The sequence below is a fragment of the Leptodactylus fuscus genome, chromosome 2, assembly GCF_031893055.1.
Source record: "Leptodactylus fuscus isolate aLepFus1 chromosome 2, aLepFus1.hap2, whole genome shotgun sequence".
Classification (NCBI taxonomy): domain Eukaryota; kingdom Metazoa; phylum Chordata; class Amphibia; order Anura; family Leptodactylidae; genus Leptodactylus; species Leptodactylus fuscus.
Genome location: NC_134266.1, coordinates 144,367,761 through 144,656,118, shown reverse-complemented (window position 1 = coordinate 144,656,118; position 288,358 = coordinate 144,367,761). Strand labels below are relative to the sequence as shown.

The 288,358-nt window shown below is 42.6% G+C and overlaps 5 protein-coding genes across 7 annotated transcripts; 3 read left to right on the top strand and 2 right to left on the bottom strand.

The window, feature by feature from the left end:
• Positions 1 to 45,559: 45,559 nt before the first annotated feature.
• Positions 45,560 to 55,463, top strand: RBBP7 (RB binding protein 7, chromatin remodeling factor). The gene is made up of 12 exons (XM_075264832.1): positions 45,560 to 45,751; positions 48,370 to 48,514; positions 48,888 to 49,033; positions 49,254 to 49,427; positions 49,998 to 50,113; positions 50,269 to 50,429; positions 51,591 to 51,717; positions 52,017 to 52,094; positions 52,181 to 52,257; positions 54,127 to 54,184; positions 54,975 to 55,085; positions 55,184 to 55,463. The coding sequence occupies exons 1-12, from the start codon at positions 45,736 to 45,738 to the stop codon at positions 55,250 to 55,252; spliced, it is 1,278 nt and encodes a 425-aa protein (XP_075120933.1). The 5' UTR covers positions 45,560 to 45,735; the 3' UTR covers positions 55,253 to 55,463.
• Positions 55,464 to 73,222: 17,759 nt separating this feature from the next.
• Positions 73,223 to 107,183, bottom strand: TXLNG (taxilin gamma). The gene is made up of 10 exons (XM_075264831.1): positions 106,987 to 107,183; positions 95,644 to 95,920; positions 93,755 to 93,846; positions 93,019 to 93,189; positions 91,484 to 91,678; positions 85,390 to 85,509; positions 84,336 to 84,410; positions 80,201 to 80,293; positions 77,807 to 77,902; positions 73,223 to 76,792 (listed from the first exon to the last, which is right to left on the bottom strand). Exons 1-10 carry the CDS (start codon positions 107,053 to 107,055, stop codon positions 76,454 to 76,456), a joined length of 1,527 nt encoding a protein of 508 aa, XP_075120932.1. The 5' UTR covers positions 107,056 to 107,183; the 3' UTR covers positions 73,223 to 76,453.
• A 439-nt stretch (positions 107,184 to 107,622) lies between these two features.
• LOC142193771 (DNA-directed RNA polymerase II subunit RPB11-a) lies at positions 107,623 to 113,135 on the top strand. The gene is made up of 4 exons (XM_075262774.1): positions 107,623 to 107,768; positions 109,212 to 109,301; positions 110,983 to 111,157; positions 112,957 to 113,135. Exons 1-4 carry the CDS (start codon positions 107,716 to 107,718, stop codon positions 112,990 to 112,992), a joined length of 354 nt encoding a protein of 117 aa, XP_075118875.1. The 5' UTR covers positions 107,623 to 107,715; the 3' UTR covers positions 112,993 to 113,135.
• A 10,062-nt stretch (positions 113,136 to 123,197) lies between these two features.
• SYAP1 (synapse associated protein 1) lies at positions 123,198 to 142,872 on the top strand. The gene is made up of 9 exons (XM_075264833.1): positions 123,198 to 123,586; positions 125,681 to 125,799; positions 126,219 to 126,285; positions 128,333 to 128,406; positions 131,525 to 131,664; positions 132,530 to 132,675; positions 133,383 to 133,441; positions 135,010 to 135,154; positions 139,728 to 142,872. The coding sequence occupies exons 1-9, from the start codon at positions 123,388 to 123,390 to the stop codon at positions 139,853 to 139,855; spliced, it is 1,077 nt and encodes a 358-aa protein (XP_075120934.1). The 5' UTR covers positions 123,198 to 123,387; the 3' UTR covers positions 139,856 to 142,872.
• Positions 142,873 to 144,817: 1,945 nt separating this feature from the next.
• LOC142195221 (ras GTPase-activating protein 4-like) lies at positions 144,818 to 264,489 on the bottom strand. 3 transcript variants are annotated; one of them, XM_075264815.1, is made up of 22 exons: positions 264,470 to 264,489; positions 255,298 to 255,444; positions 214,932 to 214,988; positions 208,361 to 208,474; positions 205,703 to 205,764; positions 200,509 to 200,638; positions 189,381 to 189,462; positions 183,158 to 183,289; positions 179,851 to 179,942; positions 175,149 to 175,266; positions 168,267 to 168,420; positions 167,775 to 167,839; positions 166,431 to 166,543; positions 160,389 to 160,581; positions 159,653 to 159,790; positions 159,401 to 159,545; positions 158,495 to 158,664; positions 157,069 to 157,206; positions 154,370 to 154,505; positions 148,208 to 148,328; positions 147,371 to 147,429; positions 144,818 to 145,453 (listed from the first exon to the last, which is right to left on the bottom strand). In XM_075264815.1, the coding sequence occupies exons 2-22, from the start codon at positions 255,360 to 255,362 to the stop codon at positions 145,323 to 145,325; spliced, it is 2,415 nt and encodes an 804-aa protein (XP_075120916.1). In that variant the 5' UTR covers positions 255,363 to 255,444; positions 264,470 to 264,489; the 3' UTR covers positions 144,818 to 145,322. The 3 variants fall into 3 exon arrangements, 2 of the variants coding, with proteins under 2 accessions (XP_075120916.1, XP_075120915.1); XM_075264814.1 differs by lacking the exon at positions 264,470 to 264,489 and having other exon boundaries at positions 255,298 to 255,485; XR_012715076.1 differs by lacking the exons at positions 144,818 to 145,453; positions 147,371 to 147,429; positions 264,470 to 264,489 and having other exon boundaries at positions 148,319 to 148,328; positions 157,074 to 157,206; positions 255,298 to 255,485.
• Positions 264,490 to 288,358: the final 23,869 nt, after the last annotated feature.

Sequence of the window (288,358 nt, the reverse complement as noted above, 5' to 3'; positions counted from 1 at the left end):
TGAGGTGCCCCCGTACTACAGATCACAGTGTCAGACACACAGTCCTGGGCTCTCACATACTGAGGGCGGTTTGTCAGGTAGTCTAGGATCCAGTTGGACAGGTGATGGTCCACACCACCAAGGTTCAGCTTCTCCCTCAGTAGCCCTGGCTGAATGGTGTTGAACGCACTGGAGAAATCAAAGAACATTATTCTCACAGTGTTCCCGGGTTTCTCCAGGTGAGAGAGAGCTCTATGAAGAAGGTGGATGATGGCATCATCTACCCCAATGCCTGGCCGGTAGGCAAACTGGAGGGGGTCCAGAGCGGAGCTCACTAGGGGGCGTAGGTGTGTCAGGACCAGTCTCTCTAGGACCTTCATCAGGTGTGATGTCAGTGCTACAGGTCGGTAGTCATTGTAGCCCATCGGGTTGGGTTTCTTTGGGACTGGTACCACGCAAGATGTTTTCCACAGTTGAGGTACCACCCCCAGCTTCAGGCTCATATTGTACATGTGCGTTATAATACCACACAGCTGGTCACTGCACATTTTAAGAACTCTTGCGCTTATACCATCAGGTCCCCCCGCTTTGTTCGCTCTAATGTTCTTCATTTCCTTACACACCTGAGACTCCTGCAGGATCAGATAGTCAGATTGCAGTTGACCGCAGTTTGGTGGGGGTTGGGTCTTGGTGTGTGAGGGGAGGGCGGTTGGCTGACATGCTGGTGGAGGGAGCATTTGCTTGGAGTCGAATCTATTGAAGAATAGATTAAGCTCGTTAAGCCACTTCCTGTCCCCTACTGTTCGGTGCCCTGTCTTTTCCTTGTGTCCTGAAATTGCCTTAAGGCTGTCCCACACCTCAGAGATTCTACCCTCCCCCATCTGTAGCTCCATCTTCCGTCTGTAGTTGGCTTTCCCTTCTCTGATCAATTGTCTCAGCTGCTTCTGAACCGCCCCCAGGCCATCTTTGTCCCCAGACCTAAAAATTCTCTTTTTTTGCTTGAGGAGAGTTTTAATCTCAGAGTTAATCCATGGTTTGTTATTGGAGAAACACTTCACCTTCCTAGTTGGTACCGTGCTGTCCACACAGAAATTAATGTAGTCCGTTATGCAATGTGTGAGTCCCTCAATGTCCTCTGGAAATGAGTCTTGAAACACTTCCCATAAAGTTATATCAAAGCAGTCCCTTAGAGACTCGACACTTCCCTCTGACCAAATCTTCACGGTACGGGTAACCGCCGGTTCTCTGCGCACCAGTGGAATGTATGTGGGTCGCAGATGTACCAGGTTGTGATCTGATCTGCCTAGGGGTGGTAGGGCAGATGAGTTATATGCATCCCTTACATTGGCAAAGAGCAAGTCCAGCGTCTTGTTGTCTCTTGTATGGCAGGTTACATACTGTGTGAAGCCTGGTAGAGTGGATGCTGAGACATGGTTGAAATCTCCAGACACTAGGAGCAGGGCATGGGGGTGAGATGATTGCAGCTCACTCACAACAGCATGGAGGACTTCACAGGCAGCGTCAGCTTTAGCAGAGGGGGGGACATATGCAGCTAGTACAATAACATGTGATAGTTCCCTTGGCAGGTAAAAAGGTCTCATGCTCACGGCTAGCAGTTCAATATCCTTTAAACACAATTGTTTCTAAACCACAATATGTCCTGGATTACACCATCTCTCATTGACAAATATTGCAATTCCTCCGCCTATTCGCTTACCGCTCTCCAGTGTTCTGTCCGCACAAAGAAGTTTGAAGCCCTCCACGGAGGCAAGTATGTCCGGAGTGATTTCAGTAAGCCAAGTCTCTGTAAACAGCATCATACTGCACTCACAAAACTCCTGTTGATGTCTGGTCAGTGCTGTCAGTTCATCCATCTTATTCACAATTGATCTCACATTCCCCATAATGATGGACGGGATCACATGCTTTTTGCGTTTTCTTCCTTCGCGTCTCAGTATGCCGGCTCGTTTTCCGCGTTTTCTGCATTTTCTAAGTCTCCTTATTAGTTCGTGGGGGATGGTAAGAGCATGCTTGTCCAGCTTGTCCTGCAGCATGCTTCTAAGGTGTAGTAGTGTCTCCTTAGTGTAAACCAGTCTTCCTTGTCTGTGTGGAGGCATGCTTCAGACAAAAAGGCTCAAAAAGGATTTCTTTATAAGAGTTTCTGCATCAAATTCCAGCCCATGGTAAGTTCTTATACTAATACTCCTTATAGTAATAGAAAAAAGTGAAGAAAAAAGGACGGGATAGAGAAAGATCAGTTTAGTTTTCAGCAGCTGTAAACACATGCAGCCACACACTAGGCAGGTGCAGGCAAAAAAAAAAAAAAAAAAAAGGCTATTTAAAAAGGCTATTCGGGCACCGCTAAAGTTATATTAAACTACCCAACAGTTTTAAAATAATACCCTAAAAACGAATGTGATCTACTTACCGAACGTGCACGATGGGCGGGCATTCAGGGTGTGCCGTCTTCTTCATCCACGCCTCCTCTTTCTGCGATGTCCTCGGGTCCCGTCCTCCTCCGGCGCTCGCGAACTGACATTGATAAAAAAAAAAATAGCCTGGGCGCATGCGCAGTAGCATGCTGCTTCTACTACGGCTACTGCGCATGCGCCCAGGCCATTTTTTTTAAATCAATGTCAGTTCGAGAGCGCCGGAGGAAGACGGGACCCGAGGACATCGGAGGAAGAGGAGGCGTTGATGAAGAAGACGGCACACCCTGAATGCCCGCCAATTGTGCACGATGCGTAAGTAGATCACATTCTTTTTTAGGATATTATTTTAAAACGGGGGGGTAGTTTAATATAACTTTACCGGTGCCTGAATAGCCTTTTTAAAGGCTATTCACGCATATGTGGGGCTCTATCAGCATGATTTTGCAGATAGAGCCCCTTTAAGGATATTTAATAAACAAGCCTTTTAAGATAATGGAACTTTTTGCTGGACTTCGCTTTTCATTCTATTCTAGCTGTGCACAGAGGCAAACCTAGTCTTAGCTGATTGGTTCATGTGTCAGACCCCGACTGATCTGATATTGATGACTTATCCTATCCATAATGAGGCTTTCACAAGTTAGATTTAACCTATGGGAGTCTTTGAGACAAGGAGCTGGCATAGATTTTTGCTGTCATTTATGCCACAAAAGTGGCATAAATTATGATGAATATAGCATGGGCCAATGGTCCTGCCCATGTCCCTTTGAGAAAAGTGGCAAGCACAAAGATGTGAAATAAATCTGAAATAATTTTCAGCAAAAAACGGCCTTAGTCTAAAGCCCCACGTAGTGTTCCACAGCAAAAATGCACTGCGGAAAAAATGCGAAGGTAATAGAGATGAGTGAACAGTAAAATATTCAATATTCGTTATTCGTTTCGAATAGCCGCTCAATATTCGATTATTCGATCGAATATTGAACCTTATTATAGTCTATGGGGAAATATGCTTCGTTTCAGGGGAACCCACCATTCGACTCAGGAGGGTCACCAAGTCCAGTATGACACCTCAGCAAATGATGCCAACACCTCTGCAATGCAACTGGGACAGCAGGGGAAGCATGCCTGGGGGCATCTAACAAGCCCAAGTCACAATTTTACCCCACCATCACAGTCTACCAACTACACACTTTCTACACTCAAAAAAACCTCTATCAAAGTGGGAAAATACCTGGAAACCTTCTTTCTTCCCCAACTGGATGGACACAAACCCAAATTCAAGCTAAAGAAACATTACCAAGCACCCTATTAAATCACGTTGCCCATGACAACCACAGATGGAATAGGCAATGGGAAATCCAACAGTACCCACCCTAAACTGTCATTGTGGATGTGTGTGTGTGTGTGTGTGATGTGGTAAGACCTTCTAAATTCACTTTTATGGCCCTTAACGTGAGCTACCAGCAACCCTTCAAAATTAAGTTACAGGCCCTTAAGCTGAGCTACCAGCAGAGATTGAGGCCCTTTAGGTGACTTCAGCCTCTTACCAGCAGAGTTTTAGGTCCTTAGAATGAGTAGAGCCTTGCACCATCAGAGTTTTTGGACCTTGCAGTGAGTAGAGCCTTGCACCGACAGTGTTTTTGGCCCTTGGAGTGAGTTGATCCTCTAACCAACAGAGTTGGGGGGGACTGAGGGTGGATTGAGACTCTAACCAGCAGAGTTGGGGGGAATGAGGGTGGATTGAGACTCTAACCAGCAGAATTGGGGGGAATCAGGGTGGATTGAGCCTCTAACCAGCAGAGTTGGGGGGAATCAGGGTGGATTGAGACTCTAACCAGCAGAGTTGGGGGGAATCAGGGTGGATTGAGACTCTAACCAACAGAGTTGGGGGGAATCAGGGTGGATTGAGACTGTAACCAGCAGAGTTTGGGGAAATCAGGGTGGATTGAGACTCTAACCAGCAGAGTTGGGGGGAATCAGGGTGGATTGAGACGCTAACCAGCAGAGTTGGGGGGAATCAAGGTGGATTGAGACTCTAACCAGCAGAGTTGGGGGGAATGAGGGTGGACTGAGACTAACCAGCAGATTTGGGGGAATCAGGGTGGATTAAGCCTAGTAGGAGCACAATTGTGCAATGCTGACAGTGGAGGAGTATGAGGAGGATGAGGAATTGTAGAGGATGAGCACACACATGAAACTTCATGTCGGGGTGCTTGACACCGGTGGACAGGAAAATGATGGGTCTATCCAGTGGCTGTTCATTTTTATCAGCGTCAGCTGTTCAGCACTGTCAGCTAACAGCCGGCTGCGCTTATCCGTAATTATGCCACCGGCTGCGCTGAAGACCCTTTCCGAAAGCACGTTGGCGGCAGGGCAGGAAAGGACCTCCAATGCGTACAGCGCAAGTTCCAGCCACAAACCCAACTTGGAGACCCAATAAGTATAGGGCGCAGAGGGATTGGAGAGGACAGGGCTGGTGTCGTCCAGATACTCCCGCAACATGCGCCTATACTTGTCCCTCCTGGTGACACTAGGCCCCTCAGTGGCGGTAGTTTGGCCACGGGGTGCTATTAACGTGTCCCAGACCTTGGAGAGTGTGCCCCTGCCAGGTGTGGACCAGATGACAGTTGTTCGCCTGTTGGAGGAACTCTCCTGTGTGCCGCCATCGAGAGTTGATGGAAACATCTCCATCATATTCTGCACCAGTTGCTTGTGGCAATCATTGATGCGACTGGCCCTCCCCTCTACCGGAATAAAATTACAAACATTTTTTTTTTTTTTTTTTTTTTAACATTAAAGCTTATTGAGATTTTTCAAAGAATTTTTACACAACAAAAAAGGAAAAAGCGAGGGGGGGGGAGAGGGTGGGAAGGGGAACAAGGAGAGAAGGTGCACAACTAAAATGAGTCTCTGAGGTGGCAAGGCTGGGCGGACTTCGTATGGTGCTCGAGGGGACCGGGGAGGAGTGGGGACAGGGGAAGGAGAAAGGAAGGAACAAAAAGGGGCTCTGACGCAATAGAGCCAATATACAAAGATGAACAAGAACAGCAGAACAAACCATAAGATTCAGGCGCAGCTGAACCAATATATCAAAACAATACAACAGGTCAGGTAAGACTATAATAAGTAAAAGCTGCGAGGCAAAACCAGGGGAACAGAGGACACATAAAACAGACAGAGCGAACTCAGACAGGAGACACAGAAGGGAAGAGGGAACGGAAGTCGGTAGAACAAACATTATTTTTATACTGGGGATCGAGGATTGCAAAAATCCAGAAGTCGTTGCTCTCCAGGATTTTGACAATGCGTTTGTCAGTTGAAAAGCACTCCAACATGTATTCAGCCATGTGTGCCAGAGTGTTACTTGACATCACTTGGCTGCCCCCGCCGGAATGGTCATTCCCCATTTGCTCCTCTTCCTCCACCATTTCGCACCAAACGCACTGAAGCAATGGGATGCAATGAACTTCCCCGCTAGCCTCCTGTGTGACAATGAGATCTGCCACTTTGTCATCCTCCTCCTTCTCCTCCCTCAATATATGCTGTGAAGCGGACAGGAGTGTGCCCTGACTATTCTGCTGGGATGGTTATGCCCGACTCCTCAGCGTCCAATGTGTTATCCCTGATGGCGATGAGGGATTCTCGCATCACACACAGGAGCGGGATTGTGACACTCACGAGTGCGTCGTCACAGCTGACCCTCATGGTTGACTCCTCAAAGACACGCAAGATCTCGCATAAGTCTGTCATCCATGGCCACTCATGTTGCAGAACCTGTGGGAGCTGACTCTGAGGAACCCTTGGGTTTTGGAGATGGTATTCCATCAAGGGTCTCTGCTGGTCACACACTCTGCTTAACATGTGGTACGTCGAGTTCCAGCATGTGGGGACGTCGCACATCAGCCGGTGTTCTGGCAGATGGTGGCGTTGCTGGAGGCTTCGGAGGCTAGCAGCAGCTACTGTAGACTTGTGAAAGTAGGTGCACAAGCATTTGGAACATTTGGGTATGTTTTTAAAAACGTTGCACCACTAAATTGAAGACGTGGGCCAGGAATGGAACGTGTTGGAGGATGGCAAGCCAGTGCTGTCTGTCCCCCAAGTTGATGAGCTTCAGCACAGCCTGCTGACGTCTCCCCACGCCAGTGCTGCAGCGTTTCCAGCAGGTATCTGGGGTCGAAGTGATGGCGGAGGTGGAGGAGGAGGAAGAGGAGGGTGGTGGTTCAGAGCCCCTGCCAGGAATGTTGGGTGGGGAAATGAGGTAGACCGCCCCAGATTGTGACCCGGTCCCAGTCTCAACTACATTCACCCAATGTGCCGTCAGTGAAATGTAGCGTCCCTGTCCGCATGCACTTGTCCACACGTCGGTGGTCAAGTGGACCTTTGTGCAAATCTTAGGGCCCGCCTGATGTTGCATGACACGTGCTGGTGCAAGGCGGGGACGGCACAGCGGGAGAAGTAGTGACGGCTAGGGATGGCATAGCGAGGTGCAGCACTTGCCATCAGGTCACGGAAGGCCTGAGTTTCCAAAAGCTGGAACAGCAACATCTCCTGGGCCAGGAGTTTGGAGATGTGCGCGTTTAAAGCTTGCGCATGGGGGTGGGTAGCGCTATATTTTTGCCTGCGCTCAAAAGTCTGGGAGATGGTGGGTTGCTGTGAAGAGGCGCATGAAGGTACAGGAGAAGGAGCTAAGGCAGGCGAAGGAGCTAAGACAGGAGAAGGAGCTGAGGCAGGAAAAGGAGAGGATGAGGGAGAAGTCTCCAAAGTGGTGGAGGCACATGTGGAGGTTTCCTCACTGCTGGTCTGGACTGCAGCGCCAGCACTGGCAACAGTGGGAGACGACAATTGTCCTGCATTTGCTCTCTGCCACTGAGCCCAGTGCTTGCCTTCCAAATGACGGCGCATGCCAGTGGTTGTAAAGTTGCTCTTTTCAGAGCCCCTACTCAGTTTCGAGTTGCAGAGTGTGCAAACCGCAGTATATTTGTCCGCCGCACATACATTAAAAAAATTCCACACCACCGAAGACCGTGGCCTTGATGTGGGAGTTTTTCTAGGCTGGCTACAAGAGGAAACATTTTGGGCCCTGCTGGCTGTGGCCTGGCTTCGGTGAAGCAGCTGTCCTCTGCCTCTGGACATGCCTCTACCTCTAGGCACCTCTTTGGTGCTGCACTTCCCTCCACATCTACACTGCTCTCCGTGCTTGACACCCGCCCTGTCCAGGTTGGGTCAGTGTCCTCATCATCCACCACCTCCTCTTCCAATTCCTCTGACGGCTTCTCCTCCTCCTCTTGCACACCGCACATGGCAACTGGCTGCCCTGATGGCAACTGTGTCTTGTCATCGTTGTCACTGAGGGCCAATTGCTGGTCAACAACAACAACAGGAGATAATGGATGCTCCAGTGTTTGTGCATCAGTACACAGCAACTCATCTGTTACCTCTGGTGATTCAGTACGTGGTGAGACAGAGAGTGGGACAGTGAATGGACCCGAAAACAGCTCCTGGGAGGTGGAAAAGGTGGAATTAGGTTGCTGGGAAGATTGGGTATATTGTGAGGAAGGAGGACCAGACTGTTGGTTAGGAGGAGGAGTTGAGGTAGAGGCTGACTGGCTGGTGGAGAATGTGCTGGAAGCATTGTCCACCAGCCATTGTAACACCTCTTCCTGGTGCTCGGGCCTGGTTATGGTTGTACCCTGCACCCTACTTAATGTGGCCATCAAGCCGGAGACTGTGAGGAAGCGCAATGCTTGCTGCCGCAGAGGAGTAGGCACAGTAGACGCTGTTGGTTGAGCGCAACTTTGCTCCACATCTGCATTTCCACACACACCCCCCCCCCTTGCGCTAGCCTTAGGCATTATTTGATGTATATTAATGCCCTTTTTTATGGTCTATACACCCCAGAGAAAAGCTGTTTGTCAAGTATATGGCAAGAAGTAACTGCTGTGGATTCCTGCTATTTTTGGGGGGTGGGGATACCCCTAATAAAAGCTGGTTTGCACGTATATAGCAAGAATTAACTGCTGTGGATTCCTGAAATTTTTTTGGCGGGACACCCCTAATAAAAGCTGTTTTTCACATATATAGCAAGAAGTAACTGCTGTGGATTCCTGCTATTTTTTGGATGGGACGCCCCTAATAAAAGCCGTTTTTCACGTATATAGCAAGAAGTAACTGCTGTGGATTCCTGCAATTATTTTGGGGGGACACCCCTAATAAAATCTGTTTTTCACGTATATAGCAAGAAGTAACTGCTGTGGATTCCTGCTATTTTTTTTTTTTGGGGGGGGGCACCCCTAATAAAAGCTGTTTTTCACGTATATGGCAAGAAGTAACTGCTGTGGATTCCTGCTATTTTGTGGGGGGACACCCCTAACAAAAGCTGTAACTGTTCTGTATCCCTGTTTTCCACCGTCCATGGAAAGCTGGACTCCTGTCCCTGCAGTGTATAGCTCTGAGAAGAGCTGTTGTTGTTCTTTGGTTTTTCCCTACCTATTTGAAGCTAATGCCTATCTATCCCTCAGCAGATATGTTTCTCTCCCTATCTCTGACCGCAAATCTGGCGAAAATGAAAGAGAACCAAGGGCTGGGCCCACAGGTTCAGCAGGTACACGATGCCACACAGACGCACACAGTGTTTTAATCCCCAAGACAAAGTTTACTGAATAAGTCACAGAATAGCGATCTGGGAAAACATGTAACACGGTATAAACAGAGAAGAAATACAAACTAATATGCAACAGAATATTGCAGCAAACTAACACTATACTCCTAGTTCCCACAGTTACTTAACAGGTACCAGATACAAGTCCTTTAAGAACACGGTTCTCCTGGATCGGTCCCTCGTTGGGGTGCACCCTAAGTATTGCGCAATACTATTTGTAATCCACAGTGAAATGGGGTCTTCACATAAAAGTACAGTTATATCCTATGCTCCAGCTCTCCACTTAACAGACAGGCCAATTTCCCAGATGATAAGGTGTCAGCGTAAGAGTCCCTTATATTTCACCACGTGGAACACGTGGACGCGGCCAAGCCGTACTTACAAGTCCTTGAGGCCTTCCTCTCATGTGGTCTCCTTTACCTTCTGAGCTTCAGAGCTTTCCAGACTCAGTCCCAAAAGTAGCACCACAGACTCTGTGTCTCCAGACTCAGTCCACAGCCAGCATGGCAGTTCTTCCATCCAGCAGAGCACAGGCTGCCTTCCAGCATGTCAGGTCTCCACTGTCCCCTCAGCACATCACCTCCAGCCAGGACCCTTCTCCCCACAGAACTCTACTTCCTGTTTCCTGGTAATGGATGATGCAAATGACTATCTCCAGTGCAAGGTATCAAAACTGCAATCCCAGCACACTGCCAGGCTTGTAGGAGTCCAAAATGTCCCAGTAATTATCTGTAATCAGAGTTTGCAACCTCGAACAATATTTACATTCTGAAGAATTAATTGCATTAATTCCCTATGGGCATTTATTAATTTGCTGCCACCTACTGACCAAAGTTAGTTACTGACAGTTTACTACATCACACCCTTACATGCCACCCCACTAAAATGTTGGCGTCCCGACAACTCTACCAAATAAAATCATCAGCTGCATAGCGCTGAGGGGGGATACCTGCCGTGGAGCGCTCCGACCTGCGAATGCCTGGGTTTGGTGTCACTGGTGTAGGAACTGTATTCAACTCCTCTCGGGGTAGTACTGCAGTTTCTGGGGTATCATTTGTCACAGGACATTCAGGAGTAGGCACTTCATTCGTCTGTACAGGCGGCATAGTGACCAGCCACCACTCGGTGTCTCTTGAACGCACTGGGTCTGGACGTCTTTGCTCAACTTCTCCAGTATTTTCAAGCAAGGACCGTCCCTCAGAAAGACATGGTCTCAGCATGTTACGGTGTAACCTCCGAGTTGGCCCATCAGAGTTTTCTGCTTGGACATCATAGACTGGACCTTCTGAAAACACTTGTCGTTTCACAATGTAGGGCTGTGATTCCCAGCGGTGATCCAATTTGTTAGTGGGCCGCTTTTCACGAACCAGTACTCTTTCACCTGGTAACAATGGTACTGTTTGCACCGGTTGATGATCTCTAGGGACTTGTTTTTGCAATCTCTCATTGACCACCCGTTGGATGGTTCTCAGTTTGTCTCGGTGTTCCTGCACCCAAGAGTCAGCGGTTCTAGTTATCTCTTCAGAAGGTGGGTTGAGATTCATTTCCGTGATTTCCTGTCCAGGACGACCAAACAGCAGCATGTACGGGGTATAGCCAGTAGTGTTATGAACACGATTATTGTATGCCCAGAGCAGCTCGGGCAAATATTCAGGCCAGCGCCTTTTACGATCTGTTTCCAGAGTACGGAGCATCTGTAGAAGTGTTTTGTTGAACCTCTCACAGGCTCCATTGCCCTGCGGGTGGTACGGAGTTGTTCTTGACTTCTCCATCCCATACAGTCGACATAGCTCTTCCATCAGTTTCCCTTGAAAGCAAGCTCCTTGGTCAGAATGAATTCGTTTCGGGCATCCATACACCTGGATGAAGTGTCTGCACACTGCACGGGCGGCTGACTCTGCCGTCTGGTCACGGGTTGGTACTGCCACAGAGAACTTTGTGAAGTGATCTGTCATCACAAGGCAATACTGATGCCCACTCACTGATTGTCCGATTAAGATGTAGTCAATCATCAGAATTTCTAGTGGTGCGGATGTATGAATCACTTGAATGGGGGCCCGCTGCTCTGGAGGTTTCGCCAGCTCACAAACTCGGCATTTTTGGCACACTTCCCTGACAATTTGCTCCAGCCGGGGACAGTATACGAATCTCTGCACCCACCTGTACGTTTTCTCTGCTCCAAAGTGGGCACCCTTCTCATGTCCCTCAAGGGCTACTCTTCGGGCCAAGACACCTGGGATCACTATTTGCCACCTCTCTTCAAGATCTGTCGGCAGGAACACTCTCCGATACATGACCTCATTTTGAATTATTAGCCGGTCCCATTGTTGTAACAGTTTCCATCCGTCTGAAGACAAATGACTTCGCATGTCAAGATTAGGCCAGGTTTCCATTTTAACCCAGTATTTTATTTTCCGTAAGTCCGAATCATCATCCTGCACCTGTGCCCATTCTTCTTCAGTCTTCCCTAATAGCACCGTGCCACCAGTAGCCACCCCACTTGAGCTTGCCAAGGGTGACCGTCGGGGCACTCGACTGAGATCAGGTATTTCAGTTCCTTCATCGACCTCTCTGACTGGCACCTCCCAGGTGACTCTAGATAGTGCATCAGCATTGGTATTGTCTTTGCCAGCACGATATTTGATGGTATAGTTATACTTCGCTAGTCTAGCCATCCACCTCTGTTCTAGAGCACCAAGCTTTGCATTCTGCAGGTGGGCCAATGGATTATTGTCTGTTCGTACTAGTACATGGGCCCCGGTCAGGTACCCTGAGAATTTCTCGGTCATCGCCCAAACCAACGCCAACAACTTGAGCCTGAAGGAGCTGTAGTTATCCGGATTCCGCTCAGAGTCCCGTAGGGATCGACTAGCATATGCGATGACTCGTTCTTGGCCTTCCTGTTCTTGAGCTAACACTGCTCCTAATCCGTGCAGGCTTCCATCGGTATACAGGATGAATGGCCTGTCAAATTGAGCAAATGCCAGGATGGGAGCGCTAGTCAGGGCCTTCTTTAGTTCATCAAATGCTTGTTGCTGAGGCGGCCCCCATGAGATAGGGCGTGTCTTCGGACCCTGGGAAGTCCCTCTCAAGAGTTCATGTAGTGGACCAGCGATTTTCGCAAACCCTTTTATAAATCTTCGGTAGTAACCGGCCAGTCCCAAAAACGCTCTCACTTCCCGAAGTGTCTTGGGCTGAGGCCACTTGCTCACGGCCTCCACCTTACTATCTGCAGGACGAACTCCTTCAGCAGATACCTCATGTCCCAGATACTCTATGCTGGTTTGAAAGAGATGGCACTTTCTTGGTTTGATTTTAAGGCCATGAGCGCGGAGCCTACTGAGCACTTGCCGCAATCTCCTCAAATGTTCTTCAAATGTGGGTGCATGGACTATCACGTCATCCAGGTATATCAGTATCGACTCGAAGTTCAATTCACCCAGGCAGTGTTCCATCAGACGTTGGAAGGTACCCGGAGCATTCGTCAGCCCAAATGGCATTCTGTTGAATTCATACAGCCCCATCGGTAGAATAAAGGCAGTTTTCTGCCTATCCTTTTCTGCAACAGGTACCTGCCAGTAGCCGCTTGCCAGATCTAGGGTTGAGAAATACTTGGCTCGCTGCAAAGCCGTCAATGACTCTTCTATCCTTGGCAGGGGAAAGGCATCCTTTACTGTGGCTGCATTCAATTTTCGATAGTCCACACAGAACCTCAAGGACCCATCTTTTTTCCGCACCAAAACCACCGGCGCAGCCCATGGGCTTTGGCTTTCCTTCACTATCCCACTGTCTATCATCTGAGACAGCATGGTCTTCACCTCTTGGTAGAGAGTAGGTGGGATCTGCCGGTATCTTTCTCGTATTGGGGGAGTATCCCCAGTGGATATTTCGTGCTCAATGGCCGTTGTGCACCCAAAGTCTTCCTCACTCCGAGAGAAAGCAGATTGAAACTCCCACAGTACGGCTTCAATTCTTTCCATTTGATCAGAGGTGAATTGGCTTGCATCAATTTCCATTTGCTCCAAAATTCGCTGGCCATTCCACTCAGGTGTGGGCTCCTCTTCAAAATTCTGGTCCACTACCAAAGTCCAAGCATCACCTTTCACTACCCGTAGGGCTAACTGTCTACCTGTGAGTGTCTCTGCTTGGAGCACATGCAATTCAGCCACTTTCTCTCCTGCATGAAATGTAACTTCATAATCATGTACGTTGATACACCGGACTAGCACTTGTCCATCTGCAACTGATACAATTGTTCTGGCGACCACTGGACTTCGGCTAGCTTCTGACAAGCCCAGGGGTTCAATTAGCACATCTATGCCATTCAGCTTCCGGTTTCCTCCAATCGGCATACGTATTATCTTCTCCTGACGTGGGGGTACGGTGCAAGTAGTCCCATATGGAGCATATACTGTTCCAATGGGTTTACCCACAGGGGTGCTTTTACAGATACCGCATGCTCTGATCAAGCGCTGGAATGCTCTCCGGGTGGGCTTATGGGAAGTTGCTTTCTTCCAATAACCAGGGCCCTCTTTTGAAAACATGACTTGATCTAGTTCTCGCAGGATATTCATTCCCAATACGACTGGGGCTTCATCTCGAGCTGGCTTCTCCACCAGCACCACTCCCTTCTTGCCAACGTCTTGTCCGCATAGCTCTATTCTCATCCAAGCTACTCCGAACACAGGTATAGCAGTCTGGTTCACAGCCGTCAACTTAATCAAAGTGTCCTTCTCAGGTTTCATCAGATGGCCGAAGTTTCTCTCAAAGAATTTCAAAGGCATCGTGGTTACTTCTGATCCTGTGTCTATAAGACATCTCACCCATTGTCCTTCAATCAGCACTTCCAAGTAAGGGCTTTCGGCCACAAGGTCCCGAGGGTCTTCAGGGGCGTCCTGGCACTTTACTTCCCCCGCGGCATGCCCCGCTGCCACAGGGAGTTCCCGTTTAACGGAAGACATTCTGGGTTTGCGTGGTTCCTCGGGCATTGCCGGGCGATATGTCCTCTTTCTTGGCATATCCAACACTGGGGGCCCCTTGCCCTCGAATAACTTGCAGAACCCCAAGTCTGTCCAGGTGTAGGTGGATACGGACTGGGGTGATGCATGGTGAAGTTTCTTGTTCCCTCCTCCAGAGGAGCTTGACATGGTGCAGTAGCCATCAGAGCAGCACCCCTTTCCCAGTGTTCAGGCGGAACTGGGGCCTGTAACCGTTCCAACTGTCTCTGAATTTCTCCCACCGATGTGCTAAGTACCTTCACCAACTCTCGCAAATCTTCTTCATTGGAAGGAGTTCTCTGACTTGCTGCAGACTGCATTCTCACGTTGTACACTCCATACTCTTCTTCTTTATCTCGAGCCACCGCTTCTGCTTGTATCCTCTGGAACTGTAAAGTAGCATCCACCCGGATACGGTCCTTGAGCACCTGGCGCAGAGGAGGGCTTCGCAAACCGAGGATGAACTGATCCCGGAGGATTTCATCTCCATTTCCAAGGTCATTAGCACCCCTGGCCTCTCTCTTTCGTACATGTGACCAAATCTCCTGGAGGGCATTGGCAAATTGGGGGATGGTCTCATCTTCATGCTGGAAGCGAGTGAAGAAGCGGGATCTAAGGCTACCGGTACTGGATGTTTCTCCATAAATGGACTCGAGGATCGAGATTATAGATTCCAGTGTCTTCCTTTCTTCCTCAGGGCGCAGCATTACAGTGCGTCGGGCATCTCCTTCCAAGGCATTCAGCGCCACATCTGATTGCAGATCAGGAGCCAAATTATATAACCGGAGGGTGCTTTTAAGATGTGCAACCCAGTCTTCTAGTGGCCTATTCTGACCATCATATCGTACTAATTGACTCAAGATCGCCCCTGCAGGCAGACACATAATCGGAGCTGCTGCCATGGCAGGAGGGTTGACTGGGGCCTCAGGTGGAGCTTCCCCGGACTCTGAAGCGTTCTGCATGGCGATCAATGTACCCTGCTCGCAGCGCCAAATGAAAGAGAACCAAGGGCTGGGCCCACAGGTTCAGCAGGTACACGATGCCACACAGACGCACACAGTGTTTTAATCCCCAAGACAAAGTTTACTGAATAAGTCACAGAATAGCGACCTGGGAAAACATGTAACACGGTATAAACAGAGAAGAAATACAAACTAATATGCAACAGAATATTGCAGCAAACTAACACTATACTCCTAGTTCCCACAGTTACTTAACAGGTACCAGATACAAGTCCTTTAAGAACACGGTTCTCCTGGATCGGTCCCTCGTTGGGGTGCACCCTAAGTATTGCGCAATACTATTTGTAATCCACAGTGAAATGGGGTCTTCACATAAAAGTACAGTTATATCCTATGCTCCAGCTCTCCACTTAACAGACAGGCCAATTTCCCAGATGATAAGGTGTCAGCGTAAGAGTCCCTTATATTTCACCACGTGGAACACGTGGACGCGGCCAAGCCGTACTTACAAGTCCTTGAGGCCTTCCTCTCATGTGGTCTCCTTTACCTTCTGAGCTTCAGAGCTTTCCAGACTCAGTCCCAAAAGTAGCACCACAGACTCTGTGTCTCCAGACTCAGTCCACAGCCAGCATGGCAGTTCTTCCATCCAGCAGAGCACAGGCTGCCTTCCAGCATGTCAGGTCTCCACTGTCCCCTCAGCACATCACCTCCAGCCAGGACCCTTCTCTCCACAGAACTCTACTTCCTGTTTCCTGGTAATGGATGATGCAAATGACTATCTCCAGTGCAAGGTATCAAAACTGAAATCCCAGCACACTGCCAGGCTTGTAGGAGTCCAAAATGTCCCAGTAATTATCTGTAATCAGAGTTTGCAACCTCGAACAATATTTACATTCTGAAGAATTAATTGCATTAATTCCCTATGGGCATTTATTAATTTGCTGCCACCTACTGACCAAAGTTAGTTACTGACAGTTTACTACATCACACCCTTACAAATATGGCGGCGGCCGTTCTTATAAATGGGAGGTCACATGTTTTCGGCAACCAATGGGTTTTTTCAATTTTTTTCACTGCCTCCGTTGTTGTAGTTCCTGCCCCACCTCCCCTGCGCAGTTGTTGGTGCAAAAAAAGGGAAGGTGGGAGGGGATACGAATTTTTACTGCGTATGCCGCGTGGTATTCGATTGGGAACGAATATCTTGAACGGCCTATTATTCGATCGAATATCTATTCGATCGAACGGTGTTCGCTCATTCTAGAAGGTTAACAAATCACGGTTTTTCTTGTGGCGCTTTAAACAGAAATTTCGCAGAGGTTTCCTCTCTGGACATTCTGCTTCCATTATACCTATAGGGAAACCGCCAGCGTATCCAAAGGTATAATTGACATGCTGCAATTTCCCCCAAACCGTGATGGTTTTGGAACTCGAAGTGCGTGTTCTGTGTTTATTTTGTCACTGTGTGGGGATGAAATTGGCTAGAATCCCATCCACTACACAGTGACTGTAAAATGTGGCTTTTTTTTCAGGGGCGTTTTCACCACATGGGGCCCTGAACTTAAAAGCATGAATTGCCCACAAGGTAGTTTATTCTAAAAAATCACTAGAAAGGATAAGTACACTGAACATCAGAATACTTGAGGAAGAATAACCAAGACACAACGCCTGACAAAGACATACAAAGAAGAGTGTATGAGACTTTTTTATTTCAAAAATACACAAGTTACTGGGTCTTATAATGCACCAATTCTATATTACAATTATTTTCACAGTAATAAGGACAGTAAGAGAGATAAGATAATCCTTTAATAGTCCCACATTGGGGAAATTTCAGCGTGTTACAGCAGCATAGTAATACAGATACAGGATAATACAGAGTAATATATTACAGACGTAGACACAGATAAGCTGAGAAGAGAAGATATACTAGGAGTCCATGGCAGCTAAGGAAAAACAGAAGAGAAAGAGGAAGACCTCATGGTCATCCTCATAATCATTAGTTCTCTGTGCGGAGTGCTCTTCGTTTGGTCTGATGTAGATTATACAGCCTGGTCGCGGTTGGAAGGAAGGACCTGCGATAGCGCTCCTTCTCACACTTGGGGTGAAGCAGACGGTCGCTTACAGTGCTGCCAAGTCCCATCAGGGTCCCATACATGGGGTGGGATTTGTTCTCCCGCATGGAGGTCACCACAGACAGTATCCTTCTGTCACCCACCACCTGTACTGGGTCCAGTAAAGCATTTAGCTAATTTCTCTTTTTCTTTTGCAGATGTTTCAACGTGCACTCCAACGGTTCCACAAGATATAAGAACCAATGTAACGAATAGTGCGTTTCTGCTGCTTCAACTAAATTGCAATTTTAAAAAATACTCTACAGCTAATGTGTGGCTGCTAGTTGCAACGAAACAAGGTATATACAAAATGTCTTCTATGATATACTTAAACCAATATACCGTACTAGCTATCTTAATACTAAATTGGTTGCAAGTTTTGAAATATATGCAGAATTTCTTTAAGCTAGGTTCTTAAATATAATATTGGGTTAGTAGACATTTTGGACATTTGGAAATGATAGAGAGTGTCTGACTTTTGGCCATTCAAAATTCCTTATACGTGTGAAATCACATCACTTTAATGAAGGTGTGTCCATGAGAGGTAATATCAAATGACACGTTGCCTTCTTGTTGCAGTGATATTGAGTCTATAGTTTGTGATATTTTTCTATAGTTTGTTTAGCTACTTACCAATTAATTCTAAAGAGCTGAATCTAGATTTCAGACTGCCTCGGAAGTGATACTGCTGGGGTTTAGGATAAATAAATACTAGTGGGCCCCTGCTGCCTTTTTTTTTTTTTTAATAGACCGCTACCTGCTGGAGTAACTCTGGCAGGTAAGACCCCTATTTACTTATTGATCCCCGCTCCTACCTACGACTGCCCCCGCTTTTCCTGTTCAGCGCCAGCGATGTGATATGGCACGTATGTGGCTTTCTGAAGGCCAAGCAGAGGCAGCCATAGGCAGGAGCGGAGATCGGCACATAGGACTGGACACTTAGAGTATTTGGTGGATGAACCTCGCAAAATTCGTCTCACAAGGTTTGCCTAGTGGCTTTGATCAGACCGAACACTTCTGAAGCAAAACTGCTATTATTATTGCTATTATTATACTCTAGGGTCTCTTCTGTGCCTTCAATCATTATAATCTGGGGATTCTAGAGACCCTAGAGCCGTGATGGCGAACCTATGGCACGGGTGCCAGAGGTGGCACTCAGAGCTCTCTCTTTGGGCACCCATCTGTGGAACAGATTATACTGTGTGGGGGTCACTGTGAAGCTGATTATACTGTGTGGCGGTCACTGTGAAGCAGTTTAGATTGTGTATGGGTCACAGTGGAGCAGAAAGCCCCATTCACATGACTGTATTTTGCAGGTCCGTAAATATCTGCAATTGTGGATCCACACATTATTAAGGTTAAATTCCCGTGTTGGCACTTTGTGATAAATTAGTGGGTTTTAGGTTGCAGTTTGGGCACTCAGGCTCTAAAAGTTTCGCCATCACTGCCCTAGAGTATAATAATAGTTTGTGGGGGGTGAACCCCAAAAATTTGGGGTTCTGCTGAACGAACACCAAAGGAGCCACTATGGGACATTATACTATGTGGAGGGGACTCTATGGGACATTATACCCTGTGGAGGGACCACTATAGTATGTTATATTTCTGTGGAGGGGCCACTGTGGGACATTATACTGTATGGGTGCAGCTATGGGGCATTATACTATACGGAGGGACCACAATGGGACATTATACTGTGTGGAGGGGTCACTGTGGGACATTATACCGTGTGGGGGAGGCTTGTGACAATACTGTGTGAAGGGGCCACTGTGGGACATTATATTGTACTTAACACCACCATGAAACATTATACTGTTTGAAGATGCCACAATGGAACATTATACTAAGTTGATGGGTAACTATGGGGCATTATATTGAATTTAGGTCACTATAGGACATTATAATGTATTGGTGCCAATTTGGGACATTATAATGTGTGGAGGGACCATTGTGGAATATTATACTGGGACATTATACTACAGAGAGGGACCACTGTGGGACATTATACTTTGTGAAGGAGCCACTGTGAGACATTATGCTGTGTGTAAATGGGGCATTATACTGTGTGGGCGACAGCAAAGGTAGCATTTTACAGTGTAGGGGCTAAGAAAGGGGCTGCTACGTGGGTGTGGGCAGGGCCGCCATCAGGAATTTTGGGGCCCCATACAGCCTAAGTGTCTGGGCCCCCCCTCCCCCGCCATTTTAAAACTACCTTATTTTGCGTCATACCAGTTCTGTATTACATTTCCCTTTATTTAGCAGCATTACATGGCTTAATCAGATTCTATTTGCAGGTAAAATCTTCTACGTGTGACAGCGCCTATAGAGAGCCAGCACCATTTATAAGAGCCCTCCTAATAAATCCTCAGGGTTTATTCACATTGCGTTTTTGGCCTCCCTTGCCGGGATCCGTTGGTAACCAGTCAGAATCAGCTGTCAACTTATCCCGGCACAAAGAACTGGCTATTAAAAAAAAAAGGGGGGGCCTGCAGTTCTCCATGCAGGGATAAGTGGGTAGCTGATTGTGACTGGTTACCAACGGATCCCAGCAAGGGAGGCCAAAAACGCAATGTGAACACTCCTTTAAAGTGAAAGTCCCACCCCCAAACAGCTGCTATGCTAGTATTATATATTATTGCCCCAGTTCCCTCTCTGCAGTGCCGCACACCCGATGTCCCAACAATCCCCCCCGTCCACCTTCTAACATCTTTCCATTGCCCCCTGTACCCATACCTCTCAACTTTTGAAGAACCAAAAGAGGGACAAAATGTGTTTTGCGCACCGCGGGAAATTTAGCCCCACCCACTGTTATGTTGACTCCGCCCACTCATTAATTTTCCATTTGCCCGCACACAGTATAATCCTCCTACAGTCACCCGTAAATTATATGTCCCCCCTCCGTCTCTCCCCCAGCTTCATATACACCCTTCATCTGCCCCCAGATTCATGTCCCCTCCATTTCTGCCCACAGATTCATGTCCCCACATCTCTGCCCCCAGATTCATGTCCCCTCCATCTCTGCCCCCAGATTCATGTCCCTCCATCACTGCCCCCAGATTCATGTCCCCCCATCTCTGCCCCGAGATTAATGTCCCCTCCATCTCTGCCCCCAGATTCATGTCCCCCCATCTCTGCCCCCAGATTAATGTTCCCTCCATCTCTGCCCCCAGATTCATGTCCCTCCATCTCTGCCCCCAGATTCATGTCCCCCCATCTCTGCCCCCAGATTAATGTCCCCTCCATCTCTGCCCCCAGATTCATGTCCCTCCATCTCTGCCCCCAGATTCATGTCCCTCCATCTCTGCTCCAGATTCATGTCCCCCCATCTCTGCCCCCAGATTAATGTCCCCTCCATCTCTGACCCCAGATTCATGTCCCCCTCATCTCTTCCCCCAGATACATGTCCTCTCCATCTCTGCCCCCAGATCCATGTCCCCTCCATTTCTGCCCCCAGATTCATGTCCTCACATCTCTGCCCCTAGATTCATGTCCCTCCATCTCTGCCCCCAGATTCATGTCCCCTCCATCTCTGCCCCCAGATTCATGTCCCCTCCATCTCTGCCCCCAGATTCATGTCCCCTCCATCTCTGCCCCCAGATTCATGTCCCCCATCTCTGCCCCCAGATTCATGTCCCCTCCATCTCTGCCCCCAGATTCATGTCCCTCCATCTCTGCCCCCAGTGTCATGCTGTCCTCTCCTTCATCTGCCCCCAGTTTCACGTTCCACATTACACTTACCTTCTCCTTCGTTCCCCCGCTGCTCTCTGCACGCCTCTCTCTCTTACTGGCGCACAGTTGTAGACGTGATGTGACGTCATCACATCGCGTCTACACTGCCGGGTAGCCAGCGGCAGCGGCGAAGTGAGGAGCTGACACAGGTCAGCTCCTCGCTTTAGCGGCTGAAGCGAGGAGCTGACCTGTGTCAGCTCCTCGCTTCGCCGCCTCTCTCGCTGAAGCTGACACATAAGTGGCGGAACCCGGCTCAGCCGCATATGTGTCAGCGAGAGAGGCGTGCAGTGGCGAAGGGAGGAGCTGACCTGTGTCAGCTTCTCGCTTCAGCCGCGTATGTGTTCAACTCAAATCTGCGTCCTCTGGACGCAGATCTGAGTTGAAACAGGACATACAATGACTGCTGCCGGTGCCAGGGGGCCGGCACACGGTGGCGGGCCAAAAACCGCCCCCCCCCCCCATTTTTAAATTTGGCCGGGCCCCTGACGCCAGTAGCAGTAGTACTGGCCTATCGGCAGCCCTGTGTGTGGGGGTCAAAGTCAAAAGTTTTTTGTGGCATCCAATCCTTGCTAGTCACACCCCTGATTATAGGATTGTGTATAGAAATATATTTGCATTCATGGGAGAAAATTCATGAGAAAAGATCCTGTGTAGTGAAGTGAGGTCTATCCTAAACACCAGCAATATTACGGCACTCTTATGGCTTAAGGTACAAACATTTATAACAAGTTCCTTTTAAAAGATTTTTAAATAATGGGTTTGCAGGAAACAATATAAAAGAATAGAAAAAAAATATTAATCACCTTTTTTAATGCATCACTTAATGATCTGGTCCCTGCTGATCTTGCAGTGGAGATGTCACATAATCACATTTCTTCCATTATTGTATACAGTTTCCATTACAGATAAGCGAGTGGTATTCGATCGAATACCTCCCTGCCATAGGTATGTGTGTAAGAAGCCGAACACCAAGGAGTTAAACACATCGAATATTCAATGCGCTTAACCCCTTGGTGTTCGGCCGCTTACACGCATACCTATGGCAGGGAGGTATTCGATCGAATACTACTCGCTCATCTCTAGTTTCCATCACTTAGCTCATTTTTTTTATTCACAGGAAACCCCATTAACAAACAGCGTGTTTTCATAGTAATTTGTAATCTAGCTGTCCATAAATCAGGTGATGAGCATAGATGGATTGAGTCAGGTATCTGTAGGATTGCCAGTGAAGGGAAATGGTACAAGTATGGCGAAGCAGAAGAGAGCCATAATGATCTCAAGTGAACTTATTCCAAAGCAGTGAGATATCTAAAGCCTGGTTCACATCTGCATTCGGTATTCCGTTTGGGGAGTCCGCTTGGGGACCCCCCTGAACGGAATACCACACATTGACAAGCAGTGAGCTTATGAAAACACACAGACCCCATAGACTATAATGGGATCTGTGTGTTTTCTGCACGACTCATACGGAGAGGAAAGTAGTTCTCGAAGTACTTTTCTCTCCACATAACTTGTGCGGAGAGCGCACAGAAAACACAAGGATCCCATTATAGTCTATGGGGTCCGTGTGCTTTCATAAGCTCACCACTTTTTAATGTGTTCGGTATTCCGTTTGGGGGATCCCCAAGAGGACTCCATAAACGGAATAGCAAACGCAGTTGTGAGCCAGGCCTTAGAGACTGTGTTTGTACCAGCTGTAAACTTTAAACTACTGCGAGGATATATCAGGGACACAATAGTATATTCTCTATCTTCTAATAACCAAGGAATTAGAGTCATCTAGTTAATGCTTTGTTTTTGATATTTTGTTTCTAGTCTGTTTAATTAGTATACAAAATTTCTAGATTATTCTTTATATGATTGACTTTTACTGTAACATCAGTAAATATTAAAAGTTACTGTTATGAAATTAAATTTAATTGTTCTGGGTCCACAACTCTTCTGCTTTTTATTCACAAAAATGTTACACTGTTTTGTTTAATGTTCCCATTTTATTTGTAGTTATCAGGAATGTATTGATAAAAACTGTACCTGGTTTCTTAATTCTGCAATTCTTTTGTTACAGAATCCGAAAAACTAAATGATTCCAATTATAGTACTCCAGTTCCATATTCTTCATTCGTAAACGGCCTGAATAATTATTATCATACTCTTCTTGTCTCTGCTGAAAAATATCCTTGTTCAAATAATAGTTCAGACCCCATTACAGTGATCCAAGTTGGTTCTGGGTCATGCCAAACTGTCGATATAAATCAGTTCTGCAATGGTAAATTAAGGAATACTGAAACCTACAGGTAGGTACAGTGCTCATCTATTGTTTGCATATTTTAATCTCTTCAATAGCATGGAAACCTCTTTCTGAGCCAGGGGTACCATGTGGCGTAAATATGGAAAATGCAGCAGAAAAAAAAGGTGTTTTACAGTCCCTGCAAAGTGGATTCTAGTGTTACTCACCTCTCCTGGGCTCTGGCGCCGATCTTCCCTTTTCCTCTGGTCTTAAAGACAGGATAAAGTGGACCAGCTTCCTTGAAGGAATCGGCAAGAAAACAGAGCTCACCTGGGAATAATGAAACACCTTTTATTAGTACATCGCGTTTCAGACCATCGATGGCCCTTTTTCAAGTGCAAATTCTCTGCAGTAGTGGATCTGTAGTAGGGAGTGTCTGCCCCAACCTTATAAGATATATAAGGTCGGGGCACACACTCCCTGCTAAAGCTTCACTACTGCAGAGAATGTGCACTTGAAAAGGGCCATTGACAGCCTGAAATGCGATGTACTAATAAAAGGTGTTCCATTATTCCCGAGTGAGCGCTGTTTTCTTGTCGATTCCTTCAAGGAAGCTGGTCTCCTTCATCCTTTGTTGTTGACAAACCTGTGGCATATCCTAGCGGCTGCCCAGTACTCTCACCTTTGCAGTGAGCAATATATGCTAAAAGGGTTGTGACACTCTCACAACCCGGCCAGGTGAAGAGCCATTTGTCTTTTACTCTCCGCCTTTACCAGTGGTAATACATGAGGGTCCGCTCAATGCTGTCTTTCTTCTTGTATTAAAAATGTAAAAGATGAGGTGGCACTACTGCATGCATACAAACTATGATATGGGAGATCAGGGGTAAATTCCATATGCTTCACTGGTGGTGCTCACCGCAAGTGAAAAAGTCCATATACAGTCCAGAAAATAGAAAAAGCCAGGCACTCACCGTTGGAAGAGTATAAAAATATTTCAAACCTTTATTTCAAACATCCATGTACAGTGTTGGCCAAAAGTATTGGCACCCCTGCAATTCTGTCAGATAATACTCATGTTCTTCCAGAAAATGATTGCAAGCACAAACTCTTTGGTATTATTATCTTCATTTATTTTGCTTGCAATAAAAAAAACACAAAAGAGAGTGAAAAAAAAGTCAAATCATTGATCATTTTACACAAAACTCCAAAAATGGGCCGGACAAAAGTATTGGCACCCTCAGCCTAATACTTGGTAGCACAACCTTTAGACAAAATAACTGCGAACAACCGCTTCCGGTAACCATCAATGAGTTTCTTACAATGCTCTGCTGGAATTTTAGACCATTCTTCTTTGGCAAACTGCTCCAGGTCCCTGAGATGTAAAGGGGGCCTTCTCCAAACTGCCATCAAGAGATCTCTCCACAGGTGTTCTATGGGATTCAGGTCTGGACTCATTGCTGGCCACTTTACAAGTCTCCAGTGCTTTCTCTCAAACCATTTTCTAGTGCTTTTTGAAGTGTGTTTTGGGTCATTGTCCTGCTGGAAGACCCATGACCTCTGAGGGAGACCCAGCTTTCTCACACTGGGCCCTACATTATGCTGCAAAATTTGTTGGTAGTCTTCAGACTTCATAATGCCATGCACACGGTCAAGCAGACCAGTGCCAGAGGCAGCAAAGCAACCCCAAAACATCAGGGAACCTCTGCCATGTTTGACTGTAGGGACCATGTTCTTTTCTTTGAAGGCCTCTATTTTTTTCCTGTAAACTCTATGTTAAAGAGGACCTTTCACCACTTTTGGGCACATGCAGTGTTATATACTGCCAGAAAGCCGACAGTGTGCTGAGTTCAGCGCACTGTCGGCTTTCCCGATCTGTGCCCGGTGTAAAGGGCTTACGGTGCCGGTACCGTAGTGCTCTATGGTCAGAAGGGCGTTTCTGACCATTAGCCAGAGACGTCCTTCTGCCTCGCGGCGCCAATCGCGCTGTGCTGTGGAGCGTGGAGGAACGCCCCCTCCCTCTGCTCACACAGCTCGTCCATAGACGAGCATTATCAGGGAGGGAGGGGGGAGTTCCTCCCCGCTCCACAGCACAGCGCGATAGGCGCCGCGAGGCAGAAGGACGTCCCTGGCTAATGGTCAGAAACGCCCTTCTGACCATAGAGCACTACGGTACCAGCACCGTAAGCTCTTTACACCGGGCACAGATTGGGAAAGCCGACAGTGCGCTGAACTCAGCGCACTGTCGGCTTTCTGGCAGTATATAACACTGCATGTGCCCAAAAGTGGTGAAAGGTCCTCTTTAATGTCTTTTCCCAAAAAGCTCTACTTTTGTCTCATCTGACCAGAGAACATTCTTCCAAAACGTTTTTGGTTTTCTCAGGTAAATTTTGGCAAGCTCCAGCCTGGCTTTTTTATGTCTCTGGGTAAGAAGTGGGGTCTTCCTGGGTATCCTACCATACAGTCCCTTTTCATTCAGACGCCGACGGATAGTACGGGTTGACACTGTTGTACCCTCGGACTGCAGGGCAGCTTGAACTTGTTTGGATGTTAGTCGAGGTTCTTTATCCACCATCCGCACAATCTTGCGTTGAAATCTCTCGTCAATTTTTCTTTTCAGTCCACATCTAGGGAGGTTAGCCACAGTGCCATGGGCTTTAAACTTCTTGATGACACTGCGCACGGTAGACACAGGAACATTCAGGTCTTTGGAGATGGACTTGTAGCCTTGAGATTGCTCATGCTTCCTCACAATTTTGCTTCTCAAGTCCTCAGACAGTTCTTTGGTCTTCTTTCTTTTCTCCATGCTCAATGTGGTACACACAAGGACACAGGACATTGGTTGAGTCAACTTTAATCCATTTCAACTGGCTGCAAGTGTGATTTAGTTATTGCCACCACCTGTTAGGTGTCTCAGGTAAGTAACAGGTGCTGTTAATTACACAAATTAGAGAAGCATCAGATGATTTTTCAAACAGTGCCAATACTTTTATCCACCCCCTTTTTTATGTTTGCTGTGGAATTATATCCAATTTGGCTTTTTGACAATTCTTTTTGTGGTTTTCCATTGAAGACAAATTAAATGAAGATAATAATACCAAAGAATGTGTGCTTGCAATCATTTTCTGGAAGAAAATCAGTATTATCTGACAGAATTGCAGGAGTGCCAATACTTTTGGCCAATACTGTAAAATACAAAACGTGAGGAGGCACACCTGGGAGAGGAGAGTGACAGCCGTTTCGTGCTGGTACCACTTTTTCAAGCTCAACACTCTCACAACCCGGCCAGGTGAGGAGCCATTTGTCTTTTACTCTCTGTCCTAGTGGTAATACACGAGGGTCCGCTCGGTGCTGTCTTTCTTTTTGTACTCTCTGGTCTTAAAGACGTCACAGGTGATGTCACTGTGATTGGTCACCTAGTGGTCATATCAGCATCTTGATACAAAATGACATTGGCGTAACGTGACATGGGTTATGCCGGCATTGTGACTGATGAGGCCTAATCATAGGACTCCCATATATAGACATTTGTATACTCTGGGGTCGAAGACAAGATACTGGAAGAAGCAGAAATTTTTGTAAAATTTGTAATGAAAATTGTATGGGCCACTATAACAAATTATAATGTGTTGAGGGGCCACTATAGGGCATTATAGTGTGTGGAAAGGCCACTATAAGACACTATAGTGTGTGTGAAGGGGTCATTATGGGACATTATACTGTGTGACGAGGCCACTATGGGACATTATATTGTGTGGAGGGGCCACAATAGGAAATTATAGTTTAGGGAGGGGCCACTATGGAACATTATATTGTGTGGAGAGGTCACTATGGGACATTATACTGTGTGAGAGCCAATATGGGACATTATACTGTATGCAATATGGGACATTATTCTTAAAGAGGTTGTACAGGAATTGGATAAACTCTGGAGGATTCAGGGCAGGTGTAACATTAGGGTTTGGTCACTTTCAGGCCAATATTGAGAGGTAAATATTATTGTTTGTGTAATAAAAAGTTGTACAATTTTCCAGTATACTTTCTGTATCAATTCCTTGCGGTTTTCTAAATCCTTGTTTTCAGTCATTTATTCTGCTTACTGCCAGTGGATAAACATCAGTCCACGGTCATCTGATATACAGTCCATGGTCATGTGTTATATACGGTCCATGGTCATGTGTTATATACGGTCCATGGTCAAGTGTTATATACGGTCCATGGTCATGTGTTATATACGGTCCATGGTCATGTGTTATATACGGTCCATGGTCATGTGTTATATACGGTCCATGGTCATGTGTTATATACGGTCCATGGTCATGTAATGAACACAGGTGCACAGCTCGTTATAGTCACAGCACAGTAATCACACACCTGCCTGATAATGAGCTGCGCACCTGTGTGTTCATCACATGACTATAGACTACATCACATGACCATGGACTGCATATCAGATGACCGTGGACTGATTTCTATCTACTGGGAGTAAGCTGAATAAACAACAGCAAGCAGAGATCTAGAAAACCATGAAGAATTGATACAGAAAGTACATTAGAAAATTGTATAACTTTTTGTTATGCAAACAATAACATATGTCTCACAATTATGGTTTCACAATGATCACCCTCTTTAAGAAAAAAAAACATACCCACCTGTCCAGTGTCTGACTCATTCACATATGTCACCAGCCCATCTCCAGCGACTGATGAGGCTACTGATTGACCTCAGCGGTCACGTGGGGTGCATAGGTTCTGAAGCACGATATGCGACTGAACGGACTGCGGCAATGGACACCAGAGCACAAGGGGGTATGTTTTTGTGTTTTTTACGTTACACCTGCCCTGAGCCACTATGGATTTGGCCAAATTCTGAGAACCTGTAGACTGAGGAGTCAGTGGATCGTGAGTGTGATGGTGGCGGCTGCTACACCTACAGTTTAATTTCTACTGCATTTAACTTTACTTACATTGTACTGATGCCTTTACATATAAAACCAGTGGGCCTGTGTAACAGAAATGTCTGTTTTACATGGAATGAAAAGCAGCAGTCCTTTCAATTTCAATTTGACATGGTAGCTTACATAAGACTGCTGCCTCTCCCTCCATGTAAAGCAGTTCTATACAAAATTATTTTGCACTAGACTGTTTTACATGTGTGAATATAGCTGCAGACTAACCAAATAATCATTATTCTTTATGGTATGTGGGAATGGTAACATATCCAGAAAAAGTAAATACAACAGTAGCCGAACTTAATATGGCTATCACTGCCCTCATTTTTATTCTTTGATGCTAAGGCCCCACATAGCGAGCTGCAGCAAAAAAAAAAGTGCTGCGGAAAAAACGCTGTGGCAATGCATCACGGTTTTTCTTTCTTTTTTTTTTTTAAATGTAGATTGGGAGCCCCACATAGAGCTCACAATGTACATTTTTCCCTATCAGTATGTCTTTGGAATATGGGATGGAAATCCATGTGAACACGGGGAGAACATACAAACTCCTTGCAGATGGTTTTATGCCCTTGGTGGGATTTGGGCACCAGGACTCCAGGGCTGCAAGGCTGCAGTGCTAACCACTGAGCCACCGTGTGGCCCCGCACATCATGGTTTTTCCGCCAGCTCTTTTCAAAGAAAATCTGAAGTAGTTTCCTCTGCGGACTTTCTGCTTCCATTATACCAATAGTTGATTCTGTAGGTATAATTGGCATATTACACCCACATCTCTAAAAACTGGTAAGAATCATACAGTAAAAAATTGTTGCAAACTGGTTAAAGTTATATAGTAAAATCCTATCTAAGTTCTTGTTCAATGAAAATTGCCAAAATATTTTCCATTTAATAAAATAACTTTCTGCATTTTAGAGTGCGATTTGTACTGCTAGACAGCACTGGGTTAGTTGCCAAAACCAATTGGTCAGCGGAAATTTCTCTAATGAAAGGTAAAGCTGTGTAGTGTCTTAAGTTTACCACTCCATAATGTAAACTGGGTAATAATTTGATTCTAACTTTTATTTTGCATTATAAAACATTATGGTGAATGAATATTAAAGGGGTAGTCCACTTTCAGATGATCTACTGGAAATAGGGAGTGAATAGATACCCCATCCTATTGGAACTGCCCTGTTAGCCAAAACAGTGTGCTTTTGCTAAAAGTTGGCCATGAGCATTAGATTACAGTTTCAGATTCACCAATGATCGCATGTGTATGAGGATAGCATGACAATCTAAGATTGTCAAAATCTTGGGCACCACAGGGACATAAGTGTCTGAAGACGTACCTTGCAGTGACTGATCCCCTTCCTCCACTTTTTTGTGGCAATGTATGTTGGTTGAGATTGACCATGATATGTCTAATGTATGACTTTACCCTGGAAAGCTGTCTGTATTCCTGCAATCCTGGCATCCACTGATTTCAGTGTGAATGCACCCTTACGGATAAATCTCAATGTCTAAAAGTCTTATGTACTCAGATGCCCCAGTTAACAAAATGCACTGACAGAGAGCACTATGTTTTGGAGCTGATATTTTTTTTTTTTTTTTTATGTAGATTGTGAGCCCACATAGAGCTCACAATGTACATTTTTCCCTATCAGTATGTATTTTTGGAATATAGGATGGAAATCCATGCAAACACGGGGAGAACATACAAACTCCTTGCAGATGTTTTTTTGCCCTTGGTGGGATTTGAACACCAGGACTCCAGCACTGCAAGGCTACAGTGCTAACCACTGAGCCACCTTGTGGCCCCTTGGAGCTGATATTTTGATGTCAATAAAGGAGTATAGAATACATTCCTTGATCAGACTGTAAAATGGTCCGCCAGCAGCAAAGTGTGTGCCTGTAAATCACAAGGCTGGCCATACAGTACTTTCCTGCTTACTTGCATTAAAGAGAAGCTGCTTCTATATAGTGGCACACACAAAAAAAGTGCCAGAAGTGTGCATAGGTTTCAACCGTCCCGGTCAATGGGAGGTATGTCCTGGTTTCAACTTATCAGCGCCCGGAGGACACCGATGAGTTTAACACACAAGTGATTAAAGCAGGAGCTGTCACAACCAGATGAGATGGAGGGACATGAAACTGTGGGCAGATGAAGGGGGGGACGGCATGACACTGGGGGCAGAGATGGAGGGACATGAAGCTCTGGGCAGAGATGGGGGAACATGAAACTGGGGAACAGATAGGGACATGAAGCTGGGGGAAGAGATGGGGACATGAAACTGTGGACAGATGAAAGGGGGGGGGTACGGCATGACACTGGGGGCAGAGATGGGGGGACATGAACCTGGGGGCAGAAACAGAGGGGGGGACATGAAACTGGGGGCAGATGAAGGGGTTATATGAAACTGGGAGAGAGATGGCGAGGGGACATATAATGTACGGGTGACTGTAGGAGGATTATACTGTGTGGGAGCACATGAAAAATAAATGAGAATGGGCGGAGTCAACATAAAAGTGGGCGGAGCTAATTTTATCCCTATTTCAAATCTTCAAAAGTTGGGAGGTATGCCTAAAGCCATCAGAAGATACATATTTTCGATGGCTTTAGCCACTCGGAAGCTGCACTACTGTCTGCAGCAACACTATTGAGCTGAAACGCACGCCGTTATGGACGCACATTCCAAACTGAATGGGGTCACCGCAACATAAGGAACTGTATTGCGGGGTCACGGCATTAGAAAGGTTGAGAACCACTGTTCTACAGCTTATTTCCCATCTCATTCAAGTGAAAAGGATCAGATCTGCAATAAACCAGCAATAAGCAGTAATCTGCAAGTTATCTTTCAATTATGTGTATTAAAAGGGTTATCGCCTTTTACAATATTTTTAAAAAGGGGCAGAATGGCTATCTTTTTTATAAGCAGTGTCTCACTGGTCCCCTGATTCTACCAGTCCAACACTTCCTCAGTATCCCGACAGTCTCTGCTTCCTTGTCCCTCTCAACACAGAAATATTTCTGTAGGAAGGAAAGACCAACAGAGGACTCAAGGAGCACTAGAGTTGTGAGTGGTGGGAATCGGGGTGGTAAGTATGAATTAAAAAAAAAAAGTTTTTAAGCCATTCTGAGGCTAAGTTCACACTGAGTTTTTTGGTCAGGATTTTGACGTGGAATCCGCTTCTAATTTTTTTCCACTAGCGGTATTTTCCGCTAGCAGAAAAAAAAAGCAACATGACCTTTCTTCAGGCGGATTCCGCCTGAAAAAACCAACGGGAGTCAATAGGAGGCGGAAAATCCGCGTTGCGATTTTTGGATGCGGATTTTGATGCGGCATTGTCAAAAAATGCTAGCAGTTTTTCCGCCTCCATTGACTCCTGTTGATTTTTTCAGGCAGAAACCGCCTGAAAGAAAGGTCATGTCGCTTCTTTTTTCTGCTAGTGGTAAAAAAAACTGTCAAAAAACGCCTCACGATTTTTCCTGAGTGGATTTTTCCAGACCAAATTACTCACCAAAAAACTCCGTGTGAACCTCTTACAAACCCTCTTACAAAAAAATCGTATCAGCCAAACAACTGCTATATACATTTATACATACATTTATAACTACAAACATACTTTGCTAGAGGCTCTTAAATGCCAAGTTATTTTTGCTATCTCACAAGACAGTTTAGCTTTTACTTACCGTATATACAGTACTCGAGTATAAGCCGAGTTTTTCAGCACAGTTTTTGTGCTGAAAAAGTGCTCCTCAGCTTATACTAGAGTCATTACGGTAATTTTCTGCTAGCAGGCCAAGAACGCAGACCCTGCTCCCCCCCCCCACCCCACTGCTCCATCACATGCCGGGTGACGTGGCCACGTAAGCTCAGGCCCGCACCAGGCGTGTGTCTGCTTCCTGGCGTCCTAGCAGAAGTACTGTAAGTACTTCTGCAGATTGAAATATATAGCATCACCATGCTCCTGGCAGAAGCGTGGCGATGCTGCGGCCCCGGCACCTGCCCCAGTGTCTGGATGCCGGGTCCGGATGCCAGGTCTGTAAGGGCCGGTTCACACATGCTGATGTGTTCTGTCCGTAAGGAGTCCGCATGAGGACCCTCTCGGACGAAATACAAGTGCAACTGCAAGCGCTTTGTAGTTCAAGCGTACGGGCCCCATAGACTATAATGGGTTCTGTGGGATTGCGGCGCACTGCCGGCATGAACGATTTGTGCGGGCAGTGCGCGGCAAGCCCTCGGATCCCATTATAGTCTATGGGGCCTGTGCGCTTGAACTGCACAGCACTTGCAGTTGCGCTTGTGTTCCGTCCGAGAGGGTCCTCATGCGGACTCCTTACGGACGGAACACATCAGCATGTGTGAACCCAAAAATTCCGGCCATTTTAATTTTTAAAATTTTCCAGTAGCTGCTGCATTTCCCCTCTAGGCTTATACTCGAGTCAATAAGTTTTCCCAGTTTTTTGTGGTAAAATTAGGGGTCTCAGCTTATATTCGGGTCGACTTATATTCGAGTATATACGGTATATACAAATTACTGTATATTTACAAAAGTTAGTATATTTACGAAGACCTGGTTGCTTCTAATATAATACATTTTTGCAACAGACATAAATTTTCAAGGGATAAATAAATGGCCTTCAGGTCGAAGTGGAGGAATGATCACCCTTACTGTCATACTCAGCGTTCTGCTGGCTATTTTGCTGGTTTTCTTATTCGCAGCACTAGCAATTGGAAGGTAAGACTTTTGTGAACTCATGTTACTATGTTTAACCACTTAGTGACATCTTCTGTGTATACACTGTGCTAGGGTTGAGAAATTAATGTCACCATAGAATGGCCTTGCAATGGCACAGGCACAGGGGCATTATGTACAGTGTGTGTTAACATGGCTAAGGGCTCGTTCACATCTGCGCCCGGTCTCCGTTCTGCAGGTTTCCGTTTCCTGCACAAAACAGAGGCAGGATACGGAAACCTGCAGGACACTTTCTCACCCATTCATTAGAATTTTTTAATCCGGACACAGAGTCGGACATGCAGTACTCTGTGTCTGGATTTAAATAAACGGTTTAGCAGCGGAGAGCATAAAACGCTCACCGCCGCTCACGGCCGGACCCAGTCTGTGGTTTCCGTCTTCTTGCATGCAGAAGACGGAAACCACAGAACGGAGTGCCAAATGCAGGTGTGAACCTAGCGTTACTAGGCGTTCTGTCAGTTTTACTCTGACAGGCATAATGCACAACAATAATATGGTCAAGTTCCCTAGTAGAAATAAATAAAATAAAGAAAATAAATAAAATGTTTAAAAACAAAAAAAGAACTTTATTCCCTTAAAGAGATTCTACCACTAAGCCAACATTTTTTCTAATTACCACATCGGAATAGCCTTAAGAAAGGCTATCCGTCTCTTACCTTTAGACGCGGTCTCCGCCGCGCCGTTCCTTAGAAATAAGGTATGCAAATGAATTCTCCGCAGCAATGAGGGCGGGCCCCAGCACTCAAACGGCGATGGGGGCGTCCCCACTGCTGCCCGAGAGCTCACTCCAGCGTCGCCTCCATCTTCAGCTGCAACCCCGCCTCTTCTGTCTTTCGTCTCGGTCCAACTTCCGACGCCTGCGCAGTACGCTCCTGTATTGAACTACAAGAGCATGAGCGGCCTCCCAAAAATGGCCGTCGGCTATTCCGACGTGGTAATTAGAAAAAATGTTGGTTTAGTGGCAGAATCTCTTTATAAAATGTGCTTATGTCAAAAAATTTAACTGACATAACCTACATGAATTTGGTATAACTGCAATCATATAAACCAGCATAAGTTATCATGTCATTTATACTGCACAGTTAACACCATTTAAAACAAAACAAAAAATACATGCAGAATTGCTGTGTTTTTTCCCATTTCAAAAAAAAATTCAATACATTATATCTACCCTGAAGTGGCAGCATTACAATATATAACTTGCTCTGCACAGAAAAGCAATGGCAATAAAATAAAAAATGATGCCTCTTGGGACTCAGTGATGCAGAAATGGCAAAATAGCTATTGTCTGAAGGCCAAAAATAGCTACAAGGGAGTAAAGACAAAAGAAAAACATGTGGAGATGGTGTCCTATATACACTGCTACATCTAATCATAGATGTATCATACCTATAAAAAGAATACTTAATCTTAGTGTCTAACCTATACAAGGAAACATACTGGGTAAATTCAACATAAAGATGTTTCTCTTCCCAAAAGCAAAGCTAAAGTTTTGAAACATTTTTTATTTCATAAATCAATATTGCGCTTGCAGGTAACAAACTTTGTATTATTCTTATTATTTATAAACTTTTAAATAATACCCTAAAAAAGAATCTGATCTACTTACCAATCGTGCATGCTGGGCGGCTTCAACTACGGCTACTGCGCATGCGCCCAGGCCATTTTTTTTAATCAATGTCTGTTCGCGAGCGCCGGAGGAGGACAGGACCTGAGGACATCGGAGGAAGAAGAGGCGTGGATGAAGAAGACGGCGCACCCTGAATGCCCGCCCAGCTTGCACGTTCGGTAAGTAGATCAGATTCTTTTTTAGGGTATTATTTTAAAACTGGGGGGTAGTTTAATATAACATTTACGGTGCCTGAATAGCCTTTTTAAAGGCTATTCACGCATATGTGGGGCTCTATCAGCATGATTTTGCTGATAGAGCCCCTTTAAAGAAAACTGCCTGTTTCTTTAATTATTTTCCTCCTCTTGCCTCTGCCCTTATGACTTCCTACAGTCAGAGATCCTATCCCTACACACAGACAAATCAGTTTACAATGAAGTCTATGGAGTAGGAAAGGTGGAGGGCAAGGAGTGAGATGATAGATCACATACAGTGTCTAGTGAGTCATTTCTTTCAGTATATAGATGGAAAATAATTTACCTTATATTTCAACTTTGCTGCGAGATTCTCACTGTACACTGTAGAGAGATGTCTTTTCTTTTTGTCATGCCTCTTCCTCCACAAGCTTTCATCCATCTCCCCATACACTTCTATTGTCTGCCGCTAAAAGAAGACCTTTCATCACCTCCACCCATTCAGGTTCTTAAAGAGGTTATCCAGGCAATTTCTTTTTTTTTTATTAGGCTGGGGAGGTGATTTTTTTTTTTTTTGGCTATCTTCTTTTGCTCAAAGTCCTTGCTTACTGCAATGTCCTGTGTTCCTTCTGCTGAGGCCGCTGATTGGCCTCAGCGTTCACGTACGGCAGGGATTTCCACAAGAAGGGAGACAGGTGATTGTTTGTTTTGGGGTTTTTTCACCTCCCCCGGCCTAGTTAAAACTTTTTTTAGCTTGAATAACTCCTTTAACATCTGTTAATGGGTGCAGCTCCACTAATTCCAGCACAGTTGGAATTTTTTCTTTTCTAGTCTCCACCATTACCAAGCAGCAAGTGCAGTTACTTTTGGTGCCTGATGTACAATTTAATCTCTGCAATGTCAGAAGGGCAGTGTCAGGCAGGGGGTGTGTTTCAGAGCTCCAATCAGAAGCAGCCAGTGTCAGAGCTCAGAGTCATACCTCTTGCCTGACACTGCCCCCCTGACAGTACAGAGCCAAAATAAAATATCAGGTACCAAAGATAACAGCATTAATTTCTCAGGCGCAGTGGGGGCTAGAAAAATAATTCCAGCTGCACCAGAATCAGTAGAGTATCACCTATTAAGAGTGAACAAATGCTGTGTAGAGGTTTGATCTTGATCTTGGATGTAAATAAATGAAGAAACAGGCACTGTTTAAGAAAACTAAATTAAAGGGATTGGCCACTTTCAGACCAATATTGACAAACAAATGTACAATAAAAAGATATACAATTTTCCTATATACTTTCTGTATCAATTCCTCACGGTTTTCTAGATTTCGGCTTGCTGTCATTCATTCTGTTACTTCTAGAGCAGGGGTAGGGAACATACGGCTCTCCAGCTGTTGCAAAACTACAACTCCCAGCATGCATACTGGCTCTGCTGTTCTGGGAACTCCCATGGAAGTGAATGGAGCATGCTGGGAGTTGTAGTTTCACAGCAGCTGGAGAGCCAAAGGTTCCCTACCCCTGTTCTAGAGGATAAAACTCTGACCATGGTCATGTGATTTACGGTCCATGGTCATGTGATTAGCACACAACTGCCACTCGTTAGAGTCACAGAACAATATTCAGACAGCTGTCTTGTAATCACATGACTATGGACCGTAAATCACATGACCATGGTCAGACTTTTATCCACTAGAAGTAACAGAAAGAATGACAGCAAGCAGAGATCTAGAAAACCGTGAAGAATTGATACAGAAAGTATATTGGAAAATTGTACATCTTTTTATTGTATATTTGTTTGTCAATATTGGTCTGAAACTGGCCAACCCCTTTAAATCCCATTGTTTACTATTAGCACCTGCAATATTGATTTATGAAATTTTTATTCTCCTCTACATTTACAGACAAACCTTATTATGCCATGTGTAATTTTGCTAGCACAATACAATCATCTTGATCTCTAAAAACTTCAAAGTATCTGAAAAAAGATGAGGAGAAATGGAAGTGGTTTGCTTGGATAAACTAATGCTAGGATTCAATAACTTGCTCTGTAGCTGTGCTGATTGGTGTGGCAGTTCTGAGACTATGTAGTTATGCACCAGAAGTATCTTATCAACGTATAGAGTAGCATTGACACTTTGTGAATTGTAGTGCATTGATTCCTTATTATTATAACTACCACTGCTGACCTATTTTGTCTTGTTTGCAGTCGTGACATTTGCTGGAAGCGGACAATGGACAATGAAAAGCGTATGTCCCAAATGGATTTCATGACTCATTCCACATACAGATCACATCATGACCATATGTATTTAGTATCTTAAAAGAGAAACTGCTAAAAAAATAAATACTACTATGTCATACACTGATTTAATTTTTCTTTAAACCTCTCTTACCACCTAAATGGTAAAAAAAAAATGTGTTTTCTATGAAGTGGCAAGGAGACATCCATTCATCACTTTTCCAATGCTAGTGTTAGGAAACAGTGTTTGCGTTGCCAGAAATATTCGTGCCGTTAGCTTTGGCACCAATATCCCTCCAGAGTCAGAAGGGTGGGACTTACGCCCCAGTATCCTGGACAGTACTCTTCCATACCCTTATACTGTTGAGTGGTGTTCCTTACTGCCCAGTGATGGCACTATGCCTTAAGGCCTGTCACTGTCTCTGACAGTGGAGGAATATCAGTGCTGAAAGTAACGTCACCAATATCTCTGGCACCCGAGCGCATACTGACAAAAACTGAATTCAGCTTTCTAAAAAAAAATCATCAATTCAGGAAGAGTAGATCAAAACATAACAAGAGAATTGCTGACTGAAGTCACACACAAAGTCAAGTTCTTTTTCATTGATCATATCCAATACACAGGTATTGGATACACAGGTGAAGTGAATGGGATCTGTTTTGAGCGCTCACACTCTGACACGTGTACACTAGAGATGAGCGAACACTGTTTGGATCAGCCGATCCGAACAGCACGCTCCCATGGAAATGAATGGAAGCACCTGTGACGCTGACTTTGCCGGCGTCCGGCCGGCGTCACAGGTGCTTTCATTCATTTCTATGGGAGCGTGCTGTTCGGATCGGCTGATCCGAACAGTGTTCGCTCATCTCTAGTGTATACGTGTCTGAATGTGCGGCGCGTTACTCCATGGGAACAGAGCCTAAGGCCCCAGGTAGTCAAACGCAATTTAAAAAATGCAGTGAAAAAAAAAGTAATGAAAATTCATCGTGTTTTTTTCCATAGCATTTTTCATTAAGTTTTTGCTGCGTTTTTCTTCCTGTATTAAGTCTATAGGGAAAATGCTTGCTAGCTAAAATTAACATGCTGCGGTACTTTTGCAGCTCTTTTTTTCTCCAAAATGTGGATTAAATTAACCAGAATCTTGACTACTGCTCTCTCTGCAATAAGATGAGACTACAAGATTTCTACAAGACTCTTTGAGTATAAAGTAACAAAAAGATATTCTATTCTATATTTCCATTCTCTGCTGCTTTTTAAAGCAAACATATGTGATATCTGTCTTTTCTATACATTGGGATAACATTTTCATCCCCCCCCCCAACTACAATTCTTTGTATGCTTCAATAGGTGACAGTCCACTGACTTTGGCAAAGTTAGAAATTTTATTAGCCTTATGGTTCCTGAGCAACAAGTGCTGTTAGTTTTTGTAACCAATATGATAATTAGGTTCCCTACTGTTAGAGGTGGTGGTACCTGTCTATCTGCTCAAGGTCAGGGCCGCCAACCTGACAGCAGTAAGCCTAATTAGCATATTGACTGCTAAAACTAACAGCACTGATTGCTCAGGAATGGTGATGGCTAAAAAAATAATCCTATGAAAGGATGTAGAGTTGGAGTGGGTTACCTGAAGTAGCAATCCTCATCCTCATAAGAAATAAATCTGACACCTGTTCTGATGTTGCCTGGGTCCATGCTGTTGTCTGTTTTCTGGTCCTGCCAATCACTGTGGCCCTTGGTGACCCGCTATTGGTTGAGACGCATTTTAAGTCTGTTGAGCAGGATCAGGAAGCAAGAACTTTAGCAACACTGAAGCAGGACCAGCAGGGCATCGGTAAGGGCAAGTATCACTATTTTTTCTTTTTATTTTTTTTTTTGCATGATGCTGATTAATATTTGGGGCACATTTTTGCCACAGAAAACCCCTTTCATCTTTCTCCAATAAATAGGTTATATTAAAGTAATACAAGGTATTAAAGTAATAGCACTTCTACTTAACTGAGCATGCACTTGTGATCCCATTGTATATAGTGGTTACTAAATTATGAAGCCAATGATGGTGGAGTGGTAACTGGACAAAATCTGATGTTGAGTATATGGTATCTCTGTCTCTGAACGAGCATATCTCTACAAAATCAATAGACCGGTCCACTGTTGTCAAGAAATTAAATATTCTGTCACTATACTTACAACCTAGGATAGGATATCAATGTCAGTAGGGTAGGGGTCTGAAACCTGGCACTATGCTTATATGACTTAGAAGAGTGCCCCTTCTTTTTCTCAGGCCAGAGACAGAACATTCACTGATGATCACTTGGCCTTTGGTGGAGGTAACAGCCCCCCCCCCCCCTCAAATCTGACATAAGTTAAGTCATCAATATCATAGTCCTAGAAAACCCTTTACAATTCACTGCTTCCTGATAGATTGTAAGCTCTTGTGAGCAGGACCTTCACTTATTACTCTGTAATGTCAGGTTTTGTCTGATTTGCACAGTGCAATGGAAAATACTGGTGTTATATAAATACAATTATTTTTTTTTTATTCTATTAATTTCTTCACTTCAATTGTTAATTGTACCAATTTACAGCCGTGCCATTTGTGTACTAGACTTTATGTCAGTCTAATAAAGTTTAATCCAATAATATTTTTTTAAAAACAAATAGTCTCATTTTTATTGTACATGTCTGCTGTGGTGTTATCACTATTTTTCAAAGGAAGTCGGGATATTCTTGAGGCTGGGATGGACAGAAAAACCTTTGTTCAATAACTAGTTGTTATTAATAGGTTTTCAGAATGCATGCAACTTTAAAAACTACACCAGTTGAATATCAGTCTTGCTTTTATGACTGTTGTGACCTTCCGGTAGCTACCACTGACAACTACTGAAAAATTTGTCGCATTGGCTTTTCTACAGAGTTCTGTCTTAGGTCAGTATCTGTCATGCTCTTTCATGTCACAAAAAAGTGCAAAAAAAGGTTTCAATTTCTTTTTTAAAGGGGTTGTCAAGGCAAAAATGGCCAACCCTTTTAATGTCTAAATTAGCTGGGGGTAGCGAAAAAAATAAAAGCATACTCACCAGTACCTGTTGCTCCTTTGTCCTCCCACACCAGTTCATCTGCTCCCACGACATCTTCTGGAGTTATGCTGAAGCCGCTGATTGGTCTCAGCAGTCACGTGACCACTGAGGGCAATCAGTGAAGGGCCTAAATGTCACTACTTCTGACATCACGGGTCCTCTTCTTGAGGCCTGCTGAGGTAGCTAATTGGCCTCAGCAGTCATGTGACCAATCAGCAGCTTCAGCACAATGCCGGAATAGACCTGGACAAGTAAAAGAACCGGATGGCATGGGACGACAATGGAGTAACTGGGACAGGTGAGTATGTTTTTTTGCTTTTTTTTTCACTGCCCCCAGCAGATTTAAACTTTAAAAGTTTAGCCTGGACAATGCCTTTAAACCTAATATTAGTGCATCAACATACTCCAACATAAATTGTGAAATGACAATTGCAGACATCAGCGGGCACGTCAGTGTCCTTTTGTGTCATGCTGACTTGACCGTCTCTGATATAATTTCTGATGTCTCTAAGGAGAGTCCAGAAGACCGGCATCAGAGCCCAGGAGAGGTAATATTGTTTGTTTAGTTTCATTATACCCCCTAAAGCAGGGGTGGGGAATTAATTTTCCCATGGGGCCGCATAAGAAATTTAAACAATTCTAGAGGGACATGCGCGCCGCAGCAAATTTAGCTCCACCCACTTCTATGTTGACTCCGCCCATTCTCAATCATCTTTCCATACGCCCCCACAAAGTATAATCCTCCTACAGTCACCTGTACATTATATGCCCCTACAATATAATGTTCCCTTCCAACTGCCCCACAGTATTAAGTCCCTCTCCTGGTGCTCTAGTTTAAACTTGTGGAAACTAGAGGGGGACATTAAACTCAGGCAGCTGGAAGCAACCATTAAACCATAGGGGTAGCTGGAAGGTGACATTAAACTAGGGGCAACTAGAGGCAGACAGGTCCCCCTACAGCTACCTGCACAGTTTAATGCCCCCTCCAGTTGTCCCCAGTTTCATGTCCCCCCCTCCATTTCTCTACCAGCTTCATATCCCCCTTCATCTGCCCCATTTCATGTCCCCCCCTCCATCTCTCCCCCAGTTTCATGTCCCCCCTCCATCTCTGCCCCAGTATAACATTCCCCCTCCATATCTGCCCCCAGTATAACATTCCCCCTCCATCTCTGCCCCCAGTATAACATTCCCCCTCCATCTCTGCCTCCAGTATAACATTCCCCCTCCATCTCTGTCCCAGTATAACATTCCCCCTCCATCTCTGTCCCAGTATAACATTCCCCCTCCATCTCTGCCCCCAGTATAACATTCCCCCTCCAAATCTGCCCCCAGTATAACATTCCCCTTCCATCTCTACCTCTAGGTTACTGAGACACAGACACACACACTCTCCACCCTGCATCTCACATCCCCCTCCCTCCCCTCTCAGTACCTTAGGACACACACCACACGTCTCCATCCTGTTGGCACTAAGACACGCCTCCCTAGACACGCCTGCCTAGACACGCCTCCCTAGACATGCCTCCCTAGTCAAGCTATGCGGGCTGGACTGAATCAGTCAGGGGGCCAGATATGGCCAGCGGGCCGTACATTGCCCAGGTCTGCCCTAAAGAGACTCGAGTATAATACTGGATCATGGGTGGTGAACCCCCCAAATTTCCAGTTTTTCCAAACCCAAAATGTTTTGAAAATTAGAAAACTGTGTTGGCCACTATAGGACATTATACTTTGTGAGGGCCAATGTAGGACATTATACTGTGTGCACTGTGGGACATTATTCCCAATTGAACAATCTCTGGAGGAGTTGGGACAGGTGTAACATTAAAGAAAAAAACACATGCTCAGCTGTCCAATATCTACCTTCACAGCCTACTCAGTCACTCGCTGTACTTCATTGTTGTTTTAACATATTGGTGGGCCCTGTGCAAAATTTTCATAAATGGACTCTCCATCACCACCAGTTAGAAATACCTGAGCTGCACAAATTATAATGCCCAGTGGCGTAACTAGGAATGGCGGGGCCCCGTGGCGAACTTTTGACATGGGCCGCCCCCCCCCCCCCGAAGACCTCGACCGACCCCCTCCTCTGCACTCTATTATGTCCCTTAGTAAGCCCTGCACACAGTATTATGTCCATTAGTGGCCCCTGCACACAGTATTATGTCCCTTAGTGGCCCCTGTACACAGTATTATCCCCAATAGTGGCCCCTGCACACAGTATTATGTCCATTAGTGGCCCCTGCACACAGTATTATGTCCCATAGTGGCGCCTGCACACAGTATTATCCCCCATAGTGGCCCCTGCACACACAGTATTAACCCCAATAGTGTCCCCTGCACACACTATTATCCCCAATAGTGGCCCCTGTACACAGTATTATCCCCAATAGTGTCCCCTGCACACAGTATTAACCCCAATAGTGTCCCCTGCACACAGTATTAACCCCAATAGTGTCCCCTGCACACAGTATTATCCCAAATAGTGGCCCTTGCACACAGTATTATCCCCATAGTGGCCCCTGCACACAGTATTATCCCCCATAGTGTCCCCTGCACACACAGTATTATCCCCAATAGTGTCCCCTGCACACACAGTATTATCCCCAATAGTGTCCCCTGCACACTGTATTAACCCCAATAGTGGCCCCTGCACACAGTATTATCCCCAATAGTGGCCCCTGCACACAGTATTAACCCCAATAGTGTCCCCTGCACACAGTATTATCCCCATTAGTGGCCCCTGCACACACAGTATTAACCCCAATAGTGTCCCCTGCACACACTATTATCCCCAATAGTGGCCCCTGCACACAGTATTATCCCCAATAGTGGCCCGTGCACACAGTATTATGTCCCATAGTGGCCCCTGCACACAGTATTATCCCCCATAGTGGCCCCTGCACACAGTATTATCCCCAATAGTGGCCCCTGCACACAGTATTATGTCCCTCTGTGGACACCCATAAACAATTATTATACTCTGGGGTCTTTTCAGACCCCAGAGTATAATAATCGGAGATCCGGGGGAATAAAAACATTAAAAAAACAGAAACAGTTGCTTACCTGTTCCCCGGCTCCTAGGATGTCGTCCGCCGCTGTTGTCCTGCTTTAATGATGTCGGACGTCACATAACCCGGGAAGCAGACCTGGGTCATGTGACGTCAGAGACGTCAGACACGAATGACGGAGGCCTGGCAGGATCGTGGAGAGGTAAGTAACAGTGTTTGTTATGTTCCCTTACCTCTCCCGGTGCGCTGATCATTATACTCGGGGGTCTGCAAAGACCCCCAAGTATAATGATAGTGTTTGTGGGGCCCGCGGTGTCACTTGCCGATCCCGGCCCAGCCAGGATCGGCAAGTGAATAGGGCCTGTAACGGACTATTTAAAAAAAAAACAAAAACGCAGCGGTAGCGGCTTTCACCGGGCCCCCTAATGACCCGGGCCCTGTGGCAGCCGCCTCCGCTGCCTCTATGGTAGTTACGCCCCTGATAATGCCCCTTCAATGGCCCCCACATAGTATAACACCACTTAGTGGCTCTCACACAGTATAATGCCTCTCTAGTGGCGACATACAGTATAATTCCCCTTATAATGTCCCCTTCAAGATTTCCCAGACATTTTCTTGTCTGGCCCCTAATTCAAGTCCCTCCACCTCTCTGGTTGCCCCTACAATATCATGTCCAACCACTACTCAGGTTGGTTCCACAGTACCATGTACCCCCACACTGTCATGTCCCTCTCAGGTTGTACCACAATTTCACATCCTTCTTAGGTTGCCCTCACAATATCATATCCCCCCAACCCACCCCCAGGTTGCACGCATAGTGTTATGTCCTCACCAGGTTGCCCCCACAATTTCATGTCCCCAACTGTATAAAAACCCCAAACCTTAATATTCACCTTTCCCCTTTCAATCCTCTTTCTGGTCCCGAAGTCATCAAGGAACAACAAGTGAAATGTAAGTGACATCACTACATCGACCCTCCTGCTCCTAGGACACCGGGAGCAAAGACAGCGGCTGCATGATGAAGCAAGCTCCCTGCTTCATCATTGCGTTCAACTCATTGGCGTCCATTGGCCCTATGGTTAAAGCAGTCTTGCCCGCAGCCCACGTAACCGCCAAGGCTGATAGTTAGCTTCAGTGGTCACGTGGGGTACATGAGTTCCAAGGACTGCAGCACGGTGTATGACCGAACAAGCTTCGGAAGCAGACATCAATGCTCCAGGGAGCATGTTTTTCTTTTTTCATGTTACACCTGCACAGGCCCCTGCAGAGTTTGTCCAAATCCTGAGAGTCTCTAAAATTGAGTATGGGTAAAAAATATGCAAATCTATTCTCCTGGATGGAATTAGGAAAACAGAGTGCACTCTGTACACCACCCTATAGAGGGCAGCATCCTTAACATCATGAACGACTCAGTTATAAAGTCTTTTAATCATAATGTGGATTTAATTGCTAAATCAATATTTCTGTCCCAAAAGGAGATTTAGCAATTAAATCCACATTATGATTAAAAGACTTTATAACTGAGTCGTTCATGATGTTAAGGATGCTGCCCTCTATAGGGTGGTGTACAGAGTGCACTCTGTTTTCCTAATTCCATCCAGGAGAATAGATTTGCATATTTTTTACCCATAATCCCTAGCGGAGCAGGAATGACTTGTAAGTCTCCGTACTGCCTATGTAGGCAAACACTCTCCCTAATGTGGACGAGTGCCCCCATACCCTAAGATTGAGTAGTCAGTGGACTGTAAGTGTGATGGCAGCTGCTGTGCCTACAGACTCCACTGCCTATAACTTTTCTTACATATAAAGCAGGCAGCCCTATGTAACATGGAGTGTGTGTGTAAGGGTAGTAGTATGACAAACATAGCAGTGAAGGTACTGGAGGGAACCACGGCACTCCTACAATTGGTGCACTGAGAGGGTTTCACCCCAATAGTTACAATGGTATATATCAGGTTCTCAAATTTGTTGTGAAAAACAGAATTTCTTTTTATTTGTAGCGTGTGCAATCTAGTATAAAGAGGTAAACGTTTTTCGGTCCACACCCTGCACCTTCGTCAGACCCGGATTACCATTCTGAAGGAACAAGATGAATAAACAGAGAAGCGTCAGCGGAGAAATAAAGCAGCTATACCGCCAGGGTAAGTGGTAGGATGCCCAGGTAAGTATGCTGTGTAGCATAATGGTATATTGTAGCGGGTGAAGCTTTGGGGCCCCTCTGGATCCAGGGCCCGGCAGCGCTAACTTTGCACCCCCTGCTGCATCACCCCTGGTGGCTGGGGATCTGCAGCTGAAACACTATTGTGGGGGGGGGGGGGGGGGGGGGCGATCTGTGGCTGATAGATTGTGAGCATGGTTAACTGGCAAATCTGTGCTTTAGGATGTGAGAGATCTGGTCATGGGATGTTCAGGCTCTGCTCCTAGACAATACATAGCATTACTAAGTACTACACACGTACACATTACAATTTTCAGCGTCCCTTATGGCGTAAGAAACGTAACCCCGTAAGGACCCGGATTTTACGACTGGCTTTGGGCAAGTGTCTCTTTGCCAGTACTAATCATGGCCTCACAGGACTCACTAGAATAGACGCTATTGCGTTCCCCAAGCTCATTGGTCGATTTCTTCAATATGGCGGCTTACGCTACAGCGTGTCAGGGGGCGGGGCAAGAGACGGCGTGCTGCTGTTACAAGTAACTGAGGAACTTTGGCGGGGATCATCTGGCTGCGTCACCTCAGGCTTTCTTTTATTTTCGCGCGGGAAGCTTCTTCGGTGACCGGCGCGGAGGCGCTGAGCGGGCCTTGTCTCTGTTAGCGGTGGCCGTCTGGAAGAGGAGGAAAGATGGCGAATAAAGAAAGTAAGTGGGGCCTGGCCCTGATGCCTTTACATTGCTTGTTGCCGGTTTCCAGTCAGGGTATCGTGCCGTGTGTGGGCATACATGGTTGTGGCTCTAGGTACCCGCTCCCTGCTCACCCATCTCTCCTTCTGGCAGGCTTCTGTCTCCTTTGTAGGCTCTTGCGCCGCCATTCATTCCCTTGCTGCATTGCTTCATTGTTCTGTACGGAGTACATGCATCGTGTGTACCTGAGTGTCCGGCGGGCGGCCAGATTGTGTATAAGATGGCTGAGGGGGGGACCGCAGGCCGCCGTGTGCCAGTCACCAGCTAGGCCATGTGTAGTATATCTGCTCTTAGTTAGATGTGGCTTTACCCCCATAAGCGTGGCCGGTCTATTGATCAGTATCCGCACCCCCCCCCCCCCCCCATTTAATTGATGCATAGTTTGCTGGGGCTGAGGTAACTGCAATGGCAGCACAGGTCCATTCTATTTCAGGAACCCAAAATACAGCACTCCTCCATTAAGGGTGTATTCACATCATGTCTCTAATAAGTGCTTAGGCCCTGTGCACACAGTCACTTGTCTGTGGTTTTATCAGTTTCTCATCACAGGTTTTCACATCTGTCTCTTGGGGACGGTCAGTGAGAGTGAATGGCACTCACATAATGTACTGCTGTGGTTTTTGGTTTTTTTTTCTTCTTGAATGGGCAGGTTAGAGGACAATGGACTGAATTAATTGATTATGTTCTGAGGGCTATCAGTAAAAAAAAAAAAAAGTCCTCTTGTCACACAATTGTAGTCTTGTCCACATCTGCATCACAGCGAGACAGATTGGAGATGGCAAGAAAGATACCAAATAGCCCCCATTTGTCTGTGGGGGTCTTTAGGTGTCCATTGTTGTCAATCATCGGATGGATCCATCAGTCTGGTTTATTCTATTCCTGTGTTGGACCAGGAGAAAGGATTAAGGCCCATGTGAATGCATTCTGATGTGGAAGCTAGAATATGTTCATATGCCTGTGGGACATATAGTAAGAGTGCTACTTCCTACCCCAGGTTTGATCTGTATTAGAGGGAAGACGTACCTAACCTATTAAAGCTGTTTCCCGGACTTGCACTATTGGCCTTGACTTGGTCATCAATGTGATTGGTGGGGACATCTCGGTCACCCCATAGAACAGCCATTTAATGGTACAGCTGATATCCTGCTCCAATATCTGTGAGCCATGGAATAGCCATTTGTCAGTTTAACACCTTAGATACCACTCTCATTAGATGGTGGCAACTAAAGTGGTCTGTTTAGCTTTGCCCCTTCCCATGATGCGATTGAGTTGCTGGTTTGTTGTCATGGGGACGGGAGTCTTGTATATTTACTTTCACTTAGGAAAGTGTAATACATAGCAGTACAGAAGTATTATTCTTTTAAAGTATGAAATAAACAGTGAATAGAGGTTAAAAAAGGTACAAAAAGGTTCAGCTCACCCACAGGTTGATATCAGACATCGGCTTTTCAATGGTTAAATTCTTCGGGGTGCACGGCAACACACTCTATTCCTTGAGTGTAATATCTCCACGGCAAAAACAAATTTCTCCGGCAACTCTCCGATGATAAAATATAACTTTTAATCAGAAAACATCATAAAATGACAAAAAATTTGATGTCGATCACAAAATAAAGAAGAAAAAAAAATGTAAACCCACTAAAAAACGCAGACGCGTTTCGGAACCATCGTTCCTTCCTCAGTGCACTTCCTCAGTTTACATTTTTATTTTTTTTTTACTTATTTTGTGATCGACATCAAATTTTTTGTCATTTTATGATGTTTTCTGATTAAAAGTTATATTTTATCATCGGAGAGTTGCCGGAGAAATTTGTTTTTGCTGTAGTGAATAGAGGTTGTCAGGGCAAAATAAATAGGGGAGGAGGTGTGGGAATCCTACTCTTCTGTCCCTGGTGCTTCACTGAACTCCCAGCGTGGTCTTCTAGAAGTGAAACTCCTCGCCAGCGGTCATGTTCCGAATCCCTTCTGCTTAAGCTGTTTTTCCTTTGGACAACCCCGATAAGTCCAATGTGTGTGTGTATATATAATATATATATATATATATATATATTAGCACAGGTTGTTAGACACATCAGTACCAAAGCTTATCCTGCATGGTGAATGTTGGAGGAAAAAAGTCAGTTTTACCCCTGGTTTACATCTGCGTTTGGAATTCCGTTCAGAGAGTCCGCTTTGGGACCCCCGAACGCAAACCTATACGCATTAAAAAGCGAATAGCTAAGTATCCACACAGATCCCATAGACTACAATGGGCTCCGTGTGGTTTCTGCACAGTGTATGCACAAATCATACAGAGACAAGAGTACTGCAAGCAACACTTTTCTTTCCGTAAGTTTCATGTTGAAACAACATGGGCCTCATTATAGTCTATGGGGTCCATGTGGTTTCTTAGGTAACTGCTTTTTAATGTGTATAGCTTTGTGTTTGGAGGTCCCCAAGTGCATTCCCCGAATGGAAGACTGCCAAATCTTAATATTGGGATGAAAGTAGACAACCTCTTTAAAGTCTGTGTGAGTTTATTCTTTTGTTTAGTCAAGTTTGCTTGTCATATGTAAATTTTTACTTAATTTCTGTAGTGTTTGAAGATACGGTGGAAGAAAGGGTCATCAATGAGGAGTACAAAATCTGGAAGAAAAATACTCCATTCCTCTATGACTTGGTAATGACACATGCCCTGGAGTGGCCAAGTCTTACAGTACAATGGCTTCCTGATGTAACTAGGTAAAGCACCATCTTAATGTCAATTTTACAAAAAAAACAAAAACACTTCATTTATATTTTCAGATATTTTAGCAAAAATGGTATGCTAAGTTTATGATGTGTCCCTCAGAAAAAGCATCTGTACTTTAATTTTTTCCAACATATGTGACCTTGGCTCTTCTCTTCTTTAATAAAATTGAAATATTGCATAATTGTTAAATGTTTACAAAGCCTTGGGCAATTAAGTGTTCCATATGTGGCCATATAGTCTGGTGTACTTGTTGCATTGCACCAAAGTGTTGTACACTGTAAGTCCACCTTTGGAAAGGCCTCTTGCATATTATGGGACAAGCCTGAAATGCTTCTTATTTTCTTCATTTTCTCCCATCTTTAGGCCTGAAGGTAAAGATTATGCCTTACATTGGCTGGTGCTTGGCACTCACACTTCAGATGAGCAGAATCACCTAGTCGTAGCTAGGGTTCAGATCCCAAATGATGATGCCCAGTTTGATGCTTCTCACTATGACAGTGAGAAAGGAGGTAAGGTATAGTGTAAATTAATTTCCCTCTTAAATTGGAGCAGCATTGATGTGACTGAATTTCTGAGCAGTATGGCAGTCTTAAAAGAGCCCATTCTCAATTTTTATTTTTTGGACTACATTCTTTCTTATCCTGTATTTCCCCTATTTCCAGTGCTGATCTCAAGAAACTGATGTAATTTTTTTTTCCCTTATTTTTCTGTCTTGTTTGTGCGTTTCAGAATTCGGTGGGTTTGGTTCTGTAAGTGGGAAAATTGAAACTGAAATTAAAATTAACCACGAAGGTGAAGTGAATCGGGCCAGGTACATGCCGCAGAATCCCTGTATTATTGCCACAAAAACTCCGTCATCTGATGTGCTAGTATTTGATTATACTAAGCACCCATCTAAACCTGGTACGTATGATACATGCTAACTTTTAAAGGGCTGATGTAGAGATGGGTGATAGCTATTAATATCAAAAGGTGGATAATCCCCATGGTAGTCATGCAACCACTGGTTGTGCCTTTCCATTAGTGAACATGTTCCCTCCTTTTTAAAGGATTTTGGATCTATATAGCTAAAAGGGTCGATTTCCTTCAGTAATGTTTAAATTCCTGTACTGCAATACGCTTATTTGTCATTTGTCAGTGCATCAATGAGATCAGCAGAATGGAGCTGTAATACAAAGCCCTATTCCTGCAGAATCTACACATTTCTCAGCCTGGATGTACTGAAATGCATGGGATTGGGCTTTAATAAAACAAAAAAAAAAATTATATAATTTGTGGGAACTCTAGTTTTTGATCTCATTCCCCGTGACTTCTGAAAGTTGTTTATCTGAATAACTAAATTAATGGTTAACCTACATATTGGATAATTAAAGCAATTATTTCAGTGTCTGTAAGGTACTTGTCAGTCTCTATCTACTTTGTAAAGTTGCCTTGTATGTAAAGGTTACATTTCTTTACCGTTATGTTTGTTAGACCCCAGTGGAGAATGTAATCCTGATCTTAGGTTGAGAGGTCATCAGAAAGAGGGTTATGGCCTGTCTTGGAATTCTAACCTGAGTGGACACCTGCTAAGTGCATCAGATGATCATGTAAGTAAGCCAGACATATCAGTTCCCCCTCCTAAATGTAGACACTAGTAATTTAACATGTGTACAGTTGTGCTAAGATCTGAATAATTTGGATATTTTCAATATCTTTGCATGATATGCTAAATATATCTTTGTAACTCTTGTTTCTTTTACAGACTGTTTGCTTGTGGGACATAAGTGCTGGACCCAAAGAAGGAAAAGTAATTGATGCTAAAGCGATCTTCACCGGCCATTCAGCAGTCGTAGAGGATGTGGCATGGCATCTATTACATGAGTCTTTGTTTGGCTCAGTTGCTGATGATCAAAAACTTATGATGTAAGTGGTGGTCTTAGACTTGTTTTTTGTCATATTTGCATATAGTCCCCTCCAAACCTGTCACTGCAAGCAAAGGAAGTATCGAAGTCTTTAAAAAAAAAAAAAAAAAAATCATTTGAGTAATTGCAAACACTGTATTGCGCTCAAGAATGTTGGCAGCTTTTCAGTGTACGCCTTAGAAGTGCATTTGCAGTTCTGCAGAACTGTTTCTATAGAAAACTGTACAAACACTCTTGGGCCTCACAAAGAAATAAGACTAAAGGTTCTGAACTGTAGACAGCTCACAACCCTCTACTGAAGTGTTGTGCACGCTGGGTAATATATTCTGAAAACACTCATTAGTCACTTGTTGACGCCACTACACCTTAAGCTCAAATAAGGCTTAAGGTGTAGGTCACTTACCGATCAGGTATTTATGGCCTCACTTCCAGCACCCGTCTGATTCACAATAGATGGTTGTATGCCGAAAGCTCTTTCTGATTTACAATGGCCAGATACCTTCACTGCAGCTTGGCTTTTGCTGGAGTGACTGCGCCAGGCCTCGATACAGTGGAAAGAGCTTTCTGCTTCCAGCCCTGTGTTGTGTGCGTGACTGGCGCAGGAAGTGGCTCTTTACAGCCTATTGGTCCCTCTTACCGATGAGGTATTTATGGGCTATCTTGAGGAAGCCCAGACAATCCCTTTTAATTGACCTGTCTGTTCCTAATTCTGATGTTCCCTGTCACTGGTTACCCCTGTTCCATATCACATGTTTGTTTCCAGCACGTGTAGCCATTATGGCTTTATTAAAAGCAGTCTACATCCAGATTTACCCACTTTCATCTATTAACTGTTTGTATGGTAATGCTTTTTCATCAACCTTTCCTGGCTGGCGGCCATATGTCAGTATGAGAAAATCAGTTTGGGCACACACCAATGCACAGTTTGTCTCCTCTGCATAAAGAATAAAAACATTATTTCTGCAAACTGACATATCACTGAGGCACAGGAAAAGTATGTTTTAAAAATTATTGCGCACTGCTAATGGCTCCATGTGAGCAAAAATGGCGTTGGACTACCTTTGTAAGGGCATTGGTAACTGATATTTGCATTTTCTCTTATGGCTTTGCCCCATGGCTCTGTTCAGATTTATAGTGTTTTGGTTTGTATTTTCTCTGCCAGATGGGACACTCGATCAAACACAACATCTAAGCCAAGTCATTCGGTGGATGCTCACACTGCTGAAGTTAACTGCTTGTCCTTCAATCCATATAGTGAATTTATCTTGGCTACTGGATCTGCTGATAAGGTTTGCATTACAACTTAAGGTTTTGGAATATAATAAGACTTATGAATGTTTTGTGTGATGATTCCTGTTTTACAATGGTTACTTTAATCATACGTTCCTCTAAATCTGAAACTTGGCTATAGGAATTGCCAAACTCTATAGATTCAGGTAGCTTCATTGACTATAACTAAGCTGGGTACTTGATGCCAGGCTGAGATCAGTGACTAAAGTGTTGAGAAATTCCATTTTGGTTCCAACTGTGTAACATAAGCTTTGTAATGCTCTTGTGCAGTATTGTGCTGATATGTCTTCTTTTCTAGACTGTTGCACTGTGGGATCTCCGAAATCTAAAACTTAAACTTCATTCGTTTGAATCTCATAAAGATGAGATATTTCAGGTGAGTTCATGGGGTGTGTTTGCCATATTGTGGGGCTGTTTTTAAAATGCATATATCTGTGGCTTAATTTACACTCTTCTTACTAGGTTCACTGGTCTCCTCATAATGAAACAATCCTAGCTTCAAGTGGTACAGATCGCAGACTTAATGTTTGGGATTTGAGGTATGTGTAAGTTATTTATGGGGGGAAACTGGGTTGAAGTGCTAAATGTCTAAACTTGATTTAAATTAAAGCTATAGTTGTGTAAACAAAATGACCACCCAGGAGGCAATGATTATATTAGATGCAGCGTATGTTCAACTGTCACTGTAAATAACCATCATATTACCTGAAGCAGTGCACAGTACTGAGACTGGGATGGTTTTACAGGAGCCAGTGTTCCCTGAAACGCTCAACAGCTGAATCCCTCAGATTTTGGTTTTGTAATAAGACAATAAACACCACCTGCCTGAACATCAACTTTATTGACTTGATGTACTCTAGCAGCAAGGAAGGAAAGTGCTGTAAATATTAGTGAAAAAGGTCATAAAAACTACCCAAAAAACAAATAGGATACACTAGGACTAAATCCATGGTTTAGCTGACGGCTAATGCTAGGTTCACACTAGTGTTTGGGTTTCCGTTCTTTAGGTCTGCTTGGGGACCCGAAAAAAGGATACCCTATGTCTTTTCTCTCTGCCTATTTTAAGCACAATTGGGGGGGGGGGAGGTGTAGTTCTGTTCGCTAGTGTGAACTGACCTTAATCTTCTACCATGTACAGTAGTGGATGAGGTTTCAGTTTGCAGCATGTAAATTGTTGCTGTCTTGCAGGTTGAAACAAAATGAGCAGTATTGTCTCCTCCATTAGAGGGAGAGCAAATGAATTACAAATCTGTTCTTTGTTAAAGGCTTAGGTGGCTGGGTAGAAAGAATATAAATTTGTACATCTGCATTATCCGAAGTTGCTGTAGCTCATAGTTTAAGTTTGTGTAGCTTCAGATGTTAGGTTCTCACTCAAAGGATTTTTCACAGCAGAACATTTTTTTTTTTTTCGTAGCATTTTACTGCTGCAATGCTGAATGGGGTAATATTTGCAGTAAAAATTCCTGACAGTATGTCTGAAGTATGACATTTGTAAAATCTCATCCCCTGAGGAGCAGGGGAAAAAGCACAGCAGTTGTTTCCTTTACACTTGACTAAAAATCACTAAAAGTATCTGCATTGAAAATGGCCAAAGTCTGAAGTTTGTTGGTTACTACTCAACCCTGCTGTGTTGTCAGTCTGGAAACTGCAGAATTTGCTTTTGGTAAAATCAGCAGTAGGCTACTTTGCAAGCCACAGAAAACTGTTGGCTTTTGCTGCAGCTTGCCTTCAGGAGCTGCTTAATACCCCCTGTAGATTTCAACCTTTTCATTGTAAATGTCAATTGCTGCAAGTTTAATCTCCATCTATCAATGTGTAGGACTTAATCAAAGCATATATATGAGGCCTTCAGCACTATCCTAGTACTATAGAGCTAATAGGATACTGACAATATAGCAGCAACTAACCCATTGCTTTTCCTGCTCATGTGCCCCATACTTGTATTATAACCAGTTATAAACTAATAAGAAAACATTTAGCTGTTCATGGCAGACCAATAACATGAATCTTTTTGGGTTTGATCACACGTCGGAATTTATTGAAGTTGTGCTCGCAAATCCGTGACCGATGCCACCTGGAATCTGCCTCCCATTGTATTCATTGGGGTGCAAAGGTTGCCACAGAATGCAGAAAACCGAAACGTCCTGCTCAATCTTGCCTCGGATTCTGTGGTTGATTCGGCCAAGGAGTCCGTGGCTCGAGGCTCCATGCAGATTAGGCTCATTCATCTCGGACTAATCAGCAGTGGGAAGCTGCACTGTATCAACGTCTGGTCGCAGCCGACCATGGGCAAAAATGAACAGGAAACCCTGTTCATTTTCTGCCATGTGAACATACCCTTACTTAGGCAACTAAAGCAACTGTAAGATCTGTTTATTCATAAATGCTTTTTTTTTTTTTTTCCCTAGTAAAATTGGTGAGGAACAATCAGCAGAAGATGCTGAGGATGGACCCCCTGAGCTATTGGTATGGTTCAATTTTCTTCATTCACGCTTACCTAAATGTATAATTTTGTATAGCTGAACCGATTAGTCATTCAGTTTAGGAGGTCATAGGACAAAAGGCAGCTATTACAGTTTAAACCTAAAATTACATACATGTATTTATCACATGATGCTGTATATGTATGTCCTTCTGCTTGTGTAGGTACAGTCTATACCTTATAATCACTGTTGGAAACTAAGTGTAAATGACAACTGTGCTTCTTCTGTAATGGCCATAGTCCATTATAAGCTGCTGTGCTTGTGCATGGACCCTGTTGAAGATTAATGCTTGGTCCTTGCATATGCTTTAAGGATAGAGCCAAATTATGTCCTAACTTTCTAACCTAATCTTAGCATAAGTTAATAGTATAGCTTGTGTACATGAGGATTAAGATTGTGTATTCTCCTCTTGCTGTGTACTCTGTATCCCAGCTAGTATACACCAACCAGATCAGAAATGCAACTAGAGCCATCAAAGGGAAGGTTGCATATGAGTTACTCCTTGTGGCCACTCGCATGGTAGGTTATCCATGGGATGGACCTCCAGCAGAGACTTTGATATCTTAATACCCAGAGCCCTGTAGATTACCAAGAACTACTCTGTAAAGGTTACCACGAGCTGTGCTGCACAAACTGTAGCAATAACTGTAGGTACTGAAGTCCCCACACATCCATAGGCCATAAACGTTAGAACATTCTCCTTTAGGGGGTTATCCAATTTCTGAGGAGGTTTGATACAACTGCATAAGTCTCAAATATTTCCCCTTTAATAGTTTATCCATGGAGGCCACACAGCAAAGATATCAGATTTCAGCTGGAACCCGAATGAGCCTTGGGTTATCTGTTCAGTGTCTGAAGACAACATTATGCAGATTTGGCAAATGGTAAGTTCATAGTAAGCTTTTGTGCATACAGAACATTGAATAGCAGTACAAGCTGAATATGAAATGTGGACTTTCCTCTGCTTTTGTATTTATTCCAGGCTGAAAATATTTATAATGATGAAGAACCAGACATACAACCATCTGAATTGGAAGCACAAGGATCTTAGATGTCGTGTCTTTTTTTTTTTTTTTTTTTTTTTTATGTTCTATTTACCAATGCAGACTTCCACACAGTGTGAAGTGGTTGATATTCATTTAATTTTTTTAATTGAATACAACACACTGTGACAATTTCCCTATATATTGTATTGTACTGAATATTTGTATTTGACACAAGGTTTGTGAAATGGTTGGTGGAATTAAATACTACTTCCTGTTATGTTGTGTCTTTAGCTTCAAATAACCACAATTGGTTAAACTTTTACCATATCCATTGCATGTAACAGTTACATTATACACTTGCGAACAAAACAAGTTGTTAGACTTGAATTATAGGTGGATGTAATATATTTGATTACCATATTTAGAGGAAAGGATGTTTATTGGGTTAAAACTACAATTGGAAAAGATTCTCTAGTACAATTAGGGCCTCATCGAGCTTGGATACAAGACGACTTGATTGGGCATGGAGGTATACAGATGTTGTAGCTGGTACTGCACATTAGATTGCTGAAGCTGGCATCCTTACTGGTCCCATAACAATGATGTACCCTATCCAAAAGTAGCAACAAAGTAGGGGGAAGCACTTTTAGGGTATGTTCACACATAGGAAGTTTCTGTAGATTTGTGGGTGGTTTCCACCAATTCTGCCTTCCATTCTTTTCACTGGGATGCAGAGGTCGCAACAGGCTGCTTGAAGGGGGGATGGGGGAAGCTGTCCTACTCAGTTTTGCTGCGGATGCCGTGGCTTGAGTCTCCACGCTGATTAGGCCAATTCTTGTGGCCCAAATCGGCAGTGGAAAATGAAGAGGAATTTCTTGGAAAACATAAGAACGTAGCCTAATGCTCTCGTGACAACCACAATCTAATTGGACCATACCTGCAATCGTTTACATATCTGCTCGAGACATAATAGCAGAGTTTTGCAGAAATCTTGTGCTTGGATCCTCTCTGGACTTATGGAGTGCTTCAGAGCTTAGCGTTTTTTGTTTGTTCTTAAGGGTTTTTTGTTTTTTTTTCCAATCTTTTGTATTTGTCAGTGGTGTTTTTTTGTTTTGTTACTCAAGTCCTGCAAAAAATAAGCCCTCAACCAAACGTCATCTGAAAAATGTTACGCATTTCAGAGGATGGTGATGTATGCAAATAAATTTATATAATATATATATATATATATATATATATTTTTTTTTTTTTTTGGTCTACAAAATGTTCTGTAAAATTAGTAACTCTATTGTGCCGACACACAGAAAAAAGGCTACTTGTTCCTTATGCTGTATGGGGGGAAAAAAATTGAGGGCTTGTGAATCTGACAAAGAGCAAGAGCAGAAAATGGCAACTGAGCTGAGGGAGAGATAGAGATGGAAAAGAAGAAAAAAAAAAAGAGGGGTAGAAGGAGAGTAAAGCAAGCAGCCCCTGTCCTAGGACATATGGCCTACAGACCGGTATCAACTAACCAGGTCCCTGTATGTCTGGGTACCCTGGAAAGGAATCCATGGTGTCCAGGCAACCATGAAAGTCCCACGCGCATCTCGGAGAGATGCGGTGAGGTACTCCATGCTCTGGATGGTTCTCCACTTTTTGGACCCAGTGGCGGAGAGTGGGTGGGGTTGGGCAATTTCCAGAGTGTCAGGATGCAGGATCTGGTCGCATTAATCATGAAGCTTTGCGGTAGGCGTGGAGGGAGCAGTCTGAAAAGTGGAGCAGGAAGGCCATTATATAGGGGAAGGGAACCTGGCGGATCACCCTATGGACAGAGTCCCAGAAATCCCTCGGCTTGCCCCCCCCCCCCCAAAAAAAAAAAAAAAAAAAAAGTGTCCTCTCCTCCGAGCCACAGCACCAACAGATAGGAGGATGGGAAATATTTATGTAATTTGGATGAAATATGGTACCATCATATTAAAATCTTTTAACCTGCCTCCTGATACTGGCTGGCAGCTTTCTTATAGGTATAATTGAATCAATAGTCCAATCCAAAAGAAGCAAATAGAGGTGGTACTACTGCAATCAGGATGACCAAAAACAAATCTTCAAGGAATCCTATGCAGCGTGGTTAAGTAAAACGTCAGACAAACAATGGTGGTGCTCTACTGCCAAGTAGTACTAATGTGAGGCATGTGCACATAATTGAAGCAATGTGTTGTCACTGCATTTTTTATTTTTTTTTTATTTTTTTTTCACTTCCCCTGCAGTGCTTTTTTGCTGATGGTCATTACATGGGGCCTTAACCTAAAATAGTGTTAGGTGTATATATTCAGGTTCACGGTCTAATAGATAAAGAAATGGAGCGGGCAATTGATGATTTTTCTAAAAAAAAATAAAATCACACTTCTGAAGAGTATGTTGACACTCAAATGTTAGTGGCCTATACAAGAAACTTGCAGATGTAACTGCATATTGTGGCATACTATTCTAGAGCAATGCAGTACTGCACTACAGTCTACATAATTTGGTGTTCAGTCTCTGAGATGACTTTGACAGGTTGCACACTGCTGCTAAGGATATCATGTCCTTATAACTATATATATATATATATATATATATATATATATATATATATATATATATAGTTATTATATGAAGAGCTCAACGGAAAAATGGCCTAAGTCCACATTTTGTCATATTTCAAATTACCTAGAAAGCTTCTTTGTACCTCGTTCTATGCATTGGGTTTACAAGGTACCTAGGATTAATGACCTAAGTCCATATATTTCAATGCAGAAGAATTTACATTCAATGGAATAATGGCCTAAGTCCAATACAAACTTACTTACTTCACTCTCGTTGGTCATTTTTTCATTGAAATCGTGACTTCCGGTCTGTTGTTTATATTAGTGTAAAAACTTTGTCTTATTGTTTAAAAGGCTCTAAATCGACTTTTGCACATATTTAGCGCCAAAAAGGGAGGCAGGTAATTATTATTCTTCATCGTTTAATAATAGTAGTAATTAATTAATAAATAATATTTATACATGAAGCTGCAATTTTTTTTAATAAATACAATTTATGATTAGGATTAAGGGTGTTCATTAGCTGATTACATTGGATAGATATATTCCACAATAATGCCCGTTTGCTTTAGGCTAAAACTTTAAATTTCGTTTTTCTCACAATATTGATTTTTGGACTTAGGCCATTTTTCCGTTGAGCTCTTCATACACATATATATATATATATATATATTTTATTTATTTGGGTTATTGGATGAAATTGCAACTATAGATAGAGGTTGTGTGTGCAAATGCATCCAGTTTGTGTGACTTCTATGTAAAAGACCTTGAAATCACTTTTTCAAATGCAATGGGTTTCAGGGGTTTCCAAAGATATGTCCCAAAACTGGCGTCATACACCAAGAGTATAGGGCAAATCTAGAATGCATACCCGTACATACATTGTCATATAACATTTGGACTTTTATGACCTAATGTATTTTATACAACAAAATGTAATTTGCATCCTCTTTGTATTTGTTTTATCTATTCCGTCTATTGTATTAGTAGTTTCCCCTTTGGTGACTGTATGGATTGGAATCGCTAAACAAACAGGGAACTTTTGTCTTGGGGTCATGTAATTGTATTACACCTACACTGCATATATAAGTCCATTTGTACAAATATAGGGGAAATTTTAATATATATATCAGACAACTTTATTTGCATTCCACTATATAATTAAACTCTGCATCTTACAGTGTTGGATAATTCACAGTACTGTTGTCCACCTTCGGGGCACCAGAAACTGCCTTTTTCACCGTAACTACCTTTATGATCAGATTACCTTATTCATATCCCCTCCTGATGAACTCATGAAGGTGGAAATGCAATGAGAGCCAGAATGGAGGATTATGTAGATAATCTGTTTTCCCTTAGTCTAAACAGCAGCACAACACATGGGGTATTCCTGCCCCTGTGTGCTGTCAGGACAGGTGGAACTTTTAATTAATCAACCTTCCTCTTTAAGAGGTCAGGGAAACCTCTCCCTCCCTGTGTTAGTTATTAAGTAAAGTAAGACATTCTGGAAAAAATATTCAGAACATATAGTAATAGAGCTTAAAGGGATTGTCCCATGACAAGGATCCTATCTATACTGCTAGTTTATGTGGATTTAAGACTTTTCCTAAATACATTGCTTTATCAAAACTGCTTTGTTTGGCCGCTATCTTAATTTATTCACTTCATTGTTTACACTCAGTTTCTATGGCCACTGGTCTTATCTGCTAATTTCCCAAGTGACATAGCTACCTGCTCTCGAGGGGAGGGCTGACTGACGGAACTCCTCAGGGGGAGGTGAGAGCTCCGGGATTTCCGAACTCTATCTTCAGCTCTTCCACTTATCAGCCGGTTTAATTGAATTTGGCTGAGATAGGGAGTCCGATACCTCTGTATGTAATTCAAGCTGACTCAAATCCAGCTCTGCTACATCAGCTTCATACTGTGGTAATGCATTTACAACCAATCCCTCAATACTAACCGCAAACATAGCGGAGCAAGTGAAACCCCGCCCACCAATGTGCTGGGAAAACCAGAAAGTGAACAGAGCACAGAGCCTGCATGTTGGTGAACAAGGGTTATGGGAATACCCCTTTAAGGGAGGGTAGCTTGTGCTGTTGTTTGAACTAAGGGAAAACAGATTATCTACATAATCCTCCATTCCCCTTACGTCCAACAGCAGCATAACACATGGGGATGTAGCAAGTAACCCCCTTAGGGAGGGACCTCTTGGCATGCTGTTGACAAAACCAAATGCGCCTCTAAGCTACGCCAATCCAACCTATCATGTCTAAAAAGGTTAAATGAGCTTTCCAGGTAGTAACAGTGCAAATCTGTTCTAGTGAAACTGAACATCTTTTTGCCCAAGAGGCAGAAACCGTTCTGGTGGAGTGGGCTCGCCCACATTCTGTGACAGAGAGCCCTTGAGAACGGAAGGAGGCAGGTAATGCCTCTTTTATCCATCTGGACAAAGGGAGAAAACCAGGAAGGAATCTCAGCTGCACCCCGTCTGGGAAAAAATGAAAAAAAGAGATAAGGTTAGTGTAGCCGGAACTTGAAGCTCACCAACTCTCTTGGCAGAAGTGACCACCTGGAGGAAGGTCATCTTGTAGGACAAGAGTTTAACCCCTTCCCGACATGCGCCGTAATAGTACGGCGCATGTCGGGTCTGTAACTATGGCGACCGCCATAGCCGCCGGGTGTCTACTGCTTTAAGCAGTAGACAACCGGCTCTAATTCCTCCGATCGGTCCCCGGACCGATCGGAGGCATTAACCCCTCCGGCGCCGCGGTCAAAGGCGCCGGAGGTGCCATTTTCCCAGCGGCGCATGGGCACCGCCATTTTGGCCGGGATCGCCGGCTCCTGGAGCATGCTCCAGGGCTGACGTCATGTTGCCATGACAGCCGGGAGCCTGTACAAGGCTCCCAGGCTTGTCTGCAAATTGTCTCTTTTGCAAGCTGGTCTATGCAGCCTGCAAAAGAGAGGATGATTTTTTTGCAATGCATTAGCATTGTAATGCATTGCATTAGTGATCAGACCCCCTGGGGTTCAACACCCCTAGGGGGTCTAATAAATGCAAAAAAAAAAAGTTAAAAAAAAATATTAAAAGTTCAAATCACCCCCCTTTCCCTAGAACACATATAAAAGTAGTTAAAAACTGTGAAACATATACATGTTAGGTATCCCCGCGTCCGAAATCGCCCGCTCTACAAATCTATAAAAATGTTTAATGTTTTGATTCTGATAAAAAATTTGAATAAAAAGTGATCAAAGCAAAAGCATTTCCCGAAAATGGTAGAACTAAAAAGTACACCCGGCCCCGCAAAAAAAGACGCCCTATGCATCCTCGTACACTTGCGTATAAAAAAGTTACGGCTGTCGGAATATGGCGACTTTTAGAAAAAAAATTTTTTAACACAGTTTTGGATTTTTTTTAAGGGGTATGTAAATGTAAATAAAACCATATAAATTTGGTATCCCCGGAACCGTACCGAAACACAGAATATAGGGGACATGTCATTTTGGCTGCACAGTGAACGCCGTAAAACCAAAGCCCGGAAGAAAGTTGCAGAAATGCATTTTTTCTTCAAATCCACCCCATTTTGAATTTTTTTCCTGCTTCCCAGTACATTATATAGAATAATTAATGGTGGAATCATGAAGAAAAATTTGTCCCGCAAAAATTAATACCTCATATGGCTCTGGGAGCGGAGAAATAAAAAAGTTATGGGGTTTAGAAGGAGGGGAGTCAAAAACGAAATTCAAAAAATGCCATTGGCGGGAAGGGGTTAAAATCTACCTCTTTCAGAGGCTCAACGGAGGTCCGCAGAGCCCCTGAAGGACCGCAGACAGATCCCACTAAGGCACAGAGGCCGGCATACGAGGCCGTAGCTTAGCTGCCCCCTTGAGAAAAAAAAAGGGTCAAGAGGCTCCTGAGATGGGCGTTTGCCTAAGCAAGTTGCTAAAGCAAAGACATGAATCTCCAGAGTGGCAAGAGTAAGCCCTTTAACCTAGGACGCTCTGGAGACATTCGAAGATAGATTCTGTGGTGGAGAGAGAGACTTGTTTCTCAGAACACCAACTCTTGAAAAAATCTAACAATCCTTTGGTAGCTCGTGGGAGTAGAAGCTGGTCTGGAGCAGACTAAGGTCTTCCGGACGGACTCTTATAGTCCTCTATGTTCGCATAAAAACTGTCAATTTCCAGGCCGTCAAGTTGAATCTCTTCAGGTCCTAGTAGAGCTGTATTCCCTGGGTTACCAGATTCTGAATTAGTGGAATATATTCTTGTTGAGGGACCACTCGCCCGACACTGCGAGATCCTGACATAGCTGATCCGTCAGAATGTTTAAGGATCCCCTGATGTGCACTTCTGAGAGATGTGTCAGATTCTTCTCTGTCTGAAAGAATATGAGATCCCACTCCCTAACGGATGGTGATCTGGTGTCCCTTGAATGTTCAGGTAGAGGACCCTAGTTGGATCTTCACTGCTCTTCCGAAGAGAAGTGGATTAAAATGCCGAAGCGCCAGGCGGACGACATAGTCATCCAACCAGTTCCAGGTTCCTCTTCTGGGAATCTCCTCTAGATGTGCTCCCCAACTAGAGGGAGATGCAACAGTGGTCAACAGTGTTCAGCAGGACCGTGGACAATCCCGTCCTTGAGATGGAACCACCACCTGAATGAAAGCCGGGTCTTGAGGGATACCTGAATTGACTTGTCCCAGCGGACAGTTCTGATTTCTTGTCAGTAGATGACATGGTTTTCTCCCTCCAGTTCCACATTTCTCTTATGAGAATCTCCTCCAGATACGCTCTCCACCGGAGAGGGAGGCATCGTTAGACACCAGGGTCTGGCTTTAGCTGGACCGTGGACACTCTCCACCAGAGAGGTAGGCCTCATTGGTCCAGGTGAACTGGACCATGGACCCTTCATCCTATTTCATGTTCCTCTTATGGAACCCCTCTCTAAATGTGCTCTCCACTAGAGAGAGAGAGGCATCAATAGTCAACAGGGTCCGGCTTTAGCTGGACCATGGACATACTCCACCGGAGAGGGATGCCTAGGTAGTAAACCGGGTCCAGCATTAGCTGGACCGTGGACACTCTCCACCAGAGAGGGATGCATCAGTGGTCAACAGGGTCCAGGAGAACTGGACCGTGGACTCTACAATCAATTCCACGTTCCTCCTATGGAACTCTTCTCTTGATATGCTCTCCACCGAAGAGGGAGGCATAGGTAGTCAACAGGGTTCGGCCTTAGCTGGACCGTGGACACTCTCCACCAAAGAGAAATGCATGAGTGGGCAACAGGGTCCAGGTCAACTGGAGCGTGCACTCTGCCTCCAATTCCATGTTCCTCCTATGGAACTCTTCTCTAGATGCAATCTCTACTAGAGAGAGAGGCATTGATAGTCAACAGGGTCCGGCATTAGCTGGACCGTGGACATCCCGTCCTTAAGATGGAACACCACCTGGATGAAAGATGGATCTTGAGGAATAACTAAATTGGCTTGACCCAGACTGCTCTGAGTTTTTGTCAGCTGGATAACACAGCTTTCTCCATCCAATTCCTTGTTGTCCTTATGGGAATCTCCTGTAGATGTGCTCTCTACTGGAGAGGGCTATATCTGTGGTCAACAGGGTCCAGACTAGCTGGACCATGGACTTAGCCCCTCCAGGTCCAACGGGTTGTGATTCCAGGCCTCAGACTTACCTTCTGCAGGCCGCATGTGCTATATGGCTCAAGGGACTGCAACTGCAGACTCTGACATAAGACCCAGTACCCTATGGCATTTAGGATGGAAACCCGCTGTGTCACCTATAGATAATGGGCTGCTGATATGATCTTTTCCCACCTTAGAGGAGAGGGGATTTTCAAGCAGACGGAGTCCAGGATAAAGTTTAGAAACTTCTTCCATATGGATGGACCTTATTAACCTTTTTTTTTTTTTTAATTTGATCATATCACAAATGCAAAAGTGCAACTGGGATCAAACCCAGGATACTGTGGATTCAAGCATACAAGTCCATAACCTTACGGACTGAGTCACTAGGGCTCCTGTTTCTAAGTAAGACCTCTATGAAAACTGGGAGAGGGAATCTTACCAGAAATCTGCATGCACTCCTTTACCCAGGAGATAACACCATGAATGGAGGGAAAGCTGAAAGAGGACACGGCTTACCTTACTGCAGGGCAGGAAACGAACTGCAGCTGAAAATAAGTTACTAACAACCTGCACAAGGCAGGTAAGACAAGAGACTGCAGTATAAACATAGAGCGTTCTCTCAGAAAGAAAGAAAAAGGGAAAAAGAAAGGCCACAGAGCCTCATCCACCTGTCCAGTCACACAGGACAGAAAAAACACAAGGAGGGGGAGGTTTCCATGACCTCTTAAGGGCCCGTTCACACAGAGTAAACGCGCGTGTATTTTGGCATAATACACGTGTAAAAATAAGACTCCCATTGACTTCAATGACATTTTACATGTGTATTTTGATGTGTATTTTTTTTACATGTGTAAAAAAATGTCAATGAGCGTCTTATTTTTACACATGTATTATGCCAAAATACATGCACGTTTACTCCGTGTGAATGGGCCCTTAAAGGGAAAGGTTGATTAATCAAAAGTTCCACCTGTCATGATAGCACACAGGGGCAGGAATACCCCATGGGTTGTGCTGCTGTTGGACGTAAGGGGAATGGTCCTAATATCATGAGCCGTGCCAGACCATAGGGATTGATCAGATGTTATTGGGAAGACTGGGCTTATGATAGGACGCTCCATTTATTAATCTTATGCCTGTCCCTAACACTGATGTGACAAAATTAGCCTTTATTATGTGTTTATAATTCTAATCTAAAACCCGTTTATTCCTATGCCGAATTGTTTAGTGTCCTAGTGACCAAATTTTCACATACTGTTTGCTTTACTATATTTAAAATTCCTGAGTGGTTTAGGTTGGGGCTAAATTAAGACACATCCCTGTTCCCCAGGTGGGAAACAAACATTCCCCCTACGCCCAGCAGCAGCACAACTGGGGTATTCCTGCCCCTATGAGCTGTTAGGACAGGTGGAATTTTTAATTACCTAACAGCTTTGACCCCTATAAGAGGCCGGAAGACCAACTGCCCCTTTGTGTTTTTTTCTGTCCTGTGGGACAGGACAGGTGCTTGGGGGAGAGGTGCTCCGACCTCTTATAGGGGTCTTCTCTCCCCCCTTTGGATTTACCTACCTGGCATGGCTGGATCCCTTGCTTCTGCTGTCCGGAGGCTGCTTCTCTCCGGGCGGTTCCTGTCAGCATTCGAGCGGTGCTTGGCGTCCCTGCGTAGGAATCTCTTTGCAGGGCGCCGGAACTTCTTTCTCCTGCGCGGCTCTAGGAACCTTTCTGCAGGGCAGAGTTGCCGGCCGCACCGAGGACCGCTTCCGGGATCTGCTGCGCATGCGCAGCTCACGCCCGGTCGGGGCCGCGGCTGCGGCTGGAAAAAAAAAAAAAAATAGGACAAAGAGCATATACATGAGAAATGTATATGGATAAGGGGAAAGAGGAAGCTTCTCTTCCCCAGACTAGGTGCCCCAGTAAGATCTCCTAGTACCCCGGAGGGAACTCCCCCTGGGGTTAATAGAGGTCAGAGGGGGCGTTTACAGTTCCCCCCCCCCCCTCCCCCAGATCCCCTATTTAAACCTTCCTCCACCAGATGACCTTGCTCGGTTGCAGGCATTGTGCTGAGGTCTGCGCCTCCTAGCCAGATTCTAGCGCCTTGGATTCACCTTCTGAAAAAAAAAGAAAAGGTTTGGTGGTGGTGGTGGAGGAGGGGTGGGGGGTTACTCCTAGGATTAGGAGGTCCTCCTTATGGCATTTTTTTTGTCTGTTTTCCCCTCTTTCAGCATGTCTTCCTCATCGTCATCCGGTAAGGGCATAGGTATTGGAGGCCTAAGATTGGGGCCCCCTACGGCCGGGGTGTCGCTCACTGCGTTTGTTTTTTGCAGCCCTGCCGTGAAGGAAGACCACGTCAAAGAGGAAACACCTGGCCTGCGCCAAATGCAGAATCCCCCTCCCAGATGCCCGCGAGTATAGATTCTGCCAGGGCTGTAGGCCCCCCCCCTCGGAGGCTACCCCTATCAGGGAGGTAGTCTCATGGGTCAAGGATTTTGTCTCCCAATCCATGAGAAAGGTGGATGACACCCATTCTCATTTGGCGAAGAGGCCCCGGCTAGAGGTGGCCGAGCCCTCCCTCCCCTCCTTGGAGAGATTGCACATCGGGGAGGTGGAGTCCTCGGACAAGGAGACAGAGGGGGAGATTTTTCCCTTGGAAAAAATGAATAGGCTCTTCAGAGTCATTAGGCCCAGAGACCGCGAAGCTGGCGAGGGACCTAGCTGCAGGTCGAAGTCATTCAGGGCCGGTTCGGACATTCTCCGCATCATGGAGGGGGAGTGGAGGCGTCCAGAAAGAGCTTTCTCACCATCTGCCCGCTTTAAAACACTCTTCCCGGTATCTGAGTCCCAGCAGGGAATGTGGGGCCCGCCACCCAAAGTGGACATCGCTGTGGTGAAGTTGTCGCGGCGAACTGTGCTTCCCGCAGAGGATGGCTTAAGCCTTCAGGACCCAATGGACCGCCGTGTAGAGGAGTCCTTGAGGCGGGCATATTCTGCGGCCTCCTCTCAGGCCTCAGTAGCCATCGCTGCAAATGAGGTGGTCTCTGGTCTGCGGGCCGAACTAGCATCCCTGTGTAGAGATATAGACACTGGGGTCCATCGTGACGACCTTTTGTCGGCCATGGCCGACATAAACTTAATGGTGGACCACCTAGCGGAGGCCTCACAGATGCAGGCGAGGCTAGCCTCAAAAGCTATGGCTCTCTCTACAGTAGCCAGGCGAACATTATGGCTAAAACCATGGAGGGTGGACAACACCTCAAAGTTTGGGCTCTGTGCGCTCCCATTTGAGCTGGGGAGGCTCTTCGGCAGGGAGCTTGACAAAGTAATGGAGAATCTGGCAGACACAAAGGCGAAGAATCTGCCACAGCCGCCCGAAAGGAGGAGGGCTCCTTTTCGAGGCCGCGGATCAACCTCCAGGGGCTTCAGAGGTCAGAGGCGCGCCTCCCCCAGTCCAGAGGTAGGGGGCGCGGAACCTCCCATGAGCGCAGAAAGGGCCTCTGACTAAGCCCACCACATCTCAAGTCCTCCACTGGTAGACGGGCGTCTTCCTCATCATTTTTACTACCTGCGCCGGTTCAGACAAGACGCCGGAGTTATTGCAGCCATCCAGACCAGGTACAGAAGGGACTTCACCGCCCCCCCTGCGGGTAATTGCGTAACAACTCGCCCTTTTTAGGGCACCAAACAACTTCATCTGGAAGTAGCCAGCTTAAAGCCTTAGGCTGTGCTCTTCCAGGGGTTCGGCATTTTGACCTCCTTCGTACCCAAGAGACCAGAGGGATGGCGTATGATTACCGATCTCAGGAACCTGATTCAGTGCCTGGACTTGAGAAACACAGATCTGCGCACTACAGGCCTCTGCATGCGCAGGAAGTTCTTAACAGTGGCTGTACACCCAGACAGAAGGTTGCAGCATCTTTAATGTTCCACCCTCCCAGACGGCAGACCCGCAGCCCGCCATATCTTCCTAAAGGCAAGACCTCCGGTCATTTTTACCCTGCACCTTCCAAAAGGCTTCAGTGTCCCTTATCGGAACGACTAGGTCCCCAGAGCCCAAGCCAAGGAGGCCCTTACTATGCAGGTCTAGACCGTAGTAGCTTGGTCGTCTCAGCCTGGCTGGCCAATAGTCTGGTTAATACCTGCAGTGATTCCATCAGTACGGATCCAGTTCCGGGGATTCACCAAGGACTCTCTCACCATGATGATCTCTTGGCCCAATCCTCGCGGGGGAAAGATTGCCTGCGCACTTCTTCATCTCTCTGTCACCAGCAAGGTCACAAGATCCAGGAAGACCCTAGGGTCCAGGTCCGGTCCCAAAAAAGAAGCTCCCTGGGGCCGGTGGCGCATGGGCCCACTTCACAACGAGATCTTGAGAGTCTGGAATCACTGTCCTTCAGGACTGTAGAAGCTTTTCCAGGTAACCATCAGCACCCGGCAATCACCAGCCCGGTGAGCCCGTCTTCTCGATGGGAAGTCCTCGGCCAGGTTTACCTGGACCCTGTTGACAACAGATGCCTCCCTCACAGGATAGGGAGCTCATCTGGGGGAGACCCCGGTACAAGGCACCTGGAATTACCTGAAGAGAACGCGCTTATTCAGCTGGCAAGAGCTTTTGGCAGTTCGCTGGGCACTTCAGACGCTTGTGTCACTTCTGGAGAAGAAGACGATCAGGGGTCGGACGGACAACCTGACGATAGTCCGCCTCAGCATCAGACAGGGGGAACCGGGTCCTCCTCCCTTCCACAAGTCAGCATCTGGATCCTTGCCTGGACAGAGCAGATCATCTCCCAGCTGTCAGTGGTTCATTTCCCAGGTTGCCTAACCTAGGTGGTCCTAGTGGACCAACTCAGCAGAAGGTTGGTTACCTCAGGCGAGTGGTCCCTGCACCAGAGTACCTTTCACCATCTCAGCAAGAGGGGGGGTCTCCCCGAGGTGGATCTGATGGCCACCCATTGCAACGCCAGAGTAGAAAGGTTTCGCTCCCTGGATCGGGAGGACAACCCTTTGACGTTGGATGCCCTGTCATTACCTTGGAGGTGCAAACTGGCATACGTTTTTCCTCCCATTCCGATGATTCCAAAGGTATTGACGAAACTCAGGCAGGACCAGACTTCGGCAAGAGGGAGCACGCCGTTCTGGTCAAAAAGGGCATGGTTCACTGACTTCATTCCTATGAGTCGGGGGAACTACTGGAGGCTTCCACCAGTGCAGAAGCTGGTAATACGGAACAGTCCGCCTTGTCAAGGCCTGGACAAATTCAACCTCACTGCCTGGAGGTTAACCAGCCCATAGGGGGCGAAAGAGGATTGTCTCAGGGAGTGCTAAGAACATTGGCGCACTCAAGAGCAGAATCAACTAACCAGAGCTACCAGAGGGTCGCCTGAATATTCCAAAGCTGGTGTATGAGTAACCAGCGCGACCCCAACAGAGATGCAGTCTTGGAATTTCTACAAGACGGCCTGGAAAGAGGGCTGGCACCTGCTACCCTGAAAGTTCAAGTTTCAGCTCTGTCTGCTCTCCTGGAGACCAAATTATCTCTAGATCCTCTAATCAGACAATTTCTAAGAGGTGCTGCCAGGCTTCGCCCTCAAATTCAGCCCCCTATCCCTACATGGGACTTAGCGGCGGTTCTACAGGGTCTCTGTACTCCACCCTTTGAACCTTTATTGGAAGTGGAGTGGAAGTACCTGTCATACAAGGTAACTTTCCTATTGGCAATAACCTCTGCCAAGAGAGTTGGCGAGCTACAGGCCTTAGCGGCCTCTGAACCGTTCTTAACCTTTTTTCCAGACAGAGTTCAACTAAAGTTCGTTCCAGGTTTCTTGCCAAAGGTATCCACTTCTCAAAATATCAACCAGGTAATCGTCTTGCCGGCCTTTTTTCCCTCTCCTGTTACCGAGTGGGAGGAAAGGATGCACAAGCTGGACTTGGTGAAAGCATTACGTATTTACTTGGTGTGCACAGCGCCTTTCCGGAGTTCAGAGAATCTACTGATTAACGTGTTTGGCCACAACAGAGGGACCAAAGCATCAAAACCAACCTTATCAAGATGGATCAAGGAAGCCATCACCTGCTCCCTACGGGCCCAAGATCTTCCGGCTCCAGACTTCGTCCGCGCCCATTCCACTCGAGCTGTGGCAACATCATGGGCTGAAAGACGTTCTCTTTCTTTGGAGCAGATATGTGCTGCTGCTTCCTGGAGTTCACATCTAACTTTTGCCAAGCATTACAGGTTGGACTGGAGTACTCTACAGCGTTTGGACTCTCTGTCTTAGCATCAGCCTGCCAGGATGACCCGCCCTAGGGGAAGCGATACTTGCTAAATCCCCAGTTGTGCTGCTGTTGGGCGTAGGGGGAATGAAAGATTATGTATGATAATCTGTTTTCCCTTAGCCCAAACAGCAGCACAAGGCTCCCTCCCTATGCTGTATTATTTACAATTGTACTATCTGTGTAAGGGGGCGTTCACACTACCGTTGGTGTCCGTTATGAAGGTGTCCGTTTAAAAGAAAAAAAACGGACACCTATCATAACGGACATTAACGGACACTAACTGATGCTAACTGATGTTAATGTGTCCGTTTTTTTAACTGATCCATTTAATGGATCAGTTAAAAAAAAACGGACACATTAGTATCAGTTACGCTAGGTTCACACCTGCGTTCTTCTTTCCGTTCTGTGCTTTCCGTCTTCTGCATGCCAGAAGACGGAAAGCACAGACCGGGTCCGGCCGTGAGCGGCGGTGAGCGTTTTAGGCTCTCCGCCGCGAAACCGGATTTTTTAATCCGGACACAGAGTACTGCATGTCCGACTCTGTGTCCGGATTATAAAACACGGTTTCACGGCAGAGAGCATGAAACGCTCACCACCGCTCACAGCCGGACATCTCTCTCACCCATTCAAATGAATGGGTGAGAGAGACTCCTGCAGGTTTCCGTCTCCTGCCTCTGTTTTAGGCAGGAAACGGAAACCTGCAGAACGGAGTTCACAACGCTGATGTGAACGAGCCCTTAGCATCAGTTAGTGTCCGTTTTTTATACTGTCCGTTTTTTCTTTTTTGCTGTTTATGCTTTCTGAGCATGTGCAGAAAATAAACGGACAGAAAATAACGGACTGTAACTGATGGCCATCAGTTACTGTCCGTTGCCCATAGACCTCAATGTTAAAAAAAAAAAAACGGACACTTTCTGTCCGTTTTTTCAAACGGACAAAAAAATCCTGCATGTGTGATTTCTCTGTCCACTTGAAAAAACGGACATGGTTGTTAACGGACCCAAACGGACAACAGATGAAATCCCATTGAAATGAATGGAAATTGTAACGGACACAGCTAGTGTCCGTTGCTAAAATTTTGAACGGACAGTAGCAACGGTCACAGGGGTGAACCTGCCCCTCTCGCCGCCCGAAGCAAACGACAGAAAGCCGCCCTCCCCGGAGGGGCGGGGCTTCGCGAAGGGGGCGGGGCTTAGCATTGTTCAGTGTGAGGGGAGGCCTGAGTGTGAGGGGGCGGGGCTTAGCGCCGTTCGCAGGCCTGCTCTCTGTCTGAGTGTGAGGGGAGGCTGCCGGAGCAGCGCTGCTTCAGCGGCCTCCCCAATCCACCTTTCCGTGCTAAGCCAGTCCAGGACAGCTTGTCCTGGACTGGCTTAGGTAAGAAAAAATGCCGCCCTCCCTGAGGCCCTGCCATAGCGCCGCCTGAAGCGCTCGCTTCAGGTTGCCTCATGGGAGGTGCGGCGCTGGCAACGGACACTGCAATCGGACACCAACGGTAGTGTGAACGCCCCCTTATTTGCATAACTTGTACTTATTTGTTATACTTGCTTCTAACACAAAGGGGAGTTGGTCTTCTGGCCTCTTATAGGGGTCAAAGCTGTTAGGTAATTAAAAATTCCACCTGTCCTAACAGCTCATAGGGGCAGAAATACCCCAGTTGTGCTGCTGTTTGGGCTAAAGGAAAACAGATTATCATACATAATCTTTCATTCTTTGGTATATGCTTTAATATCCCCTGAATCATACAGACCTAAGGGGATTCATAGGGATTCTCTAACAGATTACAGTGGGGAACAATTTGTAAGGGGGCATTTACACGAAGCAAAGTGGCGCTGATTCTGCCACGATAACTCCCAGCAGAATCCGCGCTGATAAAAAAAAGATTTCCATTACATTCAATGGATTCCGTTTTCCGTGCGGAACACACTGAAATCAATGGGAGGGTTTTTAACGCTCATATATTTAAATGTATGGAGGAATCCGTAAAGACAGAAATAGAGAACATGATCTACATTTTCAAAATATAGCCCCATTCACATACAGTCAAATTAATGTGGCCAACATATGGTTGTTTTTCACTCTCATGTGACTTTTCTCCGCATTTTTTGGGCGGAAACCCAGTGGACCTCATTATAGTCTCCGCCGGTAAGTGGATTAAGTTTCCGTTCTTCGGGTCCCCAAACGGACTGAAGAATGGAAACCCAGGCACAGGTGTGAGCCTAACACGTTTTCATCTGACCACAATGCAACAAAGCCGTAACTGATAAAACAAAAATACTTTTAACTACTTGGTATCTGTAGCGGATTGTGGAGGTCCCAGATACTCTTCCGCTGTATACTATTGCTGCCCACACAGTGGACTGCATGTACAACATGACAAGTTTACGTTAATAAACCATGTATAGCACATTAATGTAGAGCAGGGATGATGGGCGTGCTTCTAGGAGTAGAACAAAAGACACAGACTGCTCTATTAGGTATACAGGTTTACTTATTCTATACATTTATGAAAATGGCAGGTTTACATTTGAGAAGTAGCTCTACAAAGTATTAAGAAAAATAAAACCCAATACTCAATTGTTACACGGAAACAAAACATCTTGTGTAAAAATAAAGTATATAACCAAAATGAGATCCTTGTTTATGTGTTCACAGTTCTCGCACAGGCTGGAGGTAGATCTTCTATAAAGCACCTGCGCACTGGGTTGTACCAACCAGAGAATTAAGCATGCCTATTGGTATATAGCACAATGCTCGGTATCCATGGTTTAAAAAAAATAAAAATCCATGCAGATCATTCCATGTATGAAACATGGCTATGAAGTGGAAGCTCAGAGGACCAAGAATGTCTAAGGGTGCATGCACACTGAGTAACGCCGGGCGTGTATGAGAGCCGTACACGCCGGCATTACAGCAGACTGCCGAACACTTCCCATTCACTTCAATGGGAGCGCTCGTAACAGCGGCGTTTACGAGCGCTCCCATTGAAGTGAATGGGAAGTGTTCGGCAGCCCTGCTGTAACGCCGGCGTGTACGGCTCTCATACACGCCCGGCGTTACGTAGCGTGCATGCACCCTAAAGATGTGTAGGAAGATACAAGGGATATATGCCATACAGATTTCAGGCAAGTGTGTATAGTAGTTACTTGTGTTGTTTTCCCGTGATTAAAAGTATATAAGCCCTGACTTATTAACCCTTGCTGAGCAGGATCTCTGGCCAATAAATATGAAGATTGTCTGTAACATGTTCTAAAAATTAGTGGTAATAAGAGGTGTACCGATTTTTATTTATTTTGAGTATATATTGGTGTCAATGTACACCAGGCATAAGGAAAAAAGTGCCTTTGGTCCCGTTCACACAGGGCACGGGACCACATATTTTGGTCCTGATTTTGACGCGGGAAGCCGCGTCAGAATATGACCAAAATGCGCCTGCTGCGGCTTCCCACTCCGGAGTAGGCCCAAAGAATGGGCCTAGTCCGAGGGTGCTGCCGCGAGGCGGACGCTGCAGCTGAATTAGCCGCAGAATCCGCCTGAAGAAAGGGCAGCTCACGGGAACAAACCGCTAGTGGAAAAAAAAACCGCTAGCAGTCTGCATAGACCTCTATTTTGAGGGGGAGGATTCAGCGCCAAAATCCGCCCCCTCTTGCCCCGTGTGAACGAGCCCTTACATTGCAACATATTTTACATACCCTATGCTCTTACTATCTCAGTAGAAGGGAAGGACTGCTAGATCACACTGATTTGTTCCACAAGCACATCAGGTCCCTAAAGGCAAAGACTAGTGCCAGGGCATAGATTTTGAGTTTGATCTTCACTTAGTAACTTGTGGGACCCTCACCAATTACAAGCAATGAGTCTTATGTTCCTCCAAATGAATGGAGTGCTACTTAGGCATGTGTTGTACTGCACTATTCAAAGTCTACGGGACTGCCTAAGATAGTAAAATATAGCCCAGGGGTCACTGATCCCATGATCTGTGGGTGTTCAAGAGGTCAGACACCCATCAAAAAGCTACTGATCACCCATCCCCTGGATGGATGAGAACTCTTTTTGGCCACTACTTGGAAAAATGGGTAATTTTAGAAAAGCATCAGTATCATTTTTAGTCCTTGGAATGTATGAACAACAAAACAGAATGAGTAAGTTTGGCACCCTTGCTCTACTTATGAGGTCATGAAAGCAGCGGATCTCCAAGGAATACATTTAGGCATGCATTTCACTAGTCACAGTGCACAAAGGAGGACAAGGACATTTTTCAACCATTCAATTTGACGCAAGTGTGATGTCATATAACACCATTTGTTTTTGCATGTGATGAAAAGGCATCATTTAGTACTGGCAAAGGTGTTCACCTTGTAATGATAGAAGAAACCCTATATTTTCCTGAGCACAGCAACTCATGCTATATGCACTTAGAAATACACTAGAAAATAGACGATAACCCAAGCAAATATTAATTCAAAAGGTTGTGTCGTACCCTGTTACCGAAAGTATTCATGTTTTTCTTGAATTAAAAGCTATAACAAATTTGGGATGACAGATTGGTAATACTGAACATAACATAACACCCTGCAATTGTACAAAAATCCTGTATGTCCAAATAATAAAAAAACAACCCCCCCCCCTTTACCGATAATGTAATAGGGTCCCCAGCTGTTTATTTGATACAAGTTTGTATCTGTAAAGCTTGTTTCTGCGCATGCGCAAAGCTAGCTGTATAAATCCATCTTCAGTTTGCTCCCCCTAGTGGCAACCTTGACTTACAGAAACATATATATTTACAGGAATTCGGTTTTTCTGACACTATAAAGCACATGTTCCACACAGATTTGTATCCGAATATAAAATGCCACATTTCAATGACTTTATTGGGAATCTGGATTGGAAAGCATAGTTTTCAAACTTTTTTTTGTGGGAGAAAAAAAAAAAAAAAAGATTTGATATGAAATGAACTATATGAACATGCACTTATAAAGTGATAGAGTCAACAGTTTTGACCCCTACAAACTTATCATTGGATAACACAGGAAATGTCCATCAAGAGTCTAGGGGTGTAGGAGAGGCTGCCACTGATGTCAGATATAAAGGAACACCCCGTGGACAGCTGGTGGCTCATTTGCAGTTTGTTAATGAAAGCAAAGTATACAGGAGAAAATGAACTTTTATTCACTCGCAAACATTGGGACATTTGAAACTTTTTCCCAATGCACAATTTAGGGGTATAGGAGGTCAAAACTAAGAAAAGTAATAGTGCGTGACAGTAAATGCTGTATATACTGCAATATGGCTGACCTACACGTATGTTTTAGTGATGCTCTGTACTGGACTACTTCCCTTTAAGGAATCCCTGCAGATATAGGGGTATGTGTGTGCATATATATTATTTCATACCATGGAAAAACATTGGAAAATCTGATATCCTCTTGCAATGTTTATAAATGTAGGATAAAAAAATCTATTAATATAGAATCTCTCTCTTAAATTTGTCTCATCTATAGTTAGAATCAATCTCCACAAGGTGGCAGCATAGAAATCTGGCCATACACTTGGCATCCAAAAATATATATTGTTTTTCCAGTACTAGGCTAAGGCCCCAGACTACCGAACACTACTGTGGATAAAGATGCAGCAGAAACACATGACTTTTTTTTTTGCAGCACTTTCATTTTGTTTTTGCTGCATTTGACTTTTTTAAAATTTTGTTCCCATATTAAATATATTCAGAAAAAAAATGCTGCATTTCTGTAACGTGGGACCTTAGCCTTAAGCAATGGAAGGCATTGACAACATTCTGAAGCCAAAACACAGAAACAGCCACATACGCCCTCTGATAAGTATATAGAAGATATTTAGAGGACATTTACAATTATTTCACATTTTTTAGACACATCAATGATAATCTGGAAATTCTCCTTTAATATAAAGATAGTGTGTGTGTGGGGGGGAGGTCTCTGAAAACACTTCTTTGTTATGGGAAAGTCTTCTCTATGGCTTTTCGAAAAACTACAATAAAGATCTCGCGCTAACTGGATGTCATGACCATCACTTCAAGGTAATATTTCCACATTGAAGGAAACCGCTGTGCAGTTATGCAGCCCCGATTACAATTCTATGTGGATTTTTCAGACCCGTCGACCATGAAATAAATGATTCATGCATGCTTTGCTTTTTATTTTTGTAACTCCCATAAAAGTGCATGGAGAGAACGAAGCACTCATGGCCATCCCTCCATTATCCCACTTCTCAGACCGCACCCATCATGTTTATGGCGTACCCTGTGGATACACTATAACTATCCAAGATGGGGATACTCCTGTAATAGGATATTCTGGGATTACTCCATGACTGGACCAGCGCAGTAAGAGACATCAAACAGTCGGGAAACATAATGTTTGTGCAAATATTATAATTTTTCTGACCTTTAGTCTTTCACCTAAAGATGGAAAAGAAAAAAGACAAACGTAGAATTGCTATCATGAATAAACATGGATTGCTCTGTCACCTACAGAGACATGCAACTCAATGCTGGGGCCTGGACATGCACATCCCCCTTATAGAGAGTAGAATGGATGTGACAAAAATCTATTAGACTGTATGAAATTGCTAGGAAGCTTTATGTACCACATGTACTCCAGTAGTCCTAAGAAAATACAGATATGGTAGAAAAAAGTAAGAAATTTGTCACCACAAAACAAATTACCACCACCAAAGTTATACACAAAATATATATATGTATATTTTCCATATATACATATGTTTGTGTATCTGTATTTAACAGTGTAATGCCTGTTTGTTAATCAACAAAATCTATGGCAGACGTTAGCCCCATTAAGACAGTCTTTTGCGCAGAACTCTGTTCCTCCGATACTGGGGGCTGAGTTATGGGTTGGATTCCAGAATCTTTTCTCTCTGTGACAACATTCATCGCCTCTGATGATTCCTCTGCTGGGTTTGTCTTTAATGAGTCTTCATTTGACACATTACCAATATCATCTATTACGGGAACCTGATCTTGAAGAACCTCAATTTTCTTGTTGAGCTCATTGCGCTCAGTCTGGAGGGCCCGGCAAAGCTTCTCCAGACGTTCAAGCTTGATTTGCAGGGCTTTGTGCTCCTTATCTCGAACAGTTTTCTGAATAGAAAAGAAACTATATAAGAAAGTTGAAACTTGTGCAACACTATCAGCCCTAAACCTAACACTTTCAATTCAGTTCTCTCGACAGGATATAAGTGACATGTCAGAAGTTGTGATCAGTGAGAGCGAGTGCTTAGAAAAAAGGGGAAGAAAAACTTAGCCGAGAACCTGTTCCCTCTCTTTGGCTGTGCTTGGCTGATCCTCTAAAAAGCAAGGTTAGATTTGTAGAAAGTACAAAGTTTGTACAAGGTTCCACTCATGCCTCAGAGAAGAGACCAACACAGGTAAAGACAGTGGTGTAAATGCTGGTGTAGCAGCCGTATACTGTGCGCAGGGGTCACTGTGGGGCATTATACTGTGTGCGGGGGCCACTGTGGGGCATTATACTGTGTGCGGGGGCCACTGTGGGGCATTATACTGTGTGCGGGGGCCACTGTGGGGCATTATACTGTGTGCGGGGGCCACTGTGGGGCATTATACTGTGTGCGGGGGCCACTGTGGGGCATTATACTGTGTGCGGGGGCCACTGTGGGGCATTATACTGTGTGCAGGGGCAGCAAGTCAAAAGTTTGAAGGGGGGTCCAGTCCTTGCTAGTTATGCTCCTGGGTAAAGACATACACCACTCAGCTGAATGCTTTTGGCCCTGTGTTTCAGTGGTCACTGAGATGCGTGAGAAGTTTTCTAAAACTGGAAGGATACTTTATAGTGAATTCTAGCTTATACATTAATTAAGCATACACCTTTTCTTTCACTTTGATCCTAGTGGTTGGCTAGCTGATGCAATATACTAACATAAAAAAAACACTTACAAGATGGGTCTTTATAGACTGAAGGTGGATAAATGTGCCAATATATAGAGCTGAACTGTCTCCTGGGCAGCCTGTGTAAATTATTCTTGTACAGACAAAAAACACAGCCATTTCTGTATAACATTCTATATAACGTATATAAGGCACTTAGAAAGAAGAGATTCTGTTCATTAACAAGACATTTGTAAGAGCTCAAGTCACCTCTTCAGCCATCTGTAGTAGGGCTTTATTGTTGTTTTCCCACTTGGTACGCCAGATAACGGTTTCTTTTTCCAGCTTCTTTATTTTCTTGGTCATCTAAGGAAAGAAAACGATATTAGGCTGAGGCCGCATGCTGGAGAAAAGTTGCTTTTTTTTGTTGCAGATTTTGCTGCTTTTTTGAGCCAACGCCAAGAATGGCTTCAATAAAAATAGAAAGTATATTGGAAGCTCTTATACTTCTTCCACTTGCTAAATTCAGTGGGGCCTTAGCCTTAAACACTTGCCTCGGCATTCTGGGGGATATATACATGTTCATTTTTGAACGATGTACCTGCACAAGGCCTTGTTTTGCTTGGACAAGTTCCTTAATTTTGCAATATTTTGGAGTAAATATATGTTTATACAATTTACATAAATTTGCTGTAACATTTTACATGTAACTGTTTTATTTTTATGTCATTTTCTAATGACCTTAAAGATTGTAATAGAATTATAGATTATGATGTTCAAGTTATGGTAATGCCCAATATCTATATACTACTTGTTTTATAACCATCAATAAACTGTATTACATGTAAACAAAATATTGTGTTTTTCATAATCCTTTTTCTGATGTGTATTATTTTTAATCCTAGTATGGGATTTGTATGAATTATTTATGATGATTTTTAATAAAGTTCTGGTGTCTAAGCAAGTACTTTGTAGCCTTTGCCTCAGCCTTTGTAATTCTATGTAGGTATTTCCAGTGACACAATCAAAAAAGAATCCCTACCTTCCCCTTGTACTAGATCTGCATTGATCATGGTCCCCTCCAGTTGCAGATATAAATGACAGTGCTCATGCAATCCTCTGTAGACTCCTGCCCGTGCCATACTATTATTGTACATGTCCCCTGAGGGGTTGATGCCTACCTAAACTTTTATCCTCAGAAGAAGTGGATTCCTAACTAAAACTATTATTTTCCTAACGATGACAATCTCCCTAGAATTTCTGTTTTGTCCTGGTGTCTGTTGTATTTAAGGCTGATGTTGCGCCAAAGGAAGCAGGACTACCGATGAATGGCAGCAGAACGGATGCATTAATGGTGTGTTTAGGCTTTGTGTTTTTTTTTTTTTTTAAAGGGGCTCTATCATTGGGAAAAGTCATTTTTAACTAATCACGTCCTTGCATAGCCTTTAGAAATGCTATTCTACACCTACCTTTAGTATGTAAATCGCCTCAGTGTTTTTTTTAATAAGTCCATTTTTATTCATATGCTAATTAGACTGGTGCACGATGCATTGTGCACCCTCTCTGCTATTGTTTCCTATGGGTGTATACAGCACAAGCTGCTGCCACTGATGACTCAGCTTCCTGTTTGCATACACACATAGGAGATAATAGCAGGGACGAGTGCTGCTGGGAACTTCCTGTGCTGGCTAGAAGCTCATTAGCATATGAATAAAAGTGGGCTCATTCATTAACTACCGAGGTGATTTACATACAAAAGGTATTTGTGGAATAGCATTTCTAAAGGCTAACTTGCAGCGTGTGGCCCTCAGCCTTGGCACTATAACACGAGCTGGTTTTACTCACATTAACACGTGTTGTTTTTTCTGCACCAATGGAAAATTACTAGTATCAGTTAGAATGTAGAACACATGGGTTCAAGAAATGCATGTGTTATAACAAGTACAAAGACAAATACACCCTTAGTGTAAGGCACGACAGGACGATACGCAGTGCTAAAGTGCTGTGGGAAAAACTGCGGCGGGAATGCAGCGCCCTGGACTTTCTGTTACCATTATATCTATGGGAAAGCCGCCGCTGTTTCCATAGCTATAATTGACATGCTGCAATTTCCAAAACTGTGCTGGTGTTCATGCTGCGGTTTGAAACGCAAAGTGGGCATGGGATTCACCTGAATCCCATCCACTTTGCGGATACTGTAAAACGCAGCGATTTTTCCTGCAGCATTTCTGGCCCTAGAGTGGTTTCTTTTAAAAAAAAAAAAAAAGCATTTGATAAAAAAAAAAAAAAACATTTGTTTTTTGAAGTGACAGATGTTTTGCCTTTTTTGCCAGCTATCATTGACTGAAAAGGTGAAACACTCGTCCCTTTTAAAACGTTTTGGTCTTGTTGACGCAGTTTTGAAACCAAAACCTAGTGCAGATCTAAACAGAGAAAAGTATAAAAGAGAGAAAAGTTTTTTTGGCTTCCAAAACTTTGAAAACTTGCATGTGTAAGTGTAGCTAAATTAGGTGATCTGCTGAACAGAAATCTAAGCTACAGTTTGATAGTATAATATATCAACATTTACTTATAAAACTCAAGCTAACAGAAACCTGTTAGCCTTTGGGGGGATACTCTAATATCTTATTATAAGCATTGAAAAGCATAAAAACTGAAACAAACCTTTTCCATTTCTTGACGAAATGTTGTGAAAAGCTCATTACTTTTTGCCATTGTGGTCTGAAACTCCTCAAACTTGTCCATGTAAAGAGACAGCTGAAATAAGAGATTGTTTTACTTTAGTTTCGTACTGGTTTTACGCTGTGTATATCCAGTCAGTGCTCAGTTAACATATAATAATAATAATGATAATAATTATATACCCTCTCTTGTGTCTATCCACAACTGAAATCATTTACATACCTGCCTAAGACATAACTGCATGCTGAGCTTTGCAGTAATTGGACATAAAAAAGAACAACACTAATCATTTTGCCACATGCATAAAGGCCTGAACCTTCACAAGATAAATACTTATCCTGAAAAATAAAAGATTACAAAAAAGGTTTTAAAACAGCTTTTGGTCGCAGCTACTTTTCATTTTTACGTTTCAGTTTTTGCTCCCTGACTGGCGAGTTAAATTTACCTTCTTTACTCAAATGCTGGACCTGAGGGGCTGTAGCCTGGTTCCTACCCTGGGTCACATACATATCAGCCCCTGACTCCCTGGATGGTTCTATCCCCTTACTCTTCTCCTGTTTGCACAGGTAGCACTCTGGTTTTCTGTGGCACTTGGCTTTACTAGAGTTAACTAGCCCCCACAGCACAGGTAATTTACCTGTAAAATCAGGAGGATGGGGGCAGAGCAACCCAGGGGTCAGAGACTAGTTCTGATCACATGACCCGGAAGAAAAAAGGTAAATTTAACTTCCTGACAGTCCCTTTAACTTTCCTTATAAAGGTTTATTTTTTGTGGAACAAATTGTACCATTTAATGTTATCTACAATGTGCAGGTTTCATTTTATGGAATTCATTGTGGTAATGACACATTACCTATATTCTGTTGGGGGGAAAAAAAAACCAAAACATTAGTTTGGCCCTTTCATTTCTTCCCCGTTAGTGTTCCCCGTGTGGGATACATATTTTTTCAGTTCTGGCATTTAAGGACACAAAAATGCTTAATTCATTTATATTCATTAGTTTTTTATATATATTTTCGTATAAGAAGATCATTTTAAATTTTCCTACTTTTTTTTTTTTTTTTTTTACAACAATTTTTAACTAAATCTTTACAGTTTCTCACAAAAATGAGTATACCCCTCACATTTTTGTTATCATTTCATTATGTATGTTCATGGGACAACAAGATATTACTCTATAAACAATGAAAAGTAGTCTGTGTACAACTTGTATAACTGTAAATTTGTTGTGCCATTGATGTCTGAACCCCTGACAACAAAAGAGAGTACACCCCTAAGTGAAAATGGACAAGTTGCACTCAATTAACCATTTTTCCTCCCTAGTGTCATGTGACTCCTAAGTGTTACAAGGTCTGATCGCATTCTCTCATACTGGTCATGGAAGTTCAATATGGCACATCATGGCAAAGAATTTTCTGGGGAACTGAAAAAATTGCCAGCACCCTGAAACTAAACTGCAGCACAGTGGACAAAACCCTACAGCAGTTTAACAAGACAGGTTCAACTCTGAGCAGGTCTCGCCATAGTTGACTAAAAAAAGTTGAGTACCAGTGCTCAGCGTCAAATCCAGAGGTTGTCTCTGCAAAATAGATGTATGACTGCTAACAGGTTTGCTGCAAAGGTTAAAAGGGAGGGGGTGGGGGTGTCAGATGGAGGAGCGCATGGTCTCTAACAACCACCAACTCCGTGATGTCGTTATGTAGGCGTGGAAGAAGATTTCAGTGGCAACCTGTGACATTCTAGTGAACTCCATGCCCAAGAGAGTTAAAGAGGACCTTTCATCACTTGGGGCACATGTGGTTTTATATACCGCTAGAAAGCACCTGTAGCGCTGTACTGTGAGAGTAGTGAGGAACGCCCCCCCCCTACCCCCCAGTCCTCATCTATGGACAAGTACTATGAGGAGTGGGAGGAGGCGTTCCTCACTGCTTTGCTTTTACAGTACAGCACTATAGGTGCTGCTGTGAGGAAGGGTGTTCCTGACAGGAACGCCCTTCTGACGGTGAACTGCTGCGGTAGCGGCACCAATAGCTCTCTACCCGGGGCACAGAACATGAAAGCCAATAGTGCACTGAGTTCAGCGCACTGTCGGCTTTCTAGCAGTATATAAAACCGCATGTGCCCCAAGTGATGAAAGGTCCTCTTTAACCCCTTCCCGCCGATGGCATTTTTTGATTTTCGTTTTTCGTTTTTGACTCCCCTCCTTCTAAACCCCATAACTTTTTTATTTCTCCGCTCCCAGAGTCATATGAGGTCTTAATTTTTGCGGGACAAATTTTTCTTCATGATGCCACCATTAATTATTCTATATAATGTACTGGGAAGCAGGAAAAAAATTCAGAATGGGGTGGATTTGAAGAAAAAATGCATTTCTGCGACTTTCTTACGGGCTTTGGTTTTACGGCGTTCACTGTGCAGCCAAAATGACATGTCCCCTATATTCTGTGTTTCGGTACGGTTCCAGGGATACCAAATTTATATGGTTTTATTTACATTTTGACCCCTAAAAAAAATTCCAAAACGGTGTTAAAATTTTTTTTTTCTAAAAGTCGCCATATTCCGACGGCCGTAACTTTTTTATACATAGGTGTACGGGGATGCATAGGGCGTCTTTTTTTGCGGGGCCGGGTGTACTTTTTAGTTCTACCATTTTCGGGAAATGTTATTGCTTTGATCACTTTTTATTCAAATTTTTATCAGAATTAAAACAGTGAAAAAACGGCGGTTTGGCACTTTTGACTATTTTTCCTGCTACGGCGTTTACCGAACAGGAAAAATATTTTTATAGATTTGTAGAGCGGGCGATTTCGGACGCGGGGATACCTAACATGTATATGTTTCACAGTTTTTAACTACTTTTATATCTGTTCTAGGGAAAGGGGGGTGATTTGAACTTTTAATATTTTTTTTTTACTTTTTTTTTATTTTTTCTTTGCATTTATTAGACCCCCTAGGGGTGTTGAACCCCAGGGGGTCTGATCACTAATGCAATGCATTACAATGCTAATGCATTGCAATGCATTGCAAAAAAGCATCATCTCTTTTGCAGGCTGTATACACCAGCCTGCAAAAGAGAGAATTTGCAGACTGGCTGGGAGCCCTTAACAAGGCTCCCGGCTGTCATGGCAACGGGGGGTCGGCCCTGGAGCATGCTCCAGGAGCCGGCGATCCCTGCCAAAATGGCGGCGCCCATGCGCCGCCGGGAAGATGGCGCCTTTGACAGCAGCGCCGGAGGGGTTAATGCCTCCGATCGGTCCGGGTACCGATCGGAGGCATTAGAGCCGGTTGTCTACTGCTTAAAGCAGTAGACACCCGGCGGCTATGACGGCCGGGCGGTCGCCATAGTTACAGACCCGACACGCGCCGTACTATTACGGCACATGTCGGGAAGGGGTTAAGGAAGTGCTGGAAAATAATGGTAGCCACACAAACTATTGACACCAGGGGTTTCGACATTTCTGTGTGTTGAGTGATTTTGATGGCACAACAAACTTACACTATTATACAAAAAGTACACTGGCTACTTTACATTGTATAAATGTGTCATATATTCAGTGTTGTCCCGTGAAAATATATAATAAAATAGTTACAGAAATGTGAGCGGTGTACTCAGTTTTTGGCACATACTGTAGTTCCCCTTGGGTATCTGAACCATAGTTAGTTTGATTGCTCAAAGAGTAAACTGCAATAGAACGATGTAAGATCCTTACTTTACAGGCTCCCGGATGTCAAAGTAACCAATCACCACTGCTTTTTAGATGTCATTGTTACAACATACTAATGCATCTTTAAAGGGGTTAACAGTTACAGTCGGTTCAGAAACCCATTGCGGCTGTTGGCGACAGGTGTCTGCAGCTGGCATCCGCAGTGAATGGTGATGGCTTAACTCTCCATACCACCTGCATGATAACAAGACATGCTATTATGTCATGTGTAGGGTTGGGGTTAATTAAGAAGTTTATCTAGCATAGTAGTGGTACTATGGGGGGGGGGAAATTTACCCACATACAACATTTGCAGTATATTGTAGCGATTAGGACCATATAAGCTGAGACAAAAGGTAAAAATTTTCATACCCATAAAGGCATGTGAGGAGAACAAATTATCTTTTACTTACCTGCTGCTTTAACTGACTCTCTTGCTGCTTCAGCTCCTCAAATTTTTGTCTGGTTTCAGTGGCCTCATTCAACAACTAAAAAAGTAACAGAAGCCATTTAATGTTGTGATGTCCCAGAAACCAGGCCGCATTCAATCTGCTCAGTATTCCCACATATATCAAGTTACCATTCATAAAGAAATGCACACTGTATGCTATTCAGAAAAGGGGGATATGGCTGTCTATTATGGATACACAAAACTACTCCATATCTTGTACTTCTGAAGAAAATAAAACTCGCTTTAACTGCAGCACATCACCTGCAACAACTTTTGATCCTTAGAAAATTTGCTTTTAAAGTAAATTTTAAGACTATAAAAACACAGCACAGACAATGAACGGGAATAAGTGTTTCAGGGTATGCACTGGCTTAGCAAGGCCACATTTCAATCCATGTCAAAACATCACTTTCATAGTGGGAGAGTTACTTGTCAAAGAGGACTGTGACAGAAAAGAGGAACTAAAACTTCACTTTAATGATATCTACATATAAAAAAAGAAACCTCTAAAATCACACAAAATATTATCAGGGTGAGGCGGTGTATTTTATGAACAGACTATTAGTGGGGGAGTGATCCGCTCTAATTTAAATCCACACTGCAGGTTTTAAGCAGCTGAGATATCTGCACTAGGTACTAACAGATAATTTACCATTGAGTCCTATTGGAGTAGTATTGAAGTGCAAATTGTTCTATTTGGATATTACATAGTCTAGAAAATCAGTGTGGACTTGTATCGGAGGAGATCACTCCCCGGTGATACTCCGAACACAGAATACCCCGCCTTAGACTAATCATATTATTTGTGTGTGATATATGAGCCCACTGATTTTAAAAGTTTCTTTGTTTTCTAAGTAGATACGTCATTAAGTTAAGTTTTACTAACTCCTTTCTGTGACATGTCAAAACAACAACCCAAAGTTTCATACCCCACCCACCGCAAAACCTGAGCTCAAAGATCACATTGTCGTACATGCAAGAGGTACAGAACCCATGTACCTAGCCTTGGCACTTACAAATTCTCTTTCACGCTGGTGTCGCTCCTCTGCTTCCTTCATAAGCTGAGTTGTCTGCTGAAGTTTAGCATCAATTAGTTGTTGTTGGAGTTCCTTATGTTTAAAAACTTTGTCAATGTGCTAGAGAAAAACAAGAATATAAAAAAAAAAATCAATACTTTAATGACCATTTTATAATCAAGTAAACCAGCAAAATGAACCTTTCACTTCCTAGTTCTGCCAGGAAGATACGGATGATAGGGCTGGGCAATTATGACTCAAGTCAAAATCAGGATTAATTGAACACTTTACCTCAATTAGGATTAATGAATAATTCTTTTAGGACATTTCATTTTATATGCCACACCAAACCACTGAATTTTGGTTTGGGTTATTCACAGATCCAGATTGGGTAGTGTACAGATTAGTGACATATCCTTTAGCCAATGACAGTGTCAGAAAGGATGGCAGGGTTGCAAAATAATTGAAAATCAATGTGAGCAAGTTCACAAATAATGGAGCTGACTTTTGATATCTGTTATTTTTCGATTAAATGCCCAGCCCAAACATATGAGAATATTTTCAGTTAATAAATGTATAATATAATGAACAAATACATTTATGTAAAATCATTAAAGAATTAAAAAAACATTAAAAATATGGATAAAGTATTTGAACAGAAAATGAAAAAAAAATCTAAAAATTGCTAGAAAATTCCCATGATTCCATTCCATGGGCAATCCCATTTGTGCCTCCGTGAGATATATGCAGTACACATGTTCATGGAGGATTCAGAAGGGATAGCTTGCAGCTACTGTACTCATTTATGACTGGCTTAAAGCAGATCGGTCGTTTCATTTCACTTTTCCGGCAAAGCTGTAACTTGTGTACACACAAGGGACAGCACTATTTTTGGCCATTATATAACTTATACTCTACAGTTTTAGTAGTTTTCCCATCTGCAGACTCTCTCTCTCTCTCTCTCATCTGTAGCTCTCTATAAACTGGTGGGTGGAGACTAGCTGCCATACACTGCATAAAGTAAGTATAGGAGAATCTGCTCTATAACTTTCTCTTTCTCACTCAAATGGCCCCAGGATTATGCAGGATATATACACTCACCGGCCACTTTATTAGGTACACCTGTCCAACTGCTCGTAAACACTTAATTTCTAATCAGCCAATCACATGGCGGCAACTCAGTGCATTTAGGCATGTAGACATGGTCAAGACAATCTCCTGCAATTCAAACCGAGCATCAGTATGGGGAAGAAAGGTGATTTGAGTGCCTTTGAACGTGGCATGGTTGTTGGTGCCAGAAGGGCTGGTCTGAGTATTTCAGAAACTGCTGATCTACTGGGATTTTCACGCACAACCATCTCTAGGGTTTACAGAGAATGGTCCGAAAAAGAAAAAACATCCAGTGAGTGGCAGTTCTGTGGGCGGAAATATGCGTTGTTGATGCCAGAGGAGAATGGCCAGACTGGTTCGAGCTGATAGAAAGGCAACAGTGACTCAAATAGCCACCCGTTACAACCAAGGTAGCCAGAAGAGCATCTCTGAACGCACAGTACGTCGAACTTTGAGGCAGATGGGCTACAGCAGCAGAAGACCACACCGGGTGCCACTCCTTTCAGCTAAGAACAGGAAACTGAGGCTACAATTTGCACAAGCTCATCGAAATTGGACAATTGAAGATTGGAAAAACGTTGCCTGGTCTGATGAGTCTCGATTTCTGCTGCGACATTCGGATGGTAGGGTCAGAATTTGGCGTCAACAACATGAAAGCATGGATCCATCCTGCCTTGTATCAACGGTTCAGGCTGGTGGTGTCATGGTGTGGGGAATATTTTCTTGGCACTCTTTGGGCCCCTTGGTACCAATTGAGCATCTTTGCAACGCCAAAGCCTACCTGAGTATTGTTGCTGACCATGTCCATCCCTTTATGACCACAATGTACCCAACATCTGATGGCTACTTTCAGCAGGATAATGCGCCATGTCATAAAGCTGGAATCATCTCAGACTGGTTTCTTGAACATGACAATGAGTTCACAGTACTCCAATGGCCTCCACAGTCACCAGATCTCAATCCAATAGAGCATCTTTGGGATGTGGTGGAACGGGAGATTCGCATCATGGATGTGCAGCCGACAAATCTGCGGCAACTGTGTGATGCCATCATGTCAATATGGACCAAAATCTCTGAGGAATGCTTCCAGCACCTTGTTGAATCTATGCCACGAAGAATTGAGGCAGTTCTGAAGGCAAAAGGGGGTCCAACCCGTTACTAGCATGGTGTACCTAATAAAGTGGCCGGTGAGTGTGTGTATATATATATATATATATATATATATATATATATATATATATATATATATATATATATAAAACTACTGACATGTACTAATGTGAGTAAAGTGCTTTGTTTGTGATAGAAGGCTCATATTCACTCCAGTATCAACCTAAGCCTGTTCACTTTCTTCCTCACCTCTCCATAGGCTTCTACACATGAGCAATCTGGGTCATGTGATCTACAATGAAAGGCCCTTAACGGGCTTGTCCCATGAAAAGCATCCTATCTATACTGCTAGTTTGTGTGGATTTAAGACTTTTCCTAAATACATTGCTTTATCAAAACTGTTTTGTTTGGCTGCTATCTTCATTTATTCACTTCATTGTTGACATTGTGTTTCTATGGCCACTGGGCTTATCTGCTCAGTTCCCAAGTGAAGTAGCTGCCTGCTCTCAGGGGGAGGGAGGGGCTGAGTGCTGGGAGCAGATCTGAGCTGTGTATGTCTGCCAAACAACGGAGCTCCTCAGATAGGGGAGGGGAGAGGTGAGAGCTCCAAGATTTCTGAGCTGTCTACCTTCAGCTTTTCCACTTATCAGCCGGTTTAATTGAATTTGGCTGATAAGGGCTGAGATAAGGAGTCTTTTACCACTGTATGTAATGCAAGCTGACTCAAATCCAGCTCTGCTACATCAGTTTCCACACCAGCTTTATACTGTGGTAATGCATTTACAACCAATCCCTCATTACTGACTGCAAACATAGCAGAGCAAGTGAAACCCCGCCCACCAATGTGCTGAGAAAACCAGGAAGTGAAGAAAGCACAGAGCCTGCAGGCTGCAGAACAAGAGTTATGGGAATACCCCTTTAAGTAAAGGGAGGGAGATCAAGAAAACAGACTGATAGGAACAGAAGAGGCATTTCTGTCTGATACATTACAGAGTTTCCTATAAAGTGCCTACAATATCTGAAACAACAGTGCCTATTAAAATCTGCCGACAGATTAAGAAAAGATTGCAACTTAAACTGAATCCACAGAAGACCTTTTCTGGTCTCTGGACCATTCCCTGAGGTCTGCTATTAGGGAACATAAAGATTCAAGATATTTGTCAGATTGTTGGTGACCACCTTTCTCCAGCAATGAATGGCACCAAAAGGGGAACTGGCAGGTTCTTTTCTTCTACTACAGCATACATTAAATATAGAATTTAACCCCTTCCCGACATTCGCCGTAATAGTACGGCGCTGCTGGGAAGGGCTTCCCGCAAACCGCCGTACTATTACTGCGGATGCATGGTGCGCACACAGAAACTGTGTGCGCACCATGCACAGCGGGTGTCAGCCGTAATACACGGCTGACAATGCCCCGTAACACCCGCGGTCGGAACCGGGTCCGATCGCGGGTGTTAACCCCTGAGATGCCGGTGATCAACATGACCACCGGCACCTCCGGGGTTACAGAGTCATATGGTGCCGATCGGCACCCCCCGCGCCGGTTTCGGGGGGTGCCGGTGTTCGTAGGGGGCAGCCCGGGGTCTGATCAGTGACCCCGGGTCTGCCCCTTCACTTACCCCGTCCTCGCGCCTGGCCGATCCTGCCGTAAATGAAGCTGTTAGCCTGTGCGTCTACACAGGCTGACAGCTTCCTATACACTGCAATACACGTGTAACACGTGTATTGCAGCGTATCTCTATTGAAGCAGTGATCAGCCGATCACTGCTTCAATTCCCCATGGGGACAGAAAAAAAAAGTTACAAAAAAGTAAAAATAAAAAAGTTTAAATAAGTTTAAAATAAAATAGAAATAAATAAAGCCCCAAAAATCCCATTTTCCCCATATAAAATGTTTTATTATGTAAAATAAAGAAAAATAGAAAAAAAACATTACATATTTGGTATCGCCGCGTCCGTAATAACCTGAACAATAAAATTAAAACATTATTTAACCCGAACGGCGAATGTCATAAAAGAAAAAACGTAGAAAACCGCACAAAATAATGATTATTCACCACCTTTCCCTTACAAAATGTTCAATAAAAAGTAATCAAATGGACAGATGAAAACCAAAATGGTACCAATAAAAAGAAGAGGTCTTCCCGCAAAAAATAAGCCCTCAACCAGCTCTGTCTAGCGAAAAATAAAAACGTTATGCCTTTCAGAAGATGGCGATGCAAAAACAATAGATTTTTTCCCCTGAATTGAATTCTATTCTGCACAAATAGCAACGCATAAAAAAATCATATAAATGAGGTATCGCCGTAACCGTACCGACCCGCAGAATAAAGGTAACATGTTACTTATGCTGTACTCTGCACGGGGAAAAAAAAAATGCTAAAAAGCAATGCCAGAATTGATGTTTCCTTTTACATCCCACCCAGAAAGAGTTAATAAAATGTAGTCAATAAGTTACAGGCCCCAAAATGGTGGCATTGAAAAGTACATCTAATACCGCAAACACCAAGCCCTCATATGGCCACATTGCCAGAAAATAAAAATAAAAATCTACCTTGTACAATGTGAAGACAAAAACCCCAAAAGTCGCCAAATCATTAGGACATAAGTGGCTGCGACTAGAAGGAAATGTGTAAGCGGTGCGAGCGTTTTCAGGGGACACCCCATATTTAGAGCTTATGAGAGAGAAGACACCAGCGCTGACCCCCCAGAATGCCCCTCTTCCCCGTCAGTGTCATAGGAGCTAGTGGGAAAATAGAATGGGATTTGGTGTGCCCAATTTACTCCGCACAGCTTACACATTCACTTCGGGGTTACTAATGCTCACTACATCACTTGATAAATTCTTTGAGGGGTGCGGTTTTCAAAATGGGGTCACTTTCTAGAGGTTTCCGCTGTTTTGACTCCTCAAGGGCTTTGTAAATGCGACATGGCTCCTGAAACTGATCACACCCAGATCTGCCCAATAAAAGCTCTTTGGCGCGCCTTCCCTCCTGCGTCTCGCTGTGCGTCCATATATTAGTTTACACCCACAAGTGGGGTACTATGGTAGTCCGGAGAACTTGCCTAACAAATTGTGGGATGCGTTTTCTTCTGTAACCCCTTGTGAATGTGCAAATTCTAGGGCTAAACGAAAATATTAGTAAAATAAATTCAAATTTGAAAATTTCACCTCCATTTTGTATTAATTCCTGTTAAGCACTTATAGGGTTAAATTACTAGATATATGTTGTTTTGGCTTATTTAAGGGGTGCAGTTTTGAAAATGGGGTGATTTATGGGGGGCTTTAATACAAGGGTCTTTCAAAACGCCTTCATAACTGGATTAGGCCCTTTAAAAAATGGGTTTTGGAAATTTCTTGAAAATTTTGAATATTGTTGTTTCACTTGTAAATCTTATAATGTCCGTAAAAATTAAAAGGGTGACTAAAGTTTGATGCCGACATAAAGCAGAGACCTGGGACATGAGATTCATGATATAATTTTGGCGGTCTGACTATCTGTATGTAATGCACATCATTTAAACTTTATAAAATGCATATTTTTCAAAATTTCCACCAAATTTCCAATTTTTTCATAATTAAACACAAAACATATCAACCAAAATTTACCACTAACATGAAGTACAATGTGTTACGAAAAAACAATCTTAAAATCACTTTGGTAAGTTAAAGCGTTCCAAAGTTATTGCCACATAAAGTGACACATGTCAGTTTTGAAAAATCGAGCTTGGTCAGGAAGTCAAAAAGTGCTATCGGCGGGAAGGGGTTAAGGGGACCAGAATTGCAGTATTTTTGATACTTCACAGGTATCGCTCTTAAGATTTCCCTACATTCAATAAAATTTTGTACACAGTGTTCAAGATAAAAATACCTCTTCACGTAGCGCATACTGTTCAATAAGTTTCTTTAACTTATCTCCCAGTTCTACGTTCTCCTGGCGGAGCTTGGCATTGTAGACATCATGTTGTTCCATCTGTGCTTGAATTTCATTCAAGGTCATCTGAAAATGTGCAGTGGCTTCTTTGCGCTCTTCCTCATATTCACGTGCTTGATGTAGATTGTCCTCCTGCATTTTAAAAACAGTTCACATTCATGGACTCACTTTCCAATAAACACACGTTTAATCATTTTAGGGATTTCTACCATTAAAGGGATCCTATCATTGGATACCCTTTTTTTCTGACTAACACGTAGGAATAGCCTTAAGAAAGGCTATTCTTCACCTATTTTTAGAAGTCTTCTCCGCACCGCCGTTCAGTAGAAATCCTGGTTTTCTTCGATATGCAAAGGAGTTCTCTCGCAGCACTGGGGGCGGGCCCCAGCGCTCAAACAGCACTGGGGGCGTCCCCAATGCTGCAAAAGAACTCTCCAGCGCCACCTCCATCTTCTTCAGGAATGGCCTCTTCCTGTGTTTTATTCCGTCCTGGCTTTCAATCTTCTAGGCCTCGGCCCAGACCACTGCGCATGCCCAAGCCACAAGAAAATGGCTGCTTACACCAGCCTACTGTGTAAGCGGCCATTTTCTTTTGGCCCGGGCTTGCGGAGTCGGTGCAGCCTGAGGCCCAGGCCACAAGAAAATGGCCGCTTACACAGTAAGCTGGTGTAAGCGGCCATTTTCTTGTGGCCCGGGCATGCGCAGTCAGCTCGGCCCGAGGCCTAGAAGATTGAAAGCCAGGACGGAAGAAGACACAGGGAGAGGGCGTTCCAGAAGAAGATCGAGGCGTCGCTGGAGAGTTCGCTCACAGCATTGGGGACGCCCCCAGTGCTGTTTGAGCTCTGGGGCCCGCCCCCAGTGCTGCGAGAGAACTCATTTGCATACAGAAGAAAACCCGGATTTCTACCAAATGGTGGAGCGGAGAAGACATCTAAAGGCTATTCCTACATGACGTGTTCGTCAGAAAAAAAGGGTATCCAATGATAGGATCCCTTTAATGAAAGTTCTCTCCTATCTACAGCTGGGATCCCCACTAGTTAAGAGAAGGGGAGTTCAGAGTCCCCCCTATTAAATGGAGCACAGGATGCACATATGTGTTGCAGCTTTATTTGTTGCTATGGGATTGCAAGAGAAAGCAGAATGTTGTTCTGGGCGTCTCTTCAGCAGTCCCATAGAGATGAAAGGGCTGGCAGGATGCATATGTGACTGTCACTTTATTCAAACAAAGGTATTTGGGAAATAGTAGGGGGTTCAAGTGGTTGAACAATTATCTTCTATGCTGTGGTTATGGAATAACTTTGTTGGTGGTTCTACATTTTAAAGACACCTGCATGCGTACCACAAATTCTATTATGAGGATGGCCTGTGTGAAGGAAAAGCTTCTAGGTCACATCATATAAACCTGCTTCGTAAGAAGATATTATGTCAGCGAGTGTGAATTGTGGCATATTTTCACTTAGCTTGAAGCTGACCTTTAATGTCTTGTTGTGTCTCTGGAGCTCTCGGCAAAGGGATTCAAGCTTACTACGAGCTAGAATGGCTTTGCTGTGCTCACTCTGAAGGTGAACCTTCTCCTTTATCACTTGTGACTGCTTCTTCTGCAAAATCTTCATCTGTTTCTGGAAATTCCGGCTTTCTTCCAACTAAAATAAGAGAAAAGGCTTACAGGCTTGTTACAACTCTATTAAGCTCTTTGCTTGTGTCACATACATGCTGCAACTTGAAATGCTACAGTGTGAAAATGGGAGGGGGCAGAAAAATAAATCCATTGTAAGACAAGCTTCATGTCATTTGGGAAATAAGGCCTGGATAGCAGTCAGCAAAAACCAAAATCTCAATGGTAGAGAACACTGTTCCAGAGCCCAATGCAAGTGTCTATTCAGACTGAAAGATGAACTTCAGATGAGGGAAACCCAATGTAAGTGTTAAAATAGCATAGCTTTATCAAGAGGAATATATTACAAAAAGTGACAGTGGAAATGGGACAGTCAATGGGCTAATGTTTGTATATGAAGATCTCATGATGGTACATCTGCGCAACCAAGAATTAATAATTAATAAACTTCGTCCATGTAGCATATATAATATATATATATATATATATATATATATATATATATATATATATATATATATATATATAATATAAATTCCTAGAATCAATATGGAACATAAACCTGTTAACCCAAGCTATACAGTCATACATACAAGATCAGCGTATTTCTTGCAGAGTGCTGCCAGTTTTTCTTCTGGAGTCCGCAGCGTGTTCAAAGCCTGCATCAGAAGTAGCACTTCTTTACCTGTGGGCCAAGCAGATAAGAATCACTTTTGGAATACCTCATAGTATGAATACTACTTTTTTTTCTCCATTGCAAACATAGTTACAGGGGCTTGCAAAAGTATTCATAACCCTTGAACTTTTTCACACTTTGTCACCTTACAACCACAAACAAATGTATTTTATTGAGATTTTAAGCGATAGACCAACACAAAGTAGAAGATAATTGTGAAGTGGAATGAAAATGATACATGGTTCACAAAATTCTAATCAAATAACAATCTGAAAAGTGTGATGTGCAAAAGTATTCAGCCCCTTGTACTCCGATACAACTAAATAAAATCCAGTGCAATTATTTACCTTTAGAAGTCTCTTAATTAGTTAATAGAATCCGTCTGTGTGTAATTTAGTCTCAGTATAAATACACCTGTTCTGTGAACTCTAGTGAACAAATCACATCATGAAGACCAAGGAACTCACCAGACAGGTCAGAGATAAAGTTGTGGAGAAGTTTAAAGGAGAGTTAGGATATAAAAAAACATATCCCAAGCTTTGAGTATCCCAAGGAGCACTGTTCAATCCATCATCCATAAATGGAAAAAACATTCTACAACTGCAAACCTACCAAGACATGGCTGTCCACCTAAACTAATAGATCAAGCAAGGAGAGCAGCCAAGAGGTTCATGGTCACTCTGGAGGAGCTGCAGAAATCCACAGATCAAGTGGGAGACTCTGTCCACAGGATAACTATAAGTCGTGCATTCCACAAATGTGGCCTCTATGGAAGAGTGGCAAGAAGAAAACTATTGATGAAATAAAGACATAAATGCTATTTACAGTTTTGCCACAACCATATAGGGGACACAGCAAATGTGAAAGAAGGTGCTCTGGTTAGAAGAAACCAAAGTTTAACTTTTTGGTGTAAATGCAAAGCACTATGTGTGGCAGAAAAGTAACACTGCTCATCACCCTGAACACACCATCCCCATTGTGAAATACAGTATGGTGGTGGCAGCATCGCGCTGGGGGAGACTTTTCTTCAGTAAGGCTAGAGAAGCTGGTCAGAGTTTATGGGAAGATGGATGGAGCTATATACAGGGCAATCCTGGAAGAAAGACTGGATGAATCTGCAAAAGACTTGATACTGAGAAGGAGATTCACCTTCCAGCAAGACAATGACCCTAAACATACAGCCAGAACTAAACAGTGAATGCCGTAAAAAGAAAAATGAGCAACTGTGTTTTTATTCGAAAAACCAAGTTATAAAGTATAATTTGCCTTTCCAAAAGCAATCTCTCATATGGCTCTGTAAATGGAAAAATAAACTTAAGGCTTTTAAAAAGTGGGGAATAAAAAACAAAAAAATGGCTGCAGTGGAAAGAGATTAAAGTTTAGAGGGTTTGTCCTGAATAAAGGTGAAAAAAACAAAAAACACCCCAAAACAGTAACTTACCTGTCTGGTCCCACGGCTTGTTCCGATGCAAGTCCCTACTGCACATGACCATTAAGACCAATCAGCGGCCTGAGGAAGGGAGTGACATACCATTACCTTTCCTTAGGCCACATATTTGCTTCAGAGGTCATGTGCCATGGGGACTTCCGCCAGAACAAGCCAGTGACCTGGTTCCCATGTTCCCCAGACTACAGAGAAAAAAAAAAAAAGTTTTTCCTGGACAACCACTTTAACAGGAATTTGCAACCATTTTAAATTACTGCAGATTTTAAAACTAAAGTATATAATCTGCAGCGTGCCTTTCTTCCCATACAGATTTTCAATGGTGCACGTTGAAGGAGTTTTTCTAATCATTACTTTCATACCTAGTGCTTTCTCTTTATTATTCTCACTTCCTGGATCTTGTTGACCGTCCGGTGGCCCTAGTCTGGTGTCTTCTCTTCCTGGGGTTTCCTCTCGGGATGTTTTCACTAAGAAGTTTGACATCATGTTGTCTTCAATGTTTGTGCTTTGTACTTTCTCTAGACACCGAGAATTGGGTAGTTCTTTCTTGTCATTCTCCACAGATAAAGAGAGCCTGGGGTTTACCAACAGGTTAGCGTTACTGTCAGCAGCCTTCAATTCACTTTCTCCCATCACAACCTTAGAAAAGAAAAGAAACAAAATAGTCAGACCACTAATAAAAGAGTGTCGGAGATGTGGCATCCAGCTTAGGGCTTCAAATCAATGAAAAATACTGAGTAATTTTGGGGGAAATTTATTAAAGAACACCTACATATGACTACACAATGAAAAGTAGAGGCTATACAGAAATATGGAAGCTTCTCATTTTTACCTGTAAAAGGGTTAATCTTCAAACAACTATAATTCCCTGTCCACAGGATAGGAAGTATTTCATCACCGTGGCTCTGGTTGCCGAGACCACAACATATTGAGAATGGGGGTTTATAGAGTTCACTGTGTGAGGATGCCTAAAAACAGATCAATTCACTTCTATGGGGGAGAAGGAGCATACTAGTATACATAGTAGTAAATGGAAGGGTGGTCATGAATGCACATCAGTGCTCGGATCAAGCAGGGGATTCTGGGATTACAATTGTTGTAGTGGTCAAAAAGCTAGCGAACATATGTATGCCGCTATCCTGTGGATAGACTAAAAGTGGTGTTAGTCGGGTTAAATACCTTTTTGTGTTTTAAAGGGAAGGTTTGAAAACTAGCATGATAGATATTTCCCAATACTGGTATGAAACATAAACAATACGAATGTTACTATACAGTATATACACACACAAGACGGATGGATCCTAGGTGAAATAAAATATAAGCGCACTGTTGGCTTTCTAGCGGTATATAAAACCACATGTGGCCCAAGTAATGAAAGGTCCTCTTTTTAGGGATTATGCAGGAATTCTATGGCCTATCCTCATTAATACTATAATCAGTGAAGGCTTGATGCCTAACAACCCTACCTATAGCTGTTCAGCTCCTGTTCACTTCAGTTTCTCCACTACACAGAGAACAGAGCTGTCTGCTTCCTGTTCTATTCTCTGACAGCTGATGAGTGGGGGTGACTGGTGTCAGACTCTCACTGATCTGATACTGGTGACCATTCTTTACGATAGCTCAATAATATATTTAGCCCAGAACAGTCCTTAAAGTATAGCTAACCTTTCCAAATAAAAATTGTCATGTGTCAGTACATCAAGAGTAAAACTATATATGGCCATTATATCACTTGTATTCTGCAGTAGTAGTAGCCCTCCCCCTCTTCAGGCTCTATTACCAATTCTCAGTTCTCCATGAGCTGGTGGGTGGAAACTAGCGACTCTTACAAACAGCACATAGAGGAAATAGACTCAGCTCCCTAACACACACGCACATTCACTCACTCTAAGAGAGAGTATTAAGGAGAGGAACTCTAGTGTTGATGTGAATAAAGCACATGGGTCAAATAGAAAAAAAAATACAATGAAAACTAACCCACAATGCAGTTATAAATCCACAGAATGTGAATTAAGGCTGAAAATTTTCACTATGGAAATCCATTTCTGCAACAATGTTACAAGGATACGGATTATAATACCACCCCAACACGGGTAGAAGCCAAGTCCATGCTCTGAGCATTGAAGACGGAAGGCAGTCTGAAGAGCTTTCTTCTATCCAAGGTTTTTAGCAGTCTTTGAGACCTTTGCTCTTGTGAAAGGCAGAGAATAGGCCTGGATATTCTAGTATTAACACAGTAAAGTTTTAGATGTTTCTAGAAGGAATATAAAGAAAGAATCACTGACATCTGGGCAGAATAGTTTTGTCCTTGAAGTAACCACAGATCCGAGCAAGCAGTAAATACCATCTAATCTGCCAGAGCCAGATGGTGCAACAAGTTAGGATTATTTGAGATAATCCAACTAGTGCAAGATTTTAGATAGGTCATTTCTACATACATTGTTAGTGTACAGGCGATGGAAAACATAGGGAATGTTACATTCAACTAATAATGTACACAACATGGGGAAATTATAGAAGGAAAATCTGTAGTGCCTCTCCAGACCCTCTTACTATACAAGCTACAGTGGACGCTACACATGCTAAGACTCATCTCACACAGAAGTTTTTCCAAGTGGCTGCATGTTTGACCATTATGTAAATTATCAACAGAAAGTAAAGTGGCATAGTACTTTCCAAGTATGAGTAAATGCTGTCTAACCACAGCTCTAAGCAACGGGAGCCAAAGCCAAGGCTGAATCAGCCACTGATGTGTAAATTCCACCATGTGAACTAGCTCTCCATTTCCTGCTCAATTTTGCTGCAAAATCTACAGCTCGAGATTCCCATGCTGAATATATCCGCATTGGCTTTCTTATGCATGAAGCCAGGGGCCAGAAAATGAAAAGGAGGGAGGCTTTAAAGTTGTTTTTCAGCCTCATTAAATCTTTTACATGCTAAGATATGTCACCATTTTATGATCATTGGAGGTCCAAGCCCACGATTTAGGGGATGCAGCATGGATTGGGTGCTGTAGACCTTTCAATGAAGGGGCCACAGTGCAGCACTGGTGAGAAATGGGCTAAAAGAGCTATAATAATGAATTATACAATCTTACTGAAGGTGGTAAGGAGCACAAAGGGCAGCGAGAGGTCGGAACTGAAAAACTCCAAGTGTCTGAAGGGGCAGAGCAGACAGGGCAAGAATCAATTTGACATCAGAAAGAAACAGAAATGTCAGACTCCTTAAGGGTGAATATATCTTATTAACTGGATTCATTCTACAGCCCTGGGTGCGTATAACAGATTCTGAGAATGGAAAACTAGGATTTGCTATTTTACCCCCACCCAAGAACTGCTACTCTTGTCCATGGGTTGTATTAGGTACTGCAGCGGACGCTAGGTTCACACCTGCGTTCAGGGTCTCCGTTCTGTGCTTTCCGTCTTCTGCATGCCAGAAGACGGAAAGCACAAACCAGGTCCGGCCGTGAGCGGCGGTGAGCGTTTTATGCTCTCCGCCACGAAACCGGATTTTTTAATCCGGACACAGAGTACTGCATGTCCGACTCTGTGTCCGGATTAAAAAAAACCCGGTTTCGCGGCGGAGAGCGCAAAACGCTCACCGCCGCACAGCTTTCTCACCCATTCAAATGAATAGGTGAGAAAGAGTCCTACAGGTTTCCGTCTCCTGCTCTGTTTTATGCAGGAAACGGAAACCTGCATAACCGAGTGCCGGGCGCAGATGTGAACGAGCCCTTAGTCGCACTTAAGAGGACCTTCCATGTCCTCATGCATAAGAGGTTTTATATACTAGAAAGTTCACAGTGTGCTGAATTCAGCACACTGTTGGATTTCCTGGTAAGTGCCCCAGTGGTGGAGATATTAGTGTCCTTAATTTTGGCACAGATACCTCCCCACTGTCAGAAGGGCGTTCCTCACAGTCTAGGATCATCACTGGGATGTAAGGAACGGCCACCTTAACAGTACTAGGCTATGTTGGAGTACAGTCAGAGGGGACGTTCCTCAAAGTGATTAAGCTAAGCTGTAAGACCCGCCCTTCTGACAGTGGGGAGATATCAGTGCCAAAATTAACGACACCGATATCTACACCACTAGGGCACATACCAGAAATGCCGACAGTGTGCTGAATTCAGCAAACTGCTTTCTAGCAGTATATAAAAATGCACTTGATGAGAACATGAATGGTCTTCTTTAAACAACTCCTTTAGGCTAAGGTCAGTGCAAAAAAGTGCTGCAAGGATATCTGCTGCAGAAATTTGTCATTTTTTCCCCCCCGCAATGATTTTCACAGAGGAGCTTTCACCATCTCCACTTAGAATCTGTGAATAGACAGAAGACAGTAGAAAACCTAAATAGCATATCAGGCACCAAAACTAACAGCACTTATTGCTCAGATATAGTCGGGGCAAGAGAAAAAAAATTCCAACTGTGCTGTAATCAGTTAAGCAGCGCATATTAACAGATGCCAAGAATGAATATGCCTAGGCTGTAAGAAACTTAAGTATGGTCTTATCTAGTCACTTTATAGAACAGTGGCAAAGAGAACCTTTTTTATTTTAATAAGACCTATATGTCATACTAAGTCAAAATGTGGCCACTGGGATGACCAGATGCATAACCCAAGTTCTACCTTTGATACCTCTACAGAACAACTTATTTTAACAGAGGAAGCAGCAGCCAACTAGCCATTTTCCTTGCAGTGGCAGCCATTCAGATGAATGAATGTTAGGACATGTTCATATGGAAGAAGTGGAAAAGAAATATGAGGTGGACCTCTGCCTCAAACCCCTCTCCATTTTCCACCACAGCTTATCATCAGAAAATAATAATAATAATAATAATAATAATAATAATAATAATAATAATAAATTTTATTTATATAGCACCAACATATTCCGCAGCGCTGTACAATTCGTAGGGTTCAAGTACAGAGAGATACATAACAAAGAAAGTCATTTCACACAATGGGACTGAGGGCCCTGCTCGCAAGAGCTTACAATCTATGAGGTAGAGGGGGTGACATAAGAGGTAGCAGGGGCGGCATTGCTTATACAGTACTCAGACAATTGGGTAATAGAGGTGACTGTCATTACACAAACATAAAACTTTATGAGCCATCACTAGTGGTGTCCTGTAACATCTGGATGGAGCTTGGACAAATAAAGTTAACCTGAAAAGACATCATATCATGTGGGGTAATGTGGGAGCGGGGACAGAGGAGGGTTAAATTTTGGGGATTCTAATTATAGTATGTAAGGGTTTACGTTAGAAATTGTGATAGGCCTATCTGAAAAGATGCGTCTTTAGTTTGCGTTTGAAACTGTAGAAATTGGGAGTTAATCTGATTGTCCGGGATAGAGTATTCCAGAGAAGTGGTGCAACTCGGGAGAAGTCTTCAGATAAATGGACCTAATCTACGGCATGGCTTCAGCAAGACTGAGCAAGCTGCTTATTGTTTCAGCATTCTGATTTTAACTATTGTATTCAAAGGGAACTAAAATCAGCATAGAATTTGCCTCGAAATTAGTTCAAATTTCACCATGTGAACATACTCTTAATGTCAAATACAGAATGCTAAAGTAACAGAGCATATGGACAGATAAGATAAGACCCTTTAAGACGATACTAAAACCTACGCCAGGCCCCTTGTAAGGCTCCCTGCAGTAGAGACCACCAAGTGTGAATCTTTTTTTTTTTTTTTTCAGAGTAGAACGAGTGCAAGCGTGAACTCCACCTTAACTTTATGGCTCTCAAGAACACTTTAAACCTTAGAGCAAATTCCACCAGGCCGTATGGTAGCTGTTCCTGCGGGATCATTTAAAGTGTGTTCACACTACTGTTATTTAATGTCCGTTGCTTTTATATGCCATAGGATGAGAGCAACTAACGTTACATGACAAATGCAGACAGAACCTTTCAGCTGGGGGCCCCCCCATCTGCATTCACTGCCATGTTAAAAACAGCTTCTGCTTTCTTTAGTCACTTTTTTGACAAAAGTCCTGTATGCAGTCCTTTTTTCCCATTACAGAATTAAACTAATATGGCAGAATAAAGCTTCTGTCATGTTGTTTACATTATAGCCAATGGGTAGGGACACAGATGGAGCGGGCTGTGTACATATCCGTTACTCTGCTACCTTTAAACCGTTAATACCGTTTCCCCGAAAATAAGTGGCAGTGGCAGTCATTGCTACAGTCATTGCCACAGCTCTCCCTACAACATACGTTATCGTTAGCAGATCATTTAGCTAGGTCTTACGTTATGTGGGAGGTATCTGCTGCCCGGAAAACATGAAGGGGAGAGAACTACAGCTGCTGTCGTGTCTCACAGGACCAGTGAGCAAGGGTGAGCTGGAAGAAGCCTCTATCCTATCACAGCAGCGGTATGCACATGTGAGCTGGGAGAGGCCACCGATGCCACATCCGATGTCCCTGCATGTACAGGTGAGCTGGGAGAGGCCACTGCATCCAATGGCCCTGCATGTACAGGTGAGCTGGGAAAGGCTACTGCATCTGATGGCCCTGCATGTACAGGTGAGCTGAGAGAGGCCACTGCATTCGATGTCCTTGCATGTACAGGTTAGCTGGGAGAGGCCACTGCATCCAATGGCCCTGCATGTACAGGTGAGCTGAGAGAGGCCACTGCATTCGATGTCCTCGCATGTACAAGTTAGCTGGGAGAGGCCATTGCATTCGATGTCCCTGCATGTACAGGTGAGCTGGGAGAGGCCACTGCATACGATGTCCTTGCATGTACAGGTGAGCTCGGAGAGGCCACTGCATTCGATGTCCCTGCATGTACAGGTGAGCTGGGAGAGGCCACTGCATTTGATGTCCTTGCATGTACCAGTGAGCTGGGAGAGGCCACTGCATTTGATGGCCCTGCATGTACAGGTGAGCTGAGAGAGGCCACTGCATTCGATGTCCTTGCATGTACAGGTGAGCTGGGAGAGGCCACTGCATTCAATGGCCCTGCATGTACAGGTGAGCTGGGAGAGGCCACTGCATTCGATGTCCTTGCATGTACAGGTGAGCTGGGAGAGGCCACTGCATTCGATGGCCCTGCATGTACAGGTGAGCTGGGAGAGGCCACTGCATTCGATGTCCTTGCATGTACCGGTGAGCTGCGAGAGGCCACTGCATTCGATGGCCCTGCATGTACAGGTGAGCTGGGAGAGGCCACTGCATTCGATGTCCTTGCATGTACCGGTGAGCTGGGAGAGGCCACTGCATTCGATGTCCTTGCATGTACCGGTGAGCTGGGAGAGGCCACTGCATTCGATGGCCCTGCATGTACAGGTGAGCTGGGAGAGGCCACTGCATTCGATGGCCCTGCATGTACAGGTGAGCTGAGAGAGGCCACTGCATTCGATGTCCTTGCATGTACAGGTTAGCTGGGAGAGACCACTGCATCCGATGGCCCTGCATGTACAGGTGAGCTGAGAGAGGCCACTGCATTCGATGTCCTTGCATGTACAGGTTAGCTGGGAGAGGCCATTGCATTCGATATCCTTGCATGTACAGCTGAGCTGGGAGATTTCACTGCATCCGATGGCCCTGCATGTACAGGTGAGCTGGGAGAGGCCGCTGCATTCGATGTCCCTGCATGTACAGGTGAGCTGGGAGAGGTCACTGCATCCGATGGCCCTGCATGTACAGGTGAGCTGGGAGAGGCCACTGCATTCGATGTCCCTGTATGTACAGGTGAGCTGGGAGAGGCCACTGCATTCGATGTCCTTGCATGTACCGGTGAGCTGGGAGAGGCCACTGCATTCGATGGCCCTGCATGTACAGGTGAGCTGAGAGAGGCCACTGCATTCGATGTCCTTGCATGTACAGGTTAGCTGGGAGAGGCCATTGCATCCGATGGCCCTGCATGTACAGGTGAGCTGAGAGAGGCCACTGCATTCGATGTCCTTGCATGTACAGGTGAGCTGGGAGAGGCCATTGCATTCGATGTCCTTGCATGTACAGGTTAGCTGGGAGAGGCCACTGCATACGATGTCCTTGCATGTACAGGTGAGCTCGGAGAGGCCACTGCATACGATGTCCTTGCATGTACAGGTGAGCTCGGAGAGGCCACTGCATTCGATGTCCTTGCATGTACAGGTTAGCTGGGAGAGGCCACTGCATCCGATGGCCCTGCATGTACAGGTGAGCTGAGAGAGGCCACTGCATTCGATGTCCCTGCATGTACCGGTGAGCTGGGAGAGGCCACTGCATTTGATGTCCTTGCATGTACCGGTGAGCTGGGAGAGGCCACTGCATTCGATGTCCCTGCATGTACCGGTGAGCTGGGAGAGGCCCGCTGCTGCCACTGTCCCTGTTGTACTGGTATGCACAGGTGAGGTAGGACAAGCTGCTGTGGCAAACTTTAACTCAAACTGGATAGCATATAGAGGGGTCAGCAGGGGAGCAAAAGAGGTCAGCGTGTTCCAGCAACTGTAGTAGCTGGTATACAGACAGCGTCAATCTGTGAGAGATCCTCACAATTTTGCTAACAGTTTCCAGACCGTTTTGTTTTGGGATGTGAATCCTTGTTTATAGAAAAATAAGACATTCCCTGAAAATAAGACCTAGTGCTTCTTTAGCAGCAAAAATTAAAATAAGACACTGTCTTATTTCCAGGGAAACAGGGTATCTATTGCTGTCATTTTACGATGAATTGCAACAACAGACATTAAAGGGATTTGATCATTAATGGGGTTGGCCACTTTCAGACCAATATTGACAAACAAATGTACAATAAAAAGATATACAACTTTCCAATATACTTTCTGTATCAATTCCTCACAGTTTTCTAAATCTCTGCTTGCTGTCATTCATTCTGTTACTTCTAGTGGATAAAACGCTGACCATAGTCATGTGATTTACGGTCCATGGTCATGTGATGAGCAGAGGTGCCGCTCGTTCAGTTACAGCACAGTAATCAGACATCTGCCTGGTAATCAGTTGTGCACCTGTGTGCTCATCACATGACCATGGACAGTAAGTCACATGACCGTGGTCAGAGTTTCATCCTCTAGAAGTAACAGCAAGCGGAGATCTAGAAAACCGTGAGGAATTGATACAGAAAGTATATTGGAAAATTGTATATCTTTTTATTGTACATTTGTTTGTCAATATTGACAACTGCGCATGCGCGGCCTAGTTCCGAGGCCGCAATTGCGAGCATGCGCAGTCGGCTCTACTAGTGTAAGAGCCGACAGAGGGATGCTGCTGAAGAAAGAAGGGGAGGATCCAGCAGAAGACAGAGGCGGCGCAGGATCCTGTTCTCGGGCAGCGGTGAGGACGCCCTCATCGCATTTTCAGCGCTGAGGCCCGCCCCCATCGCTGCCAGAGAACTAATTTACATGCCGGTAAAAAACGGTACACCTAAGGAACGGCGCGGCGGAGATCCCATCTAAAGGTAGGAGACGAATAGCCTTTCTAAAGGCTATTCCGACGTGTTAGCCACAGAAAAAAGTTTTTTAATGGTAGAATCCCTTTAATAACGGTGAACATAACTTGCAATATTCTGATAGAATGGTCACTGAGGGGGCAGCGGGCTACTTGAGGAGACATTAAGCACACCAATATGCTAAACAACCCTGCTGGACTTGGAATTGCAACAGATGTTCCAGTGCTAAAACTGACTTTGGATGTTCCCACTAAGAGCCCTCTCTGAGAATTGTTTATGCCCATCAGATTGCCATGAGATCAGGTAAAACTTTACAGCATGTCCACTCAGGTGCTTAGTAATGAATTTTTTTTTTTTTACTTTGATCTTTTATTGATTGTATTACTAGGGTTGGCCAAGTATTGATCCCATCACTCTAAAACATCATGTACTCAATAGGGAAGAGTACCGGGACAGGGAATAGTACAGGGATGATATGGAAGAGTACAGGGATATCGAAGAATACTGTAACGATAGAGAAGAGTACTGTGGTGATAGGGAAGAGTACCGGGGTGACAGGGAAGAGTACCGGGATGACAGGGAAGAGTAATGTGATAATACGTTAGAGTATCGGAATCACAGGGAAGAGTACCGTGATGATGGGGAAGATTACCACGATGATAGGGAAGAGTACCGGGATATGGAAGAGTACCGTGATGATAGGGAAGAGTAATGTGATAATAGGGAAGAGTATCGGAATCACAGGGAAGAGTACCGCGATGATAGGGAAGAGTACCAGATGATAGGGAAGAGTACCGGATGATAGGGAAGAGTACCGGATGATAGGGAAGAGTATCGGATGATAGGGAAGAGTACAGGGATGATAGGGAAGAGTACAGGGATGATAGGGAAGAGTATCGGATGATAGGGAAGAGTACCGGATGATAGGGAAGAGTACCAGATGATAGGGAAGAGTACCGGATGATAGGGAAGAGTACTGGGATATGGAAGAGTACCGCGATGATAAGGAAGAGTAATGTGATAATAGGGAAGAGTATCGGAATCACAGGGAAGAGTACCGGGATGATAGGGAAGAGTACCGGATGATAGGGAAGAGTACTGGGATATGGAAGAGTACCGCGATGATAAGGAAGAGTAATGTGATAATAGGGAAGAGTATCGGAATCACAGGGAAGAGTACCGGGATGATAGGGAAGAGTACCGGATGATAGGGAAGAGTACTGGGATATGGAAGAGTACCGCGATGATAAGGAAGAGTAATGTGATAATAGGGAAGAGTATCGGAATCACAGGGAAGAGTACAGGGATGATAGGGAAGAGTATCGGATGATAGGGAAGAGTACCAGATGATAGGGAAGAGTACCAGATGATAGGGAAGAGTACCAGATGATAGGGAAGAGTACCAGATGATAGGGAAGAGTACCAGATGATAGGGAAGAGTACCAGATGATAGGGAAGAGTACCGCGATGATAAGGAAGAGTAATGTGATAATAGGGAAGAGTATCGGAATCACAGGGAAGAGTACCGGGATGATAGGGAAGAGTACAGGGATGATAGGGAAGAGTACCGAAATGATAGGGAAGAGTACAGTAATGATAGGGAAGAGTACTGGGATGATAGGGATGATAGGGAAGAGTATCGGGATGATAGGGAAGAGTACAGTAATGATAGGGAAGAGTAATGTGATAATAGGGAAGAGTACAGTGATGATAAGGAAGAGTGCCGGGATGTTAGGGAAAAGTACTGGGATGATAGGGAAGAGTACCGGGATGATAGGGAAGAATACAGTGATGATAAGGAAGAGTACCGGGATGATAGGGAAGAGTACAGTGATGGTAGGGAAGAGTACAGTGATGGTAGGGAAGAGTACCGGGATGATAGGGAAAAGTACCGGGATGATAGGGAAAAGTACCGGGATGATAGGGAAGAATACCGGGATGATAGGGAAGAGTACCGGGATGATAAGGAAGAGTACTGGGATGATAGGGAAGAGTACAGGGATGATAGGGAAGAATACAGTGATGGTAGGGAAGAGTACCGGATGATAGGGAAGAGTACAGTGATGGTAGGGAAGAGTACCGGATGATAGGGAAGAGTACTGGGATAAAGTAGCTACGCTGCTACCAATCTTGCCCTGTCCCCGCTTCTAACCACTGGAGTATATGTGAGCCATGACCGTCCGGGCAAGATGAGAAGTACGTGAAGAGAGCCCGGGAAGACCGCAGCACTGGAAGACGTGACAGGTGTGTGTACGCTGAGCTCTTCCTCATGTGCCCGCCGTCCGGGGATATACTCCCCTGCATTACCTGTTTGGAGCCGTCCAGCCTTCCCGTATCCTCGCCGCCGTCACTTGCTGCTTCCACCTGGCACGACATAGTGTGACGCAGTCTTGTAAGTGCCGCGCTATCAACACCAGACAAGTCCCTTGCGCAGCGCTCTCACTCAGAACCCCGCAAGTCAGCAGCCAATCAGACGAAGGGCAACACAACAGAGCGCTGCAGCTTCTCCCCACGTGACTGTCCGTGCAGGAAGGCGGAAGCACCTTGGCGGCCATCTTTGAGAAGGGTACAGCATAATACCACAAGTGCACTTAATAGCGAGACGCAGCCTGCGCTCCGTGTGTTTGTGTATATATTGCGTATATAGCCTTTATAAAGTCGAGATTTATTTTTCAATTCTAACTAATAAAAAATCAGTATTGGCCACCTATGTTGTTTTCACTTGTAGACCAGCGCGAAAAACGTGCAATGCTTTTTTTGTTGTAGCAATTTAAAAAAAAAAAAAAAAAACCTCCAGAAGTTTGTATTACATCAGTCTGCGTTACAAGAGCCATTTTCAGTGTGCCTTTTCATTGCGTAATAGCACTTTGGGCTTCATAAAAATGGCGTCTAAAGGAGACCGCTAGTTGCTGGAAACTTAGTGTAGAACAGGAAGTGATTGTACGGCGAGCCAGTGACGCCTGATAGACTGTACTGTAGTGTCTACGAGCGGCTGCTGCGTGTGTGGAGCTGCTAGCCAGAGGACTGTAGTGCAAGATGAACGCGCCGCCCGCCTTCGAGTCCTTCTTACTGTTTGAGGGAGAAAAGAAGTGAGTTACGGGGGCCTGCATTCCTAATGCACCATGGCGGTCATGTAGTAGTGTGGCGACTTTCACATATACATTGCCCAACACGACTGTACATGGAATACTAAATCCCCATCATTATGTTTGCATATGACTTCTATAGACTTGCAAAAAAATACCTTTTTTTCTTGGACTAATAAAAAAGCACAGTAGATATTACCGTAGTCTTCTGGCCTTCCAAGAAAGGGGCTCAATGGCTAGGGTTCATTCATTGTATTCTGCGTATACACTGGCTTGAATTCATTTTTGCCTATGAAAATGCGCAGTGACTCTAAGCTTAGTGGGAAGTCATACATTGCACATCTTTGCATCTTGAGATTCAGGTGTAAGAAGCCCTTCATAAAGTTCATAGGAAGCGATGTAAAGCCTGGTGACTGCCTTAAAATCTAAGGCTCTGTTCTCACCTGCAGTGGTTATTTCCTCTGATTTGTTGTCATAAGAGTAAAACAGTGGAAATAACAAAAGTTCTGAATCCCTTATATAATGGCCCCTGTGGTGTGGCGGTAATATCCATGGACTATAAAAGGGTCTGTTGGGGTAATCTCATGAGGCACAACGTTTTACCTGGCACAATAGCATAGTGTGCTGTGTTATTTTGTCCAGCAATTTTGACAAGGGAAGGGACAGACATTAAAGGGGTTGTCCCATCACAAGGATCCAATCTATACTGCTTGTTAATGTGAATGTAAGACTTTTCCTAAATACACTGCTTCAGCTAAACTGCTTTGTTTGTCCACTATCTTACTTTATTCTTTTTTTTTGACACATCCCTTGACTTATCTGGTCATAAGTCAAGTGATGTATCTGCTGCTCGGAGGGTGGAGGGGCTAAGTGCACGGGAGCGAGCCTGGAGGGGGGGTAGTTTACCCTTTGGGGGGAAGGGGCCGCCAATACAGACCCGGAATCCGCTGTAATAGAGAGGCGGTGGGCGGGATTACATATGCAAAGCCAGCGGCTAGACGGTTAGACGCCAGCACAGATGCCAGCAACATCGCTATGCTCCTGCCCTGCATGAAGCCAGCAGCGGCAGAAGCGATGCTGTTATGCTCCAGGGCAGGAGCATAGCGATGTTGCAGGCATCTGTGCTGGCGTCTAACCGTCTAGCCGCTGGCTTTGCATATGTAATCCCGCCCACCAATGACGCAACAAAGCCGGAAGAAAGAAGAATTTACAGCAACGAAGACTAGTGAGTATGCGACGTGGGACAACCCTTTTAAATATATAACACGTATCTGGGAAAGAATGAAGGGTCTGCAGTTCTCCTGAGTGTCAAGGACCCTTCAAATAGCTGGATCTGTAGAGCTGCAAGGAGGATAGGCCGTCAGTATTAAAATCCAACAAAGCCCTTTAGATAGCTCAATATGTTAATAGATTGGAATGCTAGTAATATTTTGTCTTTCTTTGTAGAATAACAATCACTAAGGACACAAAAGTACCAAATGCCTGTCTGTTCACTATAAACAAGGAAGACCATACCATTGGAAACATCATTAAATCGTGAGTTTTCATCATTGCATTGCATGAAGGTGTAGAGAAGCTTGTTTGTTCAAGGGTGTCTTACTTTTGGAGGTATACATCAAGAAGGTTTCTCAATGTATTGTTCCAATGTTTGCCACTGTATAGAGAACTAAATGATCCTGCAGTGTGTTTGTGTATTTTTTTTTCATTTTAGTTGCTATGATTCCTAGTATTTCTCTACCTGCCATGAGCTTGTATGTGTTTTCTCTCTTGTTATATACTACTGTACATCTATGAAACTGTATCACTGAAATTTCCCCATTGTGGGACTACTACAGGATTATCTTATCTTATAGGTATATAGTGGTTTATGTCATCCATAGGCATCCATGTTAAAATAAAAAACAAATAAATGATAATGTGTGCTCCTTTTTTTGCATATCTCTAGAAAAGCAAAGATAACTATGCTTTTCTATACAGTGAGGGGAAAAAAGGTATATAGGATAATACCATCCAAGCGAAGACCAAAATGATACCTGGTGCATATACAAAATATCTTGGCAACTTATATATTGCTTTGAACACCTTCCATGTGCCAAGTCTTTTGTAGCCCCAGCCTAAAGAGATGTATATGTGAGTGTCATATTTATATGTTCTTTGTTCAAATCTAATCCCATGAAATTATAGACCCTCAAACAAAGGCTGTTATATAACAGACTATGACAACTTTTCCTGATTTATATTTAAGGTGCAAAATTTTCATGACAACCTTGTATAAATGTAGGTCACCAAATACACAAATATCTACATCCTAGCTGGTCAGAATAGTTTTGTTTATGTTTTCCTGTGAAACAGCTACCTAATAAAAAAAAAAAAAAAAAAGTTGCTCAAATATGTGATCTTTTGTTGGATAAGACTACGTTGACATCTGCACCAGTCTCCATTGCAGAGTACATTCCTGCACGGAGGACTTTTTCCTTCATCAGTCTCAGTTTAAAAACTAAGGACCACCAGTAGACCTCCATTAATCAAATGAATGGGTTTTAACGATGACCACCAGCAAGCCATCCCCTGTCCAGTTTCTCTGGTGTTTACGATGGAAACCCCAGGATGGACAGCAGTGATAGTGTGAACCCAGCCTTATAAAATACAATTCATCCAGCTGGATCACAATAGTAGGTAAGATAAATCTTTACATCCAGATTAACTGTATAACAATGTTTCCGCTCATGTGAGTCTTTATAAAGTCATGTCTGAAGATGGGAGGAGACACCAAAGTGAAAATTATGTAGTTACATTGTAGATAAAGTATATAGATCAAGGGAAAAGCACTGTACAGGGAGGAGAAAATAAGTGGTGGTGCTTGGATGTCCCAAAGTAACACCATTACTAACACATGAACTAAAGTTAAGTAAAAGGGATAAAAGTACCAGCGTTCTGTACAAAATGCTAAATACATGCAGTCTATACAATTTATAGGGAGTCACAAACCTATATAAACATGAGTCAAAACTTTGTTATAAGTCTGGATATGAGGATTCACTTTGCCTACTGCTGTGATAAAGCTGGATGGATTGCATTTGGAGTGCCACAGGTTTTCTATTCTGCTTTAGGGAGGAGGGGTCTTCTGGAGAGGTATCACTGTATATTTAGTAGAAGATTGGACTATATAAAGTTCTGCTAACATTTTGAAGAATGTGCCATGTTCTGTGTTTTGCAGACAGCTGTTGAAAGACCCTCAGGTGCTATTTGCTGGATACAAAGTACCACATCCCCTGGAACATAAAATTATCATCAGAGTACAGACCACACCTGAATACAGTCCTCAGGAGGCCTTTACCAATGCCATTACAGACTTGATTAGTGAGCTGTCTCTGTTGGAAGAGAGATTTAGGGTATGTACTGAACAGACTTAAATTTTTTTTCTTGTCCCAATTCTTCTTTCTTACCATTCATACATCACATTTGTGTTCAATGTCGTGTAGAGTCAGGGATGCAAAAGATCTCCTAAAATAGGCGTAAAGAAGAGCCACAAAACTGGGAAGGACATAGAGGACCTCAGTTATGAGGAGATATTAAAAGAATTGGAAATTTATTCTTGAAAAGAGCTATATATATATATATCCTGTTCCATGTAAAATCTTCTCAAAAGACAAAAAAATCTCCAGAGGTGACAAGATCATAAATCTGAAAGTTTCATGTAAGCCTCTTTGCAACAAAAGAGCCTCAGTGCCTATGTAAATGTATAGATTGCTCATTTCCTTCTCACCTCCTTTGGTTGAACTTTATAGACATATGCCTATTTCCAGCTGCACTAACTATGAACCTGGAAGTGCAAAGTTCATGAGTTATACTATGCCTATACATGTCTACGTACACATATTGTGTAAAACCGCACATCAAACAACTTCATGATACATTTGATCCACATAGTCAAAAAGGGCTGATTAGATATAGGTGTACATACATTTCCTGTTGAGTAGAGTTTCTGTATATCTCGCCTGGTGTCACGGAGGTCAACGAGGACAGTACCAGGCTGCTGCAACTTTCACATCTCAACCCCGACCATCACTCACAATTAGCAAATAAACTTTTCATTCAGCTTAAAATAATAAATGTTAAAAATGATCGCTTCTAGAACATCGGTATCATTCGACAGATTCTTTCACTATCATTACTAGAGCTAGATCTTAGTATAATCTGGTAGCAGCCAGTATGTAATATAAGGACATAAGGACACTTTACAGTGAAATGGTTAATCTTCATTTACAGATTTTTTTTTTTTTTTTTTAATGACTGTAAAGTCAATTTACTAAATTTTTATTTTATTTATTTACAAACAGATATTGAAATATATATATATTTTTTTCTAATCTGTCTTTCCTCTCTGGTTGTATAATTTTTATTCTATTTTCTGATTATGAGGGCTGCCATCTTGTCTGAGCATATCTACTGCTCTGCCAACAGCATTTAGTGATGTGTTTTGCAGTAATAGACTGAAGCCCACTCAATTGAGGTCTATGGGAAGGTTTTTTAGGCATGCTTTGTGGAGTGAACAGGAGTAGATAAGCTGTGACATATAAAGTCAGCATCGGGGTGTTATGTGATATTATCTATAAAATTTATATGCCGTTGTGTGAACTTACCGTATATTGTGATCCTGCCTGTCTTTTTTTGTGATGTAAGTGAGGTGACTGCTGCAAAGGAAACCCCTACATAATTAGTATCAGTCTATTAGGCTAGGTGGTCACAATGAAAATATCAGGATGTAGGCTACTTTTTTTTTTCTCTGACATGCAAAAAAACCCAAAATATATATATTTAAACATAACCTAGTTTTTGAAATAGCTTTATTTCCTTGTGACACCTTCACTTTTATAATAATAATTTAAATAAAAACTAACATTTCTAATTCATGAATAGAGCGAGTCCACTGTTCATCTTTTAGCCAGAGCAGAGAGCAGCTACAACGTCCCTTGTTCTGAAGGCATTGTCTGTATAACGCATCAGACAGCCCATTTATTTCAGTGAGAACCGTGTAATCCTCCATTTTCCCTGCAGGGTTATTGAACACCTGCTGCAAGTGACTCTCACACATCACGGCAGATTGCTTGGCTTCCTAACAGCGGGATACCAATTTCATACATTTTAATATTTATACCATTGCTTATATTTCGCTATGTCTTTTCTTTAGGTTGCCATTAAAGATAAACAAGAGGGAATTGAATAAAACTGAAGATCATTTCTTCTGCTATAACTTTGCTGCCACTTCAACATTTCCTATTCTATGGGGAAGTATTATGAAGAGCATGTATGTGTGTGTTGCATTTGTTTTATTTTTATTTTTTTTAATAAAGTAACTTAACCTTTGAATTCTGTATATAGTTTTGATTAAACAGTTTAATCTCAAAGACCACTTTTCTTCCTCAAAATACGATCCTGCCATCGTCTGGATCATTCACTAACAGGGAATCCAGTATAGGATTCCCCATAAGGGTGAATTCACACTACTGATACGCTGCCTGATTCTGAACGTTAAAACACGTTCAGAATCAGCGCGTATAAAGCAGTTCCCATTCATTTCAATGGGAGACGGCATACGAGCGCTCCCCATTGAAATGAATGGGCTGCTTTTTTCACTACGAGCGCTCCCATTGAAGTGAATGGGAAGTGCTCGCGTGTACGGCTAGCTCTGCTCAGTCCGAGCCGTACAGCGGAGCGCTCGTATTGAAAAAAGCAGCCCATTCATTTCAATGGGGAGCGCTCGTATGCCGGCTCCCATAGAAATGAATGGAATCTGCTTTATACGTGCTGATTTTGAACATGTTTTAACGTTCAGAATCAGGCAGCGTATCAGTAGTGTGAATGCACCCTTAGAGAGCGATTGCTGCTTTCAGTTGTATGTGCATAATACTGTGTGTGTGGGCTGGGGGGGCGTATTGAGGAGCATATAATACAGTGGGGGGGGGGGGGCATACTGAGCAGCATATAAACCTTGTGGGGGGGGGGTGTACTGAGGAGGATATAATACAGTGTGGGGGCGGGGCGTACTGAGGAGCATATAAACCTTGTAATGGGGGCGTACTCAGGAATATATAATATTGGGGGAGTCCCTGCCTGATAACCCAGCTACAATAAGAAAATCATAGCTGGGTTCCTGACAAGTCCCAGACCATAGAAAGTTTCTGCATTGGTGGTCGTATCCATGGCAACCGATCAAGATAAAAGACTGTCACCACTAAGAAAGTTAGAGAAAATCTTTAAAACTCTGCAGAATTTTTAATTACTTATATTTGCAAAAATGTTTAACTTTTAATTATCTACAAGTATAGATATGATTATGTTCATGGGAATACCCCTTTAACAATGACCCTCTTAAAACCATAGACTCTGTCAACAAGGCATCAAGTTGTAAGACTGAGTAGCCTGATACCTCCTGTCACTCTCTATAATAGTGTCTGACAACCACAAGTCATATGCATAGCCACTTTTTATTTTCATCTAGAGTCAGTAAGAAATAAGGCATATTGCCAATATAGTGCAATGTATGCGTAATTGATATCGGTACCATGTGTGAAGGACAATGAAACTAAAGAAAGGGGAGTCAGTTTATAATGGATTACAGCAGTGTCTGGCATAGCTTTACCTTGTAGCCTCACTCATTCACTGTACAATCACATATATAAAATGCATTCAAGTTTATTAATCCATTAAAATCACATAAATAAATACATATATGAAAGTAATAGGCGTAAGACTTTAAAAGTCAAAAGTACCAGTGATGGCTAAATACAGGTAGCATACATAAATGAATACAGCCAAATGTACTGTAATAGTAAGATGCTATAATATAAAACAGCAACTGGGTGTAGAATTGCACGTAAGGGAAGACTTTCCAAACAAGTTCAGTATATCTCACAATTAAGGAAATAAATATAACAAGTGTAGATTGAAAATACAAAGGCAGAATGTAACTACAATATCAATATCATACCCACTAATGCACAGGGCCTTGTGTGGCATGTCAATATACTCATACACTTCCAAAAAGGCATACCAGAGGAATGGTAAGCAGCGTTCTAAAAAAAAGATGCTCCAGAATTGGGATTCAAAAGTCATTTGTTAACAAAGCAAAATAATAGGAATGCATATGATTCAAAGTGCAGTAAGTAGACACCTATTGCAAATGAATTATACATTTTCCATCAGCATGTCAGTCTCTGTGCCTAACTGGTAAGACCTAAGCCTCGTTCATGCTACAGTATTGTGCATAATTATTTGTAAGCCAAAACTAGGAGGGTAACACAAACTGCAAGAAACTGTAATGGAAAAATAATAATGCAACGTACTGACCAGCAGGGCAAGAAATCAATGTACAAATAGGCATCCTTGGTTCCCTGGTTGGTTACAAATCGGGTAACTTTTATTAGATAGAAAAGTACTCATATACCATAAAAAACACTTAGTGAAGTATTCAACAACATGTCATCTATACACACAATTTTATTTTTTTTAAAAACTTTTTATCAAGAAGTAAAAAAAATGTTGACAATGGAATAATGAGAAACGGATACACAGTACACAGGTGTACACAAGTACCAAACATTGTACATATGATACAATAGAGTCAAACAGGCTCCTAGCTAACATGAGTATAAAATACTAGCATTATAAGTATTTTAGTACTAACCAATTGATATACGTAGCTTATATACAGGAGTAACCTGTGTCGATAGTGGACAATAAAAATCGGTACCAACAAAAAAGTGGGGGGAGAAGGGAAAAAGCAGAACATTATATAGCTTATTAAACTCGCATGGAGATTAATCTTAGAGTATACCCGGTATACTTCTAGGGACAGAGCAAATATCTCCTCATAATATCTGAAAGATGTTACGAGGAGAGGGGGTTGGGCCGAGTGTGTGGGAGACTTAATTGTTCAATATAGTCAAAACAAAGAGCCCAATTGGAGCGAAAGCTGGGGTATCTGTGGCTCTTACATGCCAACATCCTTTCCAGTGTTGGCCAGATTAACATGTTGAATAAGTTCTGCCACCATCAAGCAGGGTGCGCTTTTCCACTGGCATGCAATCATAGCTCTGGCGGCTAAAATAACTTGGCCCAGCACTGTTTCCATACCACTTGAGGAAGAGATCAACGTCCAGGAAACAGAGCGCGAGACCAGGGGACGTAGGGACATTGACGACCCTGGACACGCAAATTTTAACTGCTAAAAAATGTATTCAATTGGGAAAACCCAGTATCCAGGCCTAGCTGATGAAAGTAACAATGCTGGAGGTAAATAGTCACCCACTTTACTGTCATCAGCGGATACAGTCCCTGACAGAAGTTCTGTCTCTTATCCAAGTTGTGGAATCAAAAGCTTATAACCTGACTTTAAATTGGTTTTAGAAATGACTCTAGACCTGTCACTGATCATGCTTTATAAGCAAGTGTTATTGTTATAACCTTTCTTATCGTATACCAGAGCCCCTAAAGTACCAGTACAATTGAAACCCCCAAAAAGTGACCCCATTTTGGAAACTACACTTCCCATAGAATTTATCTAGAGGTATAGTAAGCATTTTGACCCTACAGCTGTTTCACAGATTTTATTAACATCGGGACATAAAAACTAAAAAGTACTTTTTTTTCCATTAAACCATCCATTTAGCACCATATTCAGTGTTGGACTGGTGTGCCTAGGGCCCACCAGTAGAATACATTCTGGGAGCCCACTTGTTAAATTCAAACATTACTTGCCTCCTATCTATTTCCTCCTAGTATTAGTCTGCTGCCCCCTATATTAGACCAGGGCCCCTTTAGCTTTGTGATAGGGGTCCCACAGTGACAGTAAGGAGATGGGGCACAGGAGGGAGGAAAGTCCCTGTTTTGTCTCTAAGCCTAGAAGTCATATAAACCACCCAATGCATCTATATATTATAACCAGGTTAGTTTATTACATTTTTTTTTACAAAGTTTATCATATAGGGGTATATGCTGTGCAAGATGCTGTATGCTGCCTACTTGTATGTAGTGCACTCAGTGTACTAGATCATACACCACTGTGGCAGAGTAGGAGGGGCTAGTGGCCCACTGAGTCAGGGGCCCCCGGGGGAGTCACCTATGTCCCTGTGCGCCAGTCCGAGCCTGGCTATATTTTTAATTTTTGCAAGTGGTTAAAGAAGAAAAAAGCACATCACAGTTTGTTACACAATTTCTCCTGAACACTGCAATACCCCGTATGTACTCATAATCTGCTGTATGGGCAAATGGCGGGCACGGAATGGATAGAGCGCTATTTGGCTTTTGGAGGGAAAATGTGACATGTCACATTAGTAGAGCCCTTAAAGAGGACCTTTCACCATTTGGGGCACATGCAGTTTAATTAACCGCTAGAAAGCCGACAGCGCTGAAATCAGTGCACTATTGGATTTCACGTTCTGTGCCCCTGGTGAAGAGGTATCGGAGCCAGTACCGTAGCCCTTCACCATCAGACAGTCCTCTATGCGTGTCAAAACGACTGGACCAAATTTGGCACACAGATACATCAGGAGTCCGGGAAGGTTTTAGAACGGGCCTCAACTCTCTCAGACGTACCTTTCCGGAGATACAATATTCCCAAAACAATGACCGGCATTAACCAATACAAACCTGCAAATCTTTCACTCATATTCCAACTGCCATACACATGGTCACTCCACATATATAATCCAACACTGATATCCAAACTAAGATACATGAATCTGAGGATTAGATACACAGCTCAGCACACACATTATCACACGCTGGAGGATTAGATACACAGCTTAGCACACAGTATCACACACCGGAGGATTAGATACACAGTTCGGCACACAGTATCACACACCGGAGGATTAGATACACAGTTCGGCACACAGTATCACACACTGGAGGATTAGATACACAGTTCAGCACACAGTATCACACACTGGAGGATTAGATACACAGCTTAGCACACAGTATCACACACCGGAGGATTAGATACACAGTTCAGCACACAGTATCACACACCAGAGGATTAGATACACAGTTCAGCACACAATATCACACACCGGAGGACTAGATACACAGCTCAGCACACAGTATCACACATCAGACTATTAGATACACTTGACATGTTACCTATACACTGTCTACCAATAAGTATTTGAACACCTGTGTTAGAATAGAAAAACAACATCCTACTAATATTATAAAGGTGAAAGTATGTGTGTTTGGATGTTTGTGAGTTTGGCCAGGAAGGAAGGATAGGCTACTTTAAATGTGGGTCACTCACCCCAAATCGCCACCGTCACCCTCCAAAGAACCCTCCGGCTTGGCTGTAGCAGCTGGAATTCCGCCAGCGCTGGTCTGTCCACGCACCTCCTATTGGTGCATGGCTGGGTGTGGGCGGGCTATGGAGCCAGGGCTGCGGCACCATACGTTGGGGGCTAAATGTGGGCGTGCCTATTGAGCAGGGACACAGTGAGGAAGATGGCGGCAGCCCACATGGTCCCGGCGCCGCAGCTATCCCACACTGCCTACATACTTCACGGACGGCTAAAGAGGAGGCTGCTGCACCCGACACACCACATAACAGGTCAGTGCAGCGGGTTGGGGGGGGTGTCCCGTGGGGGTTGTGTCCCCAGGTCGATGTCCCAGCCAGTGTCCCCAGGGATCAACCACATTCCCCCTGAACACGTCATCCGTTGGCGTAGCCATGTCCCCTCTCCACGCCGGCACCCGGACAAGTCTCCAGGGCCGGCGTCTGGTTGCTATGACAGCCGGAAGCCTTGCACTGGCTCCCTGGCCTGTCAGTCTTGCGCTTCTATTGCAGCATTGGCTGCGTAGCCTGCAATAGAGGCGCCGGTATTATGCAGTGCATTGCATAAAACCGGCGCTTTCATTGCAGTCTACCTGCCATAGTCTGCAATCGAAGCGAAAGACTGATAGGCCGGGGAGCCAGTGCAAGGCTTCCGGCTGTCATAGCAACCAGACGCTGGCTCCGGAGACTCCTAAGGCTGCCGGCGTCAGTGGAGTGAGCGAGCGGAGAGAGCGGTGAGGGAGTGTGGGAAGGTGAGTACAACTATTTATTTGTGTTACACATCCAAGGGGGACATAATCTAAGGGGCCTATGAAACTGGGGACAGATAAACTGCAGGAAAGAGAACAGCATCACACTGGGGCACAAAACTGAGATGGGGGACATGGAACTGGAGCAGCGATTGCGTGCATATAAGCGGTTCAGCGCCACCACCAACCTGCAGACGAATTTGCGGGTAACGGCTAGTTTATTCATATTCAATAGTTGGTAGAACCCAGCAGATGCTTCCTTAGGGATGGTATTGATCGACACAATACTCCTGGATGCCTGGTGAAACTCCTGGTGTATGTGAGCCATCGGTTGGGTGCGGTTTCTCTGGCCAGCACCTGTCAGTCTCTATATCCCAGTTTCGGGGGTCTGCCGACTCGGGAAATATTCTGACAATCACCGTTAACCTTCCACGTCGTAATCACATAGGACACTGTAGATTTTGGGTAATTCAGTTTGCTTGCTATGTTCCTTAAGGATCGACTATTTCTGTGGTACCCCACAATTACCCCTTTCTCGAAATTGGACAACTCTGCACTTGGTGGCATCTTACATGCAACTAATGTCAATGCTGTTTCCAATTTAACGGCGGAAGGCGTGACGTACATCATGGCCACAGATATCTTAATTTGCATGGGTGTCCAAATACTTATTGGTAGATAGTGTATTATATGGGTCGGTATGATCACGGTGATACCAAATTTATATAGTTTTTATTATGTTTTAACACCTTTACAGAAATTAAAAACTTTGAAAAATTTTAAGCTTTCTTTCCATTGTCATATTATGACACTGGTTACTTTTTTTTTTTCTATTTCCATGTAGGTCACTGTGTAAGGGCTCTTTTGTAGTGGTGCAAGTTCCAGTTTTATTAATAACTTTTTGTGACTGTTATGATGCTTTGATCACTATTTATGTGAAAGTTTCTGAGTTTGGATGTTTGTGGGGTTTGTGTGTTTGGATGTTTGTTCCTCAATCACACTCGAACAGCTGAATGGATTTCCTAGAAATTTCACACACACCTACATATTGGCCAGGAAGGGGTAATAGGCTACTTTACTTGCCACACTCACCCCAAAACGCCACCGCGACCCTCCAAAGTCCACTGTCGGCCCGGGCATGACGTCAGTGCAGGTAGTTAGACGCCACTCCTATTGGTGCATGGCGGTGTGAGGGCAGGATAGGGAGCCAGCACAGTGGCCCATAGGTTGGTGCCGAATTGTGGGCGTGACCAGCATGCGGGGACTCCTCGGTGAACATGGCGGCTGCCCGCATGCTTCCGAACACTGCTGACATGCTGCCTGGCCACACATTGCCTCAGGCTGGCGTAGCATGCAGCAGCGCACCCGGCCCAAACAAGCCCAGCCGCACCTACCCTTGAACTGTGCGACCGGGAACACACACAGCACGGAAAGGACCGTGCACACGAAAAGGACACACAGCTCCCCAGCATCTACATGGTGAGTGCTGCAGGAACAGGGATCGCCAGCTTGCTTAAGGGGGAGAGGGGTGGGGGGGCACGGGTGATCGGTAGGGGCCGGGGGGGGGGGGGAATGTGTGTGCTGGTTTGGGGGAGGTGCTGGTGGTAGGGTTACAGAGGGGGCCGGGGGGGTCGGGTTTCACACCAGAGGGCAAGTAGGGGGGAGGGGGGCCAGATTGCACATGTGGAAAGGGGGAGGGTAACCAAGGTCACGGGTGGGTGGTGCTGATGGAAGGGGTAGATGTAGGAGGTGACTGGAACTCTAAAGGGGGTGGGGGGTAAGGGGTGAGCCGGGGGCGCAGGTGGAGGGAAAGGGGAGAGCCGGGGGGCGCGGGTGGAGGGAAAGGGTAGGGCCGGAGATGCAGCAGCAGAGCCGTGGGGTCCCGGCACATGACGCTGTGGGAGGTGAATGCGCTGGCCACAAGGAAAGGGCCGTGGGGGCCACGCTGCAGGTGGATCACGCAAGGGTGAGGGGACAGCGGACGAAGTCGCGGGTTATAGCTAGTATGACATATAGCTAAAACATACCTTATCAGAAGAGAATTACGGGTCACAATACTGAATGCATGCTCAGTTGTACATAATATATATGTATATATATATATATATATATATATATATATATATATATATATATATATATATATATGAAGAGCTCAACGGAAAAATGGCCTAAGTCCACATTTTGTCATATTTCAAATTATTACCTAGAAAGCTTCTTTGTACCTCGTTCTATGCATTGGGTTTACAAGGTACCTAGGATTAATGACCTAAGTCCATATATTTCAATGCAGAAGAATTTACATTCAATGGAATAATGGCCTAAGTCCAATACAAACTTACTTACTTCACTCTCGTTGGTCATTTTTTCATTGAAATCGTGACTTCCGGTCTGTTGTTTATATTAGTGTAAAAACTTTGTCTTATTGTTTAAAAGGCTCTAAATCGACTTTTGCACATATTTAGCGCCGAAAAGGGAGGCAGGTAATTATTATTCTTCATCGTTTAATAATAGTAGTAATTAATTAATAATATTAAATAAATAATATTTATACATGAAGCTGCAATTTTTTAAATAAATAATACAATTTATGATTAGGATTAACGGTGTTCATTAGCTGATTACATTGGATAGATATATTCCACAATAATGCCCGTTTGCTTTAGGCTAAAACTTTAAATTTCGTTTTTCTCACAATATTGATTTTTGGACTTAGGCCATTTTTCCGTTGAGCTATATATATATATATATATATATATATATATATATATATATATATATATATTAGTCAGGGACTGGGGTTGCTAGGTGGGGTGGCATAGACACACAAGTCCAGTTTTTTTTTAGTCCAAAACAAAGGTAGAGTTTGAGTTTTTGACTCAAAAAGGTAGTGCAGCAACAAAAGGAAACAATACAAAAATAAATCCCTGCCCGGCTAGGCTCTAACTAAACATAGAATAGGTTACCTCACCTAGAATAACAGACATCCAAAAAGCCAGTAGAATCATTCAGGACAAAGCTCCCAAAAATACGACCTCTCTGTCAGCTCTCCAGCCAAACTCTGCCAAAGTGTTGCTGCTAGAGCTGGCTTCTTAAGCCTCCTTGACGAGGAGACTCTCTGCAGTTCAGTCACTGCCGGAACATCCCCAAAGTGTGGACTGGAGGGGGGTGGAATGACAGGTCCCACTACCAAACCTACCTGCCATTCCTAAAAATCCAGCCCAGTACTGAGCATTTACCAAAATACTCAGCAGACGAAAGTTGTCTGCTGAGAACAAACATTTCTGGAGTTTTCTCATCTCACCCGCCTGAGTAGTCTGGGTGAGATGTGCACCCCCTCCATTATCTGACCAGCCATCGGCTTTAGATATAGATATTAAAGCCACAGTGGGATATATATATATATATATATAAATATATATATACACACACATATACACTACTGATAGAGAGGGTATAGGCATAGTAAGTTAAAGTGTCTAGGTGGTTGATAGGACAAAAAAAAATCTCAAATGATGTAATGCATTCAGTAACAGTGATAAAAGCAAGAATGTTTAGGGAGGACACACAGACGCATACTCATTAGGCCAGGTTCACATCTGTGCATAAGTTTCTGTTCGGGGAGTCCAAACGGAAACCTATTCTGCATAAAAAAGCAGTTACCTTAGGAAACCCGTGGACCCCATACACTATAATGGGGTCCATGTGGTTTCCGCAAGGAACATGCAGAGAGAAAAGTGCTGCTTACAGAACTTTTCTCTCCGCATTTTTCATGCAGAAAGGAGAAAGGAATGACCCGAACGCCGATGTGAACTGGACCTTATACAGAATAAGGACCAAATGGCCACTGTTCAGTGACACTGACCCGACGCGTTTCGGTGTGCAACCTTCTTCTGCGCCTTCTAGTGAGAACCTTTCATCACTCTGTTCAAAAAATAAGCATGATTTAGGTGCCGGATTTTTCTTTAATTCCCATGTTTAGCTTTTTTTTTTAATGGCTCCCTCAAAAATGGATATCTTGCAGATACAAACAGAGCCTAAGGCATAACCCTGTCAGACAAGGGTAAACACAGCCTAGGAGGGTGAGTTAGCAGTGAGGCCTGATGTAATAGCCTTTGGTATGGCTACACATTTGGTCCGTGTAACCTTGGTGACATGACAGCCTTCATATCTAGCTGCTGCAATTATACATCACTATCATACATATCAGGATATGACAACATCCGTCTTCACTGCCACGCAAGCGCACACCTCGCTGTACTGTAACGCGCATGCGGCAAGGTTGTCAGCAGGAGGGCGGTGTGGGGGGAGTGGTTAGGACTAGTGTCAGGTGATTGGATAGTGAGAGCTATTCTATAGAGGCTGCAGACGAGGTCACGTGAACACAACGACTGCTGCCATTGGTTGGACTGTATGCTGTTGACGTAGGAAGTAGAAACGAGGAAGTTTTGACGGACTCACCGATAATACAACAACAACAACAACATCATATTCGTCGGTAACTGTGTAGTGTCACCCCCGGGGACTGTCACCGGGCTCCGACGGCAGCATGTTTCGCGGTCTAGGCAGCTGGTTGGGCTTAGACCCAGAGCCGGACTCCAAGCCTGTGGAAGAGAAGGGTCAGCAGGTACAGAGCCCGAGCGAAGAGGAATCCACAAATGCGGAGCAGGGAGAGAGCAAAGGGCCGGAACAGACGGCACCTGAGGAGGCGGAGGATGTGCTGATCAGACAGGCCAAAGGCTTGGGCAGTAAGTCTCCAGCATTGTGCTATGGTGTCAGTGACGTGTGAATGTGCAGAGTAGACATCCCATCTCCTAGTTACTGATTATAGCGCCCCTTGTAGACCATGGCCAGATATCACGTGCCATCAGTTATCTGTTCCGGTGGGGTCTAATAGTATGCTACATATACTGGCAGAGACAGGAGTCAGGAAAGTATCACAGCAAACGACGCTTTATGGCGTATCATTATATATGCCACTGCTAGAGTCTTTGTCAACCCAGTCAATAAGTCCACCATAGAATTCCGCCAGCCATCTTGTGACCGTCCGATTGATGATGGGAATGTTTGTATGAACAATCCCATTATTAACATTAATAACTGTAACCACCCAAGCAGGGGGCAATGTAGTTGATAAAGGTACATTGAATGCTAAAGTTGGCTTTCTTTGCTGGCCGAAAATATCCAGCATGGTTGGTATGTTTTCAGCAGACTAAATGTCCGATCGCTGGCTGCTCCTTGGTGAAAGTAACGTGTATGGTCAGCTTTAGGCGTCTCACCAGCAGTGACCCTGCTCTGCCATATGGGTGACTGTCACTAATTTATGTCTGTCAACAGGAAACGTGATATCAAACCAGCCGGAATGCATTGTAGGAGATATTATTCTGAACATCATCACATCTTTCCGGAGATGCACTATTTCCTTGAAAAAGCAGTTTTTCAGAAATTCGCACATAACTGACAGGCTTTGTCATCTGTATTCAGTTTTTTTTTTTTTCAAAATACAGAGCCCATGGAGACTCTGGCTTACCCCATTGCAGCTGTGCCTCAATTGCACATTTCTAAAAATGACCTTTTCATAGAAGTAGTTCATCTGTTACACTATCTAGATTCTAAAGCTATGGTGGTACTCGGCATAATATCCCCTGCCATTCACTATGGCTGGGTTGAAATACAGTGTCCTGGTGACAGACTTCCATGAAGGGCCAATTAAAATGGCAGAAAATCAAGGAGAGGAATTGAGGTGAATTTTTGCTTCAGGTTCCTCTTGTTTTTCTGGATTAGTGTCTTGGAAATGGGTTCTGCTCTGATCTCTGTCTAACATAGAAAACAGTAGGAGGTAGAATCTGGCACTGCAAAGGGTCAGTGGGAGTTCTAAAGATGTGTCACCACTTTGTTTAGTGATAAAACCGGTATATTATTATATACAATTATTACACAATTATTATACAATTACAATTATATATTGTATATTATTATAAGGTCTGTTAGCACTATTAGTAGGTTAATAAATGCATCCAAATACCTTCAGCAGTGTTTTGAGTAATTTCTGGCGCCTACTCTATTGCGCAGGCATGTCTGTGTAATAGAGCCAGAGTAACGTCCCGTACCCAGAAAGTCCTGTCTTGAAGACAGGTAAGTATGATGGAGTAGGGTGGGTTAGTATAGATGATGTTCCGTTTCCAGAAACGGAACGTAATAGGAAAATTGGAAAATGTGCCTTGTGCGGTCTCATGACCGCCCTGGTGACCTAGGTAAATGTAGATTTTTGGTACGCTAAGTAATTTAGAAGGTCGGGAGAGAGTGGAGTGTTTTAGCTTCGATTAGAGAGATCAAATTATCTCGGACAAACCCTTTAAGTCAGAATGTTTTCCAAAGTGTGTGTGGGCCGGGGTGTAACATTCAGTGATATTGGTATTTTGTTATTTATAACAAAGTAGTAACAATTGCAAAAATGACTATATAGGGGCAGATGCATTTTCACTTTAGCAAAAATCTATCAAAGCAATATACACAGAAGGCAGACAAGTCCAAATAGCTAATGTGCCTGCTTATTTCTAACATTTTTCTGTTGATGTTCACTGTTTGTCTTTTTTATTTAAACTGAAAGATGTTTTCAGTCAATGGAGTCATAGAAGGAAAACAGATTTATATGGGGTTTTTTTTCTTCATTATAGAGATACAGTAGACTGAAAGTGATGGATGACGACTTCTGTCTACTCATTTCTTTTTTTATTTATTTGTCATGTGTTGCTAAACAAGTAAGGCAATGGCTGAACACAACCTAATAAAGAAAATCTACATTTTGTACATAAAGTGTTTTTTTTTTGTTTTTTTTCCAGGTTATCTTTTCAACATGGCTTCAGTCGCAACAAAAAAGATCTCTGAGTCGGTAACTGAGACTGCTCATACCCTCAAGAAATCTGTTGAAGAAGGAAGCATAGATGGCATCATTGATAAGGTTTGATGGCTTTATCCTCGGTGTGAGACGTTAAATGAGTGGCATTTATGAAGTAATCTCTATTCCTCCCATGAGAGCCAGTCCATATCAATGTGACAAGTTCTGGGACGTTTGGCCGTTTTTCAGATGACATCAGTGATCCCCCTCCTTCCAGTTTAGCTTTAATGTTTATCATCTGGATTTTAGATCTTGTCTCCACTTCTTGTATTTATGTACTAGCTCACCCAGTGTCATGGCTGCTAGTTATTTGAAAGCGTAGTTTCATTTGTATGTGAAGCAGACTTTTCTATTGTGCTTCATTTCTATCATAAATCCAAGAGGTTATGTCAGTTAAACCATTTCTATTCCGTGTTACACATAAATAAACACATGCCATTTTCCTAATTGACCCCTTAGAATTTGTTGCACTCTATTTACAGACCATCATTGGTGACTTCCAAAAAGAACAGGAAAAGTTTGTACAGGAGAAGTCAAATAAAAAGACAGGTATGATGTGGTGCCACGTTTTATAAAGTTATTACTTTTACCCAGATAACTGACCATCGCTGACTGTCCTTCTCATGGCTCTTTAGTGACACATTATAGATCCCCATTCCTTGCATTTGTGTATTTCTTATTGTTGTACTGATTGGCACGTTGCCATGTCTATCCTGTTATTCCTGTCCTATATTGTTTGTGAATCCTGTTTACTTTCACAGTAGTATTTTACTGTTTGCACATTTTTAAAGTGTACATTCACCCTTAATAAGTTTCCATATGAAATTCCTTATATAGCAATCTCCGTATGTTAACCTCCTCCTGACATCCGCTGTACTAGTATAGTGGATGCTGGGAGTTTAAACTTGGTGGCCACTCGGGAGCCGGGCAAAGGGAGTGTTTTACTATGGGATACCATAGCATAGCAGCAAAGCCGCCGGGTGTCTACTGTTTTATACAGTAGACACCCAGCGCTAATGCCCATGATCGGTGCCCGCACTGATTGCGGGCATTAACCCCTCTGGCGCCTTGGTCAAAGCTGACCAAGGCACCTTGTTCTCGGCAAGCTCTGGGTCCAGGATCCCATTGCCATGACAGCGGGGAGTCGTGTGAAGGCCCCCCGGCCTGTCATTCAATGGATTCTATTGCAGGCTACTCTATGTAGCCTGCAATAAAAATGATGTTTATTTTTTTGTAAAGCATTGCATTAGTGATCAGAGCCACTGGGGTTCAAGACCCCTAGGAAATCTAATAAATGCATAAAATTATTATTTTAATTTAAAATATATATATTTATGAAATAAAAGTTGAAATCGCCCCCCTTTCCCTAGAACACATATAAAAATACTTAAATACTGTGAAACACCTACACATTAGGTATCCCTAGTGCAATCTAATGAAGCTGAACAGCAATTTAGCTCAAGGGCAGAGAGTTGGACTTCAACTCATCTAAAGCCTAGTAACACTGTAGTTTCTTCATGTGCTTTATGTCACAGCTCACTAAAATAGTCATAATTAGCGTTTTTATTCTAGCCGTGTCAGTTTTCTAAAAGTGGGCAGAGCCAATATCAGAGCCAATGTTGGTGTCAAATGCACTTCACATTTACGCCTCATTTGTGATAAATGTCTGCATCTTAATTTTGCTGACTCCTCCCAGTCACAAGGATCATCAAGACTAGTGCATAATATGCCAGTGTTGATAAATCTGCCCCATAGTACTACAGCGTGGCATGTAATATGAAACAAAGTGCAGGTAGTTATTCAAAGCAAACGTGACAGAGTCAAAAGGAGCATAACCACCAGGGGAGTAACTAGTAAACACTGGGCAGCATAGCAAACTTTTGACTTGGGCCCCCTGACCCCCCACACGGCATAGTTCCCCCTTTACAGGCCCTCACATAGTAAAACACTCCCTTTGCTGGGCCCTACACATAACTCCCCGTTTACACATCATATGTGCCACAGTGGTCCCCCTCCACACAGTATAATGATCCCACAGTGGTCCCTTCACATAGTATAATGTCCTACAGCAGCCCCTACGGTGTTTGTAGAAGCTGCTATTGAACAGATGACATATGCAGTTCAAGCAATAGTAGCAGTACTGCAGATCACCATAAACCACCAATATACATTTGTCTGGGCTTTTGTGCTGCTCCTATAACTTGAATAGGAGTGGTGCTTCCTCTGTCCTCTAGCAGTTTCCAGCACCCGTAGGCTGCTAGAACAGATGATTTGTCTGGGGTCCAACACCCATACAGATGTGTGGTTATGTCATCAGTAATCTAAGGGACTCTAGGTATATAGTTATGGAGGCTGAGATGTGAGCTCCTTCTTTATAGCTGTGTTGCAGGAGTTGTCTTCATGAGTAGGTAGTGACAGAAGTTTTTGTCTCCCCCGTGGGACAGCCTATGTACAGCCTATGGCTGTATTATAAATATTGGGGAAGTAGGTACGTAATGAACAAACCAAGATATCGGAGTGCTTCTTTAAGGCAGTCATGTATGATTATTGAGTTTGGTGTTCTTCTGACATTTTTTTTTTTTTTTTTTTCAAATAGAAGCTGCAGTTCCTCCTTGGGTTGGTTACAATGAGGAGGAAACTATTCAACAACAAATTCTGGCCCTTTCCGCGGTAAGAATTGTCTTTTACTGGCTGCTTTATTTCACTCTTCACCCAGACCATAACTACATGTAAGGGTATGCTCACAAGTATTTTTTTTTTTTCTACATGCTTAACAGGTCCATTTAACTGATGCAAAAAGATGACCATCTGTTTACATAGAGATGTTAGTTTCTGGCTTTCACCCCACCCCCCTTCCCTAAGACCCAGAAATGTAAATACTATACTTTTGAGACAGTCCAAAGGGGAAAAAAAGGACAGAAGCTGGTCCTATTTTTTTCTCACATGCAAATGGTGGCCATCTGTTAAACAGATGAATGTAATAATAAAAAAAAAAAATTGTGAATATATCCTTAGATTGCTATGTTCGTTTTTAGCAGATAAGGCCATACATAAACTCCCTGGTCTTTACCATGAGAGATTATTTATTATGATTACTAGAGATCTAATGTAAATGCAGATCAAATAATATGCACAGTAAATGTATATTACATTACACAGGTTTGTATAGAACACTTACCATGCTTAAACATAGTATGGACTGTGTGTTATTTTTGTGTTTATAATGAGAGATAACAGACACAGCTCCCAGAGGCTTTATCAGCAAACTGCAATTGGCTGAATTAGGTGAGAGCACTTAGTCCCCCCTTCTCCCTGGAATTCCAGTACCTGTGTCCACCATCAGTTCATGTGTAACCATGGTTTTCACCGCCATTATTGCTGTACTGTCACTTTGATCATTGTAGCAGATGCTATTGAATTAAATAGTCTACTGAGGAACACTCTATATCGAGACGAGAATGCACAGAGACACTTAAAGGGGCTCTATCAGCAAAATTCTGCTGTATGAGCCCCACATATGCGTGAATAGCCTTTAAAAAGGCTATTCAGGCACCGCTAATCTTATTTTAAACCCCCGTCCCATTTTAAAATAAAACTATAAAAACATATAGGTAAATCATACCTGAACGTGCACCCTGGGCGGTGATGCACGATCCGACGTCATCTTCTGGCACGCCTACTAGAGATGAGCGAGTACTGTTCGGATCAGCCGATCCGAACAGCACGCTCGCATAGAAATGAATGGACGTAGCCGGCACGCGGGGGGTTAAGCGGCTGGCCGCCGTCAAAGCGGAAGTACCAGGTGCATCCATTCATTTCTATGGAGCGTGCTGTTCGGATCAGCTGATCCAAACAGTACTCGCTCATCTCTAACGCCTACCTCTTCTTTCTTCTTCTTTCGGCGACGCCCTCCGGTCTTGGCCCTTCCCCGGCTTCATCTTCATAGGTGTACCAGAAGATGAAGCCGTGCCTGAATAGCCTTTTTAAAGGCTATTCACGCATATGTGGGGCTCATACAGCAAAATTTTGCTGATAGAGCCCCTTTAATATAGGCAGACTAGATATCTGTATGGTCATTTATATGCTACCTTTCGAATAATTATCATCATTCTGATATTACAAACTTAGTCATGCTCTCAGTTTTAGACCTGGGCAACTAGTTCAGTGTCAGAACTTGCTATTTGTGTGCATGGGTGTGGCAGAAATACTGCTATATGTGCACAGAGCTCTATCCAATTTTTGCAATGCACCTTTGCCTATGTGCTATCTTTTGGCAGTAGATGTAGTCTTTTAGCTGTCAGTGGCAACATATATTAAGCTGGGAATTTTTGTTGGTTATACACCCTCAAATAATATTTTTTCTTCTTATTTCTTTTTGGTGATGGGGCTTGTATGTAGGTCTATCTACTATAATTTGCTGCGGTCTTATTCCCAACAATTGGGGAGTTCACACTATGTATAGGACCAACAACAATAAATTTTTTGATTTGTGGTGTACCGTATTTTTCGGACTATAAGACGCACCTAGGTTTTAGAGGAGGAAAATAGGGGAAAAAAATTTTGAAGCAAAAAATGGTAAAATATTTAATATATGGGAGTTGTAGTTTTGCAACAGCTGCAAGGCCACATTAACAGGTGACCCTGCAGCTGTACAGGGACGCATAGAGTGTTTTTTCTACTGTTATATATATTCTAGGGACAGGAGAACTTTTATTTATTTCATATTTTTATTATATATTTTTAAAGTTTTTTTTTTTTTTTTTACTATTTTATTCCCCCCCGGGGGCTTGAACCTGCAGTCACTTGATTGCAAGTCCCATAGACGGCAATACAACTGTATTGCCGTCTATGGGACATTCTGTATATTAGTACAGCAGTGACAGGCCTGGGAGCCTTCATTAGGCTCCCGGCTGTCATCTGAACAGGTCGGCTCCTGCGATATTGCCACGCAGGAGCCGGCCTGCAACTTTACAGGTATGGGGCCGGTGGGGAGCGGCCCCGGGGGAGAAGGGGCCGCCAATACATACCCAGCATCCGCTGTACTAGAGAGGCGGATGCCGGCGAGAGATAGACGCTGGCACAGGTGCCGGGGCCTGAGACATCGCTGCTCTCCTCTGCCCTGCATGAAGCCAGCGGCGGGGGGACGGAGGAGCGGAATAGCATCGCCGCTGCCGCTGCTGGCTTCATGCAGGGCAGAGGAGCGCAGCGATGTCTCAGGCCCCGGCGTCTATCCCTTGCCGGCATCCGCCTCTCTATTACAGCGGGTGCCAGGCGCCACATTCGGACTATAAGACGCACCCTTCTTTTCCCCCCCAAATTTGGGGGAAAAAAAAAGTGCGTCTTATAGTCCGAAAAATACGGTATACACCATATACCTTTACCCGGGACATTCTATTTTAATGCATAACAATAAATATTAGTTTTATCTTTATCTGTCATTTTTTCTGGATTAGTCATAGCATTTGTTCCTTTGGCATTAATTTAAATTGGTAACATTTTAGGGTACTTAAAACGCTTTTTTCCCCTTCATATTTTGGAAACAGGTGACCAATTTACAGCAATTCTGCCACTGTCATTGTGCCTTTTTTTAACAGCACTTTCACTGCTCTAGATAAATGCTGTGATTTGAATAATGTAACACTTTGGATATTTTATATGATTTCTATATATATAGTGAGTCATCCAGGTTAATCAATATAATTATATCTCCACATGAATACATCATTCAGTCTGTTATGGTGAGGACTTTGTATGGTAATTATTATTGTATGTTTTTCTTCCTTTTTAGGACAGGAGAAACTTCCTCAGAGACCCTCCTGCTGGTGTCCATTATAATTTTGAGTTTGATCAGATGTACCCCGTTGCTCTTGTAATGCTGCAGGAAGACGAGCTGCTAAATCGTATGAGATTTGATCTTGTTCCAAAACTGTGAGTGTTCTGAAGGTTTGACAGATAGTTCACACAGTGTGTAAGGAAATTGTTCATATATCTACACATTATTTGCATTATCAAATTAAGGAGGTCTTGGGCTGCTGACTACGTTTGACTCCCTTTTCAGCAGTGTTCCAAATATTCAGAGATTTTCTGGTTCTTCATGAATAAAACTAGGCTTGCAGTTTATCTTGCAGAATTGAAATACAAAATATATTAGAAAGTTGTATTATAGGGATCAGACTTTTAAAGGAGGTTTTCAGGCTTTCTGTTTTAGATGACCAATCCTTAGGAGAGTCCATCAGTATCTGATTGATGAGAGTCCAGAAATGTGAATAATGTACAGAGATGCAGTCGGCTCTATCCACTGGCAGTGGCCATGACATGCTATTGCATCTCAGCTAGCATTTACTTGCATAGACGCTGAGTTATAGCAGTCAGGAATGGCCACTGCATGTGTATGAAGCTGTCTGCTTCTGTCTCAGCAGCTGTAGCAGAAATACATAGTATGCAATCAGCTTATTGACTGAGTTTTCAAGTGTCAGACCCACATTGATCTGTTATTGATGACCTATCCGAAGGTTGGAGAACCTCTTTAGATTACAATGCCCCAAATAGTGACAGACATTTTGGACGCGACTGACTCCTTTTAAACATACCGATAATACCCGCCTATACTAGTTTTTGTGATCAATGCCTCTGTGCTGGATCCTTTTGATTCCCCTCCTATTTAACATAAAGGAAAATGGAGTTGTCCAATTCTAATATGAAAGGCCTGATTGTGTACATTCAATTGGCTAGGATGTTTTAATATGACAATGTATCATCTATGTTGAGTGTAAGAATTTTGAATTAATTTTAGTGTGAAAGAAGAGGTCTTTTGGAGGAATTATTTTTATCGGGTGTCCCTGATCAAGCAGTCTGCCCAGCTGACTGCACTGGCTGCCCAGCAAGCTACTGGAAAGTCTGATAAAACAAGCAGCAAGCAGTGTGATGGCGACTTAGAAGGTAAACTCGTGTCTGCATCCTTAAGATGACTGTAAAAGCGCAGTGGACATAAACATCCATAAATTTATTAAAAACTTGATGATGATGATTGAAATTTAACATATGGGACAGGGCTGCAATATTTGCACTCACTGCTAGAGTTTCTACAGAGAGTGAGCAACACAGCTTGCGGTAAGTAAATATTACCGAGAGCCTTGCTGTCTTGGTGATCTGTGAGGTTTATAGGTGTTGCTCACCTCTAGATTTAATATTGATGGCCTATCCCACCTCTGCAGTGAGTGGCTAACTAATAAGAGTCTGAAAATGGACCAAAGAATAGCTGGAGCACTATCTGTAGGCAAATGTAACGTATTGGACCTTGCCCTGACATTTATTCAGGCTGATTTGCAAAGCCATAAACTGATGATTATCTCTGTATTACGTCATAATTTTATGGCCACAAAGTATCTCTGCTTCTACTGCAACCACCTATATGCTATTTTTATTGGTAAAGGTATGGAAGGCATTTTCATGTCCCTTGGTGGCCAGTACTCGTCACAGCTTCTAATGCACAAAAGTCAGAATATACTGTGTTTAAAGATGAAGCAGACTTCTGGACTATAAAACATAGACCCTAAATCATTCCATGTGCTTCTAATAGCCTGATAAAGGATTGCATTTCCACAAGCAGGTATATAATGGCTTTTTTTTTCTTTAAACTGTTCTAGAAACTGTAAGACCAAAGACTCCACCGGTAGTTATCAAGTCTCCACATAAAACTCACGAGGTAACAATCCCTCCTTTCCATTGACACAATTTCGTTGTTCTATAGTTGTAAATGTAATCTTCTTACGGGAGGGTGTATTTGTGAGTTATCCATACCATTACTCTGAACACTCCGACTCTCCAACTCATACAATCCATATTTGTAGACTGGCATCAAGGCTGCTATAGAAATGAACAGAGAAACTGATTCCTGTTTACACGTAATATAATGGTACCAACTTATTGATAATGAATCAGGATTCTGGAGTATTTTTCACAATAAAATTGGTGTGTATGCTTTACATCACATTTGTTAACAGTTTTATACACTTTTTTTTTAATGTAAATTATGAACACCATATAGGGATCACAATGACACCAAAATAAAATCAGGCTTACATCTCCATTTCTATGTGTTTCAGACTGATTGTAACAATTTCTGCAAGTTTCTGACCTTGTTGAAAAGGGGACAGGGTTCATTATGCAAAACCAGAATTTTGGTGCATTTTCTGTTGGAAACTAAGCTAACTAATAAGAGGTGTAAAGTTATACTAAAATGTCTTAAAACTATGCAAGGCTTTGAAACCGCATTAGAGACTTTGGAAAATGTGGCACAGTTTAAGACTGGTCTAACTTTCCACTGTCCAAAACTTAGCCTGAATTAGTTTATCTGCTAAACTGTGTTAGTAGTAGAGTCAAATTGCAGGTCACGTTGCAAAGCTGGGGACCAGAAGGGAATGGATAACTCACAAATACAGCCCCCGGTAAGAAAGGGAACTGACAAGGGATTTATTTATTTTGGTGAGAGTACTTCTTTAAACCAAGAAATATATGAAGAATCAGCCATGACCCTTCCTTCCCTAATTCTCTGTGCTGGACAACTCATGTTTTTCAACATATAATTTTATCTGTGTTTAGAATTCATATTTTATTTCTAGATTAAACAGAACCTTCCATATCCTCTTGGGTAAGGAGTGTTATACCATAGCAAAGCTGACAGTTATACTTCTAGCTTTGCCTGTATCTTACCCTGTTGTAGAGATATCAGTGCCGTTCGTTTTGGCTACCGATGTTCTATAGACTTGTACTGTGATGACACTAAGCTGTGAGACCACTTCCTGTAATGGTGCAGTGATATTGGTAGCCAAAACTAATGGCACTGATATCTCTTCAACAGGGTACGATACAGGCAAAGCTAAAAGTGTGGCAAATTCAGCACACCATCAGCTTTCCAACTGTACATAACCCTGCCGATTTTTAGAGGACATGAAGGGTATTTAGACGACAAAAAGATTTCCCAATTTTTCAGTTTGTGCCAGAGCAGCAAATCTATTCTTGCTGTTTATAGCACAAATTATGCCCCTCATTAAACCCCACCTACGTTTCTCTGCACTCGCTCTAATGTGGCTTGTGGACCCTCTGGCTCTCACTAAATACATCTCAGTACATGCAGAATGCAAAGTTACAATACCTGCTACTCTGCTTTTATTCTTTCTGGCCCAGTTCTGAATCCCATCCTCATTTCTGTAAAATGGCCCCAAGCTGTTGGGAAATTCCCTTTCACTATAATGTAATATTAATAATACACAGGAAGAAGAGGAGATTTCTACCAGCCCTGGAATGTCAGAATTTGTTAGTGAAGCTTTCGACTCTTGCAACATAAACCAAGAAGATCTGAGAAAAGAAATGGAACAGTTTGTTCTTGACAAAAAAGATGAACTTGACGCAGCAGAAGGTAAATGTTATTTTTTGTGCACCCTACTACACTGTAACTGAAAGAGATGCTACACTGCAAGTTGTAGACTACAAAAAAATGCAATGGACGCTTCCATTAATTTCTATGGGAGCGTGCTATTCAAAACGGCTGTTTCGAATAGTGTTTGCTCATCTCTAAAAATAACAAATTACTTGGGCTGGAAGATCTCACTCATTAACTTTGAGGAGAATGGCCTGCCTGAATTGGCAAATTGGGGTCACGACCTGTTCTCCCCATAATGACTTTCCAATGTGGGAACCACACCTGCCGAGCAAATAACGCATATCGTGCGGACATGCCATAAAAGTTTGACAGAAGTGACTATTAAATCAGATCAGTGGTAAATTGCTATAATGTACTTCTTGGTAAGTAAATCTTGTGTTTAGTTTTTCCAGTGTAGAGTTAATAAGTTATCACCATAAATAAGAGGTAACCGGATGTAAAGCATTCAGTTACTTAAACCAACAGTTTTAAGATTACAGATTTACTGCGTTATACCACAGAACAACTGGCATACTGTCTGTGACTGGTTTTTCATTGTATTATTGGTTTTTGGGTGTGTTCAGAAATTGAAGTTAAAGGGGCACTCCCACAGCAACCATCATATTTCATATACAAGAACTTTTCAAAATACTGTCGCCCATTAAAAGCTACCTAAATGCTATATGTCATATATATATATATATATATATATATATATATACATTGTCCTTGTTGCCTGCTTATGTGCAGGCAGCAGGGACTATCTCATCTGCTGCTCTTATAAGGTATCAGGGATTAGGTTATAGGAAATGAGTGTTTCTTCTAGCCATTGTTAGTGTCATTTATTTGTGGGGGCATGGGAACGTTATACTGTGTGTGGGCCACTAATGGGGAATAATAGAGTATGGGAAAGTGGGGGGCCACTACTGGGGCATTAGTGCCCCCCCCCCCCCCCCCAGACATATTATAATGCTCCTTTGTGTCCTCCCACACAGTATAATGCTTCTTAAAGCCCCTACCCACACAGTATAATGCTCCCCAATGCTCCTAATCCCCCCTAATTCTTCTCAATGCCCCTCACACAATGTAATGCTTTTTAGTGCCCCATACACACTAAATCTGGGGTGCATCTTATCATCTAAAAATACAGCAAATACTGGACATGTTCAGCTTAGACCTTCAGCTGATGGTGGACCCCAATCAGTAGACCTTATGTTAAAAGTGGTTGAGCATCCGTGGTTTATTTACATGGCTGCCAAAGTTTAAAAACAAAAAAAAAAAAAAACTTGTCTGTTTAAAAAGCACCTTTAAGGGGGTTGTCCAGGCCAAATATATATATATATATATATATATATATATATATATATATATATATATATATATATATATATATATATATATATACACACACACCGGCCACTTTATTAGGTACACCATGCTAGTAACGGGTTGGACCCCCTTTTGCCTTCAGAACCGCCTCAATTCTTCGTGGCATAGATTCAACAAGGTGCTGGAAGCATTCCTCAGAGATTTTGGTCCATATTGACATGATGGCATCACACAGTTGCCGCAGATTTGTCGGCTGCACATCCATGATGCGAATCTCCCGTTCCACCACATCCCAAAGATGCTGTATTGGATTGAGATCTGGTGACTGTGGAGGCCATTGGAGTACAGTGAACTCATTGTCATGTTCAAGAAACCAGTCTGAGATGATTCCAGCTTTATGACATGGCGCATTATCCTTCTGAAAGTAGCCATCAGATGTTGGGTACATTGTGGTCATAAAGGGATGGACATGGTCAGCAACAATACTCAGGTAGGCTTTGGCGTTGCAACGATGCTCAATTGGTACCAAGGGGCCCAAAGAGTGCCAAGAAAATATTCCCCACACCATGACACCACCACCACCAGCCTGAACCGTTGATACAAGGCAGGATGGATCCATGCTTTCATGTTGTTGACGCCAAATTCTGACCCTACCATCCGAATGTCGCAGCAGAAATCGAGACTCATCAGACCAGGCAACGTTTTTCCAATCTTCAATTGTCCAATTTCGATGAGCTTGTGCAAATTGTAGCCTCAGTTTCCTGTTCTTAGCTGAAAGGAGTGGCACCCGGTGTGGTCTTCTGCTGCTGTAGCCCATCTGCCTCAAAGTTCGACGTACTGTGCGTTCAGAGATGCTCTTCTGGCTACCTTGGTTGTAACGTGTGGCTATTTGAGTCACTGTTGCCTTTCTATCAGCTCGAACCAGTCTGGCCATTCTCCTCTGACCTCTGGCATCAACAACGCATTTCCGCCCACAGAACTGCCGCTCACTGGATGTTTTTTCTTTTTCGGACCATTCTCTGTAAACCCTAGAGATGGTTGTGCGTAAAAATCCCAGTAGATCAGCAGTTTCTGAAATACTCAGACCAGCCCTTCTGGCACCAACAACCATGCCACGTTCAAAGGCACTCAAATCACCTTTCTTCCCCATACTGATGCTCGGTTTGAATTGCAGGAGATTGTCTTGACCATGTCTACATGCCTAAATGCACTGAGTTGCCGCCATGTGATTGGCTGATTAGAAATTAAGTGTTAACGAGCAGTTGGACAGGTGTACCTAATAAAGTGGCCGGTGAGTGTATGTGTGTATATATATATATATATATATATATATATATATATATATATATATATATATAATATACATTTTTTAAATTGGCCAAGGGCAGTGAAGGAAATAAATAAATAAGAAAAAGTACTGTCCCCAGTGCTCTGGTATCCTATGGTGTCCGCTTGAAGTGAAACTCTGATCCAGCTGTGACGTCTTGTGTCCCTTCCTGAGGCCAATCAGCGGCTTCATCTAAACTTGGACCAAATTTAGACTAAATGTAGAAATCTATGATAGAATGGACTCCTCAGCTTTCATGGATTCTATTCTTCTGCAAGGCGCTTCAGTTCTTGCACGGGATAGTGCTGGATTTGTGTAGGAACCGGATCAAATTTTTTTCCTGCATCGTTGTTTTGTCTGGCTCCCTCGGGTCCACTGCCGTAGTAGTGAAACCATGTGCCACCATATCCACTCATCTGCAGCACTTGGCAACAGTAAAAGGGGAGGAGATACAGTGGCCTCAGGGACAGAATTGCCATGAGACAACAGGGGGCGCCACCTGGTGAAAAAGGGCGCTGGTGGCATACATTGATGTGGGTGCAGTGTCTACCATCCAAGGACTGGGTATATTCACTGCCTAAGGTGATAGACTCTGCACCTGCATCACTATGGAGGGACCCTAATGTGATGTTCATAGGAAATGCTGGGGCACACTGCCCACCTGTATGCATTATCTATTCTTCAGGCTCCTGTGGTATCCAGTAGGAGGCAGGAGCTGGATGAATAGACTGTTACACAGCAGCTCCCTTAGTCCTGGCACAATGCATCAGGGTAGGATTTATTTGTCAGGCAGAAGATTATATAGACTTCAGAGACCACTATGTGGGGGTATTATTACAGTAAAGATACTATTACTTATGGGGACTCATACCTGTGGAGTGTGACTGTTATGGCATTATTACTTTAATAGTACTCCCAGAGGTAATAGTCCACCCAAATAAATAATAGTGTTACACATATGTGGAGACAAGAACCATTATGGGAGGACATCATTGCTCTAATAGTACCCCCTCCTCCACAGACCGTCCCACATTTGCACAGTGTGGCAGTTAGGGCATTGGTCAGGACTTGTGGTGCACACTTGGAGCAAGAAATGACCTTTAAGGGGCTCTATCATTGGGAAAAGTCATTTTTAGATAAGCACATCCTTGCATAGCCTTTTGGAAAGGTTATTCCACACGTACCTTTTATATGTAAATTACCTCAGTAGTGTTTGAATAAGGCTGTTCTTATTCATATGCTAATTAGCATTCTCTGTGTACTCTGGAAGTGTCTGTGTGCACTGTCTGCTCTATGTGTATGAGAGCGGAGAGAGGAGTCAGCAGCAGCAGCAGCCTCTCTGCTCTCATACACAAAGAGAATAGCAGATGGTGCTCACAGACACTTCCGGGGTGCACAGAGAAGGCTAATTAGCATATGAATAAAAACGGACTTATTCAAACACTACTGAGGCGATTTACATACAAAAGGTTTGTGTGAAGTAGCCTTTCTAAAGGATGTGCTTAGCTAAAAATGGCTTTCCCCAATCATAGAGCCCCTTTAACCAAATATGCGCCTTAATATCATCCCTCTGCTGTAGAAAACTGGGGAAGAGTGAATGAGAAGTTACCCCCACTGTACAAGTATGACAATTACTCTGTGGGTACTGTATAGAGGTTTGTGGGTTATACAGAACCCATACACAGGGGAGTAAGGGTATGTTCACACGGTGGAAACCTTTTCCCAGTATAATGCCCAGTGGTGCCTTGCTGGAGCGCCAGACTGTGGACTTTGTCTCCCTTTATATTTTCTATTCCTTTTGTATCCACTCCTGGCATTGGGTCAGAAAAACTGCAGCAAAGGCTGCCACATAAACTGCATGTGTGATTTCATCCTAAATGTGATTTTCTTTTCTTTCTTTTTTTCTTTCTTCAGAGGAAACAGAAGACTGGATAAAGGAACTGCAGGAAGTGGTCCAGGAATATGAAGTAGTCTCTGACGCAGACAAAATTAAAGATGAGAACTGGGACAAGGAGATTGAGGAGCTTCTCCAGGAAAATTAACTCTTTCATTTCACTGTGGTTTACTGGAAAGCTTCTGTATGTAGTCATTCCTGCACAATGCAAAATACTCTCAACTCTGTGAAGTGATCTTTGGGATTTTAGTGCAGTTTTCCATGATGGACTCTATGATAGATTCTAATGAAGATTGCAGTTGAACGTTTCATGATGTCAGCTGGACCAGTATTGCAGTTTGCATGGACCTTTGGGCTGTGGGAAACCCTTCCTTTTATGGTTTTATTATGTAAAAATATTTCATAAGTGATCATTTAATGACTAAAGCAATGATTTCTACTTATGTGGTATATTGGTTGTAAGTTATACAAGAATATTTTTCAGTTTACATCCTTTGAACCAAACATAAGTTCAATAATAAGTGTCACACTAACAAAATATTTTCCCCAACAATGCCAGCAATTCCTTGGTGCCAAAGAGTACAGTATACGGCTACTACTATACATCAATATTGGGGGTTAATAGAGATGAGCGAGTACTATTTGAAACGGCAGTTTCGATTAGCACGCTCCCATAGGAATGAATGGGAGCGGCCGGCGCACAGGGGGTTAAGCGGACGGATGCCAGCTGCGTCCATTCATTCCTATGGGAGCGTGCTATTCGGAACTGACGTTTCGAATAGTACTCGCTCATCTCTAGTGGTTAACATTTGAAAAGCCATTCAGAGACTCAATACCAGCCTTCACTAGTAAAGCGAAGATTTGGCTATCACCCGCTAAGTGGCTTAAACGATTTTGAGTTGGCATTTGGCAGACCGCACCAGAAAAACATGAATAGTTAGGAAGTCTTCAAAACTCTGTAATACTTTGTGTTGTATTTTGTCAGACTCACACGGGTATTCTGAGTTTTGTTCATAGAATAGGAAATCATACAATTTTCTAATATACATGCATTTGAATGCGTGCGTGAGCGCACGCACATACAGTAGAGTTGTGGATGGATGAGGAATAAACATGGAGTCAGTCATATGACTCTTGCACTCATTAGCTTCAGGTTACTTCACTTTACTGTGTCAGCACACGATGAAGTAGGATTAATGGTGGAATAATTCTTATTGTTGTTTGTCTGTATTTACATGTCTGTCTCAAGGTGATGTGCTTATGTACTTTAATAAAGGTAACTGCAGACACAGAAGATGAGGTTATGAATTTATAAGAGCTGCTGTATATAAAATACTTTATCAGTGCTGCTTATCTGTAGGCTACTCTTCACCTGCTAGATACCTGAACAATGTTCGCACAATGTCGAGACATGTGCCAGACATCTGGTTTTGTAAACTTTGACTACTGCGCTGATATAAGGAAGATATGTATGCGGATGTTAAATGCATGTACAGTTCATTATAAGTGTATGATTTCCTATTGTATACATACAAATCAAAACCAGATAATCACTTTAATTTTAGTTTTCATGGACTTTGGGGCTTCCTAATGATGCCTAAGGCTGAGTGCACACAGAGTATTTTGGACCGCATCCCATTGGTTGACAGGCAGATTATCAAGTTTATTATCATTCACTTCTTTATAATGGGACTACAAAAAAAACTATCCAGGATGCAGGTATGGCAAACTAGGGGGTCTTTAATTTCCAAGATGCATATTTTAAGAAACGAAAGATCAAAGTGATACAAAGCGTACAGCAGCAATGGTTCAACCCTTACCATGTACCATGTTACATATCGCTGCAAAACTGACAGTCTTCTAAGTTTAGCGCACTGTCAGTTTGGTGGGTGCCTTGGTACAGAGATATTGCTGCTGTTCGTTTCAGTACTGATATCATTGTCAGCCTTGCAGTGATTCTCTACGCTGAATTCAGTGCACTGTCAGCTTTGCAGTGATATGTAACATGGCACACAGTAGAGGACATGAAAGGTCTTTCAGCTCTTCTACAACGCTAGATACAACCAATGGATGGATGTGACTCCGATTCTGGAGAGATGTTTTTTCATTTTACATGTTACAGTTGCCTTTCTGTGATATAGAAAAGGTTATTTCTCCATCCCTGAATATGTCATAGGAAGTAGTGCCTTCCACAGTAGTATAGTGCTAACATTTGTACTCTCCATATAACTGTATTTTGTTGAAGCTCTCCTCTTGACAAAACTGACAATAATGAAATCCTAGATTGTGTAATGATACTAATGGTAATTAAAGACAACCAACAATTTCTAACAATGCCTGATGTTTTCTAGGTGCTTCCTCTAATATTCAGCACGCATTTATTAGGAAAGTTCTCTGGGCTTATACTATTATACTTGACTTTTGATGCAAGTGGTCTGCAAGGACAAGTGTCTGCTATGTTTCCATTTAACAATATGTTGCTTTATAACATATCCTAAATGGTTATTACTGAGTTATGCTATCACTTTCTTGTCCAGGTACAGCTGTGCTCCAACAATGAACCCATGCATGTGCTTATCTTAACAGATGGAGGAATAATTCTTGCTAGGAGGGATGGTCATTTCATCAGTTACAAAGTTATTAAACTATGTAGCAAGATACACAATATGTAGTTTTCCCTATCGACTGCCCACTCTGGCCATTGTAGGTTACACATGTAATTGAGCTATTGGGGGGGGGGGTGCAGATCTTGGTAGAAGGTACATAGGAGGTGGATGATGTCACATTTGTTGTGCTGATGGTTTATTGTTATGGTTGCTCATGTTCATGTTGCTCATTTCTTCCCATGCAGTGTGCATCAAGTTATGTGAAGGCCTTTCATATGAGTGCTTATTCTTGACTCCTGTACTAGGACCTTGAGTAGTCAAACTGATTGAGATGGGCCTGTATTGATTCCTCTTGTTAGCCTGAGTGCGATCTTCAATATATTTATCAAAAAGTGAAACCAGTTTTGTGACACTATAACTGTGCCAGCTATACCCAAAAGAAAACTCTGTTTTTACACCCCCGGAAGACAGTATTCCTCCCATACTACCTTGTAAGAGAGAGGACAAAGACGCGTCTTCTGAAACTTTTACTGATGAGAATTTTTTGAAATTTGATTTTTAAAGTCAGTTTTGCTTAAACCTATGTTGGTATATTTATTGCCAGATTTATTAAATGGCTAGCATTTTTGTCGTGAGATGTTACTGTACTTTCTACCACACACTCTCTTACTGAAGTAAAATTGCAACAATTTTAGTGACTTTCTAAAATGTTGCATTGATAAGTTTGATCTAAGTTATTCTAAACCCGCTAGCCATGCCCACTTCTCTACCCACTTTTCTAATCGTAATGCACTCCATGGTCTCTGAAGTAAAAACCAGGTCGTTAGAGTCAAAACTTAGACTTCAACTTCAAAATAAAATGGCTTATTACACTATGTGATCAAAAGTATCTGGACACCTGGCTGAAAATGACTTACAAGTTTGTGGTGCCCTCCATCGGTAATGCTGGAATTCAATATGGTGTTGGCCCACCCTTAGCCTTGATGGACAGCTTCCACTCTCGCAAGCATACGTTCAATCAGGTGCTGGAAGGTTTCTTGGCGAATATCAGCCCATTCTTCACGGAGTGCTGCACTGAGGAGAGGTATCGAGGTCGGTGAGGCCTGGCACGGCACAAAGTCGGCGTTCCAAAACATCCCAAAGCTGTTCTATAGGATACAAGTCAGGACTCTGCGCAGGCCAGTCCATTACAGAGATGTTATTGTCGTGTAACCACTCTGCCACAGGTCGTGCAGTATGAACAGGTGCTCGATCGTGTTGAAAGATGCAATCGCCATTCCCGAATTGCTCTTCAACAATGGGAAGCAGGAAGGTGTTTAAAACATCAATGTAGGCCTGTGCTGTGATAGTGCCACGCAAAACAACAAGGGGTGCAAGCCCCCTCCATGAAAAACATGACCACACCATAACACCACCGCCTCTGAATTTTACTGTTGGCACTACACACGCTGGCAGATGATGTTCACTGAGTACTCGCCATACCCACACCCTGCCATCGGATCGCCACATTGTGTACCATGACTCGTCACTCAACACAACGTTTTTCCACTGTTCAATCGTCCAATGTTTACGCTCCTTACACCAAGCGAAGTGTCATTCGGCATTGACCTGCGTGATGTGTGGCACCCAATCACCTGACCATGTTCGAAGTCCGTGAGTTCCGCGGCGCGCCCCATTCTGCTCTCTCACAATGTCTGTCTACTGAGGTCGCTGGTATGGAGTACCTGGCAGCACAATGCACCTAATATGAAAAACGTATGTTTTTGGGGGGTGTCTGGATACTTTTGATCACATAGAGTCCCTTTAAATATACACTATCATTGGGAAAAGTCATTTTTAGATAAGCACATCCTTGCATAGCCTTTAGAAAGGCTATTCCACACCTACCTATAGTATGTACATCATCTCAGTTTTTGAATGAGCCTGTTTTTATCCATATGCTAATTAGCCTCTTGGTGCACCCCAGAAGTCTCATTATGCACCCTCTGCCTATTGTTTACTATGTAGCCTGTGCTGCTGCTGAAGACTTCCTGCTTCCTGTTTGCACACACAGATAGGAGAGAATAGTAGAGAGGAGGCTGCTGAGAACTTCCTGTGCTGGCTGGAAGCTAATTAGTATATGAATAAAAACTGGCTCATTCAAAAACCACTGAGGAAATTTACATACAAAAGGTAGATGTGGAATAGCCTTTCTAAAGACTATGCATATATGTGCTTAGCTAAAAATGCCTTTTCCCAATGATAGAGCCCTTTAATTACATTATACAATTTTCAGTATTGTATAAATAAGGTTGAATTCACACCAGTGCTCAGTACCGTTCGGCGATTCTGTTCCCTATTATGATTGAAAAATGCAGAGAGAAAAGTCCTGCAAGTATTTTTTGATGGAATCCTTTATCTGTATTGAATACTATAGTAATTCCTGCCAAAGAGTTCCAGTTTTTAATAAAAGCTTCTTGATCAAGGAAAATGTAAAAACACACAAGACATTCTACCTTTGGCAGTCAGTTTTATTAGTAATAAAAAAAAGAATAGTAGTAGTGTAACATACAACCTGCTATTATAGTGAATGCAATATGCAAAAGGAAGCCTGGCTGTCCCAACTCTGTAAGATTACATAAGGGAGCAAGACAGATTAAAAACCTAGAAAAAAGTCTATGTGGGTTATAGCTCAACTGTACATAATATTGTCTGCTTTATAAATTATGCCATATGCTATATTTGGGTGAAAATATTACATGACTCGAACATTGAGTATATTTTTGACAGCATTAGGGTGGGTTCGCACTACCTTTATTAATGTCTGTTGCAGGATGAGAGCAACATTAATAAGAGAATGCAGACAGCATCCTCCATCTTGGGCCTGCCTGCATTCCCTCTCTTCCGTCTGTGTCTGTCACTCTATCACTGTCTCCTTCCATGCTCTACCCCAATAAATCATTTGCAGCTTTATAGGTACATTCACCATTATAAGTACATCATTGCTACAGTATATTTACACAGTTATATTTACATTTCGAGTAGGTACTTTTTTTCCTGGTCAGCAAAATTTGGTGAATCAGCCAGGAAAGAATCATGAGCAGCTTCCAGGTCTTTGAGAATCTGGAAAAGCTGTGTAGTACTGTCCTTACTCGCAGGATCTAAAAGAAAAAAATAGATCTGAATTACAGTGTGAGGGCTGTGAAATCCCTAGAAAACACCACAACTGACCAAATAGGAGCCAATTCCTAACAGGCTACCATCAAATACTCGGTATCTGTCCTGGACTGAAAAACCTAAAAAGCTCCTTTTCCGTAAGGCCTGCCATAAGAATCTCTGCAACAGAAGGGTCATCAGAGGACTTTACAGGGAATCTCTTATTGGGAAAACTCCTTTTTATCTAAGCATATATTTGCATAGCCTTTATAAAGGCTATTCCACACATACCTTTTATTCATTAATCCTCCAAGCTGTTTATGAATTAGTCTGCTTTTTTGATATGCTAATTAGCCACCATGGAGCACCGGATGTTCACTGAGCACTGTGTGATATGTGTAGATGGGGAGGTGAGAGCAGGGAAGGCTGCTTCTGACTCATCAGCCTTCCCTGCTCCCACCTCCGCCTGTTTACACACAGCACATAGTGCTTAGTGAACATCCGGTGCTCCGTGGTGGCTAATTAGCATATCAATAAAAGCGGGCTAATTCAAAAATGTCTGGGAGGATTAATGAATAAAAGGTATGTCTGGAATAGCCTTTCTAAATGCTATGCAAATATATGCTTAGATAAAAATGAGTTTTCCCAATGAGAGACTCCCTTTAAGCTCTGGCTTGAGGGCAAGAAAGAAAAGACTATTTTATGTAAGAAACTGTTTGTTTTTTTTGTTATTTTTATAGGGTCAGAATGGCATAAATAAAATACAACTGATACTCACTCCTGTTCTGACACTTTCCAAGTTCTCGCTGGTCTCTCTGGGTCACTTTCATGCAGGACATGTGGGTCACTTCTTTAAACAGTAATTGGAGGATCAGCTGTATAAAGGGGCTGCGGCACTTGTATGAGTTCAGTTATCCATTCATGGTTTATATAACACACATAGCACGGCTGCTATGAAACAGATGGTGTGTGATGTAAACAGTGAAGAGGTCACGGTGTTTGTATAGTACCCCAGCCACTTCAAACAGCTGTGGTTTGGTCACCAATAGAAATGAATTGTACAACCCCTTTAAGCATGAAAATACTGAGGTATGGCTGCATCATACCCGGGTTTTCCTTCGGGAGTGTTTATTTTATGCCAGGAAAGCCATCGCCCTGCAGTGGATGGCCTCACAATCCCCGTCTGTGTCTCAATGGCGGAAATTCAATCCTCCCGTTCAATCAGATTATACATAAAGGTCGGGGCTGCCCCCAGAAATTCGTTAAGGTTTGGGGAGCGTGGTGCGATTCTCCTCTTACCCAGTACTCTGCCCCCTTGCTGCGCTCCGCATTGGGTGCTTTTGAGTTCTGAGAGGGATACTTGTTGATGGAGCTGTAGCCCCCTTGTGCTAGGTTTCTATGCGGCTGCTGATGCCGAGGCGCTTCATTCCTGTTTCACTTTTCTTATGCGAAATGGTCGGGCCTGGTTTGGGGTGGCGCTGTGGCAGATCTTTGTTTGTAACCCTTTTCTTTTCCTTAATTTTGTATTGCTTATGCACTCTCCTGTTTCTATTGTTGATTTTGTTATATCTTCTTCAATAAAACGAGTTTAAAAAGCATGAAAATACTGAATCACATGGAGAACTACTATATATACCAAAGCTCTGTTGCTCCTCTTCTATTATATGTTTCCTCAAATAAGGTAGCATAGGAAACATGACTGATCCACTGTAAATATCTTTAGTCCTTTTTTACTTTGGCAAGTGTTTGATGCTCCCTCTACTGAACTGGATGACCAGAACAAGGGTTCTGTGGTCTGCCATTTCTAACAGTTTTACTCCTTGATGTGCCATGTTTTAAGGATGTCATGCTTGGAGATACATTTATACTTGGTGCATTTCCAAACACTGACTGCAATGAAAGCATGTTGATGGAAAACATACCTGTGCTTAGGTGAGATTTGCTGCTGTTATCATCTTTTGTTAGTTCCATGTATTTTTCCCTGCAGATAGAAATATTTATTTTAATATTATGCACATCACTGGTTAGATAAGGCGCTGTTCTCATTACTGTTTTCTTTCTGTTTGGTTTCTGTTGCCTTTTAATCCCATATATAGCATTGACTGCAGCATTCTTATTGCTTTACAAAATACTGCAATCCAGACAGACCTCCCTATGTGTCAGTGGGTTGTATTGAGAGTTCTTGAGGTTGGTTTAAGACTTAAATCCACCAAAGGGAAGCCATATGTGTGATGAATATTACTTTTCTAAGGTTTATGAAACTCTAGGGTGTATATGAGCCACTGGAAGCAGCACTCATGCAGCCTGAATGTCTAGGTCCAAATAAAGGCCTGTGAGAAGGTCGGCATGATGTTAAAGGGAGCGCCCTCTATTGGTTTGCTTGACTGAGACTCTGTCTTCCTAATTACATCATGGAAGATAGACTTGCACATTCTCAGTCAGCGCCCTCTATTGGTGTGCATACTTGAGGTACTGGCATGCTAATTACATCATGGAAGTCAGATTTACATAATCTTCCCATGGTCCTTTGCACAGTGGAGCGCTCATGGCTTAATAAGACTCCACACACCTAAATGGTGACGATATCCCCTCAAATAGGTCCAAATAAGAGAAGAAGGTTTGTGGTTTCCAAAGATAAAAAGCACTATCTATGCGGAGTCACACTACTGAGCAGCCTGATTTATACTTCTATATATCCACCATGGCTATGGTCACTGGCACAACCCCCCATTCTGTCACTTAGATGACTAGCAGTGTACCTCATCAATTCTCTGACTCCAATCAAGTGTCTGAAAATGAGCTGGGCCTCCAGGTCTGGGTTCAAGAGATCATTCCACTCCTGTAATGTGACTTCATGACGAGTTTTGTCACATCCAGCAACTAAAAAGAAAAGCAAAAAAACCTTAACATGCGCAGCACCTGGTCCAGTCTCCAACAATTACAGTACTTTACAGGATTAGAAAAACCATCTCCAACAAGTGAGAACAATTACAATGCAGCGTAATATATAGCATATCAATGGAGCCAACGTTTGGTGGGTGAAATATGGCGGATAAGGAAGAAAGAGAAAGAAAGGAAGGGGGGTAGTGTTGAGCGAATAGTATTAGTCGAATACCTCGCTCCCATAGGAATGTGTGTTAGCAGCCGTGAATATTTGACAGCGCTTAACCCCTTGGTGTTCAGCCGCTTCCACGTATTCCTATGGGAGCGAGGTATTAGACGAAGATTTTCGAATACTATTCGCTGAAGACTAGAGGGGGGAGTTGAGGAAAGGTAACAAAAAAAAAAAAAAAAAACAGAGGGAGGGGGGAAAACAGAAGCCCCAGCAACCATTCCATGAAGCCCCCATTTATTTTGCATGTTTTCTTGTTTCTGTAACTTGGGCTGATACATTACCCAGTTATAAGAGGACTGGAACCTCCTAAGCTACACTGGAGAGCTGATCCTTGTCCTCCTAGGATCCAGCAGCTCCCATTACTCATTGAGTACTGTGTATACAGTGATTGGGAAGGCAAGGACGGTAAACTTTCCCTGCTTTCTCTATGTGATGGCCTCCTAAAACTACACAATATCGTATAGCTAATTAAACTAGAAGTACAAACAGAACTAGTATCAATGAAGAAGCAGATGTAAGGGTATGCAGCCATTTTTACTTTCCGTAAAGTGAACGGGGTTGAGCCACAATGCTGCTGACAGGCATGGCACAGATTTGGAAGAAATCAGCCATATTTGTCTAATCCTGCAAACCTCTGAAAAGGGGTAATATCATCACAGACATTTAAGGCATATTTAGACATATGTTTTATAGGCAGGGAATGCATAGAGTGGCTTTTATGAACAACCAGTGGCTTAATAATAGCAGTTGCTGGGGGGGTGCGACCGGACCTGGAGGAGTAGGGAACCATGGCCTCCTATAGATGTCTGGGGTCCTGCAGCACCATGATAGCAGCCGGGAAAAGCCAGGTTTCCCAACTGCTATCTTTACTATATACATCTCAGGCAACAGAGAGCTGCACTCATTTCTGCTTCCTGTTCACATGTTGCTGGGCCCCTTTCCAATAGAAGTCTGCCTAGGGGAGGTGTGTTAAAATACCAAACATTTCTCCTGGGCATCCGACAGTCCCCACCGTCCTCTTTGAGGCTCATGTGCCCCAGAGTTACCATTGAGGCCCTTGTGAGCATTTTATACTATATTGAGGTACTGTGGAGCTTTATATTGGAGGGGGCCTCTGCAGAGCATATTATACAGTGCTGGACCACTATGGAGCAAAATTACTCTATAGGGCTTCTGGGGAGCCTACGGTAATGTACTGTATGGCGCTGCTGTGGACTATAAGACACTGTGTGGGACCCCTTCACTCAGTGGCGTAACTACTGAGGAAGCAGCTGCCATAGGGCCCGGGACATTAGGGGCCCGACGACAGCTGCTACCGCCGCGGTTTTTTCTTTTTTTTTAATAGGCCGTTACCTGCTGGAGTTATTCCAGCCGGTAACGGGCCCTATTTACTTACCAATCCTGGCTGGGCCCATGTGAAAAGTTCGCCACGGGGCCCCGCCATCCCTAGTTACTAGTTTTGAGCGATCGTTTTCGGACACAATCGGATTCTGTTCGGCGATCGAGAAAATTTCGCGATCGGAATTCCGAACACAATCTTTTTAGGTGGGATCGGGCTCGGTAGTATTTCCCACAATGCCTTCACACTGAGTATATAGTGTATACTCAGTGTGAAGGCTCCGCTGCGGTTCCATAGGAATGAATAGAAGCAGCCGACACACAGCCTTAACTTCCTGCGAATCGGCTGCCTCCATTCATTCTAATGGGAGGCTAAACTAACATGTCTCGTAGTTACTTACCTCCAGAGATAGCTGCTCCGCTGCTCTTTGCCTCGCTGCCGCTCCAGCTGCAGTCTTCTTTGCCTCGCGGCCCCCTCCCTGCCAGGTTAGGAGAGTGTGGGCGGGTTAGGAGAGTGTGGGCGGGTACAGGGCGGGGAGACATCACGTCTCCCCTCTCAATACCCGCCCACACTTTCCTAACCTGGCAGGGAGGGGGCAGCGAAGGGAGAAGAAGACTGCAGCTGGAGCGGCAGCGAGGCGAAGAACAGCGGAGCAGCCATCTCTGGAGGTAAGTGAACACCTGGGGGGACTAAGTAGCCAGAGGATTAAAATAAAATCCTCTGGCTACTTAGTGATTCACTACACAGCGTGGATTCTAACAATTCTTAGATTCTATGCTGTATAGTGAATAGGATTGCTTTTAAAATCCGATCTCCGATTAATAAAAAAATCCCATTGACTTGCATTGGGATCGGAATTGGGATCGAGATCAGGTTCGAATGAAAAATGATCGGAAATCGGATTTTAAAATCGATCCTGAAAAGTCAGGATCGGCTCAACCCCACTAGTTACGCCACTGCCTTCACTATTTACATAGAATGTCATCTGTTTTATAGCAGCTGTGCAAGGTTATTACCGGCTGTAATTATATTTCATGGTCATTGAAAAACAGATGTTGGATTCCCACTGATCTCTTAGATCTTAGACTGTGTGAAAGAAAGTCCATAGCTCCAGGTTCCAATTCCACAATATAAGACAAGAAAAAAGGCAGCACTCCCAAATAAGATCCAAAACTGCAGCAGTGTGGTTTATTCCATGTTGCAACATTTCAGATCAAATGAGCCAAATGACTGTTAGGACACCTGCAGATCAGCTGTTCCATGGAGCACACAGCTTCCAGTATGGTTTACAGGCCAGGTGCTGTGCTGCTCACTCACCATATTCTTGATAACAGCAGTTATGAGTATCAGTTGTATCCCTTTCAAGTATCTGAGATACTGCTGCAGTGACCATAACCTATTAAAAATACATGATATTCTTTTCACCGGGACCCACAAAACTTTGGTTATGCCACTGTGAACAACTTGTCATCAACAATAAAGTAGGAGGGGGAAGGGGTGATTTTTGTGTGTTTACAGTTGTCAATTATCATTGTGATCGGTCAGATGAAAAATAAAGATATTGCACAGTAAAGCAGGCCTTAAGGGTAACACTATATAAGACTGGTCCACTGCGTGATGTCCATAGCAGACATCTACAATCATGGCAGAAACTACCTGAAATATTCTGGTTTCATTGTGACTATTACATGTGCTGTCCAGTATGTTGGGCCCAATTTTTAGCTTTGCGTTGCATAGTTTAAACACTATGGCCGAACCTGCAGCTATAATTGACAAGATGCAGGTTCAGAGCTCAAAGTGCAAGATACTTTGAACTGTGGGATTTAGACGGTGTGTGGGGATGAGATTTGTTGAAATTCTGCTGTATCCCCGGCCTAAAGGATATTGCTTGACATTTTCTATATTTATGTCTGGGCACCGGAACTATACAGTAGATGGAGCTGGAAGCAGAACAGCTCTGCCTAAGGTATTCTTGAGAAATGCAGCTCAGCTCCATTGAAGAGAATCAAAGCTGAGCTGCAGTACTCTGGCACTGCTACTATAGAGTGGATCTGCTTCCAGCTGCGTCTATTGTATAGTTTTGGCGCCAACAGGATCTAAGAACAGTTGATTACATGGGGGGTTTTTGAGCCAAATGTAGATTAAGGAGATGTGAGATGTGTAAGGCCTTGTTCACATCAGTGTTGGTATTCCTTCTGGGGGAGTCCGCATGGGGACCTCCTGAAGGGAATACCAAACACAATTGCAAGTGCTGTGCAGTGAAAGCACACGGACCCCATAGACTATAATAGGGTCCATGTGCTTGCCGCGGGCTGCTTGCAGGAATCATGCAGACAAGAAAGTAGATTGTGAACTACTTTCCTGTCCACCTGTTCCCCATTGTAGTTTATAGGGTCCGTGTGCTTTCACTGGAACACCGCTTGCAGTTGCATTCGGTATTCCGTTCGGGGGGTCCTCATGTAGACTCCCCTAGATGGAATACCAATGTAGATGTGAACGAGGCCTAAGAGATTTCTTCATACTTTCCATTCTGTCTGCAGCCACTCCTGGGTTTGGCTCAAAAAAGCAGCAGTAAAATCTGCAACAACCAAATAGCAGATATTCCACAACATGGAACCTGATTCCAAAATGGTTTTCCGACCCCAAATCAAGTTTTCATACTAATGAGCTATGCACAGTATTGTCCAACAGTATGTTATCTGTCGAGGTCTAGAAGCTAGTGGATGGTCAGCCTGTGTAGCCTCCCTCCTGGGGATAGGTGATCAGTATAACTAGGGTTGAGCCGATCTTGAAATTTCAGGATTGTTTTTAAAATCCAATTTCCGATCATTTTCCATCTGAACCCGATCCCAATTCCGATCCTAATGTAAGTCAATTGAATTTTTTTTTTTTCAACTGTAATTTTTATTAAATTTTCAAACAAAGTATACAAACATAAACAGTAGACATGCAAAATACAATAAAATAAAGGAAAAGCCTGACTGAAAACAGCTTTCTGCAACTGCGTGAAACAAAAAACACATTACAATAAGCAAACAGAGGAGACTGACAGAACAAACAGGACAGAGGGGAGTAGGACAAAAAAGAAAGAGTGGGCAAGCAAGGGGGGGGGAGGGAATAAGAACAGGTGTGAGAGGACAAGGGTGGGTCAAAAACCGTGCATTATACAGTAAGCATCCCAGGACGACCAGATGGAATCAAAAGCCTCCACTGAATTGTTCAGCGTGGCTGTCATATATTCAAGGCCAATGGAATTTTTTTTAATTATCGAAGATCGGATTTTAAAAACGATCCTATTCACTACACAGCATGGAGTCCAAAAATTGTTTTTTTTTAAAAAAAAATCCCCCGGCTACTTAGCCCCCCTGGTGTCCGCTTGCCTGCACAGATCCGCTGCCGCTCCTCGTTCTTCTCGGTCCGGTCCTCTCTCATTGACATGCCTTCAGAGTGCCCTGCATGCCCCCGCCTCCCTAGGCTAGTGTTAGAGATGATGGGAGTAGGTGAAGCTTGTTGTGGCTTAGGAGAGTGTAGGTGGGGAGATGTGAGTGCATCACTCACGTCTCCCCTCCCAGTACCTGCCCACAATCTCCTAAGCCACAAGCCCCGCCTTCTCCCAGCATCTCTAACACTAGTCTAGGGAGGCAGGGGCGCGCAGGGCACTCTGAAGGCATGTCAATGAGAGAGAAGAGGAGTGAGCAGAACAGGGAGTGGCAGCGGATCTGTGCAGGTAGGTTGAGCGATCGGGATCGGAATTCCGTTCCCAATCTTTTTTAGGCGGGATCAGAAGCCAATCGTGATCGTGAAATTTACTTGATCACCGATCATGATCCGATCCCGATCGCTCAACCCTAATAACAACTCAATTTGGAGCCATGAAACTCTTTAACCAGATCAGGACTGGCTCACTCCCTGGTTTTAAAATAGTGACTAATTTTGGGTTTTTCACACGTGGTATTGATTTTTTTCCTTTGGTTTATTCGAATCATTTTTGCATCTTTTTGGGTGACAGATGAGATTTATTTTTATGTTGTTATTATGTTCCATATTTTTTCTTTATTTTAATATCTGATAAATTGTAAGCAAGAAAAAAAAGTGGGGAGACCTGTTTGTTTGTCACATTTTTATGTTGTTTTTTTTTAATAACACAAAGTGCTACTAAAGAATGTCTGTAAAATAGTATCCCTCTCTATTATGCTAAAAGTTGTTCTTGGGGAAAATGGAATAGAAAGTGGGCATGGACATGGGAGGCCCGGCTATAGTAACAGCTGGGATCTTGGCCTTACAGTTGCACAAAAAAGATGCTTAACCATGCAAGGACGTATATGTGTCCTTGCCAGGTTAGGGTTAAGCGTGGACCAACGGGACATACATAGTCAACAAGCAGTCCCTGATCTAGCTGAAAAAAAAAAGAAGAAAAAAAAAACAAAAAAACCTTTTTCCTTTGAGAAAATAAATAGGATATAATACCCCCTTTATCCTTTTGGTGGCAGCAGCTCCACTTCTCTCCTTTGTAGACACCAGGATGATAACAACCGAGCATATCACTGTTGTTTACGCAGACTTTTCGCAATGCTGAGAGCCACTGATTTAGTTCATTGACGCACTAAAATATAGACAGAGGGTGTAAGGAATATTTTTATGGACAGATAGCTTTTATCAGTCTTTAGGAAATCAGGAAGACTAATTTAACACATTTAAAACCAAATTTTCCTGAATCCGTTTCAAGCTTAAGGCTAAGGCCCCACGTACAGAGTGGCAGCCGAAAATCTCTGTGAGAAAAACTGTGGTTGCGGTTTTTCATGCAGCGCTTTTCACAGAAAGTCCGCAGAGGTTTCTTCTGCAGACTTTCTGCTTCAATTATACCTTTATGGAAAATTCCAGTGCTTCAAGTATAATTGCCATGCTGCAATTTATAAAAACTCAAATCGCATCAAATCCACTGCGGATATTTTTCTGCGATGTGTGAATGGGATTAGCCAGAATCTCATGCAATTTGCAGGTACTACAAAACACTGGGTTAGCCCCTGCCTAAGAGAGATTTATCTCTTTAAGATGACTGTGAAAAAGCCATTTATCATACACGGTTTAAGCTGTGTTTGTCTTCTTTTTGTGCTCAAAATAAGCTTGCAAAATTACTGACTCAAATTACAGAATGTCACCTCAATGTGCATACTTGTATTTAATACTTGTCCTATCACACTTATTCTAATCAGTTTTACTATATAAATATACACTCACCGGCCACTTTATTAGGTACACCATGCTAGTAACGGGTTGGACCCCCTTTTGCCTTCAGAACTGCCTCAATTCTTCGTGGCATAGATTCAACAAGGTGCTGGAAGCATTCCTCAGAGATTTTGGTCCATATTGACATGATGTCATCACACAGTTGCCGCAGATTTGTCGGCTGCACATCCATGATGCGAATCTCCCGTTCTACCACATCCCAAAGATGCTCTATTGGATTGAGATCTGGTGACTGTGGAGGCCATTGGAGCACAGTGAACTCATTGTCATGTTCAAGAAACCAGTCTGAGATTATTCCAGCTTTATGACATGGCGCATTATCCTGCTGAAAGTAGCCATCAGATGTTGGGTACATTGTGGTCATAAAGGGATGGACATGGTCAGCAACAATACTCAGGTAGGCTTTGGCGTTGCAACGATGCTCAATTGGTACCAAGGGGCCCAAAGAGTGCCAAGAAAATATTCCCCACACCATGACACCACCATCACCAGCCTGAACCGTTGATACAAAGCAGGATGGATCCATGCTTTCATGTTGTTGACGCCAAATTCTGACCCTACCATCCGAATGTCGCAGCAAAAATCGAAACTCATCAGACCAGGCAACGTTTTTCCAATCTTCAATTGTCCAATTTCGATGAGCTTGTGCAAATTGTAGCCTCAGTTTCCTGTTCTTAGCTGAAAGGAGTGGCACCCGGTGTGGTCTTCTGCTGCTGTAGCCCATCTGCCTCAAAGTTCGACATACTGTGCGTTCAGAGATGCTCTTCTGGCTACCTTGGTTGTAACGGGTGGCTATTTGAGACACTGTTGCCTTTCTATCAGCTCGAACCAGTCTGGCCATTCTCCTCTGACATCAACAACGCATTTCCGCCCACAGAACTGCCGCTCACTGGATGTTTTTTCTTTTTCGGACCATTCTCTGTAAACCCTAGAGATGGTTGTGCATGAAAATCCCAGTAGATCAGCAGTTTCTGAAATACTCAGACCAGCCCTTCTGGCACCAACAACCATGCCACGTTCAAAGGCACTCAAATCACCTTTCTTCCCCATACTGATGCTCGGTTTGAACTGCAGGAGATTGTCTTGACCATGTCTACATGCCTAAATGCACTGAGTTGCCGCCATGTGATTGGCTGATTAGAAATTAAGTGTCAACGAGCAGTTGGACAGGTGTACCTAATAAAGTGGCCGGTGAGTGTATTATCTAGCGTTGTGATCCATAAACCTTCTCTTATCCAGAGGAGACGTCTGCAGGATCTCTACCTCTGACATATCAACCAACCTACAATACACTCATGAAAAATGCTTTGCCAGCCTGTGTATAAAGTGGGTTGCAGGGAGTACGGCCTCTCATATATAGTCTGCACTTTGTGCAAGGTAAAAGGTGAATTCAGGAACACTAAAATGATGTCAATAATGCTAATGAATGCAACTTCTCTATTGTGGCAAAGCAGGGTTACATGTTAGAATTGACGATTCTTAATTACTAATGTTGTGTCTCATGTTGATCTTATTGATGAGTTGTTTTTTGCATCTTATTTTTTAAGTATTTTACTAGTTTCCTATAAGATAGGGCATCAGATAAGTGCTTACACATGTGGGTTTTTTATCGGTTTGCCTGCTTTTATTATGAACTAATACATCTATTTATTATTATTATTATTATTATTATTATTATTATTTATATAGAAGTTGGACCTTTGCACAGGAGAGGTTAGCTGGATTTTTTCTTTGCGTCTTCTTTCAATAAATTGCATTTGGTTCATATAATAAGATATTCTCTATGTAAAGTAAAACAATGCAATAGGAATAATAATGATGAAGCCTGGGTTGGGACATCCATAGTCAATGATTAATAGTGGGGTGGAGTGAAATAAGAAGATTAACATTTCTCATTATATTTTTAATTTTATCATTACCTTACACTGCAAATATAACGCCTCCAGGCCACCACTTTCATCCGTGTAGATTATTTGCATTACATTTGAATTTCCAAAGCTTTTCTCTTCTACTTTTTCTAGGGCTCGGATTCTTGATAAGGGTATAAATGAACTTTTCTGGAGCACAACAGAAACATATAACTAGAATTACACAATTATTGTGTGTATTGTGAGTATAAGGTAATTTCGACACCATAAGTGCAAAAGGGTTTGCAATAAAGTCTGTCCTATCCTTCCTACTAATCCTACTATCCTACTAATATTATAAATGTGAAAGAACGGCTGAACAAGTTTGGATGAAATTTGGCATATAGATAGTTTGTAACCTGGATTAACACATAGGCTACTTTTTATCCCAGTAAATGGCATGGCTTCACGATTGTTATGAATTTATGTTCACATACTATATTACACTGCTCTTGCAGCAGTTTATCTCAGGTTCCGATAAAGCCAGGTCTGTTATCTCTCCATGTAAACACTCAGCTAACCCTCAGTCCATTGTGTACATGCATTTGAATATTATCTGATCTACTCCAGGCAGTGCTGACACACTGGATGGGAAAACACTTTTAATCCAAATTGGCAGTTTGCTAATTTTAAACATGCCGGGAACAAGAAAATCTAATTTGTCGCAAAATTCTAAAACAACGAGAGCTATGAAGGTAGTCAGAAGTCACAGACTTCTCAAGCGGAGCTGAGGGGATTCATCGATGCCAACAATACACTTATTATATGGCGTCCCAGTGAGCTGCTGAGATGCCGAAACAATCACAGGCACGGTGCAAGGAACAAGATCAGCAGCAGGCCAGGTTGACAGTTGCCGAAAAGTTGGAGCAGGAGGATGATCGACGCCATCAACATGTTCATTATATGGCATCCCAGCAAGCTGCTGAGATGCCGAAACAATCACAGGCACTGTGTGAGCTACAAGTTCATCACCAGGACAGTTTGAGAGCTGCCAAAACACCGGAGCAGACAAACCATTGATGGGAGCAGTTTGCTGAGTATATGCGGATCATCAACGTCAACAACACGCAGACGAAGTCGTGGGCAGAGGCTGGTTTGCTATATTTTTTTATTAGGGCATGCACTTGGGACCCTCTGCTATGAAGCAAAGCTGGTTTGCAGTTAGGCGAGTCTGATTCTCTCCAGTTTGTTGGGGTGTGAAGGAGCTGGACCTTTGGTGATCAGCAGATCACTATGCCTGGTTTCATATAAAATGGGTTGTGGGCAAATGTAAAGCATCTTAAATCAGAGTTCAGATAGAAATTAGTTTACATGGATCCTTGTATACAGGACAATTAGGTTCCATCTTATGTCAAACATGCAGTAGGCTTAATATTCATAATAACAGGAACATAAAAAAGTATGAAGAAAAACATTAGTTTACATAAAAATTTCTAACCTTGGAAAATTGAGTCTTTGCAAAACTTAATGCATCAATAGTTAATGAGAGGTAGAGCTTTTTGAAATATGATGTCAACAGGTATCCTTTACATTTGGTTTTATAGACCATTAGTTGACCTTCTTTAACTGTTAGACTCTGAAGGTTTAGCGACTTCTGCAGATCCAGCTCTAACATAGAAACAAAGTCAGAATGTAAGGACACGTATAATGAACTGTGCTTTTATCTTACAGATGCCTTTTGCTATTAAACATTATTTTCCAGTTATCATACAGCTGAAATATTTTCCTCTGGACACTGCACTATTTTCTAACTTTTAGGCTGAAGCTCCACGTTGCGGAAATACAGCTCTTTTTGTTGCAGATTTTGCTGCATTTGTTTGAGCTAGAGCCAAGAGTGGATTGAAAAAAAGGTAGAAATATAAGTACTTCCTATATACTTCCCATTCCTTTCTGGGCTTTGGCTCAAAAAAATGCACAAAAATCTGCAATAAAAGTGACGTTTCTGCCTGATCAGTCCATTACTGGCTCCCACAATAACCCCTTTCCTGGCTCCCACAGTATAACATCCCTCTTTCCTAACGTACAATGTCCCCCCACAGTATTTCCCCTTTACTGGCACCTCACACTATACTGGCTCTTTACAGGCCTCCATATAGTAAGGAGCCCTTTACAAGCCCCCCATACAGTAAGTACCCCCCTCCTCCATACAGTGACAACACCAATACCTGTTCTGGAGTAATGGCCACTATTAACGTGCCTATCCCTGCTCCTGCCCACAGCAGCCTCCTCTGCATGATGTTCCAATATGATGATGTCATGTGAGGCGCACTCTGCCTCCAAGATGCTGAAGACCGAAAAAGTGGAGGAGACTACTATGGGCTGGAGAGGGAAAAGGAAAACTCACCTTCCTTCTCCTCAATGTCTATAAGTTTGATGATGAATTCCTTCAGCTGAGAAACCCCTTGTTGGATGGTTGGCTGCAGTGGAGCCATCCAGGACTCCTTGGCTCTGCTTGCTGGAGCATCCATGTTACCAACATTCTGTACAGCCTTTAATAAATATAACACCATTATAAAGAACTTTGTAGTTTTACAATTGCAAGCTAGAAAATTCCCATTTTCCTCCAACCAAACATACATTTTTAATGCTTTGTCACCTTAGCTAGGAGAAGCAAAGTCCGGCTTGTTCGAGCATCCGCATGCTTTTCTCTGAGATGGAAGAGCTTAGGTGACATTATTGCAGGGGAGAAAAACCGAAGACACAAGAAACTCGTCACTGCAATGAACTTCACATTCTGAAAAAAACAGAACCAGCAGAGGTTAGTACCAATAACAGAATTACTTTACTTAAGTGTAGAACACAGCCTATCAGTCATCTCTTTGGAGTCTTAATTGTTAACTCACTAGAATCAGGGTGTTAATCAGTTCCTTTTCACTTAAAATCTTGATCTTATGTTCCCTGCCCTTTTGAGACCCTTGGTATACATTTAGTAATAAAGCAATAAAAGGCAATCAAATTAAACTTACAAAATGAGAATGCCAAATGTGTCTAGCAAAAAATAATAAATATACAGAATACAGTATTCCAAAAGGTGACATTTTGCATTTTGTATCAAGTTGCTGGCCACAGCCAATAATAATAATATTAATAATAATAATAATAATAATAATATTTCTCCATTGACACTGTACTAATTCTTTAGAGCATATTATAAATTGCCATTTTTATATTGCAATACACCTTGCCAGAATTTACTTTTTTTTTTAATATCCAGCAAAGACCTAACTTTATCGACCCTAATCTGTCCCAAGTACCACTTCATAAACAGCAGAGGGCCCTCTTGTACAATATTCGGTCTATAACAGCAGATAACTGATGCACTTTAAACAAACCATGTGTTTATTTTCTGGAAACCGTTCTTCCACCCTCTTGTATAGTTGGCGGAAAGTGGCACGTATGGTCACAGGACAGATCTTCACCGACTTAGCAATTGCTATTAGTAGCTCAGTAAGATAAGATTGGAGGTGTTGAGCACTTTGAAGAATTATTTCACTCTCAGTCTGAATCCGGTGTAAGCCCGAGCACCTGAGACATAAATTCACAGAATTGGTAGTGCACAATAAAAATACATCTAATGTATGACGTAAATATGTCCGTCATATACAGTGGGGCAAAAAAGTATTTAGTCAGTCACCAATAATGCAAGATCCACCACTTAAAAAGATGAGAGGCGTCTGTAATTTACATCATAGGTAGACCTCAACTATGAGAGACAAAATGAGAAAACAAATCCAGAAAATCACATTGTCTGATTTTGTAAGAATTTATTTGCAAATTATGGTGGAAAATAAGTATTTGGTCACCTACAAACAATCAAGATTTCTGGCTCTCACAGACCTGTAACTTCTTCTTTAAGAGTCTCCTCTTTCCTCCACTCATTACCTGTAGTAATGGCACCTGATTAAACTTACACCTGTGCACACCCTCAAACAGTCAGACTCCAAACTCCACTATGGTGAAGACCAAAGAGCTGTCAAAGGACACCAGAAATAAAATTGTAGCCCTGCAACAGGCTGGGAAGACTGAATCTTCAATAGGCAACCAGCTTGGATTGAAGAAATCAACTGTGGGAGCAATAATTAGAAAATGGAAGACATACAAGACCACTGATAATCTCCCTCGATCTGGGGCTCCACGCAAAATCTCACCCCGTGGGGTCAAAATGATCACAAGAACGGTGAGCAAAAATCCCAGAATCTAGTGAATGAACTGCAGAGAGCTGGGACCAATGTAACAAAGCCTACCATCAGTAACACACTACACCGCCAGGGACTCAGATCCTGCAGTGCCAGACGTGTCCCACTGCTTAAGCCAGTACATGTCTGGGCCCGTCTGAAGTTTGCTAGAGAGCATTTGGATGATCCAGAAGAGTATTGGGAGAATGTCCTATGGTCTGATGAAACCAAACTGGAACTGTTTGGTAGAAACACAACTTTTCGTGTTTGGAGGAAAAAGAATACTGAGTTGCATCCATCAAACACCATACCTACTGTAAAGCATGGGGGTGGAAACATCATGCTTTGGGGCTGTTTCTCTGCAAAGGGGCCAGGACGACTGATCCGGGTGCATGAAAGAATGAATGGGGCCATGTATTGTGAGATTTTGAGTGCAAACCTCCTTCCATCATCAAGGGCATTGAAGATGAAATGTGGCTGGGTCTTTCAACATGACAATGATCCAAAGCACACCGCCAGGGAAATGAAGGAGTGGCTTTGTAAGAAGCATTTCAAGGTCCTGGAGTGGCCTAGCCAGTCTCCAGATCTCAACCCTATAGAAAACCTTTGGAGGGAGTTGAAAGTCCGTGTTGCCAAGCGACAGCCCCAAAACATCACTGCTCTAGAGGAGATCTGCATGGAGGAATGGGCCAACATACCAACAACAGTGTGTGCCAACCTTGTGAAGACTTACAGAAAACGTTTGACCTCTGTCATTGCCAACAAAGGATATATAACAAAGTATTGAGATGAAATTTTGTTACTGACCAAATACTTATTTTCCACCATAATTTGCAAATAAATTCTTACAAAATCAGATTTTCTGGATTTGTTTTCTCATTTTGTCTCTCATAGTTGAGGTCTACCTATGATGTAAATTACAGACGCCTCTCATCTTTTTAAGTGGTGGAACTTGCACTATTGGTGACTGACTAAATACTTTTTTGCCCCACTGTATTTTGATAATTTTTTTTCTTAAATTGACTGCTGATTTTCCCCATTGTATCTCATGTAAGTGTCTTCTGTTTTGTCAGCCATCATTCAATATAAACAGTATAGAAGTAACAAACAAAAGCAGCATATTTTCTAATAAAATGCATCTTTGCATAGACCGCAACGCAGGCTCCAAAGATTTACAGAGTCTTTTAACTGTGACTTTTAAGAAGCAGAGTTTACTTTGTCCTTATGGACAAGGCACGGCTCGTTTCTTCACTGTCACATTCTGAGAGATAAAACTTAAAAATATAATAATAATAATAATAATAATGATTCAATGTGGCTGTATAGGGGATATTTTTTGTGGATGAGTTGTACTTTACACTGAGAGGCACCCCTTTACGCAACATCTTTGGCGTGGTGGTCTTGCAGGACATTATGGGATGCCAGAGGCAGACATTCTTCTGTCATACACTATAGACTATAGTCACTATTGAGCACAGATGGCATCTCAGGATGTTAAGCTGCAGGATTGGAGTTGTCTTTTATGCCTCCTACATCATCCACATCCCTGCAAAGAGATTTCAACCAAGCCTAGATAGGAGAGAATGTCAAAGAGATAGCAAAACAGTTGTCTGCTGAAGAAACGCCAAGCAAACTAATTTGTATATATTGCAGGGGTCATACTCTATAGGATGCTTTATTGCTGCACTGCTGCTATACATACACTAGATACATGTCTCTCTCGCCTCTATATACCGTATTTTTCGGACTATAAGACGCACTTTTTTTCCTCCCAATATGGGAGGAAAATGTGTGTGCGTCTTATAGTCCGAATGCAGCGTGTGCAGCGTCTGTGTCCTGTCTATGAGGAGCAGCACGGAGAGCAGCACGGTGCCTGCCTGCTCTGCCCCTCCTTCCCTGTCTGTGTGGCGTGTTTGCAGGAGCGAGATCTGAGAGGCAGGGAAGTAAGGGCGGGCCAGACAGGTGAAGGAAGCGTGGTTTCAAGCTTGCCGAGAAAACCACACCTCTTTCACCCGTCTGGCTCGTCCCTCCTTCACTGCCTCTCAGATCTGGCTCCGGCAATGAAACTACACAGACAGGGAAGGAGGGGCGGGCCAAACGGGAGGAGGAGGTGTGGTTTTCTCGGCAAGCTTGAAACCACGCCTCCTTCACCCGTCTGGCCCGCCCCTACTTCCCTGCCTGGTGTGGCTTTATTGCAGAAGCAAGATCTAAGAGGCAGTGAAGGAGGGGCGGGCCAGACGGGTGAAAGAGGTGTGGTTTCAAGTTTGCTTAGAAAACCACACCTCCTTCACCCGTCTGGCCCGCCCCTTTTTCTCTTCTTACATAGCTTCACTGCAGGGTGTCTCTTTCCATCCATGGATGAGATTAGATAGAATAGATAGATAGATACAGATAGATACAGATAGATAGATAGACAGACAGACAGATAGGAGATAGATACATAGATAGATAGACAGACAGACAGACAGGAGATAGATAGATACATAGATAGATAGATAGACAGACAGACAGATAGGAGATAGATAGATACATAGATAGATAGATAGGATAGATTAGATAGATAGATATGTTCAAATCACCCCCATATCCCTACAATACATATAAAACAAAAACATTACTGTGAAACACATACACATTTGGTATCCCTGTGTCCGAAAGCCCCCGGTTCTATTTACATTGGTGAAATATTATATTATTAGGTCATTAAATATTTCACCAATTTTTTTTCCTTAAAATTTTTTTTTCCCCTATTTTCCTCCTCTAAAACCTTAGTGCGTCTTATGGTCCGGTGCGTCTTATAGTCCGAAAAATACGGTAATCAATTTAGAAGTTTGGGTGGTCAAATTCAGTGGCAGTTTCCCTATGAAGCTGGAGTATATAATGATAGTCTACAGAATTGTAATCTTTTAAGCTTTTCTTATCTCAACATGACAAAGGGCTGCACAGACCCTTGTATTTAATTGCAGGGAACCACTAAACAGCTACATCACCGCAATAAAGCTATTGTGGCTGTATAGACACAGATATCCTAACCATAACAAAACCTATACTTGGGGAACCAAGGGCATTTCAGCAGTTTAGCCAGATGTTCATATATTATGGTCATATAATGCATTATTATAAATCTAGGATTTTTAGAATTCATTGGTATTTTTAGTTTAGCCAATACATCCTTCAAGTTTTGCTGTGCCAAGTGTATGCATCTCTGTGGTTGGACAGCATTTCTCTGGCTCACCATTTTAGTGTCGTATTGTTTTTTCTATTAGGACAAAGAAATCCCATTATTGAAGACTATGAGCTAGAAGAAACTGACAGATATTCTCTGTAGTTCTTCAACTTCAGAACTGCTTAATAACGTCAGCCCGTACATAAATAAACCCTTAAGTAAATAAAACAAGTAAACCAAACAAGACTAATATATTTCCTTATTAAATGATATTTTAGCAGCAAAATAAAGTTTACATGAAGCAGTTTTAGGGTCAACCAGTAGTTTATGGGGTGTGTTTAGTAATTTACTGGCAGCGTCCATTAGCTTTTGTTGTTAGTAAAAAGACTCTCAAGAAATATACTTCCGTTCCCTCCTAAATAATTGATGTGTTCCAAACAGTCACAGGAAGGTCAAACATCCGACCTCTCAGACATTAGTTCATTGTTTAGTTTACAAGACTCTGAAAGCCATAACTATATGTAATAATAAAATGTCCAATACAGGCAATGGAAACAGGAGAATAAATGACCATACATATTATCAAAGCAGTATCTCCATTTATATACTGTATGCTGAGAAAAAGATGGTTGCCCAATACTTTTTCAGGGATGGGCTACCCATAAGTGAGCCCAAGCAAATGCTTAGGGTCCTGTGGTTAGAGAACGGCCTCAGCACAATTGCCCATCAGATGAATTACTTTGGTTAGATATTCTGATATATTGGCACTACTATAATATAAGATATAATATATCTTTAGTATTATTATTTTTATTACAGTTGTATACAGTTCCATTACTTTGGTTTCCAGATGCATAGCTAAAACATACAACTATTGAAGCTATGTAAAGTTACAAGTTACAAAGTCTAAATGCCAATTGATAAAGTCTGCTATGGGTCACTTGTAAGTAACAGGCAAATTATTGCATAGCAATTGAAAAGTGACAGTTTTGTAGTTACAAAGTCACAAGTTTATACCTCGCCTAAAGATTTCACAGATAATCAATTACTCAACAACTGTGGTAGGCTGTGACGTTTACTGGATTACAGAAAATCGTTTCCCAGATTCTGTTTGTATAGAAAGAAGCCACATAAGCAACTTTGGTCAGAATAAAAAGACTGTCTGTAAAATTGATCTTAATGGAGAAATGTTAATTTTACAAGAATTGGTACAGCCCTAGCAATTTTCTCTTCTGTACAATCCACCAATGCTTTTATCCTGCCTGGCCTATATGGAGGTGCAGATTTTGCACCTCTATTCTTTGGTGAAGGTTTAGTAGTTGCACTTAGCCATAAGCATTGTTCTTGCAATTACTTGTAATTTCTTTGCAGGGATGGCACAAAAGGTAGCAAGAGTTGTGGTCACATAGGGCAACTCTGGTTAGGGATAGAAAAAAAATAATTCTGCCTGTAAATTTTCCCATATTTTACCACTCAGTTTTTCCTATATATTATAATATAATATATTATATATTATAACATATATAAGAACACCAGTGGCTGGTACAATAAAGTGAATTAATGATTGTCTGACAATTATCATACTGAACTTCGGAGACCAAGGGTGGTGGACACATTCTGAAACCAATGCCTAAGGAACAAACAGATCTTGTCCCATCAATGTATATATACATTAAAAAAATAAATAAAATAAGTTGTGTAAACACAGTTTTATTCTTCACATTGTAGAGTGACAGAAGTATTTTAAGGAGGACCTTTCACACCCCCTCAGTACTCATCTATGGATGAGTACTATCAGGAGGGGAGGGAAGCGTTCCCCCCCTCTAACAGTACAGCGCTATAGATGCTGCTGTGAGGAAGGGCGTTCCTGACTGATTGTCAGAAACGCCTTTCTGACAGTGAAGAGCTATGGTACCGGCACCGATGGCTCTTCACCGGGGGCACAGAACATGAAAGCTGACTTTCTAGCGGTATATAAAACGTCATATGCTCCAAGTGGTGAAAGGTCCTCTTTAAGCTCAGGCAACACCTACCCCGCTTCTTTTATCTCTACTTTACTGGGATCTAGTTCAATATATTTCTTCTCTTCAAAAATACGATTTATTGTTGGGCCAACAACACTGTGCAGATATTGTGTTCCTGCTACCTGTGGAACAAACAACATATCAAATTACTAGGAAAAGAAACAAATAACACAAAGTATTTATCAATAAACTGGTATTTACTTTTATATAAACACTTGCCATAAATTCACAGTAAGGCCTGATTCACATCTGCGTTGGGTATTCTGTTCGGGGAGTCCACATGAGACCCCCCCCAAACGGAATACCGAGTGCATTGACAAGCGGAGAGCTTATGAAACCCCTCGGACCCCATAGACTATGATTGGGTCGCGTGTTTTTTGTACGGTGTCCACACAAGTCATGTGGAGAGGAAAGTAGTTCATGAAGTACTTCTCTCTCCGCATGACTCGTGGGGACAGCACACAGAAAACACACGGACCCCATTATAGTCTATGGGGTCCATGTGCTTTCATAAGTTCACCACCTGTCAATGCGTGGATTCCCCGAACGGAATACTGAACGCAGATGTGAACCTGACCTAGCTAGCTGGAAATACTTTGCCAGCACACACACAAAAAAAAAAGTGGTAGCTGCAGGAGGTTCTCACCTAAAAACATGATGTTGAAAACAGGTAATCACAAAAAAAACCCAAAAAACAAATTTAGGCTAAGGCCCCATGTAGTGAAATGCAACAAAAAAATAAAATAAAAAATGCTGTGAAAAGAAGTGTGATGCGATTGTAGAGATTTTTCATTGCACTTTTGCAGAGTTTTCCTTTGCGGACTGTCTTCTAGCCTTTCCGCAGATATAATTGACATGCTGCGATTTTCAAAAATGCTGCAGATATGCAATATGTGGATGGGATTAGCCAGAAACCCATCCACTTTGAGGGTACTGTAAAATGCTGTGTTTTTTGCTGTGGCGTTTCCACCATGGCCAAGATGCTGCGTTTTCACATTTTTCACATTCCTGACATGTCTTTTTTGCAAATGGTGTATTTTCATGCACATAACAATTCTGGAGCATCTTTTGTGATAACTGTGTGTTATTTCATTCTTCATATATTTCTTCTACAAATATCTGAAGAAATTCACTAAAGTGCTACAAAGTTAGGGGGGTGTTCCTATACAGCCTGAAAACATCCAATCTGTTCTGCCAATTTAATCATATATTTTTAGGAGGAAAACAAGAAATGGCACAAGAGTTCTAAGAAAAGATGTTCAAGGTTTGTTAAGTTATGGAGAGCACAATTATTCACTGAAGCAGATATAGAAGGAGCAGTGAGTTCCACTTTAAGAGAAATCAATCATTTACCTTAAGAAATGATTCCATTGATTTAGAGGCCAAAGAGTTGCTTCTGAATAATGTGTTTGGTTCATCTGTAGCAATTATACAAAACCAAAAACATGAAAGATGCATTAAAGTGTACTTGTTTCAGACTTTCCAGGATAACTGTCATTTGTTGTACATGAGCAGTAAGTGCCTATTCACAACCAAGTACATCAGTCATGTAGCACCATGAAAAAGTAGAGCATGCTTAATTTTTTCACAGATCAGACTTTTGGAACCGTTTTCCTTGACCCAAATGACTCATTTAGGGGAATGGGTTCAGACAACAAACCCATAGTCCTGCAGTTAAACTCCTTATATTTTGTTCCCTACTTTTTATAGCTTCAGTAGGCTGCAAGGAGTAGGGGACAGATAGAAGACATCAGGAAAGTGGGTAAAGTGTATACACCTTTAAGTTGTGCAGGAAATATTTGTCACACTATCTGCACATCTACCATTAAAATAAATTTTACTTACTTGTTTTATCAAGTTCCAATCTGAAGAGCAGATCCAAAAATTCTTTCGCTAGCCCTTGTCCCAAAAAGATTTTTACCAGGTTGGCGGCCACTTCCTGTCTACATTCAGCCGATGTGGTCTCATCAATCAGAGTTATTAAATGTCCACTTTTTTCCTATTTAGAACAAATGTCACTTCAAGCATTTGGGGAAATCATATCATGCAGTAAAAAATTGCACTCCGTAATGCAGCAAATAGCCGTTATGAACACAGATTTAGAAGTGAATCCTCTGAAAGTACTCATATACACTCACCGGCCACTTTATTAGGTACACCTGTCCAACTACTCGTTAACACTTAATTTCTAATCAGCCAATCACATGGCGGCAACTCAGTGCATTTAGGCATGTAGACATGGTCAAGACCAGGCATGTCAAACTCAGGGTACCCCGAGGGCCACATGAGTAATAAGAGGTTGTTGCGAGGGCCGCACACAGCAGCTAATGTCACGAACGTATTTTAACAGCAGTCATGAAAACAAGATATGAAGTAGTAATATGTAACAGCAACATATATTTAACAAAAATACAGCAATTAAAAACTAAACATTTATTTGCTATCATTGTTTTCAATTTTTTTTTTTAGATTTTAAGTGGTGATCAGTCAGCCTTGTTCTCTGAGAAGATTTTGTTAGTTTCATAAAAGAAAATTATCTATTTACATATACACCCTTCATCTGCCCCCAGATTCATGTCCCACATCTCTGCCCCAGATTCATGTCTCCCCCATCTCTTCCCCCAGATTCATGTCCCCCCATCTCTGCCCCCAGATTCATGTCTCCACATCTCTGCCCCCAGATTCATGTCCCCCCATCTCTGCCCCCAGATTCATGTCCCCCCCATCTCTGCCCCCAGATTCATGTCTCCACATCTCTGCCCCTCGATTCATGTCTCCACATCTCTGCCCCCAGATTCATGTCTCCACATCTCTGCCCTAGATTCATGTCCCCCATCTCTTCCCCAGATTCATGTCCCCCATCTCTGCCCCCCAGTGTCATGTCCCCTCCATCTCTGCCCCCAGTGTCATGTCCCCCATCTCTGCCCCCAGATTCATGTCCCCCATCTCTGCCCTCAGATTCATGTCCCCCATCTCTGCCCTCAGATTCATGTCCCCCAACTCTGCCCTCAGATTCATGTCCCCCATCTCTGCCCCCAGTGTCATGTCCCCTCCATCTCTGCCCCCAGTGTCATGTCCCCTCCATCTCTGCCCCCAGTGTCATGTCCCCCATCTCTGCCCCCAGATTCATGTCCCCCATCTCTGCCCCCAGTGTCATGTCCCCTCCATCTCTGCCCCCAGTGTCTTAGAGACAAAGTTTGAGACTTTTGTGCGGGCCGCAGATATGCCTGTAAAGGGCCGCATGCGGCCCGCGGGCCGCATGTTTGACATGCCTGGTCAAGACAATCTCCTGCAGTTCAAACCGAGCATCAGTATGGGGAAGAAAGGTGATTTGAGTGCCTTTGAACGTGGCATGGTTGTTGGTGCCAGAAGGGCTGGTCTGAGTATTTCAGAAACTGCTGATCTACTGGGATTTTCACGCACAACCATCTCTAGGGTTTACAGAGAATGGTCCGAAAAAGAAAAAACATCCAGTGAGCGGCAGTTCTGTGGGCGGAAATGCGTTGTTGATGCCAGAGGTCAGAGGAGAATGGCCAGACTGGTTCGAGCTGATAGAAAGGCAACAGTGACTCAAATAGCCACCCGTTACAACCAAGGTAGCCAGAAGAGCATCTCTGAACGCACAGTACGTCGAACTTTGAGGCAGATGGGCTACAGCAGCAGAAGACCACACCGGGTGCCACTCTTTTCAGCTAAGAACAGGAAACTGAGGCTACAATTTGCACAAGCTCATCGAAATTGGACAATTGAAGATTGGAAAAACGTTGCCTGGTCTGATGAGTCTCGATTTCTGCTGCGACATTCGGATGGTAGGGTCAGAATTTGGCGTCAACAACATGAAAGCATGGATCCATCCTGCCTTGTATCAACGGTTCAGGCTGGTGCTGGTGGTGTCATGGTGTGTGGAATATTTTCTTGGCACTCTTTGGGCCCCTTGGTACCAATTGAGCATCGTTGCAACGCCAAAGACTACCTGAGTATTGTTGCTGACCATGTCCATCCCTTTATGACCACAATGTACCCAACATCTGATGGCTACTTTCAGCAGGATAATGCGCCATGTCATAAAGCTGGAATCATCTCAGACTGGTTTCTTGAACATGACAATGAGTTCACTGTACTCCAATGGCCTCCACAGTCACCAGATCTCAATCCAATAGAGCAGGGGTGGGCAATTAATTTTCCCATGGGGCCGTATAAGAAATTGAAACTATGCTAGAGGGCCGCGCCATGGCAAATGTAGCTCCACCCACTTCTACGTTGACTCCGCCCATTCCCAATCATCTTTCCATGTGCCCCCCCACACAGTATAATCCTCCTACAGTCACCCGTACATTATATGTCCCCACATTATAATGTCCCCTCCAACTGCCCCACAGTATTAAGTCCCTCACCTGGTGCCTCAGTATAAACTGGGGGAAACTAGAGGGGACATGAAACTGGGGCAGCTGGAGGGGGACATTAAACAGTGGGGTAGTTGGAGGTGGGCAATAAATTGACAGCTGGAGCGGGACATGAAACTGAGGGCAACTAGAGGGGGATATTAAAATCGGGAAGCTGGAAGCAGACATTAAACCGTAGGGGTAGCTGGAGGGTGACATTAAACTGGGGGCAACTAGAGGCAGAAGGGTCCCCCTCCACCTACCTCCACGGTTTAATGTCCCCCCTGTCTAAGTGCCCTCTTCATCTACCCCCAATTTCATGTCCCCCCCCTCCATTTCTCCCTCAGTTTCATATCCCCCTTTATTTTCCCCATTTCATGTCCCCCCCCCTCCATCTCTCCCCCAGTTTCATGTCCCCCCCTCCATCTGCCATCTCTGCCCTAGTATAACATTCCCCTTCCATCTCTGCCCCTAGGTTGCTAAGACACACACACAGATAGACAGACACATATAGACACACTCACACATATATAGACAGACACAAAGACACACATATAGACAGGCACACATATAGACAGACACATAGACACACATATAGACAGGCACACATATAGACAGACACATAGACAGGCACACACATAGACAGGCACACATATAGACAAACACATAGACAGGCACATATAGAGACAGGCACACATATAGACAGGCACACATAAGGACAGACACATAGACAGGCACACATACAGACAGGCACACAAATATAGACAGACACACATATACACACTCACACACGCACTCTCTCTCTCCCCCCTGCAGCTCACCTTACATCTCTCAGTACTTTATGACATGCTCCACATCTCCATCTTCGGCCGGCACTAAGACACGCCCCCTAGACACGCCCCCTAGACACGCCTCCCTAGTCAAAGCTGTGCGGGCCGGACTGAATAAGTCAGAGGGCCGGATATGGCCCGGGGGCCGGACTTTGCCCAGGTCTGCAATAGAGCATCTTTGGGATGTGGTGGAACGGGAGATTCGCATCATGGATGTGCAGCCGACAAATCTGCGGCAACTGTGTGATGCCATCATGTCAATATGGACCAAAATCTCTGAGGAATGCTTCCAGCACCTTGTTGAATCTATGCCACGAAGAATTGAGGCAGTTCTGAAGGCAAAAGGGGGTCCAACCCGTTACTAGCATGGTGTACCTAATAAAGTGGCCGGTGAGTGTATATTATACAGCTTTAGTAGAGTGCTTAGATGACTTTCTCATGTGTATGGATCACCTAACTAGACTGATAGCAGATGTCTGGGAACAGGTATGTTGGATTTCAACATGCCCAATCCTCTGTTGATGTCTTACGCCTACAAACTTCGCTGAATGTACATATATATGGGGGAGTTAGGAGCAACAGCTATTGAGAACTCCTGTGTATGGCCACTTTTAGCCACTGGAGTATTTGGATGTAAAATTTTAAAGCGTAACTGAACTTTTATTTTTTTTTCTGAAATCTACAGTTCAGGTTAAGATAACAAGCTTTGTAATATACTTTATATAAGAAAAGTGTCTGTTTCTTGACTTATCTCCTTCTTTCTCTTACTAATCAAATCTGTACAATAGAACTCTATGGAGAGTGGAGGGGAAGAAAAGGCAGAACTCCTCAAGCAAATAGAAATCAGCAATATATAGAGACAGTTCTTTTTCACAAAACAGATGGGTTGTCAGAAATTAGTATTAAGCCTTCTACTGAAAGAAATGACACCTTTAATGCAGTAGACAGCCTCTGTTTCCTTCTCCTCTTCCCCTTTGCACCTCCACAGAACCCACTTTAACTTGAAACTGCTTGTGTATGGAGCATGGACAGAATGAATAAGAAAGAAGTAAAGACAGAAATAATACTTAAAGACTTGGGTACTTTTCTTTAGTTTGTTCTCTCCATTAATTTTGGGCAGTAAATTATATTATATTATATATTATATATTATAGGCTATGGGATCCGCGGGCCCGAAGAACAGAAATGCCCGAATGCTAGTGTGAACCTGGCATCACTCTTAAGTACTACTCTGCAGACCATCACTGCGTATGACTATTCTGCACCAAGGAACTACAGTTACACATTGTTCAGGAGTACAAAGTAATTTTAGAGGGTTGTTATTCTTAAACAGATTTTATTACTAATGTAACAGAAGCTTAGGAGACTGTTATTTATTCAGTTCCATAATGTAAAATTACTCTACATAGTTTTTTATAGACAATACCATGTCTCCTGTACTTATGAATACAATTTATCTGAAATTCATGCCAAGATCTGACTTTAGGATTCTAAACTCCATTTACCAATTCAATATTATCACATAACACAGGATTGCAATGTAAGTATCTTGCAAATTTTAAGTCCTTTGGCAACTGGAATAATGTTCTAGTCTCCATTATTTGGCACATATTAGGAATTATGGTGCAACTTTAGATCTTTTTGGCGTTACCTGTGTTAAAATAAGTTTTAACAAATGTTGGCTCCTTTCTGTAAAACCTTACATTTATTCACTCTTTCCCTTGCTTCTCTCGAGAGATGTCCTCTGCTTCTCATAGTGAAGTGAGGAGAAAATAAAAATGTGGGGGAGGGTCACTTCAAACAACCATACCTTAGACATTATAAAACAGATTTAAAAAAATTAGCTTTGTGTGTCATATGAGGTCGTAGATTTTCACTATTAATGCAGTTTTACCTGTATGATTTCCAGAGATTTCACCAGTTGAAAATACAGTCGAAATTGGGATATGTTATATATATAGCTGCAGCTGAATATAAATATCCAAAACTGGTTTTCAACCAGTTATATCTCTGGAAATCATACAGATATAACTGCAACCTTACCGTCATCCTTTTATATAACATCAAGTTTCTACTTGTTCAAAAGTTTAGTTATGCTTTAAGATCGCAAGGACAGGTTCAATATAGTTGAGTTCCTGGAACCTATGTCTAAAAAATAGTATGTTGAGTCTATTGCACTCTGTGAGTGAAGGACCAATTCTATCCACTCCAACTAAACTGATGGAGTGGTCCAAATTACTAACAGAAACATCTGAAAATCCTTGAGGCGAGTAATACAAGGTAATACTGTTCATACTGTATACTCAATTAATAATAATTATCTAATGGGTGTGGTCAACCAGGGATGCATTTACCACTAGGAACCCAGGTTCCTAGAAAGGCAAAGGATAAGAGGAAAATAAACAGTAAAAAATGTTAAGAAAAATGTTTTATGGTAGTTGTTACTTTGGCAAACCTCAAACATTTGCTTACAAATCCAGCAGCATCCACATGTAGTTGGGGTCTGTGCTGAACAGAGGCACAATATTTGCGCCTACTTTGTACATTATAGAGTGTTTGGCAAATTCTGCTCAATGTGCCACCATATTTTGTGTTATAACTGACTTGCTGTGATGGATAACACTGCCATCTAGCACAGTCCTGGATTCCACGAGCCCCTGTATACTGTACATAAGTCTGCTATTCCCCACATATAATAGAAAGCTGCACAAAGCAGGTACATCTGCCCATAGTCACAAGTTTCCATAGTCTTCCAGTCACTATAAAATACAGTAGATACCTTTATCTCCAGCTGGCAAGTGCTTCGAACATAAACCTTGTCCACACCACTAGTCACTACCCTATGCAACGAGCATTAACCCCTAGAGCCCCTAGGCAATGCTCATTGCCTAGGGGCTATAGGGGTTAATGTTAGTTACCTAGGGGCTATAGGGGTTAATGCTCGTTGTATAGGGGCTAGACCTAGGTCCACAGGGTGTACAGGGCACTTATGCTCATTGCTTAGGGGTTTCTTTACTTACCTGGAGCAATGTCAGTGAAGTTCTCCTTCATCCACTTCAATACACGGCCTGGATCGCTTCTCCGGGTCTTCTGTGCAGCCCTCTAAATAGACGACTGCCTGATCTTCGGAGAACTCAAGAGAACACGCAGCTGGAAGCAGCTCTGACACTGTCTAATGCTAATTGGACAGTGTCAGACTGACGTAGCTCTTGTCTTTATAGTCAGAAACGCCCTTCTGACTGTAAAGGCTTAATTAACATACAGGGCGCCAGAATTAACGGGGCTCAGAGCTCCAAAACGAGGGGAGAGATAATTCAAAGTGCACCAGAGTCTGTGCAGCAGCACCTATAACATGGTGCAGAAAGCTGCACAGGCTTGGAGTGGTGAAAGGTCCTCTTTAAAATGTAAAAACACACAAAGTCTGCATCAACTTATATTTATGTCACATACAGTATTAAGATATCCTATAGCAGGATACTTATCAGAAACACAGCATTTATTTTCTATTGTATTACCTTAGGAGATGCTTTAACCTCCTGACAAAGCAACTGCACCAGAGGCTTGTAGTAATCTGATGGTAAGACAGTTTCCTCACGGAGACGCACTTGGAGCTGCAGAGAACCAAGGTTTCCCCTACAGAGAAGTGACATCAGTCAATGTTTGTGAAAATTGCATTTGGATGCACTGCATGTCTGTCTGTCTGTCTATCTAATAAGTGGAAAAAATGGCAGCTCTCCAACATTTAGAAAAAGTGTGGGTTTATTCCAAGCAGCGACGTTTCAGTTCTTTTTCAAGCTTGAAAAAGGTTCTGATAAGAACCAAAACATCGCTGCTTGGAATAAACGCACACTTTTTCTAAATGTTGGAGAGCTGCCATTTTTTCCATTTCTTACTGTATATATCCATCTTCTAGTTTGGCTTTGCACCCAGTTTGTATGCTGTGCTGCTTCTGGATTTTTTTTTTTTACTATCTATCTATCTATCTATCTATCTATCTATCTATCTCTATCTATCTATCTCCTATCTATCTATCTATCTATCTATCTATCTATCTATCGGCAGCACTCTAAGTCACTTTAACCGGTAATGGTGAAGTTATTCCATGTAAAAGAAATGTTTCAGCTCCACTGAGCCTTTATCAAGCAAGTGCAAGTGCATAAAACAAAGTATATATATAAATATATATAGTGTTATACATACATATATAAACATATTAAACAGTGCATACATATACAATATAACGTGATCGTGCATTAATATCCCAGTAAGGTCATAATAATCATATACCGTATTTTACGGACTATAAGGCGCATTGCCCATGAGCGCCTTATAGTCCGTCTCGGTTCATATATAAGGCGCACCGGACTATAAGCCGCAGTCCGGTGCGCATTATATGTTATTGAAAGCGGCGGCAGGCAGACTTTGCCAGCGGCCGCTTAACCCCCCGCGTGCCAGCCGCTTCTATTGGAAGCGCTCGGCAGGCGAGGAGGGGCTCTATCAGCAAAATCATGCTGATAGAGCCCAACCGTAAAAGTTAGATTAAACTACCCCCCCGTTTTAAAATAAAAGCCTGAAACAGAATGTGAAACTTACCGAGCGGTGCAGGGTGGGCGGGCATTCAGGCCTCCTCTTCCTCCGATGTTCCGTCCGCCTCCTCCGGCGCTCGCTAACTGATAATGGCCTGGGCGCATGCGCAGTAGCCGTAGTAGAAGCATTATGATATTGCGCATGCGCCCAGGCCATTATCAGTTAGCGAGCGCCGAAGGAAGTGGTCAGGACATCGGAGGAAGAGGAGGCCTGAATGCCCGCCCGCCCGCCCTGCACTGCTCGGTAAGTTTCACGTTCTGTTTCAGGCCGGCGTGACAGCAGGGCTGCCGGACACTTCCTATTCATTTCTATGGGAGCCGGCATGCGAGCGCTCCCCATAGAAATGAATGGACAGACACTTCCCATTCATTTCTATGGGAGCCGGCATGCTCCCATAGAAAATAAATACGGTATTGTTGTTCAGTAAAAAAGCCATTATCCTCCCCACCCCATCATACTTACCTGTCTTCCTGTCTGGATCTTGTGCTTCTCTTTGCCATCTATATTTAGGCCCTAGTCTTTATTTTGTTTTCCATCTACACTCACCGGCCACTTTATTAGGTACACCTGTCCAACTGCTCGTTAACACTTAATTTCTAATCAGCCAATCACATGGCGGCAACTCAGTGCATTTAGGCATGTAGACATGGTCAAGACAATCTCCTGCAGTTCAAACCGAGCATCAGTATGGGAAAGAAAGGTGATTTGAGTGCCTTTGAACGTGGCATGGTTGTTGGTGCCAGAAGGGCTGGTCTGAGTATTTCAGAAACTGCTGATCTACTGGGATTTTCATGCACAACCATCTCTAGGGTTTACAGAGAATGGTCCGAAAAAGAAAAAACATCCAGTGAGCGGCAGTTCTGCGGGCGGAAATGCGTTGTTGATGCCAGAGGTCAGAGGAGAATGGCCAGACTGGTTCGAGCTGATAGAAAGGCAACAGTGACTCAAATAGCCACCCGTTACAACCAAGGTAGCCAGAAGAGCATCTCTGAACGCACAGTACGTCGAAATTTGAGGCAGATGGGCTACAGCAGCAGAAGACCACACCGGGTGCCACTCCTTTCAGCTAAGAACAGGAAACTGAGGCTACAATTTGCACAAGCTCATCAAAATTGGACAATTGAAGATTGGAAAAACGTTGCCTGGTCTGATAAGTCTCGATTTCTGCTGCGACATTCAGATGGTAGGATCAGAATTTGGCGTCAACAACATGAAAGCATGGATCCATCCTGCCTTGTACCAACGGTTCAGGCTGGTGCTGGTGGTGTCATGGTGTGGGGAATATTTTCTTGGCACTCTTTGGGCCCCTTGGTAACAACTGAGCATCGTTGCAACGCCAAAGCCTACCTGAGTATTGTTGCTGACCATGTCCATCCCTTTATGACCACAATGTACCCAACATCTGATGGCTACTTTCAGCAGGATAATGCGCCATGTCATAAAGCTGGAATCATCTCAGACTGGTTTCTTGAACATGACAATGAGTTCACTGTACTCCAATGGCCTCCACAGTCACCAGATCTCAATCCAATAGAGCATCTTTGGGATGTGGTGGAACGGGAGATTCGCATCATGGATGTGCAGCCGACAAATCTGCGGCAACTGTGTGATGCCATCATGTCAATATGGACCAAAATCTCTGAGAAATGCTTCCAGCACCTTGTTGAATCTATGCCACGAAGAATTGAGGCAGTTCTGAAGGCAAAAGGGGGTCCAACCCGTTACTAGCATGGTGTACCTAATAAAGTGGCCGGTGAGTGTATATTCAGCATTTATCTTGGAAACGTCTTTGGTTCTAGATAGTTGATATGGTGCCTTTGGCATTAAATAATATAATTTTTGATAAGAAAAAACTATTATATTGACCTTATTGTGATATTAATGCATGGTCACTTTATATTGTATATGTATGCACTATTTGATATGTTTACATATGTATGAATAACATTTTACTGGCTAAATGATTGTAATCAAACTTGTATATTACACTAATATATATATATATATATATATATATATATATATTCTTGGTTTTATGCACTTGCACTTTGCTTGACTAAAGCTCAGTGGAGCTGAAACATTGCTTTTACATGGAGTAGACTTTACCATTACTGTTTGATGTGACTTGGAGTGCTGTCTCTTTCCTTGGATATATTTTGGAGCTGGTATCTGGAGCTCTGGGCTGAGCATCCACCTATGGTCCTGGTGCTACTGTGGACTTTCTGTTGTCTATCTATCTATCTATCTATCTATCTATCTATCTATCTATCTATGAAAATTATAGTAGCTCTATGTAAAGAGGACCAAGACCTATAAAAAAATATAACTGAAAATGCATTGCTGCTATTTGTTATATGCACATACAAATATACTACTATTAGTTACTATGTATTCGTATACGTTTCAGGTTCTTTGTATACATGATTGATCAAGCTTGCAAAAGTCCATCTGCCACAACAAGGCAGCCTCATTCAGATGGGAGACTACAGTAAAATATACCTCTCCAAGATTCAGAATAGGTCTACAGTTTGAATACAGGACAAGAATCAGAGCCGTGCTCCATTTTAATTAAAATAGCCTTGGACAAATAGGAATCTGAGGCTGAGGTCACACGTTGCAGAAATACAGCATGTATTGTTACACATTTTGCCGCATTTTTATTGAGTCAAAGCCAGGAGTGGATTGAGCATAAGTAATTCCTATTTCCCATTCCTTTTGTAGACATTATTGCTTTGGCTCAAAAAACGTGCAAAATCTGCTACAGAAAAAGTTGCATTTCTGCAACATCTTGAAGTAGAATGGAGCATTTGTTTGCCACATTTTAAGTCATACCTTTTTTCCAATAAATCATGCCTCTTTGGGGAGTATGGTGCAAAAAGTTTCTAAAACGATTAATAAACGTTATATAAAGAATGTACTCCTATTTTTTTAGAGATATTTATTCCATAATTCTTACAAGACTGTATAAAATAACATATCCCATATGGTATACTTTTTAAAGAAATTAAGTTGTAGTGTCCTATTATAGTCTCCTATTCTTTACCTATTCTTTTTTTAATACCACTCTATCAAAGCTCAGTGTGTACTGGCAGTAACAAAAATGAAAGAAAATAGGGACACAGCTGGAGAGTTTTCCTGAACTACACACAGAAAAAGATCTCCCATAGCCTTGAATGTGACCAAACATCACACCATAATCACTTCATCTAAAAGTCAAATGTCTCATACTAAGGGGATTAACACGTTTTAAGGATCAATCTTCTCTACTGGATTCCTCATTGCTTATAATAAAGTACAGAAACTTAAGATAGGTTGTAAAATTCAAAGAGACCCATCTATTTCCTCTAAATACCTTTTTCGTTAGAAAGTAGATGGATGTGCTAATAAAAGTCTAATGTAAGGATCTTAAATACTTCCTGAACCGTTTAAGTGCTATTGAAGTTATTCTAAAGGTCTGACATTTCCTTGGCTGAACTTTCCAAACAATCTGTGACTCATTTAACAGCTTTACTTATATATTTATATCCCAAAGTAAAAGTGAAAAATAAGGCTTAAAAAGAGTAAGAAAAAGTTCCCTTCACACATACTGACAGCAAAATAATACTAAAGTTATTAATAGTATCCACTTACTCATCCACACTAGCTTTGGACTTCCCAGGACTCAGTCTGAACCATCCCTCTTCCTGTAAATCTTGCTGAAGTCCATTTAAGTTGATCAATACCTTAAAAAACAACATTTATGTTTTGTGTTTCATATTCATATTACAAGGTTATGGATTTCAAAATGAAAAAAATGTGGAACACCATAAAATGGGTATCAAATGGGTCAAGGTGCACTAAAGCATTCTGAGGCCTCACGTTGCGGAAATGCTTCTTTTTTGTTGCATATTTTGTTGCGTTTTTTTGAGCCAAAGCCAGAAGTGGATTAAGCAAAAGGTAGACGTCTAAGGGAGCCTTCACACGATGTAACGCTGCGCTCATTCTGATCATAAAAAGACGTTCAGAATGAGTGCGGAAAAAGCAGCTCCTATTGACTTGAATGGGAGCCGGCATACGCGCGCTCTCCATTGAAATCGATGGGAGGCTTTTTTCCCTATTGTTTTCAATGTGATACGCACATAATACATTGAAAGCATAGGGAAAAAAGCCTCCCATTGATTTCAATGGGGAGCGCACGTATGCCGGCTCCCATGCAAGTCAATAGGAGCTGCTTTTTATGCGCTCATTCTGAACGTCTTTTTACGATCAGAATGAGCGCACTGTTACATCGTGTGAAGGCTCTCTAAGGATTCATTCACATTGAGGAAAATGGTGTTTTATTTGGCACAGAAAAAAAAGCCTCCCATTGACATCAATGGGTGCTGCTAGCTTTTGTTTCCACTAGCGCCATTTTCCTCCGTGTGAATGTACCCTAAGAACTTCCTATATATTTCCCATTCCTTTTGTAGCCACTCTTGGCTTTGGCTTAAAAAACTGCAACAAAAAATGCTGCGTTTCTGCAACGTGGGGCCTTAGGCAAAGGCCCCACAGGCTGGGACCGCCGCGCTAAAGCGCTGTGGGAACAAATGCGGCGTGAACGCATTGCGGTTCTTCCCGCAGCGCTTTGAACAGAAAGTTCACAGAGTTTTCCTCCGTACACTTTCTGTTACAGCTATATCTAAGGGAAAGCCGCTGGCGTTTCTGTAGATATAATTGACATGCTGCGATTTTGAAAGCCGCAACGGTTTTGGTAATCGCAGCGTGTCCGCGCTGTGGTTTTTCCCGCAAAGTGGGCGTGGGATTAGCATGAATCTCATTCACTTTGCAAGTACTGTAAAATGCCACGATTTTTACCGTGGCGTTTCCGGCCCCGGTCTTAGGCTGACGCCCCATGTTGCGGAAAAGGAGCTTTTTTTTGTTGCAGATTTTATTGCGGTATTTTGAGCCAAAGCCAGCAGTGGATTGAGCCAAAGGTAGAAGTATAAGTGCTTTATATATATCTTCCATTTCTCTTGTAGCCATTCTTGCCTTTGGCTCAAAAAACTGCAACAAAAAAAGTTGTGTTTCCATAAAGTGGGGCCTCAGTCTTAGCCTAAGGAGCAAAACATGTTTCTAAATCTGAAAGAAAGTGGAAAAGACATATAACATTGATCTTCAATTTTTAGATAATTGGACCTAAAAAAAGTGACCCTTCCTATCAAGAAAACCAATCCGAGGGCAAAAGTAAATCTTGAAACTTAGAGGCCATTTGTGATTTTGTGAGAGTCATAGATATATGCTAGGTCCCAGTGGCATTTCAAGTGCATTCATCTACCATGAACAGAAATATAAAACAATTTTAAATAAAACTAGTTACTTATCCGATGTACATTCAATGTCAGTAAGTGTTCAGCCTAAATGACTTCACATTTATAGGCCTTCTGATAATTATTACAATTTTCTATCCACAGCTGAGTATCATAAAATCTGCTCTTATAATGGTCCTATTCAGTATCAGACAAAAACATACACTGAACAGGAGGAAGAAAATAGCAGTATTACTGGATAGACACATGTCTAAAAATAGCATCTCATTTTCTCCAGCAAGCACAGCAATATGAAGCAACTAACCCCCTGCCGGTAATGCACAAAAGCAGCCGAAGCGCATTGTGAAATTCATTGGCTGAAAATCACTTTCCCTTTTCTAATCATTTTTAATTTCTCTTGGTGTGCTATACTGAACTCATTTCTGTTCTATGGGAACAAAACATTGTTAAACAGCCAATTATTTCTTGAGCGTCTCCAGCTATAGCTATAGTGTTTCTGGAAGTAAGGTGATTTAATGAAGACTGATTAACACTTGTGATTCTATCTTTAGCCTCCGGGTTAATGACATGCACACATTTAATTTCTGATAAGGATGTCTGAAAAACAGATTGTATAGTTTTATCACACAAGAGTGCCATTCGCCACATTGAGGCACCATTCTAATGTCAACATCATCCAGGTACACTCGTCTAGAAATAAAGCCAGCACACCGAACATTTACATTTAATATTCAATTCATTTTTGGCTCCCATTATGAGCATCAGTATTATTTTGCTGTTTTTACTGTTCATATGTCTGTACTGACCAAGTGATGCTATCTTAACACCTTGTAAACCAGTTGGATACTGCAGTGTTCAAAAAATTTTGTCATATTTTTTTTAACATAAATAGGAAAAAGTTATTATCCCATCTATGCCTGTTTTCTGGCTTAGACTGGTGATAATGAGGCATATCTTTGGTACAAGTTTCTTTCCTGCACCATAGATCCATCACATCCCTTGTCCTGCATCTCAGCCGTCTCTTTCTGTGTAAGGGGAAGTTCACATGGAGTTTTTTTGTCAGGGTTTTGAGGCCATGTTGAAAACAATGGGAGCCGCTCAGGTCTTTTTTTTCCGGGAGCTGTTTCTTTCAGAAAAAAGAAGCGAGATGCTCATTCTTCAGGCCGAGTTGCCTCACGATTCAGCCTGAAAACACTCCCACCTCCGGATTAGGCCCATTCATTGGGCCTAATCCGGAGCAGAGTGCGCGGCTGGATGCTGGTGCAGTGCACTGGCTTTCAGTTGCAGCTACCCGGTTTTTGGATCGGAACCTGAAGCGGCCTCCACCTCAGATTCAAAAAACCCCGTGTGAACTTACCCTAAGGATCCATGCACATGGAGGAAAATGGCGCTTTATTTGGCGCTGTTTTTTCCATGCTGAAAAAAAAAGCCTCCCATTGATTTCAAAGGGTTCCGCTAGCTTTTTTTTTCCACTAGTGGAATTTTCTGCTAGTGGAAAAAAAAGCTAGCAGAACCCATTGAAATCAATGGGAGGCTTTTTTTCCAGCTCTGAAATTCCTCACCAAATTCCTCACCATGGACCCTTAGGCAGCCTAAAAAAAATACTGACATTCATGAGCAAACAAATTATTTTTTATTTAGTCCACACTTACCTTTCCCAGAAAATCATTTTTACTTACAAGGTCCCAATCCCAAACCTCTATGGTTAACTTTTCACTGAAAGATTCATCCAAATCAAAAACAAAGACTTCATTCCATCGGGGATAGCACGACTTTTTCACAACCTATGAAAATGAGATTCAAAATGAATAGAAAACACGTTTTTTAGCTATAAAAATACCTCTGTAAATGAGAACTAATAACTCAGTGTAATGATAATGCAATATTTATTCCCGACAAATCATTATTGAAGCTTAGCTTAGTAATAAGTCTCTTCTATGGGCTTCTTGATGAATCATTATCAGGATAGGACTCTTCAGGGAGCTTATCATTACTTAGCGTGATCTTTAATCAATATCATATTAGCCTTCAATAAAAATAATTATTACGGAGTACAGCTAGAATCTTGTGGGTCAATAACTGTATACTTCTGTACAGGATTCCCATTTTTTTTTATCTTTATCCCCTTTAATCTTTATGCCAGGCAAATGATTTATTAGTAGATATTTCAAAAATCTCTTTTTTAGGCCACTTTCACAAATCACAAAACTGAGTATTGTAAATTAAATACATTTTTATGATTTTTTTATCTATTTTAAAGTTTCAAAAGTATTTATTGAAATATATGCAAACAAACACCAACACAGTCATAATATAATAATAAATAGTAATAATAATAATAATAATATAATAATAATAAATGTTATTTATATAGCGCCAACATATTCCGCAGCGATTTACAATTTGTAGGGTTGAAATACAGACAGAAAGATACATTACAAAGAAAGTCATTTCACACAATGGGCCTGAGGGCCCTGCTCACAAGAGCTTACAATCTATGAGGTAGAGGGGGTGACACAAGAGGTAGCAGGGGCGGCATTGCTTATGCAGAGATCAGACACTTTTGTAATAGAGGTGACTGTCATTACACACACATAAAACTTTATGAGCCGTCAACAGTCGTGTCCTTTAACATGTGGATGGAGCTTGGACCTATTAAGTTAGCATGAGATGGCCTCATATCATGTGGGGAAATGTGGGAGCAGGGACAGAGGAGGGTTAAGGGTTTACGTTAGAAATTGTGATAGGCTTGTCTGAAAAGATGCGTCTTTAATTAGCGTTTGAAACTGTAGAAATTGGGAGTTAATCTGATTGTCCGGGGTAGAGCATTCCAGATAAGTGGTGCAGCTCGGGAGAAGTCTTGTATACGAGCGTGGGAGGTTCTGATAATAGAGGATGTAAGTGTTAGGTCATTGAGTGAACGGAGAACACGGGTTGGGCGGTAGACAGAGATGAGGGAGATGAGGCAAGCAAAAGACAAGGAAACAATGACAGGAAAGACAAGACAAGAAAGCAGGTAAAAAGGTATAAATTGGGGCCACACGGTGACTCAGTTGTTAGTACTGCAGCCTTGCAATGCTGGAGTCCTGGGTTTGAATCCTTTGAATCTGCAAGGAGTTTGTATGTTCTCCCCGTGTTTGTATGAATTTCCTCCCATACTCCAAAGACATACTGATAGGGAAAAATGTACATTGTAAGCCCTATATGAGGCTCACAATCTACATTAGGAGGGGGTGGAGGGGTAATAAGTAGTGCTACAGTACAAAGATTTGGGAAAGAGGACCCTGCCTGGGAAAAGGGTTATAAATACCACATTCAATCCTGGCGCCTACCATAACTGAAGACAGCATGGCATACCTGAGATATTGGACCTATTAATCCAGGGTATCTATCAATGTCTGGTTGGGTGTCAGAGATCGTGGCATTAATTTTTTTGTGAAGCATTATAGTATCAACACGCTGAACAATATCTCTCAACAAGAGAGATGGTCACTTCCAGTTGAAGTCAATGTGGATTTATGTATCATCAGAATACATTGAAACAGTTTATATTAGGCATACTTGAATTTAAGGTGAAAGCTTGGGACGGACAAGATTTTCACACAATGGGTTTTAGCTATAAGGGAACCCCGTACTGTGACTTTATGGGTCGGTATCTGAGGCTTTAAGAGCTATCTGCCACGGTCATATCGGTTAGAATGTGGAGTCAAAAGGGATTGGAAAGCAATATCAATGATTATCAAGTCATAGTCTGACCAGGGTACATGGCAGGCATATGTAAGATGTGGGGTGCAGAGAGGTAGAGAGGAAAATCCTATCAATTCTAGTGTAATGGTTTTGAGCAGGGGAAAAGTCAGTATAGCCTCTCTGATTCTTTGTAAAATTGTAAAATAGAGGTAGCATAACAAGGCCAAGGCCTGAAACCTGAGTTTGCAAGTAAAAGGAAAAAAGCAAATAACAGTGTTCATTTAGGGTAGCCCGCAATACAAGCAAAGTAATCAAGTTAGATACTCATCGTCAAGGGTGGAAAAGAGTTTGATAGTTGTTTGCACTTTGACATTCCGTGAGGATCTTTGAGGTAGAGGGTCAGCAGAATCTGCTTCCTCCACCTGTAGCCCCTCACATCATAGAGCTTGAAGTCCTTCTTTCAGGGAGCAACTAAGATAGTTTGTATTGTTAACGGTACAGGTGACATGAAAGGGGAAGCCACAGTGGCAGCCGAACTGGGCTTTGGGAATGTAAAGATCAGTAGCCGGAGCCAAGAGGTTGCAGGTTCTGGGTTTCTGAGAGGATTTGGTTGTGGAGTTCCACATTTGGGGTCTTGGAGTGCCCCAGCGCATTCAGAGAAGTATGGGATCAACCTGCAGTAGTAAGACAGTAAACAGGTTTGAAATAGATTCACGCAGTGTGGTTACAGATTCTGGAACTCCCCTAGCATGAATATTGGTTCTCCTATATCTATTTTTCAGGACTTCGAGTATTAAATGAATGGCCTCAAGCTTTTGTGCAGGGACATCAAGGTGGGTTCTATCCTCTTCCAAGGTGTCCATTCTGTTTTCCACTTCAGCAACCCTTGAGTCAAGATCTTGGATTTGTTTGGTGTTTAGAAAGTTTAGTGGAGAATAATTGATGAATTTTAGGAAAGAGGACCAAAGGGTCCAAGTCGGTGGCTCTGGCTCCCACCATGGGTTCGTGGTCAGAAATTACAAGCAGGAAAGAAGGCCCAGCAGCTCAGGGGTGCTCTGGGATATACAGACTGCACTGAGATGGCGAGTTGGAGTGCAGGTGCCAGCTGGCTTTCAGAATCCGACAGGAGCAGCACATGCATGGGGTCCATGATGTAACAGGAGGCAGGAACTTGAGAAGGAGTAGCCGGCAAGCAGGAGATGAAAGTCAGAACTTCGACTATGGCATTTCTTAGACACCGCAGAGGGAAAGGACAACAGCGCTCTGGAATGTTACAGACACAGGAAGATGTTATCACAGCACGTGGAGTAGTGGCCATAGCCGTCTTGAGTCTCCTAGGAACCGGTAGTAAGGGACTCGCAGACTTCTCCTGAAGGTGCCAGTGGAAGCAGGGGGGGGATCTGTAAGTGAGTGGTAGTGGAAGAAACCCTCAAATTTAACTACTCTGGATGGATGCCAGAGCTCAGGAGAGAAACGCTTTTTATCTATTTCTACTCCCTTTGCTACATCCCTCCATTTTTTATTTTTTTTTTATATATAGGAATGCTCAATACAGTATATTGTTCCCTTTATTGGTCCTCACAAAGTATCCTGCTTACCTGTACTGGCCCCATACAGTATACCGCCACCCCTTACAGCTTCCCAACAGTATAAAGTCACCTTTATTAACCCCCATACAATATATATCTCCTTTATTGACTCCTACGCAGTATATTGTTATGACACGATCTTCGCTATCTCTGCCTGTTAGGTTCAGGCGTGGAGTGTCTGAACGGCATTCTGCACATGAATTGTCTGATGCGTGGCAGGGGAATGTTCACACTGGGCATGCGGTCTCTGTTGCACTCTTGTGTGGATCGTGCGATGAGCTGTACTGCTGGTCATTGCTCTAGTGTGACTTGGCCTCTGAAGGAGTCAAGTTTCTCTGCTGTGCTAGGACTCTATTCAGGTTGTGGGCGCTTCAGAGTTCTGATATCCAATTGGCCTTCTGAATACTACTGCTTCTGGCTATATAAACTCCGCTTTGCATGCTGTTAGTTGCCGGTCTTAAACTTCAGTTTCCTGTGTTCCAGAAAAGGTCTGTTTGCCAGAAACTGCTATCTCATCTGTGTCTGATTCAGCTGGTCCATTCAGCTTCCTTGCTGCCTATTCATGTTATCTGGATATTTGTTAAGTATTGAGCTTATTGACAAGCATAGTTGTTCCGGGTGCCAGTGAACTCTAGCCTTTTTTCTGCTTGGATGTTTGGACTTTTTGTAGGGTTTTTTGTGTATTATACCAAGATCTGTTTTTCCTATCCCTTTGCATAGTGTCAGTATTTCTCTGTTTCACGTTTATTTTCTCTTCTATTCTTTGTGTTTCCTCACATTCACTGTTAGTCCAGTGAGACACCTGTGGGGGGCTTTTTCTGTATCTTTTCTCTCCTTCCTAAATGTGAAACAAGTCAGGTTTTCTGTTTCACTTGTAGGTGAGTTATTTCTCTGGCTGTATACAAAAAGAGTGAGGTGGCACTACTTAATGCAGATTTGAAGTAGCAAGTTAGGATAGGGGAAATATACTATTGAGTAATTCTTTGGTGGTGCTCTCAGTAAAAACATAGTCCATACTAAATATAAAGAAGAAGAAAAAAACTGGGCACTCACCAACAGGAGGATACGGTAAAACCTTACAACTTTATTTTCAAAAATCCATTAAAAGTATACACGGGAAGAGGCATGCCTGAGAAGAGGGAGCGACAGCCGTTTCGTGCTGTTTTAGCACTTTTTCAAGCTCAAAGTAACGTAAGTAAGTGTACTTTGAGCTTGAAAAAGTGCTAAAACAGCACGAAACGGCTGTCGCTCCCTCTTCTCAGTGTGTATACTTTTAATGGATTTTTGAAAATAAAGTTGTAAGGTTTTACCGTATCCTTCTGTTGGTGAGAGCCCAGTTTTTTTTCTTCTTCTTTATATTCAATATTTCTCTGGCTGTGTTTGTGCCCACTAAGGTCAGTCGGGCCCACGGCTACTTCTAGTGTGCAAGGCAGGAATTAGGAGCATCACACACAAGATATTCCAAACGGCTCATACTCTTTTTTTTTTTTCTTTTGTGTTTTCCCTTACACTTGACTGAGAGGTTATCAGTCAGGGGCCAGTCCATGATCAGAGATCCGCAGACCATAACATATATTGCCTGTTAGGGAATAGCAGACGATAATTCCCCAGGAGCTGCTGGTGAACCCTGGAGGGAGGGGCACAAGGGACAGTGAGCCCTAAGCTGAAGCCCCCCCGCTTTCCCTTCCTATTGCCAGACCCTATCCTAGGTAATAGGCGACAACCACGAAGACAGTCCCTCCCTGAATACATGAAACACAAAACGCAGAAAAGACGAACAACAACAAAGGGAGGTCAGCTAGCCAGGGTTCGGTAACAGGAGAGCGATGCAGTGCCAAATCGGAGTCCAAAAGAATTGTCAGTAGGGAAGCCAGAGGTCAAGGATTAGAATACAAGTAAATAAACAGCAAGAGATACCAGAAGCAAGAGGCAATAACCGGCACCAGTGTGACTGTGAGCCAAGACTAAATAGGAGAGGAAGAACCCGCCCTGAACCTGATAGGAAGGAAAGCTGTCAATCACAGGGCAAGACAAAATCAAACACTTAATGAACAGAGGCAACATTGGCAGAAGACGGGTGTGGTGCAAATCCAATTAAGAACTAGAGCCGTGTTCACACAGTGCAACTAAAAACTTTAAGCAGATTATCAAACTGCACACGCCTCCTGCGCCGCAGCACGCGAGCAGAGGGTGGCGCAGAGGCCTGAACAGGCAGAGATGTTACATTGCCCTTCAGAAAGTATACTGTCCCCTTTTATGTCCCACCAACAGTGACATTAAGCCGCTACATATTGGATTGAATATTTAATACCCACAGCTGGATATTGTTCAGCGTCTGATCAGCTTTCAGCGTCTGATCATAGTGGTCAGTGATCCCTGGAACTGAACCGGAGGCAGACCCAGATAGTACCATTAAGTGAGTAGTAAATATTGACTAATTTCAATAATTAATGTCTAATTTAAAAAATAAATAAAAGCCATACTGCAGCCCACCTCTGCTTGGGCCCTATGATCTCTGGGGCTACACACAATTGCATGGGTTGCCTAATGGCCAAATTTACCCCTGCAAGGAAGTATTAAAAAATTATTATAAGTGTACCGTGCTCTCTTGTATTTTGCTATTGTACTGCACTCTGACAAAGGGGTCTGAGGCTCCATTCCGATCTTTTCTTGCTAAATCTCTGTAAAGAAAATTAGAAATGAATCTTTTATTAACATTACATAGTGCAGAATTATTTTGAAAAAGTACTTTATCAAAAGCAGGTGCTTTAGAATGTTTGACTAAATTTTAGTTTGCAGAAATCCATAGCGGGCCTATATTTAGATAAAAAAAAGTGAATACGGTAATCAATGCCCTTTCAGATTTAATGTATGAATATATTTTCTGTATTTTGTTAAGGACAGAACTTTATTTTTAAAACCCTTGTTATGAAGTCTAAAAACTAAGTGGGGTCCATAATTACTGAGACCTCGGGAACAACTATAGATGATGAAAAACTAAATGCACCAACATTACTCAGCCATCATAATGAATGCGTGTGACATCATCATAATTACCTTTTACATATGCTGTGATATCATGGCGTGTTCAGTGATCTTATTTCATGTGCGTTATACCTATATTGTGACATCATTATCTCTGTAGTGCAACATCACTATGTGCGTTGTTTCGCTGTGTAAGGGGGACCAAAATAATCATACAGGTCTAAACTTACTGCTTAAGGGGATCATGGTAGAGTGGGCCCCTATTCCATGTTTTGCTATGAGACCCCATGGTTACTTGCTAGAGGCGTTCACACTACCGCTGGTGTCCGTCCCTGGGTCTTCGTCCTAAACCCTGGAGAAAATGGACAGGGGATAGCTTGACGGCGGTCAGCTTTTTTTGAATGTGTAACCGCCGGTATCCAAACCCAGCCTCTCCACCTGAAAACTGTTTGTTTTTCCGTGCAGGGATACAAAGTCCTGCACGTACAACTTTGTGTCCATGCAAAAAAAAGTTTTGTTGTCAGTACTGAGGTTCACCACCAGAACCTCAGGAAATGCGTTTTTCACCACAACCTGCACCCTAGAATCTTTCTATATCTCTCCTGATGACCCCTACATAGGGAGAAACACATAGAACCTCTTTGTAGCAATTTATCTATAAGATAACATCTCTACCCAGCTAGGAAAGGCTGCCTTCACAGGGTGGGTGGTGGTGGTGGTGGTGGGGGTCTAAACTGAATAGAGCTTACTAGACACACCAGCACTGAACATCAGCTGACCTAGTGCTGGTAATTATTATTATTATTATTATTTGTTTATTTATAAAGCACCATTAATTCCACGATGCTTTACATTTGGGGGTTCACATACAGTACACAATATGTACAAACAGATATGATACTAACAATGACTGACTGGCACAGTGGGATAGAGGGCCCTGTCTGCAAGGACTTACAATCTATGGTATTTGCATTGAAGTCTAGATAAGTCAATGAGACCTGCAGTAGAATTAACCCTGTCAGCAAACAGGCAGACCTTTTGCATGGGTGAGGGTGATATATATAGAGAGAGTGAAGCATGTATGTAAAATATAGGTGCAGATAGAGAAACTCCTATCTTAATTGAGTTTGCAATTGTATTTAACACTGAGTATAGTACCTTGATTCTATTGGGGGCATATACTCACCCATATTTTGCAATAGTGTTGTTTGAACAACTTAGTTGTGGCATATGGACGACTTATGTTAGCAAGCTGACAATCCTTATTGTATATATTTATTAAAAGTTATGTTTTATTCTGGATACATCACTTCCCTGGGACTGACACTGTGATTTAATGTAATCCAAAAATAAAGGTGCACCAGCTACATCCAGAATGGAAATCAGAAATGTTGCAGCAGATATATAAAATTTAACTTTTATTCTTCATTTTCCGATAAAAAAGTTACCTCGTAACTATGGTGGTACATCAACAATAAAGCGACGCGTTTCGAGACATGTAGTCTCTTCCTCTCGGCTTAAACTTATGATTACGTCCACATCTTTTAAACCATAGCGTTGATTAACCACTCCCACCTACTGCCAATTAACTCTTGCATTTCACTTATTTTAAACATTGCATGAAACATACAAACATTGTACTTCTATATGTTTTCCATGTTAATCATTATCTGCATATTCTCATATCTATAAAAAACATATATATATTACTGCTGCGTAAAACTTAATACAAATCGCTTAGTCTGAACCATGTCTGATTACCCATAATGCCATATAAAAAATAAACCATATAGATTTTATAATGCTTATAATGGTTCCTCATTTTCCACTATATTAAGCTTCTTCATAACACAAGAGGAACCTTACTAATGTAGTGTATGTATATGATTCCCACTCACGTTTGTTGATATATTAACGGCTTCTGCCTAAAGCTCCAGCCCGTATCCATTTCTCACAGAATCACGTGATCTGCACGTGACTACTTTTATCACATGATCAAAAACGCTCTACTAATTGGAACGCATACGTAAACCAGGAAGTGCCCGCTTGAACCGCATATTTATCCATTGCTTCATTAAAGGTGAGTATTCAATTTTTGACACTGTACCTTATATTGTATTGTACTATGTGCCTAATTTGATGTTAACTATAAACATTTGATACTTCATACTACTCAATTAATATTTTATTTACCTTTTGAATTCTTTTATAAATTTTTTAAACATCATTAACTTGTATACATGGAATATTTGTGTTCAATAAATATAAGAAATATCTGTTCTCATATTTAAGCCTGTTGGATAACGTGTCTTCAACCTCATTATCCAAAAAGCCTCTCTAAGGAGGACTTTTTTCCGCTAATCCCCTCCACGTGGGGGTTTGGATACATATTCAATAGCGTAATATTTAAGACTCGAGGTATTACCTTTGTGTTTGACAAAGAAATGTCGTGATGCTCCTGACGCTCCCTCATTATCTTTATTACAGCCTGCTACATGTTCCGCTATCCTAATTTTGACTGATCTAATCGTGCAGCCGACATACATTAGCTGACACTGTATGCATTCAATAACGTACACCACATGATCTGTGGTACAATTTAAAAAAGCTAGAATGGGAAAACTTTGTGTGTTTCCAGAATTATAAAATCTAGTCGTCTTTTTAACATACTGGCACGCTCCACACCTATTCATGCCACATTTGAAAAAACCTACCATATTAAGCCATATGGAAGGAGTTTTAGTTATATTAGAAAACAAACTCGGGGCTAACTGACTGCCTAACGATTTTCCTCTTTTTGCTACTATCTGAATGCCATTTTTTAATATTTCTCGAGTTATAGCATCTTGCATTAAAATAGGCATATTTTTTTCTATAATGCCTTTAATAGAATTGAATTGTTTTGAGTATGGGGTAGAAAATACCACTTTTTGATGTTCTTTTTTATCTCTCTTTTTACTGACCTGATTCAATAAGGACTCCCTGGTTCTAGATTCCACTATATTATTAGCTCTATTTAGGCTCCACTCAGGGTATCCCCTATCTCTCAATCTTTGTAAAGTATCCACTTTTTGTTTTTGATATTCTGTATTGCTAGAACAGGCTCTTTTTGTTCTAAGCAATTCTCCAACCGGTACCGCTTTCACAGTATGTTTGGGATGTAGGCTGTTAGCCAATAAAACATTATTCCCCGATGTCGGTTTGCGGTACAGTTTGCTCTGCACTGACCCTGTGTCCATATCTCCACACAGTTCAATATCAAGAAATGCCACTTTGGATACACTACTGTTAGATGTGAATTTCAAATTTAAATCGTTACTGTTTAGATATGATATGAAATCTGGAATAGAGTTTTGGCTACCCTCCCAGACGACCAATATGTCGTCTATATACCGACCATACCACACGATGCTGCCGTAATGAGGATTTTGAAATGAAAAAATGTGTTCCTCCTCCCACCAAGACAAAAATAAATTAGCTATAGATGGTGAAAAGGGGGCCCCCATAGGGGCACCCCTGACCTGTAAATAATATTTCCCATTAAAACTGAAAAAGTTATGTTGCAACAAAAAAAAGTGTGACCTCAATAATATATTGACATAACTCCAAAGAATATTTACTATAATTGCGCAAATGATATTCCAACGCAATCACGACAGCATCGTGTGGTATGCTCGGATACAACTGCTCTACATCTGCCGTAATCCATACATATCCAGATTTCCACTCAAAATTTTGAAAATTCTGCAAAACCATTTTAGTGTCTTGTAAATACCCTGGGGTTCTGCGTACCATTGGCTGCAACAATCCATCCAGCCATGAACATAAAGCTTCATTTAATGCCCCAATGCCCGCTACTATGGGCCGTAACGGTGGCGGAGTCAGGCCTTTATGTGTTTTGGGCAAGCCGTGTAATATGGCCATGACTGGATGACTAGGTACCAAAAACTTTGCTTTTTCTTGTGAAAAAATTCCCAGTGAGACTCCCATATTTACTATATCCTCCAATTTTTTCTTGACATGTTCTGTAGGATCTCCCTCTAATAATTTATATGTATTTTTATCCTCCAGAATTTTTAAACAACCTTTCAAATAGTCTCCGCTATTCATGACTACTACTCTACCATCTTTGTCAGATTGTTTGATTACTATTTCTTTCCGATTTTGTAATGCCTTTAAAGCTTCCTGTTCCTGTCTGGATAAATTATTTCCTCCACAATTGGTTTTGCAAGTTTCCCCCAAAGTCTCGAGGTCCGATTCCACAGCAGCTTGAAACAAACCGTAGACCGGAGCCCGGGACTTGAGGGGATAAAATCCTGGATTAGGACTCTCCACACTGACCTTGTGTATAGAATGGTCATTAAACATAGTGTTTTCATTCTGCAGTTGCATGAGGTTTAACAATGCTACTTGTTCTCTATATATCATGCCCGAAAAAAACATTTATTTGTGTATCATCAATATCATTCAGCAAAATCACATTGTGCTCTTTTTCCATAGACCCATCACCAGTCATATTCTTTTCAAAAAAATGCCTTTTCACAGTTAATGCTCTTATGAACCTGTTGACATCCAGAACGGTTGAAAAAATGTCAAAATTTTGAGTAGGGACAAATTTCAGCCTCTTGGCTAATATGGATATCTCCATTTGTGACAAAGAAACTGAAGACAAATTCAACACAGCTTTGTCGCAATTATCCACACCAACTGGTTCTAATTCGGAGGTTTGTGGGACCGTGTAAAATATCGACTTCTTGGATTTTTGTTTGCTTCCCGACCTCCTTGTGCATTTTGCCCGTTTTTTGATCTGTAAGAAAAATCATTAAATCTTCTCTTTTCTCTATAAGATATAGATGAATCCGATGCATTGGTACTGCTGCTGTCATTATGCATACTATTGGAAATGTCAGATCCCATATCAGAGGAGCTGAAGGAGACTCTTCGTTCTGATAAAGTACGAGGATATTTGCTCTTTTTTAATATTGATTTAGGTGTACTTCCACGGTTTTTCTGCAAATAAACATATCCAGTAGTATAATCCTCCATGTCTCTGGTAAATTTCTTTTTTTTAACCGACATGATTTGTTTCTCTGTATTTTCTAGTTTTTTTAAAGCATTGTCCCGTGCACCTTTATATCTTATATCCTCTTCAAATGATTTAAATGATGTTTGTAAATCTTGTATATCTTTTTTGATTTCATCTAATCGTATTTTCTCTTGTTCCACAATTAAACTCATGAGTCTCAGAGAACAATCTGACAATATTTCATTCCATGTGGTCATGAATTTATCATTATAAACCACTGTAGGGAATTTTTTCAGTCTCAGTCCCCTAGGGATCATGCGGTATTGTATATATTTGTCCAAAGTTACACAATCCCAGGACAATCTTAATTCTTCATTCATTAATCGTTCCCATCTTTGCAACATTTGATTACAATCCGTATCCAATTCACCTGCTACTGCAACATTAGGCATATTACAGTCAAAAACTGTGGCTATTTTTGATGCTCTTTCAGTTGTGAACAGGTTAAAACTGGGTTGCATGGTGTTATCCATCATATAAATAACGGGAGCTCGAATATTAGTCCAAACGTACAATATAGAAAAAGTTGTAATTCAGCTCACCATATATACTTGAAATGTCCCAATTCCAGAGAGCACGGTGTTGGGTGGACTCCTCCCAAAGAATACTTGTAATCCAAAAATAAAGGTGCACCAGCTACATCCAGAATGGAAATCAGAAATGTTGCAGCAGATATATAAAATTTAACTTTTATTCTTCATTTTCCGATAAAAAAGTTACCTCGTAATTATGGTGGTACATCAACAATAAAGCGACGCGTTTCGAGACATGTAGTCTCTTCCTCTCGGCTTAAACTTATGATTACCTCCACATCTTTTAAACCATAGCGTTGATTAACCACTCCCACCTACTGCCAATTAACTCTTGCATTTCACTTATTTTAAACATTGCATGAAACATACAAACATTGTACTTCTATATGTTTTCCATGTTAATCATTATCTGCATATTCTCATATCTATAAAAAACATATATATATATTACTGCTGCGTAAAACTTAATACAAATCGCTTAGTCTGAACCATGTCTGATTACCCATAATGCCATATAAAAAATAAACCATATAGATTTTATAATGCTTATAATGGTTCCTCATTTTCCACTATATTAAGCTTCTTCATAACACAAGAGGAACCTTACTAATGTAGTGTATGTATATGATTCCCACTCACGTTTGTTGATATATTAACGGCTTCTGCCTAAAGCTCCAGCCCGTATCCATTTCTCACAGAATCACGTGATCTGCACGTGACTACTTTTATCACATGATCAAAAACGCTCTACTAATTGGAACGCATACGTAAACCAGGAAGTGCCCGCTTGAACCGCATATTCATCCATTGCTTCATTAAAGGTGAGTATTCAATTTTTGACACTGTACCTTATATTGTATTGTACTATGTGCCTAATTTGATGTTATCCAACAGGCTTAAATATGAGAACAGATATTTCTTATATTTATTGAACACAAATATTCCATGTATACAAGTTAATGATGTTTAAAAAATTTATAAAAGAATTCAAAAGGTAAATAAAATATTAATTGAGTAGTATGAAGTATCAAATGTTTATAGTTAACATCAAATTAGGCACATAGTACAATACAATATAAGGTACAGTGTCAAAAATTGAATACTCACCTTTAATGAAGCAATGGATGAATATGCGGTTCAAGCGGGCACTTCCTGGTTTACGTATGCGTTCCAATTAGTAGAGCGTTTTTGATCATGTGATAAAAGTAGTCACGTGCAGATCACGTGATTCTGTGAGAAATGGATACGGGCTGGAGCTTTAGGCAGAAGCCGTTAATATATCAACAAACGTGAGTGGGAATCATATACATACACTACATTAGTAAGGTTCCTCTTGTGTTATGAAGAAGCTTAATATAGTGGAAAATGAGGAACCATTATAAGCATTATAAAATCTATATGGTTTATTTTTTTTTTGGCATTATGGGTAATCAGACATGGTTCAGACTAAGCGATTTGTATTAAGTTTTACGCAGCAGTAATATATATATGTTTTTTATAGATATGAGAATATGCAGATAATGATTAACATGGAAAACATATAGAAGTACAATGTTTGTATGTTTCATGCAATGTTTAAAATAAGTGAAATACAAGAGTTAATTGGCAGTAGGTGGGAGTGGTTAATCAACGCTATGGTTTAAAAGATGTGGAGGTAATCATAAGTTTAAGCCGAGAGGAAGAAACTACATGTCTTGAAACGCGTCGCTTTATTGTTGATGTACCACCATAGTTACGAGGTAACTTTTTTATCGGAAAATGAAGAATAAAAGTTAAATTTTATATATCTGCTGCAACATTTCTGATTTCCATTCTGGATGTAGCTGGTGCACCTTTATTTTTGGATTACAAGTATTCTTTGGGAGGAGTCCACCCAACACCGTGCTCTCTGGAATTGGGACATTTCAAGTATATATGGTGAGCTGAATTACAACTTTTTCTATACTGTGATTTAATGTAGATATGAATTTACTGGCACCCCCCTGCAATAATCCCGCAAACAAGCTATGCTGAAATTTCTAAAATGCAATTTCTGCCTACACTGATGCTCTTCTCTGCATTGTTTCTTCGATATTTTGGCTACTCAGAGTTCTTTCCTGTAACTATATATTCTTTTACCTATACAACAGTTATATAAGCTGTGGGGAGTTAACATGGTAACATTTTTTTAAAAACATTTCAGGTCCTAGTTAAAATAAACTGTGTAGAGACAAGCAGTAATCCTTCATAACCTATGGTAGTCTTACCCTTGGTTCACATTAGTGTATGGATTCCTTCTGGTTAGAGTCCGCATGAGGACCCCCCCAAACGGAATACCAACGCAACTGCAAGCGCTGTGCAGTTAAAGCACACGGACCCCATAGTCTATAATTTGTGCGGGCAGTGCACTGCAAGCACACAGACCCCATTATAGTCTATGGGGTCTGTGTGCTTTTACAGTACAGCGTTTGCAATTGCGATTGTATTCCATCCGGGGGTCTCCATGCGGACTCTAACTGGAAGGAATCCATACGCTAATGTGAAACGACCCTTGCGCACTTGATATCTCTGGTAGTCTCATAGAAAATGAATGAATCGGCAATGGACATGCTCAACCTGTCTCTCTATTGTGTTAGAGAATGATAAGGGGTAGCTTGTTGTAACTGAAATACCCTTTTAATTTAATCTTCTTTTTAATTTTAGTTAAGGCTTTAAAAAAGTTTAAATACATTTCCAGACAGGCCTGTTTGTACAAGCTTTTATGTGACAGCAATAAGGAAAATCTTTCTCTACTCATCACTATGCAACTAAATAGTCCCAACATAATGAAAATTAAAGAACAGTAACATTTGATTTTTGAAAGCTTTTAAGAAAATAAGCATCAATGTAATTCACATGGGTATTAAATGGCTTTAAACTTGCTTTCATTAGTCTAAGGTGACCTCTGTACTATGATCGCCTTATGCATTAAATGCTCCCCCCTAAATGCCTCACAAATAATATAATCTTATTTTCTAGGTCACTAGAGAAAAGACCACACATCCTCCGTTTCCAATTTCGGTGAAAGATCCCATACAACTGTCATATTTAGTAAGTGGTATTAAGGTATTCATAGTGAGGCCTCCTAAATATAATAATAAACCCATGTCGAGGCCTTGCATACTATTATAGATACAGCATGGCTTCCAGAGTAGAAAGGAGCTTTGCCTAAACAATATGACAATGTTACATGACTCACCCTCTGTAAATGATATTTGCTGCATTTTATACACTCTGGCTAAAATGGGAACATCAAGTCATTTTACAGTAAATTACATTTTTCTTCTCTGCTTACATGTATTGAGATAATAAAAAGTGTATGTCTCCTATTCAGCAGAGCAGCTAGTGGCTGTAATACTGGACATGATGCTAATATAGTCCCCCTTATGGGCAAAATGGCCTTACATAATACCCCTGTGTAGTTTCTGAATTATTTAATATATATTGCAGTTCAGAGTATTTCATTATATAGTTTCATGATACAACACTGAAGATATGACATGTTGGTACAATATAAAGTATTCAGTATACTGCTTATATAATAGTGTAAATATGTTGTGCCATCAAAATCACTTAACACACAGCCATTAACGTCTAAACCCCTGGCAACAAAAGTAAACACATTTCTAAAGTGTTCTCCCATGAACATATATAACAAAATAATTACAAAAATGTGACGGGTTCTCCCTTTTGTGAGATACTGTATGCTTTACAGTAGGTCACACCCACTCAATGATCAACATAATATATCAATTTAATCAATAAATTATTACAGTTATAAATTGCTAGAGTAGATTATGGCCAGAAGGTGAATCAGAGGAATCTGTGCACTTACATAGGCATCAAGGAGGTGATAGTTCTTAAAAAAAAAAATGTTGTGCAAAAAAATAAAATATGTTTTACATAGGACACATTTACAATAGAAAAAAATGTTGATGATGGTCTAAGAATTTCCTACTTTCTTAAAGGTGTTGTGTGAAATTAGAGAAAAAAGGGTTTTTTTTTATAGTCCCCCCCAGACTAGTACTTATATGTTTGGTTGTACCAGAAGTGTAAACTTGAGGGTATGTAGAGGGTGCAATTGCACCATAGCCCAGGAGCCTTAGTGGGACCTATAAGCACTGACATAGCCTAAATGCAATGGCATAACTACCGCCGTAGCAGCCAGGGAAACTCTCTTCTGTCTTTGGGCCTCTGTAGTGACGTCACAGACATCACTAAATTCAGGATGCATAATGGTGCTGGTGTAACTTAGGTCTGTGTCATCATTGAAGAGGAGTCCAAAGCCCAGGAGAGGTGAGTAATATTAATGTTTGTCACTACCCCTGAGCCTCTGATCATTTTACTCTGGAGTCTGAAAAGACATGATAATGTTGATAATATGATAATTGTTCTTGGGTAATGTATTCTAAAAATTTTGGGTTCTGCCAGAAGAAAACACCAGGGGTCACTATGGGACATTATACTGTGTGATGGGGCCGCTATGGAATGTTATACTGTATGAATGGGTCACTATTGGACATAATACTGTGGGAGGGCTGCTATGGGACATTATACTGTGTGTAGGGGCTGCAATGGGATATTTTATTGTTTGGAGGTCACTTCTAGAGTACATTATAGTATGTGTAAATGGGGTATAATAATGTGGTGGCCAGGAAAGGGGCACCAAATATGTGTGGGGGTTCAAGTCAAAAGTTTGCTATGGGGCCCATTCTGTGCTAGTTACAACCCTGCACGGGGGAAAGGTTTGCAGTATTCTCAACTGCTACTAGGTCCATAAACTAGGGGGCCATAGGTCATCCTCACAACACAAACATATGGGCCCTTAAGCCTATAGTTACACCACTGTATGGAAATAGACCAATTAAATGCAGTGCTAGTCCAAGGAAATGCAGTGTCAGACATAGTCTATGGACAATAAAAGAGCTGTTTGTGTAAGAATGCTGACCTTTTCTTTGTCATCTTCCATTCACTAAAATGTCCTGAAATTCTAATTAACCAAGCCAAAACGCATTTTGTTTTGGTGTCTAACTTTTAGTTATACAAATGAATACTAGAACAATCAAACACATGACTAATATCTCAATCTATGCTCATTAACTTACCTTGCCTCAAACACTGTGCAGCGGAGTTTTCTTGACATATCATTGCCAAATATTTCAATCTTCAGATGGATTTCCCCTTGAACTTCTTCATCAGGATCAATTTCTGTTAGATTTAACCACCCATTAAATCCTATGGGAAAATGTTGAGACATTTATAGTAACATTAAATACAATACAATCTTTTAGATAAATTATGATGTTTCGTGTAATGAAGGTTTCCAAATAGTGTCGGACTATTAAACAGTATAACTAGATACTGATAAAGCAGAAGTAGGTGTACTTTTTCAGAAAGTGCCTACACATTTTTAAACTATGACCAAATGTGAATCCATTTATTTCCCTGACGAGTTATCACTGTATAAATATATCTTCACTGATAGAGTGATTAAAAATTAACTTTTATTAAATACATTAAAATATGATATGAAGAATACTAAGTCCTAACAAAAAAGTGTGTTTAGGTAGATGGACCCTAAATGGTAGTACATGCGGTACATGATATCACACCGCCTCAATAAGCCCATAGGTCCCATCAAACCTCACACCTAAAAAGCCTCAATATCAATTTTTAGGCTACACATATGTGCACTATACACATCACTAATCATGTTACCTAGGATAAATCGGCTTCCTGACTAACCGGCAAAAAAACACCCAGGTTCAACATTATATGTGAGTCCCGGTTCTATCTCAACTCCTACAGTATTAGCTCCCTAGATAACATGGCTAATATTACTGCCCAAGGTAGGAATAGCTCTTCAACGCGTTTCACTAGTCTTATTGCAGGCTGTTCATCAGGAGGAGTTTAAAAAGACCTAATGCCGATAGATGAATGCGGTAAAAGCCACACTTCCCCTGTCCTCAGTGGTAGGACAGGGCACTTCGATGTATAGGACTCACATATAATGTTGAACTTGGGTGTTTTTTTGCCAGTTAATCAGGAAGCCCATTTATCCTAGGGAACCTAGTGCACATATGTGAAACCTACAAATTGATATTGAGGCTTTTTAGGTGTGAGGTGTGATGGGACCTATGGGCTTATTGAGGTGGTGTGATATCATGCACCGCATGCCTACCATTTAGGGTCCATCTACCTAAACACACTTTTTTGTTAGGACTTAGTATTCTTCATATCATATTTTAATGTATTTAATAAAAGTTAATTTTTAATCACTCCATCAGTGAAGAGACAATTGTGAATCCAGTTGAATTGTGAATAACTAGAATCTTCTTAACAACACACACACACACTTGTAATCTGTGGCTACGCATTAGAAACATTACACTGTTTTCTGGATCCTTTATATTCCAACATGTATAGTACAGCACCATTTCTCTTGCTTCATTCAAAAATTTGTCTTTTACCTCCTTTTTGATCCATATGTATATTCTTATTCCATATACTAATTTGGACTTTTTTCTTAGTTACAAAAGAGCATTGTGATGGAAACAAATGGAAGTGTTGTGAGCATGCCAGATGGTAAATAATGCAGAAGTGCTTCGCCTGCAGATCTTCGCTAATCTAAAATCTGCCGCCAAATGGAATATATGCCTCCTATTCACTCTACTGTGCATTATTCTAGTACATAGCTGTATTTAAAGATATAACATTGAAGACAGTGTTTTGTAACCTTTCTTTATGTTAGGGATAATATTTTCTCACTGTTTTGGAACCAAAGAGACTTTTCTAATTACAAGGTTAGGGTGCATTCACACTGAGTATACGCTCAGCTCATTTTGAACGTAAAACACGTTCAGAATGAGTGCGTACAAAGCAGACCCATTCATTTCTATGGGAGCCGGCATACATGCGCTCCCCATTGAAATGAATGGGAGGCTTTTTTCCCCTATTGCCTTCAATGTGATACACGCGTATGCCAGCACCCATAAAAATGAATGAGATCTGCTTTGTACGCACTCATTCTGAACGTGTTTTAAGTTCATAATGAGCTGAGCGTATACTCAGTGTGAATGCACCCTTACAATACAAGAACTTTCTGTCTATTGTAACTTGAGTTTTTATATATATATTGTTTTCATGACATTTTAAGCTTAAAACATACCAGAGTCACCATGTTACTAAAGACAGTAAGGCTAAGGCCCCACATAATGAGCCACAGCCAAAAAGCGATGTGGAAAAACCTTGGTAGAAACGCATCAAGTTTTTTCCTGCAGCGTTTTTCTCAGAAAGTCTGCAGAGTTTTCTTCTGTGGGCTGTCTCTTCAGTTATATCTATATGGAAAATGCCAGCATTTGGGGGATAAAAATGCTCACTATGTCCCTGGATAAATCCCTATAGGGAAACTGCTGTTTCCGTAGGTATAATTGACATGTTGAAATTTCCAAAATTGCAAGGGTTTTAGGAATCGCAGCATTTCCGCTGTGCATATTTTTCTGCAATGCGTGGTTGGTATTTGCTAGAATCCCATCCACTTTGCAGTGACTGTAAAATGCTGTGGTTTTTACTGCGGTGTTTATGCCACCTGGACTGTGGCCTAAATGTCTGGCAAGTCAATGTTTAGGTCTGCAAGCATGTTTAAAAATTGCAAACTCTGCAGCTATATAGAGAATGTGCAGCTGCAGGAGGGGCTATAGGAGACAGCTCAACTCTCTATAGAATAGGCAGAGACTGTTTATTACTTGAATTGGATAAAATGATTTTTTTTATGTCCAGTTACAACTGCTATTTCTTATAAGGAAAAATATATCTTTATACTGTATTAGCCAGTGGATATGAAATATAAAAATTGGTAGTCTTCAGTAGGTAATACCTTTTTAATGGCTAACAAAAATGATGACAACAGATTGCAAGCTTTCGAGACTACTCGGGTCTCTTTATCAGGCACAATTTCTGAAGGCAAACATATTTATACACAAAAGTACACAGGAATAAAGTGTTCGGTGCGACAGGTGATGGAAAGCAGTACACACACAAATAAACAGATATGTTAAAAAACTAATTATCAGTTCAAAAGACGGCCCTCAGAGGCACCAGAAATGCCACATTTACCCTTGTATGCCCCATCCCATTTGTTTTTCGTTCATGTGTTCATACTTTGATATGCTTTCTGGGACCTGACATTAAGGTAAAAATACCTTACAGACTCGAATGAGGACGTAAGACTGTTTCAATATAAAAACGGCGGAAACCTGATGGGCACCCGGTGGATCCCATTGTAGTATATGGGATCCGCAGATGTTTGCAGGTAACTGGTGGACCCAAACAACGGAAATCCCAGCCAAGTTTGAACCTAGCCATAGACATTAAAAGCTTTTATTAAACTGTTCACCTGAGTCTGTAATAATGAACACAGATTGAAACTAAGTATCCTTACTGTTATATGGTCATAAAGTAATTAACCAAGGCAAAACACACAAGAAACCCGATTATGTCCGCTTACTTGCATATGCCCTCACATTATTAACCTGTTACTCCTTTTTACCAGTCTATCACTTTGCACCTTTGTCAGATTTGCACTGTCTCCGGGCAACTGACTGCTTCTGTCTGAGCCGTATCTTGCTAATTGTAGAGAAGAAATAAATGTCATGTAGAAATACAATAGTCACTTCCTATATGAATCATGTTCCCTACCTCTTCTTGAGAAAAGAAAAGAAAACAGAAACACGAACAATGTTTGAAATAGTATCAAAATGAAGACTATAGCTCTATGTGATGATTCATAACTCCCCACATATGAAGCGAAAAACAGATTTCATTCCCCTCACATTTAGTTATTCATTAACTACGAGGTTCTTATTATTACACAAATGTGTAGATGTCTAACTTGTATAACAAGCAGAGAAGTAGAATACAGTGCAAATTAAGTAGGACTTGCAGGTAAATGGTATTTTATCCTGTCGTTTTTGTGTCCAGATTTGGCTAAAATAAGATTATACTATTAACCCCTTAATGACGCATAGCAGTTTGTTAATGCTCAGCGACTTTTTTCATATTTTCCCTCCCCGTCTTCCAAAATTCTTTTTTTTTTTAATCTATCTTTCGACACAATGGTACAGTGCTGAGTGTTAAGGGGTTAAAGTTTTTCACACTTTTTATCTTTTAGTATAAAAATGAATATCGTTCCCCCAAAATCATTCCAATATTATTACTTTGTAAATAGGGCTTTACAGAGTTTTCAATGAAACAAACAACTTTGTACTGAAAGGTAAAGGTCTCTGCATTTGGTATTTTTGAACAATTAATGTTCCTTATTTATATTGCACAGGATCTATTTTATAGTGACCGTGCAATGTTATTACAGCCTGTCCTAATATCACGTCTGCTATAAAACAGATACTGTGTGATATAAATAGTGAGGGAACCCCAGACAGTGGCCTCCATACAGTATTATATGCTCCATAGTAGACCCCCCCACACAATATTATATGCTCCATAGTAGGCCCGACACACAGTATTATATGCTCCACAGTAAGCCACCACACAGTTTTATATACTCCACTGTTGGTCCCCACACAGTTTTATATGTGCCACAATAGGCCCCCAAACAGTATTATATACTCAACAGTAGCTCCCTCCCACAGTATTATATGCTCCACAGTAAGTTCTCATGCAGTATACTCCACAGTAGCCCCCTCCCAGTATTATATATACTCCACAGTGGGTCCCCACACAGTATTATATACTCCACAGTAGGCCCCCACACAGTATTATCTGCTAGTATGCAGTCCTATGAAGAGCGTCATCCTTCTTCTTCTGACTATAGGTGCTGATGACTTAAGTCATCGTGCTTGCGTCGGGTTAGAGGTCACACTCTGCAGTCAGTGTAGGCTGTGGTCATGTGAACCCACCACCTACACTGACAGCTTTTAGCTGTATGCTCATTTGCTGGAATGATTTTTGGGAACCATATCTCTCTTGCAAACCCTCTGAAGTACCACTGCAAATCAGTACAATAGAAACCATTGAGAATTGACCCAATTTTGAAAACTAGATCTCTCATGCAAAAATGTAGCAATGACCACAACGTTTTACAGTACCAGCAAAGTGTATGGGATTCTAACGCAGCGGAAAATTTGCAATGCGTTTCTGCTACAGTTTTTCTCAAAGTACTTTTTCGCTGCAGTCCACTGCATGGGGCTTTAGCCTAAGTTTGTTTAGAATAGCCTATAAATAAACCAATACAATTCTGGTTCAACAATTGCTTTTTACAAACATAAAATATGTACAACGTACCTTTTGGATATTCAGTCAAAACATTACGGGTTAAACAGACCTTTCCAATGACGTCATCACGGCTAAAATAAGAAAAAAAAATTATTTGCTTGAGAATGAAGTAAACACTGTTTTATTATAATTTAGCCTTTAATAAAATGAGCACTAGAGTTGTGGATCACTTCACTGTGACACAGAACTTTATTCAGAATCTGTGGAGTCATTTTATTGCATTATATACATATAGTGCCATTTTTCAAAGAGCAAAGACAAATCAATATTAGAGAGCATTCAGACTACCGTCGATGTCCGACAGCTAGTGTCCGATGCTAATGTCCGTGCAAAATCTTGTGCGGACATTAGCATCGGACACTAGCTATGTCCGTTACATTTTGCACTGATTTAAATGGAGATTGGGTGCATTCTTTTACTGTCCGTGGGTGTCCTTAGCTGTCCGTTCACAAAGATGTCCGATTTTTCAAGCGGACAGCAAAAACTTACATGTAGGCTTTTGCTGTCCGATGCTAATGTCCGCGCAAAATCATGATTTTTCTGATTTTTCAAGCGGACACTAGCTGACAGACACCGACGGTAGTGTGAACACTCCCTTAATATACACAGCTATTAGTCTGAAATATGTCTCCTTTAGGGTGATACGTTCATTCACAACACTGGTTAGTCCAGAATGCAAAAATAACCTAATAAAATATATCTTATGTTCCTTCATGAAAGGGGTTGTATAACGGTCAGTGCACACAGAGTTGTTTGGCGCCGATTTTGACGCTGAATCCACGTCAAAATAAGCCTCCAAAAAAGCCTCCCAATAGAGTTCTATTGGGAGGCTTTTATTGGAGGCTAGAGATGAACAAACATTAAAATGTCCAAGGTTTGAAATCCGATTCGAACAGCCGCACACTGTTCGGCTGTTCGTACGGATTTCGAACCCTGTTATAGTCTATGGGGGGAAATGCTCGTTTCAGGGGTAGGCAAAATTCGATACAATTATACTTACCAAGTCCACGAGTGACGGTCGGGCTGGATTCCCCTTGAAGTCTTCTCCCAGCGCAGCGCCCCCGCGACGTCTTCCGGCTGGAATTCACTCTGCCTGGCCCGACGCCTGAGCAGAGCTGACTGCGCATGCGAGGGCATGCCTGCGCATGCGCAGTCGGCTCTGCCTAGGCCGGATGCCTAGGCAGAGTGAATTCCACCCGGAAGAAGACGCGAGGATGCAGCGTGGAGAAGACTTCGGAAAGGTAAGAGAAGAACCAGCGTTGATTGTCAGAATGTATAGCAACCTTAAACTTCGAACAGCTAGTGGTGTTCGATCAAGTACGAGTATTTTGAATACCGTAGTATTCAATCGAACACCTACTCGATCGAACACTACTCACTCATCTCTATTGGAGGCTGATTTTGAAGCGGATTCAGCGTGTGCGTGGACTCTGTGTGCACTGACCCTTAGATTTAAAAAAACATGTCTGTTGTCTTCCACAAACAACGCCACACCTGTCCATAGGTCTTGTGTAATACTGCAGCTAAGCCCCATTCACTTTAAAGTTAAGGTCCCAAGTAGCATGCCGCAACCAAAAGATGCAATGGAATAAGCTTCAGTGGAAACGCATTGAGATTATTCCTACAGCGCTTTTCACAGAAAGTCTGCAAACTTTTCCTCTGCGGACTTTCTGCTTCCATTATATGGAAACCACCAGCGTAAGTATAACTGATATGCTGTGATTTGCAAAAACCTGAGAGTTTCCACTGCAGATTACTTTCTGCAATGTGTGGATGGGGTTAGCTAGAATGCAGGGACTGTAAAAACACTGCAGCAAAATCGTGGTGCTTAAACTATGTGGGGCCATTGCGGTTTTGGAAATCGCAGCATGTCAATTATACCTACAAAAATGCTGCTGGTTTCCCTCTAGGTATAATGAAAGAAGAAAGTCTGCATAGGAAACCTCTGTGAACTTTCTGTGAAAAGCCTTGAGGGAAAAAAGTTGAGGTTTTGCCACATGGAAGGTGGATTTTGAAGTGAATTTCACTTTTGCAAAGAGTAAAATGTGGTGTGAAAATTAGGGTCTATTCACACGGAGTAAACGCGCGCTCATTTTGGCAAAATACATGTGTAAAGAATACACGTGTAAAAATAAGACTCCCATTGACTTCAATGACATTTTTTACACGTGTAAAAAAAGCGACAAAAAACGTGACATTTTGCCAAAATGAGCGCGCTTTTACTCCGTGTGAATGGACCCTTAGGCTGAAGCCCCACGTAGCAGGCTGCAGAGAAAAATTGCTGCGGGAAAAAACAGTGGAGCAACAATTATAACTATAAGGACATGCTGTGATTTCTAAAAATGAAACAGTTTTGTAAATTGCAGTATTTCTGCTGTGTATATTTTTCTGCAATGTGTTGATGGGATTCTCTAGACTCCCATCCACTTTGCCAGTACTGTAAAACAGTGCGGTTTTTGCCGCGTCCAAACCATGGCATTTGCATGGCATGGGAGCCTGGCCTAAATTTTACAGCAGAATTGGCATGTTGCAGGTTAGAAAATAAACAGCAACCACCTAATTCCACATAGATTTTTGTGCTACACGTGGTTGGGCCTTTTATTGGGGAATATGGACTAAAATTCTGCATTAACTCCACAAAATAGAATCTTCCATTGTGCATGTTACCTGAGTGCGTCTTCATCCATAACATAGAAGGATACAGAATGAAAATTATGTGGCAGGTGAACCTTGTACTCTTCTCCCCAAAATGGTGAGAGGGTTTTCCAAACAGTTGCTGTCCTGAAAGAAAGAAAAAAAAAGGAAAAAATCTGCAAAGTAAGTCTCTTGAATATGCTTTGACAGTACAAATAAGAGGAATATACATGTCACCATACCATGTGATAGTCCGTTAGGTCACTTGTGACATCAAAATTGTGTTTCAGTCGGGTAAGCTGCTGTGATATCACAAGTGGGTTTTATTTATGGAAATTACTCTCGTATTGGAAATGTATCGTAGGCTGGGGCTCCACAAGATGGACACGCCGCAATTTCCAAAACCAGCGCAGTTTTGGAAATCACAGCATGTCAATTATACATACGGAAACGCCGGCAGTTTCCCCATAGGTATAATTGTAACAGAAAGTCTGCGGAGAAGAACTCCGCAAACTCTCTGTTTAAAGCACTACAGGAAGAACCGCAATGCGTTGCCGCCCCGGTTTTTCCTGCAGCACTTTATTGCTGTGGGACATACCAGGACCTTAGCCTTAGGCCAGGGCCCCACATGGTGTAAACACTGCGGTTTGATTTTACAGTCCTTGCAAAGCAAAACCCTTATTGTACCTATCCGGAAAACATTGGCATTTCCATAGGTATGTTCAGGCTCGGACTGGCCCGCCGGGTAACCGGGGAATCCTCCGGTGGGCCCCCGAGCCCTGACTGAAAGTTTTGATTTTACCAATGCAGATGAATTGGTCAGGGCCCGATCGGGATGGCCAGAGGCCCCAACCGGGCACCTGGCCAATGCATCTGCCTCCACACACAGGGGCCCCCATTAGCTGATGCTGAAGCTGTACACATCGGAGGACAACATGTGTATCTTCTGCAGCATCAGCTAATGGCCTCTCCCTTCACTTACCTGCAGCTACTATGCTGCTCTCCTGTGAGGTCTCCGTCTCCCCTGCTGCCCGCACGCACTTCCTCCCCCTCCCCCCTCCTCCTCACACTGAGTCCTCTTACATCGCAGCGTGTGGGGAAGACAGGAGTCGTCTGCTGCAATGATGAGTAAATTCTTTTTGTAAAATCTGTATGTTTAATATGTATGTATGTGTACATTTGTGTAAAGTATGTGTCTTGTATACTGTGTGAGTACTGTATGTTTGTATACAGGTATGTGTGAGTATATACAGTATGCTATAATATGTATGTATATATGTGTGTGTATATATAGTATTCATACAAGTATATATATGACCTATATATGGTATATGAATGTATATGTGCTATAGTATTGTATATGTGTGCGTATATATTGTATATGTATAAGGCCTGGTTCACATCTGCGTTCGGTGATCTGTTTGGGGAGTCTGCATGGGAACCCCCTCCCCCTTCCCCCCGAACGGATTACCAAACACATTAGCAAACGGTGTGCAGTGAAAGTACGCGGACCCCATAGACTATAATGGGGTCCGTGTGCTTTCCACGCGGTGTCCACACGAGTCATGTGGACAGGAAAGTAGATTGTGAAGTACTTTTCTGTCCACATGTTCTATGCGGACACCGCACAGAAAGCACATGGACCCCATTATAGTCTATGTGTGCTTTCACTGCACACCGCTTGCTAATGCGTTCGGTAGTCTGTTTGGGAGGGTCCCCATGCGGACTCCCCGAATGGATTACTGAACGCAGTGAGTGCAATCCCATCCACACAATGCAGAAAAACACACACGGCGGACACACTGCAATTTCCAAAACTGTTGCGGTTTTGGAAATTGCAGCATGTCACTTATATTTATAGAAACACCTGCAGTTTCCCTATAGGTATATGGCTAAGTTCACACGGGGTTTTTTGGTCCGGAACCTGAGGCACTGCACCGGCCTCCAGTCACGCACTCTGCTCCAGATTAGGCCCAATAAATGGGCCTAGATGGGAGAAGGGAGTGTCTTCAGGCTGAATCGCGAGGCGAAACGACCTGAAGAATGAGCACCTCGCTTTTTTTTCCGGGACCTGGAACAAACCGGCTCCCGGAAAAAAAAAGAACTGACCGGCTCCCATTGATTTCAATGGGAGCCGTCTTTTTGGTCAGGATTTTGAGGCAGATACGGCCTCAAAATCCTGACCAAAAATCCCCGCGTGAACTTACCCTAAAGGAAACAAAGTCCTCAGAGGAGTTTCTGCAGTAAGCGCTGCAGGAAAAACTGATGTGTTGCTGCTGGGGTTTTTCCTGCAGCGCTTTTTGCTTTGTCTTGCTACATGGGGCTTTAGGCTGACGCTAGGTTCACACTAGCGTTCGGCAGTCCGTTCTCAGCTTTCCGTCTTCTGCATGTAGAAGACGGAAAGCTGTCAGACCAGGTGCGGCGGTGAGTGTTTTATGCTCTCCGCCGCAAAACCGTTTTTTTTTTTAATCGGACACAGAGTACTGCATGTTCGACTCTGTGTCCGATTTAAAAAAAACGGTTTCATGGCGGAGAGCATAAAACACTCACAGCCGGACATCTTTCTCACCCATTCAAATGAAAGGGTATGAAAGAGTCCTGCAGGTTTCCGTCTCCTGCCTCTGTTTTGTGCAGGAAATGGAAACCTGCATAACGGAGACCAGGTGCAGATGTGAACGAGCCCTAAGGCTGAGTTCACACGGAGTTATTTGGTCAGGAATCCACCTCAAAATCAGCCTGCAAAAAAGCCTCCCAATAGAACCAAATTCCTGACCAGAAAACTCTGTGTGAACTCAGCCTTAGGCTGCATTCACACAGGATAACGCCAGGCGTCATTTGTATGTAATTTGTGTGTCTTTTACGGCCGTCATAAAACGTTTACATAGAGTTCTATAGGAAAAGACGGCCGTCATTTACGGCCGTCATTTACGGCCGTCATTGTAATGACGGCCGTAAATGACGGCAGTAAATTACGGCCGTCTTTTCCTATAGAACTCTATGTAAACGTTTTATGACGGCCGTAAAAGACACACAAATTACACACAAATGACGCCTGGCGTTACTCTGTGTGAATGCAGCCTTATAGTATGATGCTCAGTCTATTGAGATAATAAGGATGAGGCCCAACAGCAAGACGCAGCTAAAAAAAATGTTAGTAATGTTAGTAGCTTGAACTCAATTCGCTGGGCTATAGGTAGCCAGTGGAGGGACTGGCAGAGGGGAGCAGCTGATGAAGATCGGGGGGTGAGGTGGATTAAGCGAGCAGCGCAGTTTAGGGTGGACTGAAGGGGGGCGAGGGTGTTAGCTGGGAGTCCATGGAGAAGGGTGTTGCAGTAGTCTAGGCGGGAGATTATGAGGGCCTGGACGAGCATCTTGGTAGTTTCCTGGGTGAGGTAGGGGCGAATTCGGTGGATGTTCTTGAGCTGGAGGCGGCAGGAGGTGTTGAGGGCTTGAATGTGTAGCTTGAAGGATAGTTCAGAGTCCAGGGTTACTCCAAGGCATTGGGCCTGTGGGACAGGGGTAATTGTGGTTCCATTAACTTTGATAGATGGGTCAGGTGGTGGGGCCATACAGGATGGGCTGAAGATGATAAACTCTGTTTTCTCCATGTTGAGTTTGAGAAAGCGGGAGGAGAGGAAGGAGGCTACGGCTGCTAAACAATCTGGAATTCTGGCCAGCAGGGAGGTAATGTCTGGTCCAGAGATGTAGATTTGGGTGTGATCGGCATAGCAGTGGTACTGAAAGCCGTGAGATTCAATGAGTTGGCCCAGGCCAAGGGTGTAGATGGAGAACAGGAGGGGTCCTAGGACGGAGCCCTGGGGGACACCTACAGAGAGAGGGCGAGGTGAGGAGGTGGTGTGCGAGTGGGAGACGCTGAATGTGCGGTCGGTGAGGTATGAGGAGATCCAGGAATGGGCCAGGTCTGAGATACCAAGGGATGAGAGAATTTCTAACAGGAGGGAGTGGTCAACTGTATCAAAGGCAGAGGAGAGGTCGAGGAGGACAGAGTAATGGCGCTTGGCTTTGGCGGTTAGCAGGTCATTAGTGACTTTTGTTAGGGCAGTTTCAGTGGAGTGCTGGGGTCTGAAGCCTGACTGAAGTCTGTCAAAGAGCAGGTTGGATGAGAAATAGGAGGAGAGTTCGGAGTGGACATGCTGCTCAAGAAGTTTTGAGGCGTACGGGAGCAGAGAGATGGGACGATAGTTGGCAGGAGAGGACGGGTCAAGGGATGGTTTCTTAAGTATAGGAGTGAGAGTGGCATGTTTGAAGGCTGAGGGGAAGGATCCATTGGTTAGGGATAGATTGAAGAGATGGGTTAGGGCTGGAGTAATGACTTCAGCGAGTTTGGGGATGAAATGTGACTGAATCGGGTCGAGCACGCAGGAGGTGAGGTGGGATTTGGAGATTGGGTATGTTTGACATGCTGCGATTTTTCCAAAACACAAGCGTTTTTAAAATGCAGCTTTTCCACTGCAGATTTTTCTGCAATGAGTGGATGGGATTAGCCAGAATCCCATCCACTTTATAGGTACTGCAAAGCCCCATATTGCCAAAACGCAATGTTTTTTTTTGTACAGTGTGGTTTTGTTTTTTGTTTTTTTTTTAGACAAAGTCAGAAGTAGCTTGAAAAGCAATGAGAAATGCAAAAGAAGCTCTTATTAGTTCTGTTTAATTCACTCCTGACCTTGGCTCAGAAAAGTTTTTGCAGCATGGGGCTTTAGCCTTAGGCCCTACATTTTGAAAACACAACATTTTTGGCTGCTGCAGAAATGCATCTGAAAAAGCGCTGCAATTTACAGTTCCAGCAAAGCAAATGAGATTTTATGTAATCTCTTGCATCACACATTCGAAACGTCATATTCTGTCATCATTATGAGTTAGCCATTAAAAAAGGTATCACCTACTGAAGACTTGCAAGTTTTTTGTTTTTTTATATTTCATAACCACTGGCTAACACGGTACAAAAACAAACATTTTCCTTATCACACATTGTGGAAAAGAAGAGGTTTTCAAATTCAGAGCATGTTAATGCATGGATCACAAGCAGTTTCCCTTTTAGTTTTATTAGGTGATGGATAAACACAGAGAAAATGTAGCCTTAGGATAATTCAGATCATATGACATGTCTGTTGTAAATAGTTGCAACATGAAATAATGATTTTGGTGAATACGTACTTATAATCAGCTGGATATTACTATTCCCATTGGTCCAGTGTGCTAACAGTCTGACACTGTTAGCACTGATTGTCCTAGCGCAGTGTGAAGCTGTGCTAGGACACCCCCGCCCACCCACTCACCTGTGTAACATTTACTTTTTATGTAGATTGTGAACCCAATGTAGGGATCACAATGTACTTTTTTTTTTCCTATCAGTATGTCTTTGTAGAATGGGAGGAAATCAACACAAACATGGGGAGAACATACAAACTCCTTGCATATGTTGTTCCTGGTGGGATTTGAACCCAGGACTCCAGCACTGCAAGGCTGCAATGCTAACAGTGAGCCACTATGTTGCCCCAACTGGTAACAACTACTTGTCAAGTTATTCATAGAGGAACAATAAAGCAACAATGCAATGAGGAGTTGTAAGAAAAGATGCTCCAGAATTTCTATATTATAGGGAATCCAATTATTTATTACAACTGAAGAGATAGGTAGCAGGCAAGTCGTCTTCAAGTTATTTAAACTGCTGTGACAATACAAGTTAAAAGGGTTGTGCAAGTTTAAATTTTATTTTTAAATTACACTATAAAAGGTGAAGGAAATAAAAAAAAACAAAACATATTCACTTTTCTCCAGTGCTCCGATGTCCTCCCTGTCCATCCAGTCCTGCTGCTCCTCATCGCACTGACATCCTGTGTCCCTTCTGCTGAAGCTGCTGATAGTTAGCAGGGATTTCCACCAGAAGACAACAGAGTGGCAGGACCGGACAGCACTGGGATGCACCAGAGCACTGGGGAAAAGTATGATTTTTAAAAAATAAAATTTGAACCTGGACAATCCCTTTAAGTAAGCTGCTGTGACATCACAAGAGGATTTGACAGCCTGAGGTGTGACATCACAAGGAGGTGCAGTCAGGCTGCAGTGAAATCACAACACACCCTGTTCTGACATCACAAGGGAATTTCAGTCAGGATAGCAGCTGTGACATCACAAGTGGATTTTAGTCAATTAAAAAACCGTGACAGGAGGATTTCAATGAGGTAACTGAGTGTGACATCACAATGGGGTTTTAGTCATGTATACAGCATCAGTCTCAAAGGGCAGAAATAACACAAAACATTTTTAGGTGACTTTTTTTTTATTTTTTATGATTTGTGAGATTATAGCATCTATATATAACTTTTGTGTTATGTTCCTAATGGCACTCATATAAACGGTTTCTGTTTTATTAATCCCAAGTGGACACAAGCAGGGGAGTTGGAAACTCTTGTTATACTATGAACAATATACTTTTATAGCAGCAGCCAAATGTTAGGATTGGACGGCAGCCACTAACATTGTCTGGGGCATTTAGCAAATGTCAAATATGAAGTCTCATTAGATACATTTCTAAATACAAAAACACTAGAGCAGCAGAAGGAGAATCTGAAGAGTGCTTTACCTGACAATCGTCTCATCATCAATCTTCACAATGCAGTATGGATCACTGCTGCCAGTTCTAAAAACACAAGACAGCCAGTCAGAAACTGTTCCTGAATACACATGACAAAATGTACACCACACACACAACCTGCACAGCAACAACTCTGTACAACTACTATATTTTTAAAATAAAATATTTCATTTTATTACACTTTATATTTACAACTTATAATTGCCTACCCTTAATGAATAGGCTTAAAAATGGTTAGAAAAACTGATCTACATGAGTGCTGTTGCACGGTGTACATGCAGCACAGTACCAGGCCTGGGCCACCAGTGCTAAGAGAAAGCAGTAATTGATTATGGGCTTTCCCTTATTATTGGCCCTATGGTAACCTGCACAATCGTTCATCTAGAACTGCGGAAAAGCTGCTTATCAATCATTACTTCTTTCAGAGCACCTATTACCACCTCTAATAATTCCAGTCCTTTAATTAGTGCTGTTTTACAGATTCCTGCACAGTAAGAATTTTTTTCTTGGCCCCCACCATTCCTGAGCAATCAGTGCTGTTTTCTTGGTGCACTCTAAGGCTGGATTCACACTTGTGTTGGAGTCTGCAGAATACATTTTAAATTGGCGAAGAGAAAAATCCTGCAAGGAGGTCTTTTCTCTCTTACGGTTTCAGTATAAAATGGAAACTTGGCGGACCCCATTATAGTCTATAGGGTTCACGGGTTTCTGCATGTAATCACTTTTTAAGTAGACAGGGTTTACATCTTTTGGATTCCCATGTGGACCTGAAGGATGGAAACCAAATACTTGCACCAGGGAAAGGCCGGCAAGGTGTATGATTAAAAGCTCCAATCAGAGGAAGGCACTGCCAAAGTTCAGACTCACACCATCTCCTATCTGGCTCTATCCACTTGATAGCAGAGAGTAAAATTACCGTATCAGGCACCAAAAATAATAAATTGATTTATTTGGGCTAGGAAAAAAAAAGTCCAGCTGTGTTGGTATTAGTGGAGCAGAGCCTACTACAAAGGATGCAAAGACCTGGAGATGATGGATGTGATAATAGGTCATTTTAAAGCAAAGGTGTCAGAAGCTCTGTCTTAGAGTGTGGCCATAGCACCACAAAGTACATGGTGTGGTAGCACCAAGACTTATTCAACTGTTGCAAAGTAACCCCATATGACTAAGGGTCCATTCACACAGAGGAAAATGGTGAGGAATTTGGTGTGGAATTTCACCGCTGGAAAAAAAACCTCCCATTGACTTCAATGGGTTCCTTTTTCTGCTAGCAGTCAATGCTAGCTTGAAGTCAATGGGGGGCTTTTTTCAGAGCTGAAATTCCACACCAAATTCCTCACCATTTTCCTCCGTGTTAATGGACCCTAAGATATACCATCACTTCATGATGACGACCTCTGGGACCCCCACTGTTCCTTATAATGAAAAGGCCATAGCTTTCACAGTCAGGAGCAGTGCTGCCTTTCCTTGAGCTCCCAAAAGATTACTTTCTAGCACCCTCTTAACTCATCCACCGTTGCAGTGAGACATTAGAATGCACCCAATGGCTTCTGACAGTCTGGCCTGTACTCTCATTTACGGTCTCTGTTCTTCTGAGGAAGATGATTTTCAGCCCCCCTCCCCCTTTATTTTCTTTAGTAGAAAAACAGCAAAGTTTTATATTTAACTTGTATAATGTGCTCAAAGTACAACAGTATTTTCGTTATTATATGGGATGGAAACAGAAGCTGGACACGGTTTTGTGAATACTGTATGTAGGCAGGACAGAATGCTACTTGGGTGCCAAGTGTTATCTAACTTGTAAAGTAAAATTACTTCACATAATAATATGTATAAAGCATATGATAATATGATTAAATAATGTACTGTGCAATTATATAGTGATATAATGTAATAAACTGTAAAGTAAAATGTTGCATTTGTCTTTTTTTCAAAATTTCTCCACTATTTTAATTTTTTCCCATTGAAAAATGTGAGAACCTTCATTCTGCATCTAATGAACTCATGCAACATATGAGCAACATATACATATGCACATCCTATACCAAGACTGGTTACTTTTAACTATAAATGACAATATTTTTTTTTTGTAAATAGTTAACCAATCCAATAAACTTTTCCTACTAAATATATATAATGCAGCCATTATACTAAATCCACAAATAGAGCTTTGAACTGTGGATGGTACGAAAACTACATTCAGTCTAAATGCATGTTGCACATCAGCAGGATGTAATTGTAAAGGTTTATATCTATTGCAACAGTAAGGGGGCGTTCACACTACCGTCGGTGTCTGACATGTAGTGTCCACTCCTAGTGTCCGCTCAAAATCTGTCACGGACACTAGGAGCGGACACTAGATGTGTCCGTGACACCTGTCATTCACTTGAATGGGCATCGAGTGCGTTCTTTTGCACTCCGTGCCCGTCCTTCCCTGTCCGCAAGAGAAGATGTCCGACTTCTCAAGCGGACAGAGGAACCCTGCATGCAGGGTTTTTCTGTCCGCTTGAGAAGTCGGACATCTTCTCTTGCGGACAGAGAAGGACGAGCACGGAGTGCAAAAGAACGCACCCGATGCCCATTCAAGTGAATGACAGGTGTCACGGACACATCTAGTGTCCGCTCCTAGTGTCCGTGACAGATTTTGAGCGGACACTAGGAGCGGACACTACATGTCAGACACCGACGGTAGTGTGAACGCTCCCTTACATGTAATAACTCACTGACTGCTGTTTATAGTACTGGTTACTCACTGAATATAGGAGAAAGTAGACTACAGCCTTTTACCTAAAGCAGGGCATTACAAATCTAAAGATGGGTTCACACAGGGATTTTTGGTCAGGATGTGAACGCGGAATCCACGTCAAAATCCGTCTCAAATTCAATGGGTTCTTTTTTCAGCAAGCGGTTTGTTGCTGCTCGCGGAAAAAAGAAGCCACATGCACTTTCTTGAGGAGGCAGCTAAATCAGCCGCGGACTTCTGCAGCACAACACTCCCTCCTGACTAGGCCCATTCATTTGGACCTAATCCGGAGTGGAATGCCGCGACTGGATGTCGGTGCTCTGTATGAAAATCGCAGCATGTCAATTATACCTGCAGAAACACAGTTTTTCTCCATATAGGTATTATAGGGACAGAAAGTCCATATTTACTTTGCTGTGGCTTGCTACATGGGGCCTTAGCATTACAGGATTTTACTTAGCCCCCCTGCAGACGACCGTATGACTGGTCAGCGTGCTATCCAGGTTTTTCCAGGCTAGCACACTGATCCCTTCATTCTATGGGCCCGTACACATGACCATGAATGAAATTGTCACATGTGCGGGCTGACAGTCTGGGCCGCAGAAAATGGAACAGGACCTGTTCCTGTCCGAATTTTGCGGCCTTGCTTCCGCAGCTCCTATTCATTGCGTGAAAGAGTCCATGGAAGCATGGCCGGAGCATGGGCGGCATATGGGTGACATGCACATGTCCTCCATGTGTCGCCTGTGCTGTTTATTCACGGCAAACGGTTAGGACACCGTGGTGTGCAACTGGCTTTATTATTTTGCTTAAGTATGTACAAATCCTTAGTATAAAAGGGAGTTTAGGACAGTTTCTTAGCAGTAGTTGCTTTATACAGGTCAGATAGATAAAAACGCTTTTGCTACCAACATGACCCCACATAGGAAGTAAACAAACCTTTCTATGTTTAGTTAAAGGACATCAGTTCTCTCAGCATGACCATAATAAATAATATACAGTTTTGGTTATAAGTGTTAACTATTTTTATTGGACAACTCCACATTTAGAAATAACAATGCATACTTATCTGCAAAGACTAACATTCGGACAGTCGCCCTACATTTGTTTAACATTAGTTTAGAACATTGCAAAATGCCTGTTTGGCTCCGTTTGCCTTATTTGAAAAGGAAAGGCTTGTGATTTCCCAGCTGAGTGCTAACAATCTCCGATAAGTTCATTTCCACTCATTAATTTCCTCTGATGCAGAAATAGCGTGGATGCATCTGTTTCCTGGAAGTGTGGGCTTTTGTAAAACACATATTTTTCATAATGACAACTTCTATTTCAATTTAGAAAAATGAATAGATTCAACTGTAGCAACAAGCTATGTGGTATTCTAATTCTGAAATACACAGTATAATATATTCCAAATCAATTACCAGCTATAATCTCATCTTGGGGGAATGCCATTTATTACAAGAAATGAGCAAACTGAATCATTTAGAAATGTCCTCAACTACCCTGAGCCTCGAGGGAGACCCCAGAGTAGAATTATAGCATTTTGGTTCTATCTGAACAAGATCAGCCCGAACCTCACAAATATTTTGCGAAATGAATCTTGTGAGGTTTTCTCATCTCTATTTGTTATATACAGTCATGGCTGTAAGAGTTGGCACCCCAGAAATTTTTTCAGAAAATGAACTATTTCTTTCACAAAATGATTGCACATTTGTATTTCCTTTGTGTGTACTGGAACACAAAAAAAAAAACTGAGAAAAAAGGCAAAAATTATATAATTTCACATAAAACTCCAATAATGGGCAAACTTACTGCTACCCCTCCTCAGCTTAATATCTGATTGGACACCCTTTGGGAAAAAAATAACTGAAATCATTCGCTTCTTATAACCATCAACAAGTTTCTTACACGTGTCAATTGGAATTTTGGACAACTCTTCTTTCATAAACTGCTCCAGGTCTCTCATATTTGAAGGATTCCTTCTCCCAAAAGCCGTTTTAAGATCTCTCCACAGGTGCTCAATGGGATTTAGATCCAGACTCATTGCTGGCCACTTCAGAACTCTCCAGCATTTAGTTTTAATCCATTTTAGTTACTTTGTAAAGTATGTTTGGGTTTGTATTTGTCCTGCTGGACCCGTGACCTAGAACACAAACCCAGCTCTATGAATTGGGGCCTGTTAATCTTCAAATTTCATGATACCTTTCACACACTCAAGGAACCCAGTGCCAGAGGAGCAAAACAACCTCAAAAATGTCTTTGAACCTCCACCATATTTGACTGTGTTCTTTTATTCCCTAAGGGGTATAGTTTCCAAAATGGGGTGCAAATGAGACAGGGCACATTAAAACTATTCCATCAAAATCTGCTGTTCAAACACCCAGTGTCGTCCCATCTATGCGCTGCCGTGTGTCCAAACATCAGTTTACATACACATGTGGGGTATTTCTGTGCACGGGAGAAACTGCGTAATAAACTCTGAGATAGCTTTTCTCCTTTAATCCCTTAATTTTAGGAATAAATGAATGTATTATTGAAAAAAACTTTAATGGGTTAACATTACTATTTTGATATTTGAGGTACAGTTTTGAAAATGGGGTAATTTATAGGAGTTTATAATATATAGGTCTTTATAATCCCCTTCTGAACTGAATTAGTTTGGGAAAATTTCTTGTAAATCTGAAAAATTGCTGTTACACCTGTAAGTCTTCTTACGTCCAAATTAGATTAAAGGACTATTACAAGATGATGCCGATATAAAGCAGAGATATGATAGATACTATTTATTAATGTATTTGAGTGGTATGACTATCTGCCTGAAAAGCAGAGCATTTTCCATTTAGAAAATTGAGTTTTTTTCAAAAACTCCATCAAATTTCCTATTCTTTTAAAATAAATAAATACAAAACATTGATCAATGTTTACAACTAATATGAAGTACTGTACAATGTGTCATGAAAAACTATTTCAAAATCACTTCTGTAAGGGCTCGTTCACACGGGGCAAGAGGAGGCGGATTTTGAAGCTGATTCCACGTCAGAATACGCCCCCTCACAATAGAGGTCTATGCAGACTGCTAGCTTCCTTTTTTGCGTGAGCGGTATGTTCCCGCTCACGGAAAAAAGAAGCGAGCTGCCCTTTCTTCAGGCGGATTCTGAAATTGATTTAGCCGGGGTGTCCGCCTTGCGGCAGCACCCGCCGGACTGGGACCATTCATTTGGGCCTACTCTGGAGCGACAGTCACGGCAGGTCCATTTTGGACTACTCTGTGTGAACTAGCCCTAAGTTATAGCATCTCAAAGTTTTTGCCATATGAAGTGACACGTCAGTTTTGAAAAAAATAAGACCTGGTCCTTAATTTAGGCTTTAAGGGTCTAATAAGATGTTTAGTGGAAGAAGGTTTGATTTCGGGCACCAGTCAAGGGCCTGTCACAGCCAATCACTAGTTCAAGGAATTTTGATGCCACTCAATCCAGTGTGACGAAGTTATAATAAATAATCCAGGCAGAACATACAGTATGATATAGTTTATGCCCAGACGTTTTGGACAAAGACCTTTTTCATTTATTTATAGCTGCCCATTGAAAAATGTCTTTGACTGAAACGTCTGGGGATAATCTACCGTATTTTTCGGACTATAAGACGCACTGGACTATAAGGTTTTAGAGGAGGAAAATAGGGAAAAAAAATTTTGAAGCAAAAACTGGTAAAATATTTAATGTATGGGAGTTGTAGTTTTGCAACAGCTGCAAGGCCACATTGACAGGTGACCCTGCAGCTGTACGGGGACGCATAGAGTGTTTTTTTTTGCGGGTCCAGAAGTACTTTTTAGTTATACCATTTTGGGGAATATCTATTGCTTAGATCACCTTTTATTGAAAAAAAAACCGGTGGTTTATGATATATGATTTTCTACTTTTATATATATATTCTAGGGACAGGAGGTGATTTAGAACTTTTATTTATTTCATATTTTTATTATATATTTTTAAAGCTTTTTTTTTTTTTTACTATTTTATTCCCCCCCCGGGGCTTGAACCTGCGGTCACTTGATTGCAAGTCCCATTTTATTTATTTCATATTTTTATTATATATTTTTAAAGCTTTTTTTTTTTTTTACTATTTTATTCCCCCCCCGGGGCTTGAACCTGCGGTCACTTGATTGCAAGTCCCATAGACGGCAATACAACTGTATTGCCGTCTATGGGACATTCTGTGTATTAGTATTACGGCTGGTCATAGACCCAGCCGCAATACTAATATACAGCAGTGACAGGCCTGGGAGCCTCAGTAGGCTCCCGGCTGTCACCCGAACAGGTCGGCTCCTGCGATATCGCCGCGCAGGAGCCGGCCTGCAACTTCACAGGTACGGGGCCGGTGGGGACCGGCCCCGGGGGAGAAGGGGCCGCTGATACTGACCCGGCATCCGCTGTACTAGAGAGGCGGATGCCGGGGAGGGATAGACGCTATCACAGTTGCCGGGGCCTGAGACATCGCTGCCCTGCCCTGCATGAAGCCAGCGGCGGGGGGACGGAGGAATAGCATCGCCCCTGCCGCTGCTGGCTTCATGCAGGGCAGGGCAGCGATGTTGCAGGCCCCGGCACCTGTAATGGCGTCTATCACTTGCCGGCTTCCGCCTCTCTATTACAGCGGATGCCAGGCGCCACATTCGGCCTATAAGACGCACCCTTCTTTTCCCCCCAAATTTGGGGGAAAAAAAGTGCGTCTTATAGTCCGAAAAATACGGTATTGTACTACGTATGTTTTGCCTGGATTATTTACTATAATTTCATTGTTATCTTCAATAAAGAACTTTTTCTTTCATCACACTGAATTGAGTGCTGTCAAAATTGTTTGAATATAATGTACGGGAATAAATACATTATATTCAGACACATTGAATATATTATACATTAAATACATTAGATTCAATACATTATACATGCATATGTATATATATATATATATATATATATATATATATATATATATATATATATGCAATGACTAGAGATGAGCGAACACTAAAATGTTCGAGGTTCGAAATTCGATTCGAACAGCCGCTCACTGTTCGAGTGTTCGAATGGGTTTCGAACCCCATTATAGTCTATGGGGAACATAAACTCGTTAAGGGGGAAACCCAAATTCGTGTCTGGAGGGTCACCAAGTCCACTATGACACCCCAGGAAATGATACCAACACCCTGGAATGACACTGGGACAGCAGGGGAAGCATGTCTGGGGGCATAAAAGTCACTTTATTTCATGGAAATCCCTGTCAGTTTGCGATTTTCGCAAGCTAACTTTTCCCCATAGAAATGCATTGGCCAGTGCTGATTGGCCAGAGTACGGAATTCGGCCAATCACACACATTCAGCACTGCTTCATCACGCCAATACAATGCATTAGCCAGTGCTGATTGGCCAGAGTACGGAATTCGGCCAATCAGCGCTGGCTCTGCTGGAGGAGGCGGAGTCTAAGATCGCTCCACACCAGTCTCCATTCAGGTCCGACCTTAGACTCCGCCTCCTCCAGCAGAGCCAGCGCTGATTGGCCGAATTCCGTACTCTGGCCAATCAGCACTGGCTAATGCATTGTATTGGCGTGATGAAGCAGTGCTGAATGTGTGTGCTTAGCACACACATTCAGCTCTACTTCATCGGGCTAATAGAATGCATTGGCCAGCTCTGATTGGCCAGAGTACGGAATTCGGCCAATCAGCGCTGGCTCTGCTGGAGGAGGCGGAGTCTAAGATCGCTCCACACCAGTCTCCATTCAGGTCCGACCTTAGACTCCGCCTCCTCCAGCAGAGCCAGCACTGATTGGCCAGAGTACGGAATTCGGCCAATCAGCACTGGCTAATGCATTGTATTGGCGTGATGAAGCAGTGCTGAATGTGTGTGCTTAGCACACACATTCAGCTCTACTTCATCGGGCTAATAGAATGCATTGGCCAGCGCTGATTGGCCAGAGTACGGAATTCGGCCAATCAGCGCTGGCTCTGCTGGAGGAGGCGGAGTCTAAGATCGCTCCACACCAGTCTCCATTCAGGTCCGACCTTAGACTCCGCCTCCTCCAGCAGAGCCAGCGCTGATTGGCCAGAGTACGGAATTCGGCCAATCAGCACTGGCTAATGCATTGTATTGGCGTGATGAAGCAGTGCTGAATGTGTGTGCTTAGCACACACATTCAGCTCTACTTCATCGGGCTAATAGAATGCATTGGCCAGCGCTGATTGGCCGAATTCCGTACTCTGGCCAATCAGCACTGGCTAATGCATTGTATTGGCGTGATGAAGCAGTGCTGAATGTGTGTGCTTAGCACACACATTCAGCTCTACTTCATCGGGCTAATAGAATGCATTGGCCAATCAGCGCTGGCCAATGCATTCTATTAGCGTGAACTGAGTTTGCACAGGGGTTCTAGTGCACCCTCGGCTCTGCTACATCAGATTGCTACATCTGATGTAGCAGTGCCGAGTGTGCATCAGATGTGTAGTTGAGCAAAACTGACTCAGCACTGCTAAGTCTCTGCATTCGCATAGGAATGCATTGGCCAGCCTTCGGCCAATCAGCGCTGGCTCTGCCGGAGGAGGCGGAGTCTAAGGTCGGACCTGAATGGAGACTGGTGTGGAGCGATCTTAGACTCCGCCTCCTCCAGCAGAGCCAGCGCTGATTGGCCGAATTCCGTACTCTGGCCAATCAGCACTGGCTAATGCATTCTATTAGCCCGATGAAGTAGAGCTGAATGTGTGTGCTTAGCACACACATTCAGCTCTACTTCATCAGGCTAATAGAATACATTGGCCAATCAGCGCTGGCCAATGCATTCTATTAGCTTGATGAAGCAGAGTGTGCACAAGGGTTCAAGCGCACCCTCGGCTCTGATGTAGCAGAGCTGAGGGTGCACAAGGGTTCAAGTGCACCCTCGGCTCTCCTACATCAGAGCCGAGGGTGCGCTTGAACCCTTGTGCAGCCTCGGCTCTGCTACATCAGAGCCGATGGTGCGCTTGAACCCTTGTGCACACTCTGCTTCATCAAGCTAATAGAATGCATTGGCCAGCACTGATTGGCCAGAGTACGGAATTCGGCCAATCAGCGCTGGCCAATGCATCCCTATGGGAAAAAGTTTATCTCACAAAAATCACAATTACACACCCGATAGAGCCCCAAAAAGTTATTTTTAATAACATTCCCCCCTAAATAAAGGTTATCCCTAGCTATCCCTGCCTGTACAGCTATCCCTGTCTCATAGTCACAAAGTTCACATTCTCATATGACCCGGATTTGAAATCCACTATTCGTCTAAAATGGAGGTCACCTGATTTCGGCAGCCAATGACTTTTTCCAATTTTTTTCAATGCCCCCGGTGTCGTAGTTCCTGTCCCACCTCCCCTGCGCTGTTATTGGTGCAAAAAAGGCGCCAGGGAAGGTGGGAGGGGAATCGAATTTTGGCGCACTTTACCACGCGGTGTTCGATTCGATTCGAACATGGCGAACACCCTGATATCCGATCGAACATGTGTTCGATAGAACACTGTTCGCTCATCTCTAGCAATGACTTCTGAAAAAAAAGTGTTTAACCAATAAAATGGGAAGAAAGTGATGCATTAAACACCTAAAAAAGAAAACCAAGATGTGTAAAAAACAGAGAAAGTTGACAGCTATGTACAGTCCTATGAAAAAGTTTGGGCACCCCTATTAATCTTAATAATTTTTAGTTCTAAATATTTTGGTGTTTGCAACAGCCATTTCATTTTGATATATCTAATAACTGATGGACACAGTAATATTTCAGGATTGAAATGAGGTTTATTGTACTAACAGAAAATGTGCAGTACCCTATATTCAGCAGACCGGGCACTTTCAGATACAGGGATACCTAATGTGTATGTTTCACAGTAATTTTCTACTTTGAGGGCAGGTTCAAACCTGCGCCCGATCTCCATTATGCAGGTTTCAATTTCCTGCCCGAGAAACTGGGCAGGAGACAGAAACCGACAGGCAGTTTTCAAACCCATTCATGGGTTTGAAAAGTGTCCGCCGGTTAGCGTCTTCTGCTCTCCGCGGCGAAACAGTTTTTTGGTTTTTTTTAACCGGACACAAAGTCGGACATGCAGAAGACAGTGGACAGTGAATGTTGGTTTCCATCTCCTGCTGACAGAAAACGGAAACCTGCATAACAGAGATTGGGTGCTGGTGTGAACCTGCCCTTATAAGTATTCTAGGGAAAGGAGTGATTTAGAACTTTTATTTATTATTATATTTTTTTAAACTTTTTTTTCCACTACTTTATAACCCCCCCCCCCCCTAACAATTGTTAGAATCCACGCTGTGTAGTGAATCACTAAAGTAGCCAGAGGATTTTTTTTTAATCCTCTGGCTACTTAGTCCCCCCTGGTGTCCACTTACCTCCAGAGATGGCTGGTCCGGTGCCTTCCTTCTTCTTTGCTTCGCTGCCCCTCCACGCTGCTCCCTGCCCCCTCCCTGCCAGGTTAGGAGAGTGTGGGCGGGTTAGGAGAGTGTGGGCGGGTACTGGGAGGGGAGATGTCACGTCTCCCCGCCCTGTACCCGCCCACACTCTCCTAAGCCACAAGCCCCGCCTACCTAGCGCTTTAAACACTAACCTGGGAGGCGAGGCAGCGAGGCAAGAAGAAGGAGGACACCGAAGCAGCCATCTCTAGAGGTAAGTAGCTGCTAGAGATGTTTAGTTTAGCCTCCCATTCCAATGAATGGAGGCAGCTGGCGCGCAGGGGGTTAAGGCTGTGTGCCTGCTGCTTCCATTCATTCTTATGGAACTGCAGCGGAGCCTTCACACTGAGTATACAGCGTATACTCAGTGTGAAGGCTAAGCAATGCATTTTGGGAAAAGATCACCGATCTCGATCCCACATAAAAAGATCGTGTTCGGAACTCCGATGGCAATCGTGAAATTTTCTCGATCGCCGATTGGAATCCGATCTTTTCCGAACACGATCGCTCAACCCTAATTAAAAGATAAATAGTACGAAAATGAAACAAATATTATAAATAGCTTACAAGAATGCATTGTTTTCATCTTTTTCTCTATTAGTCATACTTAGGGATTGACCACTGTCAAGATTTGCTTTGTGTTCGGATTTGGTGGCTTGGGTCCTTAGTTTATTTGGAACAAACAAGTTTAGTACGAACTACAATTTAAATTAGCCTAAACATTGTGTAAAACACTCTTAGGGTTCCTAGAAACATATCTATCCAATTTCTAGCTCTCTAAGAAAACACAGCCTAAGTTATGTCAAATTGAATGTGACCTGTACGTCTATGGAAAACTAACGGTAAGCAAGGGATACAAACTCAAGAGATCAACCCTACACTGCGTTGACAGTTGCTTTTAAGTCTTTAACACTGAATTATTCACTTAATTATAATGCAAAAACCAATGGTTTTGTAGAAAATTAGCCTGTTTGGTGGCTTGTAAGTGCTACAGTAGCTTATAGTTATTTGGGAGATAAATTTGTGGCAGTGAGCCACTTGAAAAGTGAGGAAGAATTGCCTTTAAAAAAATAAATCAATAAATAAAAGTCACCAAAAAGAGTCCAGAGAAGAGGATCCAGAAGAGGTGAATGGGCCCTGCATGGTGTCAAAACTGGGCCTGTACGGTGGAACTAACACCTGCACTTGCTGCGTTTCTGGATTGTGACCGCTGCTGCTCATAACATTGACCAAGTGGGCTGTGAAAAAGCCATGTATTGTCCTTGTCCATAATTGTTGCTCCACGTATTGACAACATCATGCTCCTTTCCCCACACTGACATACTCAAGGAAAGGTTCATGTTCTCAATCACATGACAATATAAAGCAGGGATAACTTTCCTAGAGAAATAATGGCAGCTAGGTATCCTCCATCAAGGTTAAGCCCATTCCATTAATTGTCAAAATGCAATGGAATCCATCTAGTGGTACACCAGCAGGAAGAGGAGAAATAGTTTGTGATAATGTTCTTAATGATGACCATGTGCTAGTGCTATGTGTAGATGTTACTTGCCTACCAGGAATATCACAGGAGTAGAACAGCCTTGCTCACTTTCCCTGCCAGTGCCCCTGTCTAGTCTATTTTTCATGTGAGTACATAGAGATGTCATTCCTACATTTGTTCCTGCATGGCCACAGCTAAGTTTATGCTTGCAGGTCTTGCACATCGACATGGATTTATTGTTTGGCAATGTATAAAAAAATTCCCACACAGGAGATGACAGTGTATACTTGCTAACACCAGCAGCAGCAGAAACAAGTCTGCAACTACCACCACCCCTACCCAGAGAGGTTCCACTAGGTCTTTCTCAAGCAGACTTTTTAGATGTTGGGCCTGTGCAATGTCTGAACTTACTATTACAACTGCCACCACCCTCTTCATCTGATGCCACCTTTTCACCCTGACCCAATGTCGTCGTAGTCGTCATCATCATCATCATCATCATCATCTTTCCCAGTTTTGGATTGCATCAGAACTAGTAAGCTGCGAACCTCATTCAAGGAGAAGGTTTTTCTCTATATGGAAACCATTGCTGAACTTAATAAAAACTAACCTACTTTTTCCACCTTTCCTGTCCACCTCCTCAACCACGTTATTTTTGATGAACTTTTCATTAGCTAACTAAAAAAAAAGCACAAAAGAATGTTAACCTCCTGCTTTTTACATGATGGCTGTTTCAGTACTTCAATATTGTTATAAGTCTTTCAAAATACTCAGTTCTTATGGTAATATACCATTATATGTTATTATCTGTGTGAGCAATATCTCTCTTTTGCTAACTGTATATAATTTACTTTTCATACTGAACTCCAGGCAAAATGAACTCAGGTTGCTGTTCAGGACCCACATGTCCTTTATGGCTAAGGCCACACTTGGAGGAAACGCAGCAGAAAAAAATGCTGTGTTTTACAGTATTATCAAAGTAAATTATATTTTTCTTCTGCGTTTCTTAGCTACACTCTACAATATGGGGCATTGTATTTTTAATTCCTTTTCAAGCCTGATTTGAGCTAAAAAAAAATGCAACAAAATCTGCCAAATGCTATGCTTTTAAAACATGAGGCCTTAACCTATGATGATTTGTCTGACTCTGTTTAGATATTGTAACTTTTCTAATGTATAATACAAGGAGATTGGACAAAAAAAAATGTTGACTACACTGATGTACAAAGCAATCAGCTTGTGAAAATAACCAGCTAAAAATTTGTATAATGTAGGAAGGTACACGACTCAAGGGCAAAACAAATAATAAAAGGTATTTAGTCGAGATTAATCTCACTGAAAATATCACTGGTTTTAAATGTCATGACTTGATGCGTTGGTTTCGGATATCACCGTTGTAAGGAGATAATAGTGACATGAGGTGAAGTTCCTCTTAGCTCACCTACTTAAACTACTGAATGGCCCTATTGTGATGCTTTGGAAATGAAGAGATGTAGATTTTCAAAGCTAGAGCCAAGTTTCACTCTGATTTAGGTTTTCAGCCAATGTTATCAGCAAAAACAGATGGCTATGTGGATAATCACATTCTAAATTATTCTCCATGAAGCATATGTTGAACGAATGCAGCTAGTATTGGAAAATAAGTGGCATCTGAAAGGTAATAATTGTTATGCCAGGGAAAGAGACAAAAATAACATCTAGTTAAATAGCAAAATGAATGCCATAAATATATTTAGATGACGAACGCACATAAGATATTCATAAGTGCCTGTTTACACTACAATGGAAATTCTGGTGCTTCATTGCAAAGTATACAGTATGTCTACTCATATCATACAACTTATTCACAGCAAGCACAAAAGGACGCATCAATATTTAACTGACCCTGAGGTCTTTGAAAATGTGCAAGAAACTGCATTTTGAATTTCAATGACTCCATTTTCTATTTCTTCTCTTTTCATTAATGCATTTTTAATGGTTGTTTAGGTTATGGTTATATCACTTTTTGGGTGCCCCAAATTATGCAGTTATTACAGGTAACTGGTATCAGAAAATATTTGAGTAATGTTTTTGAAGTAACTTTAGTCTTTAGTTTCACAGGTATTTATTGAATAAGAATATGAAGGTGCAGGCATAACAAGCACAAAGATACAGTAGTGATCAAATAGATAGCGAATATTGTGTGGTGAAACAACCCAGGATGAAGATAGCCAGAAGTCCAAACGTTCGATCACTGCCATTGCCATGGGATGTAATCAAGTATACAATGCAAGTATTACAGTATATGTTACAAGTACAATCAAGGTATATGAACAAGGAACTAAAAAAAGGGATAATAATGTAATAAAATTGTAATCTACAACCTATGATGGAAATGAAAATAGCAGCACCAATGAAATGATTGGGTGAAGGAGAGCCCACTGGGAGCTTCAACTATACAATGGGATCACTGTATAGGGCGGGTAAGGCACATTGGAGGTGGCCCATGACTGGTGGACTAGAGTAAGGTATCCCTAGAATGGGCTATCAAAGGTCTTCTCAATATCAAGGGATAAGAGTGAAATAAATGTACGTTGGGAGTTGGCCCAATAGATGATATTGCAAAGTTTCTGTACATTGTCTGCCAGGGATCAATCCCTCCTGGTCTGAGTGGATCAATGATGGGATTCATTGGTTCAGACGTGGACAAAACAGTCCCTGATTAAAATGTTGAAAACCATGTTAATATCAGGTTTCATTCCACTTCAATTATGTGTTACTTTGTATTTGTCTATCACTTAAAATCTCATTCAAATACATTTGTTTGTGGTTGTATGGTAACAAAACATGAAAAAGTTGAAGGGGTATGAATACTTTTGCAAGCCCCGGTATCTGTGTATAACTTGAAACTGAACTTGTAACTTAAATCAATGACATTTCTGAAAACCAGTTTTATTTTCAGAGGAGTTAGGACTTTAATCAAGACATTTTTTTTCTGTCTTGGGAAACCACACAAGTAATGTCTCCCAGTGATTGTATGAGATTTGATAAGGATGTCAGGTATCAGAGCATACTTTTCCTTCTTGTTAGTAGTTCATGGTGCTTACACCTGAACAATAGCTTGGGTGCTATGTAAATGGTACATTTGGCATGGCTGCAAGAGTCATATTGTTTGCCTTCAAAAAACAACAAAGCACGGATTTAATGAGATTGCTTGGGAAAGGGCAGCTCGCAGCTCGGCGACTGAGTATCTGATTTTTCACTGCCATCCACTGTTTAGATTCTGCCTGGTTGTATGCTAAACTTAAATGGCAAAAAGGGAAAAAAGAAAAAAGTCATTGTACCTGCCCTGATATGTAACTGCATTTAAGTGCAGGAGTTTGGACCTGGTCACAGAACTCAGATCGGATGACAGTGCCCATCAGCAGGTATGAAGTGGAACACTTATTACTCCTCTGCCTTTCAGTCTTATGGTCCATTCACACGGTGGAAAGTGGCGCTTTATTTGGCGCTGAAAAACCCCCCAAAAAAGCCTCCCATTGATTTCAAAAGGGTTCTGCTAGCTTTTTTTTCCCGCTAGTGGCCCTTCTGATATTTTCTGGGGGCTTAGCTGTGACAATGGTTCCCATGTCACCTTTCGGGCTTTAGACGCTAAAGGGTTTACTGCACTTCACTTAACCCCAGAATGTGTGCCTAGTTCCGAGTTTATTGTTAATTTCTGTTAATGTCTTTTTCCCCTTTCTTCACTTCACTCATGTCCAGAATTATCCCACCTGAACTCACCTCTGCTTACCTAACCTGTGCAGTCCTCTTTACATGTGCATAGTCACTTCTCATTTTTACCCTTCTCATGTGTAAGATGGTCTTGCATAACGTACAGGAATTCAACTCCCCACAGAAACGTCGCAAGGCGTTCCTTCAATATGAAATCCGATATTTTGTGTATTCCACCTAAGTTTTGTTAATTTACATACCCCTATAGAGTCCCATGTTGCCTTTTTTCATGAGCTGTGTAACTTGCTTGGGCAATTGGACTTCTCTGACAACAATGTCTCAGTCTCCCCTCCAAGGCTAAGGGTGAGATCAGATCTGTCTTACAAACTCTAAATGTTGCAGATGCCATATTTCTTCCCCATGTGACCACTATACAAGGGTTGATAGGATTAATCTTTCCACCTTGCTGCTCACTGACCTTATCTATTTTCACCATATCCATTGTGTCTGATCAGACCACGACCTTGTTATGATTGACACCGCTTTCCAACCCCCCCCCCCCCACTCCTTGTTCTAGCCGGTGTTTAAATGAGTCCATACTAGCTGACCCTGATATCCAGAGGAAGACCAAGGATGCCCATTCTTATTACTTTACCCTTAACATAGCTATAACCAGGGCAACTCATAAACCCACGACCCAGGGATCCCTCATAGCAGAAGCCTCTCGTGTAAATGGATGAATGTTAAATCAGCCAACCATCTCCACTTTTCTCGGTATTTAATATGATATATCAGAGATAATAAATTGCAGCTTGACTTGCCTTAATGCACAGGACTAAGAAGGCAATACGTTGGCCATTTTCCTGTGGCCTCTCCCGTTCAGCCCACAGGAATGGCCGACGGACATGCGCAGTTGGCGCTTTTAGACCCAGAGAAGAGGATTGCGCGAGAAGTCAGAGGCAGAGAAGAAGACAGAGGCATCGCTGGAGAGTTTTCAAGCAGCACTGGAGACGCCCCCAGTGCTGCAAGAAAACTAATTTACATAAAGAAGAAATTTCTAAGGAATGGTGGCACGGAACAGAATAATAAAGGTAAGAGAAGAATAGCTATTCCTACGTGTATTTACTGTAAAAAAGGGTTTCTAACGAAAAAATCCCTTTAAGCTGATTGCCTTGAAATTTGGCTTGCAGTCTAGGGATAAATATTTGCCTTACCTAGGGGCAAACCTTTGTAACTGACTGCAGGTTCACTTGCTATATTGATCCCGAAACTTACAAAAGACCTTATGGCATAGTACTATCCCACTTTTTCCTGGATTGGAAGAGTTAATTCGGTTAAGATGGTCACCCTACCACATATTCTATACTTCTTGTGCACTCTCCAAACCTCAGTAACATCTCCCTCTTTGGCTCCCCTTCAGAAAGAAATTTTTGGTAGCCCACCTCAAATTCCTGTTCCATTTCCACTGTGTGAACTTACCCTTAATGTCCATGAATTTCTACTGCAATCTTTATTTCCTTTTACAACTAAAGAAAAAATCCTGTGCGCTTCTTTCTTTCAGACAAGTAAATCACATGACAGAAGAAAGCTTTTGTCATGATTTTTTCACTTGAGGCTGAATGCAGATGGCCACCAGGCGGAGATAGCTTAGTTACTTAACATCCGTTGCTCTCATGCTATGACAGATGAAAGCAATGGACATTAATAACTGTTGTGTTAACCCACTATTATGCTTTATAAGACCATTCCAAGTACGTACATCTACAATATCCTCCATTTCATCTAAATTTTCTCTTAAAATGAAAATACACTTACACATTGTTAACTGTGACATATTACAAATCACAGCAATGTTTTGTGCCAAGCAACTTAACCTGTAAGATCACATCACCTCTGTGAGATAAGGTTTAATGAAAGCAATAAAATCTGCCTTAGGCTACTTGCATGCGGTTGTTCTTGCATCTTGTTTGCATTGTGTGGCTACAGAAAAAAAAATTGTAGCGAAAACACCACAAAAACCTCTATTTGCAATCTCCCAGGCAATCTTGTTTTTTGACAAGCAGGCACTGGATGTTTCACATTACGAAGACTTGTGTACCCGTGTGGATAGAAACAAGTTTCCACACCAAATTTTGAGGTATATAGTTGCAGACACTACAAACCACACAAAATATGTAGTTGGAGTTTATTTAACTACTAAAAAGAAATGAGCGTACCTCAATTTTTATCATGGTTTCAGGTTCCAGATTCATTTTGAGTTGAACAATTCCGGTACGAACCACAGATTAAATTGGCTTAAAACATAGTCTATATTTTCAAATGATACAAAGATTATTCACCTCATTTGTCTGGAGAACGAAGTATCTTTGCCTCCTATAGTCTCAGCTTATTCTTAGGAGCTAGAGATGAGTGAGTAGTATTCAATGGAGTAGGTATTCGATCGAATACTACGGTATTCAAAATACTCGTACTCTGTCCAATACCACGTGGTAAACGCAGTAAAAATTCAATTCCCCTCCCACCTTCCCTGGCGCTTTTTTTTTTTACACCAATAACTATGCAGGGGAGGTGGGACAGGAACTAGGACAACGTAGGCATTGTAAAAAAATGTATACAGTCATTGGCTGGCTAAATCAGTAGCAGCAGCAATAATAATAATAAGACTTGGGCGTGTTAGATGCAGCCAGGCATGCTTCCTCTGCTGTCCCAGTTGCATTCCAGAGGTATTGGCATCATTTCCTGAGGTCTCATTGTGGACTGGGTGACTCCAATTGGTCGAATTTTGGTTTCCCTGAAACGAGCATGTTTTTCCCATAGACTATAATGGGATTCAATAGTTGAAAGAATAGTCGAATATTGAGGTCTACTCGAGTCGAATTTTCAAATATTCCACTACTCACTCATCTCTAGTAGGAACCAGATGCAGAGAATCAACTTAATGGACATCTTCAGGCCAATTCACACTGAGCTTTTTGGCGAGGATTTTGATGCGGAATCCTCCTCAAAATCAGCCTCCCAATAGAATTGGGAGGCTGATTTTGAGGCAGATGCAGCGTCAAAATCCTCGCCAATAAACTCTGTGGTAGCTGACCCTTCAAGTACTACGAAGCAGTGCAATTAAACTGGTGGACAAATCTAGCAGCAGCTACCAACTGTTCAATTCCTGTCAAGTTAATGCAAGGACTGTCAAACAACACACTATCCTTGATTTTGTTTCCTCCTCTGCATGCTAAATGAAACACTCCTCAACACCCACTACTTCGAGGCCTTTCAGACATTTGGAAAGATTTTAGTCATATCCTGGCAAATCCACCATCTTCATCCTTCCAGCAAGACTCATTCTGCAACTACTTGGACGAACAGAAACAGCATATAGCTTCATTTGGGAACAGCTGAACACTGAGAGACCTCTCTCCTCTGGATGTGCAACAAATCTAGCTAAACTTTTTACATCTATGACATCTCAAACATTATTTGTCTCTACTTTGGAAATTCATCCAACTTCCCACCAAATTGATGTCCTTTAAGAAACTGATGATGTCCAAGACAAAAATGCTTCACAGAACCTCCTGCTTATTGTCCACATATATTGATCTGAATGCCCAGATCAAGCCAACATTTCTTTTCTCCTGGGAAAAAGAACTGGGACTCTCCATGACTGACAAAAATGTTAATCAGATCCTAAAGAGCTCTCATGGTTTTTCATGTTGTATCCATCTTTAAGGGCTCGTTCACATCTGCGCCCGGGTCTCCGTTATGCAGGTTTCCGTTTCCTGCACAAAACAGAGGCAGGAGACAGAAACCTGCCGGCATGTTTCAAGCACATTCATTTGAATGGGTTTGAAAGATGTCCGGCCATGAGCGGCGGTGAGTGTTTTATGCTCTCCGCTGCAAAACCGTTTTTTTTAAATCGGACACAGAGTCGGACATGCAGTATTCTGTGTCCAGTTTTAAAGAAAACGGTTTCGCAGCGGAGAGCATAAAACGCTCACTGCCGCTCACGGCCAGACCCGCTCTGACAGCTTTCCGTCTTCTGCCTGCAGAAGACGGAAAGCTGAGAACGGAGACCCGAATGCTAGTGTGAACCTAGCGTAAGAAAATCATTTCAAGCTCTTATCCAGATGGAACAGAATCCCTGACAAGTTGTTCCACATGAAATTGTCTTCTGATGCTAGTTGGAGATGCAAGTCCCAAATTGGTACCTTAAAACACATCTGGTGGCACTGTCCTCTCATCTTCACTTTCTGGTTCCAGATACAGCAACATCTTCGCTAGTGAGCATTAATAAAAATAAGATAGATCAGTTTTAAAATTAAGGCCATCCAGAAACCGTGTGCCCAATTCTAAAATCCAAAATGCTTCTCATTTGAGGAGTTTCCTCCTCCAGTCCCCACCCCATACTGGACACTATTGTGTGCATAACAACTGGCTTCTTTCCGTGATCAATGTTATGTCTCCGTTGTATTTTCCTTCGTGCTTATATATATATTTTGATGTCTGTGGAAATTTGCATATACATTGGGACATATTTTATGTTTGTTTTTGCATGTTCACTGTTTGATATATGTTTGCAATGTGTGTGTTTGCATTTATTTATTGTTTACATGTTGGATATTTATGTTTTCAACACTTCTAGTTGTTAATCAGTGACGTGTATAGGGCAGTAACCAGGTATAACAGTTTAGTTCAAATTAGACGGGGTTACGTCTGCAGAGCATATATACTCTGACTGTTGCACCAGTTAACATCGCTATGACTAAGGGGCACAGCCCTGAAACGTGTCAGCAGGTCTACATGTCCGGTTAATGTTCGTCCAGTCCGGTATGTCTCCATGTTTTTTCATGTTTATTTTTGCTCAATGTCGTGTGAAGAATTAGTGTTTATGGACTATATATTTTCAAATAAAAGTTATATTTTCTATTAGATTACACTGGGCTAGATACCCTCTTTAAACATTGGTTTTGCACGTTTCTTGTCCTCACCCAGAGGACGGTATCCGTGAGCCGTGGATCTTGTCTTGGGGCATAGGCTGTGGACTGTGTTCTTTTGTGCTGGCACTTTATGTACGACTGTGCCTCCTAATGCAGCCGATGGGTGTCAGTTTCAGTTTCCTGTGGCTCTGGTTGATGTTGTAATTTGAAATTTTTTTCATTCATTATGCTCCAGAAACTGTACTGGCTGCTGCTGATTTTACTTCTGACATTGGTAGTTATGGCACTGGCAGAGGAAGTGTAACACTGGCTGAGTGAGGTGAACGGGGAGAGAACAGAGGCTACCCGGACAAACATGTGACTGGAAGCTTCTCCTGATAATATTCCGATTTTCTTTCCCTTTGGGAGTCAGGGAAGAATTCCACTGTTTTGGCTTCACAGCAAAGGTCTAAAGGGCCATTCACATGGAGGAAAATGGTGTGGAATTTCAGAGCTGGAAAAAAGAAAAAAAAAGCCTCCTATTGACTTCAATGGGTTCCTTTATCTGCTACAGAAAAAACGTGATGCCTCCACATTTTTTTCCCGCAGTTTCTTTGCTATGCGTTGCTACGTGGCCTTATACTTACGTGTATGAAGCAATGTAAAATAGCTTTTTAAGTTGGGCAAGTTGTAATTTTCATTGATATTGGGGATTATTTAGGGAATTTACGGAAACATTAAGGGAATATATTTTGATCACTTTCTATTACAATTTTTCGAAGATAACAAAAACGTCTTTTAGGCATTTTGATTTTTTCCCCTGTTGTGTTCACCATATGAGATATATATTTTTAGATTTCAATAGTACAGGAATTTTTTTTTTTTTGTGGCGATAACTAAAGTATTTAAATTTATTTTTGTTAAACATTTGGGATCTAGGGAAAAGGATAATTTTTTTTAAACAACTTTAAGGTTTTGGGTTTTTTTGTTTTTCCATGGGAGCTTGAACTAGTGATCATTAGATCGTCGATACAGTAGATTGCAATACTATTATATTACATTCTAAGGTTATATTACTACATTGCTATTGAGCCCTACCAAACAGAGTTCAATTTTTCTTCATAAGTCTCCCAGCTGCCATAGCAATGTTCTTGCAATCTCCTCTTGAGTGAGCCATTCCGTTGCTCATAATGAAAATGAAATTTAATACAAAATTATGAAAATTCCTCATTATTGATATATTCCAGCTCTGATACATTCCTGTTCTGTACAGAGTGAGGATCACAATTTAATTTCCCATTCTTATGCTTACAAATACTATAGCTATCTTCTTAGGAAATAATCTAAGCTAGCAATGAGGGTATTTGTAGATGTAGACCCATGTACAAAATCCTTAGTTAGGTCCAAGCATTATTAATTTATTATGCTTACTTATATAGCGCCATCATATTCTGTCAGTCACTGTCCCATTAAGGGATCACAATCTACTGTACATTCCCTATCAGTAGGATTTTGGAGTGTGGGAGAAAACCAAAGTACCTGGAGGAAACCCATGCAAACACAGGGAGAACATACAAACTCTTTGCAGGTGTTGTCCTTGGCAGGATTTGAACCCAGGACTCCAGCGCTGCAACACTAACCACTGAGTCACCATGCTGCCATTCTTGTTAAATTGCACATTAGATTAAAGCTGATGAAAATTAAGTATTTTAATCATAGTACAATATTTCCTGGTGAAATGTAATATAGATAGAGAAGGTGAGTTGCTAGGTCAATCAGACGGAGGCAAGGATGTCAGCTCGAAGTTGTAGCTTTATTGGACGCAGTTCAAACAGTCCAGCAGTATAGAAATCAAAATAGCTTTCTTCAGCAAGAAGGTACAAAAATAAAACAAACAGTCCTTACTTCAGGATATAAAGAATGTAAGTCCCCAAGGTTTTCTCACAAACACACAAGGTGATTTTTTTTTTTTTTGGCTTTCTCCTCTAGACACACAGGGCAGCATGTACAACAGGTTTCTCCTACAAGAGACAACCACACACCCCTTCCCTTGGGCAGCCTCAGCTCTTTTAGGCTGTATTCACACAGAGTAACGCCAGGCGTTTTTTGTGTGTTTTTTGCACATAGCGCCGCGTTAACGCCGCGTAGCGCCGGTCAACGCCACCACAAAATAGCACGTATACGCGGCATTAACGCAGCGCTATGTGCAAAAAACACACAAAAAACGCCTGGCGTTACTCTGTGTGAATACAGCCTTAAGCTGATCTCTTAGGTCACCAGCAAATCAGGACTGGAGTATAGGCCTGGGTCTACAACCACTCCTAAATCCTGGAGCCATACTCCAGCCAGTCACCAGCCATCTCAGTGGAAGGTAGGCCTTAGCCTAAAGTAGTTATCCAGGGAATACAAAATACCTGCAGTGTATTCATTACAGTAGATGGTCCTACTTACCAATATATGCTGTTGCTCCATCTAGCCTTGGGGGACACAGTTCTTTTAGTTTGGTTCCCCTACTGACACTGACTGACCCTGATCACATGATCGACCTTACACTACCTTTTTTGCTCACCTCAGAGTACAGCAAGGTCAGTCACATGACTCAGATTCAGAAAGTAATCAGGCAAGCCAAACTAGAAGTCTTCTGGGTCCTTAGGCAATGGTAGAAAATCCTCAGAAGTGACTAGATGGAGGAGCAGCACGTATATTTGTGGGCCATCTACTGCAGTGAAAGAACGGCAAGCACTTTTTGTTCCCTGCATTACCCCTTTAAACACGTGTTCAGCTTTCTCTGGCTCTAATCTATAACATAGCCATAATCATAATTATTTTGTCTTTATTACTACTTACATTATCAGTTCATTCAGCAACAACAAACCAGTTCTAAAATAGAACTTAATAGGGTAAACAGATGTTTAGCACCACAAAGTCCATCCAGGGAAAAACCGTTGTTTATACTCATTGCTATTCACGTCCAAAATCAATCATTCCAGCTCACAGATAATCTGAATCTATTGATGCAGAAAATCAGAAAATTGTGAGCACAGGATTTGTAACCTGAAAGCTGAGCACTTGCTGAATACATTTGCAGAGGTTGTGCTTGTTGTTAATGTGTAAGTAGACAAACAAGCAAATATTCAACAGAGCATATACTGCATAAAGACACATGCAGCTGGAAATTGTAGAAAGTCATCTGAGATTATTGCACAACATAGTCACACCAAGTTTGGTCAATGTGTTAGATTTATCTATTAACACTGGGGAAGGTGATCTACTGTATCTGTGGCACAAGATACGCAAGAATTGTTATGAGGCTATGGCCTCTTTATAATTTTGTTACTTCATGGAAGGGTTCTGTATGTCAGAAATTAAATCTGGCGTAAATTTCTGGAGTAACTGACATTGGTTTTCTTAAGTGAATTATAGTAAATCTGAAGGAACAAGGTTTAGAATTCTGCCCCACTTTTTTGAAAAGTGGCAAGCGGGGCATAAAATGTCAATATAGGCAATAAAAAGTCATGTTTTGCAGAAAGCCTCATGCATGTGTTACAAAACTTGCAACTTTTCATGCCATGCCATATCAATCCCGTTGTATACATTTGTATGCCTTCCTGATTTGAGTCTAGTACAGGTAAAATTGAAAAAGGGACAAACATGATTTTCTTTTTGTACTCACTGCTTGTTTTTGCTAAACATTTTACAAATTTTTAAATATTATTGTAGGAGTCATGCACATGGCAGAGCTGAATGCATGAGCCCTATAATATATATTAAGTCACATTAAGAGAAAGTAGAATATACAATTCTAGGCTGTTTCTTTCAATGTGATACGCGCGTATCACATTGAAAGCAATAGGTAAAAAAGTCTCCCATTGAGTTCAATGGGTAGCATGCATAAGACCGAACCCATTAAAGTCAATGGGATTCGGTTTTACTGTGCTCACTCTGACACGTGTTTACGTGTCAGAATGAGCGGAGCATTACTCCATGTGAAAGCACTCTAAGTATAATAGAAACAAAAAGTCTGCAGATGAAAACTCTGCAGACCTTTTGTGAAAACCGTTGCAATGCGTTTCTGCCAGTCTTTACCACAGCATTCTTTTTGGCTGAGGATGGCGAAGTGGAGCCTTAGCCTAAAGCTGACTTCTTTTTCAAATTGTGGATATTCATTTCTGTTTCAAAATCCTCCATACTTTTCACCCCTCTGCATTTCCACTGCAGCAAGATCGAGCTGGATGCTTATTTTTTCCTTACTTTACTCTGTCCTGTTTTAATTTGTCTTCTATTGAGGGAAATGCACTACAAAATCATCGCCAAATTCCTCATATGAATTTACCCTTATCTACCACACTGTCTAGAGTTGCAAGACGTACCTACATGTGGTCATGTTTATAAGGCCTTGTGGCTGACTCATTGGACCTTTTATAAAAATGTATATAGCTATGAAGAATTGTAAGAGAAAGAGACCCTGTTCTGTTTTCCTACTATATCTTCTCCCTTGGCACTGTTGTTGCTTTTTCATTGTACTTCTATGTATGCAAGGTGATGATCACATAGGAAAGCATCACTCCAACACAACAAACACATCAGATCGAACATAAAACAATTAACTATCCTTTACAACACAATGGACTTTATAAACCAATTGTAAAAAATAAACAGGTATTGAACTTAGGAAGCACACCAGTTTCAAAGCAGAGCCACTTTATTATTCACTACAGTTTTCTGCTTTTTGATTTTTATTTATTTTTTAGGGTAAGTTCACACGGCGGAAACCTTGTCCGCCATGTGACTTTTTCGCACGGCTAGCTCCTGATTAGACCTGGATGAATTGGCTTAATCAGGCGAGAGTCTCAAGCTGCGGATGCCGCAGCTGACTCAGGGTAAATTCACACGTGAGTTTTTTGGACCGGAATTTGAAGCAGAGACTGCCTCAGATTCTGGTCCAGAATGATTTTTTTCCATTAAAGGGATCCTATCATTTAAACACTTTTTTTCTAGTTGACACGTCGGAATGGCCTTAAGAAAGGCTATTCATCTCCTACCTTTATCAGTTGCCTTCAGCCTGCCGTTCGGTAGAAATACCGGTTTGGAAACAATTTCTTCCGCAGCACTGGGGGCGTCCCCAATGCTGCCAGAGAACTCTCTCCAGCGACGCCTTAATTTTCAACAGCAACCGCATCTTCTTCTGGCTGGGGTCACACTGCACTCTCGCGTGTATGCGCAGTACGCTCCTGTAGTTCTCCGCCCCCAGTGCTGCGAAAGAACTAATTTGTATACTGAGCATAGCACATTACTGCTTCCTACCATCAAGGATGCAGGAACTGCAGTTTTAACTGCAAACAATAGCGGCTGTATATATTGAATATCATCCTCCTGAGGAGCCATGCGATATGCATTGGCGAAACGCGTAGAGGAGCTATGAGGAGTATATAGCCCACATTAGGTCAGAATAGGAGAGCAGTAATATCTATTTTATGCCAAATCCATATACCCTTTCCTTCCCCAAGTGTTTAATTAATCACAGGGGTTTAGAGTGACTGTTATAACCAGTACAGGTTAGGGTAGTATATATATATGTATATATATGGATGACTGAGGGGCAGTTGCTCATGGCTCTCCTATCTACATTCTCCTAATTGGGTCACTATCCTTCTATACAGTGACTACAGTTATGTATTGAGGAAGTTATTAACGCACATGGACACCATCATTCCGTATAGTGTGTATCATTTCTCAATTTTTAGCGCACATTGGGGCTTTTTTTTGTTTGTTTTTGTTTATCTTAAAAAATTAAAAGTTATGTTTTAAATTTACTCTTTCTGTGACATAATTTGTATACTGGTAAAAACAAAAACCTCCCATTGAAATCAATGGGAGCTGGTCATTTCCTTTTTTCCGCAAATGCTTTGTTCCTGCTCGCAGAAAAAAAGAAGCGGCCTGCTCTTTCTTCAGGCAGCGACACCTCCCTCCCCACTAGGCCCATTCATTTGGGCCTAATCCGGAGCGGAATGCTGTGACTGGATGCCGGTACACTGCACCATCATCCAATGGCGGCTAGCCGTTTTGGACCGCAATCTGAGATGGCCCCGTGTCAAATTCCAGTCCAAAAAAACGCACGTGTGAACTTACCCTCAGAAGGGCATGTTGCTTTTGCTAGCGGGAAAAAAACTGCTAGAGACTCCTATTGAAATGAATGGGAGGTGGTGTTGCAGGCAGATTTCACGTTAAAATCCGCATGCAAAAAACTCTGTGTGAACATACCCTTTATGCTCAGTTAGGTTTGGTAGTGTATAGAGATGAGCGAGTACTGTTCGGATCAGCCGATCCGAACAGCACGCTCCATAGAAATGAATGGATGCACCTGGTACTTCCGCTTTGACGTCGGCTGGCCGCTTAACCCCCAGCGTGCCGGCTATGTCCATTCATTTCTATGCAAGTGTGCTGTTCGGATCGACTGATCCGAACAGTACTCGCTCATCTCTAGTAGTGTATGCTGCAGTTTATAGGGAGCTGGTCACCAGAAAACATCAAACTAGCCTTGGTGTATTATAGAGAACATTATGCGGAGTACCTTTAGATAGCCCCATAAGATGCTTCTTTTCCATTAAAAATGTTTTTTACTGCATCACTAACATTTTGAAAAAAAGGACAAATCTCACGTTTTTGAAAACCACAAGAATGATGTAGAATGGGCAACCCTCTTTTTTGCCTCCATATGTCATAACAGAACATATTGTATGGTGTTGCTTAAAGCATAAGACTTCTTTAAATATGAAATCATGTGAAATCATGAATAAAAATGTATCGATATGTGCTAAAATTCAAGTCAAAATGCATTCCCATTTAGAACTACTCCATTAGTAACAAGACAGATCTGTACTATGTGGTAAAAATACCCTGAGATATTTCACATTGATCTCGTCTGTACTCTAACATAATTTCCAAGCCTTTTTCAGAAAAGCCAAACAGTCCTCATAGTTCCTGTGCCAAAAAGGGAGGAGATCACTTGTCAGCATATTGCAACATGGGACCTTAGCCTGAACTGTGTACACAGAGGATTATCTGTCACAAAATTATCTAAACCTACATTAAGGCCTTCGGAGACTCCTACTCTAAATATTCAGTTAACATATTTCTGATAATGAAACTGAATATACATTTCTACACTGTTAGTTAACTATAAAAACTTCTCTTTTTAAAATGCAAAGAGTAAGCAATGCAAACAAAAAAAACAAACAAACAAACAAAAAAAAAAACAAGCAAATGTTAATCATATTACTGAAAACCATATCCCTGGCCATCAACGTGTTATATCAGCCGACTACAGCCCCCATGTTCGTATGGCCACATTTTGTCATGCAGGGTATGAGACCACTGAGGCTAGTACTTGACTGCAGAAGGCACTTAGGTAGATGGGTCCATCATCACTGCAGCCAAACAAATACCGATGGAGACCACCAGAGCAACGGTGCTGAAGTGGAGGGGGATTTAACAGGTAAAATATTGATGTCCTATCCTCATGATGGGCTATTAATATCACACTGGTGGTGGTGTGACACAGAACCTCCATTGCTCAGCAACTGATAGGCAACAGAGCAGGAAGCAATAAATACTGAAGATAAAAAGATATAATCAAGCAGGTAATTTGGTTAAGGAGCTGATCTAATCTTTTATTTGATTGACATCTATTATTGATATATCATTCTTACTGCTACTCTCAAGGGTTTCTTTTTAGCTATATTTATATAGTGTTATATGGATTAGGGCTGTGGCAGTTCTTGGTGACTTCACAGTGTTAAGCTGGGTCGCTGACTGTGCATGTGTTTCTGTTCCTCACTTCCCCAAGTGCCCACCAGTGTATGTGTTGCCTAGATATGGGAAAGGCGGCATCAATGTTACCACCATATCTGTCTGTGGAGCACGTATGCACAGTCACAAGTCAGGGGTCGCTTCACGAAAGGACAGCACTGTTATGGCTGTTACTCAAAGGTGTGTGTGTTTACATTTTTGGCACAATATATTTCCACTCCTGCTTAATACCAATCGACCTCCCGACAAAGCCATTTGGAAAAGCCTGTAGTGCTTGGATGTCTTTGGGCACCTTGGATCCTTGGGTAATGTGGCATGCAAGATATTGTGGTACACTATAGCCTTTGGACAAAGTTCTCCTGATGGGCGCACTGTTGACTGGGACTACATATAATAATTATTTGTATCATTTATTATGAATTAGGTGATTAGTTCGATATTGTTTGGGTGTACAGGTATATGGTTCTATAACCCTTATTATATTTATCAGGTATATTTGAGGTATATTATTGTGAGCTGGCCTCATGGATTACACTACACTAGATTAACTATATATTTTTATATTATATCTTATTCTTCTCACGCTTACACATGCAGTCGGTATTTTGTGGTATCTATTTTACTATTTATAGTCAGACAGTTTGATATTCATTCATGTATGAATTGTACACCCATGGCTTACCTTGTGTGTGTATTTATTGTAAGGTATTCCCTCATTTTGCTCTTGTGTTTGTTTCCTTTGCCAGATGTCTGTTGTATAATTAATAAATTAGGTAATTTTTTGAGATTAGGTGATCTGTAATCACCATTTTTATTGTAGGTTATAAATGTAGTAAGTTATAAAAGACTGTAAGGTTATAAAAGGCTTTGTTGTAATTGATTTGCTTTATGGACCTATAAATGAAGCAGGAAGCAAACAGCTCTGTTCTGTGTAGTTTTTGAACCAGGTCAATGCAGCTTAGTTCCTACTCAAGGGAGTATCTGACCTGGCCCCTCCATAGAAAACAGAGCTTTCTGCTTTCTCCTCCATTGCCTGTTTATCGGCCACTTAAAACTGCTGATCAATGAGATGTCAGACCCCTTGAATCTGATATGTTTGATCTATCTATAGGATACGTCTTTAGGTTAAACCCCATGTAGCAGTCTGCAGCAAAAAAGCGCAGTGGGAAAAACTCCGGCGGAAATGCGTCACGTTTTTTCCTGCAGCACTTTTCACAAAACGTCTGTAGAGGTTTCCTCTGCGGAATTTCTACTTCCATTATATCTATAGGGAAACTGCCTGCATTTCCATAGATTTAATTGACAAGCTGCGATTTCCAAAACTACAATGGTTTTGGAATTCGCAGCATTTCCGCTGTGCAGGACTGGATGGGGTTCACTAGAATCCCACCTGCTTTGCAAAGACTGTAAAATGCCACGGTTTTATATTTATTCCATGTGGGGTCCCAGCCTTAAGCCATTTACCCCCTTCACAAATTTTTCCTAATCTTGGAAATTCTCTTCAAACTAAATGTGTGACTATCATTACTTCTTATGCATCATTTGTACGTGTTCTTTAGAAGTCAATATAAGTAATAACACTAAGTATTGACAACACAACTAAGGTATTTCCACCAAATTTCATGGCATAAATGTCTGATAAGTGGAGATCCAACTTCTACAGCTCCTACCTGTCAAGAGAAAGAATTCCCTGAACCACAATCTAACTGCTAAATGAAAAGCCACGAAACCCATTGTCATCTTAGGCCACCTCCACAGCGCTATTCACATTGCGTCCCCAGGGATGTTGCACATTCATTATATACACACAATAGATTTGTAGACAAACTGATTTATCCTACAGTTTCTTTACTGCATGATGTTTCAATATAGATATAAATAAACTAACTCTTGATTTTAAGACATCCTTATGTTAATGTCCATATTCTAGCAGCAATGACACCCGAGGCCTACAAAAAGGAGTGAATGACACAGATAACAGAAGCACAGAGCGGACAATGACAAAGGAAGAGCATTCTGTCAGTGTCATCCATCCTCCTCTAAACTATTAGAATCACAGAGGTCCCTCCTTTGGTACCACCACCCAGCAGAGAAAAGAACACTCTGCAATGCATAGAAATGCCTCTGAGCCACTCAAATGTAAAATGAGAAAAGTGTTATCTTGAAGATGTAACTGACAGGCAATTGACGGCCTATAACTTGTTCAAGCAGTACAGAATATATTCAGGATATGTCTCTCAAAGGTAAAAGCACAGAGAAATAATCCACATACACTGGATTTTACTCTTAGGACAAAAGAAGTCTTGCCTTCTTCAGGTTAGAAAAACATTCACTGTCACCTATAGCCTGCTTTATGCACTGGAATTACAATCATGTGGAGCCAAGAAATATTCATTTGCTATCCTAAGTTATTATTGTTATTTTAAAAGCATTGTTTGAGATTAGAAGCAGGTTTCCTTTTCTCCACAAATAGCACCACTGTGATCCATGTACTTTGTCATTCAGTCCTGCTTCATTCATTTCAATAAGACTGACCTGCAATACCAGACATTGTCCATAGACTAGAGTGGAGCATTTTTTTAGTATAAAGGCAAAGGTAGTTTTATTTTACTATAGTAAAGCCAACCCCCATAGCACATAGCCCTCCTCACCTTTGAAAATGGGAGAGGAGGGAGGAGGTGGAGCAATACAGGGGACAGGGGCTGATTTGGATCAGGCAACTCACAGTTAGAACAAGCCTGGAATCCCCAGGTTTAGCTTTAATTGGATATTGCATATACTGTAAAGGAAATCTGTGTGGTATCAATGTCGACCACTTAGATTAGTCTCATCCAGTAGTATATCTGTTGTATAACTGATCCTGCAAAGCATTGTAACAAAAGCCGCAATGGTAGTGTGGGACTGGATGAAGCACCAAACCCTACAGATATGAGGGACAAACACCACAATGCAAGTATATCACGATGAAGCCATGGAGCTACAGTATGTAGCGCTCCTTTATATTGCTACACAGTAATGCAGAAAGGGAGCAGTATCTGACATCCAGTAGTAAACAATACAGTACATTTGTGATGATGTACTTGCTAGGCTTCTATGGACTGCAGTTATTTCTCTGAACATTTTGTGCCAAGATAACAGGCAATTACAGGTAATGGCCTTATACTATTCTAAATCATATCTCTCTACTGCGATTAGCACTTCCAGCACTTTTCCCAGACGCTGAAAGCTGCACAACCTCATCCTGTTTTGTAGGTGATAAGGGTTTTTTTTTTGCTTTGCAATAATGTTCCCTATTAAAAGAATCACAAAATCATACCTTGAGCTACAAGCAGTTATATGTACCATATAAATAGTTTTGTACAGAATGGAGAAATTGAAATACTTGAAAAATGGAAGATTATAATAATTCAACACTCTAACCTGCCACCCTTCTTATATGTGCTCAGTAATTGACATTGCATATATCTCATTACAGTATTTATAGAATGATTTTTTTTTTCATTAAATGCATTACCTATCCATAGTTGTATCTGATCTGTGGGGGTTTGACCACTTAGACCACCCAACAATCATGAGAATGGAGTTCCCATATTGCCCTCTACACATGCAATGGCGGTTCAGCATGGGCTCTCCCACCTCACTCATCTCTATTGGACTAAAGAAGAGAAGCAGAGACTAACACTTTGCCAACTTTGGCAGCTTCACAGAGAAGACTGAAGAGGCAGCGCAACCGCGGATCTATTCACGCAAGGTAGATCAATCCCCCAGGACCTCCATTTTCATTCTGATCAGACACTTGCACCTATGTTGTGAAACGGTTATATGTTTAAGACTTATGTTTCCAACAAACAAATATATTTAAATTTGTAAACAATTAAAAGTTAAACTTTTTGCAATTAAAAATAATTAAAATATTACAGATTTCTAAAGATTTTCTCTAATCATTTCAGTGGTGATAGTGTGTTGTCGTGATCATTGCAAAAGGATACAACCATGAATAAAAGAACTTTCTATGGTATTGCACTTTAGCATTTGTCATCATGGTACATGAAATAACCCCTTGAAGTTTGATATCAATTACTCTTCCTTGTAATTAGAATAGATATAATTTCTTACAACATGCAATATCAACTATAGAGACATAGTGTACCATCATGTCTAGAGCTTGAGTAAACATCTATTCCAATCCAGTGATTGGATCTAGCCATACATACCATACTATAAATCATATTCCAATCCCAAGACATTATCTTCTTTGGCAATGCATAGCGTACCATCAGACAGACATATATATCCTAAATAAACCCATGCTACACTATACATTACCAAAACAGGATCTAGCCATGTATCATAGTATGCCAACATATAGTACTTATATTCAGAGGAAGTAAAGTTTACCTGATACTCTAAGAATTTTATTGATGGTACTGAAGTAAAGGGAAGTGAGCATTGCTTGACAATCATAGTATGTGTGGAGTCATCTGTTTCTGGCTCCATACATTGATCAATGGCAGTGGCATAACTACCGCCATAGCAGCGGAGGCAGCTGCCACAGGGCCCGGGACATTAGGGGCCCGGTGACAGCCGCTACCGCTGCTATCATTATACTCAGGGGGTCTTTTCGGACCCCCGAGTATAATGATTGGCGGACCAGGAGAGGTAAGAAACATAAAAAACATGTTACTTACGCTCCACGATCCTGCCAGGCCTTCCCCCAGGTCTCCGATTATTATACTCTGGAATCTGAAAAGAGGCACGATGCGAGGAACAAGTTCAGCGGCAGGCCAACTTGAGAGCTGCTGAAATGCCGGACTCAGCAATTTGCTGAATATAGGTGGCTCATTGACGCCAACAACACGCAGACGAAGTCGTGGGCAGAGGCTAGTAAAATAATGTTCTGGTTCTACTCAATTATCTAAGACAGATATTTAGGAGAAGTGCCTTGTTACACATGTTATGCATATAGGCACCTTAGGATGGGAAATAAAGTGAGGCAGAATATACAAATTGATAATAAATTAATTTCTGTTGGACTATGTGTGACCTTACACAGCAATTCAGCTGTATATTCCTGTAACACAAAGAGAGAACTGAGATTGGGATTAACATTGACAACAGACTGATGTCAGCATGCTTTCTGTGTGCTTGCTGTGGAATACATTGGCACTATATAAATAATGGATGATAAATTCTTTTTTGCTGTTGTCTTTTTACTTGAAGAATCAATACATCCTTCACCTGGGTAAAAGATTGTTTGCTGTCATGGATCTACATATAGGCTACATGCACACAATCATAGTGGTTTATACTAACCGCAAAAACTGATATGTATTCTGCAAATGTACATATTTGTATTACATCCGTATAACATCTGTAATAATGAATTTGCAAAAGGACTTGTATGATTCCATACACATGGGCGGGTCTGTGTTACAAATACAGACAGGAATTGAACTCTCCCAATTTGGCATCAAAGACACACCTGTAAAAACTACTGTTATTACTATGCAGTAAAGGCTTCTGGGAAAGTCAGACATGATGTTCAGGGTGCTTCCTATAGAGGGCAGTATAACACAGGCACTGTCTCCCTATTTACATCTTGGGAGACCGATTTGCATAATTTGCAAGGCACTGTATATCACTAAAGTGGCACACAGAGAGATAATATGCTAATAGGTGGCTATTGTAAAAAAAAAATAAAAAAAATGCAGTACATGTTTTTTATCCTAAACCTTAATGACTGGCCCATAGTAAAATTACGTCACACTTACAGGTCCTTCCTAACTGCCCTATAATAAAGTTACGGGCAGTCAGGGAAGGATTCCCTGTCAGTGCCGACGTAATTGGAGCGGATCTTAGCTGTATCTGACAACTAAGACCCTGCTCCGTAAACCCCGCCCCCCATCGGAGCCCCCTCAGATGGGTTTTTTTTTCACCCCTTCAGTTCCGTGATCAAACATGATCACGGAACTGAAGCGGTTCAGCGATGTTCCAGTCCAAATCGGCACCCCCGTGGAGAGATTGGGGGTGCCATTGTTTCCAATATGCAGCCTGGGGTCTGGCCAGTGACCCCAGGTTGCCAGAGACCCCCGATACCTGGTTGATCCTCTGCAGCTGACTTCCTCTACACGCTGCATGACACTGAATGCTGTGTCCTGCAGCATCTAACAGGAGAATTAGTGATGCTTTTATCAAAGACCTTAAGGGGTCTAGTTTATAAAATGGTGTCATTTATGGGGGGGTTTCAATTGCTTTGGTAACTTAAATCTTGTTTGAATGTGCAATGGGCCTAAAATATCTGCAAGCAAAATTTGTGTTTTGAAATCCAATTGGCACTCCCTACCTCTTGGGCCCTACTGTATGTGCATACATAAGACTAAGGCCACAAAGTGTACATTTTTTAACACGGGAGAAGTGGGGTGATATATTTTGGGGTGTGTTTCTTCTTTTTGATGTGTTGTGTGCAAAAAATCTGCCATTAAATTGGCTCTATCATTGGGAAAAGTAATTTTTAACTAATCACATCCTTGCATAGGCTTTAGAAAAGCTATTCCACACCTACCTTTAGTATATAGATTGCCTCAGTGGTTTCTGAATAAGTCCGTTTTTATTCACATGCTGATTAGACTGGTGCAAGATACATCGTGCACCCTCTTTGCTATTGTTTCCTATGCACAGGCTGCTGCTGCTGATGACTCAGCTTCCTGTTTGCACACACACATATGAGAGAGATAATAGCAAAGAGGAGGCTGCTGGGAACTTCCTGTGCTGGCTGGAAGCTCATTAGCATATGAATAGAAACTGACTTATGCAGAAACCACTGAGGTAATCTACATACTAAAGGTAGGTGTGGAATAGCATTTTTAAAGGCTATGCATGGATGTGTTTAGTTAAAAATAACTTTTCCCAATGATAGAGCCCCTTTAAAATGACACATATTTGAAGAAAACGAACATTTAATTTTTTTCGGGAATTTGTAATAAATCTTGCAAAACAATATTTGTTTGATCAAAATGCTCACTATACCCCTCAAAGATACCTGAAGGGGTTTAGTTCTCCAAATTGGGTCATTTAATGGGAGGTTCTGTCATTACACCACCTATTCCTGTCTGCAAACATAGCTTGGTACAGGAAAAAGTCATACTCAAAATTTCCAAATTTGCTTATAAACTTGTAAATTGTCTAAATTACTCAAATATGCTAAAATTATTTCAAATATGCTTGAAACACAAAAGGAACATTTGGAAATATAAAACTTCTAACTTTTTTGCCCTGTATTATTGTGTATATGTGAGATATCACAGCTGAAAATGGAAAACATTGAAAAATTTTCAGCATTTGTGAGTTTTTAATAAATTTACACAAGTTATATCAGTCTAATTTTACCTTCTCAGTAAAGTACAACATGTCACGAAAAAACAATATCAGAATTGCTTGGATGTGCTATACTGTTACAGAATTATTCACTGATAAAGTCACACAGGGCAAATTTCTAAAATTTAGCTTGGTCATTAATAGAGATGAGCGAACACTATTCGAAACATCCGTTTCGAATAGCACGCTCCCATAGAAATGAATGGATGCGGCCGGCTACGTCCATTCATTTCTATGGGAGCGTGCTATTAGAAACGGCTGTTTCGAATAGTGTTAGCTCATCTCTAGTCATTAAGGTCCAAAACAGGCTGGTCACTAATGGGTTCATATCGAATAGAAGAATCATCTTCTAGTGCAATTCCTCACTGCAAAAAAGGTATAATGGCCAATAAAAGGCAAAAGGACACTTTGTTTGTCTTCTGTCAGGTGTGCAGCAGCCAATGGATGCATTTGGTGTAGCCAGGCGCTTTATCCAATGAAAGTCTACATATCATAATCATGGAGAATGGCTTTTTACTAGCCCATGGAAGCCAGGATGCATACCGTGTGAGCTCACTGCAGTAGGTTTCCACCCAGAATGTAATGTATTCATTTGTTATTTATAGTTAGGAAGCCTAACACATTCCCCAGTGCTACACACAATACATTTCTTGCCATTGAGAATATAGACCCAGATTTACGAATAGTTACACATTCCAAATTTAAAACAGTAGTCTGAAAATATGGTGGACACATGATAAATCTGGTTTATCTTTAGAGTGTGTAGTCTAAGGCCTTGTTCACATCTGAGTCAGTATCCGTTCGGGGGAGTCCGCATGTTCCTCATTTCCACATGTTCTGTGTGGAGACCGTGCGGAAAGCACACAGACTACATTATAGTCTATGAGGTCCATGTGCATTCACTGCACACTTCTTGCCAATGCGTTTAGTACTTCCTTCAGGGGGTCCCCATGCGGACTCCCCCGAATGGATTAAGGACGAAGATGTGAACCAGGCTTAAAGTTTAAACCACTCTTAAATTGGCTGCTTTGAGCCATAATATCCAAAAATTCAATCAGATATGTTATGAGTTGACACCTTTTGGGTAAATAATAAAATTATTGAATTACCCCAGGTATATAGAACTTAATATGATAACTGAAACAAATTTAGAAGGAAGGGAAGTTAAGGTAGCTAAGAAAATGGGTGGAATTATTTTTTAATAAAACTGCGATGTATTATGTGTGAGTTAAAACCCAAACTTATGTCACCAATAAATAATGTAACCAATTAAAAACTGAAAACCAATGAATTCTCAATGGAGAGAAGGCTGGGGTGCTATATAATATGTGGTCCAAGCACGGTGAGCTGATCATCCCCTTATATTTTGTAATCAGCCTAGCATACCTCTATAGTACTTTGAGTTTTGGTTATCGCAAAGGGAGACCATTGTTATCAATAGTTGGTGCATATGGAATTTTCATGACAGGGAGAGAAATATTTGGTTTAGGCTGAGGCCCCAAGTTGTGGAAACGCAGCTTTTTGTGTTGCAGATTTTGCTGCATTTTTTTTTTTTTAAGCCAAAACCAGAAGTGGATTGAGCAGATAGTAGAAGTATAAGTACTTCCTAAATAATTCCCATTCCTTTTGTAGCCACTCTTGACTTTGGATTAAAAAAAAAAACAACACAGTAAAATCTGTGTTTCTACAATGTGGGGCCTTAGCCTTATAGTTGTTTTATATATGCTCTTTAGTTCCGTTGTACATTGATTCTTTGTTATGCGCTACTCTCATGATATATTAAACATTATCTATCTTTATTCATCCATTGATGTTTTTGCTATGATGTTTGATTGACAGCATACTGTATACGACTGTATGGATCGATCAGTTGATGTTTAATGGATCAGTTCAATGGTTAAAGTGTGCATTAATTCTTTATTGTTATGTTAAAAGATCAATTTCTGCTATTTCTTAATGTATTTTATTTTCAATCGCTGGTTATGAGATAGACACTATGAGAAGCTGTGTAGATCCTTAGCCTCAATGAGTTAACTCCCTCTGGAGCTCAGTCGCTGTTTATGTTGCAGGCTCTGACTGCTGAGCCCGCCACAGTGTGTTACTACACATCCCCCTGCCAGCCTCACAAGCAGTGCCACTGTATAGCTGTATAGCTGTATAGCTGTATAGCACATAATACTTGGGCTTACACCTATTTGTTGCACGGCCCAGGCACATTCTGTATGTCTCTAGTATTCTTCTATCCCTGTCTCTCCTCACTGATGCATGTTTTGTCCTATGACATGGTGTGTCTTATGTCCAGAGCAAAAGTCTCTGTGGCCAATCTGTCCTTTGCCCTGAATATCAGGACTGTTATATCAGCATGCTGTTATACAGATTATTAGGCTTTGTAACCAAAGGCTATTAATTGTAAAGGCAGGATTTATTACGGAATTGTAACTATAGATTATACAGTGACATAGTATTAAGTTAGTGTTAAGCATGTATTGCCCATTCAACGTCCAACATGGGATACTTATAGGAATATATAGCAGAATCTTTAACTGGTCTACCGTTTTAATTTAGATGACATCTAGAACCTAAATATTATAGATCTGGTATATCTTATTATGCAGATGTATCTTAAAGAGGTTTTCAGGGATACAAATATGGAAGACATAACCTCAATATCAAATTGGTAGGGGTCCAACATTCAGCACCCCACTGATCAGCTGGTCTCAGTAGCTGACTCAAGCAGGAAACAGACAGCTCTGTTCTCTGTATGAGGGCCACACCATGTTACTACAGATCAGTTTCCATTCACTTGAATGGAAGTTAAGCTGCAGTGACTTAGTTCAATAGAGAACAGAGCTGTCTGCTTTCTGCTGCTGAGAACAGCTGATTGATGGGGGTGCCAAGTGTAGTATCCCCTAGTTAAGCTCTGTAATGTCAGAAGGTCAGCGTCAGGCAGGGGGTGTGATTCAGAAGCAGTCAGTCTCAGAGCTCAGAATCACACTTGTCCTGATAGTACAGAGCCTAAATAGCATATCAGGCACCAAAACTAACAGCATTGATTGCTTGGGAATGGTGAGGGCTAGAGAAAAAAATTCCATCTGCGACAAAATCAATAAAGCATCATCTATTAAAGGATGCAAAGAACTGGACTAGTTGGAGTTGGTGAAAGATTCTTAAGCGCATCCCCTCTCCATTTGGGAACATTTGGAGTCCTATTCTCGAGATGTATGCAGGGTCCCAGAGGAGAGATCCTCTTCTGTTTGGTATATTCCATGGTCATAGCAATAAATGCAGAGATGGGAATACCACTTTAAGTACTAGGTTGACTGTGAGTCCCCACTTAAACTACAATACAGCATCATTAACCCTTGGTGGTGTGTGAATAGCATAGCCATACCTCAAATTTCCGATACCAGACAGGGGCACCCAATAAACCCCACTATTATTTATCAAAATTCCTAATTTCCATAAACTGTCATGTGGTATATTTCTAACATTTTTATATAAAAAATATAACAAATGCCATAAACAAATATTTCCTCCATAATTCTATATGGTCAAACTATTGTGTAAAATGTTAACCCTTTGCGGTAAGCAAGAGTCAGACCTATGGTAATCTGACCATAGGTTACAGACATATAAGGGGGACATTCAGCTCTCCCTGCTGGGACTACATAATATACAGCAGCTCTGTCCTCTCTGCTGAAACTAGGATGGTTTCCATTTTAATCCCATCATTTAGACTCTCTATACATTGTGGTATTTACAGCCCCTTCCTGGCTACTTTTCTCCCTCCCTCTCTATTCTGTCTCCCATTCCTGCTGCAATAACACAGCTGGCAGATGGTCCGTGCTTCAGTGGGCACCGCCACTACTTACATGTCCTTGGCTGGTAAGTTCTTCCCTTCCACTACCCGAATGAAGAGGGAGCTCCTTCTAGCCATGGCTGTGCGAGCAGAGGGTTCAGCAGCCCGCTCTCGTCCTCCACATTAGTCCTCACAGCTCCGTATAAGCAGGTGCTTGTGACTGCAAAGAAATATCAATCAGATGGCAGGCAGTAGCTGAGGAGACCTGGGGGCGGGGCTAAGAAGTGCACACTAGCGCGACCTGTTCTCTCCTGTTCAGTGGCGCTGTGGTAAGAGGCAGCTGTGAGGCGTCCTGTCACCCGACCGACTGTACCGAGTGAGAGGGCGGCTGGCGGCTAGGTGAGGGGTCGCCACAGGGGACAATTATTCCCAATATTAATGGCGGTGACTGAGCAGAATACATGTGGAAGATGTTAGATGACTGAATGGGAAAGCTTAGATACAAAAAACTTCAAGTTCAACATGCAAGTTTTTTTTTTTAATTAATATAGCTCTACTCCATTAAGGCTCTGTTGACAGTGGAGCTGCTGGAGTTACAGCTGTGTGACGTCACCACAGTGACATCCTGCCCAGTATATGGCGGGAACACTTCCAGTGGTGTCTGGGAATTGTTTGCAGGCTCCTGATCTTTTAGGCAAGATTGTGCAAAGTTCCCTCACTGTACATGCAAAACATCATGCCATCCATTAAAGGGAGTCTATTAGAGATGAGCGAACACCGTTCGATCGAATACATATTCGATCGAATATCAGGCCGTTCGAGGTGTTTGATTCCAATCAAACACCACGAGGCAAACGCAGTAAAAATTCGTATCCCCTCCCACTTTCCCTGGCGCGTTTTTTGCACCAATAACTGCGCAGGGGAGGTGGGACAGGAGCTACGACAACGGAGGCAGTGGAAAAAAAATAATTGGCTGGCTAAATCAGGTGACCTCCAATTTAGACGAATGGTGAGTTTAACATTTGACTAATTTGGGACTGTGAACTATGTGACTATGAGACAGGGATAGATGTACAGGCAGGGTTAGCTAGGGATTACCTTTATTTAGGTGGGAATGTTACTAACCCAGCTCTTTGGGGCTCTATCTGGTCGGGATCCCTGTCAGATTGCAATATGCGCGAGCTGACTTTTTCCCATAGGAATGCATTGACCAGCGTTGATTGGCCAGTGTACAGCATTTGGCCAATCAACGCTGGTTCTGCTGGAGGAGGCGGAGTCTAAGATCCATCCACAGCAGTTTCCATTGTGGTCTGATCTCAGATGTAGCAGTGCTGACACAGTACTGTACATCGGAGATGAAACAGAGCTGGGCATGCATTCTGCTTGGATCTGCCAGCTCTGCTACATTGGGCCGTGCGCTCAGCTCAACTACTCAGGCCAGCTCTGCTACATCTCTGGTGTACCAGCTCTGCACTACTCCCAACCATCCCTCCATCTACTCCTCCTGTCACACACATCTCATGTGTAGCAGAGCTCAGCGCACACTCAGCCCTGCTACATCTCTACACTCTGTTGTAGAGATGTAGTAGAGCTGAGTGTGCGCTGAGCTCTGCTACACACGAGATGTAATCAAATTGTAATCGAATACCTCAAACGGCCTGATATTCGATCGAACGGTGTTCGCTCATCATTTGTTACTCAATCACACAAAAACAGCTGAACGGATTTGGATGAAATTTGGCACATAGATCGTAACCTGGATTAACACATAGGATACTTTTTATCCCGCTAAATGACATGGCTTCACAACTGTTATCAATTTATGTATCCTAATATTATTAAACTGCTCTTGCTGTCAGGACAATCGTTCAGCTAATTGCAGTTTGCTAAGGTATGTTATCTCTCTATGTAAACACACAGATAATACTAAGTCTATTCTGTACAAGCATCTGCATATAATCTGATCTGCATAAGTGTTCTGTGTCCCATTCAGCCAGAGGGAGAAGGGGGGAAAGAAATACACGAAGTGAGATGCAGACACTGCAGGCAGAGTGCTGAGACAGTGAGATAGGAAGACTCCTTTACTCCAAATTGGCAGTTTCCCAATTTTAAACATGCTGGGAAAACAAAAATCTAATTTGTCACAAAATTCTCAAAAAACGAGAGCTATAAAGTCAACACACTTCTCCTCAAGTGGAGCTGATGAGGATTGAGCAAATTAGGCGTCAAGCGGCTCTTAGAGCAGCCAAAACGCCGGAGCAGGTGGATCATCAACGCCAACAACACACTCAGTATATGACATCCCAGTGAGCTGCTGAGATACTGGAACAATCAAAGGTACGACACGAGGAACAAGTTCAGTGTCAGGTCAGCTTGAGAGCTGCCGAAGCGCCGGAGTTGGCGGATCATCGACGCCAACAACACGCAGATGAAGTCGCGGGCAGAAGCTAGTATTATAGTATATATGTTGAGCATGAGACGATAACAACAAAGTATGGAAAAGAAAAAGTGTGTCTGAAAGTCCAAAACATATGGTAGATCCTATTAATATTATGAAGGTGAAAGTTTGTGAGTTTGGATGTTTGTGGGTTTGTGTGTTTGGATGTTTGTTCCTCAATCACAGCCAAACAGCTGAATGGATTTTGGGGAAATTTCACACACACACATTGCCCAGGAAAAGGTAATAGGCTACTTTAAATGTGGGTCACTCACCCCAAATCGCCACCGTGACCCCCCAAAGAACCTTCTGGCACGGCTGTAGCAGCTGGCATTCCGCCAGCGCTGGTCTGTGCACGCACCTCCTATTGTTGCACGGCAGGCTGTGGGAGGGCTCTGGAGCCAGGGCTGCGACACCATAGGTTGGGGGCTGAAGGTGGGTGTGCTGATTCATCAGGGACACAGTGAGCAAGATGGTGGCAGCCCACATGGTCCCGGCGCCGCAGATATCCCAGGCCACCTACACACTTCACGGACGGCTAAGGAGGAGGTTGCTGCACCCGACATACCAGATAACAGGTCAGTACAGGGGGTTGAGGAGGGGGTGTCCCGGGGAAGGTGTCCCCAGGGATCAACCACATTCCCCAGTTCATGTCCCCCCCCTACATCGGCCACAGTGTAGTTGGACTCACCTTGCCACGTTCCCCCGCCGCTGTCTCCGCTCGCTCACTGCACATAGGTGTCGGGCGGCTAGCTGTGTATGGCAGGTAGACTGCAATAGAGGAGCCGGTATTCTGCAATGCACTGCAGAATACCGGCGCCTCTATTGCAGAACAATTTCGAGAAGGTAACCTGGAAAATTGATCAGTTTGCTTCCTCTATTGCCAGGCAGTTAAGGAGGTGTTATAATGTAGTAGTGTGTAGCAGAGCTGAGCTCTGCTTCATCTCCAGTGTCCGCACGGCTAACTCTGCTTCATCTCGCCATAGGAATGCATTGACCAGCATTGATTGGCCAGTGTACAGCATTCAGCCAATTAACACTGGTTCTGCCGGAGGAGGCGGAGTCTAAAATAGGACCAGAATGGAAACTGCTCTGGACCGATTATAGACTCCGCCTCCTCAGGCAGAACCAGCGTTGATTGTCCGAATGCTGTACACTGGCCAATCAACACTGGTCAATGCATTGCTATGGGAAAAAGTCAGTTCCAGCATATCGCAAGCTGACAGGGATCCCGACATAATAAAGGTACTTGATGCCCCCAGACATGCTTCCCCTGCTGTCCCAGTTGCATTCCAGGGTGTTGGCATAATTTCCTGGGGTGTGATAGTGGACTTGGTGACTCTCCTGAGTTGAATGGTGGGATCCCCTGTAGCGAAGCATTTTCTCCCATAGACTATAATAGGGTTTGATATTCGTTCGAATAGTCAAATATTGAGCAGTTATTCGAAATGAATATCGAACCTTTTACTGTTCGCTCATCTCTAGTAACAAACATCCAAACACACAAACATACAAACTTTCACATTTATAATATTAGTAGTAGGGTTGAGCAATCGGGATCGGAAAAGATCGGATTCCGAATAGTGATCAAGAAAATATCGTGATCGGAATTCCGATGCCAATCTTCTTGGGTGGGATCGAGATCGGGGCTTATTTCCCACAATGCTTGGCTACTGGCCAATCATTGTGGGAAAAGCTTAGCACCCATAGGAATGAATGGAAGCGGCCAGCCACTTAACCCCCTGCGTGCTGGCTGCGTCCATTCATTCCTATGGATTTACCACAGCCTGCCACTCTTCTGCTTCATCCCTGTTTTACCGTACACTCAGTTGAATATATGGTAAAACAGGGACTAAGCAGAAGAGTGGCAGGTTGCGGTAAATCACTGTGTGCTGCGCTGCTGTGGGGACGACGAGGCAAGTTCACGAGTAGATAGATACTACTGTACATTGACTTGTCTATCTACTAGACAAGTCAATGTACAGTAATATCTATCTACTCGTGAACTTCGCTCAACTTACCTGCTCAGAAGTGCTGCTGCTGCTCTCTTCTGGTCCAGTCCCCTGTCCTTCATGTGGCTTCAGAGCGCCCGCCTCCATCTCCCTAGACTAGTAGTATAGAGAAGGTGGGGCTTAGGAGAGTGTGGGCGAGTACTGGGATGCACTCACATCTCCCCGCCCACACTCTCCAGCCGCACCAAGCCCCCCCTACTCCCTACATTTCTTCAATACTAGTCTAGGGAGGCTGGGGGGGGCGCAGGGCGCTCTGAAGACATGTGAAGGACAGAGGACCAGACCAAGATGAACTGGGAGCTTCAGCTGTGCAGGTAAGCGGACATGGGTGGGGGTTAATCACTACACAGCGTGGGGTCCAAAAATTGAAACAATTTTAGAACTACATGCTGTGTAGTGAATAGGATCGTTTTTAAAATCCGATCTCAGATTGTTTAAAAAATCACATTGACTTGCATTGGGATCGGTTTCGAATGGAAAATGATCGGAAATCGGATTTTAAAAACGATCCTGAAATTTCAAGATCGGCTCAACCCTAATTAGTAGGATTGTTTGTATGTATAAATCTGTATAATCTGCTCCTTGAACAGTCAAATTGTACGCTTAGACTTGTCTAAAATCTGATAGTTCAGTGAAAAACTAATAAAGGGATTTGTACATACAGAGCAGTAATTTGTACACTTATTGCTTTGCAATGACATTCCGGCCACACACCTTTAAGAATGGAGCACCAGCAACTAGGGCAGTGAAGTCTGTAGTCTGAATCACCAACTCTGACTCCTTGATTTCTTCACATAACTACTCTGACTCCTGAACCATTTGTGACTCCTTCACAAAAAGGCTGTCAGTCAGTCAGAAGTATTATTATTATTGTTTCTCTAATTTATTTAAAAAAATAGAATTCCTGTGAAATTAAATATGCAAAAAAACTATACATCTAATTAATTATGCAATATCAATAAGTACAGTCCTATGAAAAAGTTTGGGCACCCCTATTAATCTTAATCATTTTTAGTTCTAAATATTTTGGTGTTTGCAACAGCCATTTCAGTTTGATATATCTAATAACTGATGGACACAGTAATATTTCAGGATTGAAATGAGGTTTATTGTACTAACAGAAAATGCGCAATATGCATTAAACCAAAATTTGACCGGTGCAAAAGTATGGGCACCCTTATCATTTTATTGATTTGAATACTCCTAACTACTTTTTACTGACTTACTGAAGCACAAAATTGGTTTTGTAACCTCAGTGAGCTTTGAACTTCATAGCCAGGTGTATCCAATCATGAGAAAAGGTATTTAAGGTGGCCAATTGCAAGTTGTTCTACTATTTGAATCTCCTCTGAAGAGTGGCATCATGGGCTACTCAAAACAACTCTCAAATGATCTGAAAACAAAGATTGTTCAACATAGTTGTTCAGCGGAAGGATACAAAAAGCTGTCTCAGAGATTTAACCTGTCAGTTTCCACTGTGAGGAACATAGTAAGGAAATGGAAGACCACAGGGACAGTTCTTGTTAAGCCCAGAAGTGGCAGGCCAAGAAAAATATCAGAAAGGCAGAGAAGAAGAATGGTGAGAACAGTCAAGGACAATCCACAGACCACCTCCAAAGAGCTGCAGCATCATCTTGCTGCAGATGGTGTCACTGTGCATCGGTCAACTATACAGCGCACTTTGCACAAATAGAAGCTGTATGGGAGAGTGATGAGAAAGAAGCCGTTTCTGCACGTACGCCACAAATAGAGTTGCCTGAGGTATGAAAAAGCACATTTGGACAAGGCAGCTTCATTTTGGAAACAAAAATTGAGTTGTTTGGTTATAAAAAAAAGGCGTTATGCATGGCGTCCAAAAAGAAACAGCATTCCAAGAAAAACACATGCTACCCACTGTAAAATTTGGTGGAGGTTCCATCATGCTTTGGGGCTGTGTGGCCAATGCCGGCATCGGGAATCTTGTTAAAGTTGAGGGTCGCATGGATTCCACTCAGTATCAGCAGATTCTTGAGAATAATGTTCAAGAATCAGTGACGAAGTTGAAGTTACGCCGGGGATGGATATTTCAGCAAGACAATGATCCAAAACACCGCTCCAAATCCTCAGGCATTCATGCAGAGGAACAATTACAATGTTCTGGAATGGCCATCCCAGTCCCCAGACCTGAATATCATTGAACATCTGTGGGATGATTTGAAGCGGGCTGTCCATGCTCGGCGACCATCTAACTTAACTGAACTTGAATTGTTTGTCCAAAATACCTTTATCCAGGATCCAGGAACTGATTAAAAGCTACAGGAAGCAACTAGAGGCTGTTATCTTTGCAAAAGGAGGATGTACTAAATATTAATGTCACTTTTCTGTTGAGGTGCTCATACTTTTGCACCGGTCAAATTTTGGTTTAATGCATATTGCGCATTTTCTGTTAGTACAATAAACCTCATTTCAATCCTAAAATATTACTGTGTCCATCAGTTATTAGATATATCAAATTGAAATGGCTGTTGCAAATACCAAAATATTTAGAACTAAAAATGATTAAGATTAATAGGGGTGCCCAAACTTTTTCATAGGACTGTATATAATGTAATTAAAAATAATTAATAATTTTATTCTGAAGCTGGAGTCAATAACTTTTTCCCATCTCTGACCAAAAATCCAAACCAAAAATGGTCCCAACTTTGACTCCACAACTCAAACTCTGCAGCCCTGCCAGCAACTGCTTCAAAGACCTGTAGGTGTGGAGGAGAGTTATCTCTTTTTGCCCCTGCCTCTCCACAACTGTATACAGTGCACAGAGAGGAGGGTTCTTCATTTGGAGGAATGTGTCATACGCTGTCCTGGGACACTGTGGCAGATATGATATTATGAATCTATGGCAGGTGTGATAATGGGGTCTGTATCAGGCATGATAGTGGTGCACTGTGGCAAGCACGGTAGTGGGGCACTGTGCCAGTCATGGTATTAGTACACTGTGACAGACAAGTGGTGGGGAGATGTATTGTGGTACTATATTTGCACCCTATCACATGACTGTATCACATGAATTTAACTCATTGGAAGTGTACTGAAAAAAAAAACACCTTGGTCATGTGTGTCCTATAAAATGCTATTTTATTTTATACTATTTTGTATCATTTTTATTCCCTATGACCAGATGTTGGGTATGTTTACATAGAGGATTTGCTTCGGATTTGGGCATACCTCCCAACTTTCAAAAGATAGAAAGAGGGACAGAATGTGAATGCACTATGCAAATTTAGCTCCACCCACTTCTAAGTCAACTCTTCCCATTCTCATCCATTTTTCTTTGTGTCCCCACACAGTATAATCTTCCTACAGTCACCCTAACATTATATGTCCCCATATTATAGTGTTCCCTTCCAATTGTCCCACAGTATGAAGAAATTAGAAGGGAACATTGAACTTGGGCAGCTGGAGGCGGACATTAAACCATGGGAGTGGTTGGATGGGGGTATTAAACTGTTGGCTGCTGGGAGGGGACATTAAACTAAGGGGGTAGTTGGATGGGGACATTAAAGTGGGGCAGCTGGGGAGGGACATTAAACTGTCTATGTAGTTGGTTGAGGATATTAAACTCTGGCCTGCTGGAGAAGGATATTAACTGGGGCAACTAGAGGAGGACATTAAACTGAGGGGGTAGTTGGATGGGGACATTAAATTGGGAGCTGCTGGATGCGAACATTAAACTGGAGCAGCTGGAGGGGGACATTAAGCTGGGGGCAACTAGAGGCAGAACCCCAGTTTAATATCCCTCTCTAGCTGCCCCAAGCTTAATGTCCCCCTTTCAACGTCCCCCAGTTTAATGTCCCCCTTTCATCTGCCCCCAGTTTAATGTTTCCCTTTCATCTGCCTCCAGTTTAACATAATAAAACACCGATACTCACCCCTCCTCTCTCCCCTGGTGCTCTGTGCAGTCTCTTGTCCCACATTCTTCAGGGAACTGCAGGTGTGATTTGAATGAAGTCATCACATCATGCCTGCCGCTCCCGGGGCCAGAGCACATAGGAATGTGCTTCAGATTGGTGAAGGAGGAGCTGTCTGAGGATGACTCCTGCTTCACCATTTTATTTAACTTATCTGCGTTCTCTAAACGAACAAGAGTCAAACCTGGGAAATACCTCCCACCGACCAGGACTGAGGGACAGGACCCAGAATCTGGGACTGTCCTACTAAATCGGGGACGGTTGGGAGGTATTGATTTGGGGGTGGATTTTGCTCCCGAATCTGGGGCAGATTCCTTCCACCTCCCATTGTTTTCGGAATCCACGGCTCGAGACTCCTTGCTGACTAGGCCCATTCATCTGGGCTTAATCAGCAGTGGGAAGCCATGATGGAATGCTGACAGAATCCCTCTTCATTTTCCACCATGTGAACATAACCTTTCAGGCCCAAAATATAAATACTAATACTCTAAATAATGATAATTATTTTATTTAGAATATTGATTATGATATTTTTTAGAATATTAGTGCAGCTCTTCAAAGAACTAGAGAGCTATTTTTCCATTTTCATTTAAAATTCTCCAAGTAAGCAGAAGAGGGACAAAACACACTTTAGCTCAGAACTATAACATGTTATTTTGCAGCTGAATAAAATGCTACAGTAACAATAAAATAAAGACGTCTTTGTGTTGAAAAGAAAGTGAAAAGACAATGAAACCTGTGTGTGCTTTAGTTAGGCTTAATGTTGCATGCAAGGTGGAAGCATGCCTTACTGAATGCTTGGCATAGCATGAGTAATAAATCGCTATAGTGCTCAGATTGTATACTTACAGAGTAGTCTCTCATCCTACATATGAATCTCTGTCAGAAAAATAGCTGAACGAGAGCTGTATAAACTGTATGCAATTTAGGAAGTGCTGTGTGGAAGGATTGCTAGTTCACTCTACCCCGCTGCATTCTTGGAAATATTGAACGTCACAGAATAGCTCACTTTTTCCTTTTACGTATGTTTGTTTCTTCTTCCGAAAGCAGATATTCCTGCTCAGGGGACAGATTATGCGTGTCTTTGTGTCTTTCTAACCTTTTTATACTTTGCTTTATTAACCCCCTAACAGTCACATTAAAATTGCAAAAACCCTCCTGAAAATGTCACTTTTTAATCACAGATTTACATTTTATGTCTTAAATAAATATTATTGACTGATGCCTTATGTACATTTTAACCCTTTCTAACGCATCTAACACATTTTAGACTTATACCAGTAACATCTTATCCCTCTCTGCATTCCCGCTTTTATAACATTTTAGATTTAATTTTAATGAAGCTTTATGAGACCTTATATTTTGTGGGCAAATAAGACTTTTTGATCATTTTTTCTGACTTTTTGTTATTGAGAGGTGAGATGAACAGAAAACATTAATTCTGACATCTAAATGTTAAGGTTAATGGTGCTCATTGTGTAGAATAAATAATGTAACAGTTTTATTTTATGGATTGATACGAATGTGGTAATACCAGTTGTGTGTTGTTTTGGATTTTTTTTTTTCATTAACAAGGGATAAAATTCTGATGACTTTGGTGTTGCGGTTATCATTTACCACAAAATCTAAGGCATTAAAGAGGACCTTTCATCAGATCGGGCACATGCAGTTTTATATACTGCTGGAAAGCTGACAGTGCGCTGAATTCAGCGCACTATCGGCTTTCCCGATCTGTGCCCGTTGTAAAGCGCTATCAGTCCTGGTACCGTAGCGCTTTAGTGTCAGAAGGGCGTTTCTGACAGTTAGCCAGGAACGTCCTTCTGCCTCGCGGCGCCTATCGCGCTGTACTGTGTGAGTGGGAAGGAACTCCCCCCTCCCTCTCCTGATAATACTCATCTATGGACGAGCTGTGTGAGCAGAGGGAGGGGGCGTTCCTCCCGGCTCTCACAGCACAGCGCGATAGGCGCCGCGAGGCAGAAGGACGTTCCTGGCTAACTGTCAGAAACACCCTTCTGACACTAAAGCGCTACGGTACCGGGACCGATAGCACTTTACACCGGGCACAGATCGGAAAGCCAATAGTGCGCTGAATTCAGCGCACTGTCAGCTTTCCAGCAGTATATAGAACTGCCTGTGCCCAATATGATGAAAGGTCCTCTTTAAATGGCAAGTATGCTTTCTGATTGATAATGGGGGAGGGGGCTAATATGAGCAAAAGAACAAAATTCTTCTCCTCTTCCTCCAGGCTGTCAAAGGCACATGTTCTCCTGTACACTGGTTGAAGTGAATCTAGAGACATAATCTTGGTCTGATTTTAAAGCCTGTCTTATCTAACTACTGCAGTTATATAAGGGAAGGGGGATGGCATGTAGCATTTTGTCACCAAATATATGCCTGTAGGCTCCTGAACAATTTGGTGTTTTGTTTTTTTCTTTTTAAAATGTAGATTGCAAGCCCCATATAGGGATCATGAGGTACATTTTTTTTTTCTATCAGTATGTCTTTTTGTAGAATGGGAGGAAATCCATACAAACATTGGGAGAACATACAAACTCCTTGCAGATGTGGTTCCTGGCAGGATTCAAACCCAGAATTACAGTGCTGCAAGGCTGCAGTGCTAACCACTGAGCCACCATGTTGCCCCTAATTTGTTGTTTTTTGTTGTTGTTGTTGTCTTTAAAATCTGTTCACCTGTTCAAAAGATATGACCCCTGGAAGATTATATATAAACTAGCTCTGATTCTCCAAGTGAGCACTAACATTTTGTGTTTCACTGAGAAACTAAAAGTTCCCGCCCCCTTGGAGAATCAGAGCTAGTTTACTTGTAATCTTCCAGGGTCATATCTTTTGAATGGATAGGTTAAAAAAAAGCCAAATTATTTTGGGGCACAGGGGCAGCCAATTGATGTACGGCATTTAGCATTTTATGCGTTGTGACAGGACCTGTTCAAAGGATATTTCCTACATTCAATTCTGCTTTTAAAGTATTTAATAGGAAAGGGTCTATATTTTGCTAGGATGAAACAGTATCCGTGACAGTACATCTATGGTTCATGACTCAGGGAATATACACATACACACAGACATTTACTATTTCAGATTCTAACCTCTTCTGCTTCTGCTCCCATTTGCATAGCTTCTTTGAGTACCCCAGAAAGAACTCATGGTCACTGCACACTGTTCTAATAATAAAACTTTATTTATATAGGACTAACAAATTCTGCAGCACTTTAAAAATCATACAATTATAGTTTTATTTGAAAATAAATAAATAAGTATATACTTTACTGTTGCTGAGGTTTCTAAACCACAGACATGGGGATGTAGTATTTTTGCCAACAAGCTGAGAAGAAAATTATAGCAATACTTTCTGTGCTTCCATTCAGAGATTTTATGTGAGTCAGTGACTATTTTTACTTTATTGCCTTACGCTTTGCTAGGTACTTCATAAGTAATTTGTCAGGCATACTGAGTCCATACAATTTATACTGCTAAGCAATTACAAAACACCATTTCCTGTCCGCCTAACACAATCATCTGAAACAAATCAGCATAGTCTTTCGTGATTAGAATCATACTAATATTATAGTAATTTTGATATCTGCATTAGAGATGAGCGAGTACTATTCGAAACGGCCGTATCGAATAGCACGCACCCATAGGAATGAATGGAAGCAGCCGACAGGAAGACTTTGCCGGCGACCAGTCTCATAACCCACTGTGTGCCGGCTGTGTCCATTGAAACGGGAGTTTCGAATAGTACTCGCTCAGCTCTAATCTGCATCTAAAAGGGAGGCTCTTGTTAAGCCTTTTCCGCCGCAAGCGATTTTCGTTTTGACTCTTTCAAACCCAGATTTTTTTTATTTTTCCATTCACAGAGACATATGAGAGCTTAATATTTGTGGGGCAAATTCAACTTTATAACGGTACTCTTTGATATTCTGTATGATGTACTGGGAAGATGGAAAATAATTCAGAGTGGGTTGAAATTGGTGAAAAACTTTCTTACTAGCTTTGTCTTTACGATGTTCACTGTGCATCCAAAATTATATGTCACCTGTAGAGATGAGCGAACACTAAAATGTTCGAGGTTCGAAATTCGATTCGAACAGCCGCTCAATGTTCGTGTGTTCGAACGGGTTTCGAACCCCATTATAGTCTATGGGGAACAGATACTCGTTAAGGGGGAAACCCAAATCCGTGTCTGGAGGGTCACCAAGTCCACTATGACACCCCAGGAAATGATGCCAACACCTCTGGAATGACACTGGGACAGCAGGGGAAGCATGTCTGGGGGCATCTAACACACCAAAGACCCTCTATTACCCCAACATCACAGCCTAACAACTACACACTTTACACACTCAATACCACCTCTCTGACAGTAGGAAAACACCTTGAAACATGTGTATTTGGCACTTGCAGTGAGGAGAGCTTGTCACCAGCAGTGAATTTGGCCCTTGTAGTAAGTTGAGGTTGGCACCAACATTTGTTTTGAAAATCAGGGTGGATTGAGCCTCTAACCAGCAGAGTTTGGGCAAATTCATGGTGGAGGGAGCCTCTAAACACCCCAGTTTGGGCAAATTCATGGTGGAGGGAGCCTCTAAAAACCCCAGTTTGGACCAATTCATGGTGGAGGGAGCCTCTAACCAGCCCAGTTTGGGCAAATTCATGGTGGAGGGAGCCTCTAAAAAACCCAGTTTGGACCAATTCATGGTGGAGGGAGCCTCTAACCAGCCCAGTTTGGGCAAATTCATGGTGGAGGGAGCCTCTAACCAGCCCAGTTTGGACCAATTAATGGTGGAGGGAGCCTCTAACCAGCCCAGTTTGGACCAATTAATGGTGGAGGGAGCCTCTCACCAGCCCAGTTTGGACCAATTCATGGTGGAGGGAGCCTCTAAACAGCCCAGTTTGGGCAAATTCATGGTGGAGGGAGCCTCTAAAAAACCCAGTTTGGACCAATTCATGGTGGAGGGAGCCTCTAACCAGCCCAGTTTGGACCAATTAATGGTGGAGGGAGCCTCTAACCAGCCCAGTTTGGACCAATTCATGGTGGAGGGAGCCTCTAAACAGCCAAGTTTTGGGAAATTCATGGTGGAGGGAGCCTCTAACCAGCCCAGTTTGGACCAATTCATGGTGGAGGGAGCCTCTAAACAGCCAAGTTTTGGGAAATTCATGGTGGAGGGAGCCTCTAACCAGCCCAGTTTGGACCAATTCATGGTGGAGGGAGCCTCTAAAAAACCCAGTTTGGACCAATTCATGGTGGAGGGAGCCTCTAAACAGCCCAGTTTGGGCAAATTCATGGTGGAGGGAGCCTCTAACCAGCCCAGTTTGGACCAATTAATGGTGGAGGGAGCCTCTAAACAGCCCAGTTTGGGCAAATTCATGGTGGAGGGAGCCTCTAACCAGCCCAGTTTGGACCAATTCATGGTGGAGGGAGCCTCTAACCAGCCCAGTTTGGACCAATTAATGGTGGAGGGAGCCTCTAACCAGCCCAGTTTGGACCAACTCATGGTGGAGGGAGCCTCTAAACAGCCCAGTTTGGGCAAATTCATGGTGGAGGGAGCCTCTAAAAAACCCAGTTTGGACCAATTCATGGTGGAGGGAGCCTCTAACCAGCCCAGTTTGGACCAATTAATGGTGGAGGGAGCCTCTAACCAGCCCAGTTTGGACCAATTCATGGTGGAGGGAGCCTCTAACCAGCCCAGTTTGGACCAATTCATGGTGGAGGGAGCCTCTAAACAGCCCAGTTTGGGCAAATTCATGGTGGAGGGAGCCTCTAAAAAACCCAGTTTGGACCAATTCATGGTGGAGGGAGCCTCTAACCAGCCCAGTTTGGACCAATTAATGGTGGAGGGAGCCTCTAACCAGCCCAGTTTGGACCAATTCATGGTGGAGGGAGCCTCTAAACAGCCAAGTTTTGGGAAATTCATGGTGGAGGGAGCCTCTAACCAGCCCAGTTTGGACCAATTCATGGTGGAGGGAGCCTCTAAACAGCCAAGTTTTGGGAAATTCATGGTGGAGGGAGCCTCTAACCAGCCCAGTTTGGACCAATTCATGGTGGAGGGAGCCTCTAAAAAACCCAGTTTGGACCAATTCATGGTGGAGGGAGCCTCTAAAAAACCCAGTTTGGACCAATTCATGGTGGAGGGAGCCTCTAAACAGCCCAGTTTGGGCAAATTCATGGTGGAGGAAGCCTCTAACCAGCCCAGTTTGGACCAATTAATGGTGGAGGGAGCCTCTAAACAGCCCAGTTTGGGCAAATTCATGGTGGAGGGAGCCTCTAACCAGCCCAGTTTGGACCAATTCATGGTGGAGGGAGCCTCTAACCAGCCCAGTTTGGGCAAATTCATGGTGGAGGGAGCCTCTAAAAAACCCAGCTTGGACCAATTCATGGTGGAGGGAGCCTCTAACCAGCCCAGTTTGGGCAAATTCATGGTGGAGGGAGCCTCTAAAAAACCCAGTTTGGACCAATTCATGGTGGAGGGAGCCTCTAAACAGCCCAGTTTGGGCAAATTCATGGTGGAGGGAGCCTCTAACCAGCCCAGTTTGGACCAATTAATGGTGGAGGGAGCCTCTAAACAGCCCAGTTTGGACCAATTAATGGTGGAGGGAGCCTCTAACCAGCCCAGTTTGGACCAATTAATGGTGGAGGGAGCCTCTAACCAGCCCAGTTTGGACCAATTAATGGTGGAGGGAGCCTCTAACCACCCCAGTTTGGACCAATTAATGGTGGAGGGAGCCTCTAACCAGCCCAGTTTGGACCAATTCATGGTGGAGGGAGCCTCTAAAAAACCCAGTTTGGACCAATTCATGGTGGAGGGAGCCTCTAACCAGCCCAGTTTGGGCAAATTCATGGTGGAGGGAGCCTCTAAAAAACCCAGTTTGGACCAATTCATGGTGGAGGGAGCCTCTAAACAGCCCAGTTTGGGCAAATTCATGGTGGAGGGAGCCTCTAACCAGCCCAGTTTGGACCAATTAATGGTGGAGGGAGCCTCTAAACAGCCCAGTTTGGACCAATTAATGGTGGAGGGAGCCTCTAACCAGCCCAGTTTGGACCAATTAATGGTGGAGGGAGCCTCTAACCAGCCCAGTTTGGACCAATTAATGGTGGAGGGAGCCTCTAACCACCCCAGTTTGGACCAATTAATGGTGGAGGGAGCCTCTAACCAGCCCAGTTTGGACCAATTCATGGTGGAGGGAGCCTCTAAAAAACCCAGTTTGGACCAATTCATGGTGGAGGGAGCCTCTAAACAGCCCAGTTTGGGCAAATTCATGGTGGAGGGAGCCTCTAAACAGCCCAGTTTGGGCAAATTCATGGTGGAGGGAGCCTCTAACCAGCCCAGTTTGGACCAATTAATGGTGGAGGGAGCCTCTAACCAGCCCAGTTTGGACCAATTCATGGTGGAGGGAGCCTCTAAACAGCCAAGTTTGGACCAATTCATGGTGGAGGGAGCCTCTAAAAAACCCAGTTTGGACCAATTCATGGTGGAGGGAGCCTCTAACCAGCCCAGTTTGGACCAATTAATGGTGGAGGGAGCCTCTAACCAGCCCAGTTTGGACCAATTAATGGTGGAGGGAGCCTCTAACCAGCCCAGTTTGGACCAATTCATGGTGGAGGGAGCCTCTAAAAAACCCAGTTTGGACCAATTCATGGTGGAGGGAGCCTCTAAACAGCCCAGTTTGGGCAAATTCATGGTGGAGGGAGCCTCTAAACAGCCCAGTTTGGGCAAATTCATGGTGGAGGGAGCCTCTAACCAGCAGAGTTGGTGGAAATCAGGGTGGAGGGAGCCTCTAACCAGCAGAGTTGGGGGAAATCAGGGTGGAGGGAGCCTAGTATTAGCAGAATTGTGCAACGCTTATGGTGGATGAGTATGAGGATGCGGAGGAATTGGAGAGGTTGAGTACAGACATGGAGTTTCATGTTGGGGTGCTTTACACAGGTGGGCACAAAAATGACGGCTCTACCCAGTGGTGGTTCATTTTTATCAAAGTGAGCCGGTCGGCACTCTCAGCTGACAGACGGGTGCGCTTGTCAGTGATGATGCCACCGGCTGCACTGAACACCCTCTCAGATAGGACGCTGGCGGCAGGACAGGACAGCACCTCCAAGGCATATAGGGCAAGTTCAAGCCACAGGTCCAACTTCGACACCCAATACGTGTAGGGCGCAGAGGGGTCGGAGAGGACAGGGCTGTGGTCGGAAAGGTATTCCCGCAACATGCGCCTATACTTCTCACGCCTGGTGACACTAGGACCCTCCGTGGCGGCACTTTGGCGAGGGGGTGCCATCAAGGTGTCCCAGACCTTAGACAGTGTGCCCCTCGTTTGTGTGGACCGGTGAGAACTTGGTTGCCTACTGGAGGAACTGCCCTCCCTGCCGCCAACGTCACATGCTGGAAACATCTCCATCATATTCTGCACCAATTGCCTGTGGCAAGCATTGATGCGATTGGCCCTCCCCTCTACCGGAATAAAAGACGAGATGTTGTTTTTATACCGGGGGTCAAGGATAGCAAAGATCCAGTACTGGTTGTCCTCCATGATTTTGACAATACGCTTGTCGGTTGTAAAGCACCCCAACATGAACTCAGCCATGTCTGCCACAGTGTTAGTTGGCATGACTCCTCTGGCCCCACCGGAAAGTTCAATCTCCATTTCCTCCTCATCCTCCATGTCTACCCATCCGCGCTGCAACAATGGGACGATTCGAAGTTGCCCGGAAGCCTCCTGTATCACCATCACATCATCGGACAACTCTTCTTCCTCCTCCTCCTCCTCCTCCTCCATTAAACGCAGTGAAGCGGACAGATGTGTGGACCTACTCTCCAGCTGTGACGGATCGGATGCTATCCCTAACTCCTCTGTGTGATCTGAGTTATCCCTGATGTCAATCAGGGATTCTCTCAGAACACACAAGAGCGGGATTGTAAGGCTCACCATCGCATCCTCAGAGCTCACCCTCCTTGTGGACTCCTCAAAGACCCGTAGGATGTCACAAAGGTCTCTCATCCATGGCCACTCATGGATGTGAAACTGAGGCAGCTGACTTTGTGGCACCCTAGGGTTTTGTAGCTGGTATTCCATCAAAGGTCTCTGCTGCTCAACCACTCTATTCAACATCTGAAACGTTGAGTTCCAGCGTGTGGGGACGTCGCACAAAAGCCGGTGTTGTGGCACATGCAGGCGTTGCTGGAGAGATTTTAAGCTAGCAGCGGCTACTGTCGACTTGCGAAAGTGGGCGCACATGCGCCGCACTTTCACCAGTAGCTCTGGAACATTGGGGTAGCTCTTTAGGAAACGTTGCACCACTAGGTTGAAGACGTGGGCCAGGCATGGAACATGTTGGAGTCCGGCAAGCTCCAGAGCTGCTACCAGGTTCCGGCCGTTATCACAAACGACCATGCCTGGGCCCAGGTGCAGCGGCTCAAACCATATTGCCGTCTCATCGAGGAGGGCATCCCTCACCTCGGAGGCAGTGTGCTGTCTGTCCCCCAAGCTGATCAGCTTCAGCACAGCCTGCTGACGTCTACCAACGCCAGTGCTGCAACGTTTCCAACTCATAGCTGGGGTCAATCTAACAGCGGAGGAGGAGGCGGTGGCGGAGGAGGAGGCGGTGGCGGAGGAGGAGGCGGTAGAGGAGGAGGAGGAGGGGGGTGTTCTTCTCGTGTCCCTGCCAGGAATGTTAGGCGGGGAGACGAGGTACACCGGGCCAGTTTGGGAAGCAGTCCCAGCCTCAACTACATTCACCCAGTGTGCCGTCAGTGAAATGTAGCGTCCCTGTCCGCATGCACTTGTCCACGCGTCGGTGGTCAAGTGGACCTTTGTGCAAAGCGCGGAACTAAGGGCCCGCCTGATGTTGAGTGACACGTGCTGGTGCAAGGCGGGGACGGCACACCGGGAGAAGTAGTGACGGCTAGGGACGGCATAGCGAGGTGCCGCAGTTGCCATCAGGTCCAGGAAGGCGGGAGTTTCAACAAGCCGGAACGCCAACATCTCCTGGGCCAGCAGTTTAGCGATGTTGGCGTTCAAGGCTTGCGCGTGTGGGTGGTTAGCAGTGTATTTCTGCCGCCGCTCCAATGTCTGAGAGATGGTGGGTTGTTGTAAAGAAACGCCTGATGGTGCCTTTGATGGTGCAGGAGAAGGAGATAAGACAGGACCAGGGGAGGATGAGGTAGAAGTCAACAAAGTGGCGGAGGCAGATGAAGTGGTGTCCTGGCTCGTCCTCTGGAGTGCATCGCCAGCACAGTCAGCAGTGGCAGTGGCAGAGGCAGTGGCAGAGGCAGTGGCAGTGGCGTGAACGGCAGGCGGCCTTTGTCCTGCCGTTGCTGCCTGCCACTGATTCCAGTGCTTGGATTCCAAATGACGGCGCATTGAAGTGGTGGACAGGTTGCTCTTCTCAGAGCCCCTAATCAAGTTTGAGAGGCAAATTGTGCAGACAACACTATATCTGTCCTCGGCGCATTCCTTGAAAAAACTCCACACCTTCGAGAAACGTGCCCTCGAGGTGGGAGTTTTTCGGGGCTGGGTACGAACTGGAACATCTTGGGAGATTCCGGGTGTGGCCTGGCTTCGCCTAAGCTGCTGACCTCTGCCTCTGCCTCTAGCTACCCTTTTTGGTGCTGCACCTGCCTCAACATCCACACTACTTTCCCCGCTTGACATCCCCCCTGTCCAGGTCGGGTCAGTGTCCTCATCATCCACCACTTCCTCTTCCAACTCCTGTCTCATCTCCTCCTCCCGCACAATGCGCCGGTCAACTGGATGCCCTGACGGCAACTGCGTCACATCATCGTCGATGAGGGTGGGTTGCTGGTCATCCACCACCAAATCGAACGGAGATGGAGGAGACTCTAGTGTTTGAGCATCTGGACACAGATGCTCCTCTGTTAGGTTCGTGGAATCGTGACGTGGAGAGGCAGGTTGAGGGACAATGAAAGGAGCGGAGAACAGCTCTGGGGAGCAGGGACAGTTTGGGTTATTGTTCTGTAAAGCTTCGGAATTTTGGGAGGAAGGAAGACAAGACTGTTGGGTAATAGGAGGAGAGGAGGCAGAGTCTGACTGGCTGCTGGACAATGTGCTGTAAGCGTTCTCTGACAGCCATTGCAAGACCTGTTCCTGGTTCTCGGGCCTACTAAGGTTTGTACCCTGCAGTTTAGTTAATGTGGCAAGCAACCCTGGCACTGTGGAGTGGCGCAATGCTTGCTGCCCCACAGGAGTAGGCACGGGACGCCCTGTGGCTTCACTGCTACCTTGCTCCCCAGAACCATTCCCCCGACCTCGCCCACGGCCTCGTCCACGTCCCTTTCCGGGAGCCTTGCGCATTTTGAATTCCTAGTTAGAAATTGGCACTGTATACCAGTAGTAAAAATTGTGGGTGCACGTAACCCCAATATATTCTTTGAATTCCCAGTCAGACACTGGCACTATATGGCAGTAGCAAGAAATGAGGGTATTTGTATTCCCAATATACTCTTTGAATTCCCAGTCAGACAATGGCACTGTATACCAGTAGTAAAAATTGTGGGTGCACGTAACCCCAATATATTCTTTGAATTCCCAGTCAGAAACTGGCACTATATGGCAGTAGCAAGAAATGAGGGTATTTGTATTCCCAATATACTCTTTGAATTCCCAGTCAGACAATGGCACTGTATACCAGTAGTAAAAATTGTGGGTGCACGTAACCCCAATATATTCTTTGAATTACCAGTCAGAAACTGGCACTATATGGCAGTAGCAAGAAATGAGGGTATTTATAACCCCAATATATTCTTTGAATTCCCAGTCAGACAATGGCACTGTATACCAGTAGTAAAAATTGTGGGTGCACGTAACCCCAATATATTCTTTGAATTACGAGTCAGAAACTGGCACTATATGGCAGTAGCAAGAAATGAGGGTATTTATAACCCCAATATATTCTTTGAATTCCCAGTCAGACAATGGCACTGTATACCAGTAGTAAAAATTGTGGGTGCACGTAACCCCAATATATTCTTTGAATTCCCAGTCAGAAACTGGCACTATATGGCAGTAGCAAGAAATGAGGGTATTTGTATTCCCAATATACTCTTTGAATTCCCAGTCAGACAATGGCACTGTATACCAGTAGTAAAAATTGTGGGTGCACGTAACCCCAATATATTCTTTGAATTCCCAGTCAGAAACTGGCACTATATGGCAGTAGCAAGAAATGAGGGTATTTGTATTCCCAATATACTCTTTGAATTCCCAGTTAGACAATGGCACTGTATACCAGTAGTAAAAATTGTGGGTGCACGTAACCCCAATATATTCTTTGAATTACCAGTCAGAAACTGGCACTATATGGCAGTAGCAAGAAATGAGGGTATTTATAACCCCAATATATTCTTTGAATTCCCAGTCAGACAATGGCACTGTATACCAGTAGTAAAAATTGTGGGTGCACGTAACCCCAATATATTCTTTGAATTACCAGTCAGAAACTGGCACTATATGGCAGTAGCAAGAAATGAGGGTATTTATAACCCCAATATATTCTTTGAATTCCCAGTCAGACAATGGCACTGTATACCAGTAGTAAAAATTGTGGGTGCACGTAACCCCAATATATTCTTTGAATTACCAGTCAGAAACTGGCACTATATGGCAGTAGCAAGAAATGAGGGTATTTGTATTCCCAATATACTCTTTGAATTCCCAGTCAGACAATGGCACTGTATACCAGTAGTAAAAATTGTGGGTGCACGTAACCCCAATATATTCTTTGAATTACCAGTCAGACACTGGCACTATATGGCAGTAGCAAGAAATGAGGGTATTTGTATTCCCAATATACTCTTTGAATTCCCAGTCAGACAATGGCACTGTATACCAGTAGTAAAAATTGTGGGTGCACGTAACCCCAATATATTCTTTGAATTCCCAGTCAGACAATGGCACTGTATACCAGTAGTAAAAATTGTGGGTGCACGTAACCCCAATATATTCTTTGAATTCCCAGTCAGAAACTGGCACTATATGGCAGTAGCAAGAAATGAGGGTATTTGTATTCCCAATATACTCTTTGAATTCCCAGTCAGACAATGGCACTGTATACCAGTAGTAAAAATTGTGGGTGCACGTAACCCCAATATATTCTTTGAATTCCCAGTCATAAACTGGCACTATATGGCAGTAGCAAGAAATGAGGGTATTTGTATTCCCAATATACTCTTTGAATTCCCAGTCAGACAATGGCACTGTATACCAGTAGTAAAAATTGTGGGTGCACGTAACCCCAATATATTCTTTGAATTACCAGTCAGAAACTGGCACTATATGGCAGTAGCAAGAAATGAGGGTATTTATAACCCCAATATATTCTTTGAATTCCCAGTCATACAATGGCACTGTATACCAGTAGTAAAAATTGTGGGTGCACGTAACCCCAATATATTCTTTGAATTACCAGTCAGAAACTGGCACTATATGGCAGTAGCAAGAAATGAGGGTATTTGTATTCCCAATATACTCTTTGAATTCCCAGTCAGACAATGGCACTGTATACCAGTAGTAAAAATTGTGGGTGCACGTAACCCCAATATATTCTTTGAATTACCAGTCAGACACTGGCACTATATGGCAGTAGCAAGAAATGAGGGTATTTGTATTCCCAATATACTCTTTGAATTCCCAGTCAGACAATGGCACTGTATACCAGTAGTAAAAATTGTGGGTGCACGTAACCCCAATATATTCTTTGAATTCCCAGTCAGACAATGGCACTGTATACCAGTAGTAAAAATTGTGGGTGCACGTAACCCCAATATATTCTTTGAATTCCCAGTCAGAAACTGGCACTATATGGCAGTAGCAAGAAATGAGGGTATTTGTATTCCCAATATACTCTTTGAATTCCCAGTCAGACAATGGCACTGTATACCAGTAGTAAAAATTGTGGGTGCACGTAACCCCAATATATTCTTTGAATTCCCAGTCAGAAACTGGCACTATATGGCAGTAGCAAGAAATGAGGGTATTTGTATTCCCAATATACTCTTTGAATTCCCAGTCAGACAATGGCACTGTATACCAGTAGTAAAAATTGTGGGTGCACGTAACCCCAATATATTCTTTGAATTACCAGTCAGAAACTGGCACTATATGGCAGTAGCAAGAAATGAGGGTATTTATAACCCCAATATATTCTTTGAATTCCCAGTCAGACAATGGCACTGTATACCAGTAGTAAAAATTGTGGGTGCACGTAACCCCAATATATTCTTTGAATTACCAGTCAGAAACTGGCACTATATGGCAGTAGCAAGAAATGAGGGTATTTATAACCCCAATATATTCTTTGAATTCCCAGTCAGACAATGGCACTGTATACCAGTAGTAAAAATTGTGGGTGCACGTAACCCCAATATATTCTTTGAATTCCCAGTCAGACACTGGCACTATATGGCAGTAGCAAGAAATGAGGGTATTTGTATTCCCAATATATTCTTTGAATTCCCAGTCAGACAATGGCACTGTATACCAGTAGTAAAAATTGTGGGTGCACGTAACCCCAATATATTCTTTGAATTCCCAGTCAGACACTGGCACTATATGGCAGTAGCAAGAAATGAGGGTATTTGTATTCCCAATATATTCTTTGAATTCCCAGTCAGACAATGGCACTGTATACCAGTAGTAAAAATTGTGGGTGCACGTAACCCCAATATATTCTTTGAATTCCCAGTCAGACACTGGCACTATATGGCAGTAGCAAGAAATGAGGGTATTTGTATTCCCAATATATTCTTTGAATTCCCAGTCAGACAATGGCACTGTATACCAGTAGTAAAAATTGTGGGTGTATATAGCCCCAATTCTATTGCTAGGGGACTTGCAGGGTATTTCTGGGGTGAAGGTGGGGGGGCACACCGTTGGAACGGGTATCGGGGTATATATCGGGTATACGGGAATACACTGACAGTGTATTCCATTCAGGATCCTGGGAAAGCTGGGTTGCGGCGATTGAGCCCGTCAGTGCCACGTTACACTGACAAGCTTCTCCCTGGAATTTAGCTCTTATAAGAGCTGTTGGTTGTCTTCTCCTTCCTATCCTAGCCTGTCCCTGCCTACCCAGAATCTAAGCCCTAGCTAGCTGGACGGAAACCTCCGTCCTCGGTGAATTGCAAGCTCAGAATGACGCGAAGCTGGGCGGCGCTGTTCTTTTAAATTAGAGGTCACATGTTTTCGGCAGCCAATGGGTTTTGCCTACTTTTTTCAACGTCACCGGTGTCGTAGTTCCTGTCCCACCTACCCTGCGCTGTTATTGGAGCAAAAAAGGCGCCAGGGAAGGTGGGAGGGGAATCGAGTAATGGCGCACTTTACCACGCGGTGTTCGATTCGATTCGAACATGCCGAACAGCCTAATATCCGATCGAACATGAGTTCGATAGAACACTGTTCGCTCATCTCTAGTCACCTGTATTGTGAGGGTTGGTATGATTCTATGTGTTATTTTTTTTTTTTTACCCGTTAACAAAAATCCAAAACTTTGAAAAGTTTTACTCTTGGAGTTGCCATATTCTGACACCTCTAACTGTTTTATATTTCAGTGTACATAAGGTGTATTTTTTTGTAGATCCAGATATACTTTTTAGTTATGCAATTTTGTGGAATATTTAGCTTAGATTAAAGGGGCATTCCCATGAACATAATCATATCTATATTTGTAGATAATTAAAAGTTTAACATTTTTGCAAATATAAGTAATTAAAAGTTCTGCAAAGTTTTAAATATTTTCTCTAACTTTCTTAGTGGTGACAGTCTGTTATCTTGATGGGTTGCCAATGGATATGACCACTAATGCAGAAACTTTCTATGGTCTGGGACTTGTCAGGAACCCATCTATAACAACCTGTACAATAAAACTGAAACAATATTTAATGTACACTTTGAATGTCGGGAAAAAAAACGGGAAAAAAATGCCAGAAGTAATGATTTTTTGCCATCTCACCTTACAAAATATGCTATAAAAAAGTGATCAAAAAGTCATATGTAGCCAAAAACACTACCAAAAAAAGCACAGGTTGTCCCACAAAAAATAAGGCCTCAACCGACTCTGTTAATTGAAAAATAAAAATGTTACGCATCTCAGAAGATACAAAAATTATTGATTTATGTCTCCAAATGTGTTTTTGTTCCGTAGAATTACTAACGGATAAAAAAAATATAAATGAGGTATTGCTGTAATCGTACCGACCCAAAGAATAAAGGTAACATGTTACTTATGTTGTATGGTGAAAAATTTAAAAGGTAAAACGCAATGTCAGAATTGATTTTTTTATTTATTTTTTTAAATCCAGCAAGAAAGAGTTAATGAAATGTATTCAATAAGTTGTAGGCATCCAAAAATGGTGTCAGTACAAAATACATCTCATCCTGTAAACAACAAGCCCTAATATGGCCACATCACCAGAAAAATAAATAAAATACAGTATATCATATAACAATGTGAAGACAAAAATCACCAAATCATTAGAACACTACTGACTGCGGCAGGAGTGGAATGTATAATCTGTGTGCGCAAATATCAGGGGACACCCCAGATTTAGAGCTTATAAGGGAAAATGTACCAGAAGGGTCCCCAAAATTGACCCCCTCCGCCCACATTAATAGGAACTACTGGTTAAATAGTAGGGAATTTGGTATTCACAGTTCACTCTGCACAGATTACATATTCACTCTTCACCATGTGCTGTGCATTTCACGTCTGGGATACTAATACTCTCTACACCCCCGATAAATTCTTTGAGGGGTGCAGTTTTCAAAATTGGTTCACTGCTTTGGGAATCCACTTTTCTGGTACCTTATAGGCTCTACAAACATGACATGGTGTCCAGATGCCTAACATCTGAATCTGTACTCCAAAAGCCACATCGCGCTCCTTCCCTTCTGTGCCCTACTTTGTACCCAAACTACAGTTTATGCCACATGTATGACAATTGTGTACCCAGGGTAACATACGTAATGTCATATGTGAGTATAAACTTCTGTTTGAGCACACCCAGGCACAGAAGGAAAGGAGCGCTATTTGGTTTTTGCAACCCAAACTTGGATGGTTTGGTTTTTGGACACCATGACACTTTTTCAGAAATGCCAGTAAAGTGGAATCCCCTGAAATATCACCCAATTTTGGAAACTGCACCCCTGAAGGAATTTATCCAGGGGTACAGTGAGCATTTTTAACCCCCAAGTGTTGCTATAATTTATCCTACTAATATTGTAAATGTGAAAGTTTGGATGTTTGATAGTCAATCATGCAAAAACGACTGAACGGATTTGAATTAATTTTGGCACATAGATAGATTGTAACCTCGATTAAAATATAGGCTACTTTTTATCCTGGTAAATGACATAGCTTCGCGACTGTTATGAATTTATGTTCACATACTATATTACACTGTTCCTATAGCAGTCTTATGTCAGGTCCCACAGCTGTTATCTCTCTGTGTAAACACACAGCCTACCCTCAGTGGTTTGTGTACACACATTTGGATATTATCTGATCTGTTCCAGGCAGTGCAGACAAACTGACATGGGTAAACACCTTTAATCCAAATTAGTTTGTCAATTTTAAACATGCCTGGAAAAAGAAAATCTAATTTGTCGCAAACAACGACAGCTATGAAGGAAGCCAGAAGTCAACAGAGTTCTCCTCAAGCGGAGCTGAGGGGGATCATCGACGCCAACAACACATGCATTATATGGGGTTGCAGCGAGCTGCTGAGATGCTAGAACAATTCAAGACACGGTGCAAAGAACAACTTCAGTGCCAGGCCAACTTGAGAGCTGCCGAAATGCTGGAGCAGGCGGATCATCAACGCCAACAACATGCTGATTATATGGCGTCCCAGCGAGCTGCTGAGATGCCGCAACAATCAAGGGCACAGTGCGAGGAACGAGTTTAGCGGCATGCTAGCTTGAGAGTTGGCGAATCGCCGGAGCATGCGGATCATAAACGCCAACAACACACTCATTATATGGTGTCCCAGCGAGCTGCTGAGATGCCGCAACAATCAAGTGCACAGTGCCACAAATGAATTCAGCAACAGGCCAGCTTGAGAGCCGCCAAAAGCCTGGAGCATGCGGATCATCAACGCCAATAACACACTCATTATATGGCGTCCCAGCGAGCTGCTGAGATGCTGGAACAATCCTGGGCACAGCCCAAGGAACGCGTTCGGCGACATGCCAGCTTGACGGCTGTCGAAACGAAACGCTTGAGCAGGTAGATCATCAACACCAACAACTCCCTCATTATATGGCATCCCAGCAAGCTGCTGAGATGCCAGAATAATCACAGGCATGGTGCGAGAAACAAGTTCAGCAGCAGGACAGCTTGAGAGCTGCCGAAATGCCGGAGCAGGCAAACCATCGACGGCAGCAATTTGCTGAATATAGTCGGATCATCCATTCCAACAACCCGCAGATGAAGTCGCAGGCAGATGCTAGTTATCCATAAATAAATATGCAGCTGATTGTATGAGGCGAAAATGACAATTTTTCCAGGAATATGTCATTTCAGTGCGTAATATTTTGTACCTAGCTTATATCAGAAACCAACGCTCCAAAAGCTATGGGATACCTGCTTAACAGTTTTTAGAGTGTGTGTCTCTGCTTATACAAGCTGGGCACAACATATTCGGCACTGAAATAGCGAATCTCTGGAAAAATTTCATTTTTAACTTTTCATTTCTGAAAACTAAATAAATGCAACACTCAAGGGTTAAAAATGCTCGCTACGCCAATTGATAAATCACTTCACTGGTGTAGTGTCCAAAATGGGGTGACATGTCTGCAGATTCCAATTTATTGTCAATTCAGGTGATGATGATGTCCAAAAAGTTTGCTCCAAAAACTAAAATAGCACTCCTTCCCTTCTTTGTCCGGCTGTGCCCAAACAGCAGTTTATACCCACATATGGCATTAAGTGGGTACATCAGTGGGACACCAGGGTACACCATCATACATGTGGACGTAAACTGAGGTTTGGGTAGAGGGCAGGGTGCAGATGTGAAGGAAAGTTATGTGCTTTTGGAGAGCATATTTAGATTGTTGTTTTTTGGACCATATCACATTTGCAGAGACCCTAAAATTGCCCATACAAAATGGGTCACTTCTTGGGGAATTCCAGTTTACTGGTACCTCCAGGGCTCTGCAAAAACAACATGATGTCCAGAAGGTCCTTCTAAATATGTACCCAAAAACTAAAAAGTGCAGGGGCTCTGCCAATGGAACATGGCACCTGAAAACTATTCCAGCAAAATCTGCTCTCCAAAAGCCGAATAGTGCTCTTTCCATTTTGAGCCCCACCATATACCCATACAGAATTTTGCAACCACATTTGGGGCATTTCTGTTTTCAGGAGTTATTGTGTAACGAACTTTGGGGAGCTTTTTCTGCTTTATCCTTTTGTAAAAATGAAAAATTTGGGGTTAAATTGACAGTTTATTGGAAAAAAAGTAATTTTTTATTTTCATGTCCCAATGTTAATAAAATCTGTTAAACATCTGTCTGGTCAAAATGCTCACTATACGCCTTGATAGGTTCTGTGGGGGTTGTAGTTTCTAAAGTGGGGTCACTTTTAGGGGGTTTCCACTGGATTGGTATTTTAGGGGCTCTACAAATGCAACATGGCACCTGAAAACTATTCCAGCAAAATCTACCATCCAAAAGCCAAATAGCACTCTTTCCATTCTGAGCCCCACCATGTACCCATACAGCAGATTATGAACACATATGGGGTATGGCCGTGTTCAGGAGGAATTGTTTAGTAAACTGTGGGGTGCTTTCTCTACTTTAATCCTTTGTAAAAATGAAAACTTTGGGGATAAATGACATTTTAGTCATTTTTAATTTACACATCCCAATGTTAATAAAATCTGTGAAACAGCTGTGAGGTCAAAATGCTCACTATACCCTTAATGAAATCTGTGAGGGGTTTAGTTTCCAAAATGGGATTTCCATTGATTTGGTACTCTAGGGGTTTGCAAATGAGACCTGGCACCTGAAAATTATTCCAGCAAAATCTGCTTTTCAAACGTCCAGTGTCACTCCTTCCCTTCCATGTGCTGCCGTGTGCCCAAACATCAGTTTACACCCACATGTGGGGTATTTTTGTGCTTGGGAGAAATTGCATAACAAACTGTGAGATGCATTTTCTCCTTTAACTCTTTGTGAATGTGTTAATTTTAGGTCTAAATGAATGTATTAGTGAAAAAAATTAAATGTCTAAATTTCACCTCCATTTATTTGTATTCTTATGAAATGCTTAAAGGGTTAACAAACATGCCAAATGCTGTTTTGAATTATTTGAGGGGTGCAGTTTTGAAATTCCTTTCAGAACTGAAGTGGTCCCTGAAAATTAGTTTGGGGAATTTTCTTGTAAATCTGGAAAATCGCTGTTACATTTGTAAGCCTTCTAACATCCAAAATAAATTAAAAGACAATAAAAAAATGATGCCAATATAAAGCAGAGATATGGGAGATAATATTTATTCATGTATTTGGGTGGTATCACTATTTGCCTGTAAAGCAGAGAATTTCACATTTTAAAAAATTGCAATTTTTTTTTCCAGATTTCTATGAAATATCCTATTTTTTTAAATAAATAAATAAATAAATAAATACAAAAATATTGATTAGTGTTTACCACTAACATGAAGTATAATGTGTTACGAAAAAAACTAACTCCAAATCACTTGTATAAGTTAAAGGGGTATTTTCATTAACACAATCATATCTATATTTGTAGATTATTAAAACTTAAACATTCTTGCAAATATAAGTAGTTATAAATTCTGGAGAGTTTTAAAGATTTACTCTAACCATCTTAGTGGTGACAGTCTGTTGTCTTGATCAGTTGCCAATAGATATAACCACAAATGCAGAAACTTTCTATGGTCTGGGACTTGTCAAAAATCCAGCCATGATCTTCTTATTGTAGGCAGGGATACTACAAGTATCAGAAGATATCCCGGCCACAATAAGGAAATCATAGCTGATTTTCTGACCTTAGAAAGTTCCTGCAGTCACGGTTGTATCTATTGGCAACCGATCAAGACAAAAAAAGCTGTGACCACAAGATATTTAGAGAAAATCTCTAAAGCTCTGCAAAATAATGAATTACTTTTATTTGCAAAAATGTTTAACTTTTAATTATCTACAAACTTAAAAATAATTATGTACATGGGAATACCCCTTTAAAGCGTCTCAAAGTTCTTATCATTTAAAGTGACACGTCAGTTTTGAACAACGAGGCCTGGTCCATAACGCACTTTTGGGCTGTGTCCTTAAGGGGTTAATGAAGATGATTATACTTCTCCAGTTTCTATATGTTTTGTCTAATGTCCATGTGTGGTTAAGTGACAGTATATTTAAAAAATTGGAAAGGCTGTTAATGAGCTTTTGTAGGGTGGTAAAGCTCCCAGGGCTAAAAATTCTTAATTATATAAGGAGGAAAAAGATGGGGGTTTGGCCATACCAAATTTCAGATGATATTATACATACCTCCCATCTTTTGAAGAACCGGCAAATTTAGCCTCGCCCACTTTTTTGTTGACTCCGCCCACTCGTTAATTTTACATGTGCCCGCACACAGTATAATCCTCCTACAGTCACCCGTAAATTATATGTCCCCCCTCTACCTCTCCCCCAGTTTCATATACACCCTTCATCTGCCCCCAGTTTCATGTCCCTCTTCCATCTCTGCCCCCAGATTCATGTCCCTCCATCTCTGCCCCCAGATTCATGTCCTCTCCATCTCTGCCCCCAGATTCATGTCCCCACATCTCTGCCCCCAGATTCATGTCCCACATCTCTGCCCTCAGATTCATGTCCCTCCATCTCTGCCCCCAGATTCATGTCCCCCATCTCTGCCCCCAGATTCATGTCCCCCATCTCTGCCCTCAGATTCATGTCCTCTCCATCTCTGCCCCCAGATTCATGTCCCCCATCTCTGCCCCCAGTTTCATGTCCACTCCATCTCTGCCCCCAGATTCATGTCCCCCATCTCTGCCCTCAGATTCATGTCCTCTCCATCTCTGCCCCCAGATTCATGTCCCTCCATCTCTGCCCCCAGATTCATGTCCTCTCCATCTCTGCCCCAGATTCATGTCCCACATCTCTGCCCCCAGATTCATGTCCCTCCATCTCTGCCCCCAGATTCATGTCCCTCCATCTCTGCCCCCAGATTTATGTCCCTCCATCTCTGCCCCCAGATTTATGTCCCCCATCTCTGCCCCCAGATTCATGTCCCCCATCTCTGCCCTCAGATTCATGTCCTCTCCATCTCTGCCCCCAGATTCATGTCCCCCCATCTCTGCCCCCAGTTTCATGTCCACTCCATCTCTGCCCCCAGATTCATGTCCCTCCATATCTGCCCCCAGATTCATGTCCCCACATCTCTGCCCACAGATTCATGTCCCCTCCATCTCTGCCCCCAGTGTCATGCCGTCCTCTCCATCTCTGCCCCCAGTGTCATGCTGTCCTCTCCTTCATCTGCCCCCAGATTCACATTCCACCTCCACATTAAACTTACCTTCTCCTCCGCTCCCTCGCCGCTCTCTGCCCGCCTCTCTCACTGACACATGCGGCTGAAGGAAGGAGCTGACACAGGTCAGCTCCTCGCTTCGCCGCTGCCCGCCTCTCTCCCTGACACATGCGGCTGAAGCTGCTCGCGTGCTCGCTTCGCCGCTGCATCTCTCTCTCGCTGACACATGCGGCTGAAGCGAGGAGCTGACCTGTGTGACCTCCTCGCTTCGCCGCTGCCGCCGGCTCCTGGCTTGTACATCGCGTCTACAAGCCAGGAGCCGGCGGCAGCAGCGAAGCGAGGAGCTGACACAGGTCAGCTCCTCGCTTCAGCCGCATGTGTCAGCGAGAGAGAGGCAGCGGCGAAGCGAGCAGCTTCAGCCGCATGTGTCAGGGAGAGAGGCGGGCAGCGGCGAAGCGAGGAGCTGACCTGTGTCAGCTCCTTGCTTCAGCCGCATATGTGTTCAACTCAGATCTGCGTCCTCTGGACGCAGATCTGAGTTGAAATCGGGACATACCTCCCTCCAACCGGGACCGCGGGACATGTCACCCAAATCGTGACTGTCCCGCGGAAATCGGGACGGTTGGGAGGTATGTATTATATTAGTTCTCAGGTACAATAGAAAGTTACAAGGGGTTGTATGATGATATTTGTGGGTAGATGCAGGTGGGTAGATGTAGAATCTAATGTTGCTGGTAAATATTGGAATTGGGTAAAAAAGTTTATGGGGAATTGATAATATTTGGAATTAAAAGGGTCTATCCGCTTTTTAGAAAAGGTCGTCTTCTTTTATTTCAAGATCTGCCAGTTCTGTATGGATTGGCAGATGGTATGTGGTTTAAGTTTAAGGGTGCATTCACACTGAGTAAACGCTAGCTTATTCTGAACGTAAAACACGTTCAGAATAAGCGGCGTCTAAAGCAGCTCCATTCATTTCTATGGGAGCGGGGATACGAGCGCTCCCCATAGAAATGAATGGGCTGCTTCTTTCACTCCGTGCAGTCCCATTGAAGTGAATGGGGAGTGCCGGCGTATACGGCAAGCTCTGCTCATGCCGGAGCGTACACGCCGGCACTCCCCATTCACTTCAATGGGACTGCATGGAGTGAAAGAAGCAGCCCATTCATTTCTATGGGGAGCGCTCGTATCCCCGCTCCCATAGAAATGAATGGAGCTGCTTTAGACGCCGCTTATTCTGAACGTGTTTTACGTTCAGAATAAGCTAGCGTTTACTCAGTGTGAATGCACCCTCATGCAGTAAAAAACAAGTGAATTTCTTCTTTTCTCTATTAAGCTGTGAGGTGCTAGAAAAGATTGAGGAACATAAAAATGGTAATCATGCTATAGCACAAATTTATAAAATGGTATTGCAGAAATTTACACACGTGGTAAAAAATCACGACGTTTTGGAAATCCCATGCCAACTTTGCGGAAAAAATTGCAGCGTTGCGGTTTTGAAAATCGCAGCATGTCAATTATATCAACGGAAACGGGGCTTTTCCATAGAAATAATTGTAACAGAAAGTCCGGGGAGGAAAACTGCGGGAAGAACCAGGAATGCGTTCAAGCCGTGGATGTTCCTGCAGCGCTTTAGCGCGGCAGTTCCGGCCTGAGGAGCTCTAGCCTTAGCCTGTTATTGTATGGCTAGTCAAATTTTATGTTATGGACAGTTCTATGTGGTAACCATATGGAAAAGCATGTGCTCTGGCAGGTGCAGCCACACCCTGGGTGCACTAAACAGCCTATTTGAATACTGATTAAAAGATAACTTTCTCTGCAGCAGGTCTGAACTTTAATGGGAAAGGTATGTTCACTATGTGACTAGACAACCCTACGACAACATATAAGTGATATAGAAGCAATTGTGGTAATTATAAACTCCCTTTAAATACTGTAATAATTCATAAACTATGTCAAGTGATTATTTGCATTGTAATATTTAAAGGTCAGTAGTGATTCTCTGGTTCCATAGTTCAATCATCAACTCAGGTCCTGTATTTGTATCTACTCTTATCTTTAAACTGTCCATGATCATAAAACATGCATATATATCATGTTACAGTAATAGTTCCGTAAGATTAGAATATTTGTTCTGTGCTACACACATTAGTTTAGAGATTGTTACAAGACCCCCATGTATTTACAGAATTTCTCTTATCTGCTACTAAATTAAGAAACATGTT

Bases quoted from the DNA above. Each gene is read 5' to 3' on its own strand.
- RBBP7 (XM_075264832.1), top strand. The intron at 49,428-49,997 runs GTACGTATGATA...TATGTTTGTTAG, and splicing joins TAAGCACCCATCTAAACCTG to ACCCCAGTGGAGAATGTAAT. The intron at 54,185-54,974 runs GTATGGTTCAAT...CCCCTTTAATAG, and splicing joins ATGGACCCCCTGAGCTATTG to TTTATCCATGGAGGCCACAC.
- TXLNG (XM_075264831.1), bottom strand. From the start codon at position 107,055: ATGTCGTGCCAGGTGGAAGCAGCAAGTGACGGCGGCGAGGATACGGGA. The intron at 93,190-93,754 runs GTATGTATGACT...CTCTTATTTTAG, and splicing joins GCAAGAAATACGCTGATCTT to TTGGAAGAAAGCCGGAATTT. The intron at 91,679-93,018 runs GTCAGCTTCAAG...TTTAAAATGCAG, and splicing joins GACACAACAAGACATTAAAG to GAGGACAATCTACATCAAGC.
- LOC142193771 (XM_075262774.1), top strand. From the start codon at position 107,716: ATGAACGCGCCGCCCGCCTTCGAGTCCTTCTTACTGTTTGAGGGAGAA. The intron at 107,769-109,211 runs GTGAGTTACGGG...CTTTCTTTGTAG, and splicing joins CTGTTTGAGGGAGAAAAGAA to AATAACAATCACTAAGGACA. The intron at 109,302-110,982 runs GTGAGTTTTCAT...TGTGTTTTGCAG, and splicing joins ATTGGAAACATCATTAAATC to ACAGCTGTTGAAAGACCCTC.
- SYAP1 (XM_075264833.1), top strand. From the start codon at position 123,388: ATGTTTCGCGGTCTAGGCAGCTGGTTGGGCTTAGACCCAGAGCCGGAC. The intron at 123,587-125,680 runs GTAAGTCTCCAG...TTTTTTTTCCAG, and splicing joins ACAGGCCAAAGGCTTGGGCA to GTTATCTTTTCAACATGGCT. The intron at 131,665-132,529 runs GTGAGTGTTCTG...AATTAATTTTAG, and splicing joins TTTGATCTTGTTCCAAAACT to TGTGAAAGAAGAGGTCTTTT.
- LOC142195221 (XM_075264815.1), bottom strand. From the start codon at position 255,362: ATGGCTAGAAGGAGCTCCCTCTTCATTCGGGTAGTGGAAGGGAAGAAC. The intron at 208,475-214,931 runs GTAAAGCACTCT...TCTTTCTTTCAG, and splicing joins GATGATGAGACGATTGTCAG to GACAGCAACTGTTTGGAAAA. The intron at 159,546-159,652 runs GTGACAAAGCAT...TATTTATTAAAG, and splicing joins CTTTGCTTCTCCTAGCTAAG to GCTGTACAGAATGTTGGTAA.